Source organism: Bombina bombina, chromosome 1 (genome assembly GCF_027579735.1).
Source record: "Bombina bombina isolate aBomBom1 chromosome 1, aBomBom1.pri, whole genome shotgun sequence".
NCBI classification, from domain to species: domain Eukaryota; kingdom Metazoa; phylum Chordata; class Amphibia; order Anura; family Bombinatoridae; genus Bombina; species Bombina bombina.
In genome coordinates this window covers 795,888,685-796,177,042 of record NC_069499.1, presented here as the reverse complement: position 1 = coordinate 796,177,042, position 288,358 = coordinate 795,888,685, and the positions used below count along the sequence as shown (strand labels likewise).

Below are 288,358 nucleotides of genomic sequence, written 5' to 3'. Positions count from 1 at the left end.
GTTATGTAGTTCTACTCCCTTGGAATATTGTTCAGGGGTTTACCTATTCTTATTATCTGGCTCCATGTTACTGTAATAATGTCAGTATTCTATACGTTGTTTTCCCCTGCCTGACCGCAAGTTCTCATAACCACAAGAGAAACTGCTTAAAAGCTCTCGCCCTCCCCTTCAAACTCTACATGGCGAATGCCAATCCCCCCAGCCCTCATCACAATAACCCGTAATTAACTCTGTTAACTTTCTTTCTTGAATTTTTCAAACTCTTAACATCCCAAGCCACCCTCCACGCCAATCTCGGTGCAATCTCTGACCAAACCACGAATAGACCAGGGAATAACTGCCACAGCCTAGCTATGTCTCTTTTAACACTGTCTATTAAATCCTGGAATAAACATGCAGAATCTACAACTAGTCTTAAAACTTGACTCCACCTCAGACCCCTGACCCTAAACCATTTAAAACTAACATCAGACTCTGCCCATCCCATTTGAGTTCCTTTTTCTTTAGCGACAGCTGCCCTTGTAGCCCAATACATGTAAGAGTGTCCGACGATCCAACATGTCACTGGACCTGCCAAAACACAATAAAACCAGACTGAGCACTCATACTGACCTCACATACCCCTTAAAACTTTCAGACCTCCATTTTCCAATTCTCTTAATCACCTCCTCTCCCAAACCTCTACCAAAAGCCTCTGTCGCCGCCTAGATCCGTAAAGAATGCGAACCGAACTCCTTAACCTGCAATCCCCACACGTTCGGCTTCCGGAGCCTCCTTCCGAAAACAGTCCCACTGCAAACAAGACAAAGCATCAACAATGATGTTAGCTGTCCCAGGGGGGACATGCACCCCTTTAAACAGTATGTTAAAGAGCAGGCATTCCAGTACAAACATTCTGAGGAGTCTCACCACAGGGGGAGGAATTGGCTGACAACCTGTTAAGTGCCTGCACTACTCCCATATTATCAGAATGAAATATCACTTTCTTTTTCTGAAGTTCTGCATGCCAGATCTTAACCGCCACCACCAACAGGAAAAGTTCCAAGAACACCAGGTTCTTCATTAACCCTGCTGTGACCCAGGCCAAAGGCCATGAGTCAGGGCACCATCTACCCCCGAGATAAGACCTGAAACCTTTTTCCTCTGCCGCATCCGTAAACAAGTGCAGATCAGACTCAGCCACGAAAGTCTCCTGAACAATGGTCACACCACTGAAATCCCTCAAAAATTGTACACACACTCTTAAGTCCTCCTTTAGGTCCTGTGTTAAATGTATCCTATGTTCTGGCTACTGAACCCTGGCCATCGCCATGGAAAGCCTACGGCAAAAAATCCTCCCCACAGGGATCACTCAGCAAGCAAAATTAAGCTTACCTTGAATGGATTGCATCTTGCACAGTTTCACCTTATTCCTACACAAAAAACCCTCAATGACCCCCACCAGATCCCGAACTTTAACAAGGGGAAGCCTGCATTCCCCAGCCACTGAGTCTATTTGGATCCCCAAAAAGCTCAATTCAGTCACCGGTCCTTACGTTTTATCTGCAGCCACAGGAATCCCGAATTCAACTGCCACGGCTGAGAATACCGCCATCAAACACTTGCAATCTCGGGACCCAGTCGGGCCCACGAACAAGAAGTCATCCAAATAATGGATGACTAAACTCACACCAGCCTGTTTTTTAACAACCCATTCTACAGAACTGCTAAATCTTTCAAAATACGAACACGAAATGGAGCACCCCATGGGCAAGCATAAATCAATGAAGTAGGCTCCTTTGAAATAACACCCCAACAGATGATGCGAAATAGGGTGAACAGGCAGCAGCCTGAAAGACGCCTCAATATCTACTTTCCCAAGGAGTGCTCCATGCCCGCCTCCCAAGCCAAAGAAACAGCCTTGTCAAATGAGGCATACCTGACTGCCGTCAACGAGGGGTCAATACAATCGTTCACCGAGTTCCCTTTTGAATGAGACAGATGGTGTAACATCCTGAATTGGCTTGGAACTTTTTTTGGTTACGAACGCTAAAGGAGACACCCTCAAGTCAGGTACTGGAGGAAAGGCAAATGGGCCGGCCATACGCCCCAATTCAACCTCTTTCCTGAGCTTGTCCCTAACCACCGCCGGAAAGTCCCTGGCTGACCTCAAATTTTCCAAAATGGCAACACATCCCTGGCCCTCAAATGGAATCATGAAGCCAGAGCTAAACCCGTCAATATCAGCTCCGCGTCCCCTTTTTTCCCCTCACTCTACCGTACTGCTCTAACCAAGGCACCATCTCTCTTACTTTCACTGGGGTCCGCGCTCTGAGCAATGGAGTCCCCAACTTTCCCCCAGGTTTTCCCCTCTTAAAGCACTTTGACATGGAGTGTGCACCCCCCAGCTGGAACACTCGTGTTAGTATTTACACGAGGCTCCAACTTTGCATGTGCTTTTATTGTAATGAAAACACAGCCCTTTTCTAATGGCCACTGCTGCACTGATGATACCTGAGCTCCCTGATCCTACTGAGGCCCTAAAGGACTGGCCCAAACGCAGAGGGGTCATTATCTCCAGCCAAATGCCCATGTCCTTATCATCCCATCTCATCTTTGGGCGGACAGCGATACACTGACAACATTTTTCACCATACCGCCACCATGTCATGCCCCCATAATCCTATAGGCTCCAGCAATCTCGTCCAAGTAACAAAATAGCGCTGCACTTTGATCAGCAAGCTTCTCACAGATGATACTGACCATAATGCAAAAGGCCTTGGACCAGTTCCCAAAGGTTTAGGGCAACGTCCTATAATGTTTTTTACGTTCCTTCTCCTCCTTCTTTGTATGATCCCCTTTGGCATTCTCCTTAAACTCCCAAACCTGATCCAGACCCAATGGAGCATGGACATGGGCGTCTAAAAGCTTGTTTTCCGAAACCTTAAGGCTCCCCCCTGCTTGCCCTGTTTCCGACGCAACTGGAGTCTGTGCATCCCCATCCACTATTGGCCTGCTTGCCTGCCACCGCCATGTTAGGGACTCATGCCTTTTCCACCGCACCACTTATGGTATCCGGGCCCGTCCCTGGTCCCCTCCCAGTCTGACCGGACACTAGCTGAAGAAGATCCTCTAAGCCCTTAATCAAGGCCTCCGAGAACCCCTCACCACTCACACTTCCAGACACGCCGCAACCCCCACCTGCCCAGCCACCTCACCTGTTTCTTGAGGCGCCGTACTCTGTCCCGACCGTGAACGGTTCTGCTGTGTCCCTTCTTCTTCTTCTGTCCCTGGTCCGGATGTCCTCAGTCCATTCTAGCCTTCTTCATGTCGGAGAGTCCGGCACCTCCCATGGGCGTCTCCCTCTTGTCGGTGACCTAGAGCCTCCCCTAGGCCATTCACGTTCAGCTGACCTTGGACCCCTGCTATGCAGCACAGGGCCCCACCTCTCCCTATGAGGAATGGAGGACATGAAATCTCTGGTCCCTATATCCCTGTCATATGTGCCTCCCCATGTGTCCCCCCTCTCTTCATTCGGAGACCTGGAAACCCTTCTGCACGTCTGCAGCAGCTGCGCCAAGGCAGCCAGTACTCCTACCTGGTCCGCCATAGAATGTCCAGCAGTTGTTCCTTCACCCAAGCCCTCACCATCTAGATCGCTGTAGGCAGTATCCATCTGTATGGAATCGCTGTCTGGGTCTAGAATTGCTGTCACCACTGGCACTACCCTTTCAGCACTGTGGGTCCTGAACACCTGTGGAACATAGGGGCATAACATTATTTATAGCCACATCTCTCCCCCCTAGCTGACCCCTATCCCCTCTACACATGTTTATGCTATCACCCAGGACAGTATCCCTGCCACTAACCCTACCACTACTACTCAGTACTCCCCTCGCCCCAGATCCTGGTCCCCCTCCCTTTGGCCCCTAACTCTACCTCTACTTCTACCGTGTCCAGTATCCCCCGCCCTCTACCTATGCTGGGTGTTAAGTCCCTGCCTCTTCCCTCTGCTCCCTGCACTACCCCAATAGCAGTCTGTCCTAAACTGTTCCCTGTAGGCGAGAAGGGGCCTTCTCTCCTTGACCTGCCCCCACTGCCGTTTCTCTCACTGTCAGCCAGATCTACCCCCAGGGGTCCAACTCCACACAGGCCCCCAGTGGTGCTACTCCTGCCCTCCGCTGTGCAATCAAACCCCCTACCAGCATCCAGATCCTCAGACAGGCCTGCCTTCTCCTGCCCGGCCGCCATAACTGCTCCTGGTCCGCCACTGATGACATCATCGGCATGCGCAACCTCCTCCCTACTCACACTGCTCCTGCTTTCTGCGCTCTGTCTTTTTCAGCCGGATCTACTCACTGGTTCCCGGATTGCGCTCCTGCTCCTCTCTGCCGCCCTAGGATGCCTCTCAGATCTCAGCACCAGGCTCAAACTATTAGGAGGGTGGGTCCTCCCGGATGATCGCAACCTACTTGCCGCGCCACTGGGCTCCAGATCAGCTCCTTTCTCCTGCACAAACAGGTGCTCCTGTATACACTGAGCACCTCTGGCCTCCGCCAATGCTGACACTCTAGCCAGCAGCTCCTGAACCGTCTCCATTGGGGTAAGTCAACCTCTGCTCCCCTATCACAAACTTCCTCCTGTCTTCTAAAATTAAACTGCTGCCCCACTTCCTGCTTAACTCATACTTAATAACTCTCTCACTCCACCCACCTTACCTGTACTTGAACCTACACTTTTGTGGGTCCAAAGGAGGAGGGGGGTCACCCACCCCTCCTTCCATGCTCTCATGCAGGGTGCATGGAAGGTGTTTTGAATTTACAAACTGTATTCTTCAGAACCTAAAAGACAACACTTTCAAGACTCATTATTCTCAGGCATAGTACCCGAAGACTGTTGTAAAACTGTAATGGTACCACTTTGAAAATTTTAGAAGCAGGTCTGATCCAGGAAGCTATAGAAACTTGTCATTAGTAGCAGGAAAGATACTGGAAGGAATTATATTTAAGAGTATATCTGTGAAAACAGGATTATGGGGCCCATTTAACAAGCTGTCAATTGGCCTCAATGCAGCTGTTTCTGCATGAGCCTTCAGGCTCGCCGGAAACAGCAGTTAAGAAGCAGCGGTCTTAAGACCGCTGCTCCTTAACTCGTACGCCACCTCTGAGGCTGCGGACATACAATCAGGTTAATTGACACCCCCTGCTAGTGGCTGATTGGCCGCGAATCTGCAGGTGGTGGCATTGCACAAGCAGTTCACCAGAACTGCTTGTGCAATGTTAAATGCAGACAGCGTATGCCGACAGTGCTGAGCGGATCATGTCGGACAGACACTTGATAAATCGGCCCCTATGAGTTCAAATCAGCATGATTTTATGAGAAATAGATCATGTCAACCTAATCTAATTAGACTCAATGAGGAAGTATTTAGATAAAGATGAATCAGTTGATGTGATATACTTGGACTTTGCAAAGGCATTTGATACAGTGCCACATTAGAGATTATTGCACACAATTAATGGACTGGGAATAGCTGAAAATGTTAGCTCATGGATTTATAAAAGGATAAAAGACAGGGAGCAACAAGTAGTAGTGAATAAATCATACCTAGATGGGCAAAAGTAATTAGTGTGATCCTCCAAGGATCAGTACTAAGCCATTCTATTTAATTAATGCCTTGAAGGAAGGATTACATAGCAAAATCTTTCTTTTTACAGATGACACAAAGGGCTAGATAGCGAGTGAAGAGCTATTTAGCGCTCTAGCTTGAGTGTTAACTTCGCTAGAGGTTAACTTTTAGTGTGCATTGGTTAGTGCTGGTATTACAAGTTTAAAGTAAAAATGTTGTGCTTGCACAAAACCTAACGTGAGCAAAACGTTAACCAGAGGATATTGCATTTGCTATATCACATTCACCCCATTGAATTCAATGGAGCAGCTATTTAATATAAAAACTAACACGTATACTCACATGTTAACCCCCATCACAATAAAACCCCTACTCTAATAACCTGTAAACTGTCACATCCGCCTACTCTTTTAACCCAGCTACACTATTAACCCCTAAACTGCCACTACCCCATCGCAATAAACTCCCTACACTAGTAACACCTAAACCTACACTACCCCGACCACAATAACCCCCTACTTTACTTAACCCCTAAACGGTCACTATTCCCACCACAATAACCCACTACTCTATTAACCCCCAACAGCTGCCCCGCAAGACCCCTATCCTAAGACCACAAAAAAATATCTTTAAAAAAAATCTAAAAATCACCTTAAAGGAGATTTTTCGGGCAGTGTCCTTTTTGAAGTTTTTACAGCTGTTTTGTAAAAACAAAATCCCTATCCTAAAATAAATTCAACTAAAAAACACCCTGAAAAGGGCATAAGTGATTTTAGCGCTTTTGCTAAAAAAAAAACTAAATAAGATAAATAAGATTTTTTTTTTTATTGTTAATCTGGTCTGAGTCAGGAAAATATAATTTTGATTTCTATGACTCTTTAAATCTCATAACAAAATGCATACATTAGAGCATTTTCTTTTTGTACTTCTTTGTCTCTTTAATATACTTGAAGGTTTCTACCATATCAGACACAGTAAAGCAGAGGATGAAATCATTTTTCCCAAAAAGCAGAATGGGTCATGATCTCATGATACAAGGTTAATTAGTAGAAACACTTTACTGAATGGATGGTTGAACTAGCTTCTACTAGAGGTGGTAAGCAGGAAGATTGTACAAAATATATGCATAAGACTACACTGAGAATTAAAGGGACATGGCTATGACTACGGCTTTCACGGAAACGCGTAAGCCTATCTGATACACTACACCCTCTATGTTGTACCATGGACTCTGAGGTCTTTTTTAACCTGTGGAAATAAAGAATATTTTATTTATATATAGACCGATCACTCTTGTCCTTTTTTGAAAGTTACAGCTTTTGCCAGAAGATCTGTCCGTGTAACGGGATAACCAGCTTGCGACCATTGGATCTTTTACAGCATGTGATCACTCAACCACGTGAGTTGTTACGTATCCTGAAGAAGACCGATGTGGGCGCATGGTTTGGCAGGCATTGTACTCCAAATGGACAGCAGTGTTTAAATATTGCGGGTCCGTGAGTAGACTTGTTTGGAATCTGAGTTCCCTGCTGTACATCGCCTGAAGGTCCTGTTCTCCGGAGGGAAGGTGAGCATTATCCTCTCGTATATTGAGACTTTGCTTCTTATCCTTTGGTTTAATAGCAAGCTGTTTTCAAAACCACCAATTCTTAATTGGCTATTGAACTTTACTCTATGACCAGTATTTAGCAGTGCAGCTACCTCTGTGACTTTTTAACATGTTATGTTACCCATATGATAAATCACTTGAAAGAGATGCAGCGTATCTGTATCCTTTGCATAATTAAAAAAACATAATTTATGTAAGAACTTACCTGATAAATTAATTTCTTTCATATTGGCAAACCTCAAAAAGCCCACAATTCAGTTTAACAAATAGCCAAGACGTGGGGTGATAAATAAAGGAGTAAAAAGCATCAACAAAGGAATCTGGAAATAATTGTGCTTTATACAAAAAAAATCATAACCACCATAAGAAAAGGGTGGGCCTCATGGACTCTTGCCAATATGAAAGAAATGAATTTATCAGGTAAGTTCTTACATTAATTATGTTTTCTTTCATGTAATTGGCAAGAGTCCATGAGCTAGTGACGTATGGGATATCAAATACCCAAGCCGTGGAACTCCACGCAAGAGTCACTAGAGAGGGAAGGATAAAAATAAACAACAGCCATATGCTGAAAAATTAATCCACAACCCAAAATATAAGTTATTCTCATAAAGAAAAGAAAAACTTAAAACATCAGCAGAAGAATCAAACTGAAACAGCTGCCTGAAGAACATTTCTACCAAAAACTGCTTCTGAAGAAGCAAAAACATAAAAACGGTAGAATTTAGTAAATGTATGCAAAGAGGACCAAGTTGCCGCTTTGCAAATCTGATCAACTGAAGCTTCATTCTTAAAAGCCCACAAAGTGGAGACTGATCTAGTAGAATGAGCTGTAATTCTCTGAGGCGGTGCCTGACCCGAATCTAAATAAGTTTGATGAATCAAAAGCTTTAACCAATAGGCCAAGGAAATAGCAGAAGCCTTCTGACCTTTCCTAGAACCAGAGACTATAACAAATAGACTAAAAGTCTTTCTGAAATCTTTAGTAGCTTCAACATAATATTTCAAAGCTCTCACCACATCCAAAGAATGTAAGGATTTTTCCAAAGAATTTTTAGGATTAGGACACAAGGAAGGGACAACAATTTCTCTACTAATGTTGTAATGTTGTTAGAATTCACAACCTTAGGTAAGAACTTAAATGAAGTCCGCAAAACCGTTTTATCCTGATGAAAAATCTGAAAAGGAAATTCACAAGAAAGAGCAGAAAGCTCAGAAACTCTTCTAGCAGAAGAGATAGCCAAAAGGAACAACACTTTCCAAGAAAGTAGTGTAATGTCCAATGAGTGCATAGGCTCAAATGGAGGAACCTGTAACACCCTCAAAACCAAATTAAGACTCCAAGGAGGAGAAATTGATTTAATGACAGGCTTAATATGAACTAAAGCCTGAACAAAACAGTGAATATCAGGAAGAGTAGCAATCTTTCTGTGAAATAAAACAGAAAGAGCAGAGATTTGTCCCTTCAAAGTATTTGCAGACAAACCTTTATCCAAACCATCCTGTAGAAACTGTAAAATTCTAGGAATTCTAAAAGAAAGCCAAGAGAATTTATGAGAAGAACACCATGAAATGTAAGTCTTCCAAACTCGATAATAAATCTTCCTAGAGACAGATTTACGAGCTTGTAACATAGTATTAATTACTGAGTCAGAGAAACCTCTATGACTTAGCACTAAGCGTTCAATTTCCATACCTTCAAATTTAATGATTTGAGATCCTGATGGAAAAATGGACCTTGAGACAGTAGGTCCAGCCATAACAGAAGTGGCCAAGGTTGGCAACTGGACATCCGAACAAGATCCGCATACCAAAACCTGTGGGGCCATGCTGGAGCCACCAGCAACACAAATGATTGTTCAAGGATGATTTTGGAGATCACTCTTGGAAGAAGAACTAGAGGCGGGAAGATATAAGAAGGTTTATAACACCAAGGAAGTATCAGCGCATCCACTGCTTCCGCCTGAGAATCCCTGGACCTGGACAGGTATCTGGGAAGTTTCTTGTTTAGATAAGAAGCCATCAGATCGATTTCTGGAAGACCCCACATCTGAACAATCTGAGAAAACACATCCGGATGGAGAGACCACTCCCCTGGATGTAAAGTCTGATGGCTGAGATAATCCGCCTCCCAATTGTCTACACCTGGGATATGAACCACAGAAATTAGAAAGGAGCTGGATTCCGCCCAAACAAGTATCCGAGATACTTCTTTCATAGCTAGGGGACTGTGAGTCCCACCCTGATGATTGAGATATGCCACCGTTGTAATATTGTCTGTCTGAAAACAAATGAACGGTTCTCTCTTTAACAGAGGCCAAAACTGAAGAGCTCTGAGAATTGCACAGAGTTCTAAAATATTGATTGGTAATCTCGCCTCTTGAGATTTCCAAACCCCTTGTGCTGTCAGAGATCCCCAGACAGCTCCCCAACCTGAAAGACTCGCATCTGTTGTGATCACAGTCCAGGTCGGCCAAACAAAGGAGGCCCCTTGAACTAAATGCTGGTGATTTAACCACCACGTCAGAGAGTGTCGAACATTGGGATTTAAGGATATTAATTGTGATATCTTTGTATAATCCTGGCACCATTGATTCAGCATACAAAGCTGGAGAGTACTCATGTGAAAACGAGCAAAAGTAATTGTGTCTGATGCTGCAGTCATGAGACCTAAAACTTCCATGCACATAGCCACTAAAGGGAATGACTGAGACTGAAGGTGCTGACATGCTGCAACCAATTTCAAACGTCTCTTGTCTGTTAGCGACAGAGTCATGGACACTGAATCTATCTGGAAACCTAAAAAGGTGACCCTTGTCTGAGGAATCAAGAAACTTTTTGGTAAATTGATCCTCCAACCATGTTTTCGAAGAAACAACACTAGTTGATTTGTGTGAGATTCTGCAGAACGTAAAGACTGAGCTAGTACCAAGATATCGTCCAAATAAGGAAACACTGCAATACCCTGTTCTCTGATTACAGAGAGTAGGGCACCCAGAACCTTTGAAAAGATTCTTGGAGCTGTTGCTAGGCCAAATGGAACAAATTGGTAATGCTTGTCTAGAAAAGAGAATCTCAGGAACTGATAATGTTCTGGATGAATCAGAATATGAAGGTAAGCATCCTGCAAGTCTATTGTAGACATATAATGTCCTTGCTGAACAAAAGGCAGAATAGTCCTTATAGTCACCATCTTGAAAGTTGGTACTCTTACATGACGATTCAAAATTTTCAGATCCAGAACTGGTCTGAATGAATTTTCTTTCTTTAGGACAATGAGTAGATTTGAATAAAACCCCAGACCTTGTTCCTGAAAAGGAACCGGCATGATTACCCCTGAAACCTCCAGATCTGAAACACACTTCAGGAAAGCCTGAGCTTTTACTGGATTTACTGGGATGTGTGAGAGAACAAATCTTCTCACAGGAGGTCTTACTCTGAATCCTATTCTGTACCCCTGAGAGACAATGCTCTAAATCCATTGATTTTGGACAGAATTTTCCCAAACATCCTTGAAAAACCTTAATCTGCCCCCAACCAGCTGAGCTGGAATGAGGGCCGCACCTTCATGCGGACTTAGGGGCTGACTTTGGTTTCTTAAAAGGCTTGGATTTATTCCAACTTTAGGAAGGCTTCCAATTGGAAATAGTTTCCTTGGGGGAAGGATTACGTTTTTGTTCCTTATTTTGACGAAAGGAACGAAATCGATTAGAAGCCTTAGATTTACCCTTAGGTTTTTTATCCTGAGGCAAAAAAACTTCCTTCCCCCAGTAACAGTTGAAATAATAGAATCCAACTGAGAACCAAAAAAATTATTACCTTGGAAAGAAAGAGATAGTAATCTAGACTTAGATGTCATATCAGCATTCCAAGATTTAAGCCACAAAGCTCTTCTAGCTAAAATAGCTAAAGACATGGATCTAACATCAATTTTGATAATATCAAAAATTGCATCACAAATAAAATGATTAACATGTTGTAGTAAATGAACAATGCTATATAAGTCAGAATCCAATTCTTATTGCGCTAAATTCTCCAACCAAAAAGTTGAAGCAGCTGCAACACCAGCCAAAGAAATTGTAGGCCTAAGAAGATGACCTGAATATAAAAAGGCTTTTCTTAGATAAGATTCAAGCTTCCTATCTAAAGGATCTTTAAAGGAAGTACTATCTTCCATAGGAATAGTGGTTCGTTTAGCAAGAGTAGAAATAGCCCCATCAACTTTGGGGATCTTTTCCCAAAACTCTATTGAAATTGCTGGTAAAGGATACAATTTTTTAAACCTTGCAGAAGGATTAAAAGGAGAACCCGGCTTATTCCATTCCTTAGAAATCATATCAGAAATAGCATCAGGAATAGGAAAAATCTCTGGAGTAACCACAGGAGGTTTAAAAACAGAATTTAAACGTTTACTGGTTTTAATATCAAGAGGACTAGCTTCGTCAATATCCAAAGTAATTAACACTTCTTTTAACAAAGAACGCATATATTCCATTCTAAATAAATAAGTAGATTTGTCAGTGTCAATATCTTAGGAAGGATCTTCTGAATCAGATAGATCCTCATCAGAGGTGGATAATTCATTATGTTGTCGGTCATTTGAAATTTCATCAGTTTTAAAAGACCTCTTACGCTTATTAGAAGGCGGAAATGCAGACAAAGCCTTCTGAATAGAATCAGTAACAAATTCTTTAAAATTCATAGGTATATAATGTACATTAGAAGTTGAAGGAACTGCAACCGGCAATGTACTATTACTGATGGACACACTATCTGCATGTAAAAGTTTATCATGGCCACTAATACAAATGACATTAGGAGATATAATCTCCACAATTTTACAACAAATGCACTTAGCTTTGGTAGAACCGATGTCAGGCAGCAAAGTTCCAACAGATACTTCTGAGGCAGGATCAGATTGAGACATCTTGCAGAATGTAAAAGAAAAACAACATATAAAGCAAAATTATCAATTTCCTTATATGACAGTGTCAGGAATGGGAAAAAATGCAAATAGCATAGCCCTCTGACATAGAAAAAGGCAAGAGGCAAACAGCAATGGGGCAAATAAATAATGAAAAAAATTTGGCGCCAAGTATGACGCACAACGTAACTTAAATTTTTTTTTGCGCCAACCATGTCCGGAAATGACACACTCGCATCATTAACGACGCAACCCTGTGTGAAACCTCTGCGTCAATAACGACGCCGGAAATGACGAGCTTGCATCAACGAACATGCCTTTCGCACCAAAAAATTATTGCGCCAAGAATGACGCAATAAAGTGTAGCATTTGGCGCACCCACGAGCCTGTCAGCCCGTAATTTGAAACAAAGTAGTCAATTGAAAAAAAGACTAAACCCCAGGTAAGAAAAAAATATTTCATAATATTAACTTTTTCCAAATATGAAACTGACAATCTGCAAAAGGAAATACATGAACCTGACTCATGGCAAATATAAGTACAATACATATATTTAGAACTTTATATAAATGCATAAAGTGCCAAAACCATAGCTGAGGTGTCTTAAGTAATAAAAAAATTACTTACCCAAAGACAACCATCCACATATAGCAGATAGCCAAACCAGTACTGAAACAGTTATCAGTAGAGGTAATGGTATATGAGAGTATATCGTCGATCTGAAAAGGGAGGTAGGAGATGAATCTCTATGACTGATAACAGAGAACCTATGAACAAGACCCCCGTTAGGAAAATCATTGCATTCAATAGGTGATAATCTCCACGTCACTCTGACATTCGCTGTACTCTGAGAGGAATTGGGCTTCAAAATGCTGAGAAGCGCATGTCAACGTAGAAATCTTAGCACAAACTTACTTTATCACCTCCATAGGAGTCAAAGTTTGTAAAACTGAATTGTGGGTGTGGTGAGGGGTGTATTTATAGGCATTTTGAGGTTTGGGAAACTTTGCCCCTCCTGGTAGGATAGTATATCCCATACGTCACTAGCTCATGGACACTTGCCAATTACATGAAAGAAAAAACAGCCAAACAACTTCATCAGTGCTGAGTTCACACTTTGCATTACGGTGATCTTGTAGAATCTCACCAAATCTTATGAGATTTCATAGGCGACCTTAAACGGAGGAGAGAAATAAAGTGATTGTGTCTGCAAAAGGCCCTATGAACTCTCCCTTGCTAGTCACTAGACAAGTATCCTGATTGGCTGCTTAAAGTCCCTTTGTAATGGGATGTGGTTACTTAGAAAATTTTGAGGCAAAATATCTTCTTTTTGTAACACAAAGATGTTCATGTGATATATATCAGCTTTTTACAGATTTGCTGCATCACTTTTACATGATTCAGAATGTGAGTAATGTCCCTTTTATTAAGGGTGAACTTTAGAAAGAAATATGGACAGACCCATGGTCTTACCTGTCATCAAAATCTGTTTCTATTCCAAAGTTAGCACAGAAGAGGTGTTGTACTGATAATGGAAAATATTATTTAAAGCGATATGTTATTAAAAAATGTCTGTTCCATCTAAAAGAGAGTATTGTGAAATGTATTATTATATATATTTTTAATAATCAATATTCTTGTACTGAGTAAACTAGCTTTTTTGTGTGGGAGATGTACCTTTCAGCCATTGAACAACAGGGGCGCGATACGATATACGGTGTAGTTTTCGGCGCAAGCAAGGTAACCCGCGCCGCCCGTAATTTCCCCTTGCACATCGGGGTATTACATATACTGCGCCGTCAGATGATAAAGTGGCGTAAGTAGGACAAACTGGCGTTCTTCCGAAAAGTGCGCAAATACACATTTTAGTCGTCGCAAGTACTTACGCCATTATTTTGTCCACGTAAAGTCTCAATAAAGTGTTGTTTTATGCAAATTAGGCTAACACTCGTAAAAATGACCCACGACTTCATCTAAAAATGAGCAACATAATTACGCTATTCAAAATTCATATATAAACCCATGCGCAGCCGCCATTTTCTTCAGTGTGTTTGGATGGTTCGTTGAGCTACAGCACACTACACTGGAGAGTAGAGAATTAGTTAGAGTAGAGAGAGAGGTGCAAACAGAGGAGTTAGTTAGGTCGCATTGTTGGTTGGGTAAGCTTGTACACTTACACATCTTTTTACATATTGCACACATTTTGCATACATACATATACAAAATACACAACACTTTTTTTTTCTAATACCTCACGCATTTTTTTTCAATTTTACAGTGTGATAGGCTGAGTGTTTGGTTGTGATTGTGTGTGATTGAACTGGGAGTGAGTGTGTGAGTGTGTGTAGTGTGAGGATGGTAGGGAGAGGTAGGGCGGAGGGGAGGAGGGGAGAGGAGTGGCAGGGAGAAGAGTATTGTAGCAGACAGGAGGAGCAGCGGGATCCCCGTCAGGGAGTAAGTGGAGTGGGGAGAGCTAGAAGGGATGATGGGAGGGGAGATGCCCAAGAGCCCCATAGACCAGGCACAACAAGGAGAGGGACAGAGGGTGAACATGGGGACAGAAGGGGGGAGGAGGGAGAGGATAGGGAGGAACCCACACCAGGGACATCGCAGGGAGGAAGCTAGGTGTCCACAGAGGATGAGAGGATGAGATGTCCTAATTTCTCATTCTCTGAGAATGTTGCCCTAGTCCAGGCCATCATGGACAATCACAGTGCCCTCTTTGGCCAGGAGAAGGGCAAAGGTGTTGCCAGAAGGCGGAAAACAACATGGCGGTAGAGGATGCCGTCAACAGTGTGGCCCCGCAGAGGAGGACTGTTGAGGGCCTTAAAAAAAGGTGGAACGACTGTAAGAGGCGGGTGAAAGAGAAGATGGGGCAGGAAGCATGCACCAGAGGGGAACAGGCGGTGGTCCACCTCTGGACACAGAATACAACACCTGGCAGGAGATGATACGCAGGTCCCTTAGTATCACAGCAGTCCGTGGACTTCCAGGGGCTCGTGACTCAGGGGCTGCAACCACAGCACCTCATGCTGGTGAGTAACATCCCATACACCAGTATCATATGTATTTGAGATATAACATCCTTTAATTTCACACATTCATGTACACAATGAGGCGCATGGTATTTGGCCTACAAACAAAAACATCTACAATTATATTTTACATTAATGCTACTTAACACAATGCAATTCATGATATGAGGTGGAATAGTGCAATATTAACATGTCTCAGAGTAACACAGGCCACAAGCCACATGTAGAGTTTTCAGTAAATGGACACTATAGCCATCACAATAGTTTTTTTTTTTTTTTTTAAATATATTTTTATTGAGGTTGTGAAATAAGTACAGCATTCAATTTACAGCACAGAGTTACAAACATGCAAAACTTGTCAAACTGAAAAAACGCATATTGCATAAGAAAGCAAAAATAAAAAAAAAGTGAACCTCTCTTTTTTTTTTCTATTAAGAAATATCCCCTTTAGAAATAGTAAGGTGTAAAATGGAGTATTAGTTTCCCCTAAAAACAAGAGGGGGCCTCTTATGGACCTCCTGAACTAGGTTGATGCAATGCATGAGGGGCTTTGGGGAGAGAATAAGATAAGAAATTGGGCCACTCTTGGACCCAAAATATTTTGGAGAATGATGTAAAACAGATTGTGTTAGGGACATTAATAGTGTGATATAGAGGGCTAGTATAATACGGCATTAATAAGTGTTGCCTCAAAATACATACTGGGAGATCAAAGGGTATATATGGAATGCTGGTTAAGGTTACTCCATGACTTCCTATAAAGTTACTCCACAGTCTAAGTGCTGCTCTAGATTGGGTACAGCTGAGAGGGTATTGGTACACTTTTATAGTTATAAGTAAAACTTTACTCCCCTCTAGTGGAGAAGCCTGGTATCTGTATATAGTCATACAGCTTATTTTTCATGCAATTAGCAGAAGCAATGAACATACATGGGTATAGGCTTTAGAGTTCTATCACAACTTCACACAGGACTGTGATATAACCCCAGGGTAAAATCTAAAACACATAGCAACCATAATATATATTTGTGTACATGTAGGAAACAAGGAAAAAACGAACAAAAACTAAGATATGTAATCATCTAACCGGAATAGTTAACGTCTGCCTCAAAGTGTACCCTGACACACTGAAAAGTAGAAATGTTAAAACACTATGCAGGGTAGGCGCATGTGCACAGTCTAAATATTGTCAGGGGTAATGATAAGAGGAACTGCACCCATGCAATTGGCGGTATTATGCACTGCAATAGAGTAGTTTTGGTGAAATTACATCGCCACTTTTCATACTAGTTAGGGGTCACGTTAATATAGCACTCTGGTATTTTCACTGCCTACTCTACCTGACATCTATTAAAGTTATTAAGACCCTGATATGGCTGTTATGGGGGTACAAACTAGGTCAGCTGGAATGTTCCTGAACCGGCCCGGATTCTGCACTACTAAAGGTGGTTATACAGGGATTCATAGCTAGCCTCCACATATATGTATAAACATTGACCACTAGCCCCCATTGCATAATATATCCTAAGGAACAAATATATTGCTAAACAACTTATATGCATACGTTTGATTTACACAGACCCCTAGGGTATCAGGTCTTTAGGCCGTCATTATTAGAACAATAAATAAAACACATTGTAACTCAGTCTATTTCGTTAAAATGTCCTGTCCTGGGATCGCAGGCCATTATATGACCTTTCTTAGCACCCTATCCGATCCCTCTTCTAACCTGTTTGTTGCGGCTGACAGACTCCCAAAGAGGCAAAAAGTTCTTCATAAGGGTTGGAGAGCAGAAGATTTTTGGCCCAGATAAGCGACTTCTAATGTCCCGCAGACTGCAGTGGGCTTCTGACTGACTTTTAACAAGGCCTCTCCCGGTAAGAACTGGCATGTGCGCAAAAGTCTTTAGGAGCCCGTCTTGGATCTCCTGTGTGGCTTTATCCTTCTCAATAGGAACCGTACAGCTCGTTTGATGTTCCGGCTGCTCAATCTCTGTATGTTGTAGTATTGCCGTTGTGCCCTTGCTCTCATTGTGGGGTGTATAAACCTCGGCCAACTCTGTGGTTACAACAGCCTCAGGATTGCTGCAGAGCCGTAGCAGCGTATGTAGTGCATTCACATGCGAATCTGACTCCCGTGGTGTAGACCCACAGATCACAGCTGGAACCTCCGGAGTGGTGAAACAAGGCTGGAGCTGTGTACTCGCCGGTGTCTGATCGCAGGTGTTGAAAGCAGGTCCCTTGATGATAGCGGACGGTAAGATAGCGTGTGGATCTAGGCTGCGACTCACACTATGCTGCGGTACCGACCACATAATGTCCTCTGCAATGTTCTCCCCCTTCCACTCAACACCATTTAGGGATGCGGATCTCCTCTCCATACTGATCGGGTGCCTCTTCAGTTCGCCGGGCGGCTTGCACAGAGAGGTTAGGTCACTGATTGTGAGGTTTTTACAAAGGAATGAACTTTGCGGGTGCTTGATAGATAGAGACCCAGTATGTGTTTGGATCAGAGACATTAGTGATCCGACTTGTAGGTCCTGCGGCACTTGCGGCTCTCCTTTAGCCCTAGCACATATGCCTTTTAGGGAGGCAAATTCCCCATTTATGGTTGCACACAGCTTATTGAAGTAGGATTCCAGCATGGCTATAGCGTCCCGGCAGATCGGTTTAGGTGCCAACGCCATATTCAAAAGACGGTGCTTGAGTTTTGAGCATATACGTTATGTCCCTTTTCCCTTTAGGTAGTCGTATTTCTGAGGTCAGGGAATATGTAATAGTTCGGTCTCCTTTCGTTTCTTTATCAAGAATTATCAGTGGCTATGCACTGAATGTTGTGTAGTAAGTAGTACTACTCGTAACCCCAGTCAGGGGGGGGAATATGCGAAAACCCCGGCTCCAGAAACTGCCAGACACTTTAGAAATGCGGCAGCCTTGAGGCCTAGCTGCAAAACTTAGACAGAGCGTACAATCCAAAGAGATTCCTCCCGGACTGTCAATTTCTTGAATCTTATAGTGTCCCTCTGGTCCCCACTTTCAGGATTAATACTTTTGTAAAAACAATAGAATATTTAAGAAAAACACTGTAGTAGAACCAGGAGCTCCCACAAAACATGTCCTGTCTCTGCAGCTGTAGGCTCCGCCCCCCCATCACAATAGTTTTAACTCAGAAAGCAGGTTCTGTGCCTACATCAGGCTAAAGTAAATTTTGTGACCATAGTGTCACTTAAAGAACACATTTTCTCCATCATTGACATGTACACATAACTATTGTATGAAACACATACCTGTATACTGTGCAGATTAAAATCCCTCATATCACAAATCACATTGTGCACATGCATGTTATAGAGTTTGACATGAGAATGAGTATAGGCCCTAGCATGTATCAATGTACATTGTATGCCCACATGGACATATATATGACTGTACTAATCCCTCTCATCATTTGACTCCTCCACAGAACCTCCTGTCACCAGGCTGCAAACAGGCATGCCGCCACCTCCACCACCACCACCAGTCACAGGCATGCAGCCACCACCACCACCAGTCACAGGCATGCAGCCACCACCACCACCAGTCTTCAGGCAAGAACTTGAACATTATGCTCCCAGGCATGAGCAGGGCTGGATGGTGTCAGTAGAGGACCCGGAAGTGATGCCACCACCATTGGCATATGACCCCTAGCCAGAGGAATACTCTTCTTTTGGCTTTGAGGGGGAGCCAAGTCAGCCACAAAGGGTACATGTCTTTACCCCCCCCCCCCCCAACACAATATCAGGGCAGTCATGGATTTTATACACAAGGTATGTCCCAAGAAGTGCAAACTGGACAGGCTGAGTGGTCACACACTGCTCATCAATGGGACTACCAATCCACCCTGAGAGCTCCACCATCCTCTTCCCTTGGGAGAGCTCCACCATCCTCTCCCCTTGGGAGAGCTCCAGCATCCTCTTCCCTTGGGAGAGCTCCAGCATCCTCTTCCTTTGGGAGAGCTCCACCATCCTCTTCCCTTGGGAGAGCTCCAACATCATCTTCCCTTGGGAGAGCTCCAACATCTGCAGATGAGCATATAGCTGGAATTATTGAGGCAACAGCAGATGCAGCTGAGGATGTTGCACCAGCAGATGCAGCTGAAGATGTTGCACCAGCAGATGCAGCTGAGGATTTTGCACCAGCAGATGCAGCTGAGAATGTTGCACCAGCAGATGCAGCTGAGGATGTCCCACCAGCACCAGCAGCTGAGGATGTCCCACCAGCACAAGCAGAATCAGCTGAATCTGCACATCAAGCACCGAGAAGCCCTGCTGCTGAAGAGCCTGTGGATGCTCTGTATCTGTCTCCCCTGGGTGAGGAATACATTTCACTACAGAGGAGGCTCATAACAAGCTGCGAGAGCATTCAAAGAGGCCAACAGAGGTTTCACAGGAGCCAAGAGAGGTTACTCAAGCATAGCCTAGAGCTGCAGAGGGACATTGCAGCATCATTAAATGGAATTGTACAAAACCAGTCGCAGATGATGAGATAAGAATTCAGTCTGATATGCAGATGCAGATGGACAATAGATGGCGGGAACAAAATCAACTCTTGGGTGTGTTGGTTGAGCACTTTACACACCAGCAGGACACTGCCTCCAGCCTATTATCTGTGGCCAGCACACCAGCAGAAACAGAACAATCCTCTCAAACCAGGAGAACAAGGAAATCCACTACAGCCACCTCAGCTCCCTCATACAAGAAGCCAAAAAATAAATAAATATTCTTATAGTTCACCATAAATCTTGTCCTCTGTTATTTACCATATTATTGTCATCCACATCCATGTGAGGTGTGTTTTAGTACACTAATATTGTTAAAACATATAATATGACCTGTGTGGAAATGGCAAACAAAGGTAATATTATCATGTTTATAACATATTCATGTTCTAGAAAACACACCACATAGTTGTGTATGAAGGGTACATATAGTAATATTCACTTCTAAGATGTAAATCAAGGTTTCTCACATCCAATATAAATTGCAACATGGGTATATATATATATAAATAATAATGTATTTACAGAAGGTGTGAACATAAGGTATAAACATCCATTTTCATTCTTATTAATGATAGTCAATAAATCATAGTGACATAAACATAAATTAAACAAATGAGACATTTTCAGTAATTAGGGTGGTTAAGGGAAGGGGGTGGGATGTAGTAGTTACACTTACATGCAGTGGATATCCGCAGTATGTAATTCTGCAAGACATGATATATACACATGCAATGGTTGGTGAGGTACAGTCAAACATCATAATACACGTGAATATTACGGCTTACTGCACTTATGAACAAGTAACTTACAGGAGAAGTATTGACGGATGACAAGGTCCCTCACTTCATTCCCCCTCAGTGTCCCCCTGTTCACATCCTCAGGTACAGGAACCAGCTGCTGATCTTGTTCTGGTTCCATGTCCCCCAATATACGTGTGTCCACAGCAATGTTATGGAGAATACAACATGCATTGACAATGGAACACACTTTGTTGGGGTTATACTGTAAAGCTCCGCCTGTCAAATCCAGACACCTGAATCTGGTTTTGAGTAGGCTAAACTCCTTTCGATGACATTTCTGGTCCGTATGTGGGCCTCCTGGTACCTGAGTTGTGGCTCTGTAAGCAGGTGTACCAAGGGGGTTAACAGCCATGGTCTGCAGCTGTACCCTGCGTTGCCTGTCATGTAACATATGTATTCTGATTACTACAGGTTCATCATGTGCTTAAAGGGACATAACATGGATTTCATTTAAAAGATATATTTTTCAAATACATTAAATTGGTGCATTGTAAGCAATCTACTTTTATGCCAGGATTAGTCTAGACAAAATTATATTTTCATGATTCAGATAGAACATTCCATTTTAATAAAATGTCCTTTTAAGTGAAAAACTATTTATAGTATACTGTCCCTTTAAAAGGCACATTTCTTTTTCATGAGTTAAAAAGAAGCTGCAATTTTATTCAACTTTATAATTTACTTCTATTATGTAATTTGCTCCATTCTCTTGATATCATTTGCTGACAAGCATATTAGATATGCTCATTAGCTGCTGATTGGTGGCTGCACATAGATGCCTCATATGATTGGCTCATCTATGTGCATTGCTATTTCTTAAACAAAGGATATCTAAAGAATTAATCAAATGAGAAAATAGAAGTAAATTGTAATGTTGTTTAACATTGTATTCTCTATCTGAAACATGATAAAATTATTTTGTGTTTTGTGTCCCTTTAATAGAAATATACAGATAGAATGAAGGTAGTGCATACTCACCAAGCAGCCAACCTCCTGAGAGTGTGCCAGATTCAAAAAGCTGGAATAAGGAGGTCTGGCGCAGGATGTAGGAATCATGTGCACTACCTGGAAAGCCTGCATACACATGTATGAATTTCAGAGTGGTATCGCAGACCATCTGGCAATTCAAGGAGTAAAACCCTTTCCTGTTAATATAGAGGAATGGCTCCTCATGTGGGGACACAATACGCACATGTGTGCAATCAATTGCCCCCATGACATTGGGAATACCCCCCAGTCGATAGAAGCCTTGTTTAAGACTGTTCCATTCCTGGGGGGTACGGGGGAAATGAATGTATCGCTGTGTCTGGTGATCTAGAGCAGTCAAAACCTCCCCTAGAATCCTGGAGAAGGTGGACTGCGCTAGGCCAGACACAAGCCCCTCTGTTGACTGGAATGAGCCGGATGCCAGGAAGTGTACAACACACAACAGCTTCTGCATACCAGTCAGAGCTTGGTTCCTATGCACTTGAGGGTCAATATCGTCCTTCAAGACCTCATATAGGTCAATGAGGCTTGTAGAAGTCAAGCGATACTTTTCCCTGACCTCCACTTTTGTCATCCCAAACAGGGTGACCCTAACCCTGTGTATCCTTGCTGCCCTTGCTCTTCCCCTCTGCTGATGTCGACGTCGTATAGGCCCTGCTGGCCTATGACCAGCTGCAGCAACAACAGCAGCAGGGGCAGCACCAGGAACAGGGACAACAGCAGGAGGAGCAGGGACAGCAGCAGCAGGACCAGGGACGGCTACAGCACCATGACCAGGGACCTCAGCAGCAACTATATCCTCCACAACAGGGGCTTGTAGGGCTTGGGAAAAAGAGAAGATGCAGGCACTACTGTGGATAGCTTAAAAACAATGAGTCTTTATTTGAAAAGCCATTAAAAAATTGAACAGCTACAACCGCTGTAAAGATCATGAGAAAAGGTACAAAAATCGACAAAGGCAAGGCAGGGGAGAAAAATAGACATAGAAAATTGTCTGACTAGTTTCGAGTACGGACTGTACTCTTATTCATAGACATGCAGAGAGGAGGCTAGACTCGCCTTTTAAAGGGAAAACTTGTGTCTGAAAATTCAGCTGATGTCCGTTACTATTGATTGGGACATAAACTTCAGTTAACCCCTCAAAGACAAGTCACGCCTAGTCTCTGTTGGAAAGAATAAAAACAAAGAACGAAATTCTCAGATTATTGTTGTTATTTTAAACAGTGTTACACTCAATATCAGTTAATGTTTTAGTAGGAGAGACATGAGACAGAGACTGTTGGCGATCTATGTAAAATGTCATAAGTGGCATTAGAAAAATATTGTTCTATTCATGTTATGTGTATAATACAAAGTTTATAGGAGCTGAACCATAGTTACATATACCTTGTATCCTTATCTGTTGCAATTGGGCAAAATTACTGTTATGCAAGATAGAGAACAGTATTAAGTAATTGTCCTATTATAGATTTTTAGATTATAGGTAAATGTAAAACATAGACTTAGAGATATACTAAACTAATGATGGCATAAATATTGAATACACAATGTCTAATGAACAATGTTAAGTAATAGTCCTGTTATGGATTTTAAGGTTATAAATTAATGTAAAACATGGACTTAAAGATATGCTAAACTGGTGATGACATATATATTAGATGTTCAATGCATATAGACCCTAGAAAGTAGTAATCTAATTCTAAATACAAGATTATATATATTGGGGTATGAAAAGAATGACACTGGGTAAAGAGTTAGATACTAGGAAAATACAAAAGTAATACATAGTGTATTTTATTTATTGCTTTAATTATCAATAAAAAAGTTAATATCGCATTCACGATTCATTCCTTTAGGAAAGCGTGTTTGCAATTTTAGCATCCAGAAGAGTTCTTTTCTCTCTAGGGACTTAAATTTGTTGCCCCCTCTGATGGATAGATTTACAATATCAATTATTTTAATACTGATATTGGCCTCATTAGAAAAATGTAAGCTATTAAAGTGGTTAGCTACGGCAGAGTCTTTGTTATAATTTTTGATATCTCTGGCGTGTTCGTTAAAACGCTTTCTAACTTCTCTAGAAGTTTGACCTGTATATTGTAATTTACAGATATTGCATGTAAGGAGATATACCACAAAAGTGGTGCTGCAATTGGCATAAAAATCTGTACTGTATTCTGTCCCTGTACTAGTGCTAATGAATGTGTTCCCTTCCTGAATGTGTGAACACATATTACAGTTTTGACTACCACATTTGTAATTTCCTTTTTGTGTGAGCCAGTTGTGTTCCTTTCCTTTATTTCTAGTGACTAGGCTAGGTGATATAGCCTGTCCTAAGGTTTTTGATCTTTTGGGAACATATTTGATGTTGTTGATAAAGGGTCTGAGGATATCATCTCCTGAGAGTATATGTGCATGTTTTTGCATAATTTTTATGATATCATTGTACTGTTTGGAATACGCTGTGGTGAAAACAATTGCTTCTTTAAAGTTAGATTCTTTCTTTTTTGTCTTATTCTTATACATGTTAGTATCTGTGTTATATTTTCTGATTTCCTTCCTACATTTTTCAAGACTATTGACATTGTATCCTCTACTGGTGAGTCTATTCTTCAACTCGAGTGATTGTGTGTCATAGATATAATCTGATTTAGTATTTCTTCGTAACCTAATGAATTGACTACGTGGAATAGACTTTATCAAATGTGTAGGATGTTGTGACGTTGCATAAAGTATCGTGTTACCTGCAGTCTCCTTGCGATAGGTACTGGTGACAATACAGTTTTCAACTATCTCCAAAGTTAGATCTAAATAATTTACTCTCTGTGTGTTGTATATTCCTGTAAATCGTAAATTGAATGGATTAGTGTTGATGTATTCTATAAAGTTATTAAATTCTATATCATTTAAAGGTTTTTTGACAATGAGCAACAAATCGTCAATATAGCGAGTGTATATTAAGATGTTCTCAAGCCATGGATTTTGAGTGTTGTAGATATGTGATAACTCCCACCAGGAGACAAATAAGTTTGCAAAGGCGGGGGCAAACTTAGCCCCCATGGCGGTACCACATACTTGATTATAAAAACAGCCATCAAACCAGAAATAATTGTGTGACAATAGGAATTTTAACACATCTCCTATGTATTGCTTTGTGTAAATATTTAATTCCATCTCTCTTTGGAGAAAAAATTCCACTGCTTGTACCCCCAAATTTTGGGGGATACTGGTGTACAGAGAGCATACATCAATTACCACCCATGTGTAATTCTCTTTCCAAGAGACAGTGTCCATGATTTCAATTAACTTTGCACTGTCTCTTAGATAGGAAAGTTGTTTTTTTGCAATTGGTTGCAGTATTTCATCTAACCATGCCCCCAAAGGCTCAAATAAGGACCCCACCCCTGAAACAATGGGTCTCCCTGGGGGGGAGATGGGGTCCTTATGAATCTTGGGGACATGGTAGAAAATAGGAGTAAGGAGATGTTCGGGAATTAGATTTTTTATGTCTTTCTCTTTAAAGACATCCAATGTTACCCCTTCCATAATCAATGACTGTAATTTCTTTTTATATACAAAAATAGGGTTGCCTGGGAGTAATCTATATGTGTTAGTATCACTGAGTTGATTAATAGCTTCATCAAAGTAATCCTTTTTATTCTGTATAACAATACTGCCGCCCTTATCGGCACTTCTAATGACAATCTCTTTGTTACCTTGAAGAGATTTTATCGCTTGTCGTTCTCTGAAAGACAGATTATGGGCGGCAGTATTGGTATTACTTCTTTTCTCTAACTCAAACAGATCTTCCTGAATTAGTTTTTGGTAAGAATTGATGATAGCCCCCCTATATTGCGTAGGATAAAAATCCGATGCTGTCCTTTTTGGATGGGCAAGCCTATTAGATTTATAACTTTCTTGGTCACCACTAAATAAATCTGTGAGTGTGACCAAGGCTTGTGCATCCTCAAATGACAGCATAGGATTTTCAGTGTGAGACTGTTCGTTTGAGGGTGTGTCTCTCACAGTATCTCCTGAGGTGGTGTCAGTATTTGTAAGGGAAAAGAATCTTTTAAGGGTTAATTTTCGTATAAACTTGTTAATGTCAAGTAATGTGTTAAAACATGAAAAATTGCCCGAAGGGGCAAATCCTAATCCCCTAGACAAAACCTGGTGTTCCTCTTTTTTGAGAGTATATTTAGAGAGATTAACCACACTAATATTGTCATTGGAAACAGTCATTTTTTGTCTTTGTTCCTCTGGATGAGCATTATGTGATGTTATTGTCCTTTCTTTGTAGATTTGTTTTTCCCTTTTTGGTCTCCATCTTTTCCGTTTCCTTTTTGTTTGGAGTTCCCCGACCGTGTCTTCAGGCCTACTGGTTGTTCTTGATCTCGTGGGTCCACTACATCCACCGCCTCCTGTAAAAAATCACAAGAAGAAGATGGAGAGATAGAGGGTGAGGAAGAGGAGAGAAGAGAAGAGCAGTTGGAAGAATAGGAAGTGCCTGAAAAACAGGCTTCAGAATCTGATGTTTCTTCTTCAGGAGGGTTGTGAAACGCCACCTTTCTCTTTTTCTTTTCTTTTTTCTTTAGAATTGATTTGGGTTCATTTGATTCTGTGTCTTGTATGGTAGCTTGTTGTTTGTTTTTATTTTTTCTATTCTTATTCTTATTTATTCTTTGCTGTCTGCGCAAAGCTGCCCAGTTGTACACTCTTTGTTGTTCATAATCTTCTTTGTCCCTTTGAAATGTTGTGCCTTTTCTCTCAGCTTGTTCCTTGTCTTGTTTAGAGATAGATTCTACCATTTTTTTGTTTAGAGTTGTAAATTCCATATGGCCTTTATGTGATGTAAGTTCATTTTTTTGAGCCATAATGGTTCTTTTATCTTATCTCTTTTTTTATTTTTTACTTTGACAAGGATATTGAGTAGTGTAAAAGAGCACGTGTTAAGGGCCTCATTCCACTCCTCCATGTCCTCTGAATCTTCAAATTGGAAGGATGGATACTTTCTTATGCGGAGCCCCCTGGGTATTCTGTTATTTTCTATGTACTTTTCAAAGGCCACAACATCCCACATTAATCTTAAGTCCATGATTAGTGACTGTTCCAGAGTTCTGAATAGCTTTTTCATTTCAGTGTTATCTGTATGTGCCTCATCCATTGTAAAAATAGTGTTGAAGTATTCTTGTCTTGAAGTTAAGTTGAAGAAATCTTCATGTTCTGATATTTTGTTTGTATGTGGTGTATCTGAGCTAAGAATTTAATTGGTATCTAAATTAACCCCTGCCATTGCACTTGCCAAGAAACAAAGATATATTTCACTAAGTGAATGTGGTCGATAATTAGTGCTGTCTCTGTATGAATTGCAGATAATGCAGGGGAAACATGGTGGCTAATGAGGGTGTGCATTGCCAGGTGTTTTAAGGCTGCAGGTGAGAGGTTGTGCTGTTTGTGATTGGTTTGACACACTTGCAGGGGCAGGAATTCTGAATGCTTAGAGGAGGTTTAACTGTTTGAGATCTACTGCTGATATGTATGTGATTACGCATGCGTTTGTTAGGCCTTCAGGGAGTTACGTTGGTTTTTTAGTCAGTGCAAGGGTTCCTGCGCCTGCAATTTGTGGCGAGATGAGAATGGAGTAGATTTTCTGAAATCTGCGCACGTAAGTCCTTACGCTGTATATTGGATACCAAATTGCGCATAGTTCTATGTTAATGTATGGTTAAAAAAATTACGGCCGAAGGGTGAAATATATGCGCGTAACTTGTATGCTACGCCGTATATATGTGATACCAAATCCGCGCAAAATCTGGCGTCACTGGCTTCTCCGGGCGACGCTGCATATCGGATGGGGCCCCAGATACCTATATAATAGATGTAATTTGTGATAGTTTCACTTTTCTTCTGTAAAACATTTTAACAGGTTTAACTGCTGTACTTTAAATTTTTTTTAAAAAAAGTACAATGCCCCTTTAATTGTGTTTTTGTTTGCTGTGTGTGTGTTTTTTTTTTTTTTAGATATCCTACCATGTAGTGGTTTATGTGTTTTTAACCTGATAACCCAGTAAGAAGGAATTATGTCACAGACACACAGTAATTACTTTTGCAATTGTCTATTTTGTAATGTCCCAAACCAGTAATGAATAAAACATTCCTTTTAGGTTTGAAAAAGTTATTGTTCCAGAGATGATGATGCTGAAGAAGAGACACTAGGTGCCACTATAGATTAGCAACAAACATACAATTAGCACTCACATGCAACATGCAGCGCCATGCACACTTCAGTTTAAAGGGACACTAATGTTAAATGAAATTTTCATGATTCAGATACAGCATGTAATTTTAAACAACTTTCCAATTTACTTCCATTAAAAAAAAATGTGCACAGTCTTTTATATTTACAATTTTTTAGTCACCAGATCCTACTGAGCATGTGCAAGAATTCACAGACTATACGTATATGCATTTGTGATTGGCTGATGGCTGTCACATGGTACAAGGGGAGTGGAAATATACATAACTTTGAAATTTGTTATAAAAAAATCTACTACTCATTTGAAGTTCAGACTAAGTGCTATTGCATTGTCTTGTTATCTTGCATTTGTTGATTATGCAAATCTAATGTGTTGACTGGTCCTTTAAGATTAACCATGTGTGTAATAATTAAGTAGATGTTGTTTAGAAACAATATAAAATGCTGAATGTGTACAAAGTGAGCATACATTAGAGCACTTTCAGCCTCTTGCAGCTACTCCTCTCAACCACATATGCACATCAGGGGCGCGATCCGATATAGATCGCAGTTTGCGGTGCAAGCGAGGGAACCGGCGTCGCCCGCAGTTTCAGCTCGCAACTCGAGCTATCCTATATAAGTCGCCGTCAGATGCTAACGTGCCGTAAGTCTGACAAACCAGCGATGTCCAGAAATCTGCGCAAGTACAAATTTCTGGCGTCGCCAGTGACTTGCGGCACGTTAGAAACTGCCGGCGCCTATAAAACCTGACTAAAGTCTAAAACACCCGCACTGTCTAACACGCCTCCCTAACATAGCCCGACAAGTCTAACACGCCTCCCTAACAAAGCCCGACACGTCTAACCCTCTATCCGCTATCCCCCCTCACTATCCTAACAATAAAAAAGCTATTAACCCCTAAACTGCCGCTCCCGTACCCCGCCGCAACCTAATAAAGTTATTAACCCCTAAACCGCCGCTCCCGTACCCCGCCGCCAGCTATATTATATCTATAACCCCCTAAAGTGAGCCCCTAACACCGCCGCCATCTATATTAAAATTATTAACCTCTAATGTAAGCCCCTTACACCGCCGCCATCTCTATTAAAATGATTAACCACTAATTTAATCTACCTACCCCGCCGCCAGCTATATTATCTATATTAACCCTAAGTATATTATAGTTAATATAGGTATTACATTATATATATTAACTATATTAACCCTAATTATATTAGGGTTAATATAGTTAATATAGTTACTATAGTATTTATATTAACTATATTAACTCTATCTAACCCTAACACCCCTAACTAAATTTATAATTAATTCATTTATAAACTAAAATGTTCCTATTTAAATCTAAATACTTACCTATAAAATAAACCCTAAGATAGCTACAATATAATTAATAATTACATTGTAGCTATGTTAGGGTTAATATTTATTTTACAGGTAAATTGTTAATTATTTTAACTAGGTATAATAGCTATTAAATAGTTATTAACTATTTAATATCTACCTAGTTAAAATAATTACCCAATTACCTGTAAAATAAATCCTAACCTAAGTTACAAATACACCTACACTATCAATAAATTAAATAAACTACAAACATCTATCTAAAAATACAATTAAATTAACTAAACTAAATTACAAAAAAAAACAAACACTAAATTACAAAAAATAAAAAAAGATTACAAGATTTTTAAGCTAATTACACCTATTCTAAGCCCCCTAATAAAATAATAAACCCCCAAAATAAAAAAAATTCCCTGCCCTATTCTAAATTAAACAAATTTCAAAGCTCTTTACCTTACCAGCCCTTAAAAGGGCCTTTTGTGGGGCATGCCCCAAAGAATTCAGCTCTTTTGCATACAAATACAATACCCCCCCATTACAACCCACCACCCACATACCCCTATTCTAAAACCACCCAAACCCCCCTTAAAAAAGCCTAACACTACCCCCCTGAAGATCTCCCTACCTTGTCTTCACCACACCGGGCCGAACTCCTGATCCGATCCGGGCGATGTCTTCCTCCAAGCGGCAAAGAAGAATTCTTCCTCCGGCGATGTCTTCCTCCAAGCGGCAAAGAAGAATTCTTTCTCCGGCGACGTCTTCCTCCAAGCGGCAGCAAAGTCTTCATTCTTCCGGCGGCATCTTCAATCTTCTTTCTTCGCTCCGCCGCCGCGGAGCATCCATCCCGGCCGACTACTGAACTACGAATGAGGTACCTTTAAATGACGTCATCCAAGATGGCGTCCGCCGAATTCCGATTGGCTGATAGGATTCTATCAGCCAATCGGAATTAAGTTAGAAAAATCTGATTGGCTGATTGAATCAGCCAATCAGATTCAAGTTCAATCCGATTGGCTGATCCAATCAGCCAATCAGATTGAGCTCGCATTCTATTGGCTGTTCCGATCAGATTTTTCTAACTTAATTCCGATTGGCTGATAGAATCCTATCAGCCAATCGGAATTCGGCGGACGCCATCTTGGATGACGTCATTTAAAGGTACCTCATTCGTAGTTCAGTAGTCGGCCGGGATGGAGCGAAGAAAGAAGAATGAAGATGCCGCCGGAAGAATGAAGACTTTGCTGCCGCTTGGAGGAAGACGTCGGCGGAGTAAGAATTCTTCTTTGCCGCTTGGAGGAAGACATCGCCGGAGGAAGAATTCTTCTTTGCCGCTTGGAGGAAGACATCGCCGGAGGAAGAATTCTTCTTTGCCGCTTGGAGGAAGACATCGCCCGGATCGGATCAGGAGTTCGGCCCGGTGTGGTGAAGACAAGGTAGGGAGATCTTCAGGGGGGTAGTGTTAGGCTTTTTTAAGGGGGGTTTGGGTGGTTTTAGAATAGGGGTATGTGGGTGGTGGGTTGTAATGGGGGGGGCTATTGTATTTGTATGCAAAAGAGCTGAATTCTTTGGGGCATGCCCCACAAAAGGCCCTTTTAAGGGCTGGTAAGGTAAAGAGCTTTGAAATTTGTTTAATTTAGAATAGGGCAGGGAATTTTTTTTATTTTGGGGGTTTATTATTTTATTAGGGGGCTTAGAATAGGTGTAATTAGCTTAAAAATCTTGTAATCTTTTTTTATTTTTTGTAATTTAGTGTTTGTTTTTTTTGTAATTTAGTTTAGTTAATTTAATTGTATTTTTAGATAGATGTTTGTAGTTTATTTAATTTATTGATAGTGTAGGTGTATTTGTAACTTAGGTTAGGATTTATTTTACAGGTAACTGGGTAATTATTTTAACTAGGTAGATATTAAATAGTTAATAACTATTTAATAGCTATTATACCTAGTTAAAATAATTAACAATTTACCTGTAAAATAAATATTAACCCTAACATAGCTACAATGTAATTATTAATTATATTGTAGCTATCTTAGGGTTTATTTTATAGGTAAGTATTTAGATTTAAATAGGAATATTTTAGTTTATAAATGAATTAGATTAATTTAATATAAATTTAGTTAGGGGTGTTAGGGTTAGATAGAGTTAATATAGTTAATATAAATACTATAGTAACTATATTAACTATATTAACCCTAATATAATTAGGGTTAATATAGTTAATATATATAATGTAATACCTATATTAACTATAATATACTTAGGGTTAATATAGATAATATAGCTGGCGGCGGGGTAGGTAGATTAAATAAGGGGTTAATCATTTTAATAGAGATGGCGGCGGTGTAAGTGGCTTACATTAGGGGTTAATAATATTAATATAGCTGGCGGCGGTATAGGGGGATTAGATTAGGGGTTAATAATTTTTATATAGGTGGCGGCGGTGTAAGGGGTCAGATTAGGGGATAGATAAGGTAGATGACAGCGGTGTAAGGGGTTCTAATTAGGGGATAGATAAGGTAGATGGCGGCGGTTTTAGGGGCTCACAGTAGGGGGTTAGTTTATGTAGATGGCGGCGGGGTCCGGGAGCGGCGGTTTAGGGGTTAATAACTTTATTAGGGATTTCGGGGGGGGGATCGCGGTTGACAGGTAGATAGACATTGCGCATGCGTTAGGTGTTAGGTTTATTTTAGGAGATTGCGGTTGACAGGGAGATAGACATTGCGCATGCGTTAGGTGTTAGGTTTATTTTAGAAGATCGCGGTTGACAGGGAGATAGACATTGCGCATGCGTTAGGTGTTAGGTTTATTTTAGGAGATTGCGGTTGACAGGGAGATAGACATTGCGCATGCGTTAGGTGTTAGGTTTATTTTAGAAGATCGCGGTTGACAGGGAGATAGACATTGCGCATGCGTTAGGTGTTAGGTTTATTTTAGCAGCCAGTTTAGGGAGTTACGGGGCTCCAATAGTCAGAGTAAGGCTTCTTACGGCTGCTTTTTGTGGCGAGGTGAAAATGGAGTACGTTTTCTCCATTTTCGCCACGTAAGTCCTTACGCTGCATATTGGATACCAAACTGCGCTGGTTTGGTATACCTGCCTATAGCCCAAAAAACTACGGGCGACGGCAGAAATATACGCGCGTAACTTCTAGGTTACGCCGTATATGTGATACCAAACCCGCGCAAATATTGGCGTCGCCGGCTTTTGCGGGTGACGATTTTTATCGGATCGACCCCCAGATCCCTAGCCCTGAAGCCTTTTGCTTTACAATTCTTACACCGGGCTTGTTGCAGTCTGCTGCTTTTTCTATAGTTTAAACAGTTTACTGTCTCTAAGTCTCAGCATTTGCCTATTCCTATTTATACACTTAGTAAAGTATTAAGTATTTATAGGGACAGTCTAGTCAAAATTAAACTATAATGATTCAGATAGGGCATGCATTTTTAAACAACTTTACAATTTATAACAATTTATCACCAAATTTGCTTTGTTTTATTGGTATTCTTTGTTGAAAGCTAAACCTAGGTAGCCCTTGAAGTCTTTTGTCTCAGTGCATTTTCACAGTTTTTCACAGCTAGACAGCACTAGTTTATGTGTGCCATATAGATAACATTGTGCTCACTCCTGAGGGGTTATATATGATTTAGCACTAATTGGCTAAATAGCGGTTTAGGGGTTATTAGGTTATAAGGTTATGGTAGAGTGTTTTTTAAACTTTTTGTTCCATTGATTTCTATGGGGAATGTGAAAATGCAAGTAGGGTGTTAGGTTTTTTTCCACTTTTTTGTCTCCATTAAGGCTGTGACACACTGCAAGCGGAGCGACGCGAGGCAAAGCAGCTGCTTCGCTCTGCGTCCCATCGCTTCTGAAGTTCAAATATTTCATCTCTGAGCGCTTAGCTACGCGACCTGACGCAGCAGAGTGCTCAGAGATGAAAAGGCAGGACACACTGAGCGCACACAGCCGCATGTACATGCTGCGCGTCGCTCCGCTTGCAGTGTGTCACAGCCTTTAGTTTCTTAGGTGGGAATACATGCACGCGCACGCAAACACTCAGATTAGGTTTTTTGCTTTTTTTACTGCTAGTGCAAAATAAAAAAAATTGCAACTTATAATACGAGCGGAACCCGACAAGCATAAAAAGCTTAACGATAGCTGTGTTTTCACTAATGTAAAAAAATATGATAAAATAAAAATTGTAACACTTTTTAAGATTGCTGCATTATATTTTTTTATTGGAAACTACCTTTACAAATTAATTAACTTGTTTTAATTTGCTAATATATTTTTATTTTATGCATTGTATTTATTTAATAATACAGGGTTCCAACCTTTTTATGAGTGGCGACACTGGATTTCTTTAATTAAATTTTTTACATAGGAACTAATTTAAGAAATAACAATGTCCGGTGTACTGCATAACTTCTCAGGGCGCAGAGCCCCACTAGCAGCATTTATCCTGCTTCATAATAGGACAAGCTCACAACAAAGCGAATTGGAATATGAAAGTTAAAGATAATATTAGAGTCTGACACTGATAGCCGATTTGAGTAGCTACCGGTACTCATGTGGAGCTGGGTTCGTGCCTGCAGGTTATATCTCGTGGCCCCCTGAGAGTGACAAGCCATGATAGTCATATCTCCAGGCGTGGCTGGTCCGGCAGGAGCCTTAGGAATGAGCTCAAATGTGGCGTTGTAAGTCCGGTCCTTAAATTGTGAACGATGTTGGGAAAGGCCGTCTGACAGGACGTACAGCTCTGGGCATGTGAGGTAAGAGTCGGGCCGCGCTGCTGCTTTACTGGCTCTACCTTCCCGCAACTGATCACAGGAATTGCTGCGAGTCACAACATAAGATGTTAGGCACTTCTCTGGGGCACTGTAGGCTGCAGCAACGGGTGGTAAGCAATCTCCCGTCTCACTCACGCAGGTCATTACCTTCAAGCGCTTTTCTACCAGAGAGCTCAGAACTAAGTGCCAAGTTAGTGGCGGATTCTGTGAGCATACAATTCTCCTGCTCTCTGGGGCTGTTATAGGCATGTGTGTGTGGACGGCTTGTGCTGTGAACTCCGGTGCTGACTGCTGAGTCTTTCTGGCTCCTTGGTGTTCGAGCAAAACTCTGCACCCATCCAAAAAGGTATGCATCTGCTCTAGAATGCGATCAGCAACCTCCATTATTAGAAGGAAGGTAAGCTCCTAGTTGAAGGCTAGAAGTAATTGTCTTTGGACAAACTTGCTCTCTGCTTAAAGTGCCGCTTAGGCCGCAAGATGGCCACCCCCGGCTCTTTGCTCGATGCTAGACGCGCCAGTCTTGAGGGACTCCGTGTATGTAGACTCTCTCTCCTTATGATCAGTTGCAAAAGATGGCCGTGCTCTCTAAACTGCAGTATTAGTTGAATAGAGGAATAAATGAAACTCAGACGATCATCAAAATTGTTTTTTGTATATATTATGGTCAGAGCTGTTGGGATGTGCGACCGTCTGGATCCAAAGTTGGCTCCGCCCAAAAAAACAACTAAGTTTAAACTAACAATTAAACTAATATAACTATTTAACTAAAATTAAACTAACTACAAATTAAATACAACTAAAATACACATCAAAAAAATCCTAACACTACTATAAAAATTATAAACTAATTACAAAAAATAAAAAATAATAAATTACAAAAAATAACAAACACTAAATTACGAAAAATAACAAACGAAATTATCAAAAATAAAAAACACCTAATCTAATAGCCCTATCAAAATAAAAAAAAGCCCACCCAAAATAATAAAAACCCTAGCCTACAATAAACTACCAATAGCCCTTAAAAGGGCCTTTTGTAGGGCATTGTCCTAAGTTAAACAGCTCTTTTGCCTGTAAAAAAAATACAAAGACCCCCAAAAGTAAAACCTACCACCCAACCAACCCCCCCAAAATAAAAAAAACCTAACTCTAACAAAAACCTAAGCTACCAATTGCCCTGGAAAGGGCATTTGTGTGGGCATTACCCTTAAAAGGGCATTTAGCTCTTTTATGAAAAGCCCAAACCCTAAACTAAAAAAACCCACCCAAAAAAAGTTTAAAATCCTAACACTAACCCCCGAAGATCTACTTACAGTTGTTGAAGTCCTACTTGAAGGATCTTCATCCCGGCAGCTCCATCTTCATCCAGGCTGCGTCTTGTACATGTATATGTATGTATATGTATTGGGTACTTGTAAAGCGTGGCTTATCACCCGTAAGGGTCTCAAGGCGCTGCTAATTTTATCAACCTCGGAAGGATGAAAGGCTGAGTGGACCTTGCCGGGGATCGAACCTGCAACCCTCGGGTTGTTACAGAGCTCAACCACAGTCTTCTATCTTCAGCGCGGCGGCGCAGAACGGGTCCATCCTGAAACATCCACCACGGAGCATCCTCTTTATCTGGTCGCCGCCGTACACTGAATCTTCAATGCAAGGTACGCGATTCAAGATGGTGTCCCTTGCATTCCTATTGGCTGATTTGATTTTGGAAATTCAAATCAGACAATAGGATGTGAGCTACTGAAATCCTATTGGCTGAATTGAATTTTAAGAGCTAAATGCCCTTTTTTAGGGCAATGCAAAAGAGCTAAATGCCCATACAAATGCTCTTTTCAGGGCAATGGTTAGCTTAGGTTTTTTTAGATAGTTATTTTTATTTTGTGGGTTTGGGGGGGGTGGGGGTTTGTAATGTTAGTGGGACTTTGTTTGTTTTTTTCAGGTAAAAGAGCTGTTTAACTTAGGGCAATGCCCTACAAAAGGCCCTTTTAAGGGCTATTGGTTGATTATTGTAGATTAGGTTTTTTATTTTTGGGTGTTTTTTTTTTTTTTAAATGGGTATTAGAATAGGAATAATTTTTATTATTTTTGATAAGTCGGCCAGAGGCTTAGGGGTTAATAGATTTATTTAGTTGTGGGGATGTTGGGGAGCGGCGGAATAGGGATTAATAGATTTATTACAGTGTTGGCGATGTTGGGGTGCAGGGGAATAGGGGTTAATAACTTTATATATATATATATGTATAGTGGCGGCGATATCGGGAGGGGCAGATTAGGGGTTAATAGATTTATATAGGTGGCGGCGATATCGGGAGCAACAGATTAGGGGTTAATAACATTATGTAGGTGGCGGCGATGTCGGGGGCGGCAGATTAGGGGTTAATAACATTATGTAGGTGGCGGTGATGTCAGGGGCGGCAGATTAGGGGTGTTATGACTTAGACTTTATGTTAGGGTGTTAGGTTTAAACGTTACTTTTTTTCCCCCATAGACATTAATGGGGCTGCATTATGGAACTTTTCATTCCACAATCGCAGGTGTTATTTTTTTTTTCAGACACCCAACCTCCCCATTGATGTCTATGGGGAAAGCATGCATGAGCACATAAAAACAGCGCTTGTATTTTGTGAGGTATGGAGCTTAAAACCACCATATCGCACGCACAGGCCGGCTGTTTCAAAACTTGTAATGGCTGCGCTATACAGGGTTAAATAACGCAACTTTTGTTGCGTTCGTCAATTTCTCTATAGCGCACAATCTAACTCGTAATCTACCTGAGATCTATTTAAAGATTTCACAACTATCATAAGCCATCTGTATTTTTCCTTCCATTCTATTTGGCCAATTGCTTTGTGTCTCTCAAGTGACTAGATAACTCTTATACCATTGTTTGTAATATAGAGTCCAACCATTGTGACAATGGTTCCAAAAGAGACCCAATGCCCAATACAAGGCCAGATTAAGAGTTGAGTGGTATTTAACACGCCTGCTTGTGTGCTAAATCTGCTACAATGAAGCTTATTATAAGTTGAAAGTAAAAAGTTATTGCTTGTGCGATGTACATAAAAAGCAGAACTCTATTGCGCACTTTAGCGTATTCCCCCATAGAAGTCAATGGAGCAAAAAAAGTGGAATGTGAAATATTTATAGTAAATACAAAGTTAAGCACTTTATTAGATATGAATATTGCATAAATATGCTTTTACATGTTTTCCTCTACTTGACTGCAAAGGGCTCCAATGCACTTATATATGTTTGAGAGCAAAATGGGTAAAGAACCAACTAGTGGAGAATACACGTATAGCACTCTAGAGTCAAAGACTAGTGATGTCTTATCACCATGTGGATTATATTATTTAACAACAGATAGTCCCTACTGGTGAAGAAAGGAGAAGATTATATGTTAAAACATAACTTTTAATGTTTTTTTAATGTTTATTCTAAAATATAAGGGAATAATAATGAAAAACACACACTTGTGTATAGCTCTGCATGTACTTTAATTTACGTATATAATGGATTTGCACTTTTATGCCACTGTTGACAAGGAGAATAGTTGTGAGTTGTCACAAAAACAGAATTTATGTTTACCTGATAAATTACTTTCTCCAACGGTGTGTCCGGTCCACGGCGTCATCCTTACTTGTGGGATATTCTCTTCCCCAACAGGAAATGGCAAAGAGCCCAGCAAAGCTGGTCACATGATCCCTCCTAGGCTCCGCCTACCCCAGTCATTCGACCGACGTTAAGGAGGAATATTTGCATAGGAGAAACCATATGGTACCGTGGTGACTGTAGTTAAAGAAAATAAATTATCAGACCTGATTAAAAAAACCAGGGCGGGCCGTGGACCGGACACACCGTTGGAGAAAGTAATTTATCAGGTAAACATAAATTCTGTTTTCTCCAACATAGGTGTGTCCGGTCCACGGCGTCATCCTTACTTGTGGGAACCAATACCAAAGCTTTAGGACACGGATGAAGGGAGGGAGCAAATCAGGTCACCTAAATGGAAGGCACCACGGTTTGCAAAACCTTTCTCCCAAAAATAGCCTCAGAAGAAGCAAAAGTATCAAACTTGTAAAATTTGGTAAAAGTGTGCAGTGAAGACCAAGTCGCTGCCCTACATATCTGATCAACAGAAGCCTCGTTCTTGAAGGCCCATGTGGAAGCCACAGCCCTAGTGGAATGAGCTGTGATTCTTTCGGGAGGCTGCCGTCCGGCAGTCTCGTAAGCCAATCTGATGATGCTTTTAATCCAAAAAGAGAGAGAGGTAGAAGTTGCTTTTTGACCTCTCCTTTTACCGGAATAAACAACAAACAAGGAAGATGTTTGTCTAAAATCCTTTGTAGCTTCTAAATAGAATTTTAGAGCGCGAACAACATCCAAATTGTGCAACAAACGTTCCTTCTTTGAAACTGGTTTCGGACACAGAGAAGGTACGATAATCTCCTGGTTAATGTTTTTGTTAGAAACAACTTTTGGAAGAAAACCAGGTTTAGTACGTAAAACCACCTTATCTGCATGGAACACCAGATAAGGAGGAGAACACTGCAGAGCAGATAATTCTGAAACTCTTCTAGCAGAAGAAATTGCAACTAAAAACAAAACTTTCCAAGATAATAACTTAATATCAACGGAATGTAAGGGTTCAAACGGAACCCCCTGAAGAACTGAAAGAACTAAATTGAGACTCCAAGGAGGAGTCAAAGGTTTGTAAACAGGCTTAATTCTAACCAGAGCCTGAACAAAGGCTTGAACATCTGGCACAGCTGCCAGCTTTTTGTGAAGTAACACAGACAAGGCAGAAATCTGTCCCTTCAGGGAACTTGCAGATAATCCTTTTTCCAATCCTTCTTGAAGGAAGGATAGAATCTTAGGAATCTTAACCTTGTCCCAAGGGAATCCTTTAGATTCACACCAACAGATATATTTTTTCCAAATTTTGTGGTAAATCTTTCTAGTTACAGGCTTTCTGGCCTGAACAAGAGTATCGATAACAGAATCTGAGAACCCTCGCTTCGATAAGATCAAGCGTTCAATCTCCAAGCAGTCAGCTGGAGTGAAACCAGGTTCTGATGTTCGAACGGACCCTGAACAAGAAGGTCTCGTCTCAAAGGTAGCTTCCAAGGTGGAGCCGATGACATATTCACCAGATCTGCATACCAAGTCCTGCGTGGCCACGCAGGAGCTATCAAGATCACCGACGCCCTCTCCTGATTGATCCTGGCTACCAGCCTGGGGATGAGAGGAAACGGCGGGAACACATAAGCTAGTTTGAAGGTCCAAGGTGCTACTAGTGCATCCACTAGAGCCGCCTTGGGATCCCTGGATCTGGACCCGTAGCAAGGAACTTTGAAGTTCTGACGAGAGGCCATCAGATCCATGTCTGGAATGCCCCACAGCTGAGTGACTTGGGCAAAGATTTCCGGATGGAGTTCCCACTCCCCCGGATGCAATGTCTGACGACTCAGAAAATCCGCTTCCCAATTTTCCACTCCTGGGATGTGGATAGCGGACAGGTGGCAGGAGTGAGACTCCGCCCATAGAATGATTTTGGTCACTTCTTCCATCGCTAGGGAACTCCTTGTTCCCCCCTGATGGTTGATGTACGCAACAGTTGTCATGTTGTCTGATTGAAACCGTATGAACTTGGCCCTCGCTAGCTGAGGCCAAGCCTTGAGGGCATTGAATATCGCTCTCAGTTCCAGAATATTTATCGGTAGAAGAAATTCTTCCCGAGACCAAAGACCCTGAGCTTTCAGGGATCCCCAGACCGCGCCCCAGCCCATCAGACTGGCGTCGGTCGTGACAATGACCCACTCTGGTCTGCGGAATGTCATCCCTTGTGACAGGTTGTCCAGGGACAGCCACCAACGGAGTGAGTCTCTGGTCCTCTGATTTACTTGTATCTTCGGAGACAAGTCTGTATAATCCCCATTCCACTGACTGAGCATGCACAGTTGTAATGGTCTTAGATGAATGCGCGCAAAAGGAACTATGTCCATTGCCGCTACCATCAACCCGATCACTTCCATGCACTGAGCTATGGAAGGAAGAGGAACGGAATGAAGTATCCGACAAGAGTCTAGAAGCTTTGTTTTTCTGGCCTCTGTCAGAAATATCCTCATTTCTAAGGAGTCTATTATTGTTCCCAAGAAGGGAACCCTTGTTGACGGAGATAGAGAACTCTTTTCCACGTTCACTTTCCATCCGTGAGATCTGAGAAAGGCCAGGACTATGTCCGTGTGAGCCTTTGCTTGAGGAAGGGACGACGCTTGAATCAGAATGTCGTCCAAATAAGGTACTACAGCAATGCCCCTTGGTCTTAGCACAGCTAGAAGGGACCCTAGTACCTTTGTGAAAATCCTTGGAGCAGTGGCTAATCCGAAAGGAAGCGCCACGAACTGGTAATGCTTGTCCAGGAATGCGAACCTTAGGAACCGATGATGTTCCTTGTGGATAGGAATATGTAGATACGCATCCTTTAAATCCACCGTGGTCATGAATTGACCTTCCTGGATGGAAGGAAGAATAGTTCGAATGGTTTCCATCTTGAACGATGGAACCTTGAGAAACTTGTTTAAGATCTTGAGATCTAAGATTGGTCTGAACGTTCCCTCTTTTTTGGGAACTATGAACAGATTGGAGTAGAACCCCATCCCTTGTTCTCTTAATGGAACAGGATGAATCACTCCCATTTTTAACAGGTCTTCTACACAATGTAAGAATGCCTGTCTTTTTATGTGGTCTGAAGACAACTGAGACCTGTGGAACCTCCCCCTTGGGGGAAGCCCCTTGAATTCCAGAAGATAACCTTGGGAGACTATTTCTAGCGCCCAAGGATCCAGAACATCTCTTGCCCAAGCCTGAGCGAAGAGAGAGAGTCTGCCCCCCACCAGATCCGGTCCCGGATCGGGGGCCAACATTTCATGCTGTCTTGGTAGCAGTGGCAGGTTTCTTGGCCTGCTTTCCCTTGTTCCAGCCTTGCATTGGTCTCCAAGCTGGCTTGGCTTGAGAAGTATTACCCTCTTGCTTAGAGGACGTAGCACTTTGGGCTGGTCCGTTTCTACGAAAGGGACGAAAATTAGGTTTATTTTTTGCCTTGAAAGGCCGATCCTGAGGAAGGGCGTGGCCCTTACCCCCAGTGATATCAGAGATAATCTCTTTCAAGTCAGGGCCAAACAGCGTTTTCCCCTTGAAAGGAATGTTAAGTAGCTTGTTCTTGGAAGACGCATCAGCCGACCAAGATTTCAACCAAAGCGCTCTGCGCGCCACAATAGCAAACCCAGAATTCTTAGCCGCTAACCTAGCCAATTGCAAAGTGGCGTCTAGGGTAAAAGAATTAGCCAATTTGAGAGCATTGATTCTGTCCATAATCTCCTCATAAGGAGGAGAATCACTATCGACCGCCTTTATCAGCTCATCGAACCAGAAACATGCGGCTGTAGCGACAGGGACAACGCATGAAATTGGTTGTAGAAGGTAACCCTGCTGAACAAACATCTTTTTAAGCAAACCTTCTAATTTTTTATCCATAGGATCTTTGAAAGCACAACTATCCTCTATGGGTATAGTGGTGCGTTTGTTTAAAGTGGAAACCGCTCCCTCGACCTTGGGGACTGTCTGCCATAAGTCCTTTCTGGGGTCGACCATAGGAAACAATTTTTTAAATATGGGGGGAGGGACGAAAGGAATACCGGGCCTTTCCCATTCTTTATTAACAATGTCCGCCACCCGCTTGGGTATAGGAAAAGCTTCTGGGAGCCCCGGCACCTCTAGGAACTTGTCCATTTTACATAGTTTCTCTGGGATGACCAACTTGTCACAATCATCCAGAGTGGATAATACCTCCTTAAGCAGAATGCGGAGATGTTCCAACTTAAATTTAAATGTAATCACATCAGGTTCAGCATGTTGAGAAATGTTCCCTGAATCAGAAATTTCTCCCTCAGACAAAACCTCCCTGGCCCCATCAGACTGGGTTAGGGGCCCTTCAGAAACATTATTATCAGCGTCGTCATGCTCTTCAGTATCTAAAACAGAGCAGTCGCGCTTACGCTGATAAGTGTTCATTTTGGCTAAAATGTTTTTGACAGAATTATCCATTACAGCCGTTAATTGTTGCATAGTAAGGAGTATTGGCGCGCTAGATGTACTAGGGGCCTCCTGAGTGGGCAAGACTCGTGTAGACGAAGGAGGGAATGATGCAGTACCATGCTTACTCCCCTCACTTGAGGAATCATCTTGGGCATCATTGTCATTGTCACATAAATCACATTTATTTAAATGAATAGGAATTCTGGCTTCCCCACATTCAGAACACAGTCTATCTGGTAGTTCAGACATGTTAAACAGGCATAAACTTGATAACAAAGTACAAAAAACGTTTTAAAATAAAACCGTTACTGTCACTTTAAATTTTAAACTGAACACCCTTTATTACTGCAATTGCGAAAAAACATGAAGGAATTGTTCAAAATTCACCAAATTTTCACCACAGTGTCTTAAAGCCTTAAAAGTATTGCACACCAAATTTGGAAGCTTTAACCCTTAAAATAACGGAACCGGAGCCGTTTTGAACTTTAACCCCTTTACAGTCCCTGGTATTTGCTTTGCTGAGACCCAACCAAGCCCAAAGGGGAATACGATACCAAATGACGCTTTCAGAAAGTCTTTTCTAAGTATCAGAGCTCCTCTCACATGCAACTGCATGCCATGCCTCTCAAAAACAAGTGCGCAACACCGGCGCGAAAATGAGGCTCTGCCTATGCTTTGGGAAAGCCCCTAAAGAATAAGGTGTCTAAAACAGTGCCTGCCGATATTATTATATCAAAATACCCAAATAAAATGATTCCTCAAGGCTAAATATGTGTTAATAATGAATCGATTTAGCCCAGAAAAAGTCTACAGTCTTAATAAGCCCTTGTGAAGCCCTTATTTACGATCGTAATAAACATGGCTTACCGGATCCCATAGGGAAAATGACAGCTTCCAGCATTACATCGTCTTGTTAGAATGTGTCATACCTCAAGCAGCAAGAGACTGCTCACTGTTCCCCCAACTGAAGTTAATTGCTCTCAACAGTCCTGTGTGGAACAGCCATGGATTTTAGTGACGGTTGCTAAAATCATTTTCCTCATACAAACAGAAATCTTCATCTCTTTTCTGTTTCTGAGTAAATAGTACATACCAGCACTATTTCAAAATAACAAACTCTTGATTGAATAATAAAAACTACAGTTAAACACTAAAAAACTCTAAGCCATCTCCGTGGAGATGTTGCCTGTACAACGGCAAAGAGAATGACTGGGGTAGGCGGAGCCTAGGAGGGATCATGTGACCAGCTTTGCTGGGCTCTTTGCCATTTCCTGTTGGGGAAGAGAATATCCCACAAGTAAGGATGACGCCGTGGACCGGACACACCTATGTTGGAGAAATATAAGGTGCAATAACTTGCCCTTAGGCAAAATGTAGACTTGTTTAGTTGATAGTGTTATTTGATAGGTAGCACTAGGTATAATTCATACTCTCATAGATCATTTCCGCTTTAAGGGATAGATAGTTTAACAAATTGTCAGGAGTGGAGATGTTCACTACATTTTATTATACGCCCAATAAAAGCATTCTCAGGTCGTACTTGGAATCCTGACAATCAACAATTATATTTATTTGAAAATAATAGAAACCTGGTAGTTGTACATGTATAACAGGCTTGAGGTTTACAGCGATTATCAGGTTGAAATAACTTGCAATGATATGTAGTGGCCCATTTAGTGAAATACTACCAGCATATAACAATTTGAGTGCAATCAAAAGAGCGTTATACAATGTAATGCTACTTGCTGCTGTTGCATTTTACTGTTATACTTTAAATATAGCAAATATAATTAGCGGTTAATGACTGTACTCTAGCTGTTTGTCTGCTGTGTGTAGATTGGTTAAAGTAACATCAATTATAAAGAATGTGTTGTACTAATACTTCAGAATAATATCAAGCGTTTAAATTGCAACTACTGTTGCTTGCCTTGCAAAGGTTGCTTAATTTGTATCTACAAAGTAGCAGATGGACTAGAGTAATATATTTATGAGTAGAAAATTTCGGACTGTGTTGCTATATAAGCTGTCGGTATTCTCTGTATTATCAGAATTGTCCGAAATTTGAACTCACTTTAGCTCCGGTTCCCTAATATGCTAATATTGGTGAAGAGATTCTCACCATTAGCGCTAAGAGTAAAACTTAACAATATCTCCTTGTTTTTAATCAAGCATTAAGATAAGCTAGAGTTCATGTTTTAAAGTTAGATGTCAGGTGCCGATATACACAGAGTGGCCATTAAAATCTCCTCAACTCCTCAACAACAGGTCCCTAACATGTTTCGACCTGTGAACGGCTTTCTCAAAGGGTATTTATAGCACTTATATATGTGTCTAAATGTGTATACATATGTATACACATATAGACATATATATACTGTGTATATATATATATATATATATATATATATATATATATATATATATAGATACAGTGGGGGGGGGGGGAAGTATTTAGTCAGCCACCAATTGTGCAAGTTCTCCCACTTAAGAAGATGAGAGAGGCCTGTAATTTTCATCATAGGTATACCTCAACTATAAGAGACAAAATGTGGAAACAAATCCAGACAATCACATTGTCTGATTTGGAAAGAATTTATTTGCAAATTATGGTGGAAAATAAGTATTTGGTCAATTTCAAAAGTTCATCTCAATACTTTGTTATATATCCTTTGTTGGCAATGACAGAGGTCAAACGTTTTCTGTAAGTCTTCACAAGGTTGTCACACACTGTTGCTGGTATGGGGCTGTCGCTGGGCAACACGGACTTTCAACTCCCTCCAAAGGTTTTCTATGGGGTTGATCTGGAGACTGGCTAGGCCCCTCCAGGACCTTGAAATGCTTCTTACGAAGCCACTCCTTTGTTGCCCGGGCGGTGTGTTTGGGATCATTGTCATGCTGAAAGACCCAGTCACGTTTCATCTGATGGAAGGAGGTTGGCACTCAAAATCTCACGATACATGGCCCCATTCATTCTTTCATGTACATGGATAAGTCGTCCTGTTCCCAATGCAGAGAAACAGCCCCAAAGCATGATGTTGCCACCCCCATGCTTCACAGTAGGTATGGTGTTCTCTCTCCACCAAACACGACAAGTTGTGTTTCTACCAAACAGTCCTACTTTGGTTTCATCTGACCATATGACATTCTTCCAATCCACTTCTGAATCATCCAAATGCTCTCTAGCATACTTCAGACGGGCCCGGACATGTACTGGCTTAAGCAGGCGGACACGGCTGGCACTGCAGGATCTGAGTCCCTAGCGGCATAGTGTGTTACTGATGGTAGCCTTTGTTATGTTGGTCCCAGCTCTCTGCAGGTCATTCACTAGGTCCCCCCGTGTGGTTCTGGGATGTTTGCTCACCGTTTTTGTGATCATTTTGACTCCACGGGGTGAGATCTTGCGCGGAGCCCCAGATCGAGGGAGATTATCAGTGGTCTTGTATGTCTTCCATTTTCTAATTATTGCTCCCACAGTTGATTTCTTCACACCAAGCTGCTTGCCTATTGCAGATTCAGTCTTCCCAGCCTGGTGCAGGTCTACAATTTTGTTTCCGGTGTCCTTCGACAGCTCTTTGGTCTTCACCATAGTGGAGTTTGGAGTGTGACTGTTTGAAGTTGTGGACAGGTGTCTTTTATACTGATAACAAGTTCAAACAGGTGCCATTAATACAGGTAATAAGTGGAGGAGAGAGGAGCCTCTTAAAGAAGAAGATACAGGTCTGTGAGAGCTAGAAATCTTGCTTGTTTGTAGGTGACCAAATACTTATTTTCTACCATAATTTGCAAATAAATTCTTTCCAAATCAGACAATGTGATTGTCTGGATTTGTTTCCACATTTTGTCTCTCATAGTTGAGGTATACCTATGATGAAAATTACAGGCCTTTCTCATCTTCTTAAGTGGGAGAACTTGCACAATTGGTGACTGACTAAATACTTTTTTGCCCCACTGTATATATATATATATATTGCCTGCCTTTTTTATAACACCTGAGACCTCATGTCTTTGAGCCCTTATAACTTTTTATTGTTATTATGAGTGTAACTGTATTTTTAAATGTGTTTTGTGACACTTTTTGTTTTGTGCAACAGTTAACAAGAGGTTGCACTATCCCTATGTGCATTAACTTCAATTTAGCTCAAGCGATCGCGTTTACTTTCCTCTGGTAATAAGCGGGATACATCCGACATGCACAAACAGCAGTGATAAACTCGATATCGCTCGTGAGTAACTATTAGCGCACCACTCCTAATCTAGCCCACAGTTGGATGCCCTCTTACATTAATCAAAGATTTATGAACCTTAGGGAGTATGTGAAACACCGATATTCTAGGATGATCCACTCTGAAAAAGTCTACAGTTATTCCATCAAAAAAGCCATTCTCCAACCTTTCATCTATTTTATCTTCTAACTGTTGTTTATAAATTTTGATTGGATTAACAAACAAACACCTAGATTACGAGTTTTGCGCTAAACAGGGTGTGAAACTAACGGCAACAAAATTGTGTTATTTCATTCTTCATAGCACTGTCTCCTTGTGCATGTGATACGGTGACGTTAAGCTCCATACCACACAAAATCCAAGGGCTGCTTTGACATACTTGAGCACGCTTTCCCCCATAGACATCAATAGGAAAAAAGTGTTAGAAAAAAACCCTGAAGTTCGGAATGAAAAATCTCTGTAAAGCAACCCCATTGATGTATATGGGGAAAAAAAAGTTACGTTTAAACCTAACACCCTAACATAAACCCCAAGTCTAAACACCCCTAATCTGCCACCCCCGACATCATTGACACTAATAAAAGTTATTAAACCCCTATTTTGCTGCTCCCCGACACTATAATAAAGTTATTAACCCCTTATCCGCCGCTCCCCAACATCGCCAACACTATAATAAAGCTATTAACCCCTAAACCTCTGGCCCCCACATCGCCCCTACTAAATAAACCTATTAACCCCTAAACCACCAGCTCCCCCACATAGAAAAACACTAAATTAAACTATTAACCCCTAAACCTAACACCCCCTAACTTAAAATTAAAATTATCCTTATAACTATCTTAAAATAAATAAATAAAAACTTACTTGTGAAATAAACATAAACCTAATATTAAACTATAAATTAACCTAACATTACTATTCTAATAAAATAAAAAAATACTACCAATTTAAAAATCTAAAATTACAAAAAATAAAAAACACTAAATTACTAAAATTAAAAACAGTAATCTTACAAAAAATAATAAACTAAGATATCAAAAATTAAAAACAGTTTCACCTAATCTACCCTATAAAAATAAAAAGCCCCCCAAAATAAAAACACCCCCTAGCCTACAATAAACTACCAATAGCCCTTAAAGGGGTCTTTTGTAGGGTATTGCCCTTAGTTAAACAGCTCTTTTACCTGTCAAAAAAATACAAAGTCCCCCCAACAGTAAAACCCACCACCCAACCAGTTGAATCAACCCCCCAAAATAAAAAACCTAACTGTAAAAAAAAAACTAAGCTACCCATTGCCCCTAAAGGGGCATTTGTATGGGCATTGCCCTTAAAACAACATTCAGCTCTTTTTCACTGCCCTTTAAAGGGCATTTAACGCTTTTACAAAAGCCTAAAGCTCTAATCTAAAAATAAAACACCCCAAAAAAAACCTAACACTAACCCCATAAAATCTACTTACAGTTCCTGAAGTCCGGACATCCATCTTCATCCAGGCGGCGAGAAGTTTTCATCCAGGCGGCGATATCTTCATCCATCCCAGGGACATTTTCAAAAAGGAACAAGCACAGTGGAGGTCTCTCCCTCACAGAAGCGGCAATTTACCTCATTAGATTGAGGTAATTTCTGGTAATGAGATACCTTCACTTTTTTTTCTACACAGACTTTATGAACTATCATCATTGACACCTGGAAAAGAGAGAGAGAGAGAGAGAGAGAGAGAGAGACAGAGAGAGAGAGAGAGAGAGAGAGAAAACATTTAGTAGAAATCAGAATTAAGCAGCTACATTCAGAAAATAGGGAAATCAGCACTCATAATGGCCCATATATCACCAAAACAAGGAGAATGGATAGAGCACACACCACATAGATGAAACACCTCAGTCATAAATCAGCAAAAAGAAAACACACACAAAAGTATGGAAAATAAAAAAAAGACCTCCCTGTAGGGGTGTTTCATTAAAATAACCTAGGTAGGCAGCTACAATGATATAGCACCTATCCAAGCTTACTGGCAAAAAATAATAATAAGATGCTTAAACAAAAAACTAGGGGAAAGAGCCAAGTCCAAGCTATTATAGCTCACAGCAGCTTCCAACTGCCAAATGCAGATCACTGAGGTAAAGACATCCTCTATTCAGGAATCTACTAGACTTCTCCCAAATGCTTGCAAAAAGGTGGCGGTATGCAATTGATTGACAGTCCTGACGAGGCCCCGGCTTTCGCTCAGCATTGTGGGGTGAAATGCACGTCGACTGTTTACACTGTAGCAAGTAGTGTGTTTGAAGTTGCAAAGTTTGGATACTATGTATACCAGCAGTTTGTGTAATGTTTTATGAGCAGAACAATGAGGCAGTAACTGTGGGCTATTATTGGAAATTTCTACGTGCATGAAGGTAACTCGCCATAGTGGGACACAATCAAGCTACAACTATTTAAAGACTTGCACCTGAAGGTGGTACTACGATACTTTTGCTGGTAATTACTATGGAACTCTCAAGGGATCAGCAATAGTTCTACATATATGCAAGTTGTGGGAAACTCTGGAGAGCACAGGTTCCTGAATAGAGGACATCTTTACCTCTGTGATCTGCATTTGGCAGTGGGAAGCTGCAGTCTGGCCATATCACATCACTGCCCTGAGCAGACAAGGTTCTGTAAGTGCTTCAACTATGCCTTCATGTTTCCACTCTTGTGAGACCCATACTTGATTAATTGGTGCTGAAACATTTTTCTGACTGTGCAAGCTGACCATCTGGATGGTTTATCGGCATTGCCAGTAGGACTACCTGTACTTAGGGTTTGATGCTTTGGACCCACGCATCCTTTTGTAAACTGTAATAGCTGGGACTTGGTTCTTTCCCCTAGTTTCCCCTATATCATTGCAGCTGCCTAGGTTTTTTTCAATGTAGCACCCCTACGGGAGGTCTTTTTTATTTTCCAAACTTTTGTGTGTGTTGAATAAATTTTATTTTTGTTGACTTATGACTGAAGAGGTTTATCTATGTGGTGTGTGCTCCATACTTTCTCCTTGTTTTGGTGATATATGGCCCATTATAAGTGCTGATTTACCTCTCTTTCCAGAATTTAGCTGTTTAATTCTGATTTCTACTAAATTGCTGATGGGCTGATATACATATTCAATACTTACCTTTTGTATCCTATACACATTAGTGTTGATACATAAAAATAAATATATATATATATATTTATATTAGGGCTGCACGATTAATCACATATGCGATTTAAAACTGTGATTAATTGCCACAATTTAAAACAGCGAGAGTCCGCAATTTTTTGCTAAAGAAAAAAAATCCTCACATGTGGCTGTAATGCATTGATTTGTATGTGATTTTGTGCAAACCAGCTCCATCTAGTGATTGCTTTTAGCACACATTTGTAAAATGGCTGTTTTACTTTAACTTTCTGTTTGTGATCTCAGTAGCAGCCGATCAATCTATAGAAGTCCAAAAGCAGACCCCATGCAGGAGAGTGAAGAGGAGGGAAAGCCACTTACTTATATTTCCCACTAGGGATGTCTGCAGCCTGAAACTTAGGGTATGTAATCAATATGGAACATCTCACAATCTCCTGCTCTCTGAGAAATAGCTCAAATACATAGCAGATGCAGTTAACCCCACAACTTAAACTGCAGTCCCCTCTGCTAGCTAGCTGCTGGGTTAACTGCATCTACATTGTATTTGATATCAGCAAGGCACAGCATTTCTGAAAGGAGCAGCCCCCCACCCTTACTGCTATATGCCTGTATTGGATTCCTGCACAGAAGCAGGGCTCATTATCAGTCAAGATAAAATGTTTAAAAAATAAATGTTTAAAAAATATATGTGTGTGTGTGTGTGTGTGTGTGTGTGTGTGTGTGTATGTATGTATGTATGTATGTATATATATATATATATATATATATATATATATACACAGAGAGAGAAATGCACTCACAGGAATGAACAACCAGCTCAATACCATTGTTAGCCTGTTCTATGGCGATTTACCACCTGGGTGCAACTTCTTTTAGCCCAGCAATGCTTTTCACAGAGTAGAACTCTCCTGTAGTATATCAGTCTGATCCAGCCTATTACGGTCAGTCCAGCGCCGAAATACCAGGCAATTCCTCTCTGAACAAGGAACAAAGCAACCCCAGATGATCGTTTCGGCCTCCATTGGGCCTCGTCAGTGAGGTGAAGCAGCATTCCTCTAAGCACACTGAGCAAGGAGTCCACGTCTGGTTTCCCCTTTTTCCCATAGGGAGACTAAATACACACAGAGAGAAATGCACTCACAGGAACGAACAACCAGCTCAATACCATTGTTAGCCTGTTCTATGGCGATTTACCACCTGGGTGCAACTTCTTTTAGCCCAGCAATGCTTTTCACAGAGTAGAACTCTCCTGTAGTATATCAGTCTGATCCCGCCTATTACGGTCAGTCCAGCGCCGAAATACCAGGCAATTCCTCTCTGAACAAGGAACAAAGCAACCCCAGACGATCGTTTCGGCCTCCATTGGGCCTCGTCAGTGAGGTGCAGCAGCATTCCTCTAAGCACACTGAGCAAGGAGTCCACGTCTGGTTTCCCCTTTTTCCCATAGGGAGACTAAATACACACAGAGAGAAATGCACTCACAGGAACGAACAACCAGCTCAATACCATTGTTAGCCTGTTCTATGGCGATTTGCCACCTGGGTGCAACTTCTTTTAGCCCAGCAATGCTTTTCACAGAGTAGAACTTTCCTGTAGTATATCAGTCTGATCCCGCCTATTACGGTCAGTCCAGTGCCAAAATACCAGGCAATTCCTCTCTGAACAAGGAACACAGCAACCCCAGACGATCGTTTCGGCCTTCATTGGGCCTCGTCAGTGAGGTGTAGCAGTATTCCTCTAAGCACACTGAGCAAGGAGTCCACGTCTGGTTTCCCCTTTTTCCCATAGGGAGACTAAATACACACAGAGAGAAATGCACTCACAGGAACGAACAGCCAATAGAATGCGAGCTCAATCTGATTGGCTGATTGGATCAGCCAATCGGATTGAACTTGATTCTGATTGGCTGATTCCATCAGCCAATCAGAATATTCCTACCTTAATTCCGATTGGCTGATAGAATCCTATCAGCCAATTGGAATTCGTGGGACGCCATCTTGGATGACGTCCCTTAAAGGAACCTTCATTCTTCAGTTGGACGTCGCCGGATGAAGATGGGTCCGCGTCGGAGGTCTTCAGGATGGAGCCGGTCCTCATAGGATGAAGATAGAAGATGCCGCTTGGAAGATGATAGTTGCCGGTCCGGATCTACTCTTCTTCCCGGATAGGATGAAGACTTTGGAGCCTCTTCTGGACCTCTTCAGCCACCGGATGATGGATCGCCAGCCCCCGCTTGGGTTGGATGAAGATTTTGGAGCCAGGACGGATCGGTGATACCTGGTGAGGTGAAAACAAGGTAGGATGATCTTCAGGGGCTTAGTGTTAGGTTTATTTAAGGGGGGCTTGGGTTAGATTAGGGGTATGTGGGTGGTGAGTTTTAATGTTGGGGGGGTATTGTATGTTTTTTTTACAGACAAAAGAGCTGAAATTCTTGGGGCATGCCCCGCAAAGGGCCCTGTTCAGGGCTGGTAAGGTAAAAGAGCTTTGAACTTTAGTAATTTAGAATAGGGTAGGGCATTTTTTTATTTTGGGGGTCTTTGTTATTTTATTAGGGTGCTTTGAGTAGGTGTAATTAGTTTAAAATTGTTGTAATATTTTTCTTATGTTTGTAAATATTTTTTTATTTTTTGTAACTTAGTTCTTTTTTATTTTTTGTACTTTAGTTAGTTTATTTCATTGTAGTTATTTGTAGATATTGTATTTAATTAATGTATTGATAGTGTAGTGTTAGGTTTAATTGTAGGTAATTGTAGATATTTTATTTAATTAATTTAATGATAGTATAGTGTTAGGTTTAATTGTAACTTAGGTTAGGATTTATTTTACAGGTAATTTTGTAATTATTTTAACTAGGTAACTATTAAATAGTTCTTAACTATTTAATAGCTATTGTACCTGGTTAAAATAATTACAAAGTTGCCTGTAAAATAAATATTAATCCTAAAATAGCTACAATGTAATTATAATTTATATTGTAGCTATATTAGGATTTATTTTACAGGTAAGTATTTAGCTTTAAATAGGAATAATTTATTTAATAAGAGTTAATTAATTTAGTTAGATTAAAATTATATTTAACTTAGGGGGGTGTTAGTGTTAGGGTTAAACTTAGCTTTAGGGGTTAATACATTTATTAGAATAGCGGTGAGCTCAGGTCGTCAGATTAGGGGTTAATAATTGAAGTTAGGTGTCGGCGATGTTAGGGAGGGCAGATTAGGGGTTAATACTATTTATTATAGGGTTAGTGAGGCGGATTAGGGGTTAATAACTTTATTATAGTAGCGGTGCGGTCCGCTCGGCAGATTAGGGGTTAATAAGTGTAGGTAGGTGGGGGCGACGTTGTGGGCGGCAGATTAGGGGTTAATAAATATAATATAGGGGTCGGCGGTGTTAGGGGCAGCAGATTTGGGGTACATAAGGATAATGTAAGTAGCGGCGGTTTACGGAGCGGCAGATTAGGGGTTAAAAATAAAATGCAGGTGTCAGCGATAGCGGGGGCGGCAGATTAGGGGTTAATAAGTGTAAGGCTAGGGGTGTTTAGACTCGGGGTACATGTTAGGGTGTTAGGTGCAGACGTAGGAAGTGTTTCCGCATAGCAAACAATGGGGCTGCGTTAAGAGCTGAACGCGGCTTTTTTGCAGGTGTTAGGTTTTTTTTCAGCTCAAACAGCCCCATTGTTTTCTATGGGGGAATCGTGCACGAGCACGTTTTTGAGGCTGGCCGCTTGCGTAAGCAACTCTGGTATCGAGAGTTGAAGCTGCGTTAAAAATGCTCTACGCTCCTTTTTTGGAGCCTAACGCAGCCTTTATGTGAACTCTCAATACCAGAGTTATTTTTATGGTGCGGCCAGAAAAAAGCCGGCGTTAGATTTTCGGGTCGTTACCGACAAAACTCCAAATCTAGCCATTAGGGTTTATTTTATAGGTAAGTATTTAGATTTAAATAGGAATATTTTATTAATAATATTAATTTTAGATTTATTTTAATAAGAGTTTAGTTAGGGATGTTAGAGTTAGATAGGGTTATTATACTTAATATATATATATAATATAATAACGATATTAACTATATTAACCCTAATGTAATTAGGGTTAATATAGTTAATATAGCTGGCGGCGGTGTAGGGGGATTAGATTAGGGGTTAATGTGTTTAATATAGGCGGCGGTGTAGGGGGATTAAATTAGGGGTTAATACATTTATTATAGGTGGCGGCGGTGTAGGGGGATTTAGATTAGATGCAAAGAGCTGATTACTTTGTGACAAAGCCCCACCAAAACCCTTTTAAGGGCTGGTAAAAGAGCAGTTTTCTTTGGGGCATGCCCCGCAAAAAGCCCTTTTAAGGGCTGGCAATAGAGCAGTTTACTTTGGGGTAATGTCACGCAAAAAGCCCTTTTCAGGGCTATTTATAGGGTTAGACTTAGGTTTAGTGGTAGGGATAGTTTAGTATTTTAGGGGTTAAATAATTTAATATAGGTGGCGGCGGGGTAGGGGCATTAGATTAGGGGTTAAATAATTTAATATAGCTGGTGGCGGGGTTGGGGGATTAGATTAGGGGTTAATTAATTTAATATAGGTGGCGGCGGGGTAGGGTGATTAGATTGGGGGTTAAATAATTTAATATAGCTGGCGGCGGGGTAGGGGGATTAGATTAGGGGTTAATTAATTTAATATAGGTGGCGGCGGGTTAGGGGGATTAGATTAGGGGTTAAATAATTTAATATAGCTGACGGCAGGGTCTGGGAGCAGCGGTTTAGGGGTTAATAACTTTATTAGGTGGCGGCGGGGTCCGGGAGCGGCAGTTTAGTGGTTAATAACTTTTTTTATTGTTAGGATAGTGAAGGGGGATAGCGGATAGAGGGTTAGACGTGTTGGGCTATGTTTGGGAGGCGTGTTAGACAGTATGGGAGATTTTATACTTTAGTCAGGTTTTGTAGGCGCCGGCAGTTGCTAAAGTGCCATAAGTCACTGGCGACTCCAGAAATTTGTACTTACGCAGATTTCTGGACATCGCTGGTTTATCCGACTTACGTCACTTTAGCATCTGACGGCGTCGTATATAGGATAGCTCGAGTTGCGAGCTGAAACTGCGGGCGACGGGGGTTCCCTCACTTGCGCCGCAAACTACGCTGCATATCGGATCGCGCCCCTTGCATATAAAGGCAAAGTCACTTTCTCTTAAAGGACGTTTATTTGCAGATAATGGTGACATATCACAAGATGATCCAAAGGTCCTTTGTACGATATATATTTGCAGTCTTTATTGCAAATAATCCACAGGAGAGTTCCTCAAAAAGAAGAGAAAATACAACCTTAGCATAAATCTGTATATATTATATGGTCACAAATCCCACACCTGAGCCATTCTATTCATGTGGTACAGAGCTTCAACAGCGATTTTTATAAATAATTCCCTGGATACAGCATACAAGTTGCAATTTATTAAAACAGAAAACCGACTAATTATCACTTAGGGTCTACAGCAACGGACTGCTTGTAGCACTATATAGTGTAGGAGTCCATTTGAACAGGACCAGGGGCAGAACTACCATTGGTGCAGCAGGTGCAGTTGCACTAGAGCCCAAGTGCTGGAGGGGCCCATAGCAGCCAGACTATACATGCGCATGTGCAGAATGTGTACAACCTAATGCAGGGGAGCCTTTCATTAGTGCAGGTTGTATATCCCCAAAATCATTACACAGAGCAGTATATATATATATATATATATATATATATATATATATATATATATTGCTATTTCTTAATCTTGGGTACATTTAGGGGGCCCAAAAAAAAATTTGCACCAGGGTCCTCTGTTGAGTAGGTCCGCTACTGAACAGGACAACCTATTTTCCACACAGTGAAAGAGCCGGTGCCGTGGAGTAAATTTGCCCCTCCATCATGTGATCAGTCTGTCACAGTAACTCCAAAGTATGTTTCACTATATCATAGTATTTTCAAGGACATTTTTTTTGTTCCGTTTGGTGCCTTTTGAAGTCCTAAGTCTGGGTTGATTGGTGGTTCCTTTAATTCAAACTGATTGTTCAAGTCTTATTAACGTCCATTCAACCTCCTTAAGGATCTCATAAGATAAAATAATATAAAACCTGTAAAAATATTGATATACAATTACACAGTAATCCAATATACTTCAACAGACAAAATAAGGAAAGAAAAACATAAAGTTATAAAAAGGTATATCAGGAATCGAAAGTCTTTTCTTCATACATCTTGGGTTACAAACATTACCACTAAGCCAAACAGCTTACATAGAAGTGTATACATAATTGATCTATATATGATAACTATCTTTTTAAAAATCATCTATATAAAGAATCAAACCAGGGTCCTGCAAAATCTATTGGGTCGAGCACAACACCACTAAAAGGTCCCAGGAGCCTTCCACCGATTGGATGTGACGTGGGTCATGTGATCAGTGACACGGACCAAAGTTTGAACAGATGCCGAGATCAGAGACACGCCTGCCGGCAAAGGACTAACAGGTACCGACCAAGCACTACATTCCTTCAACAACATCCTACCTACAAGGTTACTGTTCAGTGGTGAACCACTAACACACTAAAAATTGTAAACCGCTTAGACTTGGCCTGTATACTATACACAGAGGCATACGTTGAAACTAACTGAGGCTGTTCTAACACACTAAATAGTGTGTTGGTTGTAGAAGATTTATCCAAACCTGCATTCATTTGCGCTTCTTTGTATTGGGCGATTGATATTCATATTATGTTCTATTAACACATAAAGGGCTAGATAACAAGTGGAGAGCCTTCATTTGCGCTTCTTTGTATTGTGCGATTGGTATTCATATTATGTTCTATTAACACATAAAGAGCTAGATAACAAGTGGAGCGCTAAATTACCGCGTGCCCCCAAAAGCACAGTAGCAATTAGCGCTCAGAAAATTAACCAGAGATCCAATATCTGGTTAATTTTCTAAAAGTGCCTCAAATGCCCTCAAAATAGAGGGTATTATAGTTTTTTTATAAAAATAAAAAAAAAAGTTGCATTTTATTAATAAAAAAAACAACTGCACTAGGCAGTTTTTGGGGTCTAAAGTTGGTGGGAGTGGGGTGTTAGAAAAAAAAAAACAGCACTGAAAAGTGCCTTTACATTGCGGTCTATAGGAACTGTGTTCTCCCAGTAAATATATATGTATATGACTATATACATATATATTTATGTCTTATTATAAACACTTAAATATATATGTATATCAGCATATACATATATATTTACAAATGCTGCAATCGCTGCGCTACTTATATACTGTGCTTAGGTTCTGTGCGCCTCACGGCATCAGAACGGGGTTCCCATTAGCGCCTATGGAAGCGTACTCTTGTGAGTGCAATGCTTCCTAGCTCGTGTTTGCAGGGCCGCCTCTAGAAATTTTGGGGCTCCTGACTTAATCATTGATCACCCCCCCCCCCCTTTGACATGTGCAATTTTTGACCAAGTGACTAAAACGTATATGCACTTTATTCTTAAGTGTCTATTTAAACTTGGAAATGTTTTAAAGGTAGTAACATACACACACACAGACACACTCATACACTGAAACACACACACAAGGATTCACATATAGACACTCTAGCAGACACGCAAATAAACACCCTCAGACACAGACACCCAAACAGACACTCAGCACTTGTTTACTTTGACCTGACAAGTAATGAGGTAAACTACAGTTTTGTAAAAAAAGGAGATTTGAAAAACAAAATATGGAGTTCTGATTATCTTTTTGTAAAGGAAGATGCCAACTAAATGATGACAACAGCATGCAGTGGCTGAAAGGAAGGGCCCTGAACTGCCTAAACAATAATTTAAAGGTTAAATGGTGGATTGGTGACTTCTGGAAAGTATTTCGTTAGTCTCAAAGTCTGTAGAAAGATGTGAATAATCAGTAGTAAGGTCAAAATGACCTAAAAAGGAACAGGCAATGGACACACACACAAATTCAAACTTGTACATACACCCAAGGAAACACCGACAGAGACAGCCTCAGAAAACACACAAAGACACACACAAACACAGACACCCACAGAAAACACACAAAGACATACACACACAGAGAGACAACCACAGAAAACACAGAAAGACATACATGCACACACCCTCACTGAGACATCCACAGAAAACACACAAAGACATACACACACCCTCACAGAGACACCCACAGAAAACACACACCCTCACAGAGACATCCACAGAAAACACAGATATACATACATACATACACACACACAGAGACACAAACCAAAACACAAAGACATAATCACAGACACCCACAGAAACACTCACAGGAGGAAACATTTATGCATCTTGCATCCCCTAAATCAACAGTGTGTGACATGCATGATAAAATAAATTGCAGAAATTAAGAGATAACTTTTTAAAGAATCATATTTGTAAATGTGCAAACAAAAATAATTCTGTGAATTCAAAATTGTACATAAATGATCTGGGTAGATGGCTAGATGAAGAAAACTATTTTTAAAAGGTTGACATATGTTTGTTTTTTCCCCATTTTCCCCAACCAAGAGCACCAGTTCAAATATAGTGTACAAATGTTCCTATCTGTCAGCTGTACTTATGGATTTTGAAAATGCTGTACTCTATATGATCTTGGTGGAACCATAAGGTGTGGTACTCATACCATTATATATGGTTAAATGCAGGATTTAGGCTTGTTTATATGTATTTCAAAATTAAGTCCGCTGTAGTGTAAAATGAACAGTTTTAAGTTAATCTGTCTCATTTCAAAAACTGAGCAATCTTAGTCTGAGGGTATAACATTTTATGCAGATGTAAAAATCTTAGATAAAATGCCTCCTTGCATCTGGAAAGTCCTTGCATAAAGGGGCAGTAAACTGGAATGTAATACATATAACTAAACAGTGTGTATATATATATATATTGAGGAGGAAACATTTCTGCATGGTTTTAAATATAGAATTTCTACAGCATTGTCAAATAATCATAAATACACTGCTGCTAAAAAAAATTGTTTTTATGGACCCCTGGCCCCACCATACAACTACTACCACACTGAAGCTTCAATCCGAAATTGCACAAAGAAATAAAAAACATTTTGCTAAGTAAGTCCTACCTCCTCTGCAAATGAAAGTGATCTTCCGTCTGACTCAGGCACACACTGTACAAACAAAGTGCCAAGTCTGTCTCACACTGTGCATAGTGGCTTAGTGCACACTCAGAAATCCTCTCAAATGCTAATACTTTACTCCTTGTAATAACATTTCCCATGCTCAATTGGCACTCTGCTGTAGTACCCACTGGTGACTGCCAAAATTTAAAAGATTTTTTTTCCTTTTTTTTTCTTTTTTTAGTTCTTGCCTCATGGGGCCCCATTGGGCCCCTGACAGGAGTCAACCCTATCACCCCCTGATGGCGGCCCTGTGTGTTTGCATTGCTGTTAACTTGCAATACCAGGGCACATTAGCGTGCACCGATATTACACAGTATAGCGCTAATTTTGCTTTCTTGAAACCGATGTTTAGCGCTCCACTTGTAATCTGGCCCTAAATATTCAACGTTAGAAAGATATATTTGTAGAAGCCTAAGTGGTTGAGTGGTTTTGTGATCAACCTAATAGGTTGGAGGAAACTGGTTTGATTACTTATATAGATATTTTTATAAAGATAGTTATCATATATAGGTAAACATCGTACAAAGGACTTTTGGCTATTCTATAATTTCTTTGGTCTGTATGGTATTCGCATTTTGTTTTATTAACACTTTTTTTTGTTTTGATTTAATAACGTTTTGTGTTTGAACCACTATATTGCGATACATTTTATTCATTGAAGAGCGCCTCATAGTGTATTTCGTACAAAATAGATATGCAAGCGTGTGGATGATTTTAGGTTTACCAGATGGTGTTGCACCGTCCTGTGACCGGTGCTTGCGAGCAGACTAGCACTTTCAGCGGCGAGTACACTGTGGATTCATTGCTTGCCACTGATTATAACATATTAACATATTCTTGCTACCATGTTTTGAATCACAATATATTGCATTTTATTGCATCTGGTTGTGTCACCATCAAGTTGACTGTACACATATTTATTAGTGTTGGTTTTTGTTCCAGTGTGCCTTTTTAAAGACGATCCAGTGTCTTTTATCTTTTGGTGCCTAATTTGTTCCTTTAAAACCCACTCATATTAATCCACTTTATGTCAAACATAGTGGATTTAAACACTTTTGCTAGGGGTTCAATATATAGATGGCAGGGATTATGCAGCCTCTTTGTGAATTTAGCAGCTGTGTTCCTTGTCTTTTGAGCATTATTCGTTGCCTGCAGGGCCGGACTGGGAATAAAAATCAGCCCTAAATTTTTTTTGAAGACCAGACATATTTTCCTTTTAGTCCTTAGAATGTACACTTCCCATTTTTGTGGATACACCTTCCCGCAATATTTTTTTCAGATTTATATTGTATTAGTTTGTAATGTAAAATAATGTCAGATTGTTGTTATATAGGCCATTTACAACCCAATTTCATCCATAACTCCCTTTAACAGTGTGAAAATGATTATCCAAAGTGTGATCTGGAAAACACACTCAAAACAATGTGCCACTCTGTTTCACAGTGACTTCGCTAGACACTAGAAACAATTCAGATGAGGACTACTCAAATGGTACAAGGTTTATTAAATAAAGTTTACAAGGAAATACTTTGTGACTTTAATACATATAGCATAACCTCACCAGCAGCTACACCCCCTTAAATTGTAGTTGGTCAGCCCCAGCTATGGATTGCCACCTCGGCCTGGACACTTATGAGTTATACATTAGCGCTGCGAAATCTGTTGGCGCTCTACAAATAACCAATAATAATAATATACATGCTGCAGGGTATGCATATTACTATTTGTGTACTTCCCAGGATACTTGTGTACTTTCCAGGGTTGAAATTCATGTTCCTACCTGCACACCCTGCAGCATGTATTACTCATAGGTGTCCAGGAGAACATGGCTGAGGTGGCAACCCTAGCCCCAGCTGCTGTGGCCCACCGGGAAATCTCCTGATGCACTGGTAGTTCAATTAAGCCTTCATTGCTTGCCACTGATTTAATGGAGATTGTAACAGTCAAGAAAAAAAATGGATTTAGCCTGCAAATATTACTCCTAATAGATTTTAATCACTTCTCATAAACAGCAATAAACATAACGTGTGAGTTTGCAAATGTTTGGAATGCATTATTAGATTGTTTGCTGCAAACATTTTTCAACAGTCAAACTCCTTCCACAACCAGGGCTTGTTACTAGAGTAGACAAGGCTAGTCACAATTATTATGTTCACAAAACCACCAGTTTGTCATCAGTTCAATTCTGCTGAAACCAGTTAGGGACAGAAATGTAGTAGAGTCAGGCTTGTGAAACCTGTCACATGCTCTTCCAGTTGTCAGAATTCTAAAACTCTTAGGCCTAGATTTAGAGTTTGCCGTTAGCCGTCAAAACCAGCGTTAGAGGCTCCTAACGCTGGTTTTGGGCTACCGCTGGTATTTAGAGTCAGTCAGGAAAGGGTCTAACGCTCACTTTGCAGCCGCGACTTTTCCATACCGCAGATCCCCTTACGTCAATTGCGTATCCTATCTTTTCAATGGGATCTTTCTAACGCCGGTATTTAGAGTCGTGGCTGAAGTGAGCGTTAGAAATCTAATGACAAAACTCCAGCTGCAGAAAAAAAACAGGAGTTAAGAGCTTTTTGGGCTAACGCCGGTTCATAAAGCTCTTAACTACTGTGCTCTAAAGTACACTAACACCCATAAACTACCTATGTACCCCTAAACCGAGGCCCCCCCCACATCGCCCCCACTCTATTAAAAAAATGTAACCCCTAATCTGCCGACCGCACACCGCCGCCACCTACGTAATCCCTATGTACCCCTAATCTGCTGCCCCTAATACCGCCGACACCTACATAATATTTATTAACCCCTAATCTGCCGCCCCCGCTATCGCTGACACCTGCATATTTTTTTTAACCCCTAATCTGCCGCTCCATACACCGCCGCAACCTACATTATACCTATGTACCCCTAATCAGCTGCCCCTAACACCGCCGACCCCTATATTATATTTATTACCCCCTAATCTGCCCCCCTCAACGTCGCCGACACCTACCTACACTTATTAACCCCTAATCTGCCGACCGGACCACACCGCTACTCTAATAAATGTATTAACCCCTAAAGCTAAGTCTAACCCTAACACTAACACCCCCCTAAGTTAAATATAATTTAAATCTAACGAAATAAATTAACTCTTATTAAATAAATTATTCCTATTTAAAGCTAAATACTTACCTGTAAAATAAACCCTAATATATCTACAATATAAATTATAATTATATTGTAGCTATTTTAGGATTAATATTTATTTTACAGGCAACTTTGTATTTATTTTAGCCAGGTACAATAGCTATTAAATAGTTAATAACTATTTAATAGCTACCTAGTTAAAATAATTACAAAATTACCTGTAAAATAAATCCTAACCTAAGTTACAATTAAACCTAACACTACACTAGTAATAAATTAATTAAATAAAATACCTACAATTATCTACAATTAAACCTAACACTACACTATCAATAAATAAATTAAATTAAATACCTACAAATAAATACAATTAAATAAACTAACTAAAGTACAAAAAATAAAAAAGAACTGTTACAAAAAATAAAAAAATATTTACAAACATTAGAAAAATATTACAACAATTTTAAACTAATTACACCTACTCTAAGCCCCCTAATAAAATAACAAAGACCCCCAAAATAAAAAAATGCCCTACCCTATTCTAAAATTAAAATAGAAAAGCTCTTTTACCTTACCAGCTCTTAAAAGGGCCATTTGCGGGGCATGCCCCAAAGAATTCAGCTCTTTTGCCTGGAGAGAAAAAACATACAATACCCCCCCCCAACATTACAACCCACCACCCATATACCCCTAATCTAACCCAAACCCCCCTTAAACCTAACACTAAGCCCCTGAAGATCTTCCTACCTTATCTTCACCACACCGGGTATCACACCGATCCGTCCTGGCTCCGATGTCTTGATCCAAGCCCAAGCGGGGGGCTGAAGACATCCATCCTCCGGCTGAAGTCTTGATCCAAACGGGCAGAAGAGGACATCCAGACCGGCAAACATCTTCATCCAAGCCGCATCTTCTATGTTCTTCCATCCGGAATTCGAGGGACGCCATCTTGGATGACGTCCCTTAAAGGAACCTTCATTCGTCGTCTAGTCGTCGGAAGAAAAGGATGGATCTGCGCTGGAGGTCTTCAAGATGGAGCCGGTCGTCATCGGATGGAAGAACATAGGAAACAATAGGGCTGCGTTAGGAGCTGAACGCTGTTTTTTTCCAGCTCAAACTGCCCCATTGTTTCCTATGGGGGAATCGTGCACGAGCACGTTTTTGAAGCTGGCCACGTCCGTAAGCACCGCTGGTATCGAGAGTTGCAGTGGCGGTAAATTATGCTCTACGCTCCTTTTTTGGAGCCTAACGCAGCCCTTCTGTGAACTCTAAATACCAGCGGTATTTAAAAGGTGCGGGGAAAAAAAAGCAAAGCGTAGCTAACTCACCCCTTTGGCCGCAGAACTCTAAATCTAGTCGTTAGGTTTTCAAATTTAAAGGAACAGGAAACCAAATTATCAAATTTGCTTTTTTTTCATGTTATCCTTTGCTGAAGGAACAGCATTGCACTACTTGCAGCTAGCTGAACACATCTAGTTAGCCAATCACAAGAGACAAATATATGCAGGTACCAATCACCAGCTAATTCCCACTAGTGTAGGATATGTGCGGATTATTTTTCAGCAAGGGATACCAAGAGAATGAAGCACATTTGAAAATAGAAGTGAATTTAAAAGTGTCTTAAAATTACATCTGAATTATGCAAGTTTAATTTTGACTTTCCTATCCCTTTACATTACAGAAGAAAGAGAGGAAATTAATCCTGAATGTATATTGTATATTATATATTACAAAGTTGTTTTACAGCGAGCTGCCTAACATGAAGTGATGACAAGTCAGTAAAAATCTGCAAGGTATTACTCACTGACCCTGAACCTGAAGAGCAAAATTCATAAAGTAACCATATATACTGTATATATATATATATATATATATATATATATATATATATATATATATATATAAAAAAAAATATTTTTTATTGAGGTTCAAAATCAATATACAATAGGCAAGTCTTATAAACAACTCTTTAGTGGAGAGTCAAATAAAGTGGCAATGACATAGCAGAAGTCCAATGCAAGAACTACAGTATCCACATTTCCAATCCAAGTCTCATTTAGTTTTGAAGCATAGGATTTTATGCTCATACTTGACAATTACTCTATGAAGCGAACATGAACTTAACAATAACTCACTTAATATAATTGGGCACAGAAAACAATAAGAAAAAAAAAAAAAAAAAAAACACTAAGAGCCCATCAGAATGAAATGGAACCTCATTTTTATTTAAAGTAAATTTGTACCTACTGTACTAGTAATAAAGGAAGTCGATCTTGGACCTCAGGTAACTAAAATAAATTGCTAGCAGGAGGAAATAGCAGCATATATTCACATAATATCAGGTCACTTTTGGACATTTTCAAAAAAGTATATTTGGAAAAATATGACAACAATATGGGCCAGATTACGAGTGGAGAGCAAAATTGCACTTTCGCAAACGCAATATTTGAGCTTCACTTGTAATACCATCACAAGCAATTGTGCGGTGGCCCGCAATGCACACACAACCTTTGATTTGCATTGCATGGAAGCTTTGTGCTCAAATGTGCACGCTTCCATAGCCTTGTGAGACAGCATGAGAACCTAGAGCAACAAAGGGGGTAAGTCGCGCAGTGATGGGCAGCAAATTTAAATAGATATGTAAATGAATATTTGCATATTTATGTATGTGTTAATATGTGTAGCTGAATAGTTTTGGAAGTAGTTTTTAGTTTGTTTTTAGTTATAGCTATTTTAGGGGGATATCTGTGTGTGCAGGTGACTATTACTGTGCATAATTATTAGGCAACTTAACAAAAAACAAATATATACCCATTTCAATTATTTATTTTTACCAGTGAAACCAATATAACATCTCAACATTCACAAATATACATTTCTGACATTCAAAAACAAAACAAAAACAAATCAGTGACCAATATAGCCACCTTTCTTTGCAAGGACACTCAAAAGCCTGCCATCCATGGATTCTGTCAGTGTTTTGATCTGTTCACCATCAACATTGCGTGCAGCAGCAACCACAGCCTCCCAGACACTGTTCAGAGAGGTGTACTGTTTTCCCTCCTTGTAAATCTCACATTTGATGATGGACCACAGGTTCTCAATGGGGTTCAGATCAGGTGAACAAGGAGGCCATGTCATTAGATTTTCTTCTTTTATACCCTTTCTTGCCAGCCACGCTGTGGAGTACTTGGACGCGTGTGATGGAGCATTGTCCTGCATGAAAATCATGTTTTTCTTGAAGGATGCAGACTTCTTCCTGTACCACTGCTTGAAGAAGGTGTCTTCCAGAAACTGGCAGTAGGACTGGGAGTTGAGCTTGACTCCATCCTCAACCCGAAAAGGCCCCACAAGCTCATCTTTGATAATACCAGCCCAAACCAGTACTCCACCTCCACCTTGCTGGCGTCTGAGTCGGACTGGAGCTCTCTGCCCTTTACCAATCCAGCCACGGGCCCATCCATCTGGCCCATCAAGACTCACTCTCATTTCATCAGTCCATAAAACCTTAGAAAAATCAGTCTTGAGATATTTCTTGGCCCAGTCTTGACGTTTCAGCTTGTGTGTCTTGTTCAGTGGTGGTCGTCTTTCAGCCTTTCTTACCTTGGCCATGTCTCTGAGTATTGCACACCTTGTGCTTTTGGGCACTCCAGTGATGTTGCAGCTCTGAAATATGGCCAAACTGGTGGCAAGTGGCATCTTGGCAGCTGCACGCTTGACTTTTTTCAGTTCATGGGCAGTTATTTTGCGCCTTGGTTTTTCCACACGCTTCTTGCGACCCTGTTGACTATTTTGAATGAAACGCTTGATTGTTCGATGATCACGCTTCAGAAGCTTTGCAATTTTAAGAGTGCTGCATCCCTCTGCAAGATATCTCACTATTTTTGACTTTTCTGAGCCTGTCAAGTCCTTCTTTTGACCCATTTTGCCAAAGGAAAGGAAGTTGCCTAATAATTATGCACACCTGATATAGGGTGTTGATGTCATTAGACCACGCCCCTTCTCATTACAGAGATGCACATCACCTAATATGCTTAATTGGTAGTAGGCTTTCAAGCCTATACAGCTTGGAGTAAGACAGCATGCATATAGAGGATGATGTACTCAAAATACTCATTTGCCTAATAATTCTGCACTCCCTGTATGTGTGTGTGTGTGTGTGTGTGTGTATGTCAGAAATCTTTTGCAAACATATTTACATGTCCCTAAATTCCTTTTTTTGTTCCAAGCAATGTTGTCTTTCATATCTCTGTGTTTATTTATATCACTATATGTATATAGTGTAAATTTATTATTATTCTGAGCAGGAATAATTGCGACTATAACATGTAATCAGAGTATCATAATTATTTATTTGCAATCAATGGATACTTTAAGAGCTGGGCCAGTTTTCTCTCTGTACCTGTGTAACCCCTCCTGATTGCAATCTAGTTTTATAAACCACCCCTTCACAGGTGTTATAAAATGGGCTGGCATATAAGATGACATTTCAGTAAGATGACATTTCTTACTGAAAAAGAAATTCAAGAGAGGAAGAAATACACTAAAAATATCATAACAGTAAAGAGGTGATTTTAATTTCTGCTGTATCTGATTCATGACAGTTTAATGTTAGGTGGGCTATACCTTTGAGTTATCATCTTAAGATTACATTGAATCAAACATCAATTCGAATTTTAAAATCATTGTCTAAAATATTACACTGTGTGTCCTAATGTCAGCATCAATGTTTATCTTTAATTCTAATTTCACATATATATACTTTCAAAGTATAATACACAATGTAACAAATGGCACTTACAAGTTCTGATGAGTGATCAATGACACAAGTATCGAGCAATTTGATTAGTTAGTGATAGTTTAAAATGTATATTTGAATCAGATTGACTGATGTCAGAAATCATGTGATTATGCATATTCCATTCGAAAGTGGTTGAAAAATTCACTAGTGTGGGTTGTTTAGGAGTTTGCGTCATAATTGGTGCGAAAAGTGTTGCATCAAAATTGGTGTGAAGTGGAGAATGGGACTTGTATTACATGGCTTAAACATGGTGCACATAGATTTTTCCCAAAAAATAAAAAGGAAGTTAGCTATATTATGTTGTGTATTCATTTCATTTTTATCTCTATATCTATTAGTGCGACAAGTTTGGGACAAAACTTTTCAACAAATTTGTAGAAATAATATTGCCCCTTGCTTTGTAATGAGAGACAAATTTGTAGCATAATCCATAAGTAGTAATGTATTTTTCATTTTTATCCCTATATCTACTAGTGCACCAAATGTGGTGCAATAATATTGTTTGATTTATAAAGGGTATACAATTTTAATAGAGTTTCTAATTTACTTTTGTTATGTAATATACTTAATTCTCTTGCAGCATCGAACATAAGCTTTCTGTGTTTTTAGACTCCCATTGAGTTCTATGGCATCCGCGACCTCAAGGGTGGCGGATTGCAAACTAGGTACGCTTTGTCGGAATACAAGCGTGAGTACCTGTTAAATGTTTGATAAATTGGGAAAAGGGTCAAATAGAGTTGAATCTGAATTCGAAATATCTGTAATGATGAATGCAAGCATCGATCTGAGTTGGATTGAGATTGCGGGATCGTATGTTACGTCACACATTTCAACATTTGCCAATCTTGACGCTTTGATAACTATGGCGGATCAATCTCGCAACAAATATGACGCGAAATTCAAGCGTATTTTCAGTTGACGCTTTGATAAATAGGCCCCTATGTCCCTTTAAATTACTAGACTTACCATGCGAATGCTATGAAACGGAAATGTAAACAGCATAAAATCATGAAACATTTAAAATTAAAGTAATTGGTCCATTTGGTAAGTTATGAACACAAATATTTTTAATAATCAACTTTTTGATGTTCTTTCCTCATTATTAGAATTTGAGTAAAAAGTTAATTGTTTGCTTCCCTAACAATTCCTTGTTGCATGGTTGTTTTGCATATTTCTACACTGTAGTACAGGAAATAATTTTCTATCTGCATCTCTATATTACTTGATAGATATAACGACAGGGAGGTTGATAGCAAGGACATAATAACAATGTTCTGCCAAATAGGATACATTTTTTTGTCATTCATATAATAAATTACTTCAGGATACAAACAGGTTGAATAGACAACACAGCAGGTGTGGATTCATGGAGAGTTGCAGCTAAAAAACATTATATCAGTCTGTACCATAATATTGAATTAGCTAAAAAAATAATCCCCTACATATGAAAAATATATTATAGATATAAAGGAATACAGAAAAACACTGGATTATATTTAGGACTTTAAGTTAAATTATCTATCTTAATAAACAACACATATTTCACTCAACCAATCGGAAGGATGAAAAATGTTCTTTAGATCTATAACACAATAAACCAACATAAATGTATTAAAAATGAGCATAGATTTTTGTAAAAATTTAAACCAGGAGACATTTGGCTTCATTGTTGGATTATGGTTTGTGTAATAAACATTATATAGTAGAATGTCTGAGTCCCATAGGACCTTTAGAGAGATGTCTCCAAACACACAAACTGTCCCATTGTTAGGGTGGTGACTCCTGTGGGGATAGGAAATTATAAGCAAATTAGAAAAGCACCCTCATATCATGTTAAGAAAAACAATTTAATACAAAGGGTTCGATTTATTAAGCAGCCGATGCTCGTTCGACACCCCATCGTTTCTGGTCCCTTAGAAACAGAAGTTAAGAAGGTGGCCGACTGAAATCCTCCTGATTCGATACAATCAGGTTGATTGATAGCCCCTGCTAGCGGCCGATTGACCGCCAGTGAGCAAGGGGCGGCATTGCACAAGCATTTCACTAGAATCACTAGAAATGCTTGTGCAATATTAAATGCCAACAGCCTATACTGTCGGCATTTAGCAAGGTAGAGAATCATGTCCGCTTGCCTCTTGTTAAATTTACCCCATAGACTGCAAAGCAAGATCTTGAGCTTGAGCAAAGTACAGCCAGCAGTAAGACTGCTACTCCTTAACTCATCCGCCACTGCAATAGTCTCGATCAGATACAATCGGGATTATTGACACCCCCTGCTAGCAGCCGATTGGCCGCGAATGTGCAGGGGGCGGCATTGCACAAGCATTTTACCAGAAATGCTTGTGCAATGTTAAGAGCTTTTGTCTATAGTACCTTGCACCGCTGTGAAAAATAAAGGTATTTTTAAAAGTTATGAGCAGCAGGAGCATTTTCTTTTCTTTAGTGTTAAATGCTGACAGCATATTCTGTTGGCATTTAGCGATGTCGGGCATCATGTCCGCTTGCCATTTGTTAAATCAGCCCCATTGTATCCGAATCCCATCTCATCATGGTATGAAAGACAGGAGACTAAAATAATGCTCGTGTGATGGTTTGCACAATTGAAAAATTGGTGCTTATTCTCTGTGGCAGGAGATTGATATAATATTCAAATTGTGCTGCCTATGTTTCAGTACCTTGACCCATTTGGACTGTTTATTTCTTGATATTTTTCTTGTCCTGTTTGTTAGTAACTTTGCTGTTATGAAAAAAAAATGTGCTACTACTTTTTGATCACTTAAAGATGGATTATGGAAAAGAAACAAAAATGTAACAGTATAATCTCATGTATTTGATTTGATTATTTGTATTTTTTAATTGTCATTATTATCTAAAATAAATTTGACAAATAGGTTTTATGTTGTATCATAAAAAATGTGTCTGGTCGGAGCAGCCGACCAGGATGGCTGCGTCTCACTGAAGCTCCGTTGTCAGACCGGGTGTTAAAACATGAAATAGCCTAAAATCAATAATTTTTCTGCAACATATGACTAACATCTACAATTACTACCAAAGCGGTCACATTTAAGAACAGCTAAATGACCAGAAAGCGCACTTAGCCGAGAACGGGCTCATCTAAACTTGGGGCCTACATCAGGATCCTGACCCTGTGCATATTGCGCAGCCAGAAGCAGTTACAGAGGACGACAGCCCAGACCAGTGCTCCAACACCAGACGCCACTGACAACTCCGCTCACTTAGACAAGATCAGCGGCTGCTGTCTCACTTATAACAGCATAGACGGAGAACAACTCAAGAAGTGATCGGTGAGTACAGAGAGCCGATTACAACTTCACACGCACCAAAGCACTCGATATGCTGATCACGCTAAGGGGCAACTAAGCGCATAAAAGACTCTTTATAGTGAAAAGACCGGAGACAGCCATTAACAGCGCCTCCAGCATTTACTTTATTTATAACTACGCCTGCTATTTTCCTTTCCTTCCTTTTTATACGCCCCAAAAAGTTTCACATATAAGGCCTTAATTTACCTAGCAGCTACTGAAAGCTGACTTAAGTAAATCAGCAGAGGTCTAAAACGACTAAAGCACTAGAGGATAAAGCAGAAGGATAAAAGGCCTAAACAGGGCTACCGGATAAAAACACTGTGACGCACTTATTATCTAAGCACAAGGCCGGATACTCACTAACAGCACTTTCCAGGCTGCTGTCTCATAGACTCGATGTGACACTCCACAAGAGACTTTTATTACGCAGCTAACAAAAAGACACAGCGCAGACAATTTCCAAGTACCACAGAACAACAATATAAACAAAACACACCATAAATTACCTCAACAACAGCCATATTAAAAAACTTTTGCTAGATACACCTCTGGCACTTACCTTCATCCCTTTTCCCGTCACACTAAAGTGGTGACGGGTCATATCCTCATTGCCTTTTCCCGTAATCGCCCTGTGAGGGCACAAACCCCCAGGAGGTACAGTGCCAATCTTTCACTACTAAGGAACAAATATCAAAAGAGAACACCATGTCACAAAGAAAAAATACCCGACAGGATAAACCACAGAAACCATCACAAAACAGCCAAAACACAGTTCACACCATTTTTAAACCAACGGACCTTAATACCAAAAGCAAGGAAGCTGATGATCTACAAGTTACCACCGCAGAAGATCCAGATCAAGATAATGCACTGCCCAAAATAGACGACAGACCAGCCACTAACCTAATACATGAAGACGACACACCAATCACATACCAAGCAATGGCTGCCCTGATTGAACAGGTTAAATCCTGTATTAAAGATGAATGTGCAGACCTTAAAAGAGAGATAACAGATCTTGGTCATAGAGTAGACACTCTAGAAGAACATGAATACGTGGTCTCACAAAAACTGGCTAAACTTACTACTAATCAAGCACACCAAAGCCAATGTCTAACTGACCTAGAAGATAAAATTGATGATTTAGAAAATCGTACAAGGAGAGGGAATCTTCGCTTCCGAGGAATCCCTGAAACAATTACAAACCATGACATCAGAGACTATCTACAGGCTCTATTTAATGGGATCCTTGGGAATGATGAAACAGACAATGAGGAGATTCCCCTAGATAGAGCACACCGGACACTTCGCCCAAAACCTCCAGATGATATGCCTCCAAGAGACATTGTAGTTCACTTCCAAAACTACAGACAAAAAGAAGAAATATATAATCTCGCAAGGAAAAAACAAATCATAAATTTTAAAGGCCACAAAATTCAAATATTTCAAGATTTATCCCAGAGAACCCTTCAGAAAAGGAGAGACTTTCAACCTTTAACGTCTCATCTGCGACTACTACACATCCCATATCGGTGGGGTTTCCCCACTTCAATCATAGTTATGAGAAATGGAAAGAAGATTGAATGCTCCTCCTTAGCAGATACCAACAAATTCTATAACCTATTGAACATCAATCCACCAGATAGCGGAAAACTACCATCTCCCAACACCCGACAAGACAAGCTGGATCTCCCCAAGTCACAAAGAAGACCAGGACCTGATACTAACGACAAACAGCCCAAAAGAAGGCAGATATCTCAGGACACTGCAGACAATGGGGCCACAGACTTTCCAGGATGAGTAACTATAACTGTCCATTTGTTTTCACTATAATTATAGGACTTTGCTATACCTCATAGTTAAATTAAAAAGGTCTAATAATGTTATCCCCCTTTGGTCAAGCCAGGGGGGGGGATAGAGGATTATTCTCTCATTAAAAACATAAGAAGGTCATATTAGAAGAATATTGACACCTTAAGGCTGAAGAAGCTAATCCACTTGAGATACAAAAAAGCCTTACTCGTTGTAAACTGACCAGTATATTTATACGAACTCTCTTAAGTTTATAACTAATTAACAATTTAGTTAACAATTAGTTTCCTATATACTAGACAATATGTTTGAATGTTGTTTTGTTATTGATGTTATCTACCACTTCATTATCATACCTGAATGGTCAGGTAGATGTTCCCTGATACCTGATTTCAGCAAAAAGTCATTTAGTTTTATCTGTAACTGTAATCCACTGCTATACCCAATAGTTTAATCATAGAAGCTTGACAATACTGTACCTCTTAGCTATATCTATAGAGAGATGAGAGACTACTCTCTCATCAAATACTAAATAAACGGCCCTATGAGGGAAATATAGACATGTTCATGTAGATGAAACAAATCTACTTGTGATACAACAGAGTTTTATTCATTTTATGTTGATATGTTTCTTTAAATATACTCTATCAAGCTTACTACTACATAACAGTTTTGTTTAAACTCATTTTATTATATGTTGATCAATGTGGTTCAAAGATATTATGTTATAGGTGCTGCTTTTCACTCCACTACAATATCAAAATACTCATATTGATGTCCCCTAGCACCCCATTTACATATTCTAACTTATTTAACACCATGTAAAGACGCAGTAACACATGCCTCTTTCCTGACTTAAATAACTAGAGGATAACTACTGTCACCCATTCACGCATAACCTGACCTTAAAAATCCAACGACTACTGACTAATTTTACTACCCTAAACAAGAATAGAACAAATCCATGCAGACTTCTATATATACATGTCTAGCAATTACTGCCAAACTTTTCTAAAATCCCCAGTTTAGAAAATATTTCTACTATTATCATTAGCGCAAGAATTATAATGACCACTTAAAGAGATATAGATATAGACCACGTCAGGTTCAGGACAATTAGTAATCCCATCGCAAAATAGATATAGTCCTCTCCCTATTATTTAATTCTTGCTTAAAATACGATCTCAGACAGTAGACGGTTAATAGGCTAAATATAGATTTTATATGCAGCCCCATGCTTTTTAAAACACCCGGTCTGTAAAGTATAGCTCCCAACCGAAACTTGAGAAAGAAGCTATCGTAAGAATTAATATTGTGCTATATTTTTCAAACGGTTGATATTGTTATTACTATATATAATCTTATCTATACTGATATTCTTTTCTAACTCTATACCCCTCCCCTTCCTTTGTCTCACCTAAATCCCTTCCTTCCCCATAGACCTTCTCCCAGGACCTGTACATCCCTAGATTGCGAACAGAAATATAATTAGCGCCCCCTAGTGTTCTGAAATGACTCAAACAGCTCATTCAAAAACAGGTAATATACACATAGCTACACAAAATGTCAAAGGTTTCCTCTCAGCAGAGAAGAGATCGATTGCATTTCATGATTTCTATAAAAGAAAAATAGACATAATAATGACCCAAGAAACACATTTCAAGAAACATCGTGAACCTACGTTATCTAAAAGATATTTTGATCAACACTTCTATAGTTCTGGTACACAAAAGAAAAATGGAGTTTGCATATCATTTAGACGAAATTTTCACTTTGAATTACTACATAAACACTCTGACAAAGAAGGTAGAATTCTGATTCTAGTTGGCCTGTGTTATGGAGTCCCAGTAACTTTAGTCAACATTTATGCTCCGAACAAACCTACCCCACATTTTTATAAGCATCTCTCCAACTTAATACTTGACGCAGCCAAAGGGCCGATTATTGTAGGGGGCGACCTCAATTTCCCTCTAAATCCAACATTAGATACTTCGACTGGAAAATCATATCTGCGGAACAATACCCTCAAAGCTAACTGCTCAGCTCTGCACAACATTAACCTCTTTGACACTTGGAGGATTGTACACGTAGATAAAAGAGATTACACCTTTTTTTCACATCCACAACTCTCCTACTCCAGATTAGACTATATTTTATGCGATCAACCCCTCCTCACATCTCTCATATATTCAAAGATCACCCACACTTCATGGTCAGACCATAGCATGGTCTCCACTATTTTTAAATGGTCTAATAAGCCACGTAATACATTTAACTGGAGACTAAACGACCACTTACTAACTGACCATGAAACAGTAGAAGATATCAGAAAACACACAGATGAATATTTTTTATTAAACAAATCTGAAGATACCTCCACTGCAAACAATTGGGAGGCTTACAAATGCTTCATTCGGGGAGTTATCATAAAACACAATGCCCAACAACGTAAAAGGCATACGGCCCAATACACCACCCTAACTGGAGAATTATCCACCTGTGAGGCGGCTCTTAGAACAGACCCTACCTCAGCCCCTAATCTTATTAATTTGACAAAGGCAAGAGAAAACCTTAATAATTTCCTTATACAGAAAGCCCATATGAGAGCGATGACTACTAAGTCCAAGTTCTTTATAGAAAGTAATAAAGCAGGTCGATTACTAGCCAGATCCCTCAAAAAACGAAGACTCACCAATTTTATTAAAACAATTAGAAATCACACAGGGAGAAACACTCATACAAACGTGGAAATCACCAAAGCATTTGTGTCCTACTACACGAATCTATACAATATACAACATACTACAACAGTAGACAAAACAGAGGCCTTAATGACATTCCTAACCACTGTAGATACTCCGATCATTACAGACGAGAACAAACAATTACTGGACTCCCCTATCACTCATCGTGATATCATTTCAGTAATACAATCCCTACCTAACGGCAAATCACCGGGCCCAGATGGCCTTACCGCAAAGTTCTATCAACTTCTGCAACAACAAGTCAGTCCTCACCTTTTATCACTTTACACAGATATAGATTGTGGAACTACCCTTCCTAGCTCACTCTTAGAGGCAATGATTACAGTCGTCCCAAAACCAGACAAACCCAAAGATATAGTAGGAAATTACAGGCCGATCTCACTCATAAACATTGATATAAAAATCTATGCGAAAATTTTAGCTAACCGTCTCAGTACGATTCTACCAGATATAATACACCCTGATCAAGTGGGCTTTATCAGAGGACGAGAAGCAAAAGACAACACCATAATATTGCTCCACTCAATTCACCAAGCAGCCCATAACAGTACACCATTAATTTTACTCTCCACCGATGCTGAGAAGGCTTTTGACAGGGTGGACTGGCAATTTATGTGGTCCATCCTGTCAAAATTTGGCTTTTCAGAAAAATTTATCTCTAGAATACAGGCCTTATATCACAATCCGAATGCCAAAGTCAAAATAAACAACACCATTTCACAGCCTTTCCCTATTTCTAATGGCACCCGCCAAGGATGCCCGCTCTCCCCACTGCTATTCGCCCTTACAGTAGAAATCCTGGCGATACAAATTAGGAAAAACCCACACATTCAGGGTTTAAAGTTTGGTAATATTACCCAGAAATGCCTCCTATTTGCCGACGATGTGATCCTCACACTACAGTCACCAAATGAATCCCTACCAGCTCTTATAGAAACACTAGAACGTTACAAAACAATATCCAACTTCTCCATTAATATGGAGAAGTCAGGACTAATACCAATCAACCTAACAGCTGAAGAAATACAGTCCATATCGCAACTAACAAACTTTGCATTGACAGATAAACTTAAATATCTAGGATTGGTGATTCCCAAAGACACACACAAACTATTCTCAGATAACTACACTGCCCTCCACAATAACATCAAGAGCTCACTAGACTCATGGCATAAACAAGGACATCTATCATGGTTAGGTCGGATAAATACGGTGAAAATGATGATAATACCAAAGTATCTGTATCTATTCCAAACCCTTCCTATGACTGTACCTAAATCTTACCTCCAAGCTCAACAAAAGATGATAAACTCCTTTATCTGGTCCTATAAACGCCCAAGAATAGCCCAACACACACTATATCTTAGTAAAGGAGATGGAGGCCTAAATGTCCCCAACTTAATGAACTACTACAAAGCGACACACCTAACTAGAATTGTGGCATGGAACCACTCAGCACCCTCAAAAATATGGATACAATTAGAAAGCTATCTATTACAAACTACTCACATGAGAGATATGCCCTGGATTCCTAAAGACTCTAGGCCCCACATGATACAACACAATGAATATATTAAAACCACCCTAGCAATATGGGACGAGTTGATCTCACATTCAAATGTTATATCAACACCAATATCCCCTCTAACCCCTATCCTGCATTATCATATATTTCTAAAACATAGCTTACACACACATGTCAATGACAACAGACTCCTGTTAAACCTACCAATATATCTAATAACTACTCCTGAAGGTATCAAGGACAGACTTACACTTAGCGAGGAACTGGGACCTCCATTCCATAACTGGTACGCATACCTACAAATTAAACATGCGATTGACCATAGAGTAGAAATACTAAGACCAATGACTAAATTTGAGCAGTTGTGCACCAACCCGAAAAATGTGAGGGCTCACCTCTCACAGACATATAAACTCCTTAGAGGTTCCTTCACTGAAAAACGCCCGACATACCTAGTAAGATGGTCTGATGAACTACACACTGAGATAGAACCTGAATCCTGGAAACGGGGGTTTCGGCATACCCACTCCTCCTCCTCCTCACTAATCATATCTGAACTAAACTATAAAATATTAGCCAGGTGGTACTTAACCCCTCAGCGACTACGAGTCATTTACCCCACAGCTTCATCCAGTTGTTGGAGAAGTTGTGGTGATATAGGAACTCTAACACACATTTGGTGGTCGTGCCCAAACCTAGGAGATTACTGGCTCATGATAGAAAGACACATTAACAAAACCCTAAGTACAGACATTGTGCTATCACCACAAATAGTTCTTCTTAATCATATTCCGAAACTTACATGTCACTATCGCAAGAAACTTCTACTCTTAATGATAACCTGCGCAAAACGATTAATACCTAGGCTATGGAAAACACAAGATAAACCCACTGTTACACAATGGAGATCTGAGGTAGCACATGTCCTAACTCTAGAGAAAATGCATTATTGTTACCAGGGTAAAACAGACACAATATTAAACATGCAATTCATCTGGGATCAAAACTCTTACAATCTCTAATAAACCTCCTTTGAATAAACAGCAATTACAGCTTACCCAACAACTATATTTACCCCTCCCCACCTTCCCTAATCTCACTACCCTTTTCTTAACTTTGCCTCTCTTGGCGACCGCTTTCCAACCACTATGGTTACTAATAGTTTTGAAAAATCCTAAAGAAATTTGGTCTTTGACAGAACAAGATTGTAACTTTCACACAATGCACTATGTTGATATTTTGATGTCATGATAATGTAATGTATAAAATATGTCACTATACCAATTTTCAATAAAAATTATTTGAAAAAAAAAAAAAAAAAAAGTGTCTGGTCTGCTCTGGCCTTTCTTCTATCTTTCCCTTCTCTCTGTATTTTGCAGCTAACCCTTATTACCTATATATTTATAATCTTATTCTTCTAATAATATTTCCCAATCGTTCCCATTCAGCATACATGCTTCTCCCCTGTCTAGCTATCTAATTCTACACAATCCCTTTATCTCAGGTACAATCTGAGAAATACAGATGTTTGTGCACGGACCAACACACAAAATCTAGAACATTCATGTCTTGGCATTTAGTGTCACAAATGAAGAAGTGGAGTCCCAGGTGAATATAGTAAAAACAGTCCTTTATTATAAACGTTTAAAATGGAAATTCTTGTGAGACGCAGCTCACTCGGTCCCAACAACAGCCTTGGAGAGGAGTAGAAAGAGCGTAGCACCAGTGGCTTACATGTTTCGGCTAAATGCCGTAATCATAGCCTAAGGTGCTATGTCTCTAAGGTAGTTAAGACAGGTAGAAAACAATCTGATTGGCTAAAACACTGAAAGTGTTATATTAAGTCCCGGTGCCAGGCTTGGCTCACTATACTACACACGGACTTTAGTGACAACCATTTCCTTCCTTGCTTACATTGTGTCTGGGTATTTACTGGTGATACCCTGGTTCTCACTTAAACATAACGTGTGTGCTATTACCGGCAGCTACACATATACGCAGGCTTTTATAAATCTTCTTTTTATGATACTATATATCTTGAAGTATATACTTGAGGAGTTACACTTTCCGGCCTATACTGTGTTCCATATAACATAGAACATGGAAGGCCCAACACAGCCACAATTTTATTCCCTCATGTCAGCCACAGCAAGAATCCATACAGAAACTGAATGTGCAAAGATCTTTTCTGATGATCAAGGGACTTTATCGTTACCTACATTGTTTGAATCTCTGGAGAATCTCCTATTTAAAGAAATCAAAGCTCAATGGGACATTTGGACATTCCAATCCTATATAAAAGCTAAGATGATTCCAAGGGGTCTGCGAATTCTTAAGTTTCCCACTTTTGAAGTAGATACTAATGATAAAGACTTTGTAAATGCATGGAATAATGTATTATCTGAATGCTCATTTCAACTTATGCAATTATTAATCCAAATTAGAACTCAACATTTACAAGACATTAAAATTGAGATTGATACATTACAATTAGAACTCAACAAACGAAGCACAGATCCTGATTTTTCTAAATTTGACACAATTCTACAGACATCTTTAGCTAAGGGCAAACAAGTAATAATGGAGAATAAACATGTCAAATTTATTAGAGATAAAACAGATTATTTGAAGGATTCAGTCTACTTATGGAGCAAAAAACAAAGAAGAGAATACAGACGCAATACACCTAAACCAAACAAACAGAAAGGCAAACGCAGAAATCGCAATAGACACAACAAATCTGTAACTTTCTCAGACAGCGATACAGACAGATCAGATAAATCTTCAGATGAATATCTCTCTACTAGTGAGGAAGAGGTGGGCACACTCACACGAATAAATACAATGACCAACCAACAGTCAGGCATTCTAAAAACGGCTCCACAAACTGTATCCACTGTCAATAATACACCATTAGGCTCAAACTCCACAGATAAAAGACAAACAGGTGCACATAGAGCTAAATATGTCACTACCAACACTAATACCAACACACACACTCCCTACACACACATAGGTACTGGTAATAGTATGTGTGATCAATCCACTCTAGAACAGGTTTTTCCTCTGGCACAGACACCACAGGGAATAGGAGTTACATTACAAGCCAATCCAGACAATTCAGACAGGTATCCGGTGAGGGGAAATCGTACTCTAACGAAATACAAGTAGACTCAGTTATCAATCTATCTTCCCTTCAACTTACTAAAGATCAGCTAGAACTACTTAGCTTAGGCCTAGGCTTTGCTCCTACGACAAAATTTGATATATTTCAGACAATGATAGATGTGAATCGTCTTGTCAGAAATATTACTCTGAAAAAACATTTTTCTGCCAATGCTTCAGAAGGTACTTTGTATAGTGATAATCCGACTTCGAATCCACATACTATAGAATCCTTTACTGAGGCATGTGATGTTCTAAATTTGCAACATTTATACTCTGAATCTTTTTCCAATCAGGGAACAATCAACAATGCTGCCACCTTTAAAGAAAAATCAAAATTTTATCCTATTCAAAGTAGGGGTCAGATTATAGAGACATTTCACTCTCGGGTTGAACGAGATTTACAAACTCTTAATGACAATCCCACAGGGTATACTCAAAACTTGCCGAAAAGATTGAGGCAAGCTATGACCTCCTTACAAAATGACACCAGTATTGTCATACGTCCGGCCGATAAAGGTGGTAGCATTGTTGTCCTTGATAAATCAGATTATATAGCGGAAGCACACCGTCAATTGCACAATCCACAGGAATACATTCCTTTGACCACTAATCCCACAGCTAGATTTAAAAGGGAACTCCTTGAAATTTTGGATGATGGTGTGGAACATGGGTTTCTGAACGAACAGACTGCTTCATTTCTGTATGTACAACATCCCAAGACACCCATGTTCCACCTATTTCCAAAGGTTCATAAATCTTTAACTAATGTCAAGGGACGCCCCATTGTTAGTGGGGTAGATTCCCTATTAGAGAGACTTTCATCTTGGCTTGATGCTATTCTGCAACCGTTAGTAAACACCTTACTTTCCTATACTAAAGATACAAAACACATTATCAACCTATTGTCAAATCTCAAATGGAAAGATAGTTTTGTGTGGGTTACAATAGATGCAGTCTCTTTGTACTCATCTATACCCCACCCAGAAGGTATCAAGGCCATAAAATACTTTTTAGTAAACTATACAGATTATACTGAAGACTTTCAAACCTTCATCATCCGTGTGCTGGAATTTTTACTTACACACAATTTTTTCTGTTTTGAGACTGACTATTACCTCCAGAAAAGAGGTACAGCAATGGGGGCGAAATTTTCCCCCTCTTATGCGAATCTGTACCTTGGTTATTGGGAAATCAATTGCATCTATGGAGATGGTAATCCCTACAGGTCATCTATGTATTTCTATAAGAGATACATAGATGACCTGCTTTGCATTTGGTCTGGACCTATAGATGAGGTGCCTAAATTTGTCTCTTGGCTGAATCAGAATGAGTTGAACTTGAGTTTCACCTTCATCTCTGATACTGTCAACATTGACTACCTTGACCTAACCCTAAGTGGCAATCGTGATGGCACAATCTCCACAAAGGTCTTTCGCAAGCCAATAACAGGCAATACTCTTTTGCATGCAAATTCCTGTCATCCTACCAACACTGCCTATGCTGTGGCCAAAGGCCAGTTTATGAGGATAAAAAGGAATTGCAGCAAAAAGGAAGATTACAAACATGAGGCAAGTCAACTAGAAAATAGACTTAGATCTAGACAATACTCCAAAAGACATATTAAACAGGCAAGACAACAGGTGGACCTTATCCCCAGACAGTCTATGCTACTTGATAGATGCAAGAACACAAATAGCAACTTTCAAGGTGTACATTTTGTTACTGAATATAGTGCTCAATACCATGAAGTTTGCAATATAATCAAAAAACACTTTCCCCTACTAATTGCAGATGACAAGTTAACTGATGTAGTAAAAAATGGTATTAGATGCTCTTATAAGAAGTGCGCCACTCTAGCTTCTATACTTTCTCCTACACAACTTAGGCCCACAACACAACATACTAGCTCTTGGTTGAGACATCAGGGCATGTATAAATGTGGACACAAAAAGTGTAGACCATGTGACTATGTACAAACCACGAGTGAATTTAAATCTACAGTAACAGGGACTACCTATTCCATCAAATCCTGTTTAAACTGTACCAGTACCTATGTCATATACCTTGTCACTTGCATTTTCTGCAATGTTCAATATGTTGGTCTCACGTCTAGGGACGTCAACTCAAGAATAAGAGAACATATCTCCTCCCTAACAAGGGGTAAGGCCACAACTCCCCTAGTGCAACATTTTGCCACCAAACACAATTGTAGCCTAGACTCCTTTAGATGGACAGCTATTGAACAAGCCAAAGTCCCCAATAGGGGGGGTGATATAGACAAAGTTTTAGCTAAACGTGAAACCTATTGGATCTTTCAATTAAAAACCAGACTCCCTCAGGGTCTGAACTCCAAATTTGATTTGATCAATTTTTGGGAGTGAATCAACACATATTTACATATCTACAAATCTACATATTTACATACTACACATCGTTAACATAGCTATAGACAGAGGGGGTATTTATGAGTGGTCCTTGCATGATATTGACATATTCCTGCTGTTTATATCACACATACTTTTATATAGTGTTAGTGACCTGTAACTTGCTCCCTTTTACCCCCTTTTACCCCCTTTTGTCCATATTCTATATTCATATATTCACATACATCCATGTGTATTTTTGCTTTGACTTTTCTGAACATCACATGCAACAGATTACTGATATACTAACTATGGGTACTATGTCTGTGACATGGACCATCTTTTGTATTTTTTGTATTTTTTGTATTTTTTGTATTTCTAGTGAGTTGGTATCTATACCTACTCACTATACCTATTCAGTTAATATATTTATCGAAGCTATTGTAAGGTGTATTTTCCAGCTTGCCATTAACTGAAATATAGGTTCTTTCTTTTCAGTCATATTTCATCAATGTGCCTTTCTCCTAGTTGCTATTGTGTCACTCTCCATCACGATTATATTCCTAAATATATACTTGCTGTCATATATTTTGTATTTTGTAAAACATATAGGTAAGACATACATAGGGTTAATTTAATTGTATAATCAGGATGTGCTAGATTGGGCGTTTCTTTCTTTTAATTACACTTTCAGTGTTTTAGCCAATCAGATTGTTTTCTACCTGTCTTAACTACCTTAGAGACATAGCACCTTAGGCTATGATTACGGCATTTAGCCGAAACATGTAAGCCACTGGTGCTACGCTCTTTCTACTCCTCTCCAAGGCTGTTGTTGGGACCGAGTGAGCTGCGTCTCACAAGAATTTCCGTTTTAAACGTTTATAATAAAGGACTGTTTTTACTATATTCACCTGGGACTCCACTTCTTCATTTGTGATGTCTTTTACCAGCATTTGAGCCCAGGTCTCTAACTCCTCTTCTGCTGCCGGACCGGGTGAATACGCTGACTTTCGCACACACCCCCTTTCTCCTACGTCACGCGGTGACGCGTATCGAGCTGCAGACCGGCTTTTGCGAGAGGCGGAAGGAAGAGAAGTCGGCAGACACGCTGCCATCGGATGTTGTTCCGTTGTTACAAGGACTTTCTCACTTCAGTGCTACAGGTACACCTCTCTATTTTGGCTCACTATACAATTGTTTGGGGGTGTTTGTGTTATATTAAGTCCCGGTGCCAGGCTTGGCTCACTATACTACACACGGACTTTAGTGACAACCATTTCCTTCCTTGCTTACATTGGCATTTAGTGAGCATAAACTCTGCTACCACCCTTGTCTTTGTTAATGGCATTGTAAACCCTATTACACGGGACAACATGACAGGCAGCACATTATTTTACTAAAAGTGTCTCAAAAATACTTTTGCATAACTTTTCTTCTTAACATGCAATAACTGAGACATGTTGCACGGTCAGTACGTGTAAGGATAACTGAAAGTTACCTTGTTAACCAGCTGGATTCACTCATGCTGGTTATACTCTGCAGATCAAGGTCAGGTAAGGGAGGATAGAGGCATAATCACCAAGATCTTCATAAACAAAATATCCAAGCAACAAATAATGATTTCATAAGCCTTTTAAAATCGTCAGCACCACTTTTGGCTACGTTTAGCACTACCACAAATGCATACAACACTCTCCTTAGCCCACTCCTCCACAGCCCATAGCGCACCTTATGATTCCAGCAGGAATTAAAGAGAGCATTCTTCGTAGAGCGGGCTGAGGTACCCACAAGTAAGCACCTCCAGGCTCCCTCCCAAAGCTCCCTCTTTAGGTACAGCCTTAGGGCATGAACAAAGTAGACATGTGCGTTTCGGATCGATTCGGAAATTCGGCCGAATTGTTCAATTCGGAGATTCAGATCGATTCGAATTTCCGATTTGAAATAGTGCCGAATCTACTGAATAAATCCGAATTAGTTCGGATTTATTCGGTAGATTCGGATGGCCATGGATTACACTAGTATTGTAAAGTATATTAGGTTATATCACTCTGCTATGGGTTACACCTAATATACAGTACATAATACTAGTCTAATACACAGCACATCCCACCTAACACTTACCGAAATTCCGAATTTCTGAATCGAACCGAATCCAGCCGAATTTATTCGAATCCGAAACAAATCCGAAACGAATTGATTCAAATTTTTCCGAATTCAAATCGATCCGAACCGAAATTCGAAAACATCCGAATCGATCCGAACCAAATTTTTTCGCCATGCACATGTCTAGAACAAAGTCAGTATGAGAAGGATGCTTATACTTACACAAACATAATAGACAAGGAGCAGATATATTAGCAACAGGATCCCAAAAGCATTATTCACGTTATAACCCTTCCAATTAACAATATATTGCAGCCTTTCTCTGTGGATACGAGAATCCAAAATCTTTATCGTGTTAAAATATTTACAGCCTACCATAGAAACAAAACATTTTATTTTCAGCTTGTTATATAAGCACAGGAATATGAGCATTATTGATTTAACTTGAGCGGTGTTAGCGCTCAGCAGCTCTAATATTTGTGCACTCCACTTGTAATCTAGCTCAATGTTTTTGTATAGACTGAATGGAGGTGAAACAGCTTTTGTAAGCAGTAATTTAGCATTATGTGCAATATGAAATATTTGTTATTTATTTGGAGTGTTAATTGTTTTCATAAGAATCAATCTACTGATTTTTTCCAATGGAAAAATCCCCAGCTGTTATGTCAGATTTTAATATTCCTATTTTATAGTTTCCGTTGTAAATAATAATTGACAAATGAGTACTGCACATCCTCTTTAATAGCTTTGCTTATTGTTTGCAATAACCTTTAAACTACAGGTCATTGTACAGCTGGTAAACGACTGGAAGCCATTTTTATTCCCATGATCCCTCATCTGGCAATAACTCCTGTTATAGAGAAGATACGTTAGTAAATATGTTTTTTATATTGTAGAAAAAATCCAGCAACAACAAATTCTAACAACACCATTTTTAAACATAGAAGGAACATTTGCATTTTTACTGGGTTTTGTTTTTTGTTTTCAGTAGCATAACAGTGTTTCTGCTTTTATTAATTAATTATTAAACTGAAAATGAATGAATTAATTAATATTATTTTTATTTATTTATTTATATAACAACCTCAGAGATGAAAAATGGGGACAAAGTAAGAAAGACATAGGGACCCTTGCCACTATCAAGTAAAATACCTAGATATCACACCTTACTCTTGATCCAACAAGCTGTCTTCTGTGACTACATAAGGTTCCTCATCTGGAGGGAAATTACATTAGAACACATGATGATAATAATAATAGTAATAATAATAACAATAATAATAATAGTAGTAGGAAAGAAAGAAAGAACGATAAGTCCCTGGTCCTACAGCCCCTCTGTCAGCCACATACTCATATACTTACAACTTTCTGTACTTGCAACCTCTTAGCCTATATCTACACCAGATAGAAGTTTAAGCCTTGCAGCCTATCTGTCAGCTCCATACAACCATTGGCTCCAATTCCTGGTCCTGTGGCCATTCTGTCAGTCATATAAGCACAGTATAGCAGGTCCCTGGCCATGCAGACACTCAGTCACATAGCCCCATCACATCTGAGCCCTGCCTAAACAACCCTCCTGCCAGCCACATACCCACATCAGATAAAACTCCTGGCCCTGAGCTGCTCTGTCAGCCACATATTCATAGTGTATCAAATCCCTTCAGAGCCGTCGTCAGACACATATCCAACATCAGATCCCAACACTGGCAAAGCAGCTCCTCTTTCAGCTCCATACTCTTATCAGTAGACCCCCTGGCCATGGATCACTTTTTTTAAACAAATAATCACATCAGACCTTTAGGCCTTCCACCCATACCTAGGCTTTCATACCCAACATGAACCCCCTAATTTTATAGAGGGTAACCCCATCTTCTGTATGAGTATTATGAGTTTATGATGCAAACTTCAATACTGTGAATATATTAGAGAGGTTCATGGCATTTTTATGTCAATCACCTAGCAATTACAGGGTTATGAGAGCCCTCAATGGAATGAGGGTTGATCTTTTTCCAAAATGGGTTTGTGTGCCCTTCTAAAAGATCCTTCTACCCCATTAACACACACTTACTTCTATTAGAGCAAAATGATCACCTGCAAAGTAGAGAGTACTGCAATTCTGGAATTCTTCCCTGGTTGGCTTAGGGATGTCACTGAAATGCTGCACCAGTATAAGGGTCACAGGCTTTGGCAGTTAAGTCCAGGGTCACACTGTCAGTCTTGTTAGAGCAGCTGGAGCCTAGTGATGCGCTGAAGCAAGGATGTTTAGTATTGAGGGTAGCGTGTGGATGCAGTATGGGCATGTCTGTACCTGAAGATGTTCTGGATGGGTGCACTGGGATTAGAGCTGCAGGCTTTGTCTGTGCATTGTACTGACTTTGATACCTGTAATAAGGTTAGCAATTTTTATGTTCTGTTTGTCAGAAGTGACCTTGAGGTTTGGGTGCCAAGATCTATGGGGGAAGGTGTTAAAAGGCCTCCTCTGAAACCAGTATGATGCTTGGTTATTCTAATAAAAATGATGGTGTTCTTGATACTGGTCTATGTTCCTGCTTGTGACACCTGATTACGTCCTGGTTTCTCTTTCAAGTCTTACTCTTGTCCGTACCCTGTCTGGTGGACTAATTTACTTGTTGATGACCCCTAGAACCGTGGCCGGACTGTTAACCGACGGACATTTGTCCGACTGACATTTGTGTGACAGATAATAATCTGACAGACAAATGTCCGTCTGATAATAGTCCAGCCACGGCTAAATGCGTCAGATTCTACTCATGCATTCTGTCCGCGAACCGTTATAAGCACGTTGTGGTGGGTGGGATCCCTGGTTAGGTTCCCAGAGGCGGTTGCGGCACTCAAGGCATCGATTAGAACAGAACTCTCTGTAGCATATCTGCCCTCGGCCAAATGTACATCCACTCGGAATAGTCTCTCTGACATATGTCTGACAGACAAATGTGCTTCGGCATTCTATCCGCCAGCATTCTGTCCAAGAACCCCTAGAACTGTGTATTTGACTATCTATTTGCCTAGTTCTTCTGTTGTGATGTTTGATTTTTGGCAGATAGACTGCTACTGAACTTTGACCTGATTGCTAACAACTATTGTGGATACTCCTTGGTTTTAACATGTTCCTAGTATTAACCATGGACTGTTCTGGAGTAATACGTATCTATCATCTCCTGCAGACTTGGTTCGAGTTTCCCAACAAGCTAAAGCCCTTATTACCTTACCAGCAGGAAGCTGTAGCTGTTGTAATAAGCTGTACTTGAAACATAGACTTTGGCAATGTGAGTGGGAGAACAACTGAAACCACCTCATAGGCTCTCTGGTAACAGAACAGTGCACAAAGAGAACTGTTGTCTGAGCATAGATGAAACCAGTAGGGGGGCATCTTGAGTTTCTGCTTATTGCAGCAAATGTATTGCTGCCTGTAAGTTAAGCAAGCTCAGGAATGGACTAGGGATAAAAAGCAGCCATGGAAAAAGTCTGTAGAAAGCACATACCCTATTTTCCTCAAAGGGATTACTGGGATAATCAATCCACAATATATTTTATAAGCATTAACTTATATTATCATATTATATCATAATATTGTTGCTAAATAGGAACCCTAAAACCCAATTTCATCCATGACTCCTTTTCACAGTATGAAAATGATTATTCATGGTGTGATCTGGAGATTACACTCAGTGAGTCACTCTGTTTTAGAATGTGATCTGACTAGACAATAGAAACCATTCAAAGGAGGGCAATTTAATGGTTCATTGTCTAGGAAATAAAGCTTGCAAGGAAATACATTTGTGATTATAGCTCAGAGGAGAAGAGAGGTGAATAGGCTGCACCACCTCACCAGCAGCAACACCTCATTAAAATGTAACTGGTCAGCCCCAGCTTTTGCAGCCCATTGAGGAATCTCCTGGTGTCCTGGTAGGCCAATTCAGCCTTGAGAAAGATTATGTAGTAAATCAACTCTACGGTACATGTTTTATTGATTTTTTTTTATATGTAGTTTCTTTTACTACAGAAAATGTTTAATCAAATATAAAGTATTGGCCATATCTTTTAAATAACACATGTAGATAAGCAGGCAGTTATGAAAATGTAGGAAAGTATGGCAAGGCAAGGAAATATAGTAAGGTGTAGAGGGCATTGTAAGGCAGGGGAGTACAGTGAGGTGGTGCAGGTAGAGTTAGGCAGGGGTGTATAGTTAGGTGAAAGAGTATGGTTCAGTAGGGGGACATGAGATTGAGGATGTATGCTAATACAGGGGAGTACAGTGAGGTGGTGAAGGTAAGGTAAGTTAGGGGTGTATAGCGAGGTGGTAGAGGTAAGGTAAGGCAGGGGTGTATAGTGAGGTGGTAGAGGTAAGGTAAGGCAGGGGTGTATAGTGAGGTGATGGAGGTAAGGTAAGGCAGGGGTGTATAGTGAGGTGGTTGAGGTAAGGTAAGGCATGGGTGTATAGTGAGGTGGTGGAAGTAGGGTAAGGCAGGGGTGTATAGTGAGGTGGTGGAAGTAGGGTAAGGCAGGGGTGTATAGTGAGGTGGTGAAGGTAAGGTAAGGCAGGGGTGTATAGTGAGGTGGTGAAGGTAAGGTAAGGCAGGGGTGTATAGTGAGGTGGTAGAGGTAAAGTAAGGCAGGGGTGTATAGTGAGGTGGTAAAGGTAAGGTAAGGCAGGGGTGTATAGTGAGGTGGTGGAGGTAAGGTAAGGCAGGGGTGTATAGTGAGGTGGTGGAGGTAAGGTAAGGCAGGGGTGTATAGTGAGGTGGTAGAGGTAAGGTAAGGCAGGAGTGTATAGTGAGGTGGTGAAGGTAAGGTAAGGTAGGGGTGTATAGTGAGGTGGTGGAGGTAAGGTAAGGCAGGGGTGTATAGTGAGGTGGTAAAAGTAAGGTAAGGCAGGGGTGTATAGTGAGGTGGTAGAGGTAAGGTAAGGCAGGGGTGTATAGTGAAGTGGTAGAGGTAAGGTAAGGCAGGGGTGTATAGTGAGGTGGTGGAGGTAAGGTAAGGCAGGGGTGTATAGTGAGGTGGTGGAAGTAGGATTAGATCAGGGGTGTATAGTGAGGTGGGAGAGTTAGGTAAGGCAGGGGTGTATATTGAGGTGAAAAAATTATGGTACGGTAGGGGGACATAGGTTGAGGGCATATTAGGGGTGTATAGTGAGGTGGTGGAATTTAGGTAAGGCAGGGGTGTATAGTGAGGTGGTGGAGTTAGGTAAGGCAGGGGTGTATAGTGAAGTGGTGGAGGTAAGGTAAGGCAGGGGTGTATAGTGAGGTGGTGGAGGTAAGGTAAGGCAGGAGTGTATAGTGAAGTGGTGGAGGTAGGATTAGATCAGGGGTGTATAGTGAGGTGGGAGAGTTAGGTAAGGCAGGGGTGTATATTGAGGTGAAAATATTATGGTATGGTAGGGGGACATAGGTTGAGGGCATTTTAGGGGTGTATAGTGAGGTGGTGGAAGTAGATAAGGCAGGGGTGTTTAGTGATGTGGTTTTTAGGGAGGGTAAGGTTGCAGTATATAGTGAAATGAAGGGGAATGGTAAAGCAGGGGTATATATTGAGGTAGAGGGGAATGGTAATATAGAGGAGTATAGGAACAATGAGAACACAATGTTATGGTCTAATGAATTAGTGCATTTTTTCATTACAATGCCCCTTTAACAGTATATTTGTACCTTTTATTGCACATCATTTTTACATATGATTAGACCGTGCATTGCATTAAAACATTATTATCCTACAGCTAGATCACACTGGGATAGTAAATAAGTTCTTTGCTCTGGGTGGCCTTATTTAAACCCATAAGTAATCCTGCTGGCTGCAGTGCTCCTCGCTTATGTCAACAGCAAACAGTTGCCTCTTCTTGCTAAATGCTCTGTGAGTTCTACATTTTTTAAGCAGGAAAACTCACAGCCAGAGACAACTGGAGCTCTCTTTAGTAGTTTGTTTTAGTTGGTACCTTTTGCTGAGAATATGGTTGCAAAAGCCCCCAAGGTCATCTCTTTTGGATGAAGTACGATCAGGTAGTTTACATGTTGTTACTGACCTTTTGCTTTAATCTACTCTTTTTACTTTTTTAAAAGAAAGTAACTGTATTTAGCCAGATGCTATTTCCCTGTGTTATTGTGCATATTTGAACTCTCTGTGGTAACAATTTTCATTTCAGCTGGGAGGTTTACTCCCTGTAACCACTACTAAGGCTTTCATAATATGTCAAAGAATAGACCCTCGTTCTAACATTTTGTTAGAATACGCTCCTGCTTTGTATGTGATTTAATGTATTAAACCATTTTATCTTCTCTTTTTCCTGTCTTAAGGCTATATAGTTAGTCAAATAAAATGTTGACCCATAAAAAAATTATAATAATAAATAACTATGTAATTATGCAACAGATCATTAACATGTCCATAAAAGTTACAAAGTCTGATAGATAATAATTTAAGAAGAATAAACTAGTTGTCATTTTGCTTTTACCTGTAATTTTCTGCAAATTGCATGCCCCTGAATATTACTAGATCATATTTCAACTGTAAATAAAACAAATTCTTGTAACAAAAAAAAATCTCTTTTAAAGTCTATGCATTTTTGTATTCACTTTGAGTTACATTTATTACTGGAATGTGATCTGTATAGGGAGGCAATTGCTTTGAATGGAGTTGACTGACTGATGTGACAAACTCTTACAAATTACTGTTATACATCTGTGGTAATAACTTTATGGTCCTAAACCTTTTCATGTCCTCATTTTAAGACACATTTATATGATCTGACAAGATTTTCTACTTTGGATTTCACTGAAAGATATAAATTATTACACCAGCTTTAGTTGAACATTAGTATTTTATTACACAGCTGGATTTTGTACATTTGATAGCAGAACTTTAGCATCTATCTGTTATTAAAGACAGAACCATAAAGCTATTACAAGTTAATGAGTCACTTATAGAAAATAAGGAATGTCACTTGAAAGATTGATCCTTGAACATTGTAGCTAACAAAATCATACTTTAGAGGTACAGTAAACACCTTGTAATTGCACAATATTTATGTTGTTTGCAATAGGAGAAAATAACAGCCAAGTCTTAAGGTTTAAAAGAAATTAACATCTTGTTTGCCTTAATTTTGTTTCCATGGCCAAACCCACCTATCATTTGCCGTATTTGAAGGAGCCACTCAGAGCTTTAATCTGCAGACAGCAAGGCTACCCACATTCTTTATGTTAGTATAAAACGCATTGTTTTTGCAGTTGTAGGTAAGCTCAGAAGTATGCACACATTTTGAGCAATATATGGTAGCAGTATTTGTAACACTCTTTTTAACTATGTTATACATTTTTGTGCACTAGACAGGGCAGTGTTTCCTACTGTGGCTAACATTAAAGAAAATCAAGAGATTAAATATATTTGATAGAAATAAATTGGATTTTAAAATAGCTGACTCTTTTTGAATCATGAAAGTTTAATTTTGATTTTCATGTCCTTTTAAGAAAATAATCAGAATTGACAGGGTAAAAAAATTACTATCTCTTTATGTGTAAATATATCACATATGAGAGTTTACCTAATGGATTAAAAAAATGAAATTGGCAATATTGTATTAAATTGGCTATTTTTATGCCTTAGAGAAGTGAGTTTATGATTTTCAGCAGGTCTTTGTTCAATATATGAACAAATAAAATGTTGTTGGTCCTAGAGTTCATTGTCATAAATCTGGGTGGTTCTAAATTAGGAGAGGGAGGGGCATGTGACATAAAAACTACTTTATATCTAAACAGACCCAGGGACAACTTTCTGTGCAGCACATGACTGACAGCACCTGGGATTAATATCATGGTTTGGCATTCTTGGACCCTCTTGATATGGATTTTTCTCCATTTCGGTATGTTAAGCTTCTCAGCTACAAGATTATAATGTGGTTATGATGAACAAGTTATTGAGGAAGGTCTTACTCAGTTTAAATGTATTATTCATGTATTCTAGTTAGAATGTTAATTAATTGGTTATGATAAATTGTTGTAGCTTGATTCAAACTCAAGGGATTATGATATATGCAATTAATTCCATTTTTGGCACATTACGTGCTTCAAGGAAATGATAGTTTTATTGATGGCATTGCTATTATTTTTCTGGTTTTCATCTGTAATAGTACAGACTAACAATAATCTATGTTCCTGTAAACATTTGTTCTTCAACTAAAGAGGGTTGTTTAAAATTGCACATAATAGGGAAATGTTTCATTATTTTATTCTGCTTATATTTGCAAATATTTGACAGGCCAGCAGCAGTAGAGCATTTGTGCTTATAAAAGCCTTTTCCAAAATTACCCCCACACAACGGTTTCATGTTGAACTTAAAGCTCATCTGAAGCACTGTAAACATGCATAAGGGGTGAATATTTCAAATTAGTAGAAGGAAATCATTATACATTGTCAGTCAAATTGTAATGTCCATACCCAGTGCAATCAGTTGACACAAAGTAATTCTATAGAACACATATGTAAATTGTACTATCTGGGGTGTGTAACTGTACTCAAAAAGGCATCTGCTTCCATTTAGATGCAATTTAAAAATATATCCCCACCCAACATGTTAGCCAATTAATACTGTACATTTTATGTGTCATTGTGCACAGCCTTAGGGATAGATTGCTTATTGGATTACAAAGACAACTCTCAGAGCTTTATTGGTGGATAGTGGCACTAACCACAGGTATAGGAAAATATGTTAAAAAAATTATACATTTTATAATGCAACACATCATACATATATATATATATATATATATATATATATATATATATATATATATATATATATATATATATATATATATATATTATGTATTTCAGACAAATGAATATGTTGTTTTTCCAAGATTTGTTTACTTTTTAATAGGATATTTTACTTAACCTTTTTTTTTCCTATTTTGTTTTTTATTTTTTATTAACAATGTCTGCAGTATATGTCTGTATTTGTAAATGTTGAAGCTGGAGTCATCACTTTTTTTTAACAAAACCCTAAAGTCAAAATTAATTTTAAAGGGACACTGAACCCAAATTTGTTTATTCATGATTCAGATACAGCATGCAATTTTAAGCAACTTTCTAATTTACTCCAATTATAACATTTTATTTATTCTCTTGGTATCTTTATTTGAAATGCAAGAATGTAAGTTTAGATGCCGGCCCATTTTTGGTGAACAACCTGGGTTGTTCTTGCTGATTGGTGGCTAAATTCATCCACCAATAAAAAAAGTGCTGTCCACAGTCTGAACCATAAAAAAAGCTTAGATGTCTTCTTTTCCAAATAAAGATAGCAAGGGAATGAAGAAAAATTGATAATAGGAGAAAATTAGAAAGTTTCTAAAAACTGCATGCTCTATCTGAATCACAAAAGAAAAATTTTGGGTTCAGTGTCCCTTTAAAGAGAGAATCTAGTCAAAATTAAACATTCATGATTCAGATAGGGCATGCAATTATATATAGGTTACTATTTTACTTTTATCATTTAATTTGCTTTGTTTTTTTGGAATTCTTTGTTGAAAGCTAAACCTAGGGAGGCTCATATGCTAATTTCCAAGCCTCTGAAGGCCGGCTCTTATCTCAGTGCATTTTGACAGTTTTTTCACAGCTACTAGACAGCGCTAGTTAATGTGTGCCATATATATAACATTGTGCTCACTCCCATGGAGTTACTTATGAGATTGGCTAAAATGCAAGTCTGTCAAAAAAACTGAAATAAGGGAGCAGTCTGCAGAGGCTTAGATAAAAGGTAATTACAGAGGTAAAAAGTGTATTAATATTACTATGTTAATAATGCAAAACTGGGGAATGGGTAATAAAGGAATTATCTATCTTTTAAAGCAGTACAAATTCTGGAGTAGATTGTCCCTTTAAACTAATAGATAAAGCATGCAATTTAAAAAATGTTGCTCTCTTTGTACCCTTTGTTAAAGAGAAAACTAAGGGAGGCTTATAGGAGCTTAGTAATATACACATATCTATATCAGGCTATGGCAGCCGTGGTTGCAACTATGAATAACATTGGTATAATGTTGCAAGCACTTCTGACAGGTGGCTAAGGACTTGCAAGCTCCTGAGCTCACCGAGGATTACTCTTTCACAAAGGATACCAAGAGAGCAAAGCAAAATTGATAATAGAAGTGATTTGAAAAGTTGTTTGATTGTGACAATACTATCCCTTTAACACATTAATATATTCACTTAAATATTACTTACTAAATATCCCTGATTATTTCTATGATAGAATTAAAAGATAATTATAGAATAAAATATTCTTATTTTTGGAAAATGTATGCTTACCTGATAAATTAACTTATTTCATGATGGTGAGAGTCCATGAGTCATCACATGTCGGAATAACCCTCCTGACCACTAGGAGGAGGCAAACACCCCCCAACATACCAAAGCTTTAAATTCCTTCCCACTACCCTGAATCGTCAGTCATACCAGGTAGATGGAAGACACAGAAAAGCAGGGATGATAAAGCAGGTCAAAAGAAGTACTTTTGCCACATGAACAAAAAGAAAGGGTAGTTAGTAATTTCCACAGACACCAACCTGTTAAGTTGGGGTACTCTCTGGGGATTCTGAGAGTCTAAAAAGTGTGGTCTCTTCAGGAGGGAAGGTTACCCATAAACATTCTGGAATACTGAGAGATCTTTAGGGTTCTCCAGAGTTAGCTCGACCTCAGGCAGGAATCTTTTCTTTGATGCCAGTCAGACAATATCCCAGCAGTGGCTTACATCAATCATCAGCGAGGAACTCACAGTTCATTTTCTATGCAGGATTTCAGCTATCCATATTCTGGGTGTGAACATCTGGGAGGCAGGTTTTCTAAGTCATTAGTTCCTTTTAGTTCAAATGTCCTTGTGCCCATCTTGGAGGCTTCATCTTAGTAGGGATCTTCTTTCTCAAGGTCCTTTCTTTTATCAGGATCTGAAAACTCTGAATTTGATGGCTTGGTGATTGCACACCTAGGGGCCGATTTATCATGGGCCGAATGGCCCCTGATGCCCCTGTTCCCGCACGAGCCTTCAGGCTCGCCAGAAACAGCAGTTATGAAGCAGCGGTCCTAAGACCGCTGCTTCTTAACTGGTCCGCTGCCTCAGAGGGTGCGGACATTGATGCGCCCGATTCTATAAGATCGGGTTGATTGACACCCACCGCTAGCGGCTGATTGGCCGCGAATCCACAGGGGGTGGCATTGCACAAGCAGTTCGAATAGACATTCATAAATTGGCCCCAATGTACTGTCTCAGAGAGGTTTTTCTGATAAAGTTATTGACAACTTGATTTAGGTTAGGAAAGCTGTCACCAGGCGTATTTATCATAATGCTTGAAAATCTTTTTTGATTGCTGTGCTCACAAGAGAAATCAGTAAAATTATTTTAGAATTTCTAGAGTTCCTGCAGGAGGATTTGGAAAAAGATTTGTCCTCTATTTATTTTTTTTCCATAAGAGGATTGCTAAAATTCCAGATTTTCATAACTTTGTTCAGGTTCTGGTCAAATTTAAACCAGTTATTCTGACAGAAGATTTTCAGAGCTTTCAGCTTTGTCTTTCAAATTTCCTTTCCTGGATTTTCATCATTTAAGGCTGTTCTTCACACTAGTTATTCCTTTCTTCCTAAGGTGGTATCTACAGATACTATCAACCAGGAAATTGTAGTTCCTTCTTTTTGTCCAGCTCCTAAGAATTGTAAGGGGCAAGTTTTTAACAAATTATATGTTGTGAGAGCTCTTAAATATTATGTGGATTTCAGACTAGAGCTGTTTGGGTGGGATCAGGTAGGGATCAGGGGGTAGGAAGTGTCAGTTGGGAAGCTAACCTCTACACTAAAACTAAAATTAACCTTTTAAGCTACCTTATTAACCCCTTTACTGCCAGGAATAACAGAAGTGTGGTGCGCAGCTACAATTAGCGATCTTCTAATTACCAAAAAGCAACGGCAAAGCCATATATGTCTGCTCTTTCTGAGCAAAGGGCATCTGAGAGAAACTTTTACAAATATTTGTGCCATGATTGCATACGCAGTATGTAAATAATTTCTGTGAGAAACCCAATGTTTGTGAAAAAAGTACCCATTTTGTTTTATTTGATGGCATTTGGCGGTGAAATGGTGGCATGAAATATAGGGTTAAAGGGATATGCAACACAAATTTTTTTCTTTCATGATTCAGATAGATCAGGCAATTTTAAGCAACATTCTAGCTTACTCCTATTATTCATTTTTATTTGTTCTCTTGGTATCTTTGTTTGAAAAATCAGGAATTTAAGCTGAGCAGCCGGCCCATTTTTGTTAATTTCTACATTTAGCCAAATATCAGCAAGTGCTACCCATGTGCTGAACCAAAAATGGTCCGGATCCTCAGCTTACATTCCTGTTTTTCAAATAAAGATACCAAGAGAACGGAAAAAAATATAAAAGGAGTAAATTATAAAGTTAAAAATTGCATCATCTATCTGAATCATGAAATAAAAATATTAGAAGCACATATATCTGTAATACTACAACCCAATAAACCCTGTGAAGATTCTAGTAGTTACAGACTACTGTCGCTTTTAAACACCAACATTATAAGCACAGTGTCAAAGATCTTTAACAAGCTTACTACAAAGCAGGAGAATGATGGATACAACTAAATTTCCCCTGAGGAGAGCTGTGGAATCCACAAGGTGCAACACACTGATAAATCCATATTTCACCTGGGAGACCTGTGAAATTTCCCACTGGGAAAAGATCTTTCACTGCCTGGTTGGCAACTCCTCGTCTACCTGTCTGTTCAACAAGGCACTGTGAGGAGGGAAAGGGTATCAGATTGGTTAGAGAACCCCTCTTAATGATGATTAGATCAGCACTTCAGTATTAACCTCACTCCATCAAGGATGCAAACAAATGACTAAGGACTCAGAGTAGTGGTAAGGGTTTTTGCCTCCTCCTAGTGGCCTGGAGGGCAATTCCCACTGATAGTGACTCATGGACTCTCACCATCTGATAAAATAAATCTAAAACTCAGTAAACCTTCATATTTATTTAAGTTTAAAAATGTAGAGGAAGATCCAACATATAAAAATATGTAAAAAATAACAATGTGTCCATAAAATAAAAAGAAAGTCCAGGGTCTATTTGAATAGCCAATACAAATTAATGTGTATATATTTATATATATATATATATATATATATATATATATATATATATATATATATATATATATATATATATATATATACACACATTTACATATAACGGAAATGGACTGTGCTCTCATTCCAGACTGGGTACACATCATATGACCCTGCAAAACTCACTGCACTGGGTGTTCACCAGCACTCACAGACAGCGGCACAGCTTTGAGGGACTCAGGCAGTTAACTCCAATCAAGCCTGGGTGCACAGTCCATAGGGAAAATTGCAAAATAAAATTATTTAACACAACACGTAGAAAGTCTGGTACTCTCTTGCAAGCACACAGCTAGAATAAAAGCAAAATTGAAGAGTTACGTTACAGCAAATGGTGATAGACCTAGGACCACATCAAGGTCTCTTCTTCCCTGGGTCCCCAACCTATAGCCACACAATGTGTGTTTCCACTTTTGTCCTTGTCAACAACAAGAAGATTGAAAACACATGTACCTCAACAGAGATGGAAAAAACAACATACAGTGGCTTTTCTTTTTCTTGAAAACACAACTATAGAGCTGAAACGTAAGTGGGAATTAAACTGTGACATAATAAGGAGCGGCAGATCAAATTGTAGTTGAGACTATACTAGGCCACAGCTGTAGTGGGAAAAGATGCTAAATGTTAGCATTCATATAACATAGCAGTAAAATTGAATAAAGGGATATAAAACCCAAATATTTGGCTAAATGTAGCGACCAATCAGCAAGCGCTACCCAGGGTACTGAACCAAAAATGGGCGGACTCCTCAGCTTAAATTCCTGATGTTTCAAATAAAGATACCAACAGAACAAAGGACAATTGATAATACGAGTAAATTAGAAAGTTGCTTAAAATTGTATGCTCTATATGAATCATGAAAGAAAAAAATTTGGTTTCATACTACTTTAAAGGACCTTAGCATTTTTTACTTTTAGTTTTAAACCCTAAGTGATTTTTTTAATATTTTACATATGTCAAGAAATAAAGTGGAAGATTTGTTTGAACCTATTGTGTTTTTTTTATATTGAGAATTCCTATCATGGCTTACGGAGCTAGTTTTTACAAAAACTAATTCATTGTATAACCTTTTTTATATATGCATTTACACTACAGCATCATATAATATACATGTGAAATAAAAAATGTTTGATTTTGAAATCTATTCATTTAACAATTTAATCTATCTGAATATAGAATACACAGCAGGATTTCCTAAAGCGCCTCGAGATATGACAGTGAGGAACTGTACATCTACCCCACCGGTAAGACTGCTTGTAGCATTACAACATCCTGTCCTGATACACTTAGGCAGTATATCTGGGGTCTTGTTTACTAATTGATGTAATTTAGAGAGTTACATGAATCATTATTTAGGAATTAAAAAAGTTTAAAGATGTTTTTTGTTTTTTTGGTTTTTCATTTTACTTTTTTTTATTGACTTTAGCGTACTTTACAATTATTCATCATTTGAATACATTAAATTACCCCTTTCAGTCCTTTAGAAAAATGTATCTAATGGTTTTCAACAGAAAATCAGTAATTAAGAAAATAGTAATTAGTCATAAGTTTTTATAAAGGATTGTGATAGACCCTAAAAATGCCAAAAAGGAGCCACATAAGACACAGTCCATATATGGTCCCCAGTCCACTCTACTTGCTCTTCCCCTATTTCCTCTGATTACAGGCTCTTGAAACATCATCCCTATGAAAATAAAGACATAGGGCCAAATTACAAGTGGTGCGCTGATAGCGCCGGTCACACTACACAATAACGCTGGTCCAAGTAACTTGATATTACAAGTCCATGATAAAGTGTGTTTACCAGAGAAGGGTTATCATGGCTGACATCACTCTAGTGCAACATATACTCAATGGATATCGCAACCGTGCTTACTGTGCTGATATTACAAGTTGAAAGTTAGAGTTTGCGCTTGAGCAAAAGCCTAAACTTCACTAGAATATTTAGCACAACTGGTGACCTGAAGTAAACTGTAACAGTTAAAAAAATGTTCACAAAACACATTAACACGCTAACTTTTTACTTTCAACTTGTAAAAGTGCGCGTTAATGCGTCAACAATCATTTTTTACTTTGAGCGCAGTTAGCATGTAAGCAAAAAATAATAATATTAAGCTACTTGTAATCAGGCCCATAAGTGGGCACCACATAGGGTAAAATACAATGACGTTGCACAACTTTGGTCCCACAGATTAATATAAAACCTCTATGCTATAAATTATTTTTTTTTTAAACTATTTATTAAAAACTACCCATAACAACCTGTATGTGCAATAATATTGTATCATCATATGTACATGTCATTGTATCAGCAATGCATTTCTCTGCTCTTTATCTTAATGGCTGTTTTTTCAGGCTGAATTCCTGCTATAATAATTGACTTAAAACCAAATTACAGCAATTCTCAGGTGTAAAATGGTTAGAAACAGTAATTGTTGTTTAGATACTATACACCTGAGACTTGCTATAATTTGTCCTTAAAGTCCTTACTATAGCAAGTAAGCAGGTGATATAAATACACCTTGAAATATTTGACTTTAAAAGCAAAAAAATAATAATAATAATTGCAAATTAAATTTATAACAGTAATGAACTCAGACAGCAGTTAAAGGGACATAATACCCATTTGCTAAATCACATGAAAGTGATGCAGCATAGCTGTAAAAATCTGACTAGAAAATTTCACCTGAACATCTCTATGTAAAAAAGAAAGATATTTTACCTCAAAATTTCTTCAGCTCACAATAGTTAGTGCTCTGGGGCTATATTATCAAGCTCCGAAACAGCAGTTATGAAGCAGCGGCCTTAAGACCGCTGCTGCATAACTGGTCGGCCTGCCCTGAGGCTGCGGACATCAATCCGCCCGATCCTATATGATTGGGCTGATTGACACCCCCTGCTAGAGGCCGATTAGCCGCAAATTTGCAGGGGGCAGCATTGCACAAGCAGTTTACAAGAACTGCTTGTGCAATGATATCTGTCGAACATGATCCGCTGAGCAGATCATGTCGGACAGACCGATGATAAATTGGCCCCTGTGTGTACAGTTATCCTTTTGCAACATATTCAAAAAAACATCAGCCAAATAGCTTCATCAGTGCTGATGTCACACTTTACTTTACTGTAATCTCATTAGATTTCACTTAATTCTTACGAGATTTCATAGTAAACTTTGTTAAAGTGACAGGAAAACCCACATTTTTTAATGATTCAGATAAAACATACAATTTTAAACAGCTTTCCAAATAGTTTCTATTATCAAAGTTGCTTTATTCTCTTTTAATCCTTTGTTCAATGAGCAGCAATGCACTACTGGGAGCTAGCTGAGCACATCTGGTGAACCATTAACAAGCAACATATATGTGCAATTACCAATGAGCAGCTATCTCCCAGTAGTGCCTTGCTGCTCCTGAGTATTATTTTCAACAAAGGATAGGAAGAGAGCAAATTAGATAATAGAAGTAAATTGGATAGTTGTTTAAAATTGCATGCTCTATCTGAATCATGAATGAAAAATTTGGAGTTTCATACTCCTTTAAACTGTGTAGGGAAATAACATGGCTGTACCTGCACAAGCAGATGCATGCTCCCTTGAAAGTCCTGGCACTAGCATTATTATTGGCTGGTTAAAGTCACTTTACAATAGAATGTGGCTACTAAGGAAATTGTGAAGTAAAATATCTTCCTTTTTTACATAGAGATGTTCAGGTGATATTTCCTAGCCAGCTTTTTACAGTTATGCTGCATCACTTTCAAGTGCTTCAACATTTGAGTATCATGTTCCTTTAAGTTAAAACTTTGGGTCTAATTATCTAAAACTCTCCGTTCAGAGGAGATTTTATTATTATTATTATACTTTATTTATGAAGTGCCAACATATTCCGCAGCGCTGTCCATGGGTACAATTCATTTAAATAAAACAATAAAACAATGATATAAGACTTGTGGGAGACAGGACAACATTTACAAATACATACAGGAGGAATTGAGGGCCCTATTCCCATGGGAAAACTACAATCTAGAAGGGTAGGAGGTTGAGAAACAGGAGGTGAGGACTGCAAGATTGAGAAAGATGTTAATGCAGAGTTAGATGAGGGAAATGTTAGGTAAGTGAAATTAATTCATTATTGAGTTAGGTGGTAGGCTTCCCTGAGGAGATGATCTAAAATGATTTGTCAGTACAATGAAGTCCTTGACTGGATGGTCTCAAAGGCATATTTTATACTGTGAGCTGTGTATCTCGCTAGGGATTATAATCTACTTTTCTGTATGCAATGGCGAGATACATACACAGATAGAAAAAAAAGTGCTCAACAATCTAAGCATTTTGACATAGGCCTTGTTAAAACCCCTTGTGTTAATTTATGCTCTGGTAAAATTCGGGGGTGCTGGTATATGTGGTTGTATCTTTATAATGTTCTCTATTTCTGGAGCTCTATATCCAGGCTTTGGATTTTTTATTTCCGAAACTGTTTTGCTAAAGGGGAGAAGAAAGGAAGGGAAGAGAGGTAGAAAAAAGGAAAAGGGAAGGAAAAAATGGATAAAGGGCAATAAATATTAAGCTCTGGGGACGCATTGAAATTGAGCATTAGACTTTACAAAATTGGAAAGCCAACCAGAATCTAAGTGGCCCGATTGTCGGAGGAAAGGTGGATAGAAAGTTATATACTGCTTCCTGGCCTAGCCATCTCCCATAAAGTAACTAAGACGGCTAATAAACACTAGCACCTTTTTTTCCCCCTTCACTCCTACTCTCACACAGTGTTGTTCACGAGGAAGGTGTGAACCTTTATCCTTTATCACTTAAGAGTGGATAGATATTTCACGTAGGTCAATTAGACCCGGAATTTAAATTTTATTGATCACATATGGAGAGATATATCACTGGTCCTAAAAACAAGTCCCCTGCAATGCTGTCTAAAGCTAAGGGGGAGAAAAAAAAAACAGACCAGGTAATGAGGCGACAAATTATACTATATTAGATTCAGCAAACACAAGTATGTATTCTTTAGATCCACAAGAGCTGGTTAGACAAGGTTCAGACTTAATGTTACCTCAGTTTGAACAAGTTAAAAAAGAGATATAATTTTTATCACAGGAAGTTAAAGGGACACTCAATCAAAATTAAACTTTTATTATTCAGATAGAGCATGCCATTTTAAACAACTTTCCCATTTACTTTTCCATTAACTAAATGTGCACAGTCTTTTTATATTTAAACTTTTTGAGTCACCAGCTCATACTGAGCATGTGCAAGAATAAGTGTGTATTCATTTGTGAATGGCTGATGGCTGTCACATGGTATGTATGCATTTGTGATTGGCTGATGGCTGTCACATGGTACCGGGGGAGTGGAAAAAGACATAATTTTTAAAATTGTCAGAAAAAAATCTACTACTCATGTGAAGTTCAGACTAAGTGCTATTGCATTGTCTTGTTATCTTGCATTTGTTGATTATGCAAATCTACTGTGTTGACTGGTCCTTTAAACAATTTTCAAGTAGATTAATAGAAGCTGAGAACAGAATATCTGACCTGGAAGATGCCAATGCTAGACAATAGGAAACAATTAAAAAACAGACAATTCAATTGATAGGGATACAGAATAAGTTGGAAGAGTTAGAAGATTGCTCAAAGTGTAATAATGTCAGAATAATTGGCCAGAGTCCAGTGATTTTCAGGATTTGGTGAAGTTTACCTCTTTTCAGGTTCCTCAACTCCTGGGCCTACAAGTACAACAATGAGGTATACAGGTGGAAAGAGACCACAGACTAGGTACTATAAGAAAATATCCAGACGGCAACATAAGAGATAGGCTGATTAAGTACCTTAATTACCAGGACTAATTAAAAATACTAGTCAAAATAGGAAATAAAAATATACTTCTTTTCAAAGACTTCTCTGCTGAGACTTCACAAAGAAGGTGAGAAATGGCACCACTATGTACAATTCTAATTCAAAGTGGGCTTAAACAGCAATAATATACCCAGCTAAAATTAAAATATTCAATGAACGGGGAAATATAGTACTAAGCAGCATACTGTAAGCTAAAAAAAATTCTGAAAAAGTTTGGTCTGAGCAAACTCAAAATAAGAATTAGACATCGTAGAGGCTCAGATATTGGGGACAATTTATCAAAGTGCAAGCAGACATGATACAATGTAGCGTATCATGTCTGCCGCACATCGATAAATAAATGCCGACAGCATTCCCTGTCGGCATTTATCATTACACAAGCAGTTCTTGTGAACTGCTTGTTCAATGCCGCCCCTGCAGAAGGAGGGTGTCAATCAGCCTGATCCTATAGGATCAGGCGGATTGAAGACCACAGTCTCAGAGACAGCAGACAAGTTATGGAGCATCGGTCTTTAGACCGCTGCTTCATAACTACTGTTTCCGGCTAGCCTGAAGACTCGCATGGAAACAGGGGCATCAAGCTCCATTCGGAGCTTGATAATTCGGCCCCTATGTCTCCCTTGTTATTGTGTATATAATGACTGGAAAGATATATTCTGCTAATGGTTTAAAATGTGGTAATCCCTGATTTGGGAAATATTTTGTTTTATTGTGGGTTGTTTTTATTTTTTTGTTTGTTTTTTTTTCCAATAACATTGGGATATTTTAAGACAAATTTTATTCATGCCACCAAATTAAATTCTCTTCATGGAATGTTGGAGGTATTTCCTCCCCATCAAAAGAAAAACTATATTAAAACAACTTAGAAAATATGGGTCAGATATTGCTATGCTGCAAGAAAGACATCTTAAACATCAAGAAATAAGCAAACTCCAAGGGGGTGGGTGGGTGAAGTTATAGCGACTTCATGTTCAAATAAAAAGAAAGGTGTGGCAATTCTTTTTAATAAAGCAATAAAATATAACATTCCGGGGGCGTGTCCTAGGAGCCGCCATTTCCAGACACACTTTCTAACAGCTCCAGATCCCTGAAGGAGATTACGTAGATTATACAATTCCCAGCCCAGAAACCATAATCCTTTCTTGTGGTCTCGGTTTTATTAAGCTCTGCTGAATCTGTGGATACTTATTTTAAGGGGATTGCATCCACAGATCCACTGCAAAGTTCTCTCAGACAAGCAAGGCGGCGGCCTCTTATTATTATCACTTTAGCCCCCCCCTGCTCGCCGGGTGCAGCTGAACTACATAACTAATTTACTGAGTGGCAAAAGTAAAAGTGGACATGGATGGGGCATCGTGTGACATTATACAAGCCCTCTTGACAGCCTTGGCTCAGAGACTAGATGATAATTTTGCTCACCTTCTATCTCTAACGAAAACCAGCCCTCAGCAACAGTCGAAATTGGAATAAAAAATGGCAGCCGCATTGGTGCCGAATATGCAACATGACTGTTTTCAGTCGTTCCCCAGCGAGACAGAGGTCACTCGGCATAATATAGCCCTGGAACAGCAGCTGCACACGATTCAGCAGGAGGTTGCATCAAGGTGCCCGAGAATGGGAGATTTGACCATTACTCATAGCACAATTACGACCGTAATTGGGGGAGCTCCATGGGGGAAACATATACGAGTGCGGGTGGATACGGACAGCCACCCAAAGATTTACAAAGTGTCTTATATGGACCCGGTGATGACCGGTGTCCTACACTCCCCTGGGAGGCCCTCATCACCTGAGTCGGATGCAAACTCGCACATATCTACCCACCTTCACTCCTCGCCTCTCTTTGACTCCCCTGAGGGGTTCTCTTTGGCTGAGACAGTTGGGATTTCACTCGAGTTACCAGGCTAAATATCCTTGACAGAGCTTTTCCACCCTATACTCCATCTTGAGACCTCGCCACACTAAAAGGGAACTGTCTTCACACTGCCTTTTAAAATCTGGCATTTGGACTGCCTTGTAGCAACATTTGATCCCCATACAATATTGATAACTTTTTCCTTAAGTTTGAATTCATGTATGGGATTGGACCATTTGCATCTGATCATCAATCTGTTTGGTTTAGTATTCATGTGCAGTAACCTTCCACCCAGACTAAAACAAAAGTTTTAGACTTTAGGACGGCAGATTATTCATTAATGGGAGAATACCTAAAAAACTATTTAAAAGGGAAAACTCTTATTACAGGGGTTCAAGAACAGTGGGAATTTGTGAAAGGTTCCATTTTAGATGCAACCGCACACTGTATTAGACATGTCTGTAAAAGTAAAAGAAAGCGGAAACCAATTTGGTTTTCCAAAGAAGTAGCACATGCTGTAAAGACAAAAAAGATAGCTTATAAAAATTACAGACACACACAAGCAGATTATGATATGAAAATATGGAGACTCCAACAAAAAAAGACTAAGCAGTTAATTAGGAAGGTTAAAGCTCATGCAGACGAGAAGATAGCACAGTCAGTAAAACATGGGGACAAAACATTCTTTAGATATATCAGTGAAAGTAGAAAAAATAAGGTAGGAATAGTAAAATTGAAATCAGTTGATGGTAGAATAACAGAAGGAGATAAGCAGATTGCAGACTGCCTCAATGATTACTTCTGTTCTGTTTTCACAAAAGATTGTGAAGATACAATGTTTACATTAAGGGATGCTACACAAATAGAAACAAGCTTAACAGTAATCTTTTTACAGAGGATGAGGTTTTGTTAGCAATATCAAAAATAAATGTTAAAAAGGCAGTGGGTCCTGATAATATTCATCCAATGGTTTTAAAAGAACTTCGATCAGTGCTAACTGTCCCATTAACTGATCTGTTTAATCAGTCACTATTAACAGGAGCTGTCCCAGATGATTGGAGAATAGCAAATGTAATACCTCTTCATAAAAAGGGCAGTAGAGAAGAATCTGGCAACTACAAGCCAGTTAGTTTAACTTCAGTAGTAGGGAAATTAATGGAAAGCCTCTTAAAAGAAAGAATTATGACTTACATAAAGACAAACAATTTAGAGGACCAAAATCAGCATGGTTTTACTTCAGGGAGATCATGTCAGACTAATCTAATTGACTTCTTTGATTATGTAACAAAAGTATTAGACAAGGGTGGAGCAGTTGATGTAGGATATCCAGATTTCTAATTCACAAACTGTATCTCCTTGGTCTAGATTCAAAAATTGTGAACTGGGTGGAATGCTGGCTTAAGGACAGAAAACAAAGTGTCTTAGTAAATGGAGTTCATTCAGCAGAGGGGGCTGTTACTAGTGGTGTTCCTCAGGGGTCAGTTCTGGGGCCTGTTTTGTTTAACATATTTATCTGCAATATCAGCAAAGGGCTACAGGGGAAAGTATGTCTCTTTGCAGATGATACAAAAATTTGGAAAAACGACTGGGATCTAAAGTATAACAAAGAAAAGTGTAAAATAATGCATTTAGGGAAGAAAAATCCAAATGTTAATTACAGACTCAATGACACTTTACTGACTGTTACAGATGAGGAACAGGACTTGGGAATTATTATTTCAGATGATTTAAAACTTAGTAAACAATGTAGTAATGTAGAGAGTAAGGCTAGCAGAATGCTTGGATGTATTGGTAGAGGTATTTGCAGCAGAAATAGTAAGGTTCTTATGCCACTTTATAGATCATTAGTTTTTGAGTATTGTGTGCAGTTCTGGAGGCCATATCTTCAGAAGGATATTAACAAACTTGAATCTGTGCAAAGGAGGGCTACCAAAATGGTACATGGTCTAAAAAATAAAACTTACCAGGATAGGCTCAATGACCTAAATATGTATGGCTTAGAAGAGAGAAGGGAAAGAGGTGATATGATAGCAACTTTCAAGTACATTAAAGGGTTTAGTAAAACTGAGGCTGTGGGTATTTTACACAAAATGGAAAATTCAAGAACAAGGGGTCATGAGCTCAAGCTAATGGGTAGTAGATTCAGGAGTAATTTGAGGAAGCACTTCTTTACAGAAAGAGTGATTGATTTACGAACTAGAGTGATTGATTTACGAACTAGATAAGTTTATACTGTTAGGTAAGGTCGGGCAGACTTGCTGGGCCTATGGCTCTTATCTGCCGTCAATATCTATGTTACTATGTTACTATAACTACTTAAATTGAGGTCCCATTATATATAATATGTATCAATTAGGGCTGATTGTACGATAATAGAGGTGCTGACTATCAAGGAGTGGTGAGGAGACTAGTGGAGAGAGTAGCCGCCTTTGACACCCATGCCAAACTATGCTTGGTACTACTGATATTTAATTGCACCTGCTTTTGCCTAAGTAACCACCCAAACTCTATATTGCTATATGTTCAGCTTAAATGATATACTATATAAAATTCACATAACTTGGTGAATTATTTAGCTGTAAACTTGTTATCCCACCCTCCCCAGGCTCATATTCAACTGGTAAGATACAAGTGTGACCCGGCCTGATACAGGAGGTTCAATAATATATATGTACTATAGTAAAGAATTATACCCCTCAACTAAGGTAATTTGTTATTCTGTTAAGTAGCTCATTTTAAAGTATCATTCTACTAGGTATTATTACATGATGAAGGGGTACTACGGTAACTAAAAATTGTAAGGTATCATTGCAAGACCAGCAATATGTAAAATTGTAACATATTTGAATTATGGTGTGCCATGTTAACTCATGAGAATACACTTTGTAGGCTTATCCTCTGGTTTAAGCTCAATTATTTAGATTATGATAGGTATCAGGAGTTGTATTTTTGTAATGTGACAAGTAAACCTTGAGATTACTCTTGTATTTTTATCCTTTAATTTTACAAATGCAAGCTCTCACATAGTGGAGATAAGATTCACATTGTCATGCTGTGAAGGTTGTTTTGTTTTGTTTTGCTAAATACCTTAATAAAAAACTTTGACTTAAAAAAAAATATATATATAACATTTTATCAAGGGACTTAGATATAGAAGAGAAGTATATAATCTTACAGATCGAGATATAAGGTACACTGTTGACTTTATGCAATGGATATGGTCATAATGGATTAGATAGAGATTTTTGGGAAAGATTGCAAACCAAACTAATGAACTATAGTTCAAAAAAACATCATACTAGCAGGTGACCTGAATATGGTTACGCATCCCACCCTCGATAAACTAAAACCATCCCTAAATAAGAACAGTAAACAAGAATCTAAACATCTTAGGAATTTTTGTAAGACACTAAGGTGCCAATTTATTAAAGTGCAGACGGACATGATACAATATAGTGTATCATGTCCGCCACACATCGATAAATGCTGACAGCATACGCTGTCAGCATTTATCATTGCACAAGCAGTTCTTGTAAACTGCTTGTGCAATGCCGCCCCCTGCAGATCCACTAGCAGGGGGTGTCAATCAGCCTGATCATATAGGATCGTGCAGATTGATGTCCGCAGCCTCAGAGCAGGCAGGCAAGTAATGGAGCAGCTCCTTTAGACCGCTGCTTCATAACTTCTGTTTCCGGCAAGCCTAAAGGCTTGTGCAGAAACAGGGGATAATTTGGCTCCTAAAACTCAAGGATATTTGGAGAATTCAGAATCCTGACCTAAAGGTTTTTTTATGTGAATCACAAAGACACAAGACCATGTCAAGTATTGACGCATTCTTAGTGTCAGATAATTTACTGGGTACAGAATTATCAGCAGATATCAAATAAATTATTATATCTGATCATGCAATATTATGCCTTAATGTGCAAATCAAAACTCTTAAGTTTAATAATTTTACCAAATTTTATTTCCCTAAATATTTAGCGTCAAACTCACAATTCAAACCTTGGTTGAGAAAGAAAAGGTATGAGTTTTCCTCATTTAACAAAGAATACAAGAATAAAAGTGAAATATTTTGGGAAACATTCAAATCAGTAATAAGAGGAGAGATAAAATCGTAGATCTACAATCTTCTAGCCGCATAATTGTTTCAATGCTTATGTAAGTGATGCATCTAAAATTTTGTGAGACAAATATAGTAAGGCTAAAAAGGAAAGGGAGGCATTTTTTTCTATCAAAAAATGAGACAAGAAGAACTGAGAACAAGAGCCTTCTATTATAGACATAGTGGCAAAGCGGGTACATTTTTGACTAATCTAGTAAAACTCAAACATAAAAAACAATGCATTGAGGCAATTAGAATAGGGGATAAAATAATTTTAAATATTAACAAAATAACACACACATATATCTGAATATTTTCAAAAACTGTATGCAGGAGGGGATATATGTCAGAATTCTAAAGCACAATTTTGAGATAAAATTAGATTACCCAGGCTAGTGGAAGAAAATTTAGGGTTGTTAAATAGCCTGATATCTCAGGAAGAGATAAGACAGACAATTAAAGCAACAGCTGCTACTTAAGCACCCAGTCCCGTTGCGACCAGATATCCATAGGATTGTACAAAATGATAGGAGAGGATATAGTACCACTACCTACATTAGAATCTTTATTTAACACAATTTTTATCCAAGGAAGAATGCAATCTAAATATTTTACTGCATCATCAATTTCATTAATTTTGAAAAAAGACAAGGATCCTGAAGACTTAAATGCATATTGGCCAATCTTGTTGTTAAATACGATGATAAAATATTCACTTCATTCATTGCAGAAAGTTTAAACAAAGTAATGGGTCCACTTATACACAAAGATCAGGTGGGATTTATGCTAGGGAGATTCGCAACAGTTAATCTGAGGAAACTGCAGTTATCCATTGATTATAACTAGCAGAAACATTCTTAACCTAAAACAGATAATGCTATTATAGCAATTGACGTTGAAAAGGCATTCAATATGATTTCTTGGGACCACCTTTTTACAGTGATACAGAAGTTCGGAATTACTGGACATTTTCTTTGATTTGTTCAGACTATTTACAAAAACCCGCTGGCTATTGCTAATCTCTTAGTTAATGGAAACATTTTTTCCTTACAGAAAGATACGAAACAGGGGTGTCCCTTATCACCATATTTATTCAATCTAGCTATTGAACCACTCGCTGTCTATTTTAGAAATAAAATTGAGGGTATTTGGCTAGGAAAAAGAAGAAAAACACTGCTGTTTTATGCGGATGATTTATTAGTCTTCCTAAAAGATTCTAAAAGGAATATTTCCATATTAACCAAAATTCTTGAAAAGTTTAGTGCCTTCTCGGGCTATAAAGTAAATGTAGCTAAATCAGAAGTCTTCTGGATCCACAAAAATAGGAATAGTTATAAAGAATGCCCATTTAAAGAAGCTAAGGACGAACTTAAATATCTGGGCATTAAATTTGCAAAAAACCCTGACTGGTACAATATAAATTATCCAAGTATCTTCACAAAAAAATTTAAAGATCTATCATTTTGGTTTCCGCTGTCCTTATCAGTTAAGATTAACTTGATCAAAATGGTGGCATTTCCTAAGCTTATCTAATACGAAATTTACCCTTTTTTATTAAACGTAAAGATTTAGCATTATTCAAACAAAATTGTGTGAGGTTTTTGTGAGTTAGGAAACGGAGGGCGTTAGCCCTTTAAAAAATTGCTTACTTTAGAAGAGAGGGCGGATTGTCCCTACCCGATATTGAACTATATAACTTAACAGGGAAAATAGCTATGGAATGGAAACAGAACATTATTCAATATTGGGGTTGGAGGAACAAATAGTTAACCCGTATGCATTAAAGGCACTGTTAGATTGAAAAGGAAAATTACCAATTGCTATTAGATCTATTATCACCATCCAAAATGTGATAAGTGCAGGGCAAAAAAAAAAATGAAAATTGCTCAAGCTAATCCTGGGTGGTCTAAATATCGCACAATATGTGGAAATCCCAATTTTTAACCAGCACTAACTTCTAAAGTGTTCCAAAATTGGAAACAGAAAGGACTAGTACATTTCAAACAGTTAAAAGAAAAAGACTCCAGAAATTGTAAAACATTTCACAAACTAAAAAGAAAATTTGTTTATATGATAAAGACTTTTTTGCATATTTGCAGGTACGTCATTTTTTCAATGAAAGAATTAAAGACTCTCTAGATGATAATTCATAGGTAGTCCTACAGCCTATTTTAAAAATATTTATAAACAAGGGAACCATTCCATTTCAGTCTCATACAAAGCACTTAAATCTCTACAAGGGACAAAGAATGAATAGCTAGCAGTTGGCGCCAGCCATCGGATATAATTCATAAAAGTTTTCAGCTGGCAGATAAAGCTACTCTATCAGCCTCATGGAGGGAAACACACACAAAAATAATCAATAGGTCATATATAACGACTGCAGTGAAAGCAAAATGGGATAAATCTTCTGATAATAAATGTTGTAAATGTAGTCTACCAGTACCTGGCCTATATCATTATTTATGGAGCTGCCCCAGAGTACAAACATTTTGGAACTTGACTAACCATTGGATAAACAAATAAATAAAACGGACATAAAATTACGGGACAAACATATTTTGTTTCTACATGGAGAAACTATACCTCAAGTAAATAACAAGTTTGTTAACACAGTAACCTTGATAGGTAGATAGATCTCTAATTTTAAAATATTGGAAGTATAAGAAGAGCCCTAACATGGTAGAGTGCATTAATAATGTTTATACACAATTAATAGTGGAGCAATTTGACACTTCCATAGACTCTGAAAGTAAAATCAAGTCAGAGTTTTTGCTAAATGCAATAGAAAGAAAAAAATATCCCAATGTTACAGCATGAAACATAAATTAAAAAAAAAAAATTAAAAAAAAAATCTCCAACCCACAAAGGTATTAAGTTTATTTGTTCTTTTTTCGATAAAACTGTAATGACTTAAAGGGACACTGAACCCAAATCTTTTCTTTTGTGGTTCAGATAGAGCTTGAAATTTTAAGCAACTTTCCAATTTACTCCTATTATCAAATGTTCTTTATTCCCTTGGTATCTTTATTTGAAATGCAAGAATGTAAGTTTAGATGCCGGCCCATTTTTGGTGAACAACCTAGGTTGTCCTTGCTGATTGGTGGATAAATTCATCCACCAATAAAAAAGTGCTGTCCAGAGGTCTGAACCAAGAAAAAAAGCTTAGATGCCTTCTTTTTCATATAAAGATAGCAAGAGAATGAGGAAAAAAATGATAATAGGAGTAAATTAGAAAGTTGCTGAAAATTACATGCTCTATCTGAATCACGAAATAAAAAATTTGGGTTCAGTGTCCCTTTAAACTGATAAGACTAATTGTGTTTATGCCTGTTTTATTGAGGTTATGTTTTGCCATTTGAGTTAAAATGCCAACGTGGTATATGTGCCTGTATTTGTGGGATATTATTGTTTTATAATGTCGTCAATATGGCAAGTATTATTTTTTGTGTGACAAGACTATAATGTCAAAATTGTCCTGTGTGACGTAATCACAATGTAATATATTTGAAGTTATGCCTCATTTGTTTTTTTATTTATTTTTTATTTTTTAAACCATCTAAGCAAATTTAATTAACTCTGTAAAAAAAACAAAATCATATTAGGCATATAAAAATATATAAATAGAACACATACAAAAATATATTAAAAAAAAGTTACATATTGGAAATTTACATTATTCCATACATATAGTTAAGCTTGCAACTCGCAGGGAATTCGTGGTTCAGTCTCTTTTCTTAAATAATTCTATGAGGGCCATACAAAAGTTGGCATGATATTTCTCACCATGCTGATAAATTTTAGATAATCTGTCCCTTTGTCAGAAGCATTGGTTATAAATTAAACCTACAGGTTTTTCTCGCATGGAGTTGTGCGGGACACAGCACTAATTGGCTAAAATACAAGTTAATAGATAATAAATAGTCATGTGATAAGGGGGCAATCTGGAAATGCTTAGATACAAGGTAATCACAGAGGTAAAAAGTATATTAATATAACGGTGTTAGTTATGCAAAACTGGAGAATGGGTAATAAATTGATTATCTATCTTTTTAAACAAAAAAAAATGTTGGAGTATAGTTAGGTAGGGTCAGTATACCCTATAGTTAGGTAGGGTCAGTAATGCAAAAATGACATGATCTACAGCAATGGTTCTTAACCCAAGTGACCTCAAGGCCGGTAAATTTTAGCCATACATGTCCAGGGCCCAGTAGTCATATCCATACATATGTACATGTAAATATATCATTTAATTGGTGTCATTAGTGTCAGTGAGCTGATATCACTCACTTACCTGCATTGTCAAGGTCTAGGCTTACCATAATTTTTAGAGGTGAAACTGGGACCACCTGGTGCGGTGCCAGTGGGGGTGTGGTCAGGAGCGTGGTCAAGGGGGCGTGGCAATTACCGGTCCTTTTAAAGTAGTAGCTTTTATGTGTGTAATGTTTCGTGGATACTCTACCCATCCTCAGTCAAACAAGTGAATCACACAGTTTAAATAGACCATAACACCACCCCTAGTGAAAAAGGCACCATTACGTTGTCATGGCAAATAAATCATTAATCTAAATCTCAGATGCTAAATAATGCCAAACATCAAGCATAATTATCACTTTCATAATTATCAATTTCACAATTTAATATCTGCAGTGTAATATGTGTTTTATGTGTCTAATTAAGGAACAGAGCCAAATACTGATAAGGCATAAATACAACATTGAATAAAAGTAAAAAAGAAACACGTACCTGCTAAAGCTGTTTAAGAGGCTACTCTATACCATAATGCAGGAAGATTACAGCCAAAATGCTATCCTGCATGCAGTAAAGCAAGATCCAGGCCTGTCTGTATTTCCTAGTCATACCCATATGATTCCCCTAAAGGTGTATTACCGGCAATGACACCAGGGGTCGGGGGGTGTTAAATTCTTAGAAAAATAAACCAAGTAGTACTACAAAAATTAAAAAACCCTATGCTGCTCACTCAGCCTGTATTACTAAATGTAAACTTTGAAGGACACGAACGTTAAGCTAAGCAGGGCTGTATGTAACAAAGTACCAGCATCCAACTATGCTGGAGAGCCACAGTCCAGTCATTTTGAATAATGTGTCTGGGTTTCAGGTGGGCTGAAACCCAGACACATGATTTGAAACCTGGAGGTGTCAACCCTACTGGGACAGAATGAACAACTGGGTAGGACACTGGGAGAGCGCCTCCAAACCGGGACAATCCCAGTAAAAGTGGGACTTCTGGTAAGCCTATCAAGGTCCAGTCCTGTCTCCTTCTTGTCAAGCTCTTTCCACCCACAGAACTGCTTCTACATTTGCACAGCGCATACACACATGCGCAATGGAACATTGACAGGCCTGCCCGGGGGCATGTTGGGTCGTGACCCACCATCAGAGCCATCAAGGCCCGGTACTGGGCCAAGGCCCGCTGTTAAGAAACCAGGATCTACGGAATATACATTTTTTTCCTTATCCTGCCCCTGTCATTTAAACATTACTTTTGCATTGCTTTTATACGATTATAAACACACATTCAAGTGTATAATGACAGCCTGTTTCTGAATATCAGTTACTTAACACTTGGATTATTATAAATCATATTTGAGCTCTGCTTTCCAGCTTTCCAAGAGTTGTGGGAGCTACTTGATCCATAAGAAGGAATAGCAGAGTATCTATGATACGTTTTACTGTCTTTGTGAAATTCTGATGTAAAGTATAAACATAACAAATTTGCACACCTAATAAGAATCAGATATCATTTTTTGTGAGACCTTGCAGTTATTTTATTTAATGTGGTCCATAGCAATATTTGTTTGGTTAAAAAATGTGTGAGATATACAGTATACTAAGAATTAAATTAACAAATATTTTAGAAATAAAGATAAGTAAACTTAAATTGCATTATCAACAAATACTGAAAAGACAATGCAATGGAGCATATCTATCAAGCTCCGGATAGAGCTTGAGGCTCCGTGTTTCTGGCGAGCCTGCAGGCCCGCCAGAAACACCAGTTATGAAGCAGCGGTCTAAAGACCGCTGCTCCATAACCTGTCCGCCTGCTCTGAGCAGGAGGACAGACATCGCCGCAATTCAACACGATCGAGTATGATCGGGTTGATTGACACCCCCCTGCTGGCGGCCTATTGGCAGCGATTCTGCAGGGGGCGGTGTTGCACCAGCAGCTCACAAGAGCAATGCTGAATACGGAGAGCGTATTGCTCTCCGTATTCAGCGAGGTCTGGCGGACCTGATCTGCACTGTCGGATCAGGTCCGCCAGACTTTGTTAAATAGAGGCCAATAACTCTTACCTTGAATTCTAATGAGCAGTAAAAAACAATTTGGACAAATTTTATTTTCCTGTCCCCACATTATGTGACAGTTGTCAGCAAATTACAGACTCAAACATGTATATGAGCTATAAACATCTTGGCCTAGATTTAGAGTTCGGCGGTAAAAGGGCTGTTAACGCTCCGCGGTTTTTTTTCTGGCCGCACCATAAATTTAACTCTGGTATCGAGAGTTCAAACAAATGCTGCGTTAGGCTCCAAAAAAGGAGCGTAGAGCATTTTTACCGCAAATGCAACTCTCGATACCAGAGTTGCTTACGGACGCGGCCGGCATCAAAAACGTGCTCGTGCACGATTCTCCCATAGGAAACAATGGGGCTGTTTGAGCTGAAAAAAAACCTAACACCTGCAAAAAAGCAGCGTTCAGCTCCTAACGCAGCCCCATTGTTTCCTATGGGGAAACACCTCCTAAGTCTGCACCTAACACCCTAACATGTACCCCGAGTCTAAACACCCCTAACCTTACACTTATTAACCCCTAATCTGCCGCCCCCGCTATCGCTGACCCCTGCATTACACTTTTAACCCCTAATCTGCCGCTCCGTAAACCGCCGCCACCTACGTTATCCCTATGTACCCCTAATCTGCTGCCCTAACATCGCCGACCCCTATGTTATATTTATTAACCCCTAATCTGCCCCCCACAACGTCGCCGACACCTACCTACACTTATTAACCCCTAATCTGCCGAGCGGACCTGAGCGCTACTATAATAAAGTTATTAACCCCTAATCCGCCTCACTAACCCTATCATAAATAGTATTAACCCCTAATCTGCCCTCCCTAACATCGCCGACACCTACCTTCAATTATTAACCCCTAATCTGCCGACCGGAGCTCACCGCTATTCTAATAAATGTATTAACCCCTAAAGCTAAGTCTAACCCTAACACTAACACCCCCCTAAGTTAAATATAATTTTTATCTAACGAAATAAATTAACTCTTATTAAATAAATAATTCCTATTTAAAGCTAAATACTTACCTGTAAAATAAATCCTAATATAGCTACAATATAAATTATAATTATATTATAGCTATTTTAGGATTAATATTTATTTTACAGGCAACTTTGTAATTATTTTAACCAGGTACAATAGCTATTAAATAGTTAAGAACTATTTAATAGTTACCTAGTTAAAATAATTACAAATTTACCTGTAAAATAAATCCTAACCTAAGATATAATTAAACCTAACACTACCCTATCAATAAAATAATTAAATAAACTACCTACAATTACCTACAATTAACCTAACACTACACTATCAATAAATTAATTAAACACAATTGCTACAAATAAATAACATTAAATAAACTATCTAAAGTACAAAAAATAAAAAAGAACTAAGTTACAGAAAATAATAAAATATTTACAAACATAAGAAAAATATTACAACAATTTTAAACTAATTACACCTACTCTAAGCCCCCTAATAAAATAACAAAGCCCCCCAAAATAAAAAATTCCCTACCCTATTCTAAAATACAAATATTACAAGCTCTTTTACCTTACCAGCCCTGAACAGGGCCCTTTGCGGGGCATGCCCCAAGAATTTCAGCTCTTTTGCCTGTAAAAAAAAACATACTATACCCCCCCCCCAACATTACAACCCACCACCCACATACCCCTAATCTAACCCAAACCCCCCTTAAATAAACCTAACACTACCCCCCTGATGATCTTCCTACCTTGTCTTCACCATGCCAGGTTCACCGATCCGTCCTGGCTCCAAGATCTTCATCCAACCCAAGCGGGGGCTAGACATCCACTGAAGAAGTCCAGAAGAGGGTCCAAAGTCTTCCTCCTATCCGGCAAGAAGAGGACATCCGGACCGGCAAACATCTTCTCCAAGCGGCATCTTCTATCTTCTTCCATCCGATGACGACCGGCTCCATCTTGAAGACCTCCAGCGCAGATCCATCCTCTTCTTCCGACGACTAGACGACGAATGACGGTTCCTTTAAGGGACGTCATCCAAGATGGCGTCCCTCGAATTCCGATTGGCTGATAGGATTCTATCAGCCAATCGGAATTAAGGTAGGAATTTTCTGATTGGCTGATGGAATCAGCCAATCAGAATATAGTTCAATCCGATTGGCTGATCCAATCAGCCAATCAGATTGAGCTCGCATTCTATTGGCTGATCGGAACAGCCAATAGAATGCGAGCTCAATCTGATTGGCTGATTGGATCAGCCAATCGGATTGAACTATATTCTGATTGGCTGATTCCATCAGCCAATCAGAAAATTCCTACCTTAATTCCGATTGGCTGATAGAATCCTATCAGCCAATCGGAATTCGAGGGACGCCATCTTGGATGACGTCCCTTAAAGGAACCGTCATTCGTCGTCTAGTCGTCGGAAGAAGAGGATGGATCCGCGCTGGAGGTCTTCAAGATGGAGCCGGTCGTCATCGGATGGAAGAAGATAGAAGATGCCGCTTGGAGAAGATGTTTGCCGGTCCGGATGTCCTCTTCTTGCCGGATAGGAGGAAGACTTTGGACCCTCTTCTGGACTTCTTCAGTGGATGTCTAGCCCCCGCTTGGGTTGGATGAAGATCTTGGAGCCAGGACGGATCGGTGAACCTGGCATGGTGAAGACAAGGTAGGAAGATCATCAGGGGGGTAGTGTTAGGTTTATTTAAGGGGGGTTTGGGTTAGATTAGGGGTATGTGGGTGGTGGGTTGTAATGTTGGGGGGGGGGTATAGTATGTTTTTTTTTACAGGCAAAAGAGCTGAAATTCTTGGGGCATGCCCCGCAAAGGGCCCTGTTCAGGGCTGGTAAGGTAAAAGAGCTTGTAATATTTGTATTTTAGAATAGGGTAGGGAATTTTTTATTTTGGGGGGCTTTGTTATTTTATTAGGGGGCTTAGAGTAGGTGTAATTAGTTTAAAATTGTTGTAATATTTTTCTTATGTTTGTAAATATTTTATTATTTTCTGTAACTTAGTTCTTTTTTATTTTTTGTACTTTAGATAGTTTATTTAATGTTATTTATTTGTAGCAATTGTGTTTAATTAATTTATTGATAGTGTAGTGTTAGGTTAATTGTAGGTAATTGTAGGTAGTTTATTTAATTATTTTATTGATAGGGTAGTGTTAGGTTTAATTATATCTTAGGTTAGGATTTATTTTACAGGTAAATTTGTAATTATTTTAACTAGGTAACTATTAAATAGTTCTTAACTATTTAATAGCTATTGTACCTGGTTAAAATAATTACAAAGTTGCCTGTAAAATAAATATTAATCCTAAAATAGCTATAATATAATTATAATTTATATTGTAGCTATATTAGGGTTTATTTTACAGGTAAGTATTTAGCTTTAAATAGGAATTATTTATTTAATAAGAGTTAATTTATTTCGTTAGATAAAAATTATATTTAACTTAGGGGGGTGTTAGTGTTAGGGTTAGACTTAGCTTTAGGGGTTAATACATTTATTAGAATAGCGGTGAGCTCCGGTCGGCAGATTAGGGGTTAATAATTGAAGGTAGGTGTCGGCGATGTTAGGGAGGGCAGATTAGGGGTTAATACTATTTATGATAGGGTTAGTGAGGCGGATTAGGGGTTAATAACTTTATTATAGTAGCGCTCAGGTCCGCTCGGCAGATTAGGGGTTAATAAGTGTAGGTAGGTGTCGGCGACGTTGTGGGGGGCAGATTAGGGGTTAATAAATATAACATAGGGGTCGGCGATGTTAGGGGTAGCAGATTAGGGGTACATAGGGATAACGTAGGTGGCGGCGATTTGCGGTCGGAAGATTAGGGGTTAATTATTTTAAGTAGCTTGCGGCGACGTTGTGGGGGGCAAGTTAGGGGTTAATAGATATAATACAGGGGTCGGCGGTGTTAGGGGCAGCAGATTAGGGGTACATAAGTATAACGTAGGTGGCGGTCGGCAGATTAGGGGTTAAAAATTTTAATCGAGTGGCGGCGATGTGGGGGGGACCTCGGTTTAGGGGTACATAGGTAGTTTATGGGTGTTAGTGTACTTTAGGGTACAGTAGTTAAGAGCTTTATAAACCGGCGTTAGCCAGAAAGCTCTTAACTCCTGCTATTTTCAGGCGGCTGGAATCTTGTCGTTAGAGCTCTAACGCTCACTGCAGAAACGACTCTAAATACCAGCGTTAGAAAGATCCCATTGAAAAGATAGGCTACGCAAATGGCGTAGGGGGATCTGCGGTATGGAAAAGTCGCGGCTGAAAAGTGAGCGTTAGACCCTTTAATCACTGACTCCAAATACCAGCGGGCGCCCAAAACCAGCGTTAGGAGCCTCTAACGCTGGTTTTGACGGCTACCGCCGAACTCTAAATCTAGGCCTTGTTTTTTAGTATCTGAATTAAGAAAGTTTATTTTTGACTTTCCTCTCTCTTTAAAGGGACAGGAACATTTTCTTTCATGATTTGGGTAGAACATACAATTTTAAACAACTTTTCATTTTACTTCATTTATCAAATTTGCTTTATTCTCTTGTTATCCTTTGCTGAAGGAACAGCATTGCACTACTGGCAGCTAGCTGAACATATCTAGTTAGCCAATCACAAGAGACAAATGTGTGCAGGCACCAATCAGCAGTTAGCTCCCACTAGTGTAGGATATGTGTGTATTCTTTTTTAACAATGGATACCAAGAGAACAAAGCACATTTAAAAATAGAAGTGAATTTAAAAGTGTGTTAAAATGACCTGCTCTATCTTAATCATACAAGTTTAGTTTTGACTTTTTTTCATTCCTCTAATGTGCACACAATTTGTGTGTATATGACATTTTGCAATGATGAAAACTAAAAAGCAGGTAAATATTCAGCTTGTCATATGACTTTATAAAAACTGTCTGTCAAATCTTTCACTAAACCCATGTATTTATTATTTTGTCTTTGTTATTATTTCTTTTTCTTAGTATATCCCACCTAACATTAAAAATACCACTCAACAACTGAACAGCCTCCGTCAGCAGATGAGAACAAACAACATCAGCGCCTACATAATTCCTGCCAACGATGCACATTTGGTAAGAAAAATTAGAAAAACGCAACTTTATTATATTTCTAAGTGTGCCAACTACATTACACTAAAGAGCAACAGAGAGGTTTTTACTGACACTGTAAACAGGGCCTGATTTTACAACAGGCAAAGCAAGCAGCTACCCAAGTTCCATGAGTAGCAGGGAGCACCTGTTCCCAGCAGGGGCAGAACTACCATTGGTGCAGCAGGTGTAGTGGTGCAAGTGCTGAGGCCCATAGCATTCAGACTATACATATACATGTGCAGAATATGTACAATCCTAATGCAGGGGAGCCTTTTACTTATGCAGGTCCATCTATCTATCTATCTATCTATCTATCTATCTATCTATCTATCTATCTATCATCTATCTGTATTCAAAATCATTATACAGATCAGATGTATATTATTATTATTGGTTACTATGGAGTCATCTTTGGGCCCTCTGTTGAGTAGGTCTGATACTGGTTCCCAGCACATAGTATGCTGGGACTACACTGCTGGATGCAGAACATTGAAGTCTATTGAGATTCATAACTTCATAGTCTAATTAGTTGCAATGTGTTGGTATGCTTTGCACTGAATTTAACTAAAAGTTGTGATTTGCTAGGTTAAAGGGATAGTAAACACCACAAATCGTATTGTTTAAAAATATAGAAAATCGCTTTATTACCCATTCCCCAGTTTTGCATAACGACATGGTATTATTGATATACTTTTTACTTCTGTAATTACCTTGTATCTGAGCTTCTGCTGACTGCCTCCCTATCTCAGATCTTTTGACAGACTTGCATTTCAGGCAATCAGTGCTGACTCTTAAATAACTTCACGTGCATAAGCACAATGGTATCTATATGAAATACATGCACTAACGCCCTCTAGCTGTGAAAAACTGTCAAATGCATTCAGAAAAGAGACGGCCTTAAAGGGCTTAGAAATTAGCATAGAAACCTACCTAGGTTTAGCTTTTAACAAAGAATAACAAGAGAAAAAAGCAATTTTGATGATAAACGTAAATTAAAAAGTTGTCTAAAATGATATTCCCTATCTTGTGTCTTGGGGTCACACTTGACTCAGAATTCACATTCAACCCACATATACAAGCACTTACCAAATCCTGCCGTTCACACCTACGCAACATTTCCAGAATTTGTCCCTTCCTTACTCAAAAAAAACGACAAAAATACTTATTCATTCCCTCATTTTGTCACGTATTGATTTTGCAATCTACTTCTAAATGGCCTTCCATAACACTGCCTCTCCTCCCTCCAATCTATTATGAATGCTTCGGCTAGACTTATCCACCAAAGTCGCTGATCTACATCAGCTGCTCCACTCTGCCAGTCTCTACACTGGCTCCCCATACACTCCAGAATACAATTTATTGGTGCCGATTTATGAAAGGGCAAGCGGACATGATACAATGTAGCGTATCATGTCCGCAGCACATCGATAAAGACCGCTGCTCCATAACTGGTCCGCCTGCTCTGAGGCTGCAGACATTAATCTGCCCAATCCTATATGATTGGGCTGATTCACACCCCCTGCTAGCGGAATCTAGCGAATCTGCAGGGGGCGGCATTGCACAAGCAGTTCACGCCTTCAGGCTCGTCGGAAACAGAAGTTATGAAGCAGCAGTCTAAAGACCGCTGTTCTATAACTGAGGCAGCGGGCAGAAATCAACCCAATCGAATACCATTGGGTTAATTGACACCCCCTGCTAGCGGCCGATTGGCCACGAATCTGCAGGGGGCAGCATTGCACCAGCAGTTCACAAGAACACATCGAATCATGTCCGCTCGCACTATGATAAATTGGCCCCCATGTGTAGGTTGGATTGATGGCTGGAATGAATTAAACTGAATAAGAAAGTTGTGTGGATTTTATTCTGCATTTTAAACAAAATGTCATTGAAAATTATGCAGAATTAAAAGAAATGTAAATGAGAGGAAACCAGATCAAACTATAAAATGTTGTCTGTCAAAACTCTTACTTCCAATGCTTTAACTGTGGCTTCCAGTTATAAACAAAGTACATAAGGTGACTATTTTCACTTGTTGGAATGTTACTAGTAACCATACATTACTAACACTTATTGTAAAGTTTAAAAAAAACAATTGAGACTTTTTGAGAAATGGCAACAAATTATAAGGGGTCCATTTAACATTGTGCAGACATTGTGAACTGTTGGTGCAATACCGTCCCCTGCAGATTCGTGATCGATTGACCACTAGTAGGTGGTGTCAATCAACCTGATCGTATTTGATCGGGTTGATTTCTGTCCGCTGCTTCATAACTTGTGTTTCTGGTTAGCCTGAAGGCTCGCCGGAAACACACGGGGCATCAAGCTCCGTTCAGAGCTTGATAAATAGACACCTAAAACCGCTCTTGTGAAAAATGATGAATAGTCCTACAGTTGTGTACTTTACACCACAGGGTTAATACTAATTCAAGCATCAACTCATTTGATCTGTAACAACAGACTTTATCAGACTTTGCAAGACAACAGACTTTATTAGAACCAAAAGAATTCATGGATGGATTCAAGCTTTTTGTAAAACTGGTTTTCATTGAATTTGCTACATCAGCAGATAGGTTTTTGAAATTGCTAAACCTAACAAAGAAAGGAACTCTTCTCGCTTATCTTATATTGATGAGGACTAACTGTATAGTGGTGACACTAGAGCAATTGTTTTTTCCTCCTAATGTCACCTCTTTGTGCCAGGCAATAGACCAGGGCTGGAACCATTAATGAAAAACGTGACCTCAATATTCTTCCCAACAACACCCTTTTAATATGTTTATATATCACACAACACAAGAATAATGTTTGCAGTACAATAAAGGTACCAATTTCTTACATTTTTATGTGTATTCTGTGCAAACAGGGCGGCTACTCTGCAGAACGTGAGAAAAGGAGACAATGGCTAACTGGTTTCACTGGATCCTCAGGTAACAAGTTTTAGTGGTTATATTATTTTTATTAGGCAAGGGGATATGCAGGACTGGGGGTCTTCTGAGCATTCACACTAAATAAAGTCGGTGGTAAACAGTTTAAATAGAAAGCAAAATGTTTAAGGCCAGATAACTAGAAAATTACATTATTGCAGGTTAATTGCATTCTTGAACAAGCACATCTTTATTGAATGGTCAAAGCTCTGACAGTGTTACAGAGCAAGGCAATGAATTACATAGGATAGGTGCAGCACTAGAAATGCCTTGTAGACAGGAATGTGAGAAGTAATAAGATAGGAGGAGAAAAACAGGTCTTGGGCAAAGCAAATAGGTGAATAGGAAAGAGCATTTACAGACATAGGCAAAGATATAAGGATTCTGCAGTGCTACTAAGGAATTATTATGTTAGGGGACAAAGGGGTATATTTATTATAGTGCGAGTGGACATGATACGATGTACAATGTCCACTACACATCGATAAATGCAGACAGCATACGCTGTCAGCATTTATCATTGCACCAGCAGGTCTTGTGAACTGCTGGTGCAATGCCGCCCCTGCAGATTCGTGGACAATCGGCCATTATCAGGAGGTGTCAATCAACCCGATCGTATTTGATCGGATTGATTTCTGTCCGTGGCTTCAGAGCAGGTGGACAAGTTATGGAGCAGCGGTCTCCATACGGAGCTTGATAAATCGGCCCCAAAATGTTTAATGCTATTACTGATATATAGAAAATAAAGGTAGCACACGTGTTCAAAAGGCTGAACCTTTTATTAGAGCAACGTTTTGGGGCTCCTGCCCCTTTCTCAAGCTAATTTACAACTGACAAACACACCCTTTTTAAAGGGTCCAACATAAAACAGATGACCAATTACAGAGCAGGGGAGTGTCTAACAGGTACTTCACATCATCACATATCCTGTGGAGAAAGAAAAAAAGTCAACACATCATTTTAACCCTTAACACCCCTGAAAACAAGAATTGGATAACCTATTAAAAACAATTGCAGCAAGTCACCAACCATATAAACATTGTTGCATAAAGCATAAATACCTAAAGATACATTAAATCCATTGCATTTAATACTAGAAATAGTATCTAATTTTTATGTTACATGGAAATTATATCAATGGTAAAAGGTCGAACTCCCTGTTTAACCCCTTGGGGTGTAGAGTATTGATCCATTTAGCTTCTTGATTCAGTAGGTCCCTCTGCCTATCACCCCCTCTAAGTCTTTTGGGGGCACTGTCTATTATTAAATACCTAAGCTGATTAGCCTGGTGTCCCATTTCTGCAAAGTGGGCAGGAACTGGCAAATGCCACATTTTGATATTGCGTATGGTCGACTTATGTTGGCATATGCGGTCCCTTATCTTTTGGGTGGTCTCCCCAACGTATAGGAGCCCACAGGGACACTTAAGCGCATAGACAACATAAGTTGAATGACATGTATAATATCCTTTGATATGATATTTCCTCCCTGTATATGGGTGGGATATAACTCCCCCCTTGATGACATTATTGCACTGTGCACACCCCAAACAAGGAAATGTGCCTTCTTTGGGTGTTCCAAAAAATTGTTTTGGAGTATCACTCCTAGATTTCTCAGAATGCTATTACTGATGACAGTGGAGAAAGAGAGAAAAAAGAGAGAAAAAAACAGATAAAGAAGAAGAGATTTGTGCAAGTCCGGCAGAAGCATTTATAATGGATTACATAAGGTACAGGCAATAGGTTGGGAGATCTTAGATGTGTCTCATGTCAGGAAGTAGCTTGTTTTAGAGCAAAAGTAGCTAGCGTCCATGAGTTACTAAATCTGATTAGCAGATAAATGCTAGTTACTGATAAATTATGATAAATAAAACCTTTCTGTGTCTTATAAATAAAACTATTGCAAAATATTATTGATGACATATAAGAACTGTATAGATTATCTAGTGTTAAATTATTTCTCAGGTTTAACCCTTTTTTGTAAAAATAAAAATTCTTACAACTTTACATCTTACTGAATTATGCAATTTAATTTCATTGTATTTGAATCTTTCTAGGAGACTAACTGATGTTGAGAGAACTTTTTATTCCAAAGGTGTCATGCATTTTATATTCATATTTACCTTTTCTATATATAATATTATCAGCAACATATTAGTACCCGCATCATTTTATTGAATACATCTGTGCTTTACATGTTTGGAATACTAGTTGTAAAGGACATTGTGCCCCTTTACATCTAGTAGACGGCAAGTTTTGTGTTATGGCTGGCTCGGTAATAACTTGCAAGTTATTTCCACCACTCAGCTTTAATAGCGCTGCTATTACAGGTTTTCCAAAAACCTGCGTTAGCGGGCAATATGGTTGCGTTGAGCTCCATACCGCACACAAATACCAGTGTTGCTTTGAGCTGGTTTTACATGCTCGTGCACGATTTCCCTATAGACATCAATGGGGAGAGCCAGCTAAAAAAAAGCCTAACACCTGCAATAAAGGAGCGTAAAGCTCCGTATCGCAGCCCCATTGATTCCTATGGGGAAAGAAAAGTTATGTTTACACCAAACACCCTAACATAAACCCCGAGTTTAAACACCCCTAATCTGCCACCCCCGATATCACCGACACCTACATTACACTTATTAACCCCTAATCTGCCGCCTCCAATGTCGCCGCAACCTACATACATTTATTAATCCCTAATCTGCCGCCCCCAACATCGCCGCCACCACTATACTAAAGTTATTAACCCCTAAACCTCTGGCCTCCCACATTACTAACACTAAATAAATATATTAACCCCTAAACCTAAACCTAACTAAGTCTAACCCTAACTTTAATATAATTAAAATAAATCTAAATAAAACTTACTATCATTACCTAACTTATTCCTATTTAAAACTAAATACTTACCTATAAAATAAACCCTAAGCTAGCTACAATATAACTAATAGTTACATTGTAGCTATCTTAGGTTTTATTGTTATTTCACAGCTAAGTTTATATTTATTTTAACTAGGCATACTAGTTAGTAAATAGTTATTAACTATTTACTGACTACCTAGTTAAAATTAATACAAATTTACCTGTAAAATAAGACCTAACCTGTCTTACACTAAAACCTAACATTACACTACAATTAAATAAATTACATTAATTAATTACAATTAACTAAATTACAACAAAAAAATAAACAATAAATTACACAAAATAAAAAAGAAATTATCAAATATCTAAACTAATTAAACCTAATCTAATAGCCCTATCAAAATAAAAAGCCCCCCCCCCCTAAATAAAAAAAACCCTAGCCTAAACTAAACTGCCAATAGCCCTTAAAAGGGCCTTTTGCGGGGCATTGCCCCAAAGAAATCAGCTCTTTTACCTCTAAAAAAAAATACAAACAACCCCCCAACAGTAAAACCCACCACCCACACAACCAACCCCACAAACAAAATCCTATCTAAAAAAACCTAAGCTCCCCATTGCTCTTTTTCTTTGCCCAAACCCCTAATCTAAAAATTAAACCCCCCCAATAAACCCTTAAAAAAAACACTAACCCCCGAAGATCCACTTACAGTTTTTGAAGACCAGACATACATCCTCATCAAGCCGGGAGAAGTCATCATCAAAGCGGGCAGAAGTCCTCAACGAAGCCAGGAGAAGTCTTCATCCAAGCGGCAAGAAGTCGTCCTCCAGACGGGCAGAAGTCTTTATCCAGACGGCATCTTCTATCTTCATCCTTCTGATGCGGAGCGGCTCCATCTTCAAGACATCCGGCGCAGAGCATCCTCTTCATACGGTCCCAGCCGTACACTGAAGGTTCCTTTAAATGACGTCATCCAAGATGGCGTCCCTTGAATTCCGATTGGCTGATATAATTCTATCAGCCAATCGTAAATTAAAGGTGAAAAAATCCTGTTGGCTGATACAATCAGCCAATAGGATTGAGCTTCAATCCTATTGGTTGATCCAATCAGCCAATAGGATTGAGCTTGCATTCTATTGGCTGTTCCAATCAGCCAATAGAATGCCCGCCTGGAGGATGACTTTTTGCCGCTTGGATGAAGACTTCTCCGGGCTTCGTTGAGGACTTCTGCCTGCTTGGATGAAGACTTCTCCTGGCTTGATGAGGATGGATGTCCGGTCTTCAAAAACTGTAAGTGGATCTTCAGGGTTAGTGTTAGGTTTTTTTAAGGGTTTATTGGGTGGGTTTTATTTTTAGATTAGGGGTTTGGGCAAAGAAAAAGAGCTAATTGCCCTTTTAAGGGCAATGCCTATCCAAATGCCCTTTTCAGGGCAATGGGGAGCTTAGGTTTTTTAGATAAGATTTTATTTGGGGGGTTAAAATAAATACAAACTTAGCTGTGAAATAAAATAAAACCTAAGATAGCTACAATGTAACTATTAGTTATATTGTAGCTAGCTTAGGGTTTATTTTACAGTTAAGTAGTTAGTTTTAATTAGGAATTATTTAGTTAATGATAGTAATTTTTATTTAGATTTATTTTAATTATATTAAAGTTAGGGGTGTTAGGGTTAGACCTAGGGTTAGGGTTAGGTTTAGGGGATAATAACTTTAGTATAGTGGTGGCGGTGACGTTGGGGGGGCAGATTAGGGGTTAATAATATTTAACTAGTGTTTGCGATGCGGGAGTGCAGCGGTTTAGGGGCTAATATGTTTATTATAGTGGTGGCGATGTCCGGAGCGGCAGATTAGGGGTTAATATTTTTATTATAGTGTTTGCAATGCGGGAGGGCCTCGGTTTAGGGGTTAATAGGTAGTTTATGGGTGTTAGTACTTTGTAACACTTTAGTTATGAGTTTTATGCTACAGCTTTTTAGTGCAAAACCCCTAACTACTGACTTTAGATGGCGGTACGAATCTTGTCGGTATAGGCTGTACCGCTCACTTTTTGGCCTCCCCGGCAAAACTTGCAATTCCGGCGCTATGGAAGTCCCATTGAAAAATGACTTTTTGAAAGGTGCGGTAGTTACGTTGCGTTACAGCCAAAAAAGTGTGCGGTACAGCTATACCTACAAGACTCGTAATAGCAGCAGTAGTGAAAAAGTAGCGTTTTGAGTCATAACGCAAAATTCGTAATCTAGCCGACTGTTAGCTAAAAGCTTGAGTCAATTAACGTCAGAATTACGCAAGGCAAAAATTGTTAATAAGCTTAAACTGACATGAGACCACATTTTTTTTCTTTTTTAATAAGAGAGCATGTGATTTTTTTTTTCATTTTTTTTTTTCATTTTTTTTTTGTTAAGCATCAGGGGTATTAACACAACATGAAATCGGATACAGCAAGAAAAAATACATAAAAAAAAACCCAAACAGAACCGGCTCTTGTAATACCAGAGCTACATCTTGAATAGACAATAATAAAATCAAAGGTTTTTACATTTCAATAGGTTATTCAACTACATGCTTTAAACATACCACCTGATGCCCCTTTTTTTTCCCCTTTTTTCCCCTTCCCTCCCCTCTTCCTCTATTCTTCCCCGGATTTTGTATATCGATTTATTTTAATACCCTTACATAATTAATTAATTCATACATAGTACCCATCCAGTATGGGAGAAGAAAAAAAAATGTATCACTGGCTGCGAGGGGTTTACCAGACTCCCAGGAGAAAAAGTTCCGTATCTCTAAATGGGTAGATCAAGTGATCAATCTCCCTGGGAGGTAAGATTTTAATAAAATTTGACCATTTAGAAAAAAAAACTCCTCACATCCTGGTCGTTCTGTAGATTGGTGTCTAATTGTTCCATGATACACTGTTTCTTCAAGCAATTTTTTATCTCTGAGATACTCGGGACTGCTCTCGAGTTCCACTTCTTCAAAATTAAGTACCTCATTGCCAGAATTACCAAAACGACCAGTTTAAATTTATCCTGGGGGAGGCCAAAGTCCTCCGTGGGGAAAACTATATTTGCAGGGGATAGCGTCAATGAGGTGATGCCCATCAGGCTGGTGAGCCAGTATTGCATTTTTAACCAACAGTTCCTGATTCTTGGGCAATACCAGAACATGTGAATGAGATTAGCCGAGGGGTATGAGCATTTTGGACATTTGTTAAAACTAAGACTTCGACATTTAACTCCCTTCTCTGGTGAAAAATACGTCATGTGTAGTAACTTAACATGTGCCTCCCGCCAAGTGGCAGAAAGTGTGACACTTGAAATTGCTTGTATTGATGAGGTTACTACAGGAATGACCACTGAGTTTTGCGGAAGAATTGCTGTCCATTTGGTCTGAATTTTTTCTACTATTTCTGGGCCTTTAAAAGAGGTCAATTTTTGATATATATATATGAGATTGATGACCGGCCGTTTTTAGCTAATAATATCCAGTTTTCAAGTATGCCCAAGGACCAGTCCCATCCAAAATCATTTACTAATTTGAGTGCGAGATGTCTTGCTTGAAGATAAGCGAAAAAGTTTTTATTAGAGAGTTGAAAGTTCTCTTTAATAGAATCGAAGGTTTTGATACATCTTCTTTGAAATCAAGTAATTGAGCGATGCTTACTAGGCCCAGAGATTCCCATTTAGAGAAAAGAGCCGATTGTATCCCAGCTTGAAATTGAAGGTTATTTAAAAGTGGTGAGAAGCGTGAAACTCTAAATTGAATGTGTAGCATTGAGCATATCTTTTTCCACATCTGGATTGGATTATAGATGGACTTTATTTTTTTTATTTCAGGTGGAATTATGTTCTTATTACAGTGTAGTAGCGCTATTAAAGAATATGGGTGAGCTATGTTATTTTCAAGATCAAGACTCGTGATATAATTAGCACTTGTTAACCAGTCTACCACCACTCTAGCCTGGAAAACTATATTGTATAATCGAATATCTGGAAGTCCCATTGAAAAATGACTTTTTGAAAGGTGCGGTAGTTACGTTGCGTTACAGCCAAAAAAGTGTGCGGTAAAGCTATACCTACAAGACTCGTAATAGCAGCAGTAGTGAAAAAGTAGCGTTTTGAGTCATAACGCAAAATTCGTAATCTAGCCGACTGTTAGCTAAAAGCTTGAGTCAATTAACGTCAGAATTACGCAAGGCAAAAATTGTTAATAAGCTTAAACTGACATGAGACCACATTTTTTTTCTTTTTTAATCAGAAAGCATGTGATTTTTTTTTTTCATTTTTTTTTTTTCATTTTTTTTTTGTTAAGCATCAGGGGTATTAACACAACATGAAATCGGATACAGCAAGAAAAAATACATAAAAAAAAACCCCAAACAGAACCGGCTCTTGTAATACCAGAGCTACATCTTGAATAGACAATAATAAAATCAAAGGTTTTTACATTTCAATAGGTTATTCAACTACATGCTTTAAACATACCACCTGATGCCCCTTTTTTTTTCCCCTTTTTTCCCCTTCCCTCCCCTCTTCCTCTATTCTTCCCCAGATTTTGTATATCGATTTATTTTAATACCCTTACATAATTAATTCATACATAGTACCCATCCAGTATGGGAGAAGAAAAAAAAAATAAAAAAAAATGTATCACTGGCTGTGAGGGGTTTACCAGACTCCCAGGAGAAAAAGTTCCGTATCTCTAAATGGGTAGATCAAGTGATCAATCTCCCTGGGAGGTAAGATTTTAATAAAATTTGACCATTTAGAAAAAAAAACTCCTCACATCCTGGTCGTTCTGTAGATTGGTGTCTAATTGTTCCATGATACACTGTTTCTTCAAGCAATTTTTTATCTCTGAGATACTCGGGACTGCTCTCGAGTTCCACTTCTTCAAAATTAAGTACCTCATTGCCAGAATTACCAAAACGACCAGTTTAAATTTATCCTGGGGGAGGCCAAAGTCCTCCGTGGGGAAAACTATATTTGCAGGGGATAGCGTCAATGAGGTGATGCCCATCAGGCTGGTGAGCCAGTATTGCATTTTTAACCAACAGTTCCTGATTCTTGGGCAATACCAAAACATGTGAATGAGATTAGCCGAGGGGTATGAGCATTTTGGACATTTGTTAAAACTAAGACTTCGACATTTAACTCCCTTCTCTGGTGAAAAATACGTCATGTGTAGTAACTTAACATGTGCCTCCCGCCAAGTGGCAGAAAGTGTGACACTTGAAATTGCTTGTATTGATGAGGTTATTACAGGAATGACCACTGAGTTTTCCGGAAGAATTGCTGTCCATTTGGTCTGAATTTTTTCTACTATTTCTGGGCCTTTAAAAGAGGTCAATTTTTGATATATATATATGAGATTGATGACCGGCCGTTTTTAGCTAATAATATCCAGTTTTCAAGTATGCCCAAGGACCAGTCCCATCCAAAATCATTTACTAATTTGAGTGCGAGATGTCTTGCTTGAAGATAAGCGAAAAAGTTTTTATTAGAGAGTTGAAAGTTCTCTTTAATAGAATCGAAGGTTTTGATACATCTTCTTTGAAATCAAGTAATTGAGCGATGCTTACTAGGCCCAGAGATTCCCATTTAGAGAAAAGAGACGATTGTATCCCAGCTTGAAATTGAAGGTTATTTAAAAGTGGTGAGAAGCGTGAAACTCTAAATTGAATGTGTAGCATTGAGCATATCTTTTTCCACATCTGGATTGGATTATAGATGGACTTTATTTTTTTTATTTCAGGTGGAATTATGTTCTTATTACAGTGTAGTAGCGCTATTAAAGAATATGGGTGAGCTATGTTATTTTCAAGATCAAGACTCGTGATATAATTAGCACTTGTTAACCAGTCTACCACCACTCTAGCCTGGAAAACTATATTGTATAATCGAATATCTGGTAGTGAGAGTCCCCCGTATTCTATAGTGAGCATTAATTTGGAGAAGGAAATCCTGGGTTTCTTATTCTGCCATATAAAAGAGCGAAGTGCCGAGTTAAAAGAAAGAATATCTTTTGTTTTCAAAATAAGTGGAGTATTCTGAAGCACATACAGAATTCTAGGGAGAAGAGTCATTTTATAGAGAGCAATACTTCCTGACAAAGACAAAGGAAGTTTCTGCCAGTTTTTAAAGGCTTGCTTAGCTCTATTAAGTACCGGAAGAATATTTAAATCATACCAATCGTTAGGGTTGGGAGAAATCCAGATACCTAAGTATTTAAATGCATCTGGGACTATAGAGAATGGAATAGCTACACAAGAGTCCTTAGTATGTTTAAGCCAGCATAACTCTGATTTTAAAATGTTCACTTTATAACCAGAACAAGAGCTGAACTGATCTATAATGTCAAGAAGTCTTGGAATATTTCTGGCTGTGTTTGAGATATAGATCAGGACATCGTCTGCATAAAGTGCAATTTGCAGTTCTTTTCCCTTAATTTTAATCCCTTCAAGTTGATGATGAATTTGGATAGCGAGGGGTTCGATAGCCAAGTTGAAAAGTAAGGGGGAGAGAGGACACCCCTGCCTGGTCCCTCTCCCTAATCTTATATCTTGTGTTAAACCATCATTAACCATAATTCTCGTAGATGCATTACTATACAAATTATTAAATAAACAAAGGAAGTTACCTCTGAGTCCAAACTGCTGTAGCGCGAAACTTAAATGGTCATGGTGTACCGAATCGAACACTTTTTCAGCGTCGATAGATATAATCGCCATATCAGAGGTGTCCTCTCCCCCCATCCCCCCCGACTCCAGCATCTTAAGATATTCTATTAACGTAAATACTTCCCTTATTTTGGCTGATGAATTTCGATTCAGTAGAAAACCAGCTTGGTCTTTATGAATAATGGTGGAAATCAACGGTTGGAGTCTGTGCGCTAAGATGGATGTCAAAAGTTTGTAATCCGTGTTTAATAGCGCAATAGGTCTATATGACTCCTTTTTTATTTGGGTCTTTCCCCTGTTTTAGGATAAGGGTTGTATATGACGCTACAAATTCCTTAGTTGGTGTGTTACCAGAGATATAAATATCATTAAAAAGTGAAGTTAAGAGGCTTGTTATTTCGGGTGCCAATATTTTGTAAAACTCATTCGGGAGTGCATCCGGTCCCGGAGCTTTATTGGAAGACAGCCTTTGAATCATTGAGAGATTTCTACTTCCGTAAAGGGGGATTGCAATGTTTGAAGAAGATCAGGTGACAGGGATGGAAAAACTAATTTATCCCAGAAATTCTCTCTCTGCAGGCTGTTGGAGATCTTAGAGGTATATAAGGATTCATAATATTCTGCAAATACTCCACGAATTTCTTCAGGAGAATTAAGATTTTTACTACCATTTATGATAGATTTTATTATGAGAGAACTTCTTTCAACTTTAACCAGGTTAGCCAGAAGTTTCCCTGTTTTGTTACCGTAGTGATATAATTTAGCCTGTAACCTGAGATCTCTCTGGGTAGTTTTGTAAAGTAACAAGGAGTCTCTTTCCACTAATGCTGTATTGTATCTAGACCAATTTTCTGGAGTTTTGTGTAGGATGTAGCGATTATATGCGTTTGTGACGGCCCTTAACACTTTGTTTTCCCTCCTTTTAATTTTCTTGGATCTAGAAATAGTATATGCTAATATTTCTCCACGGAGGACCGCCTTTGCAGTTTCCCAAAATAGGGCAGGTTTGGAAGTATGTTGTCGATTAAACAATGCAAATTCCTGAAATCTGGATATAAGCCAGTTTTTAAATTTTAAGTCGGATGTTAAATATTGTGGAAATACAAAGCTGCAATTCCTGTTCCCTAAGGAGTTTAAGTGGAACTCGAGAGTAATCGGAGCATGATCCGAGATAGTTATAGGTAGAATCTTAGTGATCACTTTCATTTTACATACTCTTTCATCTGCTAGAAAAATGTCGATTCTGGAGAGGATTTTATGAGCTCTCGAGTGGCACGTGTAGTCCCTGGTATCAGGATTTTGGAGTCTCCAGATATCACAAAGTTTTAAATTACGAAACAGTCTAGTAAATAATTTCAACTCCAGATTGTCTCGCTTGGTTTTAATTGGAATAGAATTCTGCCTAAGCCTGTCCAGTGGGTGTTGAGGGGCCATATTAAAATCGCCTCCAAGTATCAAGTACCCTTCTGTAAATGAAAAAAGCTTATTTTGCAGCAATTCCCAAAAGGGGAGATTAAAAACATTGGGGGCGTATACGTTGCATAATGTAAATAATGTATTTGAAATCTTGTTTTTTATCAATAAATATCTTCCCTCCTGGTCTGTAGCTACTTGTATTACATCATAGGGGAGTCTCTTCCCCATGAGAATTGCTACCCCACCCTTTCTTTGTGCAGTAGATGAAAAAAAAACTTCCCTAACCCAGGAGGATTTAAGTTTTAAAACTTCCTCTGGTTTTAAGTGTGTTTCCTGTAGGAAAGCTATGTCGGTATTTATCTTTTTTAATTGAGTAAGTATGACCTTCCGTTTAATAGGAGAGGTAAGACCTCCAATATTCCAGGAGGTCATTTTTAGGTTACCCCCCACAGCCATTTTGTTTTAAAGTGACAAAGAACAAGAAAAAGGAGAAGAAAAAAAAAACGAAAAAAAAAGGGTGGGGAGGGATAGGAGGAAGGGTAGAGTGGATTTAACCCTATGATCCCTTGTGGAACAGGTAGCATGGCAAGACTTAGCCTTGCTTCCCAGCCCCTTCCCATGTGCTGTCAACTTACTCATCTGACTCACTCTGAGTAGGTATCCCTGTTTAATTAATTAATTTTTCTCAGTTTTTATCCTGAGGGAAAGATTCAGCATAAAATTTAGCTGCATCTCGTGCTGTATCAAAAAAATATATGCGACCATCTAGGGAGAGTTTCAACCTGGCCGGGTACAGCAAGGTTGCTTGCACACCTTTCTTTATGAAGTTTGTGCAGTGTGGAGCAATTTCCCTCCTTTTCGTAGCTGTGCCTATAGAGTAATCCTGAAACAGGTAACTTGGCCTACCCTATGTGCTCTTTCTATAATTATAGACGAGTGAGGTTCTGGTATCTGCATTAGACTGGGGAGTGTAACCTTAATTAATTTCTCTAAGTCTTCATATTGCCCTTCCTCAGGAACCCCTATGATCCTGAGGTTGTTCCTTCTCGATCTATCCTCTAGATCATCAATTTTACTTTGCATTCTTGATAGAGTATTATTTGTAGATTCAAAATTGACTTTATAATTAACGGTCAGGTCTTCCAGATCCGAGATTCTTTGTTCAGCCTCAGATATTCTGCAGGCGAACTGTTTTACCTCATTAGATAGAGAAGCAATGTCTTGTCTAATTTCTTTTTCTAATAAGTCAAATTTGGGGGATAACACTTCAGAGATTTTGGAAACTAGTGAATGAATATCTAATTGTTCTGAGGTGACTGAGGCAAAGGTAGTAGGTGCTTGTGTATCTGCTGAAGTTTCTAAAACAGCTTTGTTCCTTTTTTCTTTTTGTCTCCCTGTCATGGCCAAAGGAGAGGTTTTAGGGTGCCCGTGTAAAAATCTATCCATATATAGTGGGGTGATTTAAAGATTGCTATATAGGATTATCCGAGTAGTGAAGTGAGTCGTGACTAAAAAGTGCAGTGACTATAGATTAATCGAAGGGGGTAATAAATACCCGGTGGTAGTAAGTGTATCTATGTAAGTACGTATATTCAATGTGAGATTCAAGGGATAGTATTGCCCTTTGTGCCGTAGGAAGGTGAAGGTAGAAAAAATGTGAAGAGAGAAAAAAAGAAAAAGGGAAGGAATTCCAACCAAAACAAAAATTATAAATATTCTCCTTTAGACCGTGACAGGAAGAGAACACTGATTTCAAAAAACCTGTATACCAATGGAAAGAAACAACAGAGGAATTTAATTTCTACAGGATCAGGGGGATTCCGAGTTCCAAAAATATAAAGAGTTCCTGAATACAGAGATAATTGCTCTCAGGCCCTGCTGTTTAACAGCAGGAAGGCACTATTTTCCAGGAGGTAGATAGATTTAAAGCATTTAGTAATGGTTAAGGTATACAGTGTTACAAAAATTCCCGGAGTAATCCAGGAGAGTATATCAAGAGGGGGGTCTCAAATTGGTTCAAATGATACTTCTAGTCTAAATTATTTCGCTCACACCTTCAGCTACCACCCAGGGAGAGATGGTTAGCTTATTAATTCTAAAAGGCAAGAGGTTATAACTTTTAACAGTATGTCTTAGAATGTAGTCTTTTAGCCTCCTAGAGAAAATAAAACTTGGTTAGGAGGACATAAGATTGAGGGGGCTTTTATGCAATTGCTCTCCTCCTTTTAACTCTATGAATTCCCCACAATCAAACAATCTGATTTGATTTAGACAATGGCAGTGTTTCAGCAAATATTCTAATATAACAATAATGTAACTTTGTTATCAGTTTGCGTAGACAGCTTTCTACAGTAGCCCCAGGTTCTAAAAAATACCTCTTATTATTAAGTAAAGTATGAATAAACCAGGGTGACATATGTTACTTAATGGTGTCATCTACAATAATAGAAACATTTTGAAACTTCTGTTTATACACTTTTCATAAACCTCAATAGTACCCAGTTTGATTATTTTATGTACAAAGTTCTGTACTATTGTCCAGTATATTAAATTTGGTAAGTTCCAGGGGGGCCAGGATATAGCTACTTTGCAGGTATCCAGAGAGTAGTATCCGCCCAGCTAAGCCAGCAGGGAGAGAAAAGAGAGGGGAGAGAATAGGACCGTCAATAACTATCTATATACGTTACCGACTCTCTTTATGTCCGTCCCCAGACGTATGGTGTTAAGTCTCTCTCCACTTTTTAATCCTCTTCGTACACACAGAAACAGGCAAACAAGAGGAAAAGGATCTAGCGGGGGTTCCCAGCAGACCAAAAGAGCAAATGTGGAAGCTGAGGATTCTTTGCAGTGACTCCTTGGGTGACAGCTGAAGTAAGGTCTTCCCCGGGGTTTTGCAGAAGCAGCTCTGCAGATTTACCCGACACCTACCCCTCACGCAGCACCGGTGGAAGGGCGGTTCGGGCGACCATGTCAGATGGCCGTGACAGCTGTTGAGCTTTAACCAGGGATCGTATTGGTGATTGATGAAGAGTCACGGGTGACCCCACAAGAAGAACCTTTGCCGGTCTGCACAGTTCCTTTCCCTCTCGCAGCATCGGTGGGAGGGAGCTTCGTGAGCGTTTACAGAGCGGGGTGGTGTCCAGCAAAAAACTTCTCTCTTTTGGTAGCTAGGAGCACAGGTGACTACCCGGTGTTTAACAGTGCAGCAAGGGGTGAGGTCTATCTTGCCAGCCGGGCGGTCAAAAAACAGGTGCAAACAAGATTCGAGCCGACTTAGGAAAGAGGAGTCCCCCGCAAGAGTTCAGGTAACTTTATGAATCCAAGTTTAGTAACTCCCCAGGCGGGCTCTTTCGACCAGCTTTCTCTTAGCGCTGCTAGATGAGTTGTATCTCCTACCTACTGCACTTGTAAGGTCGAGGTAGTTGTTATTCACAGTCGGTGTGCAAGTTCACTGCCGTATCCCGGAGCTGGTCTCTATGTAGTAGCTCAGAATGCCTACATGTTTGTGGAATTATTGCATATAGGAGTGAGCCTTTCGAGGACAGTCAGATATAACTTTAAAGTGCGCTGTTGTGGCACTTATGGAAGTTCTGGTAGCGGTATATTCAGGCTATTCAAGCCACCCTTGGTCTGAGGGTTTGGGCGCGAGTCTCTCGCCAGCAGCTTGAGGGAAGGTAGAACAGAGCAGGTGTTACGCATGACCACACACCTGAGCTCCTCCTCCAGAACTCCTCCCCAGAACCAAGAGAGCATGTGATTTTAAACAACTTTCCAATTTACTTATATTATCACATTTGCTTCATTCTCTTGTTATCATTTGTTGAAGCAGCAGCTATTCACTATTAGGAGCTAACTGAACATATCCAGTGAACCAATAACAAAAGGCATTTGTGTACTGTCACCAATCAGCAGCAAGCTCCTATTAATGCATTGCTGCTCCTGAGCCTACCATAGTATGCTTTTCAACTAAGGATACAAGATTGAAGCTGAATACATAATAGAAGTATATTGGAAAATTCATAAAATCACATGCTCTGTCTGAATCATGAAAGAAAAAAAATGGGTTTCTTGTGCCTTTAATGAAGTGCAAAAACTTCTGCGTTTGTAGCATGGTGTTATCCTTTTGCAACAGTTGTTTTTATGGCTATTGGCCAACCAAAATAGATTAACACTGGAAATGTAAAAATCCACCCCCTAGAGAAGTAATTATTTATTACACTTTTTTTTACCCTCAAGTGTTAACCAGGAGTATAATTTATTTTATGTTTTTGTCAAACCTTATTCAGAGAACAGTAATTTCTTGATTACTCAGAATACAGGGTTATAAGTGGTTACATCACTGCAGTTACACACAGCAATAAAGTATCCTATATTAAATTGCAAGCTCTTTTTTTTTCAATACAAAACTTAAATTGTTCTAAGGAGAATAATACTGAAAACAACCAACTAGAAATTAAAATGGACATTGTACACTAGATATTTTTTTGCATAAATGTTTTGTAGATTTATATAGCCCATACGGGCTTTTTTGTTTTATTTTTAAATGTATAGTTTTGCTTATTTTTAAATAATATTATACTGATTTTCAGACTCCTAAAAAAGCCCAAAAGTTTTAGATGTACATGTATACTGATGTCTACAGACTCCAGCTTGCTCCTGTTTGTGTAAAGGGTCTATTTATATGCAGGGGAGGGGGGAATTGTCTGCTGTTTTTGCTTTCCATTTTATTTCAGTGGGTGTCCCAGCCTAACCTCATCAACAGTGTTAAGCTTAGAGCTTCTAAGTAAGTTTTTAAAAGGTTTCATACTGGATTTTTATATCAGTATCTGTGCATATTTTTCCCCTATAGTAGTGTCTATTACATGCAATTATGTGAAAATTGGTGTATACTGTAGTTTAATTCCAGCAAATAAGATACAAATTACAGAATGATCCAAGAATGTTTGGGTTATACTAGGTAGCAATTAGCTTGCAGTTTAGGTCTCATAAAAAGGAAATATGAAGTCAAGGAAGTTAATAATAAGCTGTTTATTGCTATAAGACCAGATAGAATTTATTACAGCCAACATCATTACACAATAGGAATTCAAGCTGTGATTAGTTTATTACAGTTTACCCTGCAGGGCCGCCATCAGGAAGTGAAAGGGGTGACTCCTGTCAGGGTCCCACTGGGCCAGGGGGGCCACACGAGGCAAGCACAACTATATATTAAAAAAAAATTGGCAGCCACCAGAGGGCACTACAGCAGAGTTCTATTGAGTGTAGGAAATGTTATTACAATGAGTAAAGCATTAGTATTTGAGAGGATTTCTGAGTGTTCACTAAACCACTATGCACAGTGTGAAACAGACTTGTAGAAATTCTATATTTATAACCATGCAGAAATTTTTCCTCCTCAATACACAAATGGTAGGTGCCCTTTTGGCAGATATGATTCTTTTTATATATATATATATATATATATATATATATATATATATATATATATATATATATATATATATATATATTTATATATACACACATATATATATTATTACATTCCAGTTTACTGCCCATTTATGCAAGGACTTTCCAGATGCCAGGAGGCATTTTATCTAAGATTTTTACATCTGCATAAAATGTTATACTCTCAGGCTAAGATTGCTTAGTGTTTGAAATGAGACAGGTTAGCTTAGCACTGTTCAGTTTACACTAAAACTGACTTAATTTTGAAATACATAGAAATAAGTCTAAATCATGCATTTAACCAGATCTAATGGTATGAGACTGATTACCACAGCTTATGGTTCCACCAAGACCATATAGAGTACAGCCTTTTCAAAATCCATAAGTACAGCTGACATATGGGAACATTTGTACACCAGATTTGAAGTGGTGCTCTTGTTTGGGGACAATGGGGAAACCCATGGGGATACATATGTTAACCTTTCAAAAGTACTTTTTATAATCTACCCATTCTGAAAGATCTTTAATGTGTCATTTTAAATTCAAAGTATTTTTGTTTGCACATTTACAAATATGATTCTTGAAAAAGTGATCTCTTAATTTCTGCTATTTTATCATGCATGTCACACGCTGTTGATTTAGGGGGGGCAATGTGTGTCTGTGTGTTTATGTCTTTGTGCTTTTGTTGTCTCTATGAGTATGTATGTATTTCTGCTGGTCTCTCTGTGAAGGTGTGTGTGTCTGTTTTTGTACATTTTCTGTGGATATCTCTGTGAGGGTGTGTGTGTATGTCTGTGCATTTTCTGTGGATGTCTCTGTAAGGGTGTGTGTGTGTATGTCTTTGTGCATTTTCTGTGGATATTTATGTGAGGGTGTGAGCGTATGTCTTTGTGCATTTTCTGTGGGTGTCTGTGTGTGTGTGTGTGTGTGTGTGTATGTATGTCTTTGTGTATTTTCTGTGGATGCCTCTGTGAGGGTGGGTGTGTAAGTCTTTGTGCGTTTTCTGTGGATGTCTCGGTAGATGTCTCTGTGAGCATATGTATGTGTCTGTATGTATGTCTGTGGGTGTCTCTGTGAGGTTGTGTGTGTGTGTATGTCTTTGTGTGTTTTCTGTGGATGTCTCAGTAAGGGTGCGTGTGTATATAAATATATGTCTCTGTGTGTTTTTTGTGGGTGTCTCTGTGTGTGTGTTTGTGTGTGTGTGTCTTTGTGTGCTTTCTGTGGGTGTCTCTGTGTATGTGTGTATGTCTTTGTGTGTTTTCTGAGGCTGTCTCTGTGGTTGTTTCCTTGGGTGTATGTGCAAGTTTGTGTTTGAGTTTGTGTGTTTCTATGTTCATTGGCTGTTCCTTTTTAGGACATTTTGACCTACTACTGATTATTCACATCTTTCTACAGACTCTGAGACTAATGAGACCTTTCCAGAAGTCACCAATCCACCATTTAACCTTTAAATTATTGTTTAGGCAGTTCAGGGCCTTCCTTTCAGTCACTGCATGCTGTTGTCATCATATAGTTGGCATCTTCCTTGACAAAAAGATAATCAGAACTCCATATTTTGCCTTGTAAATCTCCTTTTTTGACAAACTGTAGTCTACCTGAGCTGAGTGTCTTTGTGGGTGTCTGTGTCTGAGTATATTTGTGTGTTTCTTTGCGTGTCTACTAGAGTGTCTATATGTGAATCCTTACGTGTGAGTGTGTGTTTCAGTGTATGGGTGTGTCTGTGTGTTTCTGTGTTTGTATGTTACTACCTTTGCAACATTTCCAAGTTTGACTACACTTAAGAATAAAGTGCATATACGTTTTAGTAACTTGGTAAAAAATTGCACATGTCAAAGGGGGGGGGGGCTGATCAATGGTTAAGTAAAATTTCTAGTGGTGGCTCTGTTACCCTGTGATCAGCTGTGCTTTCATTTAGCAAATATGCATGTGCTTATAAACCTTTTGTATACTTACTTGTTAATGCTTGGAGCATAAACCGGGACCTAAGCAGGGGCCAAAACCAAGAAAGCAGATCAGAGACAAAAACACCAGGACTTACATAAGAATAACCAAGCACTGGTTGGCACCAAAATAACTGCAGGGTCACTTCCAACATCAAGGTCACAAATAGCGCTACCTTTAGTGCAGGTAACACAGTTAACAATGTCAAGAGAAGAAATGTCCAGATCCTGTGCACTAAACTTAGTGCACCCCTCTAAATCCTCTTCTGACAATGAGATGCCCATAGCGCACTTGTACTCTCAGCAGCACTAAGCCTCCTCTCTTTAGCTCAGCCTTGGCCTCCAGCAGCACTCACAGCTACCTTTACACCACAAAACTGAATACTCAACCTGCTTCCAGCTTTCAGATTAGCTTGGCCCCTTGAACATTCATCTATTGACCTAGGATCCTGACACTTGCCCACATATTTCATCTTGATATTTTTAAATATGTTTGCATGAAGAAAGGTTAGGCAAAAGGTGTTTAACTTTAATGAGAAACTAACATGAAGTGTATCATTGTGACTCTATTGCTCATCAGCATATATAGACAGCACCCCCAAAAAATCTGGTTTATTCAGTATAGGAACATTCAAAAGAGGAACATTTTCAAAACAACAAAGCACAGTAATGTATTTTGAAACATTTTCTTTTAAATAAAATAGAGACAATTGTTGAGTAGCGTATGCCTGTAAGGTTTACTTCCCTCACCATATTAAGCATACTATTTCTATCATGCATCACATACATAAGCATGGATTAGTTAAAAGCTTGCAGTCATATTTTTTTCTTTAAAGGAGTACGGAATTCCAAATTAAACATTCACTATTCAAACATTGAAACACAACTTTATTTCTATGATCAAATTTACATTTTTGTCTTGGTATACATGGTTGAAATGTCCCACAATAGCATAGTGAGGTAGGGACAGCAGAGTGCACCTATCTTGGGCTATAAATGTCAGCAGTATTTTTAGCAAGGTTTGTAAAAATGTTTTACATATAGGGGCTGATTTATCATCAATCTGTCCAACATGGTCCGCTCAACAGATCATGTCAGACAGACATTGCTGAATGTCGACTCTGTCTGCATTTTTCATTGCACAAGTAGTTCTGGTGAACTGCTTGGGCAATGCCGCCCCCTGCAGATTCGTCGCTAGCAGGCAGTGTCAATTGATTGCTGTCCGCTGCTCAGAGCAGGCTGAGCAGCGTTTCATAGATGCTGTTTCTGGCGAGCCTGAAGGCTCGCGCGGAAACAGTGGCATCAGGGGCCGTTCGGCCCTTGATAATTCGGCCCCATAGTGCTCTATACACCTGCATGTTTCTGTGTATACCTCAGTATGCTGCCATGGAATGAAATTGAGTTGCAATGAAGAATGAACAGAGAGGTAAATTTAATAATAGAAGAATATTGCAAAAGTTTTTAACATATATACTGTTTTGACTTGTATCTTTCTTTTAGATGGTAAAATGTATGTATTCTTCATTTTTATTTTTTTATGTTAAATGCAAAATCCACTTAGTTTTGCTGTTGCAGTGACCTCTGCATATATCACAAATATTAAGTAGATTAGTGTTTCTCAACGTATCATGTCCGCCGCACATCGATAAATGCCGACAGCATATGCTGTCGGCATTTATCATTGCACCAGCAGTTCTTGTGAACTGCTGGTGCAATGCCACCCCCTGCAGATTCGCGGCTAATCGGCCGCTAGCAGGGAGTGTCAATCAACCCGATCATATTTGATCACGTTGATTTATGTCCGCGGCCTCAGAGCAGGCGGACAAGTTATGGAGCAGCGGTCTTTAGACATAACTTCTGTTTCCGGCCGGAAACAAGGGGCATCAAGCTCCATTAGGAGCTTGATAATTCGGCCCCTAGGTATTGTTCATCATTTTAAAAGGATTTTACTTCATTTGTGCAATGTCAAATTACTGCCTGTCACAGCCCTACAAGGAGGCTGGGGTCTCAACAGATAGGCTTATCTGGTTTGTTGTCATACATCTTCTAGAGTAACTTGATCTGGCTTGTCTTAGTGAATTCAAGAAAAACAGTGTCTGTTTTGCTTAGGCTTAGATGAGGCAGCTTAAGTTCAAAAGATGTCTGCTCTCTCATCTCCCTGAGGACAGGGGCTAGAATGAGATATTAGTACTTTTATTGCAAGAAAACAAGTACATTTTCTGTTTACTTGGATTTAACATATTTGATTTTAGTGAATCACCACTGTTAATATCCCTTTAAGTTAGTCTTACTTTATTGTAAAACTTCCCAGGGAATTATTTAAGAACATGCTTTCTATGTAAAGGTAAATAGATTGATAAGACACATAAATGTGTCTTTATCTATCATCAAATATATGTTCTTTGTAATGTTTTGAATAGTTACTAGATTTGTGCAAAAGCAAAAAATTTGGTTTGTCAGAACCTTTCGGAACGAATGTTTGTAAAAATGTGTTTTTCCGAATATTTGTATACTGCAGTATTCGATATTTGTTTTGTTTTATATGAAACAAATGCTAAATATTCGTGGAACATTTACAATCGTTAAACAAATGTAAATGTTGCTGGCTATAGGTGAAAAAGTTTTATACTTACCTCTAGCACACTGTAGAGCCACGATAATCCTTCTTCGTCTTTTCAGAGCCCCGGCCGCACTAATAAAAAGCCTTTACCGTTAACGCAGGCTCTAGGATATGCCGCGCTTAGCCTACTATAAGCGGGGGCTGGGGCTCTGTGCAGAGGTGTCTGGATTAGCGCTGCTCTCTGGCACGCTAGAGGTAAGTATGTAAACACTAAAGGTAATTGAATGAAACTATTTAATTGCTTTGTTTTCTTTAAATGTAGTTGGTGCATTTGTTTGCATATTCGTTTAGTGAAAACAAAATTAAATCCTTGTTTTCGTTACAAATTCACATTTGTAATGAAACAAATGCACGAGCCATAGTTATTCTCTTTTCTCAGTAAGTTATCTGTTATATTAGCTGGGGTTACCTGAGGACAATGTTACTTGTCTGCATAGGGAACAGATATTTAATTAATGCATCTTCATTTGCCAAAGGAAGATAATGTTGGAGGTGGTGAATAAGGATATTATGAGAAGTGGTTCAAAGAGGACAATCTATAGTGATTAATGTGCACTGCTGACTATTACAATATGTCTGGGTGTACCTAATCTTTCATTTAGTGAAGGGTGTCATCTGCACGTTCTTTGGTGAATGTGTTGATTATTTGTATTATTTTATTTTAGTAAAATGTGAAATGATCTAAAAGTTTAAATATGTACATATGTGATATATACCTTGAATGGCTAATGGTGGTGTTTCCTGTATATTTTAAAAGTGAATCAAAATTATACCACTACAAAAAAGCCCAGAGACAATGTTATATATACTGTGTGTATATATATATATATATATATATATATATATATATATATATATATATATATATATATAAAGCCCTCAGTTTACACCGGGGTTAGGTTCCAGAAGGAATGGTTGTAAATCGAAACCGTTGTAAATTGAAATCCAGTTTATAATGTAAGTCAATGGGAAGTGAGGGAGATAGGTTCCAGGCCCCTCTCAAAATTGTCATAAGGAACACCTAATACATTATTTTTAAAGTTTGAAATGAAGACTTTAAAAGCTAAACAGCATTATAAACCTAATAAAATAATCACACAACACAGAATATATAATTAAACTAAGTTAAATGATCAAAAACATTTGCTAAACAGCATTATAAACCTAATAAAATAATCACACAACACAGACTTCACTTGCATTTTTCTGCAAACAGTTCTTTCTATGCATTCCAATCTGGACTGATTTATAGACAGGAATCTGCTCAATAGCTCAGGTCTGGTTAAACTGATTAATTTCAGCTTGCTTGGCTTTGCTGCAACACAAGCGGACAGCTCCACCTACTGGCTATTTTAATAAATGCACTGCTTCTCAAAGCTTTTCAATAGCAGTCACATGACTGGAAAAAAAGGTTGTTATTCTGAAACAGTGTAAATTGAACCGTTGTAAAACGAGGACCACCTGTATATATATATATATATATATATATATATATATTGACCATATATCTAAGAAGAGCTATATATTTTGGGAAGAGCTTAATCCCTACTCAAGAATTTCATACCTTACTCTTGTATGTCAGAACAAGAATCAAAGGATCAAGAAAAAAAACATGTCACCAACAGATATTCACATCAGATATCACAGTAATAATATGAGCTTGAGACACACTAAAGCTACCAAACATTTGTCTTATTAACATTAATAAAGATTTTAAGAAGCACAGTAAAACTGAAGTGCTTTTTCTGTTGTGATTCAGAGAGTACATACACTTTTAAACAACATTCCAAAGATCTTCTATTATCTAGTTTGCTTCATTTTCTTGGTATTATTTGTTGAAAAGCACACCTAGGTAGGCACAGAAGCTGCTGATTGATGGCTACACATATATGCCTCGCATTTTGGCTCACCCATGTGCATTGCTGTTTCTTCAACAAAGGATTTAAAGATAATGACGCAAATTAGATAATAGAGGTAAATTGAAATATTGTTTAAAATTGTATTCTCTATCTGAATAATGAAATAAAAAAATGGGTTTCATACCCCTTTAAGAATGCATCAATGTGCATTACAGAACTGAACAACAAACAGAAATCCATTAGCACCCTGAGAGGGGTTTTCTTAGATGGCAATACTATGTTTAACCCTGGAAATATAACAGGCTAATGAGTATTTTAGAGACTCCTCTACAATCCAATGGAAGAAAAATAATCCCTTGCAAATGTTTTTTGTCACCTTGTAACCATGCATTAAAAGAATAAAATGTTAACCTTCTGTTTCTATCTTTCATTAACCAAGAGGTTTTTTTTGGTACCAGGCACCGCTGTGGTCACACTCACTAGAGCAGCTGTGTTCACAGACAGCAGATACTGGACTCAGGCAGAGAGACAAATGGACTGTAATTGGGAGTTGCAAAAGATACGTAAGTCAAACATTTCTTTATTAAAGAGATTAAAAGGACATAAAACTCAAAACTCATTTTTCATAGCTCAGATGAATGTACAATTTTACATGACTTTCCCATATACTTCTATTATCAAATTGACTTTATACTTTTAGTATCCTTTGTTAAAAAGCAGGTAGGTAAGCTCAGGAGCATCCACGTGCCTTGAGCACTATATGGTAGCAGTTTTGCAAGAATGCTTTTAAAAATGTTATACAACACACATACACACTACCTACCTAGGTCTTCTTTTCAACAATCAATACTGTGAAATCAATGTAAATTTGACAATAGAAGCAAATTGTAAACTTTTTAGACATTGTAAGCTCTATCTGAATCATGATAGAAAAAAAGTTTGGATTTCATGTCCTTTATATTTTGGCTGATTAAATTAATTTAAATAAAATAAAAAATAAAATTAATTTAAATAAAAAACAATTATATAAAATAAAACTGTTTTAAGGTCATTTAAAATAGATTGCATTCATGTTGCACAGAGCAATGATTTAGATTGTGCATTTCTATTGATCAACAATACCTATATTTCTATTGGTCTACAATTTGGTGAGTATGTGTCAGATAATTCCCAAGAAGAAATATTATTTCTAAATATATTAATTTACACATAGGGGTATATTTATTAAAGTGCGAGCGGACATGATACAATATAGCTTATCATGCCCGCAGCACATCAATAAATGCCGACATCATACTCTGTCGGCATTTATCATTGCAATGCTGCCCCCTGTAGATTCGCTGCCATTTGGCCTCTAGCAGGGGGTGTCAATCAACCGGATCGTATTCGATCGGGTTGATTTCTGTCCGCGGCCTCAGAGCAGGCGTACAAGTTATGGAGCAGCGGTCTTTAGACCGCTGCTACGTAACTTCTGTGATAATTCGGCCCCAATGCCTTGTATTTTATGTTGGCTCAACCATAGAATTTATTTTTTGATATATGAAGTCTCTAGCAATTGCTTTAATATGAAATGGTTAGGAGCAAACATATTTTATGACACCAAGGGAGAAAAACCATTGCTTTTTGGACAATAAAAATGTACACTTCTTTTATAATTAAAAAAAATATATGCATATCATTCTCAGGCTAATTCATCTATGCTTTTGATATATCATTTTGTCTATTATTTATTTAGGCCTAGATTACAAGTGGAGCTCTAATTTATGGTGCGCCCGCAAATGAGCAAATTTGCCCGTTTGCGGGCATGCGCTAAATAACCAGTCATTATAAGTGGCTGGCTATTGCTACCGCAAGCTTGCAGTAGCAATTAGCACTCAGAAAATTAACTAGAGATCAGATTTTCTTAAAATAGAGGGTCTTTTACTTTTTTATGGAAAATAAAATTAGCATTCTAAACATTTAACAGAAATGTAGAATTTATAGTCCCATATATTGGCTTGTAGCATATAAATTGAAGTCATACTAAAAATACAGAGTACATATACTAGATTACACACACAGTAAACTCTCTCTCACACACACACTAGACCACACACTAGACAGATCACACACTGCACAGTACACAAACACTATGCACACACAAACACACTAACACATAAATACACTGGACGCAAACTTTACACAAACACTAAAAATGCACACCACAGACTTTACACAATCTACACACATATCCATTTTTACAAGAAGAAATAAAATCAATCTTTAAGAAGCATTTACATTTCATAACAATTCCCCACCACTTCTGAATTTAGATAACTATTTCCTATTAGTGACAATTTGCATTGTTCTTTTTAGTTATTTTATGAATAATAATGAGCTTTTATTTTGCCTTTTTTTTCTCTACAGTTTCAAATAATGCAATTGTACACTGGATTCTGGGTGAATTAAATGTGGGAGATAAAATTGGCTTTGATCCCTTCCTGTTCTCCATTGGTAGGTTTCATTTTTAAGAATTATATTAAACAATACAATGTTCTTTAATTAATACATAAATAATTCAAATTATTGTTGTCTTGTTGTCATACATCTTTTTCCTTTATGATATAATTTTTTTCTAATAGTATTACAATTAGGTGATCAGATTGTATATTCTCTATATTCTGTTCACTTTTAATATAACTTAAAGAAACATAAAACTCAAAAAATATCTTTCATGATTAAAATAGAAAATACAATTTTTTTTATTTTTTCTATTGGAAAAAATATGTCAGAATTTACAGTTATTTTAATGCTAAAAAGATATATCCATTACACACTTGTATTTCATTTATATATCTCACATAATAGTGTAAGGCACAACATAAAGACAAATTAACCAACAACAATAAGCGAAAGCTCAAAAATAAGAAACAAAAACCCCCCCACAAAAACAGATGGAGACATGTAGTCAGTATCTAGCTATCTCCCATAATGAATGTGATCAAATTTTTATCAAGATCTTTACAAAGCTGGGACTTCTAACAAAGCGTTTCCATTTTTCTTTAAACATTTTATTATTTCCTTCTTTATTATAATATAGATCGGATCTTTCTAGAATTAATTGATGTGTCAAATTATATTTAAGATGTTTTATAGTAGGGGGTTTATTATCTATCCATAACTTGTTTTTTCTTGCCAATATTATTGTAGTAATGATTAAGTTATTCAGGTTCGTTCCATATTCTATTTTATCTAGAAATACTATATTCAGATAATCTAGGCCAATCTTTATATTACACATTTTTGATAAGAAATACGAGGTCTTAGCCCAGAATTGATAGATCTTAGGGCAAGCCCAGGTGTAATGAAGAAAATCTGATCTATTATTGAACATTTAGGACAGCAGTTTTTAACATCTTGTCTCCATTTGGAGACTCTCCTAAATAGAAGATAATCTTGACTTATGATTCTAAATTGAGATTCTCTATAATCAGCAGATTTTCGGCTAGATTTAGAGTTTTGTCTGTAAAGACCCGCGTAGCTAGCGCAGCTTTTTTCCCAACGCACCCTTAAGACAACGCTGGTATTTAGAGTTGTCTGAGGGGCTGCGTTAGGCTCAAAAAAGGGTGCATTGAGCCTAACTTAGCTCCACTTCAACCCTCAATACCAATGTTGCTTACGGTAGCGGTAAGCTGGCAAAACCTGTAAGCGCACGATTCCCCCATAGGAAACAATGGGGCAGTTTGGGATGAAAAAAACCTAACACCTGCAAAAAAGCAGCGTTAAGCTCCCAACGCAGTCCCATTGTTTCCTATGGGGAAACACTTTCTAAGTCTGCACCTAACACCCTAACATGAACCCCGAGTCTAAACACCCCTAACCTTACACTTATTAACCCCTAATCTTCTGCCCCTGCTATCGCTGACACCTGCATTATATTATTAACCCCTAATCTGCCGCTCCGGACACCGCCGCAACCTACATTATACCTATGTACCCTTAATCTGCTGCCCCTAACATCGCCGACACCTACATAATATTTATTAACCCCTAATCTGCCCCCCCAACATCGCCGCCACCTAACTACACTTATTAACCCCTAATCTGCCGACCGGACCTCGCCGCTGCTCTAATAAAGTTATTAACCCCTAAACCGCTGCACTCCCGCCTCGCAAACCATATAATAAATAGTATTAACCCCTATTCTGCCCCCCCCAACGTCGCCGCCACCTAACTTCAAGTATTAACCCCTAATCTGCCGACCGGACCTCGCCGCTACTCTAATAAATGTATTAACCCCTAAAGCTAAGTCTAACCCTAACCCTAACACCCCCCTAAATTAAATATAATTTTAATCTAACAAAATAAATTAAATCTTATTAACTAAAGTATTCCTATTTAAAACTAAATACTTACTTGTAAAATAAACCCTAATATAGCTACAATATAACGAATAATTATATTGTAGCTATTTTAGGATTTATATTTATTTTACAGGCAACTTTGTATTTATTTTAACTAGGTACAATAGCTATTAAATAGTTATTAACTATTTAATAGCTACCTAGTTAAAATAATTACAAAATTACCTGTAAAATAAATCTAAACCTAAGTTACAATTAAACCTAACACTACACTATCAATCAATTAATTAAATAAATTGCCTACAATTACATACAATTAAATAATCTAAACTAAATTACAAAAAAACCCCCACTAAATTACAAAAAAATAAAAAAAGATTACAAGAATATTAGGCTAATTACACCTACTCTAAGCCCCCTAATAAAATAAAAAGCCCCCCAAAATAATAAAGGTCCCTACCCTATTATAAATTAAAAAGTAACCAGCTCTTTTACCAGCCCTTAAAAGGGCTTTTTGCGGGGCATGTCCCAAAGTAATCAGCTCTTTTGCCTGTAAAAAAAAATACAACCCCCCAACATTAAAACCCACCACCCACATACCCCTACTCTAAACCAAACCCCCCCTTAAATAAACCTAACACTACCCCCCTGAAGATCTCCCTACCTTGAGTCGTCTTCACCCAGCCGGGCCGAAGTGTTCATCTGATGGGGCAGAAGAGGACATCCAGACCGGCAGAAGTCTTTATCCTATCCGGGCAGAAGAGGACATCCGGACCGGCAGACATCTTCATCCAAGTGGCATCTTCTATCTTCATCCATCCGGAGCGGAGCCATCTTCTTCCAGCCGACGCGGATCCATCCTCTTCAACCGACGCCTACTCGCCAAATGAAGGTTCCTTTAAATGACGTCATCCAAGATGGCATCCCTCGAATTCCGATTGGCTGATAGGATTCTATCAGCCAATCGGAATTAAGGTGGGAAAAATCTGATTGGCTGATTGAATCAGCCAATCAGATTGAGCTCGCATTCTATTGGCTGATCGGAACAGTCGGATTGAACTTGAATCTGATTGGCTGATTTAATCAGCCAATCAGATTTTTCAGATTTTTCCTACCTTAATTCCTTAATGCCCCGCAAAAAGCCATTTTAAGGGCTGGTAAAAGAGCTGGTTACTTTTTAATTTAGAATAGGGTAGGGACCTTTATTATTTTGGGGGGCTTTTTTATTTTATTAGGGGGCTTAGAGTAGGTGTAATTAGCCTAATATTCTTGTAATCTTTTTTATTTTTTGTAATTTAGTGTTTGTTTGTTTTTGTAATTTAGTTTAGTTTATTTAATTTTATGTAATTGTAGGTAATTTATTTAATTAATTGATTGATAGTGTAGTGTTAGGTTTAATTGTAACTTAGGTTTGGATTTATTTTACAGGTAATTTTGTAATTATTTTAACTAGGTAGCTATTAATAGTTATTATAACTATTTAATAGCTATTGTACCTAGTTAAAATAAATACAAAGTTGCCTGTAAAATAAATATAAATCCTAAAATAGCTACAATATAATTATTTGTTTTATTGTAGCTATATTAGGGTTTATTTTACAGGTAAGTATTTAGTTTTAAATAGGAATACTTTAGTTAATAAGATTTAATTTATTTCGTTAGATTAAAATTATATTTAATTTAGGGGGGTGTTAGGGTTAGGGTTAGACTTAGCTTTAGGGGTTAATACATTTATTAGAGTAGTGGCGAGGTCCGGTCGGCAGATTAGGGGTTAGTAAGTGTAGGTAAGGTAGCGGCGAAGTTGGGGGGGCAGATTAGGGGTTAATAAATATTATGTAGGTGTCGGCGATGTTAGGGGCAGCAGATTAGGGGTTCAGAGGGATAATGTAGGTGGCGGCGATGTGCGGTCGGCAGATTAGGGGTTAAAAATATTTATTATAGTGGCGGCGATGTGGGGGGACCTCGGTTTAGGGTACATAGGTAGTTTATGGGTGTTAGTGTACTTTAGAGCACAGTAGTTAAGAATTTATGAACCAAGACTCTAAATACCGGCGTTAGGAAGATCCCATTGAAAAGATAGGATACGCAATTGGCATAAGGGGGTCTGCGGTATGGAAAAGTCGCGGCTTGAAAGTGAGCGTTAGAACCTTTCCTGCCTGACTCTAAATACCAGCGGGTGGCTAAAAGCAGCGTTAGGACCCCTTAAAGCTGCTTTTGACGGCTAACGCAGAACTCTAAATCTAGGCGATAGTGTTTTTCTCTACCAATTTAAAACTGTTGCAGATTTTTTGTTTATTTATTTCTGTCTTGCCCTTTGCTCCATTTATCAATACATTTACCCATTTCCCTATCTACTGATTTCTGTATTATGACTTTATAAATATCTGATAATTTAATTTTCCTTTTCTCTGCCAATTTACAAAGATCCTGAAAGTTGGAGATCACCCATGCTTCTAAACTTACTCTGTTAATAGAATTAATATAATGCAATACCTGAAAATAATGGAATTCCTGAGAAGAGGGAATATCATATGTCGATTTGAAGCAATCTCTCTAAATGTTTAATGTTATTATTTTTACTTTCAAAACATTGATGTATATATTTAAACATTTTTTATACCATTGATTAAAAGGAAATTGAAATGCTAACGTAAACTTAGGGTTACCCCAGAATGGTAAATAGCCTGAAATCATATAATTAGTATTAGTTTCTTTATTTCCACTATACCAAGCACTGTTTATATCATGAAATAATAAACTAGATTTAACATAGTGAGGTAAGTCTGTAGCTCTACTATGTACCATATAAGTCAAGCTAATATTTCCTATTCTCTCTTGATCAATTTCATAGGTGTTAATGTCTTTTTTGTCTCAAAGCCAATTAAAGCTATAATTCATTAATATTGCAATATTGTAGTATTCTATATTAGGGAGTGCTAATCCCCCATTAGTATATGTTAAATTTAAATTTTTTAAGTCAATTCTTGCTTTTTTATTATTCCATAAAATAAATCTCATATCTTCTACTAGGAAGTATCTTCATTTTTATTAATTGAATTTTACCATATAATGATAATGGTATATTTACCCATGCTTTCATTTTTTTCTTTTAATTTTAATATAGCTAATTTCACATTTAATTTATAAAGATTTGAGATTTCTTGAAACGGGAGATCAAGATCTTTTGAGGTCTTTTTAGCCAGAGTATTTGAGATTTTATAAAATGTATCTTACATCCTGAAAACTGGCTATAATGGTCTATAATTTTTTAAGATATTGTTCAAATGTTCTTTAGGATCTGTAATAAATAATAATAGATCATAAGCAACCAATTTCAATTTACATCTCTCAATTTTGATACCTGGAATAATCTGGTTCAAAATAAATAACAAAGGTTCTAAAGAAATATTAAATAACAACAGGGATAGGGGACAACACTGACGAGTCCTCTGTTGTAGCTGAATAGTCTCTGAGTACTGTCCATTTATTTTAACATACACCCTAGATTTCGGATATATATATTTTTTACGAATTCCAAGAAGACTCCCCCCCAGCCAAAGTTCTCCAAGGTGGTGAAGAGATGGGGCCACTCGATTCTATCGAAGGCCTTCTCTGCATCCAAAGAAAGCAGGAAGGCCTCCAGCAGATCAGCAGCCCCCTCTCCACCAGCCCCAGTTTCATATTTTTCTATAGCATATAAGATTTTCCTTAGATTTGTAGCTGAAGATCTATCAAAAATAAATCCTGTTTGATCCACAGTTATTAAATGTGGTATTATTATTTTCAATCTATATGATAATATTTTCATTAAAATCTTATAGTCCACATGTATAATTGATATAGGCCTATAAGATTGCGGTAAGGCCGGATCTTTATTTGGCTTTAGAATGACAATTATATTAGCACGTTAATTATTTATTTTATCTCTTCTATATTAATAGGTTGATTTAACATATCTATTTGTTTCTTTTTTATTTTGGGGAGGTTAATATTTTCCCAAAAAAACTATGAGTATCTTGTATTCCATTTTTTGTGCTATATATAAAGTTTGGTAAAAATCTGCAAAAGCTTTAACTTTTTTATTGAGTTCTTGAGTATTCAGCCCTTTATAATTAATATTATTTATATAATTCTTAGATCTCTGTTTTTTTGTTAAGGAAGTTAACAGCTTCCCTGATCTTTTTCCCCAACGAAAGAATCTTGCATGTAGCTGTCTTAATTTTTCTTTTGTTTTCCATTCTAGAAAACTATCGATCTCATGTTTAGCTAATAAAAAGCTTTCCTTGCTCTTAATATTTGGTTTATTTTTAAAGTTACTAAATGTTGATGCAACTTTTTTTGAAAAGTCTAGATCTATTTTTTTCTGCTCTTTTCTATAATTTATCACATATGTTATAATATCAGATTTTAAAGTAGCCTTGGCCACTTCCCAATAAATTTGACTGTTATTTAAGTAAAATTTATTATTTATATGATAATCTTCCCATTTATTTTGTAAAAATTGTTTGAATTGAATTGAATTGTTGAGATAGGCAGAGCAATAAAACCTATTATTACTATGTATTAAGTTGAAAATCTATTCTCATAAATACTGGGGCGTGAACGGAAAAAGTAAAATCTATAATTTGAACTTTATTTATTCTATTTAATAGCTTTGCAGACAATTACAAGTTATCTAGCCTGGATATAGCGTTATTGTTTCTAGAAATACAGGTGAAATCCATTTCTGTTGGGTTTTTTACTCCACCAGATGTCTACAAGATTAAAGGTTTCCTGTAGGGCCTTAAAAATGGCTTTCTCCTATTTAACTCTAGTGGAACTATATCCTCTATTTGTTTTATTTTGTGGGTCATCTCTCCTATCCAATAAGGGATTTGGGGTTATATTAAAATCGCACATTATAATTATTTGCCCATCTATATATCTTAAAAATGTTTTCTTTAGATTTTCTTAAAAACTTTGATTCTGTTTGTTAGGGCCATATATGTTACATAACACAACCGTTTCTTTCCTAATTAAGACTTTGACTATTATATATCTACCTAGTTTATCTTGTATATAATTAATTATTTTATATTGTATATTTTTACCAAATAAAATTGTCACACTTTTTGAGTTATTTTTATATGAAGAGAAATAAAAACTCATTAACCCACCATGTTTTAAGTTTAGCCTGCCCCTTACGTGTCAAGTGTGTCTCTTGTAAACAAGCTATATCTATCTTGTGTTTTTGTAAATAGTGTAATATTTTCTTTCTTTTAATAGGGGAGTGAATATCTCCCACATTCCAAGTGAATATATTAACCATTGTGTATATCAAACAAAATATTATAATATGTCTCAAGAAAAACATGGGGTCTCTTTCTGAAATACCAAAAAATAATATAGTGAAGACATTTTTTACCCATACGTAAGGCAACTATAGTGCAAAATATTAATCGTGATCCAATACACATAGCTTTAACAAGAAAAATAGATAAGAATTGAATCAACAATTCATATATTTCCATAAACGCAAAAAGTAAGAATCTATGCAAATGACTCCATTGTCCATAAGAAAGATACCATATAACTTCCTAAAAAAGGCCCTGGGATATATAATTAGATACCAGAATATGCTGTTACATAGGTATCTTTCACATAAACGTGAGACTATTATATTACTAAAAGTGATTCTCAACCCATTTAGTAAACCCTTAAATTTAGTAGGCATATATAAAACAAAAAAACATATTTTATGTAAGAACTTACCTGATAAATTCATTTCTTTCATATTGGCAAGAGTCCATGAGCTAGTGACGTATGGGATATACATTCCTATCAGGAGGGGCAAAGTTTCCCAAACCTCAAAATGCCTATAAATACACCTCCCACCACACCCACAACTCAGTTTAACGAATAGCTAAGTAGTGAGGTGATAACAAAAAAAGGAGTAAAAAAAGCATACACAAAGAGGAACTGGAAATATAATTGTGCTTTTATACAAAAAATCAAAACCCCCATAAAAAGGGTGGACCTCATGGACTCTTGCCAATATGAAAGAAAATAATTTATCAGGTAAGTTCTTACATAAATTATTTTTTTTATTCCTGTAATTGGCAAGAGTCCATGAGCTATGTATGGGATAGAAATACCAAAGATGTGGAAGACCACAGAAGCGTCACTAAAAAAGGGAGGGATAAAATAAAAACAGCTATTTCCGCTGAGAAATTAAATCCAAACAAAAATAAATTTTTCTTATAAATCTCAAGAAAAAAAAATTAAATTATAAGCATAAGAATCAAATTGAGACAGCTGCCTGAACAACTTTTCTACCAAAGACTGCTTCAGAAGAAGCAAATACATCAAAATGGTAGAATTTAGTAAATATATGCAAAGAAGACCAAGTTGCTGCTTTGCAAATCTGATCCACAGAACCTTAATTCTTAAAAGCCCAAGAAGTGGCAACTGATCTAGTAGAATGAGCTGTAATGAGATTGCCACCCCTCCATATAAAAATTGTGAATCAAAAGCTTTAGCCAAGATGCCAAAGAAATGACAAAGGCTTTCTGACCTTTCCTGGAACCAGAAAAAACAACAAACAGACTAGAAGTCTTTCTGAAATCCTTAGTAGCTTCAACATAGTATTTCAAAGCTCGTACAACATCAAAAGAATGTATAGATCTTTCAAGAGCATTCTTAGGATTAGGACACAAAGAAGGAACAACAATTTCCCTACTAATGTTATTAGAATTCATAACCTTAGGAAGAAATTTAAACGAAGTCCGCAAAACTGCTTTATCCTGATGAAAAATCAGTAAAAGAAACTCGCAAGATAAAGCAGATAATTCAGAAACTCTTCTAGCTGAAGAGATAGCCAAAAGGAACAACACTTTTCAAGAAAGTAGTTTAATATCCAAAGAATGCATAACCTCAAATAGAGGAGCCTGCAAAGCCTTCAAAACCAAATTAAGACTCCAAGGAGGAGAGATTGATTTAATAACAGGCTTCATATGATCCAAAGCCTGAACAAAACAGTGAATATCAGGAAGTTTAGCAATCTTTCTTTGAAATAAAACAGAAAGAGCAGAGATTTGTCTGTTCAAAGTACTTGCAGACAAACTTTTATCCAAACGATGCTGAAGAAACTGCAAAATTCTAGGAATTCTAAAAGAATGCCAAGAGATTTTATGAGAACACCATGAAATTTAGGTTTTCCAAACCCAATAATAAATTTTCCTTGAAACAGACTTACGAGCCTGTAGCATAGTATTAATCACTGAGTCAGAGAAACCTCTATGACTAAGCGTTCAATTTCCATACCTTCAAATTTAGCGATTTGAGATCCTGATGGAAAAACGGCCCTTGAGATAGAAGGTCTGGCCTTAAAGAAAGTGGCCAAGGTTGGTAACTGGACACATGGACAAGATCTGCATACCAAAACCTGTGAGGCCATGCTGGTGCTATCAGAAACACTTGCGATTGCTCCATTATGATCTTGGAGATAACCCTTGAAAGAAGAACCAGAGGCAGAAAGATATAGGCAGGTTGGTAAAACCAAGGAACTGCTAACGCATCCACCATTTCCACCTGAGGATCCCTGGACCTGGAAAGGTACCTGGGAAGTTTCTTGTTTAGATGGGAAGCCATCAGATCTATTTCTGAAAAACTCTACATTTGAACAATCTGACAAAATACATCTGAATGGAGAGACCACTCCCCCTGATGTAAAGTCTGACGGCTGATATAATCCGCTTCCCAATTGTATACACGTGGGATATGTATCACAGAAATTAGAAAGGAGTTGGATTCTGCCCAAGAAAGTATCCATGATACTTCTTTCATTGTTAATGGACTGCGAGTCCCTCCCTGATGATTGACAAATGCCACAGTTGTGACATTGTCTGTCTGAAAATGAATGAATGATTCTCTCTTTAATAGAGGCCAAGCCTGAAGAGCTCTAAAAATAGCACAGAGTTCTAAAATATTGATTGGTAACCTCGCCTCTTGAGGATTCCAAACCCCTTGTGCTGTCAGAGACCCCCAGACAGTTCCCCAACCTAAAAGACTTGCATCTGTAGAGACTACAGTCCAGGAAGGATGAACAAAAGAGGCCCCTTGAACAATATGATGAAGGTCTAACCACCAAGTCAGGGAGAGTTGAGTGTTGGGATTTAAGAATATCAATTGTGATATCCAAGTATAATCCCTGCACCATTGGTTCAGCATACAAATCTGCAGAGGTCTCATATGAAAACAAGCAAAGGGATCGCGTCAGATGCTGCAGTCATGAGACCTAAAACTTCCATGCACATAGCCACTGAAGGGAATGATCAAGACTGAAGGTTTAGACAGGTTGAAACCAACTTCAAATGTCTCTTGTCTGTTAAAGACAGAGTCATAGACACTGAATCTATCTGGAAACCTAAAAAGGTGACCCTTGTCTGAGGAATCAAGAAACTCTTTGGTAAATTGATCCTCCAACCATGTCTTTGAAGAAACAACACTAGTTGATTTGTGTGAGATTCTGCTAAATAAAAAGATTGAGCCAGTACCAAGATATCGTCCAAATAAGGAAACACTGCAATATCCTGCTATCTGACTACAGATAGAAGGGCATCGAGAACCTTCGAAAAGATTCTTGTAGCTGTCGTTAGGCCAAATGGAAGAGCGGCAAATTGGTAATGCTTGTCTAGAAAAGAGATTCTCAGAAACCGATAGTGGTCTGGATGAATCGGAATGTGAAGCTATGCATCCTGTAAAACTATTGTTGACATGTAATGACCTTGCTAAACAAAAGATAGAATTGTCCTTATAGTCACCATCTTGAAAGTTGGGACCCTTACAAAATGATTCAAAAACTGCAGGTCCAGAACTGGTCTGAATGAATTTTCCTTCTTTGGGACAATGAATAGATTTGAATAAAACCCAGACCCTGTTCCTGAAGTGGAACTGGTACAATTACCCCTAAAAGCTCCAGATCTGAAACACACTTCAGAAAGGCTTGAGCTTTCACAGGATTTGTTGGAACGTGAGAGAGAAAGAATCTTCTCATAGGAGGTCTTATTCTGAAACCTATTCGATACCCCTGAGAGACAATGTTCTGAATCCAATGATTCTGAATGGAATCTGCCCAAATGTTTTGAAATAATTTCAGTCTGCCCCCCACCAGTAGAACTGGATTGAGGGCCGCACCTTCATGTAGACTTGGGGGCTGGCTTTGGTTTCTTATAAGACTTGAATTTATTCCAACTCGAAGATGGCTTCCAAATGTAGCTAGAGTCTTTAGGGGAAGGAGTGGTTTTCTGTTCTCTATTCTGACTAAAGGAACGAAACCGATTAGAAGCTTTAGATTTACCATTAGATTTCTTATCTTAGGGCAAAAAACTCCCTTCCCCCTAGTAATGATGGAAATAATAGAATCCAACTGAGAACCAAATAAATTATTACCCTGGAATGATAGAGATAGTAACCTAGATTTAGATACCATATCAGCATTCCATGATTTTAGTCATAAAGCTCTTCTAGCTAAAATAGCCAAAGACATAGATTTAACATCAGTCTTGATGATATGAAAAATAGCATCACAGATAAAATGATTAGCATGTTGAAGCAAACGAGCAATGCTATACAAATCAGGATAAGATTCAATTTTCCTATCTAAGGGATCCTTAAAAGAAGTACTATCTTCCATAAGAATAGTAGTACGCTTGGCAAAGGATACAACCTTTTAAACCTCGAAGAAGGAACAAAAGAAGTATCAGGCTTAGACCATTGCTTAACAATCACATCAGAAATAGCATCAGGAACAGGGAAAACCTCAGGAGTATTCACAGGAGGTTTATAGACAGAATTTAAAAGTTTACTGGATTTGTCCAGACTCCTCAATATCTAAAATAACCAACACTTCTTTCAACAAAGAACGAATATACTCAATCTTAAAAAGATAAGTTGATTTATCAATGTCAATGTCTGAAGTAGGATCTTCTGAGTCAGAGAGATCCTCATCAGAGGTGGATATATCAGTATGTTGTCGATCATTACAAAATTCATCAGTATTATTATTATGAAAAGTTTTAAAAGACCTTTTAGGTTTATTAGAAGGCTGAGTAGCAGACACAGAGGCCTATTTATCAAGCCATCAACTGTGCTGCATTCACCGGCACAATACGCTCGCCTGAAATCGCCTAAGATCGCTGCCGCGGTCCTGATTACACTCTCCATATTGAACAAAAAAGCTGTCAAAAAGCCGCGCACCAAGTACGGGGCGATGTGCAGCGGACTGTTGTTAACTAACAGTCATCGATCTCGCTGCTATTCAGCTTTTTCCCAGCTTTATTTGTATACTGTCACTAAGCACCGCCACTATACTAAAATGTTTAACACATATCCCGCTGCTCCCGGAGCCCACCACCACTAAATAAATGTATTAACCCCTATTCCGTCGCTCCCGGACCCCGCCGCAACTAAATAAAGTTATTAACCCCTAAACCGCCGCTCCCAGAGCCCACCGCAACTCTAATAAATGTAGGATTTTTTCAACCTTTATTCCGATTGGCTGATTAGAATTCTGCGGGCTTGGAGGAAGAATTTATCCACCAATCAGCAAGAACAACTCAGGTTGTTCACCAAAAAATGGCCGGCATCTAAACTTACATTCTTGCTGTTCAAATAAAGATAACAAGAGAATGAAGGAAATTTGATAATACGAGCAAATTAGAAAGTTGCTTAAAATTGCATGCTCTATCTGAATCATGAAAGAAAACATTTGGGTTCAGTGTCCCTTTAACTAAACTTATTTATATGTAATGGAACTCTAGGATATTGTTTACAATGTACAGCAGGGGGTAGCAGAAATCTTATAAACTGAATTCAGTAAACTGCTAGACGAACCAAAGCTTTAAAGGAAAAGTCTACTCCAAAATTGTTATTGTATAAAAAGATAGATAATCCCTTTATTACCCATTCACTGGTTTTGCATAACTAACACAGTTATATTAATATACTTTTTACCTCTGTGATTACTATTTACCAAAAATACATATTTTTATTTTTACATGCCCAGCAAACTACAGAATGCTGCCTGCAAGGGGATAGCCCTAACCTAACTCTGGCACTAAATTTTAACCGTAAACACTACCATCATGATGCCACCCACCTGTCAGTAAGATAATGATCAGCTTAATTTCCTTAAAGGGACAGTCAAAACCAGAATTGTTGTTGTTTTAAAAGATAGATAATCCCTTAATTACCAATTCCCCAGTTTTGCATAACCAACACAGTTATAATAATACTCGTTTTACCTTTGTAATTACCTTGTATCTAAGCCTCAGCAGACTGTCCCCTTATTTCAGTTCTTTTGACAGACTTGCATTTTAGCCAATCAGAGGCGGCCTTCAAGGTCTAATAAATTAGCATATGAACCTCCTAGGTTTAGCTTTCAACTAAGAATACCAAAAGAACAAAGCAAAATTGGTGATAAAAGTAAATTGGAAAGTTGTTTAAAAATACATGCCCTATTTGAAACATCAAAGTTTTTTTTTGGACTTGACTGTCCCTTTAAGCACAACGTCATAAGGGTACAGACTTTGGTATAGAGCACTTTCATTTTATATCATCTGATCTAAACAAAATTATATTGTTTGGCATTATCTGATGTAAGTTGCAAAATGATAGTGCAAAAGATTGTAGTGATAAAATAAACAGTAAGGACCCAATTCTCCAAAACGTTCCACTCTGGTGAGCTTATCAAAATTGATCCTCCAGCACTGCGAGATTCCTCAAGGGATTTTTGAAAGGCACATTTTGTTACCTCTCAGGCCTGATGAGATCAAAAACTCGCCAGCATGGAGAGTAATCATGCAAAATTATTGGGGATATTTTTTAGTATTATATTGCAACATATGTGCCTTTTCTTCACATCCTAAAACCTGCATAGCTAGATATAGTTTTCAAGTTAAAATTTGCCTTCCTAAAATTATTTTGAGGTACTTACAGTACTAATAAGATTGCTAAAATAATCTTGCAGAGCAGATAGCTTTAGATCATCAGGCTGTAAGTGGCATTCTCTGCATTTTTGGATGTGAAGGAGAGACCATCACAGTACTATATAGTACTACATGACATGAGAGTTTTTATTGCATTTACACTTTGTGCTTTGTATTTCAATGTACTTTAGACTTAAAGGGATAGGAAAGTCAAAAGTAAACTTGCATGATTCAGATAGAGCATGTTATTTTAAGACACTTTTTAATTCACTTTTATTTTCAAATGTGCTTCATTCTATTGGTATTCCTTGTCGAAGAAAAATATGCGCATATCTTATGTCTTATCTTCAACAAAGGATAGCAAGAGAATGAAGCACAAAAGAAGTAAAATGGAAAGTTATTTAATATCGTATGTTCTATCCGAATCATGAAAGAAAATTTTGGGGTTTCTTGTCTCTTTAATGAATTTTTTTTTTTTAAATAACATATAAGCCTTGCGCTTTCTGTTTTGAGTTTCAATTAACTTAGAATTTGTATGCTACAGTGTATTTAGGAATGTGATTTTGCAAATTCTGATTTCACTTTGAATGTTACTTTAACAAAATAGGAATACATATGAAATAAGCTTCACAGTTTCAGACAGTGGATTGGACAGGTAGTTCCTTGGATGTGTATGAAGTATTCATTATATTCTCTAAGCATGTTACTCCTGCAAACTCACTGGTTTTTATTACCTGCTATGTGTAGATGAAGTTTATTCATAATACACCTATTTAACTGAATGAAAAGTAATGTATGCTAAACTAGAGCCAGATGCAAGTTAAACTGCAGTGGAAACATTTCAGTTTAATTTGTATTTGATGCAAAACTAAGAATTTATATCAGTGCTGACTGCTCCCCTAATTAACCTCAATTTTTCCATGAGATTCTGTATCCCACACAGCTTCATTAGATCCTTAGGGAAGCTGCTCTCATTGCTCTGAGACTTCCAGATTCTACCCTCTTTCTTAGAAAATTCAGTTATTTCCCTGTGAAGTCTGCACATTAATTTCTCTCAGAGGACTTGGATAACAACGGTACCATGTAATAAATTTGCTTACAAGTTTACATATGTTTATTTTACAGCTGACTGGACAGATGTATCCAAGTTAGTGGGAGATACTGGAATAATACTGCATTCTATACCAGACAACCTGGTGGACCTAATATGGGGAGGAGAGCGTCCTTCTTTGCCAAATTATCCAATTTATTTCCTATGCAACGAGTTTGTAGGTAATATACTCATATTATAGCATTGCTGCTTTAGTATTCTAACAAAATGTTGATTTTTTAGTTTTAATTGTTGCTCTGTGTGCACATGGTAATGAAGAACAATAATAAATAGTTATACAATGTTATCTGAATTGGAGATAACTAATTTCTAATGACTTTTCATAAAATACTTGATCTACAAGAATGTCAACCTGTTTTTTCCTTGTGATACCTGTTTGAAAACGTATGTAAAACCATAGTTGGCCTTATTTGTGTAACTCACTCCGTACCCCAACTTCACTATATTGTCTCTTTCCTACTCTCCCCAAATACTTTCTATCTTTTGCTTGATATGAGCATCTAATGGTCTCTTTCACCAGCAAAGTAGAGAATCAGTGCATCCCTTTATCTCTCGTTTAAGAAGCCTCTAGATTCTAGAACTGTTTAACAGAAACCTGGATGGCTGCTAAACCTACCTCCAATTCAGCGTTACATATCATTTTCCACATGCTTCATGTGCTGTTGACATTCTGTGCAGTAACTTAGAAAGCTGTATAGATTATGCAAAGTGATTGGTGACACAACTCCACAGTAATATTAGTCACCCTCCACAACTATATAAAACCTCAGTAATGGTAATCTTCACTTAGAGTTTGCACATGAAATAGAGTATATATCGGTCATATATAACAGTTATCCTCACTTCCTGCTTATTACCAATAACCAGGGCTAACAAATTAAAATAAATTTTACCTTATAATATACATAAACAAAAATATTTAAAAAAAAATCTCAAACTTGAAAAAAATATAAAAAACTTGAATTGTATCATACATAGGGGCCTATCTATCAAGCTCCAAATGGAGCTTGAGGCCCCGTGTTTCTGGCGAGCCTGCAAGCTCGCTAGAAACAGCAGTTATGAAGCAGCGGTCTAAAGACCACTGCTCCATAACCCTGTCCGCTTGCTCTGAGCAGGTGGACAGACATCGCCGGAATTCAACCTGATCGAGTACGATCGGGTTGATTGACACCCCCTGTTGGCGGCCGATTGGTCACAAGTCTGCAGGGGGCAGCGTTGCACCAGCAACTCTTGTGAGCTGCTGGTGCAATGCTGAATACGGAGAGCGTATTGCTCTCCGCATTCAGCGAGGTCTTGCAGACCTGATCCGCACTGTCGGATCAGGTCTGCAAGACCTTTGATAAATAGGCCTCATAGGCCTCTAGTTATCAATGTCTGTTGGACCTGATCCGACAGTGCGGATCAGGTCTGACAGACATCGCTGAATACGGCGAGCAATACGTTCGCCATATTCAGCATTGCACCAGCAGCTCACAAGAGCTGCTGGTGCAACGCCGCCCCCCGCAGACTCGCGGCCAATAGGCCGCCAGCAGGGAGGTGTCAATCAACCCGATCGTACTCGATCGGGTTGATTTCCGGCGATGTCTGTCCGCCTGCTCAGAGCAGGAGGACAGGTTATGGAGCAGCGGTCTTTGTGACCGCTGCTTCATAACTGCTGTTTCTGGCGAGCCTGCAGGCTCACCAGAAACACAGGGCATCAAGCTCCATTCGGAGCTTGATACATATGCCCCACTGTATCATTTTCTCATAATAAAAACTTCAACCTAAATCGCACCCTACTTGCCATATATATCACCTTCCTCTAGTTAGTTCCCTCTGCATTCCTGAGCCCGCTGCACTTTTGGAAGTTCCTGCTTCCTCATTATGGAGACATTTCACCATTATTTCCCAATAATATAATACCATAAGGTCAACAGTGAAAATGTTGTATAAACAATAATTCATAATATCCGTTACTTAAAACTTTTACAGATTACTACAATGAGAATTAATTAAGGTAGACATCTCATTTTGGCCTGTCACCTCAATACATAGATTCTTTTCACAAGCAGCCAGGAATGTAAGGCTGGAGAGACCATTTCATCAGCGCCATTTCTGGCTGTTTGAAATAAGCAGAAGCTGAGCCGGCAGCCACATAGGAAGAAAATAACTGCTTCTCTGTGACTGTGTGCTGTCCTTCCTCTTTGGATAATCTGTGCCAGACAATATGCAACTGTACAGCCTATTTAAACAAAAATGGTGGAAGGTTTTTCTGTAAAGCAACAATGTGTTGGCCATCTTGGAAATCCTGGCACAATATTGTAAAGACAAATCATTACACTTTCCATAAACAGTGTGCCCTGTTTTACAAGGGGGTAGACTTGACCAGACATAATGGAGGTGGAGACATGGGGGGCGACTTATCATGCTGTGAGTGCAGCAGTTTCCACGGGAGGCTTCAGGCTCGCTGGAAAAAAAAATTAAGCAGGGGTCGTAAGACCGCTGCTCCTTAACTCATCCGCCACCTCTGAGGTGGCGGATAGCAATCATCCTGATCGGATACAATCGGGATGATTGATACCCCCTGTTAGTGGCCGATTGGCTGCGAATGTACAGGGGGCGGCATTGCAAAAGCATTTCATACGAAATGCATTTGCTGTCTTCATTTATCGATGCTACTGCGGATCATGTCTGCCCGAACCTTGATAAATTGGCCCCTTGACCTCTATATGCCCCCATGTAGCAATACCACTATTCATTATAGGGTCAGATGAGCCTTCTAAATATGTGGGGCGGTGTTAACTGAGACCTCTGAGGCCCCTGTAGTTAAGCCGCTGCTAGCAGCACTATTCCTGGGTGACACCTTCAGCTACAGTCTTTGAAACCATAGGCAGTCACAACACAAAGCTAAATGTTATGCAGCTAAATATAAGGTATACAACTGGCACAAAATGTACATCTTCAACAAGAAGAAAAGTTGTGTCAAGAATATAGCCAATTCTGTTTTTAACCTGTATGTGCCAATTTAATATCCTGGTCTTTATATAATGAACTATATTACTGTTCTTGGCTTGTATTTTAATTTTCAAATGATCTTGTTTCACATTGATATAGTCAATAATCTAATCTAAGATTTTTTTTTTAATTATTCAAAAATCCAGTCCCAATACAAGAGGTAAGAATTTCCTAGGTTAGGAACTCCTGTAGTATCTGTGGCAGTTACAGCCTTGTTTAAATGTATTTATCTAATTTGTTACCTATTTTAGGAAGCACCTGGCAAGAGAAGATTTCCACAGTCCGCTCCCAGATGAGAGCGCACACCCAGAAGCCCACTGCAGTGCTACTGTCTGCTCTGGAAGAAACAGCATGTAATTCACAAGCAACCCATTTACATGATGTATCACATGACTCCAACTATAGTGAAACGTGTTACCATAAAGCTATCAATAGAAAGTTACCAAAAAACAAACCCATTCAAAATTGCTTTATTCTAATAAACAAAATTACATGTTCTAATTCATAAGTGCACATCATTTTTGGATTATTGGCCTTTGATAACTATGGGGTCGATCACAATCCTGTAGAAAAATGTATCAATGTATTTATCTTTAAATAATTTAAAATATATCGAAAATCTCAATAGACTTTTATGGTGTTTAGATATGTTTTTTACAGGGATTATGACTGACCCTTATGTCTTTAACACCCCTAAAAAGGTAAATTTGCTTAAAGGGACACTGAACCCAAAAAAATTATTTTGTGATTCAGATAGAGCATGACATTTTAAGCAACTTTCTAATTTACTCCTATTAGCAAATGTTCTTTATTCTCTTGGTATCTTTATTTGAAATGCAAGAATGTAAGTTTAGATGCCGGCCCATTTTTGGTGAACAACCTAGGTTGTCCTTGCTGATTGGTGGATAAATTCATCCACCAATCAAAAACTGCTGTCCATCGTTCTGAACCAAGAAAAAAAGCTTAGATGCCTTCTTTTTCATATAAAGATAGCAAGAGAACGAAGAAACATTGATAATAGGAGTAAATTAGAAAGTTTCTTAAAATTGCATGCTCTATCTGAATCACAAAAGAAAAAAATTGGGTTCAGTGTCCCTTTAACATTGATGGAACAATAACATTTTTATTTTTCCAATGCTCCATAGAGAGGTTGAAGGGCAAATTGTTTAGCAAATTGTAGCAAAAAAGGGCTTGTCAGCTATCCTAGACAAATTAATCAGGGATGATTTAACTTATAATAAGCTTTATGTCCCTTTAAGCACAGTGCACAATATGCAACCTTCTTTTTTCACCTCCTAACCACAAAGAGACAGTACATTTATGCATTATCCCTTACAAACTGGAAAACAATAATAAAAGTGTCAAAATAAATATAGATCTTTGCACCTATCCATAAATCAAATTTAATTTTAATCTTAAAACAAATGTATTAAAACTCAAAACTGCTGAAAATCAATGTTGACTTGTTACCCCAAACCATTAGATATGTCTTTAAAAAAAAAACATTGTAAAAACTTGCTACACATCTTCCTAAGTTGTACCTGTTTATCTTGGTATCCTGTGTTGAAGCATTGCTCTTTTTCACAATAGTATAACCAGGTAGACTCCAGTCCGGAGTGTGTATGTGTCTTGAGCAATATATAGCATCAGTGTTTGCAACAAAGTTTGTAACAATGTCATATATAGTTGCAATCCTCACTTCCATATAGTGCTTGACACCATCATGCCTATCTAGTTATTCTGTCATTGAAAGGTGCTATGTTAAAACAAAGGATGGCAAGAGAAACAGGTACATTAGACAATAAAGTAAATTGTAAAGGTTTTTTTTTTTTTGGTTTTTTTTTAATTTCACGCTGTTTTTGAATCATGAAGCTTTATTTTATCTATGTCTTTTTAAGTCCCCAGTATCTGAGTTTTCATACTATGTTCTGTTTTCTTAGGGCTTTTCAACCTTCGTGGGCAAGATATTCCATATAACCCATTTTTCTACTCATACACCTTGTTGACCTTGGACTCTATTAGGTACAGTATAATTTAACCATAGCCAGCATGGGATACAATTCTCCATAGAAAGCTGTAAACATACTTTGTGTATAGGATTATTTACGTTCTGTCAACTCTTCTGCATGTAATTTATATGCAATACTTTAGTATTACTAAGATTATTTGTTTATTTTATTACTATTTATTTCTAAAGTATCTGCAGGTTGACTTCATAGTATACTAGATTTACTAACTATTACTGTGTAAGAACTATTAGTTTTGATTTTATTTTCTCTTGCTGAGTTATCACTCTTTTGCTGATCCAGTTTCATAAGATAACACAGTGGGGCCTATCTATCAAGCTCTGAATGGAGCTTGAGGGCCCGTGTTTTTGGCGAGCCTGCAGGCTCGCCAGAAACTGCAGTTATGAAACAGCGGTCTAAAGACCGCTGCTCCATAACCCTATCCGCCTGCTCGAGTACTATCGGGTTGATTGACACCCCCCTGCTGGCGGCCGATTGGCTGCGAATCTGCAGGGGGCAGTGTTGCACCAGCAGCTCACAAGAGCTGCTGGTGCAATGCTGAATATGGAGAGCGTATTGCTCTCCGCATTCAGCGAGGTATGTCGGACCTGATCCGCACTGTCGGATCAGGTCCGACATACCTTTGATAAATATCCCCCATTGTCTTAAAGGAACATTAAGGTTTAAATGTTATTTCTAATGTTATAATTAAAGCAAAGATTGTGGGGCCGATTTATGATGGCCTGAATGGGGCCAATTCTCCCTGTTTCCGCGCGATCATTCAGGCTTGCCGGAAACAGGAGTTAAGAAGCAACGGTCTTAAGACCGCTGCCCCTTAACTCGTCCACTTCCTCTGATTGACACCCCCTGCTAGCGGCCGATTGGCCATGAATCTGCAGGGGGCGGCATCGCACAAGCAGTTTACTAGAACTGTTTGTGCAATGCTAAATACCAACAGCGTACGCCGTCTGCATTCAGCGATGTCTGCCAGGCATTGTTAAATCGGCCCCTTAGCCTGAGAACAGTATTCATGTATATTTTTTTAAAATGATAAAAACTTTTTAACTTTTAAAAAATTAAGAGTAAAGTTTTGTTGTCAATAAAGCAATAGGCACCACCATATTAAAACATAGTTTTCCTTCTCTGCTGAGACCAATTAGAGAAAGCTTTAAATTAGTCACTAGCGTGTGCATCCAATGACAGTGTAGAATATAGTCGTGTTATTCTTGAGTTTGCACTTTTAAATTACAGGGAAAATTACAGGAAAAGTGGACTAAATTTAGAATGAAAGTATATTGCAAAGTTTTTACTAAACATAATTAAACAATTTATATTACATTCTCAAGGAGCTAAATGTTCATTTAATGGAATAGGTTTTGCCAAAGCGAATAAATCCACCCTTCAGAGCTGCTAATTAGGCAGTATGTTATTATTGTTTTGTTCACTTTGCTTTATCTGTTATAGATATTTGATATCAGTATATAGATACTTAATGCCAAAAGTAATATTCACAAAATACCAAAGATCTTTTCATTTAATGTTTTGTGTATTCTTCAATTATTATATTGCTAAAATAGATTATTTGTCAATGTGAGTCGCATCAGCTCTGAACTTCAGACGTATCTGAACACCAACTGCTCAGATTCAACGTGCGTCCAAATTCTTGATTACGGTGACGTTAGGGAGAACGTGATAAACTATGTGAAAGGAGACGTGAAGATATGGATTGGGACACAATATACCAATTATGGGATGTATGAAATTATACCAATGGTAAAAAAAAAAAACACATTTATTTTATCCATAACAGCTGAGGTTATTTTCCTTTATACAAATACAAAAAATATTACTCTTAGTATTGATGACCAGACCATACATAATAATTATGGTTACAATCATTCTGTGAGTTAACCTTCTTGCAGTTTGGAACCGGTTCTGCTGCCTTTATGTATTCTGCAATATTAGTAAAGTGTATTGTTTTGTCATGCTTTAGATCAGTGCATCTTAAACTGGGGATCAGGGGTCCTTAACAATGTTTTGGGGGTCTCCAGAAGATTTGATAATGTACTGTGAGTGTGTGTGTTGTGAGTGTATGTGTGTGTGTATTTATGAATGAGTGTGTGTTGTGAGTGTATGAGTGTGCATTTATGAATGAGTATGTGTGTTGTGAGTATATGAGTGTGTGTGTATATATGAGACTTTGTTGTGAATGTATGAGTGTGTGTATTTATGACTGAGTGTGTGTTGTGAGTGTATGAGTGTGTGTGTATTTATGAATGAGTGTGTGTTGTGAATGTATGAGTGTGCGTTTATGAATGAGTATGTGTGTTGTGAGTATATGAGTGTGTGTGTATTTATGAGACTGTGTTGTGAGTGTATGAATGTGTGTATTTATGACTGAGTGTGTGTTGTGAGTGTGTGTGTATTTATGAATGAGTGTGTGTTGTGAGTGTATGAGTGTGTATTTATGAATGAGCAGGGGCGAAACTACAGGGGGTGCAGAGGGCGCAATTGCGACTGGGCGCCCAAGGGTGGGGGCCCAGCTTCAAAACAAAAAAAAAAGTTTTATTTTTTTTACAATAAAAAACGTTGACCTGCCACTGCCTGCACTGATATCATGTGTGTGTGACAGTGTTTCTGTTTTACCCATTGGTGTTTATGTGTGTGTATGTATATATGTGCCTGTGTGTGTATTTATGCATGTATGTGTGTGTGTGTATGTTTGTGGAACAAGCAAATTACAGACCTTGTTACTACAGCATGGGGGGAGGGGGGTAAACAGTCTATACAGTACCACTATATACAGTATGGGGGGCTGGACCATGTCACAGACTACTGTGGTCACTTTATAAAGTACCGGGCGGGTAGGGTCAGGCCAGCCATCTCACCGGCAGATTACAGACTGTGTCACTGACTCACTATATACAGTACTGGTGGGTTAAACAGTGTCACTATATACAGTAATGGGGGGTCAGATCATCTCACAGACTGTGGGCACAGGGTACCTCCTTTTGTAGACATGTAATCTGATTCACATTTTTTTTCTGTGTTAAATGTAAAAAAAAAAAAAGATATGTATCAAATTCACTTTTTTTGGGGGTGGGGGTGGGGGGGGGGGCCCTTCTTAGATTCTTGCACCTGGGCCCTGTGGTTTCTAGTTACGCCTCTGTGAATGAGTGTGTGTTGTGAGTGTATGAATGTGTATTTATGAATGAGTGTGTGTTGTGAGTGTATGAATGTGTGTATTTATGAATGTGTGTGTTGTTAGTGTACAAGTGTGTGTATTTATGACTGAGTGTGTGTGCTTATGTAGTTAGTAGCTTTTACTGTATTTCGTTTAATGTAAGGTAGGCACATAGCTTATTTTTGTACCTCTTCAAATGAGTGGGTATTGCTTATCACCACATGCAGGGGGGAAGCCTACATGGAAGGTACATGGAGTTAGATAAAGAGTCTAAGTGTGCTTGTCCCGTGCTTCCTAGAGAGACCAAAATCAAATTCTGCTGCAAATTGCCTTAATTAGCTAAATATTAAAAGCATTTTGAAGAAAATGTAGGTCATAGAATTCATACCTCCCAATTTTCTATATATTGTGGTATTCTAAGGGGTTAGGAGATCTGCTTGCTGTACCTATCACAGCATCTCCCATAAGGGCAAGTGCCAATTGTTTCTACCCACAGCATGACCACTCTTCACCCTACCCCACCAATTATTTACACTGCCATGCCCACAGAACACATGCTGTGGCAGCACATTCAAAGTTGTGCTTGTTTGCCACTCCAGATTAGGATACAGGTGAAGAGTTCCTCAATAGCTGGATGCATGGCCATCTGTAGCACAATAGAGGTGTTTCAGGGGTGCAACGTTGTCAACCCTTTTAAAGAAGTTTTGAGTAGGTTAAAAAAGCACTGCACTCAACATATGTCTGCTGTCTATATTAAAAATGAGTTTTAGAAGTGAACTTCCTACTAGTGCTGGTTAGTTTATAGGCACTTTCTACTAAGCAGGAAGTATCAGTGAACCAATGTACATTAACAGGAAATTCATATCAGCCCATAAGCATTATTAGGAAGTACACAATTGATTTATCAGTTTCATATACAAAGGTTTTATTTTATAGTTTACATGCATAAATAAATAAAATAATTCATAACTCTGATTTGATTGGATGTAATGCACTACCAATACACAGGTCACTCTGCATTGTATTAGGGGAGTTGTAGTCCTGTATTCCCTTGATTACAAAGTATAGCCATAAAATCCACATATCCCACAATTCATGTGAGACAGTTATATATATATATATATATATATATATATATATTTATATTATACACATGTTTAAAGAAACAAAGGAGGACTTAGTCTCTCAAATATATACCATTTTAAACAGTCTTTTGTTATTATAACAGGTGCAAGCTAGAAGGCTCTAGGTACTATTATTAGTTAAAAATATAAATAAGAAATAAATATTTATATATACATATTTAAATATATAAGTGATTTACATACCATTTTTTAAAACACGTAGGGGACAAGGATATAGATTTAGATTTAGTAATAGCGAAAACATAGTAAGTAAGATCAAGAATGTTTAATATATACAAAGGGAATCCTGTGGCCTTACATGTGCTTTAAAAAATGGCAATATGAATATACCAATTGGTTCATGTTCTATGTTAAATGTGTGCATCATATTCCCAATCCAGTAACTGCATTATTATCTTATTCAAGAGTTTCCCTAAAATGACTACTGAATGTGTGCTAGTGGTCATCCTCACCGTGTGCATTATATTAGTTAAGTTATAAGTGGGCAATCTGCTATTTTTACTTATCTTGTTCTGTACAGGACACAGGAAAAAAATCCATCAGTGTTTGTTTTTTTGGAAGGTCAACTTTTATATAAAAATGTGTTTCTTTATAGGACAAACTCATAACTGAAGATTATTCTCCTGCCATGACCATAAAAGCTGTTAAAAATGCAAAAGAACAAGATTTGCTAAAGAAATGTCATGTGAGTTCTTGCACAATAGATATTGTATATCATATCGGCAATACATATTCATGTTTTATCTCAATTGTAGTGTGTAGTAGTGTTTAATGCAATGCTTTGCTAAAATGATGTGTTAAATTCTTTGACTCAAATGTATTTATTAGTTTGTGGATTTTTATTTCATATGTACTGTAGATGTTCTATTGTGCTTAGAGTTAAAGGGATTGTCAACTCCAAAAATGTTATTGTTTAAAAAGTTAGGTAATCACTTTATTATCCATACCCCAGTTTTGCACAGTCAAAGTTTATTAATATAACAATATTGGTTTTGCAAAGCTGGGGAATGGGTAGTTAAGGCGTGATCTATCTTTTGAAACAATAATCATTTTGGTGTTGACTGTCCCTTTAAGGAACAGAAAATAGAAAATAACTGCGCTAAATAATAGTTTAACCTTATTACTATACCATTTTTAGTAATTAATAACCTCACAGAACGTGTTGTATTATTTCAAAGATCAGGGATGCAGTAGCCGTAATTCAGTACTTGGTTTGGCTGGAGAAGAACGTACCCACAGGAAATATTAATGAAGACAGTGGAGCACGATACGTTAATGAGATGAGGGGGTAAATATTGCTAAAGGGCTGATATTTTGAACGTTACACAGTATTTAAAGGGACATTCTAAAGCAAAAATTACACACTCTTATTTGTTAAAGCATGTTATTTTTTTATATTAGTGAACCTAGTTACTTTGTGTTTTAACCCTAGCAATGAAAATGATATATTTGGGAGCCATAAGCATTGCAGCTCCTAAGACGAACATGGACAGTGAGCCAATGAGGAGCAGCATTCACATGTAGCCACCAATCACTATCCCTCTCCTGCTCAGGATTTAAAATGTTTGTGTCTCTAAATTAGGACTTTCCTTATGTGTTTAAATCCTTTGAAGAGGTTAAACACCTGTGGGAAGATTACAATCCCTTAGAAAAAACATATCAAATGATTTATCGTAGACTTTAATGGTGATTTTCGGTTAAAAATAATTAGATATGTTTTACTAAAGGATTGTGATCGACCCCCTAGTATGCCAGGGTAAGTTAACACTAAAATTACATGTGAATTAGGAAATGCTGTTTATGATTTTAGAATGTCGATTTAACATAGTGCATAGTGCGGTTTCACATACATAGCTAGGAGCCTATTTATTAAAGGTCTTGCGGACCTGATCGGACAGTGCGGATCAGGTCCGCAAGACCTCGCTGAATGCGGAGTGCAATACTCTCTCCACATTTAACATTGCACCAGCAGCTCACAAGAGCTGCTGGTGCAACGCCGCCCCCTGCTGACTCGCAGCCAATCGGCCGCCAGCAGGGAGGTGTCAATCAACCCGATCATACTCGATCGGGTTGATTTCCGGCGATTCCTGTCCGCCTCATCAGAGCAGGCGGACAGGGTTATGGAGCAGCAGTCTTTAGACCGCTGCTTCATAACTGGTGTTTCTGGCGAGTTTGAAGACTCGCCAGAAACAAGGGCCCACAAGCTCTGTTCGGAGCTTGATAAATGGGCCCCATAATCTTAATCATAGTGAAAATTATGTTAGATTTCTGTACAGTAAATGAAAAGAACAAAAAAAAACAGTAGAAAATATTAAAAATATTTCAATATTAATTCTGATGTTAACATTAAAATGAAGAATATAATAATAAACTAGCATAAAATAATATTTGCTGATAACTAATAGCCATTGTCCACAAGACAAATCACTCAGTTTTAGCTATATTTGTAGAATAATGTGTTTGGATATGAATGAAAGCGTTAAACAACTGACAATATGACTTGGAAAGGGCACAATAAGCTATTAAATGCACATAGATGAATTACAATTACATATTTGAATAGAAACATATGTGCAATATAAATGTATTGGCAAAAATGCTTCCAGTAAAAGTTATTACTGTTTTACTGATAACAATTTTCTCTGCACGTGCATATGAAGCATAGCTAGATATTCTAAGTGTTCAAGCATTTCAAATACTGCAGCTGCTCAGATCACTAGTAGGGCTTGTATCATGTCAACAATTAACAAATTGAGTCATTACCAGATGGTACAAGCATTTTAGGCTGTCTGGTCAACTGCTGTGTTTAAAATGCTGGTGCACAGAGCATACTTAAATACACATTTGAAACAGCTATAGCTTTTATTAGAAGCAATTTTTGCTGATACATGTATATTGCAAAAAATGCTTTTTATTCAAAACTGAGATAGATTCATGTGAATTCCAATTTTGATTGGAGTGTCCCTTTAAGTTATAAATTATAAATTGTGCTACAGCAGTCAATAAACTGAAAATGTGGCGCAAATTATATTACTGTACAGGACAATATATCACAAGAAGTAGAAGAGGCAAATGAAATATGCATATGACATGCAGAGAGAATGTTGGCAATGCTAAATATATAGGCTTTTACTCAAAGAAAATGCTAAAAGTGACAATAAAGTCAAAATTAAACATGTATGCAGGGCCGGATTTCCCATTAGGCACAGTAGGCATGTGCCTACAGGCGCCTTGCAGTGAGGGGCGCCTGCCTGTCAATAATAAAAAAAAAAAAAAAAAAAAAAAAAAATTTTTTTTTTTTTTTTTTTTTTTTTATGAGGGCATTTATTTTAGTAAGAATTGTGCTGCCAGGTGCCTACAAAGTCGAGTGTTTCATTGGGAATATGTTACAGCAGTTGAGGGAGCCATGAAGGAGAGAGGGGCAAAGATTAAAACTAAACCCCTCCCATTGAATTTCTAAATTCTAATTTTAAACACATTTGTTGACCCCTGGATTACATATAATCTACAACATTCCATGTTTTCCTTTGAGAGCAACATCATATGATATTTATATTTCAGAACAAAATAAATGTAACATCTGTGTGTGTTTGTACCAAAAATATCAGAGTTTACAAGATTTTTTTCCCTACATTTTATATTTTCTTCCACTGGCTGCACAGGTTGTTGATGGTGATGAGCTTGCATGCTGCTAGTTTTAATATTGCTATTGTTTACACAAAACTGTGTTTGACTCCAACAAAATGTTAAGCACATAGTCAAAGTCATCTCCAGAAAAGCAATACACTAATGGCTTGTCAATAAACATGTCCTATGAGCCCATCTGGGTCTGCACAGATGTGTATTGCTGTCTCAGAACTGACATTGACTATGTGTTTAACTCTTTTGCAAGAGGCTAACACACTTCTCTGCAAGCACTAGTGCAATAATAAAATGCCCAGCAAACTGTCACATTTGATGTCCCTTTAAATAGGGTTTTCTTTAGAATATTTTGCATTAAAAGTTTAACATGATTTGTTTTTGTTATACATAATAGAAATTGTATGGCCATTTGAGTCAAGTGAATATTGATTTTTGGTGTAGCTTCCATTACAACAAATATTGCAATTGGTGTGTGTATTTGTGTATCTCCATAAAAGGGAAAATGTAATTTTACATCTAATATTTATTTTTAGTTGTCCTAAATAATAATAAAAAAAAGTCCTCATTTTTTCCACTTTTTTCTAGGGGGGGTGGGGGGGGTGGGGGGGGCGCTTCAGGTTTTTGTGCCTACAGGCACCTGAGATGTAAATCCGGCCCTGCATGTATGAATCAGATATAGAGGCCTTTTTAACAAAGGTCTGTCGGACCTGATCCGACAGTGCGGATCAGGTCCTACAGACCTCGCTGAATGCGGAGAGCAATACACTCTCTGTATTCAGCATTGCACCAGCAGTTCTTGTGAGCTGCTGGTGCAACACCGCCCCTTGCAGATTCGCGGCCAATCGGCCACCAGCAAGGAGGTGTCAGTCAACCCGATTGTACTCGATCAGGTTGAATTGTGGCAATCTCTGTCCGCCTGCTCAGGCTGGAGCAGCGGTCTTTAGACCTGCAGGCTCACCAGAAACTCGGAGCTTGATAAATGCCCTCATAGGAGTACATTTATCAAGCAGTGAAAGCTGCTTATTCAGCGCGGAAACACAATTTTAGAAGCAGCAGTCTTAAGATTGCTGCTCCTTAACTCGTCTGCCACCTTTTAGGTGGCGGACTGCAATCATTCCAATCAGATATGATTGGTATGATTGACACCTCTTGCTAGCGGCTGATTGGCCCCGAATGTGCAGGGGGCAGCATTGCACAAGCATTTCTTGTGAAATGCTTGTGCAATTATAAAAGCCGACAGTGTATGCTGTCGGCATTTTGCGATGTCGGGCGGACATGATTCACAACAGCGAATCATGTCCACCCGACATTTGACAAATCGGCCCCATAGCATGCAATTTAAACAACTTTCCAATTAACTTATTTTATTAATTTTGCTAAGTTTTCTTGGAATCCCTTGTTGAGGCATAAACCTAGGTATGCTGATAGGAACACAACACACAGAAAACCTGGCACTCACCAGCAGATACTCACTAATGTTTAAAAGCAAAACTGGGGGAAGTCAGTTACATTTGGTGCCAAAGGATCAAGCCCAAGACCACGTCAAGGTCTCCCCCTTCCTGGGACCCTAAACCAGCACCCACACAATGCATACTTCCAAACAAACCAACTGGGAACCTCCCAGGGTGACACAGGCTTTTGTAATCTCCCCTATGTAAATACAAAACACAGGAATGGACCGCACTCACAGACTCGACAGGGTACACATCCTAAGCCAATGTAAACTCCACAGCCCTGAACACTGACAGACAGCTGCACAGTTCCCAGCAACCCAGGCAGTTAACCCCTGAACAGCCTAGGTGACAGGCCCGCAGTGAAACATTACAAACATTATAAACACAACACACAGAAAACCTGGCACTCACCAGCAAATTCACAGCAATGTTTATAAGCAAAACTGGGGGAAGTCAGTTACATTTGGCACCAAAGGATCAAGCCCAGGACCACGCCAAGGTCTCCCCCTTCCTGGGACCCTAAACCAGCACCCACACAATGCATACTTCCAAACAAACCAACTGGGAACCTCCAGTGTAAAACAGGCTTTTGTAATCTGCTGATTAGGAGTGTGCATGTGTCTATAGCAGCAGTGTTTGCACCTATGGTTAACATCGCTATAAGCATTGTTGTGTACACTGCTGCCAGGTGGCTAAGGACTGGTGCATGCTCCTGAGCTTACCTAGGATTACTCTTTAACAAAGGTTACCAAGGGAACAAAGGAAAAACTGTTGACAATAGAAGTAAAATGGAAACATCTTTAAAATTCTATACTCTGTTCAATTCATTTTGAGAATTAATCATTTTGATTTTGCTGTCCTTTTCATAATTGCTCAATGTACAGTATACAATATATACAATTTTCTATTATTATTTATTAGTTATTAGGTATTTATATAAGCCTGTTCACTTTACCTCTTGCACCTCTCTATTCTTTAGTGCTTAGCATATGAATTGGCAACACTTGAATAACTAGAGACGTGGACAGGCTGTTAGTAAATATACCCCATGGACTGAGTTAATTATAGCACCGGCCCTACATACCTTTCAAGTCAGAACATGGAAATGAACAGCTTGGCGATCAGACTGGGTGGTTTGGGGATCAGCCTGGGGATCAGACTAGGTGGTTTGGGGATTAGCTTGGGGATCAGACTGGTGGTTTGGGGATCAGACTGACGATCAGACTGGGTGGTTTGGGGATCAGCTTGGGGATCAGACTGGTGGTTTGGGGATCAGACTGACGATCAGACTGGGTGGTTTGGGGATCAGCTTGGGGATCAGCATGCATGGTTTGGGGATGTGGTAGAGTGACCTAACGATGAAGTATTGCTAATCTGACTGTGGAGTTGCATTGCCCAGGGGGTGAGGCTGAGCAATCAGAGGTTGCTGTAGACTTGGGTGGAATCTGGGCAGTCCAAGGTTTCATTATGAGAAACTGGAATAAAATAGAGCCAGTGTGACAAACTCAGGACCATCTACCAAATTGCAGGATAATCAAAAGCTCTGTATGTGAGTGTAATGTCAATAATCTAAATCTGAAATTATTCTGCAGGAATATGCATTGTATTCTGTTTTCCAATAAACAGTTATTATTGTACACTTATTATTATTATTACTACAAACTTGCTGAGTCTTAGAACCAGCAATAGGAAATGTATCAAAGTATTTAGGCACTTTTTTTTATTTTCAGGAAACAGTTGTATTTCAAAGGACCAAGTTTTGAAACTATCTCTGGAAGTGGATTAAATGCAGCTCTTCCTCACTACAGGTAACGTAGAAATACATAAATGTGGTACTTTTTGTTTCTTTCGCAAATTGAATGAAAGATGAATATTTTTTTATTGTTTTTAGTATATACAAGAAAATCCTGTAATAAACTGTCTCTATCCGCAAATATGCAGTTATAATTTAATGCCTGTGCATAGATTTTATGTGAAGAATGTGCATATGCATTCAAATACAAACTTAAATGGTCATTATAGTGATACAATTACATGCTCTAATTTGTTAGAGTATGTAATTGGACAAATTTTGGAGATGAGGTTGCCCTCATTTTCACATGCTTTATAAACCACAGCTGCATGGTTTTTTTGTTTGTTTGTTTTTTATGGAGGGCCAATAACTACTGGTGGGATTTATTGGTAGCTACATGACATTCTACTCACATGTATACAAAAGATAACATATACAAATAAAATTAGATTATAATCATTAGTTACTATTAATTAATATAATTATAATTGAATCGTATTTACTACTCAAATTTACATGCTTAGTACATGCTTAGTACATGCTTAATATCCTTATTACAAAGGCGGAGCTGTTTTTGTTGTTGTTTTTTTTCGTCAACATACTTCTGATGTTAGTTTTCTGATCAACGGTGCAGAGAGCCATTCAAAATCCCTAGGAGAGCAGGCTGTGGTTTGTGCACAGCCCCAGGCCTTTAGAAAACAGCTTTTCTAATGATTTCAACTCCTCATTAAAATGTTAGATACTTTACAATTAGACCTCGCGCCAATGCCATTCCAGTATATTACAAAACACTTTTCTCACTAATGTGAACAATTTTTTTCCTCTTTTCTTTACCATATTTTGGCTGATCACATTGCTGTTGTGCTGTAGATCATACTCATACCTTACAAACATTTCCAGGTGGCTTTATGGAACTGGGAGTTGAGGGGCACTTGTGGGCAGTGGCACACCAGTGTTTGATGGGCAGATCTGCATCAGGAGAATGTAGGAGTGCAGTGGGCAGGGCTGGGAGCATTGTGGCAGTGCTCGCTGGAGTCTGATGCAATTATTGGCAGAGCTAGGGAAGTCCCTGGAAACCAGGACATTAGCCCTGACAGGGAAAGCTACAGGAGGAACAAATGTGCAAAATATTAATATCTCAGTGTTCAATCATGTTTGGAATTCTGTTAAGAATTCAATTTAAAGGGACAGTCTACAACACAATTGTTATTGTTTAAAAAGATAGATAATGCCTTTACTACCCATTCCCCAGCTTTGCATAACCAACATTGTTATATTAATATACTTTATACATTTAAACCTCTATATGTCTGCCTTTTTCTAAGCCACTACAGACAGCCTCTTATCACGTGCTTTTTATTAGCTTTTCACAACAAGAGACTGCTAGTTCATGTGAGTTTAATGAAGATAACATTGTGCTCAATCCCATGGAGTTGTACACAACACAGCACTAATTGGATAAAATGCAATAAATAGCCCTGAGATAAGGGGGCTGTCAGAAGGGGTTTAAATATAAGGTAATCATAGAGGTAAAAATATATTAATATAACCATGTTGGCTGTGGAAAACTGGGGAATGGGTAATAAAGGTAGATATGTGCATGATCGAAAAATTTGTTTCGGTTCGGATCGATTCAGAGGTTTTTGAATTTAGTTTCGGATCGATTCGGAAAACTTCGAATGAATTCGTTTCGGATTTGTTTTGGATTCATTCGGATTCAAAAAAATTCGTCTGGATTCGGTTTGATTCGGTTCGGTTCGGAAATTCGGAATTTCGGTATGTGTGCTGTGTATTAGAGTAGTATTATGTACTGTATATTAGGTGTAACCCATAGCAGAGTGATATAACCTAATATACTGTACAATACTAGTGTAATCCAAGTCCATCCGAATTTACCGAATAAATCCGAACTAATTCGGATTTATTCGGTAAATTCGGCAGTATTTTAATTCGGTTCGATCCGAATCTCCAAATTTGCAGAATTTTCCGAATTTCCGAATCGAACCGAACCGAATTGCACATGTCTAAATAAAGGGTTTATCTATCTTTTTAAACAATAAAACATTTGGAGTAGACTGTCCCTTTAACTACAATTGGCTGTTTTTTGTTTGTTTTTTATCTATAATTGGTCTGTGAAAAGCCTACAAAAAAAACCTCCACAAAACAAAAACTTGCTTATTTTACTTTTCACATGTATACCTAATCCAAGTGTAAGAATTACATATGATCACTGATATGTTTTGGGCATCCTAACGAATAAGTATTTCACATGGTTTACAATACCATTTTTAAAACCAGGCCAGAGGTCCAGTAACTAGCAGCACTAGTGCCATGAGTGAAGTGATTTCTAGAGTATTGCTACTCAGGTCACACCATGCACAGGAGATACCCCAGCGACAGACACTGGTAGCAGGAGATGTAAAGGGAATTCACAGCCACGGGTCTCTGTGATCTGACAGCTAATGTGTGTATGTAGCAGAATGAGGTGCTGATCTTATGTTTATTGTTAGTATTATTATTATTATTAATAATGATCAATCTTGATTTACAATATGAAGCTGGCACAGCTGGTCACTTTATAGTATTACTTCTGTACAGCATTCATAAAAGGTTACCAACACCTGATCTACTCAAGATTGCTGCTTTTCTAGACTTATTTAGGCTATTTTTTAATAATCTTTTAGAAAAGCTTATCAAAAGATTTATCAACAAAAAACCTGTTAGACTTTAATGGTGAATTATTGATGAGGTTTGATTTGTATGTTTGCCGTGATTTATATAAAAGTATTTTCTTTTACAGACCAAGCAACGAGACTAACCGCAAACTAACTGTCGGTGAAATGTATCTCATTGACTCTGGAGGACAATATTTGTGAGTACTTACTAACTAATTTAATGATTAATCCCTCTGGTTCCCTCTTTCAGCAGTTTTTATTTTTATCTAAATAAAGCAGATAGTGATACAATCAATTAGGTCTAAATTTATCAATTTGCAGATACGCAGGAATCACATGTTGTGAACATCTCAGCATTTTATTGCAAATTGTGGGACTCATTTGTTCCCCATATTTATAATTGTGCTGGTACAATTCCGCTCCCCTGCCCTCACACAACCAATTTCATGAGAGCAGAGCTTGTCAATCACCCTGGTCAAATGATTCCAGGGTGATTTTCAGCAGCCAACACTGAGGCTGAATCATCAGATACCAAAAAGTCTCTCAGGATTCAGATAGAGCACAACAACTTACCAGTTGGCTTATTTTATTAAATTTTCTTTGTTCTCTTAGTATCCTTTGTTAAAGGAGCAGCAATGCACTCTTGGGAGCTAGCTTAACACATTGGGTGAGCCAATGACAAGAGGCATATTTGTGCAACCAGCAATCACCTGCTAGCTTACAGTAATGAATGGCTGTTCCTAGGTCTACCTAGGTATTATTTTCAACAAAGGATACTGAGAAAATTAAACAAATTAGATAATAGAAGTATTGGATCATGTCCCTTTAATAATCCTGTAGCTCAGATAATACAATATCTAATTGGTTGTTTCTCTCTCTGATTTCTTTTTAAAAAAAAATGACTAGATAGGGGGTCACATTTTTTTTAAATCGCTATGCAGACAAATGCAATATGCTAATTTTCAGATGCATGTTTCTCTTATACATAATAAGTTTAGTGTAAAGCATTAAACATAATGCACAGGTATCATCTCCCTTTAAGATCATAAAGGCTTTTCTTAAAATGTTGTCACAAATTTATACTGAGCTTCAGAAAATCCTGGGTATAGATAACTATAAATACTCTTTATAGTGCATGGTGTTGGTAGGGTTAATGCTTACCCTTCAGTATCAATGTCCAATAATAATAATTCCTCAGCACCAAAAGTAATAAATAAGATATAAATTAAAGATGTGAATTAAGGTGTATATGCATGATTAAGGCCAAGATGGCCGAAACGTTGTAGTTGGTGTTGTCTATTTGCTGAATAAATATTGAATTTTACTTTTGGTGCTGAGGAATTATTATTGGACCTTAAAATTTTGTTTGCACGAAATACTTCATTTCAGCATCTTCCCACTTATGGAACTATACAACTATTTCCCCTGCAATTATACAAATAGCGTGTAATATAACAGCTGTAAAAAAAAGCATTTGATATATTTGTGACTAATGCATTTATTTCCTTACTAGTCCTAAAGCCTGTGTACATGGGCCATTTTTCCCACCTCTTACTCTCTCCCCCTCTCTTTTGCTCTCTCTCCCCCTCTCTTGCTCTCTCTCTCCCCCCACTCTTTTGTTCTCTTTCTCTCCCCATCTCTTTTGCGCTCTCTCCCTGTCTCTTTTGCGCTCTCTCCCCCCTCTCTTTTGCTCTCTCTTCCCCCTCTCTTGCTCCCCCTCTCTTTTGCTCTCTCTCTTTCCCCTCTCTTTTGCTCTCTCTTTCCCTCTCTCTTTTGCTCTCTCCCCCAACCCTCTCTTTTGCTCTCTCTCCCCCATCTCTTTTGCTCTCTCTCTCCCCCCTCCTTTTAGCTCTCTCTCACGGCCACGCCCAATTCCACCGGCCATGCCCACCCGGCCATACTCCTATCACGGTGCTCCCACCCAGTCACACCCCTTCACCACACCCACTTTAGCCCAGTCACGCCCCATTCATGGGGCTCCTGCCTGCCATGCCCCCTGCCACGGCAGCTTCCGCCCACCCTCTCTGCTTCTAACGGCCAGCTGTTTAGCCTTGGCTGCCTCGCACCATCTGTCTCTTCAACCAATGTGTGGATCACAGCTGTTTTGCCTCGCAGCCGCCTTGCACAGTCTGTCTCTTCAACTAATGTGTGGATCACAGATGGTACACGAGCCATTTTTTGCAGTACAGGGGTCCCACCCCTTGCTCTCTCTCTCCCCTCTCTCTTTTGCTCTCTCTCTCTCCCCCTCTCTTTTGCTCACTCTCTCTCTCTCCCCCTCTCTTCTGCGTTCTCTCTCCCCTTCTCTTTTGCTCTCTCTCTCCCCCTCTCTTTTGCTGTCTCTCCCCTCTCTTTTGTTCTCTCTCCCCCTTTTTTGCGCTCTCTTTCTCTCCCCCCCTCTCTTTTTGCTATCTCCCCCCTCCTTTGCGGTCTCTCTCATGGCCACACCCTCTTCCACTGGCCACGCCCCATCACGATGCTTCCACCCGGCCACGTCCCTTCATCACACCCATTTCATCCCGGCCACACCCCCATCACAACGCTCCCGCCGGCCACGCACCCCGCCATGGCAGCTTCCACCCACTCTCTCTGCTCCTAAAAGCCAGCTGTTTTGCCTCGGCTGCCTCGCACCGCCTGTTTTTTCAAACAATATGTGGATCCCAGCTGTTTTGCCTCGCAGCCGTCTCGCGCAATCTGTCTCTTCAACTAATGTGTGGATCACAGCCGTTTTGCCTCGCGCACGCCTCTGTCACTGAAGGCCAGGTATGTTTGTTTCTACTGCGCATGACTGCATCTGACAAACATACCTGGCCTTTTATTATATAGGAGGGGGACGTATCATGGTAATAAAAGTGGTTGTGCCCTTTTAATGCAAATGTTATCATTCTAGTGATGGAACCACAGACATTACAAGGACTGTCCACTGGGGAAATCCAACAGATCTGGAAAAGGTTAGAGTATAACACATATTATTATGTTTAGACTAACTGAATTTTATTATTTTATTTTATTCAGAAACTCTTTGGGAAAATAGTGGCTCATTTCCAATATTTGAAATTTATTTAAAACAGTTTAATCTTTCAAAGGTACAATATATTGGAAATTAAAGAAAAGAATATATTCTTGTACTAAATAATTAATTACAAACCGGTTTCCCAAAGGTCTAGTAAAAAAAAAAAAAAAAAAATAGTTACTGTAAAAGAAATGTTGTTCCAAAATAGTTTTTAAAAATAAGCTATGAAAATACTGCACTTAAAGAGACAGGAAATCCAAATATTTAGATGTACAGACACCAATCAGCAAATAGCACCCAGGTGCTGAGCCTACCTAGCTATGCTTTTCAACAAAAGATACCTAAATAATGAAGTAAATTAGATAATAGAAGTTAATTGGAAAGTTGCTTAAATTGTATGTTCTATCCGAATCATGGAAGAAACATTTGGGTTTCCTGTCCCCTTAAAGCCCCTCAAAAATAAATAAATAATAATCTGCTTACTCTCTTCTGTCTGATACCAAATATCTTGATCCAGTGTGGTCCATATTCTTGATCCAACATTGCACAGACCTCTTCATTCTTTAAAAATTAGCTTTGATCCAGTCCTATTGGCTGACTTTAATTTTTTAAATAAACCAATAACATCAATGGCAATTCCAATTGGTTGCTATGAAAATCTGCCAATAGTAAGAAAATAATGGTTGGAAAAGCCCTACAAAAGCTGTAGAATAACTGAAAATAGGCAAATCATGGGGAGGGAGAAAATAAAGAGAACTCTCCACAGCTCTGCATCACATATAGGGACTATGAGGAATCAAGATACTGCACATTAGATGAAGGACTTCAGGTGCTAAAAATATGTGTTTATTTTTTTGGGGGGTGGGACTTTTTTAAATTAGTTTTTTTATAGTTAATTTTAAAGGGGCATTAAACACTAAGGGGCCTATCTATCAAGCTCTGTATGGAGCTTGAGGGCCCGTGTTTCTGGCGACTCGCCAGAAACACAAGTTATGGAGCAGCGGTCTAAAGAACCTGTCTGCCTGCTCTGAGGAGGCAGACAGAGATCGCCACAATTCAACCCGATCGAGTACGATCGGGTTGATTGATAACCCCCTGCCGGTTGGCCACGAGTCTGCATGGGGCGGCGTTGCACCAGCAGCTTACAAGAGCTGCTGGTGCAATGCTGAATACGGAGAGCGTATTGCTCTCCGCATTCAGCGAGGTCTGTCGGACCTGATCCACACTGGCGGATCAGGTCCGCCAGACCTTTGTTAAATAGGCCTCCAAGGGCCAGATTACAAGTGGAGCACTAATTAATTGTGCTTGCAGTAAGCTTTTTGTGCATGTTGGTATTTGCTCATATTACGAGTTGAAAGTAAACTGTTTTGGCAAAAAGGCAAACTTAGAATATCGTGTGCTCCTTCATGTATTTCCCCCTAGAATTTAATGGAGAAAAAAGTGAAAAAAACACCCTACTCACACGCAAACCAGATTGCATATTCTCATGTACGCTAACCGTCATGAAAATATGAATATTTCACATTCCAATGTTCTTCACATACAAGAATAAGTTCTATTTATTCATAAATACATATTTCTACATATATCTGATGGTATTTTGGTACAATACATATCTATACCTTTATATATATATATATATATATATATATATATATATATATATATATATATATATATATATATATATATATATATATATATAACTGATAAAGGACGGCACTCACTGGTCTTTCCAAAGTGTACTTTAATAGAAAAAAGTGACGTTTCGGGGACACACTCCCCTTCCTCTTTGTCTGAGGAAGGGGAGTGTGTCCCCGAAACGTCACTTTTTTTTCTATTAAAGTTCACTTTGGAAAGACCAGTGAGTGCCGTCCTTTATCAGTTATATTCAACCGCTGGCACCCTGGCAGCTGTTACTGTGGTGAGAGTGCTCATTTTTTGAAATTTATATATATATATATATAAAATTATATATATGTATAGATATATACAGATATATATATATGATTATTTATTTAAAAATACTTAGAACATATTCTGCTATGTACAGAACATTGGAATGTGAAATATTTACAGTAAATGCATAGTTAAAACTTTTATTAAATATTACATTAATATGTTTTATGTTTTCATCTACTTAACTGCAAAGGGCTCCAATGCATATATATATATATATATATATATATATATATATATATATATATATATATATAGTCTTATGTGTGTACATAACATACGTATTTATGTGTTTATATGTGTTCATATGTCTGTAAACACATATATACACATACAGTATATATATATATATACATAAATACATGTACACATATTACACATATACATCTTTAGACATGTATATGTATGAAATCTCAATGTAAAAGCCCTTTGCCTGCCTTTTTTTTCTAACACCTGAGATCTCATATCGTTGAGCCCTAATAACTTTTATGTGCAATATTTTATTTTAATAATTTTTATTAGATTGTGTTATTATTAGTGTAAGTGTACTTTGTAAGGCATTTTTGATGTGTTTTGTGCAACTTTTTTGTTTTGCAAAACAGTTAACCAGAGCTCTGAGGACACAGTAATCATTCTAGCGTAAATCATGATTGCGCTCAATCGATCGCATTTACTTCCTACTCGTAATACCAGCGCTAAGCCAGACTATGAAATCCCTTTATTGCTTGTCCACAAACTTTTACTCTCCACTTGTAATATGGCCCTAAATAAATCATTGCTTGAATTATGTATTCAAAGCAAAGATTAGCCTGGGAATAATTTGTACATTTTTAAAAAAAAATTATATTAGTTGTTTAACCCTTTGAGTGTTCAGCACTTTCCCACCTGGGTGCTAAGATTTTTTTAACTTTTTTTTATTTTTTTCAGACCCCCAAGACTTACACTATTGGAAAGGTTAGGCGATTACCTTTCCAATGGTGGGTCTTGGGGGATCTGTAGCTGCTTAGATGCCTGAGATACAGGCTTATAAGCAGCATGCCCCCTGCTCCTATACTTAACATTGTTAAGTATAATTAAAGTTGCGCGGTGACGTCATGACGTTTTTGCGCGTGATGTCACCACGCAAAACGGGAAGCCCCGGCGATGCCTGTCACTCTACAGGCACGATCGCCGGGGTAGGAGCGGGTGGGAGCTCCCAGATCTCCCTCAAGGTGGGAGAGTGCTAGTGACGGCTCTGAGCCGTCATTAGCACCAGAGTGGGAAACTCTGTGACGGCTCAGAGCCGTCATTAGCACTCAAAGGGTTAAATATTGAAAAAATAAGGGTAACATTCTAATGTCCATAAAGCAGTAGGTACCACCATATTGTAACTTAGGTTATCTTTTCTGCTGAGGCCAATTAGGAATGGGTATAAATGGCTTACTAGAGTGTGCAACCAATGACTGTGTGGACTATAACTGTCTGCACTTCCATGTTTAACCCCTTAATGACCACAGCACTTTTCCATTTTCTGTCCGTTTGGGACCAAGGCTATTTTTACATTTTTGCGGTGTTTGTGTTTAGCTGTAATTTTCTTCTTACTCATTTACTGTACCCACACATATTATATACTGTTTTTCTCGCCACTAAATGGACTTTCTAAAGATACCATTATTTTCATCATATCTTATAATTTACTATAAAAATAAATATAAAATATGAGGAAAAATGGAAAAAAAAACACTTTTTCTAACTTTGACCCCCAAAATCTGTTACATATCTACAACCACCAAAAAACACCCATGCTAAATAGTTTCTAAATTTTGTCCTGAGTTTAGAAATACCCAATGTTTACATGTTCTTTGCTTTTTTTGCAAGTTATAGGGCCATAAATACAAGTAGCACTTTGCTATTTCCAAACCACTTTTTTCCAAAATTAGCGCTAGTTACATTAGAACACTAATATCTTTCAGGAATCCCTGAATATCCCTTGACATGTATATATTTTTTTTTAGTAGACATCCCAAAGTATTGATCTAGGCCAATTTTGGTATATTTCATACCACCATTTCACCGCCAAATGCGATCAAATACAAAAAATCGTTCACTTTTTCACAAATTTTTTCACAAACTTTCGGTTTCTCACTGAAATTATTTACAAACAACTTGTACAATTATGGCCAGTGATGTGCAGTCACTAGAGGCAGGTGAGGCAGTGCTTCACCTCTCATATGGGCAAAAATATATATATTTTTTATGGGCTTTAAAAAAATAAAATAAAAAAATTGCAATTTTTTTTCCCCAGCATTTTTTTTCTTCACAGATACATGTTGTGCAATGGAGAGGCACAAGCAGGTCTGCCCACCATTACACAACATGCTGCGCCATCTACTGGATGACAGTGGTTAAGATCATTGGATGGCCCATTAACTGCTTATTTGAGGCAGTCCTATTTGGGCTGAACCAATTTAGTGAGAGGCATTAGTCAGTGGAACTTAGGGTTGGGGTTGGATTTTAAATCATATAAAACAAAACAAAATCGGAAAAAAACTACTTTCATTTCTTTTGTTGCTGTGCTGTGAAGCTGCCAGCTTTTGCTAAAGTGAAAAAGAGAGGTCTGTACTTCCCCTCTAAGTGCAGTGGAATGTGCCACTGTCACTTCCTTAATACAGACAGAGGCAGAGCAGGAAGAGATTCAGTCAATAAGCAGTGTTTAAGACACATCTTTGAAGTATGTTCTACAACCTTAGATTTCACTGAAAGGGATTCTGTTAGTGAAAATGATAATTTAATGAATGTGGTTTAGTGTTTTTTTACTCTTTTACAGCAGGGTTGTTTTTGTATTTTGTTTCCTCAACCTTTACACCCACTAACTTAACAGCTTGCCTTCACTTTCTGAACTCTCTGTAGCTCTGCTGTTTTATTACTTAAAAATGCAGTGGTCTCTCTCCCTCCCCCCTTGTGTGTGTGTGTCTCTCTATCTATCTATCTATCTATCTATCTATCTATCTATCTATATCTATCTATCTATCTATCTATCTATTTATCCATCTCTCTCCTTATGTGTTGTTCTCCCTATGGTCTCTCTGTCTCTCTTCCTCCCCCTCTGACTCTCTCATCCCTTATGTGTCTCTCTAACCCTCTGTGTTTGATTGTGTCTCTCTCTCTTTCTCTAACCCTCTGTGTGTGATTGTGTGTCTCTCTCTCTCTTTCTCTCTCTAACCCTCTGTGTGTGTGTCTCTCTCTCTCTCTTTCTCTCTCTCTCTAACCCTCTGTGTGTCTCTCTCTCTCTTTCTCTCTCTCTCTCTAACCCTCTGTGTGTGTCTCTCTCTCTTTTTCTCACTCTCTTTCTCCAACCCTCTGTGTCTCTCTCTCTCTCTCTCTCTCTCTCTCTCTCTCTCTTTCTAACCCTCTGTGTGTGTGTGTGTGTCTCTCTCTCTCTCTTTTTCTCTCTCTCTCTCTCTAACCCTCTGTGTGTGTCTCTCTCTGTCTTTCTCTCTCTCTAACCCTCTGCGTGTCTCTCTCTCTCTCTCTCTCTCTAACCCTCTGTGTGTGTCTTTCTCTTTCTCTCTCTAACCCTCTGTGTATGTGTTTCTGTCTACCTTTTATTTATTTAATTAATGAATTGGTAGTGCCATCTGATGGTGTGGTTTAATTTAAAGGGGTGGGGTCAAGCGCCCCACCATCTTTAAATTTCACCAGCCGCCACTGGATCAAGACATTTTTATATTTACTGAATAATGAAAGAATCTATAAGCATAATTTGCAGCATTAAAGTAAAAAGTATGTTTTAAACATATTTTAATGGGCATGGATTTCTAGATCTCATAATCAGAGCAAGCATTTTGTTATCTGGCAAGTGTTTCTGTTACAATCCTTTAGACTAAAATCAGATGTTTACTCAGTTGACCAGTTTTCCAAGACACCATTTAAAGGGACATGAAACCCATATGTTTTCTTTCATGATTTAGAAAGAACATGCAATTTAAATAACTTTCCAATTTACATCTAATATCTAATTGTCTTCATTCTTTTGATATCCTTTGTTGAAAATCATATCTAAATATGCTCAGTAGCTGCTGATTGGTGGCTGCACATAGATACCTCATGTGATTGGCTCACCCATGTGCATTGCTATTTCTTCAACAAAGGATATCTAAAGAATGAAGGCGTATCCAAACCACTGCCTCACCAGCCTCTGACGTCACTGCACGTCACTGATTATGGCATAAATGGTTGTAAATTCTTCTCTGGGATCCCCTTTGTTCAGAAATAGCAGACATATATGGCTTTGGCATTGCTTTTTGGTAATTAGAAGGCCGCTAAATGCCACTGCGCACCACAAGTGTATTATGCCCAGCAGTTAAGGGGTTAATTAGGGAGCTTTTAGGGAGCTTGTAGGGTTAATTTTAGCTTTAGTGTAGTATAGTAGACAACCCCAAGTATTGATCTAGGCACATTTTGGTATATTTCATGCCACCATTTCACCGCCAAATGCGATCAAATTGAAAAAAAAAGTTAAATTTTTCACAATTTTAGGTTTCTCACTGAAATAATTTACAAACAGCTTGTGCAATTATGGCACAAATGGTTGTAAATACTTGTCTGGGATCCCCTTTGTTCAGAAATAGCAGACATATATGACTTTGGCGTTGCTTTCTGGTAATTAGAAGGCCGCTAAATCCTGCTGATCCTCACACGTGTATTATGGCTAGCAGTGAAGGGGTTAATTAGGGAGTTTGTAGGGAGCTTGCAGGGTTAATTTTAGCTTTAGTGTAGAGATCAGCCTCCCACCTGACACATCCCACCCCCTGATCCCTCCCAAACAGCTCCCTTCCCTCCCCCACCCCACAATTGTCCCCGCCATCTTAAGTACTGGCAGAAAGTCTGCCAGTACTAAAATAAAAGGGTTTTTAAAAAACAAAAATTTTTTTTTAGCATATTTACATATGCTAGGGTGTAGGATCCCCCCCTTAGCCCCCAACCTCCCTGATCCCCCCCAAAACCGCTCTCTAACCCTCCCCTCTGCCTCATTGGGGGCCATCTTGGGTACTGGCAGCTGTCTGCCAGTACCCAGTTTGCAAAAAAAAAAGTGCTTTTTTTTGTTTGTTTGGCTTTTTCTGTAGTGTAGCTTCCCCCCCCCCACACAGACAAACCCCCACCACCTTGCTGATCGTTTTTTTTTTTAAACTTTTTAGACATTTAAAAAATTTTAACATTTTTTATTAATGCATTTTCTGTAGCGTAGCGGTTCCCACCCGCTCCCTCCCCGTGCAAGCGCCCGCCCCCGCCCTCCCGTGCCCGCGCGCGCGTCCGTGCGCGCCCCCGGCCATCCCCGCCCACGATCCCGCCCCCCCTGCACATAACCAGGGCCATCGATGGCCGCCACCCGCCTCCCGGTCCGGCTCCCACCCACCAACGCAGGGAGCCACTGATCTCCGGTGCAGAGAGGGCCACAGAGTGTCTCTCTCTGCACCGGATGGCTTAAAAAGGTTATTGCAGGATGCCTCCATATCGAGGCATCACTGCAATAACCGGAAAGCAGCTGGAAGCGAGCGGGATCGCTTCCAGCTGCTTTCCACACCGAGGACGTGCAGGGTACGTCCTCAGGCGTTAACTGCCTTTTTTTTGAGGACGTACCCTGCACGTCCTCGGTCGTTAAGGGGTTAAAATGAATTGGAAAGCTCAGAATATTCAGAATTAAATTACAGGAAAGGAGGACAAAATAAATAATAAAAGTATATTGCATACTACATGTAATTAAACAATTTACATTAATATCTTGAGGTTTTTAATGTCCCTTTTAAGTAGTTATTTTGTAACAGTATTTTTGTAACATTTGGTGGTGGGGTCTTAGGTTAGGGGCCAGTTTAGGTTGGGGTATTGTAGTAGTGAGGTGGTTAGCACATATGGGGTTTATAGAAGGTGGTGGGGTGCTTGGGGGTTGTTTTAGAGGTTTGGGATGGGGGTATGTGTCAGACAGTTCAAACATGGAAGGGTTAAAGCATTAGGATGTTTTTGTGTTTGTAGTTGTGTTAGGGGTTAATAATCTACACCAGTTTACACCAGTTTAAAAAAGCATTATTACAAATTTACAAGTTAATTATTGTATGCCTTGGTCACGCAACTCTCAACTTGTAATATCAAGGTAAATGTGATTTACCACAATTGCAGAACAATGACTTGTAATGCCAAAGCAAGTGTTACTGATTGCAGGAGGGCGGGCACTAAGTCACACAGAGCACACAATCAATATCACTTGTAATATAGGACATAATTGTCCCTTGTTGTAAAAAATAGAAATAAGAGAAAAAATGAAAATGTCTGTCAGTTCTGTAAAATATTTTTGAGTGAACATTAAAATAATAATAATAATTTAAGGACTAGTTTATATGGAACAAAAAAAGCTACATGTTGCAATTTCAAAGTCAACAATTGTTTGTTGTAGTGGTTACAAAAGATCTCACTAAGAGGAACATTTTATTAGAACAAAAGGTGCACAAATATTTATTATTAAAGAAAAAATCTGCTGCATCAAAAAATTCAACATTGTTCTATAAATGCAGCAAATTAGTTGCTCCCTTTTTGGCACACATATTCCCACCATTGATACCTTTTTACTCTGAATGAAATCAGTTCTCACCTTCTAACCAGAGACGTAAAGAAAACTGTACTATTGTTTTGCAAAAAAAGAAATGAGGGCACATTATAATAAATATTTGCAGTGTGTGAACGACTATTCACACTAATCCCGATTTCTATTATATTGCAATATTGTAAAATTAGTCTTGTGACTATAATTTATGTTCCTTTAATTTAATTACTTTTCTTAAACATGAGCTCTAATTTGTGCCTGTGTTTCTGAGCAGTAGACTTGTGAGTTGTGTGTACTATACATATATACATTTTGGTTAAAGCTTTTTTTTTCCAGCTCACAATTACTCCTATATTTACTGTTTAATAGGAAGCTTATACACGAGTCCTGATGGGTAACATTGATCTCACCACACTTGTCTTTCCTCCAAGAACTGCTGGTATGTTAATATTATTACCTTCATTTTATATTTATTATAAATGTAGAGTTTAAATAATGTACAGTACATGCTTTCGAACCAACCTAACAATGCTGTAGTAGTAAGCAGCTACCTTTCGACACAGAAAAAGGTACATCTCACAGAAGATGCTAATTGGGTTTTTTTTTTTTTTTTTTTAAATCTGTTTGCTCTGTCTTAGTCATGAAACTTTAATTTCAACATCCATAGCTCTGATACATCAATATTTAAAATTATGGGGTGTATTTAGTCCAAAGTCAATAAAGATCAGGCCATGGGTGACACTCTAAAAGGTACAACAGAAACTAGAGAGCAGTCTCATCACCTTAAAAATATTGCACACACGGATGTGAGGGCGATCTGACTGCGACATCTGTAACCCCATTGATCACTAGGGTTGATTTGGCTGATCTGGTTGGCTAGGCTGTTGTCCCCTTCCTCCCTCACTGCTCCACATGAGTTCCTCCAAAAGCTGTGTACTCGGGAGTAGAGGATGACCATCCCTGGTAGAGAAACATGGATCCATGGTGCAAGGGTATTCGGATAGCAGAGATCCCCTGCTAGAAACTCCAAACTAGCTTCAGTTGTACATCAGGGAAGTCAAGCTCCAAGTATTCAGACACATCCAAGTTATGGACTGCATTACACACACATACACAATGACTGTAAGTCAGGGAAGGGCTAGGGAGCATTTGGTTAAAAGAAAATATATTCACCAAACTACAAGACAATATTCCGTGCCTCTTCAAAACGTGGCTCTCTTATTTCCAGCTAAAACATTAATACCCATCCTCACCAAAATCAATTATCTAGATCACTAACCCCATTCAAGACACTATGCCACAAACGCATCATCTCAAAAAAAACTAATAGCAACCTAATATAAGCTTTTGCTTGATCTCTCCTCCCAGTCTCTCTCTTTATATGTCATACCCTGGAATAATGACCTTCGTACTGAAATCACAGCAGAACAATGGTAAAAAATATTAATATCTTTAAAAAAATCCTCGCTATCAGTATATACTCTGGAAACCAATTATAAATTAATATTGAGATGATATTTAACACCAACGCAGCTTAAAACTATTTATCCCTTGGTTACTAATTTATGTTGGAGAGGATGTGGAGAAGAGGGAACACTATATCATATCTGGTGGGAATGCAGGGTGCTTAGACCTTATTGGTCTCAACTAATACACCATATGAAAACTGTCCTGAATTACCCATTAGCTCTATCCCCAACGACATTTCTATTAAATCTTCCCATACGTATTGCCTGTAGCTATAAACTACGCTTTGTTCAAAATAATATTAAATAATGCGAAACGCCTTATTCCAAGGTATTGGGAAAAAAACTCTTATTCTAACCAAAATATGGATATTGTAAGCATCACTGTAGCTTACATATCAATTTGGTTAACTCGCCACAAGATGTCACCCAAGAGTCATGTTTTGTTTTGCAGGCATTATAGGAAAAGCTTCAGCAATGTATTACCAAACTTACCTAACAATTTAAAAGGCCATTATAGTGTTAAAATTGCATGCTCTAATCCATTAGAGCATGTCATTTTAACATGAGCAAAGCTGTACTAAGAGGCGGGCGGACAGCTTCTTAACTCGCGAAGCTGTCCGCCCGCCTCCGCTACACACGGGAAGCGGATCTATTGATCCGCTTGCCCGTATGTACCATTACACACTCATCGGAGTGTGTAATGCCCGCCCCTTCAATCGCGCGACCAATCACACGACTGAAGGGGCTGTCAATCACCGAGAGCGAGCGTGCTCTCTGTGATTTTGCTTCGCCACCTAAGAGGTGGCAAAGGGTGTAGGAAGCAGCGGTCTAATGACCGCTGCTTCTTACATTGCGGGAAGCAGGCTCGCATATGCGAACCTGCCCCGCAAAGGCTCCGGAGCAGCTTTCGCTGCTTCGTACATGGAGCCATGCGTTTAACCCCCACGATTGGATAAGCAGCAATTTCCACTCAGCACCAGCAGAGGGGGCAATACAAGTCAGACAGAGAATACCTTGAAAACATACCTAAATCTGGCCCTGTGTTGCTGGACATTTTTAGAACATATAATTTGTGTATTTAAATATGTGACATTTAAGGCCTCTAATATATTCTAAAATATTGATCTATGTACCCCATGAGTTATGAAGCTGTTCATCACTGAACTAGAGCGTTATTCATTTATGTGTTTTGGGTTTTTTTTGCATTTAGTCTCCCCAGTTTGTTTTCATCCATTATGAAAGAGCTACATTGTAATTGTAGGTATTTTCTCAACTAAACAATATAAACACTGTTTACATTTCAATTTAAACTAATATACTAATATAATTTGTACAGCTCATACTAATAATAATTATCTCAATGGGCATTAGGAGGAAGTACCTATAAACCAATATGATTTAGAATAAGCGAATGAATATTAGAAAATACACAACTGATACATCTGTATTAGTTTCACTTTAAATAATAAAAAAATCTTTTACTTTACAATTTTCGTGCAAATAAACAAACAAACAAACTAGACAGCATGTTTATTTAGTGCTCTTTCATATGGATGAGAGGAAAAAATTGTGTATGGTGTTCCTTTAAAGCACAGTCTTACACACCACTTAAGCAGTCATAATACAAATGATTTTAAGAGCTTCCCTGGGATCCCCTTTGATTGTAAATAGCAGACATACATGGTTTTGCCATTGCTTTTTTGTAATTAAAAGGCCGCTAATTTCAGCTGCGCACCACACTTCTGAAATTCCCAGCAGTCAAGGTGTTAATTAGTTAAAGGGACACTGTACCCAAAATTTTTCTTTCGTGATTCAGATTGAGCATGAAATTTTAAGCAACTTTCTAATTTACTCCTATTATCAAATTTTCTTCATTCTCTTGGTATCTTTATTTGAAATGCAAGAATGTAAGTTTAGATGCTGGCCCATTCTTGGTGAACAACCTGCGTTGTCCTTGCTTGCTGATTGGTGGATAAATTCATCCACCAATAAAAAAGTGCTGTCCAGAGTACTGAAACCAAAAAAGCTTAGATGCCTTCTTTTTCAAATAATGATAGCAAGAGAACGAAGAAAAATTGATAATAGGAGTAAATTAGAAAGTTTCTTAAAATTGCATGCTCTTCTCATTATATGCGGATGACATCCTAATATATATGAGTAATATCCAGAGAAATATCCCCAAATTATTGTCTATTATATCACAGTTTAGCTCATTCTCGGGATATAGGATAAATACTAATAAGTCTGAGCTGTATTAGTTAACTCACCCGAAACAACCTATAGAAAATATTCCGCTTAAGATTGCAACTGATTCATTTAAATACCTAGGTATTATAATTTCCTCAAATCCAGAACAGTGGTATTCTCTCAACATTTCTCCAATCTTAGAAACTACTAGAAATACATTGAAGAATTGGCAGAACCTTCCCATCTCTCTTTCTGGCCGAATTGCTTTATACAAAATGATACTATTGCCAAAAATCCTTTACATATGTCAGAATATACCGATCCTATTAAAGCAAAAAGATTTAAGACTCTTAAACATATCACTTAGAAAATTTATATGGCATGGCAAGAAACCTAGAATTGCTCTTGAAAAATTGTCCCTTCCTATAAAATATGGAGGATGTGCCTTACCTGATCTATGTTTATATAATCTTGTCTTTTTAGCCCGTATAGTAACAGATTGGATTCATTGTAAAGATTACGTAACAGACAATGACTTAGAGAGGAGTATAACCTTCCCCTATCTCCCTACAGCGTTAATTCATAATAAAATCACTGATATACCAAGAGAGATTAAGAAATTTCACTCTATTATTGTTCCAATAAAAGCGTGGCTAAAGATCTGCAACCTATTAAAAGTTAATGAAAAAATCTCAAATTACTTACCCCTAATGGGTAACCCGCAGTTTGAATTAGGATTACAAATATCACCCCTCCAAAGATGGCAGACAAAAGGACTCGAAAGGGTAGCACAATTAATAGATACAACAGGGAACTGCATTAAATCATTTAATGATCTTAGGAGTGAATTTAATATCCCACAAAAAGATTTTTTTATCTACCTTCAGTTAAGACATTATACTTGGAAGTTAACTAGTACATCAGGCTGGAATTGGTCGTTAGGATCATTAGAGAAATGGTTATTGCTGGTTAAAAAAGGCCAGATGTCTATCTCTCCTTGCTATCAATTACTCAATGCAAATAAAGGACCAACTAATATAACAAAAATAGAACTGAAATGGGATTCAATTATAGACCCACTTCGACTAGATGAGGGATTCTCCCAAGTATCCATATCAATCGTTAAACAGACAACACTTTCCTCTACATGGAGGGAGTCACACCTGAAACTACTATATATGACATATATTACCCCGGAAAAGGGATATAGATGGGGGAATATTCAATTTAATAAATGTTCAAAATGCTCACTTGTTGCAGCTAATCTTAAGCATATGCTATGGAAATGCCCAAAGGTTAGAGCAATGTGGAAGAAGGTGGAATTTTGGTTTGATAGGAGAATAGGTATTACCCATGTTGCGCTCTCATATATAAAAATAATATTTCTTAGAACAGAAGAAGGACCTTCTTTAGATAAAGAATTTATTGTTAATATTACTATATTAGCAGCAAGATATTTACTGTTTAAAAAATGGAAGGAAACTTCAACCCCTAGCATATCAGAAATTATAAATTGCATAAAAAAGCAATGCATCTTAGAACAGTATGACTCAAAACTATTTGAACCACAAGATATCAATAGATTTTTCCAAAAATGGGCAGCATTTATAAAGACCCTTCCAAAAGAAGAAATAGATCATTTAATTTATCCATTTAGGAACTCAGATATAGTTCTCCTAGGAATTTGGTAAAGACACTGAAACAGAAGATGTGAAGAGAAAGTAACAACTAAACTATCCTCTCTCTTCCAAGAATCATTTTTATTTTATTTTATTTATTTTTTTCTTCTTTTCTCTCCCTCTCGTCCCCTTCCCCCTTCCCCCTTCCCCCGTTCCCCTCCCTGGGTTGCCCATCCCCCCCTCCTTCCGGTTTATACTAATCATAATTAATTTTCCGAGCGCCCGCAAGGGAGTAGCTGAATTGCAAATGTAACCAAATAATAGTTAAGTAACAGATTACAGAACTATATAGGTAAAATTACTCAGAATATAACAACGGGCCAAGATAAGATAGTTGAAATAGAGGACCCACAAGGGTCAAAAGGTTATTATTTAGTTTAAATTCTTGTAAATGGTATTATCAGAATTAGTCTACAGATTGTTCTTAGATATAGGGCCCTTATTAGATCCAATTTATAACCCCTTCTCAGAAATCAATAACATTGTCGCTCCTAATATTAGGAGAGCTCCCACAACAGTAGAGGGATAATAGGAGAGGCAGTGGGGAAGAATCATAATTATCAAGCAGTATATTATCGGTGGGGCTGGTGGGGAGCAGGAGCTCAGGGGAGAGGGGTTATCTATTTTTTTTATTTATATATGTTCTGGTTCATTATGGTTATAGAGGTAGCTAGTTATGAAAGTCAAATGTAAATATAGAATAAGACATTACACTGATCAAGTTATATTCAGAAATTGTTTATTTTCAAATTTGGAGCTGTGTCTCCAAGACAATGACAGAACAAACTGGAGCTGCGTCTCTACAATTTATGTCTATTTTGCTAATTATTTTCTTTTCTGTATGTATTGACTGAAAATGTGATAAATAAATATTTAAAAAAAAAATTGCATGCTCTTACTGAATTACAAAAGAAAAAAATTGGGTTCAGTGTCCCCTTAAGTGTAAGGTAGGGATTACCCTCCTACCTGACACTTCCCACCTCCCTGATCCCTAACTGTTTCCTGTCAAACAGCTCTCTCCCTCCCACCCACACTCATCTCCGCTATCTTAGGCACTGACTGACAGTCTGCCAGTATGCAGTTTAAGGCTTTTTTTCTTTAACCCCTTAACCCAAAACTGATGTATATAAACGTCATGCAGCACATTGCCTATCGTACCGCACAACATATATATATATATATATATATATATATACATGTATATATATATATACACAGTATATATATATATATATATATATATATATATATATATATATATATATATGTCACAGGAAGCTACATCAGTCGTTTCTGAGCTGCAGGCATCTCTCTTCATATAGTAACGGAGTATGATCAGTGCTCCGGTTCCACAGATTCTTACAGACAGTGACACTGTCTGGGGTGGAGGACGACTACACTATAGAAAAAAATAAATAAGGAAAATACATTAAAGGGACAGTCTACACCAGAATTTTTATTGTTTTAAAAGATAGATAATCCCTTTATTACCCATTCCCCAGTATTGAATAACCAACACAGTTATAATAATATACTTTTAACCTCTGTGATTATCTTGTATCTAAGCCACTGCAAACTGCACCTTTTTTCAGATCTTTTGACCGACTTGCAGTCTAGCCAATCAATGCCTGCTCCCAGATAACTTCACGTGCACGAGCACAGTATGAAATTTGTGAACTAACACCCTCTAGTGGTGAAAAACTGTTAAAATGCAATCTGAAAGAGGTGGGCTTCAAGGTCTAAGAAATTAGCATATGAACCTCCTAGGTTAAGCTTTCAACTAAGAATACCAAGAGAACAAAGCAAAATTGCTGATAAAAGTAAATTGGAAAATTGTTTAAAATTACTTGCTCTATCTGAATCATGAAAGTTTATTTTGGCCTAGACTGTCCCTTTAATTAAATAAAAAATACACACAAATTAGATACTGGCAGAGAGCTGCCAGTACTAAAGATGACTGCCACTAGTGGGATAATTATAGAGCTGTTTGGGAGGGATCAGGTAGGTGGAAGGGTTTATGGGGGATCACTACACTGCCGAAAAACTATATTAAAAATTATATTTAAAAAAAATACCAAAAGGACATGCATGCCTGCTATTTCTGAACAAAGGGGATCCCAGAGAATCATTTACAATCATGTGTGTCATGATTGCCCAAGCGATGTGTAAATAATTTCAGTGAGAAACCCAAAGTTTTTTAAAAAGTTAAAGTGACAGTAAAGTCAAAATTACACTTTCATGATTTGAATAGATCATGTAATTTTAAACAACTTTACAATTTACTTCTGTTATCAAATTTGTTTTGCTCTCTTGTAACACTTTGTTGAAGAGTGGATGGGCTCAAAGAGAGTGCGCATATCTGTAGCAGTCTATGGCAGCAGTATTTGTAACATTTTTAAAAACTATGTTGCAAACTACTTCTATGTTGCAAACTTTTTCTCTAAAATTCCTGGTAGCGAATAGACTAATTTTTTTTTCTGCAGTGTAGTGACCCCTCCTCAACCCTCCCACCTCCCCAATCCCTCCCAAGCAGTTCTCTAACCCTCCCCGCGTAAACTAGTGGCAGCGATCTTTGGTACTGGCAGCTGTCTGCTAGTACTTAATTTATATGTATTTTAATTTTTTTTACTTTATTTATTTTTCTGTAGCATAGGGTCCCTCCCACTCCTGACTTTCATGTCCCTTTAAATTGATTTATTATGGATCAGAAATGTAGTCTTTAAATTTGAAACATGTCTTGTTCACAAGACCAACTACGTCAGACTGTTTTAGTCCAGCTTAACAACGTCTCTGATATTCTGTGTATAAAGCCAGATTTTATTTTACTAGGAAGAGTTATAGAAGCATTTGCCAGAGGTCCATTGTGGAAATATGGTCTGAACTACGGTCATGGCACTGGGCATGGGATAGGTAACTTCTTCTCAGTCCATGAATGTAAGTAGCACATTGATTTATTCTGCGCAGAACTATTTATATACATTTGAGGCACCTGTAGTGCTGCTGTATTTAACAAATAATGTTCCTTGGAACATGTGTTCTGTTTTGTGTGAATATATATATTGCAGAAAAAAATGTCCATAAATGGAAAGTAATGTAGAGGTAGCAGGAAGGCTCTGAGTATACAGTGTACTTGGATTACAGTTTTAGAGTGTTCAGGGTCTTGTGTGGTTTGGAGAAAAAGTTTACAATTTGGGAAGTGGGAAATTGACTGGTTAATTGGGAGCTATTTTAGTATCTCGAGGTTCCATGAAAATCTATAAAGCCATATAAGGGTTCAGAGGCTAAAATTGATTTAAGAGTCAATTATATAGACAATTATCTCCATAAATTAAATAACGTTGCTACAATCTGTCAGTCATACTTTCATTAAAATAACATAATCCCCAAATTGAAAATTTGTAAAGAAGCATTATTGTAGTAAGCATGTAATAGTAAAATTGACAGATATTTCTGTTCATGGAACATAAGCTCTGTCTGCTCAGTTACCTGCAGGTGTTTTGACAGTGGTAATGCAACATGATTCATAGCTGACGCAATATATGCTGTCTGAGCATGCATATTTTAAGTGCATGGGGTATATGTGCATATGCTCTATGCACAGTAAAAGCAATAACTCAAACAGTCACTCCTTAATAAAAAGTGCTATTAATCATATACAGACTGCCAAGAGTATTTCTTTAAGATGTGTATTTTGCCGCAACTAAAACTGAACATGTAATTGTAAAGCATGAACATTTAATACAGTTTTCCAACCTACTTATTTTCTTTGGTTTAGGGCCAGTTGGGCTTGGGTCCAGCAATCTTCCCCTGACCAAAGGAATGTTCACCTCCATTGGTGAGTGTTGATTTTATTCATTGTTGTTGTCTAAGCTATAAAACAGCTGTAAATACATACATCATGCTACCATCTGGATAACTTACAGATGGTAGGATAACTCACTGGTAAAATGGTGGGCCCTGCTACTGCCTTTGTCCTGAGGCACAATGTTATGCCTCTGCATAAACTGTTTAATTATATGTAATAATAAAAACTATACATCATACTGACCTTTCATATGTTAAAGGTTTATGTATTTGCATCAGCTTATATTTACCAGTATTAAATCTCGTTTGCCATTTACCAGCCCATTCTCCCAATTTTTGTAAATCCCCTTGCCGAGCAATTAAATCCTGCTCTGACCTAATCACTTTATACAGCTTTGTATCACCTGGAAACATAGAGATGTTGCTATTTAATCATTAATCCAGATCATTTATAAAAACATTTAAAAGAATAGTCTAGTCAAAATTAAACATTCATTATTCAGCTAGAGTGTGCAATTTTAAGCAGCTTTCTAATTTACTCCTATTATCAATTTTTCTTTGTTTTCTTGGTATCTTTATTTTAAATGCAGGAATGTAAGCATAGGAGCCATTTTTGGTTCAGGATCTGGGAAGCACTTTCTGATTGGTGTCTAAATGTAGCCAACAATCAGCAAGCTCTACCCAGGTGCTTATCCAAAAATGGGCCGGCTCGTAAGATTACAGTCAAATAAAGATACCAAGAAATTAAAGAAAAATTTATAATAGGAGTAAGTTAGAAAGTGGCTTAAAATTGCATGCTCTATCTGAATCATTCATTTTACTTTCCCTTTAAAAGAACAGGGCCCAGTACTGATCCTTTTTTGTGCTCCACTTGTAATCTTGCCCTATGTTTTGTTCCCTGCTCACACCTTGTATGTCATCAGTGTACAGCAAAGCTAAATATGCATTAATAAATATTATTATTCCATTAGGTTGTTGGTTTTACTAGGAGTTATATTAGTGGACAAAATGCTTTTGAACATAAACAGAATGCTATGAACTTGGTTACCACAATAAGCTTAAAAGCCTGTAGCGCCACTGCATTACTGCAAGGGCCGCTGTAGTTTATCCATGCCTCTGTATGGAAAGACAGTATAAGCCCAGACAGCTAGTATGTCATTGTTCCTCATAGCTTGTGGAGTATACAGTATATCAGAGATTTTGCAAAGCAAAGAATCTAAAATGTAAAACTATATGGTTTAATCATAATACAGTACTATATTTATGTTATCTTTTAATTTTCAGAACCAGGCTACTATCATGATGGCTACTTTGGAATTCGTATTGAAGACATTGTAGTGGTGGTTGAAGCACAGACCAAGGTAGTACCGTTGAATATTAGATATCTTTAACTTGTCTTACATAAGGGATTAAAGGCCCTAGCCGGGAGTTCTTGGTGTAATAAATATTGAAACCTTAATAATAAATAAAACACAGGACACATTATGGAGGAAAGACCATGACAGGTCGCGTTTATTCAAACATGAAAACATAACCGACTTCAATATGGATGGCGACAGATGATTCACTAACTCCTCATGCTAACAAGAGGTCAAGGCCCTGCAACGGATGGTGCAGCAGAGCCCCCAATGCTCTGCCCACAGCCAGAAACGGGGCTTAAAGGGAGTTCCCTTGGCTCACCTACTGAGAGGGACACCCTAAGCAGACACTTAGGAAAATAGGCCCCTCCTTTCGGCGCAGCCATCACTCCACCCCATTTATTTAGCCAAAGATGGTAAGAAAAAGGGCCAAGACCTCCCACCAACAGAGTGTGAAAAAAGTATCTTTTCCCATAAGGGGACCAGATCTACTGACCGCACAAACCAGCTATCACTAGGAAGATAATTTTTTTTACAAACACAGTCTTACCAAAGGCTAGCTCAATTAAACCTACCCCCGCCATGCTAACCTAAGCAGCCCCCTATGGGGTCCTCAGTGGCGGCACTAGGGTTGGTGTCACCCGGTGAGGTAAGTTATGGTGTCACCCCCCCCCCCCAGAAAGCAGACACACACAAAAACACAGGCACACACACATACAAACACTCAGACACACTTAAAAACATACACAGATGCACACACAAACACTCGGAAACACACTCAGACACACACACAAAAAACACTGAGACACACACACAGAAAAACACTGAGATACACACACACACACACACACAAAACTCAGACACACACATACAAAATATGTAAACTGCACTGCATTAATTATAAAGCTCATGCCTAGAGCTGATCCCTGGCTCAGCAGAGCATCAAATGAAAGATAAACAGAGCACTCTAAAATAAATCACTGAAGAAAAGGTTTAGGCGCGCAAACTATGAAAATTCTGCTCTCTGACTCTGTTCCAAGTCTGTCAGTGCACATCCCCGAGCCGCGTGCCTACCGCTTCTTATGGCCAAGCACCTCTGCACTCTGCCCACCCCCAGACCCCCGCCCGCCCGCCCTCCCCTCCTACCTCTTCAGTGTGCACTTAGTGTACCGTAACCGTAAAGGTCTGGTGGGCATCATACGTGGCTCCTTCACTTTAGAGACAGTGTCAGGCAGTCATGCTCCACACGCCACTGAGCAGTGAGCACAGATAGGCAGGCAGGTTTAGGCTAGCAGCGCAACTTCGCAAGCCCCATGGCATGCCCACAACATTCATAGTGAAATTGGGCAGTGGAGGAGCAAAGTACAAACAAGCAAAAGCAGCCGGAAAAACTATTTGTTGAAATTGCAGCACTGGCTCAAGGGGCAAAAAAATAGTGTGTCTACAACTTCCCCAGTCCCACTAATGTTCACAAATGCCAGCCCCTCTAATAAAAAAAATCTATGCATCTCAACATTGTATTTCTTTTCATTTCAATTTTTTTTTGTGTCACCCCCTGGAGGGTGTCACCCAGGTGCGGCCCGCACCCCCCCTAGTGACGCCACTGGGGGTCCTCAGACTTACAGCCGCCATCTTCAGCCAACAGTGGAAAAGAAGCTTTGCACTTCCTGACAGGAGCTAATAAATGTATGCAAACCCCATCCCTAACAACTGCAACACTAATGCAACTAACAAGTACACCACCAATCTCACAAAGCCTTAACTCCTAAGCCTTTTCCAAGCCCATACTGAGCTCTACACTATCATTTGTATTTATTGCTGTATAGTATATTAAAACTGAGGTACTAGACTAAAACTAAATGAATGTGATATTAAAGGAATGTGATATTAACATATATGTATCAAGTATGAGTCAAAAAGTAAAAAACAGAACAGGCCAAAATTATATATATATGGGAAGCCAATCACAACTAGACAAAGCTATCCAAGGTTATGTTAGCAAAATCAATATTGTTTTGCAGTTCCATATCTGATAATCTCTGCTGCAGCCAATTAGGGACAGATATGTGTCAGGCTTAGAATTGTAAAATCTGCACTGTGCTCCTAACTGGAAAGCTCATAATTTTCAGGTTACATTTACAGGAAAAGGGGACAAAATAAAAAATGAAAGTATAATGCAAAATTGTTTTGCTTTGCACAATTTAAGATATGAAAAGTATTAAAAACACTTTTAGTATAAATACAATAGCAAATAAGCTTTAAAATCAAACATTTAAGTGCCTTCAACAACTACATGCCATTAGTGTGTCAGCCTGTTCAGCTCAGCTGTTTATTTCTACTGAATATTCAATTTTAACACTTATGTCTCTCTTTGCATACAGTACATGTTTGGAGGTGAAAGCTACTTGACATTTGACACTGTCACCTTAGTCCCCTATGCCAGAAATCTGATAAAGACTGAAATGATGACAAATACACAGGTGAGTTACTATATATATATATATATATCTCTGATGAAGCGCATCTGAGCATGCACGGAACGCGTCAGTTCTTCCGCAGCTGCCCTTCCACTGTGTGTGTAACACTTACAAGCTTAAATAAATCACTTGATGCATTTGATACCTGGATTCCTCTCCTTTTTTCTTTTTCTTGTATGTATATCTATCTATCTATATATATATATATATATATATATATATATATATATATATATATATATATATATATAAATATCCCAAATGGATCCAGAACTCTCTTCTCTTTCATCAACCTCCGGGGTGCACTCAAAGCCCAGCATATAAATCTCTCAAAAAGAAAGGCACTCTCCATTTTTAGCATGTAAAGATTTTACTAAAGTGAACGTTTTCGAGGTTGCCCCCGTCCTCAGACTTACATATACAATTAAAAGAGCGTTCTTTTATATGTATATGTAAGTCTAAGGACGGGGGCAACCCCAAAAATGTTCACTTTAGTAAAATCTTTACTTGCTAAAAACGGAGAGTGCCTTTCTTTTTGAGAGATCTTTATATATATATATATATATATATATATATATGTGTGTGTGTGTGTGTGTGTGTGTGTGTGTGTGTGTGTGTGTGTGTGTGTGTGTGAATCTGTAATTCCAAAATGCAAACTTATTCTGAAATCCAAACTTTTGAATTAATTTTTTTTTTTTTAAATAAAATTATCAAAAATTACTATTTTTCCCCACCTGTAAGTCACAATCTTCTGTGTCTTTGGTTTAATTGTTGTGTTCTAAAATGCAAATAATAGTCTATTTATTAAAAACAACAAATATTACCTTTTGATTACAGTACTGTTCTATTTTTCTGTGGGTAATGTGCATACAAAAATATTCAAAATTATATAAAGCTACCTTTAGGTTGTATGTATTAGCTGTTTTATGACATGTAAATATTACCTAAATGACATAAGAGGTTATTGTTTACACTTGGTTCCATCCCTTTTCCAAATGGCTCCATTTTACAGATGCTAATATTCCAAAATGCAAACTATGAAATCCAAACCTTTTCCAGTCCCAAGCAGTTTGGATAAAGGTTTTTTCATATATATATACAGGAGAAGTGTGTTAGCGCTGTAAATTAAACCAGAAAGTTAAAAATAGGAAAGAATGTAGTAGAAACTCGATGTTCCGTGTTGAAGGAGTGAATGAATAAAGAAAACAGCTGCTGGTACAGGTCTCTAAGTTCCAAGACCGCGAGACCGGATGTGACGTAACACACTGTATAGCTCCGCCCTTACACATTTCGTGAGGCTCTCCTCACTTCATCAGAGGGTATTTGGATAATCTGAGTTTCTACTACTACAATAAGAGACACTGAAGCACAGTTTCCTAGAAGCACGGGGCGTCCAATCAGGTCTGTTCTTTGTCGTTCTCCACATATGGAACATTTGTAGTTTTCAATTGCTACAAGAGTCATTGGAGTACAGGATTCTGCGTTGAAATTTCTACTTACTACAAGAGACATTGGAGACATTGGAGACTTTGGAAAATTGGAACTCAGGACTCTGCTTATCAGATGAGTATACATAATTAAACAGTATACAGTTCTGATTTTTACTTTTACTTTAACATCAACATTGGCTTCCATTTTTTATCCATATGTGTATGTATTGACTATTTTTGAAGTGGACACAATTTCTCCACGGACACCATTTCACAGAGTCTTTTAAGACTGGGAGCCTGTTTATTAGGACTCCTCTGAATGACTTTTATTTTTGTAACTGCAGTTACTTTTAACAGTGTATTAAAGCTGTTTTTCTTTATTTTCTATTCCATTCATGTTCTTTCATACACCAGTTGATATTTCTGTATACTAGTGGGTATTATACATTATATGTGCTCACTCTATACCTCCCATTGATTAGGTTCATCTCTGTGAGTTGTATTGGCTATTGGCATCACCATCTCCCTATGTGAGAGCGCTGTCCTAAATCCCCATTTTGTTTACTCACTATATATATATATATATATATATATATATATCATACAAAAAAGACTTGCACTCGCTGGATCTTTCAAAAACAAATTTACAGTGACCGTGTAACATTTCTGGGATAATGTATCTCCTTCCTCAGGTATGAGGAAGGGGATACATTATCCACGAAACGTTACACGGTCACAGTAAATTTGTTTTTGAAAAATCCAGCGAGTGCAAGTCTTTTTTGTATGCTGTTTATGACCATCCACTGGCACCCTGGTAGTTGATGTTTAAGTGAGAGTGCACTTCTCTGCTACAATATATATATATATATATATATATATATATATATATAATCTGGATACATACATCCCACAAAATGGCAGCACTGTCAAAACAAAATAGGTGCTCATATAATCTTGGCAGATTTTTTTGATTTTTTTTAACTTAATATTGTCAACAAAATAACTAATAGATTATTGTATGGCCCATATGCACATTTTTCCACAGAAAACCTGAAATACCAGTGTTTACCACTGGAGCAGAGGATTCAATGCAGAGGACAATGCAAACGAGCCTCACAATACCTTGACATTTTTGCTTCAAATATCTGTTCTCTACTCAAGGCAATGTTTTAGCATAGGAGAGTAATCACATGTGGAGAACAGTTTCAGCCTTATTAGACCTCAAAAGCATACGGTAGATTCATGTTTGCTGGTACAGAGCATCTTAACCTTTCACAGTTGAAATAGGCAATCAGTAATGATAGCCATCCCTCTGAATCAAGACAACAAAATTTAGCCAGACAACAGTTTTATGTGAAGATTTGACAGTCTGCACAAATGGACTTATTGTGTAGTATTGCACACCCTAAAATGGCGAACAATATACAATCCCCAACTAATCCCACATATAAACACAGATTTCCATAATATTCCTAATAATCTATTTAATAGGCATAGTATTATTATTATTTATAGAAACAGTGGTTGGTGCCTAGTACAGAGTTCTTATTTAAAGGACAGAATATTAAAATTAGACCCAGCACACTACTAAAATGAACAGAATGTTACTGCCTAAAGCCAACAATTACTATTTACACTTTTGCAGGTCTATAACATAAGACTCCAACAGAACAGATTTCGCCATTCTTGAGAAATCGTTTCTCTTTCTGTATAGATTTCACCATTCACCTGCACATAACATGTTCCATTATACGACTTTTTATTTTTGTTAATGGGACATTTCTATGTACAGTATGTAAAGTTATTACTAAATTCCACAAGAAGTTGTTTGCATATTATTGGTCCTAAAGGTCTTAAAAAAAAATTGTAATTTTATTATATCCGTTTCCTATAGTAACTACCAATGTACAGAAATACGTTCTCTCTGACGGCCAATGTCAAAGTAGTGGATGGTGAATTGGTATCTGCAAAGTTCACGCCTTTCGTTGTTTAACACTATAGGTTTTAAATCGATGTCTGGCTTTGTGGCAATTAAAGCATATGCTGCCTTCATCAGCAAGGGACCAATTCTCTAAAGCTCTCTATTCTGCTAATATTATATAAGAAGCCGCAACAGTACTGCAAGGTCCCTCAAAACACTTTAGAAAAGCAAAATTTAGCTTGAGAGCTTTCCAAGACAAACAGGATTACTTTAGACACCATTCTGGAGTCGTTTGATGATCATCAAACTACTTTACAAGGGAGCTGGAGTCTCTGTTGATGTTCTTGGTGTTTGTGAATCACCCTTCCCCCTTAGTAAGTCTGTCTTTACCAGAAGATTTGACCTTGCACAGTCTTCTTGCACAAATATAGTGGCAAGTTTTTCTCTACATCCACATTGTAGTGGCCATCTTTGAAATCCTGACACCTTGGGCCAGTTTACGAGTGGAACATTAACAGATATGGGGGAACGATAATGGTTTTATCGTGCGGGGGGGGGGGTTGCGCTCGTTGGGTTTACTGCTCATATTACAAGTTGAAAGTAAACGTGATCGCTTGAATGCAAAACTGTCACAATGATCTTTGGAATGGGACCTAAATTACACAAATGACAAAATTCCCATCTAGGCATCAAAACAAAATCCAATTGCACACTGACCGCAGTCCACTCTTTCAAATACTTGGGTATGTTGTTAGACCCCAATCTATCTTTTGGCCTCCACATAGAAAAACTTGCATCTAAACTTTATCCAAAACTAGGTGCCCTGTACAGAAACAAATCCTGCCTCAGCCCTACAGTAAAGGAAAAAATTGTACAGCAAATGCTAATGCCTATCATGGATTATGGGGACATAGTATATGCACCTGCACCGCAAACTCACCTTAATAAACATAATACATTGTATAACTCATTCTACCGCTTTGTACTACAATGTAACTACAGGACCCACCATTGTGACATGCTAAAAGAACTAAACTGGCTGTCGCTGGAATCCAGACGCACCCTCCATCTTTCCTGCCTTGTGTTTAAGAGCCTTTCTGGGAAGCTCCCAACCTATCTGAGCAGAATTCTCTCCCCAGCTATTCCCACCTCCTATAACCTCTGATTCAATACCAGCACATTATTTAGCTTGCCTCAATACAAAAAGAAAGCAGCTCGATCCTCCTTTTCCTACAGAGCGCCACAATTATGGAACGACCTCCCGCACACTTTCAAACCTTCCCCAAGCCTAATATCCTTTAAGAGATCCATCTCTACATATCAAAACAGAATGCAACTGTCATCGTTGATTATATATTTCCTACCTGTTTTATGTTAAATTTTTGCATATATTGTGAATTATTGTTTTTGTATTTTATTGTACCCTATTGCATCAATGCAATGTTTTGTGGACCCAGGACATACTTGAAAACAAGCAAAATCTCAATGTATCCTTCCTGGTAAAATATTTTATAAATAAATATGTATATATACAATATATATATATATATATATATATATATATATATATATATATATATATATATATATATACTGTATAAGAGAGAGAGAGAGAGAGTTAAGTTAAATGAACAAAAACATTTGCTAAACAGCATTATAAACCTAATAAAATAATCACACAACATAGACTTTACTTGCATTTTTCTGCAAACAGTTCTTTCTATGCATTCCAATCTGGTCTGATTTATAGACAGGAAGATCTTGTTCCTTTGCAAGCTGCTCGATAGCTCAGGTCTGGTTAAACTGATTAATTTCAGCTTGCTTGGCTTGCATATCTTTGCTGCAACACAAGTGGACAGATCCACCTACTGGCTATTTTAATCAATGCACTGCTTCTCAATGCTTCTCAATAGCAGTCACATGACTGAAAAAAAAGGTTGTTATTCTGAAACGGTGCAAATTGAACCGTTGTAAACGGAGGGCCACCTGTATATATATATATACAGTATCGCATAAAAGTGAGTACACCCCTCAGATTTTTGTAAATATTTTATTATATCTTTTCATGTGACAACACTGAAGAAATTACACTTTGCTACAATGTAAAGTAGTGAGTGTACAGCCTTTATAACAGTGTAAATTTGCTGTCCCCTCAAAATAACTCAACCCACAGCCATTAATGTCTAAACTGTTGGCAACAAAAGTGAGTAAGTGGAAATGTCCAAATTGGGCGCAATTAGCCATTTTCCCTCCCATGTGTCATGTGACTCGTTAGTGTTACAAGGTCTCAGGTGTGAAAGGGGAGCAGGTGGAGCAGGTGTGTTAAATTTGGTGTTATCGCTCTCACACTCTCTCATACTGGTCACTGGAAGTTCAACATGGCACCTCATGGCAAAGAACTCTGAGGATCTGAAAAAAAGTATTGTTGCCCTACATAAAGATGGGCTAGGCTATAAGAAGATTGCCAATACCCTGAAACTGAGCTGCAGCACGGTGGGCAAGACCATACAGTGGTTTCACAGGACAGGTTCTACTCAGAACAGGCCTCGCCATGATCGACAAAAGAAGTTGAGTGCACATGCTCAGCGTCATATGCAGAGGTTGTCTTTGGGAAATAGACATATGAGTTCTGTCATCATTGCTGCAGAGGTTGAAGGGGTGGGGGGTCAGCCTGTCAGTGCTCAGACCATACACCACACAATGCATAAAATTGGTCTGAATGGCTGTCATCCAAGAAGGAAGCCTCTTCTAAAGATGATGGCAAAGCCAGCAAACAGGACCTTGGTCTCATTGAACCATGTCCTGTGGTCCGATGAGACCAAGATAAAATTATTTGGTTCAGATGGTGTCAAGAGTATGTGGCGGCAACCAGGTGAGGAGTACAAAGACAAGTGTGTCTTGCCTACAGTCAAGCATGGTGGTGGAAGTGTCATGGTCTGGGCCTACATGAGTGTGGCTGGCACTGGGGAGCTACAGTTCATTGAAGGAACCATGAATGCCATCATGTACTGTGACATACTGAAGCAGAGTATGATCCTCTACTGGGCTGCAGGGCAGTATTCCAACATGATAACAACCCCAAACACACCTCCAAGTCAACCACTGCCTTGCTAAAGAAGCTGAGGGTAAAGGTGATGGACTGGCCAAGCATGTCTCCAGACCTAAACCCTATTGAGCATCTGTGGGGCATCCTCAAATGGAAGGTGGGGGAGCACAAGGTCTCTAACATCCACCAGCTCTGTGATGTCATAATTGAAGAGTGGAAGAGGACTCCAGTGGCAACCTGTGAAGCTCTGGTGAACTCCATGCCCAAGAGGGTTAAGGCAGTGCTAAATTGACTCTTTAAAGATTATTTCTCAGATCTCCACTTGAAAATAGTCAGATTACAATTATACCTAAAGAAGGTGACCAAAAAGTCCTCCTTTTTTCCTATGAGATTCAAAGGTCCATCAATAGAGACATTTGAAAGGATGGTCTGTCATGATATTAAGAATCTAAGCCATAAAAGCAATATAAAACACAATCTCACCAAAAAACAAACAGAAACCATAAGAAAACTAGAGACTGATAAAAACGTCATCATCAAACCCCCCGTCGATAAAGGCGGGGGATTGTTAATTCTTAATAAAGATGACTACATCAAAGACTCACTTAGAATCCTTAATAATGCTTAAACCATTAAAAAATTAGAGCTGACCAGACCAATTCTTTTAAACTAGACCTAGAGAAACTTCTAGAGGCAAAAAATGCTATTATCATTAATGAAAAAGAATTTAAATATCTAAATATCAGTTACCCTAAGATACCCATCTTTTATCAATTACCCAAAATTCATCCCTAACTCAACCACCTGGCAGACCCATAAACCCTGGAATAGGGTCTATTACAAGCAATTTGTCTGAATATATCGATAAACATCTTCAAAAATATGTCAAAGAATTACCTGCCTATCTAAGAGACTCCACTGAAGTCCTTAATATTATAAATAATATTCCATGGGAAAAATAACACATATTAGTTACCTATGAGGTAACATCCCTATACACCAGCATACCTCACCAAGAAGGTATAGCAGGTGCAGAATATTTCCTAAATAAAGATCTGAAGATGCCATCTTCTCAGAAAGAATTTATATTAAAAGGGATAGAATACATCCTGAAACATAATTATTTTAATTTTAACAGAAAATTCTACAAGCAACTGTGTGGAACTGCGATTGGGACCAAGTTTGCACCAAGCTATGCTAATCTCTACATGAGCAAGTGGGAGTCAATTTTCTGGGACTCTTGCCCTGCTGGTGTGAACTTGGTTCTCTATCATAGATATATTGACGAGGTTTTCATGATTTGGAGGGGCAGTACTGAAGATTTAATGCATACCCTAGATGTTATGAATCAAAATATGGTGAACCTCAAATTCACATATGAATATAGTCAAGAGAGTATACACTTTCTTGACTTAAAAATTGATACAAAACATGGGAAAATCAATACATCAACCTATTTTAAACAAGTGGATTGCAATAATTATATCTATAATATAAGTTGTCATGATAAAAGCTGGATAGAAAATATCCCAAAAGGACAGGTCATGAGAGATTACGGAAGAACTGCTCTAATGATAAAGATTGGTTAGCACTTCAAGAGAGGGGATATGGATCAGGGACCCGGTATGTTTTACCATACTAACTGGGATCTCTGCCCATATATGTTTTGTTTGATAAAACATTAAATAAGGTCTTTTCTACACAGCACTTTAAGAATTTTTTTTTATACTAGACTTATGTCTATATTATATGAGATTATAGTGAACATTTCTCTAGTCAGGTCCATCTAAGTATAGGCTGATATATATATTTTGTGTAGCTCATATTTTGTACATTCTGTATACTTACTGTATGTTCTTTCATATTTAGTTTTCACTTCTTTTCAAATATAGGATTGCTTTAGACATACCTGCTATACCAAAAGTATAGACGATTTTTTCATACACTATCATGGTTAGTTTATTCTCAGGAAACTCGGCTGTCTTTTTATGCTTCTTTATAGTTATTATCTATTATTTTTTATACATTTTTTATAATTTTTTATAATTTTAATTATAGATATTATCCTTTGTTATGTTTCTTCTTAATGTTCTTTTCTATGATTCGTTATGTTATCTGTTTCGATATATATATCTTTTATTGACAATAACGTTTTTAATTACTACCAAATACCCTATTGTATTTCTTTATATGTGAGCTAATTTACCCCATTAATATTCCTCTATGTTAGATGTTCAATTAAAGGGACACTGAACCCAAATTTTTTCTTTTGTAATTCAGAAAGAGCATGCAATTTTAAGCAGTGCCTAAGATAGCGGAGATGAGTGTGGGTGGGAGGGAGAGAGCTGTTTGACAGGAAACAGTTAGGGATCAGGGAGGTGGGAAGTGTGAGGTAGGAGGGTAATCCCTACCTTACACTTAAAGGGACACTGAACCCAATTTTTTTCTTTTGTAATTCAGTAAGAGCATGCAATTTTAAGCAACTTTCTAATTTACTCCTATTATAAATTTTTCTTCGTTCTCTTGCTATCATTATTTGAAAAAGAAGGCATCTAAGCTTTTTTTGGTTTCAGTACTCTGGACAGCACTTTTTTATTGGTGGATGAATTTATCCACCAATCAGCAAGGACAACCCAGGTTGTTCACCAAAAATTGGCCGGCATCTAAACCTACATTCTTGCATTTCAAATACAGATACCAAGCGAATGAAGAAAATTTGATAATAGGTGTAAATTAGAAAGTTGCTTAAAATTTCATGCTCAATCTGAATCAGGAAAGAAAATTTTTGGGTACAGTGTCCCTTTAACAATATGGAAATGCCCATACAAAAGATGGTGGAAAACCAGCCTGTGTCGCTCTTCCGGAAATGACGTAATCATGTGACGCGTAACCCGGAAGTAGTCCTAAACCGGAAGTCACACGGCCGGTACCACATTTTTTACCACAATTTTGGCGGCTTTTCTGCAATCATGCCCCCTCTTTCTAATAGGCTGTTAGCCATATAAATAAATATTCTTTCTCAGGAGCTGGTATAGTCTTGATAAAGGCCTTATTAAAGGCTGAAATGCGTTGATGATCCATTTGACTTACCAGCCCGAGTTTGATGCATAGGTAAGCCTATTACCATACAGGCCATATTTGCTACCCAGATCTTTTGCATCATGTATTTTTTTCCTTCCACAGGTTCTTCAAGTAAACTACACTCATTCTTTTGGACGTACATTTCACTAATTTGGATACACTAAATTTGGATACACCAATTTCTGGACACTATTACATTCACCTTTTATATTTTTTATCTTTTTTATCTTTTTTTGGGACATATATATATATACATATCCTTGGACATTAACGGACACTTTCAACATCATCATTTATATTTTTTCTTTCTTATGTTATACCCCTCCTTTTTGTGCTATTTAGCACCTTTTCTGTGCGCGCACCCTATCTGGGTGACAATTAACACCAAGTGATCACTGGTCGTTTGTTTAAATTTTTTATTTAGATTAACCTAATTGTCTGTAGTCTTATATTAGTCTCATATGAGGCTTGTATACTATGTTTTTAATTTTGATTTTTATCTAGTTGTTTATTAAATATGTACCTAATTACTGTGTAAATATACTCCTCTGTTTATACACACTTTAGCCTATATCTGGCGCTCCTTTCTGTATTTACTTCCTCGCATCTCCAACTATTGTGTTAGGTAGTGGTTCCATAGTGAGCTTGTGTGTATGCTCTTTAGGTGAAACCAATACTGATTGCATGGCAGATGGGCCCCCTAGAGGTGTGGGTTGGTCTCGATTGAGACCCTTGTAGTTGCGTCCCTGGAAATAATGAAATAAAGAGACTTTATAGCATTGCACAATTTCTAAACACAAATGGTCAAATTTATTATGTGGCTTTGATGTTATTAAAACAAATCTGTGAAAAGTGGAGTATTAGTGTGGGAAGCACCTACAAATCCATTATAATCCAATAACTTTCATTATGTCCTTTGCTCATTTAGATTCAGCACATAGATAAACACTACAAGAAAATTAGAGACATCATGGGAGCAGAATTGAAGAATCAAAATCTTCAAGAAGAATATGATTGGCTATTGAAGAGTACAGAGCCACTGTCTCATGGGACGCTCATTGTAGCATCTGTTTGCTTGCTCAGCATTACTGTCATTGCAAATATATTTTTACAAGTTTCTGTGTAACGTATGTTTCAGAAGAAGGCAATATATTTGTATCTGTGTATGATGACAAATCATACTGGCTATTAATAAATTACTTTTGTATTTGTTTTCTGGTTTGATTAATTTATTAATCGTCTTTTTTTCATGACTTGTAAACATATGAAATTAATTTTACAGACTTTCAGGATCATTTGTGCACAAACAGAAACTTCTTGTTAGTTTCTATATCAGTTTAACCAGCTTAAAGGAACAGTAATTACAAATCATATCTGTTGTCTTGCTATAGAATAACATATCAGCCAAGTCTAAATGTTTTTAATACAAATTAACATCTAGTTTGCTGTAACTGTTTTTCAATAGCCACACTCCATCAAGTACTTGTGTCATTTGTAGTAGCCTATCTGACAAGGCCAGTCATATTGTAAGCATAAAGTGCAATGTTTTGCAGTTGTTATCAGTTAATGTCAAATGTTGACAGATATGTAGCAGGGTTCGCTTTGAAAAGTCTGCAGTGGGCGATATCAGGTTTTAGAATTAGAAAAGTCAGATTTTTCAGAGCTAAATTATATGAAAGGGGACACAATAAATAAAAGTATATTGCAATTTGTTTTACTGTGTATAACTAAACTTTTAATATTAAAATCACAAGGTGTTTACCGTCCCTTTAGACATAAACCTTTTTCAGAAAAAACTAATAAATTTGACATGTTTAATCATTGCTCTGATGAAGAAATGTTATGGATTGGTTTCACTTTAAGATATGTTTCTCTGTTTTTGTTTAAATTACCTCCAGATTTATTTTAAAAGTGTACAAGGGAAGAAATGTACCTTGAAATTATAGTTATGGCATTGATCATTTCAAGAGGGCCACTTCAAGATATAGGTTACATTATGCATGTACAGTAGTGCCACGCATGCACAGTATAACATTAGGTGGTGGCAGGGGCATATTTTGGTATTAGCCAACTAGAGCTGTGCCTAGGACATCACATTTAGGAGGATAGTTCTATGGCATAAGGGCATACCACTCATATCCTCCCCAAATGTTTTGTTTATTAATTTTATTACAAATTGGGAAACTGCATCGATTGCCTCATCTGCATCGTAGCCCTATGGTCCGTTGGAATGGTCAAAGAAAAGGGGCGTGTCCGAACAATGCCGGCGAGCGACAATGTTGCCCCCATAGAAGTTAATGGGAGCGTGATGTCACCATCCACATCACAACATTGTCACTCGTCAGCATTTTACTGCAAAGTGGGGGCCCTATTTGAAGTGTGCTTATACACCGCAAACAGTGCGCTCATTGAAACTAAAATTTGTTTTAGTGTAATCACACTCCAAATATTGCCGTGGGGACCTAAATGTATTTACACCTACACTAATTAGCTCAGGTGATTTTGATATGGCAGCTGATAACTGGCAGGACAAACATGGCCACTACCCTCTTCGCAACCTGCTTTTAACATATCGATCTTGTGTCAATGTGTCCAAAGCAAAGTGCAGGCTACTCCCCCTATATGCCTATAACTACGTCACGCCTAAGATATAATCCCCCTGCTCCGCCTCGATACCTCCCATCGACCGCCTACATCACAGCTAACCTACACTCCCCCTGAACCGCCCAGCTAACATAAACAACACTCCCCTGTAATGCCCATCTAACTACCTAATGTCAAAAATAACTAATTATAATAAAGTAAGTAATAAACCTTATTATAACTATATAGCTTTGTCGCTAAAGTTCATCCATGTTTAAATAGTGTTTTACAGAGATGCGCTCCTGGAATTCAGAATTGAGCTCTGGACCATCGGCAGCAGTCCGGCATTGATCTCCAGGAGCCCTGATGGGTCAAAGAGGTTTTGCCGGTGCCGCCAGCATTTTAGCATATCTCTGTGACAAAATATGCATTTTTATGTAAAATGTAAATTATTTCAAGTATTTGAGACATCTTATAAGAAATGTATTAGTTGATTGCTATTATATTAAACATACATATATATTTGAAAATGTATGTATATTTAAAATAATATAAAGTAAAGATTAAATTCATTTTAAGATATCTACAATTATTTAATTTAATATGCATTGTACATGAAAAAGCATATTATTTAAAAATTGACTCCTAATCTGCCATAACCTAAAACTAAACTATATAAACTAAGGCCCAAAACATCAATATTCAATATTTAAACGATGCACTGTTATGTGCAATGCATAATGTTTAGATTAATGTTGCTTGATGTGTTTAATTTTCTAATTAAAGACAGTATAATTAACATTATAGATCTATATAACTCCATGCCTGTTATGTAAATATATCATTTAAAGGGACAGTATACACCAATTTTCATTTGACTGCATGCAATAGACACTACTATAAAGAATAGTATGCACATATACTGATCTAAAAATCCAGTATAAAACGGTTTAAAAACTTACTTAGAAGATCCCAGTTTAGCTCGGTTGCTGGAACACCCACTGAAAGTAGTTCTATAGCAAAAAACACAGACACTCCCCCTCCCACTTCCTCTGCATATGAAAAGACTCTTTACACAAACAGGAGTAAGCTGGAGTAGGTATACATCAGTATTCTCCTAAATCTTTGAGGCTTGGTTAGGAGTCTGAAAATCAGCGCAATGTTATTTAAAAATAAGCAAAACTTTACTTTAAAAAAAAAAGAAGCTGTATAGCCTATATAAATGGATCATCTACAAAACATTTATGCAAAGAAAAATCTAGTATATAATGTCCCTTTAAAGATACTGACTACTATAACATAAATATGGGGGCTGGAGTTTTTTTTGGGGTGTTTTTTTATTTTTTGGAATAGGCTTTGTTATTTTTAATTTTATTTTGTGACCTAGATGTTTTTATTTTGGGGTTACTTTAATGTAGGTGGGGGGGTTTTGTAACTTTTTTATTTTTATTACAAAAGAGCTGAGGGCAATGCCCTCCAAATGCTCTTTTAAGGGCTATTGTAATTTGTTGGGTTGTTTTTGAGGAGACTTTTTATTTTATGGGGCATGAAGTTCACCTGATATTGAGAGTTGGCATATATTTTCTACCATATTTGACACAGGTTATTCCCAAAGTTCTGCACTAATAAAAGAGTAAGGATTAGAATCAACCCTATATATAAAAAAGGGACAGTAAACACAAAAAATGTCATTGTTTAAAAAGATAGATAATCCCTTTATTTACCATTCCCCAGTTTTGCATAACGACATGGGGCGCGATCCGATATACGGCGTAGTTTGCGGCGCAAGCGAGGAAACCCGCGTCGCCCACAGTTTCAGCTCGCATCTCGAGCTATCCAATATACGGCGCCGTCAGATGCTAACATGCCGTAAGTCGGATAAACCAGCGATGTCCAGAAATCTGCACAAGTACAAATTTCTGGCGTCGCCAGTGACTTACGGAACGTTAGAAACTGCCGGCGCCTACAAAACCTGACTAAACTATGAAATCACCAGCACTGTCTAACACACCTCCCTAACATAGCCCGACACGTCTAACACGCCTCCCTAACATAACCCGACACGTCTAACCCTCTATCCGCTATCCCCCCTCACTAGCCTAACAATAAAATATGTATTAACCCCTAAACCGCCGCTCCCAAACCCCGCCGCAACATAATAAAGTTATTAACCCCTAAACCGCCGCCAGCTATATTAAATCTATAACCCCCTAAAGTGAGCCCCTAACACCGCCGCCATCTACCTTACCTACCCCCTAAAGTGAGCCCCTACCCCGCCGCTATCTATTTTAAAATTATTAACCCCTAATCTAATCCCCCTACCCCGACGCCATCTATATTAAATTATTTAACCCCTAAAATACTAAACTATCCCTACCACTAAACCTAAGTCTAACCCTACAAATAGCCCTGAAAAGGGCTTTTTGCGTGGCATTGCCCCAAAGTAACAGCTCTTTTGCCAGCCCTTGAAAGGGCTTTTTGCGGGGCATGCCCCAAAGAATTCAGCTCTTTTGCCAGCCCTTAAAAGGGCTTTTGGCGGAGCTTTGTCACAAAGTAAACTGCTCTTTTGCCTACAATCTAAATCCCCCTACACCGCTGCCACCTATAATAAATGTATTAACCCCTAATCTAATCCCCCTACACCGCCGCCAGCTATATTAACTATATTAACCCTAATTATATTAGGGTTAATATAGTTAATATCGTTATTATATTATATATATATATATTAAGTATAATAACCCTATCTAACTCTAACATCCCTAACTAAACTCTTATTAAAATAGATCTAATTAATATTAATATTATTAATTAAAATATTCCTATTTAAATCTAAATACTTACCTATAAAATAAACCCTAAGATAGCTACAATATAATTAATAATTACATTGTAGCTATGTAAGGGTTTATATTTATTTTACAGGTAAATTGTTAATTATTTTAACTAGGTATAATAGCTATTAAATAGTTATTAACTATTTAATAGCTACCTAGTTAAAATAATTACCCAATCACCTGTAAAATAAATCCTAACCTAAGTTACAAATACACCTACACTATCAATAAATTAAATAAACTACAAATATCTATCTAAAAATACAATTAAATAAACTAAACTAAATTACAAAAAAACCAAACACTAAATTACAAAAAATAAAAAAAAGATTACAAGATTTTTAAGCTAATTACACCTATTCTAAGCCCCCTAATAAAATAATAAAGCCCCCCAAAATAAAAAAAATTCCCTACCCTATTCTAAATTAAAAAAAGTTCAAAGCTTTTACCTTACCAGCCCTTAAAAGGGCCTTTTGTGGGGGCATGCCCCAAAGAAAACTGCTATTTTGCCTGAAAATAAAACACAATACCACCCCCCAACATTACAACCCACATACCCCTAATCTAACCCAAACCCCCCTTAAATAAACCTAACACTACCCCCCTGAAGATCTCCCTACCTTATCTTCACCACGCCGGGCCGAACTCCTCATCCGATCCGGGTGATGTCTATCCAAGCGGTAAAGAAGAAATCTTCATCCCGGCGATGTTTTTATCCAAGCGGCAGCAAAGTCTTCTTCCATCCGCCAGCATCTTCCATCAAGCGGCATCTTCAATCTTCTCTCCACCGACGCGGAGCATCCATCCCGGCCGACGACTGAACGACGAATGAGGTACCTTTAAATGACGTCATCCAAGATGGCGTCCGTCGAATTCCGATTGGCTGATAGGATTCTATCAGCCAATCGGAATTAAGGTAGAAAAATCTGATTGGCTGATTGAATCAGCCAATCAAATTTAAGTTCAATCCGATTGGCTGAACCAATCAGCCAATCAGATTGATCTCGCATTCTATTGGCTGTTCCGCTTTGAACTTTTTTTAATTTGGAATAGGGTAGGGAATTTTTTTTATTTTGAGGGGCTTTATTATTTTATTAGGGGGCTTAGAATAGGTGTAATTAGCTTAAAAATCTTGTAATCTTTTTTTTATTTTTTGTAATTTAGAGTTTTTTTTTTTTGTAATTTAATTTAGTTTATTTAATTGTATTTTTAGATAGATATTTGTAGTTTATTTAATTTATTGATAGTGTAGGTGTATTTGTAACTTAGGTTAGGATTTATTTTACAGGTAATTGGGTAATTATTTTAACTAGGTAGCTATTAAATAGTTAATAACTATTTAATAGCTATTATACCTAGTTAAAATAATTAACAATTTACCTGTAAAATAAATATAAACCCTAACATAGCTACAATGTTATTATTAATTATATTGTAGCTATCTTAGGGTTTATTTTATAGGTAAGTATTTAGATTTAAATAGGAATATTTTAGTTTATAATATGAATTAGATTTATTTAATAAGAATTTAGTTAGGGGTGTTAGGGTTAGATAGAGTTAATATAGTTAATATAAATACTATAGTAACTATATTAACTATATTAACCCTAATATAATTAGGGTTAATATAGTTAATATATATAATGTAATAACTATATTAACTATAATATACTTAGGGTTAATATAGATAATATAGCTGGCGGCGGGGTAGGTAGATTAAATTAGGGGTTAATAATTTTAATATAGATGGCGGCGGTGTAAGGGGCTTACATTAGGGGTTAATACTATTAATATAGGTGGCGGCGGTGTAGGGAGGGCAGGTTATAGGGCAAAAGAGCTGTTTACTTTGGGGCAAAGCCCTGCAAAAGGCCCTTTTAAGAGCTGGTAATAGAGATAATTATTTTAGGGGGATTAGATTAGGGGTTAATAATATTAATATAGCTGGCGGCGGTATAGGGGGATTAGATTATGGGGTTAATAATTTTTATATAGGTGGCGGCGGTGTAAGGGGTCAGATTAGGGGATAGATAAGGTAGATGGCGGCGGTGTAAGGGGTTCACATTAGGGGATAGATCAGTTAGATGGTGGCGGTTTTAGGGGTTCACATTAGGGGATAGATCAGTTAGATGGTGGCGGTTTTAGGGGCTCACAGTAGGGGGATAGTTTATGTAGATGGCGGTTTAGGGGTTAAATACTTTATTAGGGATTGCGGCGGGGGATCGCGGTTGACAGGGAGATAGACATTGCGCATGCGTTAGGTGTTAGGTTTTATTTAGCAGATCGCGGTTGACAGGTAGATAGACATTGCGCATGCGTTAGGTGTTAGGTTTATTTAGCAGCCAGTTTAGGGAGTTACAGGGCTCCAATAGTCAGCGTAAGGCTTCTTACGGCTGCTTTTTGTGGCGAGGTGAATATGGAGTAAGATTTCTCCATTTTCGCCACGTAAGTCCTTACGCTGTATATTGGATACCAAACTGCGCTGGTTTGGTATACCTGCCTATGGCCCAAAAAACTACGGGCGACGGCAGAAATATACGCGCGTAACTTCTAGGTTACGCCGTATATAGGATACCAAACCCGCGCAAATATTGGCGTCGCCAGACGATTTTTAGCGGATCGACCCCATGGTATTATTGATATCCTTTTTACCTCTGTAATTACCTTGTATCTAAGCTTCTGCTGACTGCCTCCTTATCTCAGATCTTTTGACAGACTTGCATTTCAGGCAATTAGTGCTGACTCTTAAATAAATCCACGGATGAGAGCACAGTGTTATCTATATGAAACACATGAACTAGCACCCTCTAGCTGGGAAAAACTGTCAAATGCATTCAAATAAGAGGCAGCCTTCAAGGGTTTAGAAATTAGCATATGAGCCTACCTAGGTTTAGCTTGCAACTAAGAATACCAAGAGAACAAAGGAAATTTGATGATAAAAATAAATTGGTTGTTTAAAATGACATGCCCTATCTAAATCATAAAAGTTTAATTTGGACTTTACTGTCCCTTTAAGTGATATAAAATAGTCTGTTTTATTGTTGTAATAAAAAAGCACTAAACAGGGGATTATTCTTAATATAAAGCATTATTATAATGTATTATATATGTATAATATATTATTCCTTATTTTAAAAGGATTTTAACTTTTATTTCTTTATTTTTTTAAACTACTTTTGTGCAGTGCCCATTACTTCTGTCACAACTCCACAAGGGAGCTGGAGTCTCTACATGAAGGCATATCTAGCTAGATGTCAAAACATTTCTAGAGCAACTTTAGCTGGTTTACTGTTCAAATTTAAAGGGACATGAAACCAAACATTTTTCAATCATGATTTAGATAGAGAATCCAATTTTAACCCCTTAATGACTGACGACGTGCAGGGTACATCCTCTAAAAAATTACTGCAGTGATGCCTCGATATAGAGGCATCCTGCAATAACCCTCCTTGGCCATCCGATGCAGAGAGAGCCACTCTGTGGCCCTCTCTGCACCGGACATTGATGGTCAGTATCGTTGGTGGGTGGGAGCCGGTCTGGGAGGCGGGTGGGCGGCCATCGATGCATCTGTTGATTCAAGAGGTGGGCGGGATCGTGGGTGGGATCACGCACAAATGCGAGCACATGCACGGGGCGGGCGCATGCACGGGGTGGGAGCGGGTGGGAACGTCTAAACTACAGAAAAAATGTTGAAGAAAAGTGGGATAGAGTGGGGTCATATTTAATAATAAGAAAAAGGATCTAAGGGATCTGGGAGGGGGTCGGGGGGTTGGTCTTTGCAAGCTACACTACAGAATACAAAATAAAAAAAACCTGCCAGTACCCAAGATGGCTCCCAATAAGGTAGAGGGGGAGGGTTAGCGAGCTGTTTGGGGGGGGGGATCAGGGAGGTTGAGGGCTAAGGGGAGATCCTTCACATCACATAAATATGCAAAAAAAAAATAAAAAAAATTAAAAGATACCTTTTATTTTAGTACAATTGTGGGGGAGAGAAGAGAGCTGTTTGGGAGGAATCAGGGGGTGTGATGTGTCAGGTGGGAGGCTGATCTCTACACTAAAGCTAAAATAAGCCCTGTAAGCTCCCTACAAGCTACCAAATTAACCCCTTCACTGCTATACATAATACACATGTGATGCGCAGCTGCATTTAGCGGCCTTCTTATTACTAAAAAGAAACGCCAAAGCCATATATGTCTGCTATTTCTGAACAAAGAGGATCCCAGAGAAGCATTTACAACCATTTGTGCCATAATTGCACAAGCTGTTTGTAAATAATTTCAGTGAGAAACCTAAAGTTTGTGAAAAAGTTTGTGAAAAAGTGAATGTTTTTTTTTTATTGGATCGCAATTGGCAGGGAAATGGTGGTATGAAATATACCAAAATGGGCCTAGATCAATACTTTGGATTGTCTACTACAATACACTAAAGCTAAAATTAACCCTACAAGCTCCCTAATTAACCCCTTCACTGTAGGGAATAATACACATATGGTGCGCAGCTGCATTTAGCAGCCTTCTAATTACCAAAAAGCAACGCCAAAGCCATATATGTCTGCTATTTCTGAACAAAGGGGATCCCAGAGAAGCTTTTACAACCATTTGTGCCATAATTGCACAAGCTGTTTGTAAATAATTTCAGTGAGATGAGCCTAGATCAATACTTGGGGTTGTCTACTACACTACACTAAAGCTAAAATTAAGCCCTGTAAGCTCCCTACAAGCTACCAAATTAACCCCTTCACTGCTATACATAATACACATGTGATGCGCAGCTGCATTTAGCGGCCTTCTTATTACTAAAAAGAAACGCCAAAGCCATATATGTCTGCTATTTCTGAACAAAGGGGATCCCAGAGAAGCATTTACAACCATTTGTGCCATAATTGCACAAGCTGTTCGTAAATAATTTCAGTGAGAAACTTAAAGTTTGTGAAAAATTTTGTGAAAAAGTGAATTTTTTTTTTTATTGGATCACAATTGGCATGGAAATGGTGGTATTAAATATACCAAAATGGGCCTAGATCAATACTTTAAGTTGTCTACTACACTACACTAAAGCTAAAATTAACCCTACAAGCTCCCTAATTAACCCCTTCACTGTAGGGCATAATACACATATAGTGCGCAGCTGCATTTAGCTGCCTTCTAATTACCAAAAAGCAACGCCAAAGCCATATATGTCTGCTATTTCTGAACAAAGGGGATCCCAGAGAAGCTTTTACAACCATTTGTGCCATAATTGCACAAGCTGTTTGTAAATAATTTCAGCGAGATGAGCCTAGATCAATACTTGGGGTTGTCTACTACACTACACTAAAGCTAAAATTAACCCTAGAAGCTCCCTGCATGCTCCCTAATTAACCCCTTCACTGCTGGGCATAATACACGTGTGGTGCGCAGTGGCATTTAGCGGCCTTCTAATTACCAAAAAGCAACGCCAAAGCAATATATAGCTGCTATTTCTGAACAAAAGGGATCCCAGAGAAGCATTTACAACCATTTATGCCATAATTGCACAAGTTGTTTGTAAATAATTTCAGTGAGAAACCTAAAGTTTGTGAAAAAAATTGTGAAAAAGTGAGCAATTTTTTTATTTTATCTCCTTTGGTGGTGAAATGGTGGCATGAAATATACCAAAATTGGCCTAGATCAATACTTTGGGATGTCTTCTAAAAAATATATATACATGTCAAGGGATATTCAGGGATTCCTGAAAGATATCAGTGTCCCAATGTAACTAGCGCTAATTTTGAAACAAAGTGGTTTGGAAATAGCAAAGTGCTACTTGTATGTATTGCCCTATAACTTGCACAAAAAAAGCAAAGAACATGTAAACATTGGGTATTTCTAAAATTTAGAAACTATTTAGCATGGGTGTTTTTTGGTGGTTGTAAATGTGTTACAGATTTTCGGGGTCACACACCTACCAACATGATCCTATGAGCGGTAGAGGGTGTAGTAAGTGATGACTTTAAAAGGGAGGAATATAGACAGATAGGGCATAGCCTCTGACGAAGCGGGGAGGAGCCTGAGAAATGCATAAGGCCACGCCCATAACTTACTGAAGGAGAAGTGAGTGTGAACACTGCAGGGATTGAACGGCAGCCGGCAAAAACTAACTGTTCACCCTATACAGTGTAATCATACGATCTCCATTACTGAGTGTTCATTTATACACATATCCCTGATAGCTATGTACTAATCAGTTCCCCCTATATGTAAGATCTGGACAGAGACAAGACTTTTCTGCAGGTACAGGGTGGAAACAAAAGCGGAACTGTACAGCTGGACTGGGGTTGTTACCTTTCTTAAAGGCAGACACATACCTCATATGTTTGAAGGCACCTTTGTGAGTGTAAGATCGTTTTATGTATTACAAATAAAGTGTTGTTTTTAATATACTGCACTTAGAATGTGGATGCGCTCCATTCTTCTCTTTTATAGAGTCATTCGGTACATCTTTATCAAAGCCTGAGAGTGGACACCGGTGGGCAAAAAAGGAGCAGCAACCTCAATAAATTTCGGATCAAGTAAAAACATTTTTGTTAATCCGGACTTTATTTTATATATTGATCTTAAGAGACACATTACTTAAGAACTGGGTTTTTGATAACCCCTACACACCCACGATATTTGTGATAGTGTTTTCTGGTGTTTTAAGTACTATGAGGCAGTCTTGGCCCTCAATTGATTAAGAAGGAGTATGTGTTTTAAACAAATTATTTATTTTTAATGTGGCGCTGTCTGCAAAGTTGTATGTGTTCACCAAAAATGGGCCGCCTTCTAAACTTACATTCTTGCTTTTCAAATACAGATACCAAGAGAATGAAGAACGTTTGATAATAGGAGTAAATTAGAAAATTGCTTAAAATTGTATGCTCTATCTGAATCACAAAATAAAAATTTGAGTTCAGTGTCCCTTTAATGTTTTTTTCTCGTAACAGAAGGACAGATAAGACATGGGCCTAGTACTATACTACACACACCCCACCAAATTAACCAATTTAATTTAAAAGGACAGTTTACTTCAGAATTGTTATTGTTTAAAAAGATAGATAATCCCTTTATTACCCATTCCCCAGTTTTGCATAACCAACACGGTTATATTAATATACATTTTACCTCTGTGATTACCTTGTATCTAAGCCCCTGCAGACTCATCCCTTATCTCAGTTCTTTTGACAGACATGCAGTTTAGCCAATCAGTGTAGACTCTTCAATAACTCCACAGGAGTGAGAACAATGTTAAGTATATGACACACATGAACTAGCAGTGTCTAACTGTCAAAATGCACTGATAAATGAGGCAGTTCAAAGTCTTAGAAATGAGCATATGAGCCTACCTAGGTTTAGTTTTTTTCAACAAAGAATACAAAGAGAACAAAGCAAATTTGATGATAAAAGTAAATTTGAACGTTGTTTAAAATTGCATGTTCTATCTGAATCATGAAAGTTTCATTTTGACTATACTGTCCCTTTAATAACCAATTTAAGAAACCGCTAAAGGACTATAAAATGTTAGCAGGGCTCATCTTACACATAGTTTCAAAATGACATTAACTATGATGCAAAGTCAACAAGTAAAATAATAAAGCTATTTCTACGTACAATATAGTTGTACTGATAAAGAGAATATGCTGTTTAGCTACATTTTCTTAACATATAGTTCTTCAGCAACTGCTTATCTTATTCTTATTTAGTTAACCTTTGTGATAAGATTAGTATTGATGTGTGTGCATTACAGGAATTATAATACATAGAATGTTACTTCATTTAAAAAAAAAATAATAATAACCGGCCTTCACTCCTAACAAAAAGTTTCTTCTTTGCCTTCTGCAGAAGGAAATGCTTTTATTAGCAATCACACAAAAAGCAGAACAGAACCTGAACAACTGACTTTAAGTGGCAACAAACAATGGCTGCCCAGGAAGCATAGTCACACTTTGCAAAAAACATGAGTGGGTTACAGAGGAAGCTGCTAGGTGCATCTAAAGTTATATTTTTAATACATGTATATATATATATATATATATATATATAAATTCTATTGTGTCTTTAAAGGGACAGTCTAGGGCAAAATAAACTTTGATGATTCAGATAGAGCATGTAATTTTAAACAGTTTTCCAATTTACTTTTATCAGCAAGTTTGCTTTGTTCTCTTGGTATTCTTAGTTGAAAGCTTAACCTAGGAGGTTCATATGCTAATTTATTAGACCTTGAAGCCCACCTCTTTCAGATTGCATTTTAACAGTTTTTCACCACTAGAGGGTGTTAGTTCACGTATTTCATATAGATAACACTGTGCTCGTGCACGTGAAGTTATCTGGGAGCAGGCACTGATTGGCTAGACTGCAAGTCTGTCAAAAGAACTGAAAAAAGGGGCAGTTTGCAGAGGCTTAGATACAAGATAATCACAGAGGTTAAAAGTATATTAATATAACTGTGTTGGTTATGCAAAACTGGGGAATGGGTAATAAAGGGATTATCTATCTTTTAAAACAATAAAAATTCTGGTGTAGACTGTGCCTTTAATTTATGTAATTTATTTTATTTTCCATATAACTGTCGCCTGTAATAGGTAGAAAATAATTTTCTAGGTCTGGTGTTTTCAGTATGTGTTATTATTTAATGCATTTTTTAAAAAAAATATGTTGCTCATCTCTCCTGTTTGAGATGGTGCATGCAATTTTACGATTGTGTTTGTGGGCACATGCACGAGATACACAGCAAGCAAAAGCTTGCATTAAAGTATGTTGTACTTCAAAATATTCCCCTATTTAATGTGTTTCCAATCATTTATTTTACCTGCTGGTATGCATTAAATTGGAGAAGTAACTCCTTTAACTTTATTTTGCTATTTAAAATAGCTGCCTTTGTATATTGAAACCATAACCTATACTGAGAATTTCAGTACTGCAGTTTTAGCTATGGAAAATAATATGTAAACAAGATGCAGCAGAAGCAGAAATCCACTTTTAACTGGAGGGTAAGAAAAATAAAATTTGGTCCATTTGAAATGATGTTCGTGCAGCTACATGAATACAATAAAATTATCATTTGTTTCACTGAGTATATAGTCACCAAACCAGACATGGTAAATGTATAAAAGCATCTTTGGTTTGCCTTTAGATAAATTACTATTTTAAACTTAAACTCTACACCTCATCTGCTACTGCATACGATTACATCCTGTTACTAAGCAATTTATCAATTTGCAAAAAGAATTCTAGATTTCTGATTTGAACGTTTATTTCGGGGTACATAGGGAATGATGATCAAAACCTCACCAGCATGGAGTGAACAAGTATGGCCGCATTCTTAGGAGCTCAGAGTGATACATAAGATATTCGTTGTATATCATCTTTAGGCGGCACCATCCATATCACAGAAGCTGGGAAACATTACACCTAAAGCTACTGTCCACATCCAGACTGAGTTTTCCGCATGAATGACCTCAGGAACTCATCTAAAGTAAAAGATTTCAGAGAGGGCCTAGCATCCTGACCACGCTAATCTCCCCCGGGCCTTTAATAACAACCAGCACATTGCTGACACTTTGGATACTCGTAAATAAATATGAAGGACATTATTACTATCATCTGCAAGATGCTACATGACCTGGAGCAGAAGATGACCAAGAATTTTGACAGCCTAATATCTATATTGAAAGATCCACACGTGGAATCGGCAATCTTGGAATTGGAGACCTCCGCTAAAGCCCAAATAAGTCTGACTATGAGAGAGGATGAGCCTTTCTACATAAACTCAGATTCAAGTCCCATCCTTCTTCCCCTGGCTCCCGCCACGGGAGATGCAGCCAGCACCCAGCGGCGAGCTGGAGGAGAAGGGAGCAGAGCATACAGAGGTTTCGGTTATACTGAGGCATATGATAACCTACCTCTGGGTCCCTTAGCTACAACGGAGCAAGAGTGTTCCCTATACTGTTTTCTCGGTCCAGGCATACAAGCATCCTATCACTGCCATACCAGGCCCATCTGGTGCATGGAGGAAGGTGTGCTAGAGACTTGGGGACATCAGAAAGAGCAGCATATTTACTGGTGCGATGCTGGAACGCAGGAGGCTACAGCCGGACTTGACCTACAGTGTTGCGATACACACTTCAGTTGCGGTAACCTAGATTGTGGGTGGCCTGTGGCATATGCCTCCAAATTGGTTCAATTGAGAGCAGGAATAGTTTAGTCCCCCATGGAGACTGCATCCTCTTCATCGCTCCTAACCAACGGCTCATAGCGATGTAAGAACCATGGACAGACACCTTTCTGTGCACAATTCAGAAATGGTTAAACACTTACCTAAGTTTAATGCCCTATATGTATAATTCTCAATGTATTTGGTTATTGAACAATTTGTATTACAGATTAATGTGTTTGCCTATTTGGTGTTTAGGATGTTTGTTTTTTGTTTTTTGTTTCTCTTTTAATAAGAGGCGATTAATACAGCAGTTTTAGTCTCCACCACTCAAGACATGAGGTTATATATATAAACTAAGCTTAGTATGTCAGTCCGTAGTCAATCTCCCTTAGCACAGTAAGCATAGCTCTATTATCTTTATTCACTGTAGCGTCTACCTGATAGGCATTGTATGGATTTCAATATGAAGGTCAAACATTAGTAAACTACCTTGAGGCCGTCATTTATTGCTTAGCCCCAGAATATCTCCTTGTCATGTCAATAATAGTTGAGTTGTCATCTGGATAATTCTCACCCAACCTAGAAATCCTCTCAACAAGGTGCTTCCCCCTAAATAGCATAATATAATTATACTCGGTTTGCGTACCACTAAATTTCTTATGTTAGTTTCACGCTCCCTTAGTTTATTATAGCCCAAAAGTAGCAGTATACATCACTTAAGTTCCTCCTGGTCTATCTATGTGGTCAAGGGTCCAAGAGTGGTCTCATATGCGGACCTTGAAAAGATCTTAAAAAAGAGGTTTCAACCAATATTATTCGCCTGCTCCACTTTCATTAAAATGGGCATTCACTGCAATTTAAATAAGGAGTACACAGACTTTAGTGAGGCAGGATGTATTTCCTAATAATAGGACATCTACTACACAGAGAATATTTTAATATGTATGTGCTGAATTAAATGTTACTGATGTAAAATGCCTGTTATATTTATATTTGTTACCATTGTTGTGTTGCAGTGTATTCTTGTGCTAAGTACACTTTTATATTTGTTCCGGGGGCTCTTCTTATACCCGCCCCAGTGTTTCCTGAGTTATACGGACAGATCTAACCAATTAATTGTACCTAGCAGTCCTAAGGGGAATATGTTATTACTTGTTCTTAGGTTTGTCCTTTAGATACATTTGCCTCCAACTCATAGTTAATATCACACATTTCTTTCTTTTTTTCTTTTTTTTTCTCTTTTTATCTAACTGTTTATATACTTCGGAAATAATCTGCCCTACTTCTCACCTCCATATATATACTATGCAGTTGTTTGATTTGTTAGGTACCTTATTTAGAGTGTGTCAACTCCAGTTAGACTTACCTAACTCTCACATTGGCACAGTTTATATATCCAGCCCACCTGGGACTAATGTACATTTAGTAGTATATATTCTGCAGGGCCCCCCCAACAACGTCATATATGTTTTATTACAAATAAATAATAGGGTTCCATAGTTTGATAAAGAGCTCTATAATTATGATTCTGCTTATTGTTAAATCCCTCGGACACGCCCTCCCCACTTCCCCCTTCCCAAACTTAAAGCAGCTCCTGCCTGCTGATTTTCCCTTATTATTTATCCCAGGGTACATGCGTGACACCCATGTAACTACCTATTGATACTTAATTTCTCATCTACCTGGTCCATGAGTGGTCTAAGCTATAGTTACTCCATTTCTATATATACCCAGAAAAATTAGGTTTCATTGGTTTATATTCTATCTTATTATTGACATTTTCTTGTCTGTTATTATTTGATATGTTACAGCTTATATTCCTGATTTATAAGTTCTGCTCATCACACAGCTGTTTTCGAAACAAGGCATTATCTTATTGTATAACTACTACATTGCCTTGACCTGTCAATGCCGTGTACTAATAAAACAACTAACTAACAAAAAAAACACCAGCATGGAGAGAAATCACACAGATTGTTTGGGATTTGTTTAAGACCTTATATTGTAATGTCGGAGTCTCTCCTTCACATCCAGAACCCTGCATAGTAAGATAAAAATCTCTCAAGATAAAATTTGAGTTTCTAAAATGATTTGAGGGACCTCACCGTACTGACGGCATGACTAGATCATATCGGCTGAGCAAGATCTATGTAGTAAACACTTTGATACCTCACAATAAATAAAACAGTGCTTATTTGTTTGAACAAGTCCATTTCACATTGCAAATTATTTGTATACTCTAGGAATTTAACTCTTGGCAATATGATTTCCCCTAGCCAGTTGAGAGCCCCTAGGAGCAACAGCTCTTGGCTTACTCATAAAGGGACTTACAGATGCGGTAAACACATGTAAAGCATGTGAACATATCAAAGTGGGTCCAAATTTCATGTCATACTCAACAGGCCAGAGCTTTGATACAAAGGGTTGTATTAAATGCTTTTCGACATTTGTTGTGTATCTTATTGAATGTTCGGTTCATTCAAAACAATGCATTGGGATGACCACTAAAGATGTCCGTACCAGGATACGCGAGCATCTTGTATACATCTCAAATGTCAAAAGGTGTTCTGAATTGGCACGTCACTTTATAGACGATCATAAAGGATGTGTGTCCACTTTTAAATAGAATGCCATAGAACTTATTAAAAGTCCACCCAGAGGTGGTGATAAGTGGTCAATTCTAGCTTGGCAGGAGGTATACTGGATCAATAAACTGGGTACTTTAACTCCAGCAGGTTTTAACTCAGCTAATGATATCATCAACTTTTGGGAATAATGAAGCTTTAGTTAACTCTGTTCTAGTTTTCTATAACCCCATAGAATCTAGTAGGGATACAATTTAGATAGATCTTACTAGGATGTACATCTTTTCATTTTATAAGAATTTGATCATAGTTTAACTATGGATTTGAATATGCAAAGTTTGAAAAAGTTAATACTTATATGTCATCTCTAACCAAATTGTATTATAGTTACTTACGTTTATTAGTACGAGGATTTTCTGCAATATCCAATATACTTACTGTAAATGCAGGTGTAATCAAGTCAGCTATTTAACTTGCATATAGAAGGTGGATATAACTGTTAGTATGCTCTTTTTATTACTATCTTATAACACTGTATGTATTTTCGATATGCGATTCATTTGCATATAGCTATTATAGCCGTTATTGATAAAGTAGACTAAGGTGGCAAGTAGAGAGATATACAGAGGGCGACTCCTAGTGCAGATTAGTAAGCAAAGTGTAAACCCACCAGCTTAACCCTTCAGAGAGATACTCACAGAGTATAAAGCACACTGTAGTGCTAATGCAGCAAGCTGGGTATATTACAGTGGCCCAGCGCACATACCACTCCGGTGTAGAATGGTCCAAGGTATTTTAAAATTCTCAAATGAAAAAATAGGAGACTCCAGAAGTATAAAAACACTTTATATATAAAAATATGACAGTTTACATAAAAATATCAATAATTACGCTACGCGTTTCTAGGAGTCGCCCTCTGTATATCTCTCTACTCTTTCAGATGGTTTTGGAAATCTACTAAGAGGAGCTGCCATTGCAATAGGATGCACAGTCAACTGGGACACTGTTAAGTTTCCAGACTGCTTACCTAGGCATTATCTTTGCCTCTATTATATGTGAGTATAAAATTTATATCTCATTCTATCTATCTCAATTCATCACTGGCTACACTAGGAGGCGCCCTTTCTTTCTGTTTCATAAGGTGGCAAGTAGTTAATATAAATAATGTAAAGTGTTAGTTTATCTATGAGAAATAACCTTATAAGTAAAAGTCGAAGGGAGGAGACTATTTGACCCAGAGGTTAATTATGAATAGCAAGTGTATTAGGTGTGTGTGTTTTTAACTACCTATCACAAGAGAGTTGGTCCTTTAAAATTTTGTAGCACTTAACATCACATAGAGTCTATGATTACAGCAAATTAATGCTGAAACGCGTAAGACTGTGATCTTACTTGCTTTCGTAGCACATTTTTGATGCTGCTCTGCTATGTATATTTTTAATCTTTTTTGTACCTAATAAATTGGACGTTTTATTTTTCAACAAACTCTGAGGGTCCTCGTTCTTTTGGAAATTTGTTTTTTCACATTGCAAATTATACCTCACCATTGTGCTATTCTGCCTATTATGTGTCTTTTATGTGGTAAAATAAGTGATTTGACTCTATAAAACATCATTAAAGGGACACTAAGCCCAAAATTTTTCTTTAATGATGCAGACAGAACAGGCAATTTTAAGCAACTTTCTAATTTACTCCTATTATAAACTTTTCTTCGTTCTTTTGCTATCTTTATTTAAAAAGCAGGAATGTAAAGATTAGGAGCCCGCCCATTTTAGGTTCAGCACCCTGGATAGCGCTTGCTTATTGGTGGCTACATTTAGCAAACCATTATGCTAGTGTCAGGTTAGGTGAAGTCCCAAATCAGACCCAAATGCTAGAATGATTATTAACAATACACTAGCACACTGAGTACAAACCAGGACCTGACTCCACGACAGCCTCACTGGAAAAGAATGATACAAGGTGAGATGGTACTCACAGAATCCAGGGAATACCTCTAAGAAGCTTGATAGAAGATAAGGGGTCAGGAATAGATGTAGTCAGGCAGGCAAAGATTTGGCAACGTGTGATCCAGCAGCAAGGTAAATTCAGATTTGAGAGGATTAAGCAGAGACCTAGTCAAACAAGCATAGTCTGTTAACAGTATATCAGGCAGCAAAGTATCCTCAGGTCTGAAAGGGTTAAACAGAGATGTGGTCAAGCAAGCAAAGTTCGTTAACAGTATATCAGGCAGCAAAGTATCCTCAGGATAGAAAGGGTTAAACAGTGACGTAGTCAAGCAAGCAAAGTTTGTTAACATTATATCAGGCAGCAAAGTATCCTCAGGTTTGAAAGGGTTAAACAGTGATGTAGTCAAGCAAGCAAAGTTTGTTAACAGTATATCAGGCAGCAAAGTATCCTCAGGTTTGAAAGGGTTAAACAGAGACATGGTCAAACAAGCAAAGTTTATCAGTATATCAGGCAGCAAAGTATCCTCAGGTTTGAAAGGGTTAAACAGAGACGTGGTCAAACAAGCAAAGTTCATTAACAGTATATCAGGCAGCAAAGTATCCTTAGGTTTGAAAGGGTTAAACAGAGACATGGTCAAACAAGCAAAGTTCATTAACAGTATATCAGGCAGCAAAGTATCCTAAGGTTTGAAAGGGTTAAACAGAGACGTGGTCAAACAACCTGGAGTGATGTCAGCAGAATGGGACGGCTTCAGGGAGCGTGTCAGCAGAATGAGACTGCTTCAGAGGCAAAGGATGTTGCTAAGCAATGCAGCAACAGAGCCTCAGAAGCGAGGAGCGTGACATTGCCCCCCTCTCTCAAGGAACCCTCTCGGGAACCCGACCAGGCTTAGAAGGATTTTCTTTGTGGAACCGTTTCACCAAAGTAGGGTCATGAATTTGAGAAGTGGGTTCCCAGGAACGTTCAGCAATGGGATACCCCTTCCAATAAACCAAGTAATACAAGTGGCTACCTCGTAATTTAGAATCTAAAATTTGACTGACCTCAAATTCTGAAGCGCCATCGATAAGTAAAGGTGGAGGAGGTTTGACTTTGGTGGAGAAACAATTCTTCACTACAGGTTTAAGAAGAGAAATACGGAGTGAATCTTTAAGGTCTTGGGCAAGGCCACTTGGTATGCAGAAGAACAAATTTTGGAGACAATTCTGAAAGGTCAGATGTATTTGGGACCCAATTTAGTACAGGGTTGTTTAAGATGAATACATTTAGTGGACAACCACACCTTGTCTCCTGTGCGATAAATAGGAGCAATACAGCGTTTGCGGTCAGAAAACATTTTATACTTCTTTGCAGAGAGTAGAAGGATCTGTCGAATTCTATGCCAATGCTTGAAGAGATCTTTAACGGCACGACCAGCTCCAGCAACTGTAGAAGTACTGGTAGAAATAGGAAAAGTTCTAGGTTCAAGTCCATAAGCAGCCTTAAGAGGAGACGTCTGTAAGGAGGAATTGAGTCGAGAATTGTGGTCCAGTTCAGCTAAAGGAAGAAGTTGGGACCAATTGGAATGTTGATGGTTGACATAGTGCCTGAGGAAAGATTCAAGAGATTGATTAACACGTTCTGTTTGTCTGTTGGATTGGGATGATGTGCAGTAGAAAGAGAAATGTTGATTCTGAATTGTTTACATAGGGATCTCCAAAATCTTGAGACAAACTAAACACCACGGTCAGAAACGATGTCCAAAGGAAATCCATATAATCGAGTGACATGTAGGATAAACAGCTCTGAGAGCTTCTGAGCGGAAGGCAATCCGGATAAAGGAACAAAATGGGCAGTTTTGGAAAACCTGTCCACTATTACCCAAATAGTATTGTTTCCAGCAGAATCAGGCAGGTCTGTAATAAAGTCCATGGATATGTGAGACCAAGGGTAATATGGCACCGAGAGAGGTTGCAATAAACCAAAAGGAAGATGGGAGACTTGTTTATTTGAGGCACAAGATTGACAAGCTGCAACATAATCCTTGACATCTTTGGACATGGATGACCACCACACGTGATGTTTGAGTTTCCATAATGTATGGGTTACCCCAGGATGACCAGCTAAGACACTGTCATGAGCCCAACGAAGCAGTTTAAGGCGAAATTCTGGAGGTACATATAAGATTCCAGGAGGTAGTTTATAAGTAGAAGGTACCTTGGTCTGAGTTGAGCGTAGAGCCTGTATAGGAAATGAAGATAACTGAGCAAGAATACTGACTGGTTGAAGTATGGGTTCAGCAGCAAATGGCACAGAATCATTAGACTGGTGCTGTCTGGATAAAGCATCAGCCTTAGAATTCTTCGTACCAGGAACATAAAAAAAGTACAAAATTAAACCTTGAAAAGAACAAAGCCCAACGGGCCTGATGAGAGTTGAGGCGTCTAGCAGTGTGAAGATACAGAAGATTCTTGTGATCAGTTAGGATAAGAAACGGTTGGGTAGTACCCTCTAGCCAATGCCTCCATTCTTCCAAAGCTAAATTTATAGCAAGTAGCTCCTTGTTTGCCTACATCATAATTTAGTTCCGCTGGACAAATTTTTTTAGAGAAAAATCCTACTGGATGAATCTTACTGGTAATGGGGTTTTGTTTAGATAACACGGCTCCTGCCGCTATAGCAGAGCAAGAATAAATTGGAGTTCAGGAACAGGGTGACAGAGGATGGGTGTCGAGGAAAATGCAGATTTCAAAGCTGACCAATCTCTGCAGTTTTGGCCCTTTTTAGTAAGGGAAGTGAGTGGAGAAGATATATTAGCAAAGTTTCTTATAAATTTTCGATAATAATTGGCAAAGCCAAGAAACCTTTGTAAGGACTTAAGGGTGGTAGGTCTATTATTATTATTATCAGGAATTTGTAGAGCGCCAACAGATTCTGCAGCGCTGCAACAGGTCTAGGCCAGTCCTTAATGGCTGAGAGTTTATCTGGATCCATTTCAAATCCAGATTCCAAAATAATATACCCCAGGAATGGAATAGAGGTCTGGTGGAAAGAACATTTCTCGAGTTTGGCAAAGAGATGGTTCTCACAAAGTTTCTGGAGTACTAATTTCCCATGATGGAGATGTTCTTGTAAGGACTTAGAGTAAATCAGAATATCGTCCAGATAGATGATGATGAACTGGTTTAGGAAATCACTGAAAATTTCATTTACGAAGTGTTGGAATACAGCAGGGGCATTGCATAACCCAAAAGGCATAACAATATACTCATAGCGACCAAATATAGTGCTGAAAGCTGTCTTCCATTCGTCCCCTTTACGTATTCTGACCAAATTGTACGTCCCATGGAGATCTAATTTGGAGAAGATGGATGCGCCTTGGAGACGGTCAAAAAGCTCAGGAATAAGCGGAAGAGGATAAGAATTCTTGATAGTAATTTGGTTCAGGGCACGATAATCAATACAGGGCCGGAGGCTCCCATCTTTCTTCTCGACAAAGAAAAAACCTGCTCCTACAGGTGAGGAAGAAGGACTAATGAACCCTCTGGAAAAGTTGTCTTTGATATATTCTTCCAGAGAGACATATTCCTGACGTGACAGAGGATATGTTTTCCCTTTAGGGAGAGGAGCTCCAGGTAATAAATCAATTGGACAATGAAAAGTCTGATGTGGGGGTAACTTTTCAGCATCCTTCTTAGAAAAATCATCACAGTAAGAATGATATTGCACAGGTAAAGATTCGGGACTATTCAAAACTGCTGCAACAGACCTTGGAGACTTATGGGATTCTGCAGACAATGTTTGAAGCAAGTAGCTCCCCAGGCTATAAGATCCCCTTTAGACCAACGAGATCATGAAGCTGTAACCAGGGTAGTCCCAAAATCAAAGGGAATTGAGGAGAGGAAAGGAAATAACATAAAAACAGATTGTTTCAGAGTGAAGAATTCCTACAGACATACATAGAGGAATGGTGGCTTGTTGAATAAATCCAGAACCTAATGGTTGACCACTGACAGTAGTAACTTTGATAACTTGATCTCTTTCTAGTAGTGGTATCCGTAGAGAATCAGCAAAACTAGAGTCAATGAATGTTCCTGCAGCCCCAGAATCAATTAAGGCTTGAACTTGAAACTTAGCACTTCCAAATTTTAAAGTAACAGGAACGAAAAGTTTTGGATTGAGGGAAGAAAAAGAGTTCCGGCTTAACTCTGCCCCTCTGTCAGAAGTTAAGCCCGGGCTTTTACTGGACGTGTAGGACAATCCTTTAAGTGGGCGGAGCAACGCGTTTCAGCCCGGTCTGGGCCTTTGTCAAGCTCCTGATAGATGGGAGGTCAGGTCTTTAATACCGTCACCCCTGGTTTCTCTAAAATCGGGTCTTTTTTGAGTCTCCTGCTTCCACCTCTCTTTCCTCTCTGTCTGATGCCCTTCTTTTTCTTAGATCTCTTTGCGGAAGTGGACTTGCAAATGAATTTTGGCCTTGTCCTCAAAAGTTCCTCAGTAGCCACATCCCATTGTAAAGGACTTCTAAGCAGCAAATCAGTGTCTCTGTCCTGGGACAGCCGAAGGAGCGAGCTTTTGTGCACAAAGGCCCAGACCGGGCTGAAACGCGTTGCTCCGCCCACTTTTCTAACACACAGGTGACTGGAACTAATTACCAGCGTCGAGACCGCACAGAGACCCAGAGCACAGTTTGGTCTATCTGGCGTGAGTGCTGATACGGATTGTAAAAGACAAGAGGTTTCCTTCATTTCGGGGATCCATCCAGCAGTGACCTAATCCAGGACCGCTATAGAGAGACAGCTGGGACTTCATAGAGCATTTTCGGTGTAAGTAATAAGTGAACACCTTAAATTTTGGCTCTCTTCCTGTCTGTTCATTTGGATCTCAAATCTCGTTACAGCTCCGGTTAAAACATCACTAACTTCCAGCTGACGTGGATCTTCCTTGGTTTCCAATGGGATTTTTGTTCTCTATCTCGAATTAATCATTTGTGATAGTGATTGTCTCATTGTTGTTTTATTGTTATTTTATTTATGCAATTTTATTTTGAGGTTTTAGGGATTTTATTGATACTACATTGTCAAACGCCTGATCAGAGTGTTATTTAAATTTGGTTTTAAAAGTATTTTTGTGCACGATTAAGACTGTAATAAAATTTGTTTATTTTTTACTTGCACCATTACTCTGGTTCATCCTTAAGCACATCCCTTAATTTGGGTTTATTAATCAAACTACCCAGTTTTTACATATTTGTAAGGAATTATCATTTCCATCGTACTAAGGTAATTCATTGTTTATAGTATACAATAATTAGAACCTTTGCATTACCAATTTAAGCTACACGTTAGCGCCAGGGGTTATTATAGTAATATCCTTATTACTATTGTATGATTGTATTCCTTTCTGTGGAGTTTGAGGATACTCCATTTACCCAGTGGTTTATTGGTAACTTTCCCAGCGCAGGTTGATCACACCCCTCAGTACACTGACAGACTTGGAACAGAGTCAGAGAGCAGAATTTTCATAATTTGCACCTAAAACTTTTCTTTAGTGATTTATTTTTAGAGTGCTCTGTTTATCTTTCATTTGATGTTCTGCTGAGCCAGGGAGCAGCTCTAGGCATGAGCTTTATAATTAATGCAGTGCAGTTTACATATTTTGTATGTGTGTGTCTGAGTTTTTGTGTGTGTGTCTCAGTGTTTTTGTGTGTGTGTTTTTGTGTGTGTGTGTCTGAGTGTGTTTCCGAGTGTTTGTGTGTGCATCTGAGTATGTTTTAAGTGTGCCTGAGTGTTTGTATGTGTGTTTGCCTGTGTTTTTGTGTGTGTCTGCTTTCTGGGGGGGGTGACACCATAACTTACCGCACCGGGTGACACCAACCCTAGTGACGCCACTGAGTACGCAGTTAATTGGATTGCACCAACTTCCATAGGTTCTACAGACTCAGATTGAGTAGCAGTAGGATTAGAAGGGTTAGGAAGATGGGAAGGCAGGCGATAAGTAGATTGGGAAAAGGGTCTCCTATTACGGTCTCTTTCCTGAAGACGCTCAGAATAACGTGTGTCCAACTTGATACAAAAATTGATGAGATCTTCAAGGGAATCAGGTAGATCCCGAAAAACAAGCTCATCCTTAAGACGTTCGCCTAGACCTTTGCGAAAGGCAGCTCTCAGGGCCCCATGATTCGAAGTAGTCTCAGCTGCAAGAGTTCGGAATTCTATGGCGTATTGGGCTACAGAGAGAGAACCTTGTTTAAGATCCGACAGTCCTGCCTCGGCTGCTGCAGACCGGCCTGGTTTGTTGAACACAGAAGAGAAAACAGATACAAAGGAGTCCACATCATAAAGCAAAGGGTCATCTTTTTCCAGAAGAGGTGAAACTCAAGCCAGAGCTTTGCGCTTCATGAGGGATATCAGAAACGTGATCTTAGAGGATGAGTTAAAAAACACATGAGGGTTATTTCTGAAATGAAGACGACATTGATTTAGGAATCCACGGCAGTCTTCAGGGTTGCCATCATATTTATCTGGAAGGGGAATCCTAGAAGTTAAGTTACTAGCAGACTGAGGTGGGTTGAAAATTGGACCAGGACTTGCAGCAGCAACAACCGGGGTAGCAGGAGATTGAACAGGAGAGGCTAGATTATGAAGAAGTGTCGTGATCTGGTCCGACTTAGATTCTAGAGAATGCAGGTGTGTTGCATGAGTTCCAAGAAGCTGTCCTTGTAACATAGTAACATAGTAACATAGTAGATAAGGTTGAAAAAAGACTGAAGTCCATCGAGTTCAACCTATACAAATCTAAAATACTTACAAAAAGCTCCAGTTAAGCTTAAATAACCCCATTAAAATGTGACCCATTTAATACTAGCAATCATATCCATGAATTTTGTTTATATACAGAAATTTATCCAGACTATTTTTAAATGTATCTATGGTATTGGCATTCACTACCTCCTTTGGTAATGAGTTCCACAATTTTATTGCTCTTACAGTGAAAAAACGTTTCCGTTGCAGGAGATTAAATCTCCTTTCCTCCAACCTTAAATTATGACCTCTTGTCAGAACCAATTTTCTTGGAATAAAAAGAGCTTCTGCCATCTCTGTATATGGGCCTTGAATATATTTATATAAAGTAATCATGTCACCTCTCAAGCGCCTTTTTTCTAAAGAGAACAGACCCAGTTTGGCTAGCCTCTCCTCATAGGTTAATTTCTCCAATCCCCTTATTAGCTTTGTGGCCCTTCTCTGAACTTTTTCTAGTTCTGCAATATCTTTTTTAGCAATCGGTCCCCAGAACTGCACTCCAAACTCAAGGTGAGGTCTTACCAGGGCTTTATATAATGACAGAATTATGCTTTCCTCCCTTGAATCAATGCCTCTTTTAATACATGCTAGTATCTTATTAGCCTTTGAAGCCGCTGCCCTGCATTGTGCACTCATTTTTAGCTTGTTATCTATTACTACTCCCAAATCCCTTTCCTCCTGTGTTTGGCTAAGTCTTGTCCCATTTAAAAAATACATAGCCTGCTTATTTTTACTTCCAAAATGTAGAACCTTACATTTTTCCGTATTAAATCTCATTTTCCATTCACTTGCCCATAGTTCTAATTTTCGCAAATCCCTTTGCAAAGAGAGTTCATCCTGCTCTGCCCTAATGACCTTACTTAACTTAGTATCATCTGCAAAAATAGAGATGTCGCTATTTAATCCTTGCTCCAAGTCATTTATAAAAATATTAAAAAGAACAGGGCCCAGTACTGATCCCTGGGGGACGCCACTGATTACCTTTGTCCAATCTGAGTATGATCCATTTACTGCTACTCGTTGCTCCCTATCTTTTATCCAGTTATTTATCCATGAGCTAACATTTTCAGCTATTCCCAGTCCCTTAATTTTGTGCATTAATCTCTCATGTGGCACTGTATCGAATGCCTTTGCAAAATCTAAGTATATCACATCAACTGATTCCCCTTTATCTATATTTTTACTTACTTCCTCGTAGAATCTTGTAGGGTCACGACCCTGGATAACTCAGCGAGATCCATATTATGGCCCGTTTGTTATGTCAGGTTAGGTGAAGTCCCAAATCAGTCCCAAATGCTAGAATGATTATTAACAATACACTAGCACACTGAGAGGCCTAGTTATCAACGTGTCTACTTACCTGCAATCGCCGGCCCCAATACGCCCGCCTAAGCTCGCCTCACATCGCCGCCGCGGACCTGAATATGCTCGCCAAAGTTATCAATAAAGCTGTCAAAAAGCCGCGCACCAAGTACGGGGTGATGAACAGCGGGCTGTGATAGTTATCACTCATCCGATCTCGCTGCTCTTCGGCTTTTTCCCAGCTTTATTGATACCCCTTTCACTAAGCACTCACACTAAACTACACTGTTCTACCTCCTATACCGGCGCCCCCGGAGCCCCCCGCAACTAAATAAAGTTATTAACCCCTAAACCGCTGCTCCTAGACCCTGCCGCAACTATAATAAATGTATTAACCCCTAAACCACTGCTCCCGGAGCCCACCGCCACCTACATTATACCTAGTAACCCCTATCCTGCCCCCCCTATACCGCCACCACCTATAATAAATTTATTAACCCCTATCCTGCCGATCCCGGACCCCACCGCAACTAAATAAATTGTTTAACCTCTAAACCGCCGCTCCCGGACCCCGCCGCCACCTATAATTGTTGTAAAAAAAATTAAATGTTTGTAACTTTTTATTTTTTATTTTTTGTAACTTAGTTTTTTTTTATTTTTTGTACTTTAGTTAGTTTATTTAATTGTATTTAATTGTAGTTATTTGTAGTTAATTAATTTAATTTATTTAATGATAGTGTAGTGTTAGGTTTAATTGTAACTTAGGTTAGGATTTATTTTACAGGTAATTTTGTATTTCTTTTAGCTAGGTAGATATTAAATAGTTAATAACTATTTAATAACTATTCTAACTAGCTAAAATAAATACAAAGTTACCTGTAAAATAAATATAAATCCTAAAATAGCTACAATGTAATTATTAATTACATTGTAGCTATCTTAGGGTTTATTTTACAGGTAAGTATTTAGTTTTAAATAGGAATAATTTATTTAATGATAGTGTAGTGTTAGGTGTAATTGTAACTTAGGTTAGTTTTTATTTTACAGGTAAATTTCTCTTTATTTTAGCTAGGTAGCTATTAAATAGTTATTAACTATTTAATAGCTATTGTACCTAGTTAAAATAAATTGAAATTTACCTGTAAAATTAAAATAAATCCTAAAATAGATACAATATAATTATTATTTATATTGTAGCTATATTAGGGTTTATTTTAAAGGTAAGTATTTAGTTTTAAATAGGATTAATTTAGTTAATAAGAGTTATAATATTTAGATGTATTTAATTAATATTTAAGTTAGGTGGGTGTTAGGGTTAGACTTAGGTTTAGGGGTTAATAATTTTATTATAGTGGCGGCGGTGTAGGGGGGGCAGGATAGGGGTTAATACATTTATTATAGGTTGCGGCAGTATAGGGGGACAGGATAGGGGTTAATAAATTTATTATAGGTGGCGACGGTGTGGGGGGGCAGATTAGGGGTTAATAAGCTTAATATAGGTGGTGGCAGGATCCGGGAGCGGCGGTTTAGGGGTTAAACAATTTATTTAGTGGCAGCGGGGTCCGGGATCGGCAGGATAGGGGTTAATAAATTTATTATAGGTGGTGACGGTGTAGGGGGGCAGGATAGGGGTTAATAGGTATTATGTAGGTGGCGGCAGGGTCCGGGAGTGGGGTTTAGGGGTTAACATATTTATTATAGTTGCGGCGGGGTCCGGGAGCGGCAGTTTAGGGGGAATAACTTTATTTAGTTGCAGCAGTATAGGGGGCGGCAGATTACCGGTTAATATGTATAATGTAGGTAGCGGCGGTGTCCAGGAGCGGGGGTTTAGGGGGTAATAAATGTATTTAGTTGCGGTGGTGTAGGGGGGGCAGATTAGGGGTGTTTAGACTCGGGGTACATGTTAGGGTGTTAGTTGTACACATTTCCCATAGGAATCAATGGGATGTCGGGCAGCAGCGAAGATGAGCTTTTGCTATGGTCAGACTCCCATTGATTCCTATGGGATCCGCCGCCTCCAGGGCGGCGCATTGAAAACCAGGTACGCTGGGCCGGAAAAGTGCCGAGCGTACCTGCTAGTTTTTTGATAACTAGCAAAAGTAGTCAGATTGTGCCGAACTTGTGTTCGGAACATCTGGAGTGACGTAAGAATCGATCTGTGTCGGACTGAGTCCGGCGGATCGAAGCTTACGTCACTAAATTCTACTTTTGCCGGGCAAAATGGCTTGATAACTAAGGCGAATCAGCCTCGCCACAAATACGGTGCGGAATTCCAGCGTATTTGAGGTTGACGGCTTGATATCTAGGGGCCTGAGTATAAACCAGGACCTGACCCCACGACAGCCTCACTGGAGAAGAATGATACAAGGTGAGATGGTACTCACAGAATCCAGAGAATACCTCTAAAAAGCTTGATAGAAGATAAGGGGTCAGGAATAGATGTAGTCAGGCAGGCAAAGATTTGGCAATGTGTGATCCAGCAACAAGGTAAATTCAGATTTGAGAGGATTAAGCAGAGACGTGGTCAGGCAAACATAGTCTGTTAACAGTATATCAGGCAGCAAAGTATCCTCAGGTTTGAAAGTGTTAAACAGAGACGTGGTCAACAAGCAAAGTTCATTAACAGTATATCAGACAGCAAAGTATCCTCAGGATAGAAAGGGTTAAACAGTGACGTAGTTAAGCAAGCAAAGTTCGTTAACAGTAAATCAGGCAGCAAAGTATCCTCAGGTTTCAAAGGGTTAAACAGTGACATAGTCAAGCAAGCAAAGTTCGTTAACAGTATATCAGGCAGCAAAGTATCCGCAGGTTTGAAAAGGTTAAACAGAGACATTGTCAAGCAAGCAAAGTTTGTTAACAGTATATCAGGCAGCAGAGTATCCTCAGGTTTGAAAGGGTTAAACAGAGACGTGGTCAAAAAAGCAAAGTTCGTTATCAGTATATCAGGCAGCAAAGTATCCTCAGGTTTGAAAGGGTTAAACAGAGACGTGGTCAAACAAGCAAAGTTCATTAACTGTATATCAGGCAGCAAAGTATCCTCAGCTTTGAAAGGGTTAAACAGAGACATGGTCAAACAAGCAATGTTTGTTAACAGTATATCAGGCAGCAAAATATCCAAATGAGTACTCACAAAGCCACAGCAAGAAAAAACAAACGGGCATCAGGTGAAGGACACGCCAGAATTTGAACCTGGAGTGATGTCAGCAGATGGGACGGCTTCAGGGAGCGTTTCAGCAGAATGAGACTGCTTCAGAGGCCAAAGGATGTTGCTAAGCAATGCAGCAAAAGAGCCTCAGAAGCGAGGAGCGTGACAGCAAGAATAAGTAAACACACAGAAGGATCAGCACTTCACAATTGTAAAATCAATTTAATATATAGAAAAAGTTCTGGTGCAACACCTGATGGGACACCCTTCCCAGGATTCCAGAGTTAATATCGAATAAGACACACCAGTGGCAATCAGAGAAGGTAACAGTACCTTTTCATTATAGTGAGCAATGTTTCGAGGCTCCTGCCCCTTTATTAAGCTGAAAATATGTGAATGACAAACAACATTTGGGATGCATAGTGTCTAACCTTCAAATCCACCTAGCTTCCCTATATAAAAGGTCCTTAGCCCTGTCTCTCCCTCTTGTACGTCATGGGGCATGGTCTATGACCATGAACCTAAGTTGGCTAACCTGATGACCTTTTTCTATAAAATGTGCAGGAACAGGGAGATGTGCAATTTTGTAATTTCTAATAGTTTACTTGTGCTGGCATCTCCCCTACATACAAAAGCCCACGTGGGCATTTTAGCGCATAGACCACATTGGTCAAGTTGCATGTATAATAACCCTTAACAAGGAATTTTTTGCCAGTATATGGATGCAAAATAATTCCCCCCTTAATTACACTGCTACATTGGGCACAGCCCAAGCAAGGGAAAGTGACATTCTTAGGTGTAACAAATAATTTTTGGCTGGATGTTTTCTCAGGGCATAGGGTGCACTAACCTTTTGCCTATAGTATTACCCCTGCGATGTGCTGCTATAGGGATGATTTGGAATTCTTCAATTTCAGGGCATGCTTCCTTAAAGGGACACTGAACCCACATTTTATTCTTTCGTGATTCAGATAGAGCATGCAATTTTAAGCAACTTTCTAATTTACTACTATTATAAATTTTTCTTCGTTCTCTTGCTATCTTTATTTGAAAGAAAAGGCATCTAAGGTTTTTTGTTCAGTCTCTGGACAGCACTTTTTATTGGTGGATGAATTTATCCACAAATCAGTAAGGACAACCCAGGTTGTTCACCAAAAATGGGCCGGCATCTAAACTTACATTCCTGCCTTTCAAATAAAGATACCAAGAGAATGAAGACAATTTGATAATAGGAGTAAATTAGAAAGTTGCTTAAAATTTCATGCTCTATCTGAATCACAAAATAAAAAATTTGGATTCACTGTCCCTTTAAGTAAAGGCCAATTTTTCTTAATAAGCTTAAACAGTTTCTGACTCATAACATTATATGAACTTACAAAATTCATTATCTTGGGTGAAGGGATTGTATACCTCTTTGGGGGATTTTTTAGGGATTTCTCAATGGTGTTTAACTCCTGACTGTCATAACCTTGCTGTTTGAATTTTCTCCTCATCTCGTCAGATTTGACTTGCATAGCTATGGGGTCTGAGACAATCCTTTCTACCCTAATGAGCTGGGATTTGGGAACACTCTCAAAAACTCTTGGGGGGTGGAAACTCTTACGGTGTAACAAGGTATTGCGATCCGTTTTACAAACAGGTCAGTGGTTAAGAAGCCATTTTGCTTTGACACCATTTTGTCCAGGAACTCTACCCTTTAGTAATCCTCTTTACAGCTAACTTTTAAAATAGGGATCACCTTCTCAATATTTTCTCTCAGCTGCCTCAGTTTGTCAGGGGGGCCCCGCCACACAATGAACAAATCATTAATGTAGCAGAACCACCCCTGGCAATACTGAGTGAACAGACAGGCATAACCTGGGGCCACATTGGATTATGGCCGTCACAGTCTTTTGCATGTAGAATTGATTCTCATGCAGAAAAAAATTGTTAACCAATACTAGATCTAATAATTGTAACAACCATTCTTGTTGGATTTTACTAAACTGCCCACTGGCAACTAATGTGTTACGTATGCAATCAATCCCCGCTGAGTGTGGTATCACTGTATAAAAAGAAGTGACATCCCAAGCAGATAGGATGACATCCTCCCCCAAATTATCCAACTTAGAAATTAAATCTATAAAATCTCTGGTGTCCCTGATGTATGATCTCATAAAATACTGGAACAATAGGGAATTTGGGTATCAAAAAATCAAACAATTTTCTACTCAGCATTAGTGATGTCGCGAACCTAAAATTTTGCGTTCACAAACGGCGAACGCGAACTTCCGCAAAAGTTTGCGAACCGGGCGAACCACCATAGACTTCAATAGGCAGGCGAATTTTAAAACCCACAGGGACTCTTTCTGGCCACAAAAGTGATGGAAAAGTTGTTTCAAGGGGACTAACACCTGGACTGTGGTATGCCGGAGGAGGATCCATGGAAAACTCCCATGGAAAATTACATAGTTGATGCAGAGTCTGGTTTTAATCCATAAAGGGCATAAATCACCTAACATTCCTAAATTGTTTGGAATAACGTGCTTTAAAACATCAGGTATGATGTTGTATCGTTCAGGTAGTGTAAGGGTTTTTTTTTTTTTAAATGTACACTACTGTTTTAGCAGATATCACTTGCACTTGTGTGACACTGTGCCCTGGCAGGACCTGGAACGCACACGTGTGAGGGAAACTGACTGCTATTATTTCACAGTAAAAAAAGGTTTGGTTTTTTTAAATGTATGTACACTACTGTTTTAGTAGATATGACTTGCACTGGTGTGACACTGTGCCCTGGCAGGACCTGGAGCGCACACGTGTGAGGGAAACTGACTGCTATTATTTCACAATAAAAAAGTTTTTTTTTTTAAATGTATGTACACTACTGTTTTAGCAGATATGACTTGCACTGGTGTGACACTGTGCCCTGGCAGGACCTGGAACGCACACGTGTGTGGCAAACTGACTGCTATTATTTCACAGTAAAAAAAGGTTGTTTTTTTTTTAAAATGTATGTACACTACTGTTTTAGTAGATATGACTTGCACTGGCTTGACACTGTGCCCTGGCAGGACCTGGATCGCACACGTGTGAGGGAAACTGACTGCTATTATTTCACAATAAAAAAGGGTTTTTTTTTAAATGTATGTACACTACTGTTTTAGTAGATATGACTTGCACTGGTGTGACACTGTGCCCTGGCAGGACCTGAAACGCACACGTGTGAAGGAAACTGACTGCTATTATTTCACAGTAAAAAAAGTTGTTGTTTTTTTTTAAATGTACACTACTGTTTTAGCAGATATGACTTTCATTGGTGTCACACTGTGCCCTGGCAGGACCTGAAACGCACACGTGTGAAGGAAACTGACTGCTATTATTTCAAATTAAAAAAAGCTTGTTTTTTTTTTTTAAATGTACACTACTGTTTTAGCAGATATGACTTGCACTGGTGTGACACTGTGCCCTGGCAGGACTTCAAACGCACACGTGTGAGGGAAACTGACTGCTATTATTTCAAATTAAAAAAAGTTTTTTGTTTTTTTTAAATGTACACTACTGTTATACCAGATATGAGTGGTGGCACTGGGCAAGTGGGCACAGTATACGCTGTGAGCCTGAGCTGGCAGGCAGGCTGCAATTAGATTACACAGGAAAAAAAAAAAAAAAGCAGACTGATGTTCTAGCCCTAAAAAGGGCTTTTTGGGGTGCTGTCCTTAAAGCAGAGATCAGATGGGTCCTTCAGGACTGTAGTGGACACTGAATACACTAGCCTAGATTATTAAATCAGCAGCAGCTACACTGTCCCTCCTCTCACTAAGAATGCAGGCTCCGAATGAATCTAAAATGGATGCTGTCCAGGAGGTGGGAGGGTCTGGGAGGGAGTGTCTGCTGCTGATTGGCTGGAATGTGTCTTGTGACTGTGAGCTACAGGGTCAAAGTTTACTCAATGATGACGAATAGGGGTCGGATCGAACATCGCATATGTTCGCCGTCCGCTGCGAACGCAAACATGCTATGTTCACTGCGAACTATTCGCGGCAGAACTGTTCGCGACATCACTACTCAGCATGTTGTTGACAGACCTATATCTAAAATATTAACCAAACTTTTACATATATCAGTAGTTAGGTCACAATTTTTCATATACACTGGTATCCTCAAGCTGTCACAATATCTCATTCTTGTACTTGGCTGTGTCCACAACTACCACTGCTCCGGCAGGCTTGATGGTGATATCTTATAAGATATCTTGTATCTGTTACCTTCTAAGGTTTTAAAGGCCTGATATTGATTTTTGGTTAAATTGTATATGTCTCTTTTTTTATTTGTGCTTATTAATTTTCTGAAATCTGTGTCCATGATTTTTATAAAGGTTTCCGATGTGGCAGTGGAAACCTTTATAAAAATTGTGGACACAGATTTAAAAAAATTAAGTGTTCCCATATCCAAGCTCATTAGGGTAGAAAGGATTGTCTCAGACCCCATAGCTAAGCAAGTCAGAAATGCTGAGATGAGGAGAAAATTCAAACAGCGAGGTTATGACAGGAGATAGACACCGTTGAGAAATCCTTAAAATACCCCCCTAAGTGGTATACAATCCCTTCACCCAAGATAATGATAATGAATTTTGTAAATTCATATAATGTTACGACTCAGAAAGTGTTTAAGCTTATTAAGAAAAATGGGCATTTACTTAGGGAAGCATGCTCTGAAATTGAAGAATTCCAAACCATCCCTAGAGCAGCATATCACAGGGGTAATACTATAGGCAGAAGGTTAGTGCACACTATGCCCTGTCAAGGCCCTGAGAAAACATCCAGATAAAAATTCTTTATTACACCTAAGAATGGCACTATCCCTTGCTTGGGCTGTGCCCAATGTAGCAGTGTAATTAAGAGGGGAATTATTTCACATCCATATACTGGTAAAAATTCCTTGTTAAGGGTTATTATGCATGCAACTCGACCAATGTGGTCTATGTGCTAACATGCCCGTGTGGGCTTTTGTATGTAGGGGAGATGACCCAGAAGGTCAAGGACCGCATATGCCAGCACAAGTCAACTATTAGAAATTACAAAACTGCACATCTCCCTGTTCCTGCACATTTTATAGTAAAAGGTTCATCAGGTTAGCCAACTTAGGTTCATGGTCATAGACCATGCCACCAGACGTACAAGAGGGGGAGACAGAGCTAAGGACCTTTTATATAGGGAAGCTAGCTGGATTTAGAGATTAGACACTATGCATCCCAAGGGATTGAACAGGGAATTTGATCTACTTCCGTTCATCTGAATAATAGCAATTTTTCCTGTATGTAATGGCTTTTGGATAGTAATGTAGCCCTATTTCATAGGATGTTAGTCATAGATATAAACTAGGCTTTCAGTTGGGGCTTTCCCCTTGTATATATAGCAACTTGCTGCACTTGTTTTTAATGTGGTGTCACTTTCTACATTGGGAGAGAAATGGTTAAATATGCTTGGTAATTATGTTAGGATGAGTTCATGTGTGATCTCATTATTGGCTAACCACTCCCCTTGATATGTGATTGGTCACCTCTGTTTCATGTATTGCCTATAAATGTTGTTTGTCATTCACATATGTTTAGCTTGATAAAGGGGCAGGACCCCTGAATTGTTGCTAAATGTAATAAAAAGGTACTGTTACCTTCTGAGTGCCACCTGTGTGTCTTATTTGATATTAACTCTGGAACCCTGGGAAGGGGGGCCCATCAGGTGTTGCACCAGAATGTTTTCTACATATTAAATGGATTTTGTGAAGTGCTGATCCTTCTGTGTGTTTACTTATCCTTGTTTATTGGTTTGCTAAATGTAGCCACCAATAAGCAAGTGCTATCCAGGGTCCTAAACCTAAAATGGTCTGGCTCCTAAGCTTTAAATTCCGGCTTTTCAAATAAAAAAAGCAAGAGAACGAAGAAAAATTGATAGAAGAAGTAAATTAGAAAGTTGCTTAAAATTAAATGCTCTGAATCATGAAAGAAAAAATTTGGTTTTAGTATCCCTTTAAGTGTAACCTACACAGATGAAACATATTCACAAAGGAGCTCTTAAAGCAAAAAATCTTCCTTAGATATATGTTTATGCTTAAACCACCTAAAGAAAAGGTGGCCTTGTGAGCTTTCATAATGAAGCATGGGTTAAGAACATTTGAAAGACACTTTCTTAGTTCAGACTGACACTCTTTCTATATTCTATAAACATAGATATTTTTACCAATATTTGATTTATTATTATTGAAATACTACACTAGCAGGTTCCATTTAACTCTTTTGTTTGGCAGAATTAAAACATAACTTGTTATGCAAACAGGAAGAAGCCTTTTGATACAAAGGTGTCTGACTATCTTTGAAGTGATTATCTTCAAAATAGGCATTTTTCTACTTCCTGTGAATTGTTATGCTAGTTGGGGTGAAAAAATCCCCACCATTTTTTTTAATTGTTTGAAGAAAAAATTGTGAGGTATTTTAATAAGCAAACTTTCCAACTCAACCAAACTTTCAGCCAGATTACGAGTTTTGCGTTATGGCTGGCTCGCTAATAACTTTCAAGTTATTTTCACCGCTCACCTTTAATAGCGCTGCTATTACAGGTTTGCAAAAAACGGCTTGTGCAGGCGATATGGTTGAGTTGAGCTCCATACCTCAGCCAAATACAAGCAGTGTCTTGATGTGCTCATGCACAATTTCCCCATAGACATCAAAGGGGAGAGCCGGCTAAAAAAAGCCTAACACCTGCAATCGCGGAGCGTAAAGCTCCGTAACGCAGCCCCATTGATGTCTATGGGGAAAAAAAATGTATGTTTAAACCTAACACCTTAACATAAACCCCGAGTCTAAACACCCCTAATCTGCCGCCCCCAACATTGCCGACACCTACATTACACTTATTAACCCCTAATCTGCTGCCCCACCTACCTACACTTATTAACCCCTAATCTGCCACCCCCAATGTCACCGCCACCTACATAAAGTTATTAACCCCTAAGCTGCCGCCCCAATGTCACCGCTGCCACTATACTAAAGTTATTAACCCCTAAACCTCTGGCCTCCCACATCACTAACACTAAATAAATATACTAACTCTAACCCTAACGTAAACCTAACACCCCTTAACTTTAATATAATTAAAATAATTCTAAATAAAACTTACTAATAATAACTAAATAATTCCTATTTAAAACTAAATACTTACCTGTAAAATAAAATCTAAGCTAGCTACAATATTACTAATAGTTGCATTGTAGCTATCTTAGGTTTTATTTTTATTTCACAGCTAAGTTTGTATTTATTTTAACTAGGTAGACTAGTTAGTAAATAGTTATTTACTATTTACTAGCTACCTAGTTGAAATAAATACAAATTTACCTGTAAAATAAAACCTAACCTGAGTTACCCTAACACCTAACATTACAATAAAATTAAATAAATTAAATTAACAAAATACATCTATCTAAATTACAAAAAAAAAATAAACACTAAATTCCACAAAATAAAAAAAGAAATTATCAAAAATAAAAAAGAATTACTCCTAATCTAATAGCCCTATCAAAATAACCCCCCCCCCCAAAAAAAAAAAAAAAACATAGCCTACACTAAACTGCCAATGGCCCTTAAAAGGGCCTTTTGCGGGGCATTGCCCCAAAGAAATCAGCTTTTTTACCTGTAAAAAAAAAATAAAAACAGCCCACCAACAGTAAAACCCACCACCCACACAACCAAACCCCCCAAATAATATCCTATCTAAATAAACCTAAGCTAGCCATTGCCCTGAAAAGGGCATTTGGATGGGCATTTAGCTCTTTTACATTGCCCAAAACCCTAAGCTAAAAATAAAACCCACCCAATAAATTCTTAATAAAACCTAACACTAACCCCCGACATTCCACTTACAGTTTTTGAAGAGCGGACATCCATCCTCATCCAGGCGGCAGAAGTCTTCATCAAAGGAGTCAGAAGTCCTCCTCGAAGCCAGCAGAAGTCTTCATCCAAGCTGGCAGAAGTCTTCATCCAGACGGCATCTTCTATCTTCATCCATCCGGCGCAGAGCGGGTCCATCTTCAAGACATCCGGCGCAGAGTATCCTCTTCTTCCGATGGCTGTTGAAGAAAGAAGTTTCCCTTTAAATGACGTCATCCAAGATGGCGTCCAATACATTCCGATTGGCTGATAGAATTATATCAGCCAATAGGAATTAAGGGGGAAAATCCTATTGGTTGTTGCAATCAGCCAATAGGATTGAGCTCGCATTCTATTGGCTGATTGAAATAGCCAATAGAATGCAAGCTCAATCCTATTGGCTGATTGGATCAGCCAATAGGATGAACGCTCAATCCTATTGGCTTATTGCAACAGCCAATAGGATTGTTTCCGCCTTAATTCCTATTGGGTTGGTTTTATTTTTAGCTTAGGGTTTGGGCAATGTAAAAGAGCTAAATGCCCTTTTAAGGACAATGCCCCTCCAAATGCCCTTTTAAGGGCAATGGTTAGCATAGGTTTATTTGGGGGGGGTTGGTTGTGTGGGTGGTGGGTTTTACTGTTGGGGGGTTGTTTGTACTTTTTTTACAGGTAAAAGAGCTGATTTCTTTGGGGTAGTTTAGTGTAGGCTAGGGTTTTATTTAGGGGGGGGGGATTTTTTATTTTGATAGGTCTATTAGATTAGAAGTAATTCGTTTTTATTTTTGATCATTTCTTTTTTAATTTTGTGTAATTTAGTGTTTAGTTTTAATTTTTTGTAATTTAGATAAATGTATTTTGTTAATTTAATTTATTTAATTTTATTGTAATGGTAGGCGTTAGTGTAACTCAGGTTAGTTTTTATTTTACAGGTAAATTTGTATTTATTTTAACTAGGTAGCTAGTAAATAGTTAATAACTATTTACTAACTAGTCTATCTAGTTAAAATAAATCAAACTTAGCTGTGAAATAAAAATAAAACCTAAGATAGATACAATCGACTAGATTGCGAGTCTTGCATTAGCCTTAAAGAGCAGCGTTGAGAGGACCCAATGCTGCTTTTTTTTTTTTTTTTTTTTTTTTTTTTCAAGTTTTTATAGTTACAGAAAAGAAAAATATTACATTCATTTGCAGCACATAGATATGAAAAATATCCACATCATGTCTAAACAGGGTCCAACTAATATAACAAAAGGAAAGATAAAAAATTGCAAATATCAGATATCAAGCATCTATCACGTAGAGAAAGTAAAATAACATTTCAGAGAAAACCCCTTGTATAATTCAGATAATATAGATCGTTATCATATACCTCTAAGTTTAGCAGTGGAAGAACAAAAAAGCAAAGAAAAAAAAAAAAAAAGGGAAATGAAAGGGGGTTCTTCTTAAGTCCCTTCCTCAGTATTGTCGCTCAAGCCCTATTCGATTTGGGTTTAATAATTAGCATCCTCTAGCTTTAAATGATCATTCGGTCCTTGGACCGAATTACTAATCTAAATAAATCTAAAATACTCAGCTTTCTAAGGGCTTGTGGACTAACTCTGATGCCTCCGAACCTTAAACTGCCTAGGATATCTGAATCTAGGATCAGCAAGTTTTGACTCTATATATGTCCATTTCCCATGACCAATAACCGTATTTATTGGGGGGTACCTTTACCTGCATAAAGTCTATTTAATGGTTCTCAACAAAACTCAATCCTAATATGTTAAATCTCTAGAGAACTTCAGCCATCCAGCCTTCTGAGGTTTAACCCCAGAAGAGGGCAGCGAGCGGTAGGCGGAGGGGAGGGGAAAGGGGAGGGGAAGGAGGGGGAGAAAAGAAGAGGAAGAGAAAAAAAAAAAAAAAAAAAAAAGGGGGGGGGAAGGGGGGAAAAAGGGGAGAGTGGAGAGAGGAAAAAATTATATTGCCCCCCTTTCCAGCTTATATGTCACATCGCCAAACTATGGCTCTAAAAACCAGAGCCTTGGGAGATTTCCCCTGTCAATTTGTTGTTGTATCCACGTGGACCCTTTCCAGTAAGATAAGAGCTGACTCTGTGTTCCCGTGGGGAGGGAGCCAATAAATCTCTTCCATTTATTGAAGAACCTGGATAACTGTTTAGGATTGTTATTTCTAATATTATATTGCTCGAATACCATCTGATGTTGTACTTCTTTTAAGAAGTCTTTGAAATTAGGGGATTTTTTACCTCTCCAACTTTTAAGAATTAGATTCCTCCCTATCAGAATAAGTAGATTAACAAATCTATTGTTGGGAATAGCAGGGTTGTATTTACACAGAAAAAGAATTTGTAATGGGGTCAATTTCAAACTTATCCCTGTAATCTTATTACTCCAAAAGTTTATTTTCTGCCAGAATTGATATATTTTTGGACAAGTCCAGAAACAGTGTAGCAAATCTGCACTCTCATAACAGCATTTGGGGCAATTTTGCCTTTCAGGGTTCCATTTTGCCAATCGGGCTGGTGTATAATACACCCTATTTAATAGTTTGAGGTGTGATTCTTTCCAGCTATGCATAATCGTAGCACAAGAAACCAATGTTATACTCTGTAAAGTTGTCGTGATATCTAAAGTAACCTTGTCCTTAGCCCATTTATTCGTTATTTCCAGAATATTGCGCTTCCCCCCAATTTTCAGAATAGTGTTATAGATGCGGGAGATAGTGCACACCCCCCCCTGATATTCTCTTAAAATTATTTTTAATTCTTGGCTATCGATTTCTGGTCCTGTGTCCTGCCTTAATGTCTCTATCCAATGCCTAAGCTGTAAGTAGGCAAAGAAGCTGGACCTCGGGAGGTTAAATTGGAGAGATATTTGCTCGAACGACTGAAGCCTTAGATTATTGCCTTCACATACCTGAATTACATCGTGCACTCCTCTCTCCGACCATGTCTGAAATATAGAGGGGTCTAATCCCGGCAAAAAGCCCGGGTTACCTCGTAAAGGCAAAAACTCTGATTTGCGAAAGTCAATTCTTAGTTCACTACATATTTTTTGCCAGGCCTGTACTATGGATTTGAATATAGTCATTTGATGGATTATTCCAGGCAATCTACTTACAGGGTGATGCAAGACTGCCTTTAAACTAAAAGGCTTAATTATTGATGATTCAATTTCAAAGAAGGAAACCGATTCCCTTTCAGAGATCCAATCTAGCGCAAATTTAGCTAAGGCGGCATAATTGTAAAATTTAACGTTAGGACATGCCATACCGCCATAGGCTTTAGGTAATGATAGTTTAAAGATGGAGATGCGTGGTTTCTTACCTTGCCAAATGAAGTGGTTAAAGCTCCTCTGGAGCCCGATCAAGTCTCTGTTATATAGTAACAAAGGTAGGTTCTGTAAGAAATATAGAAGCTTTGGAAACAAAATCACCTTGATCAGTATAATTCGGGCTGAGATTGATATTGGTAAATTACCCCAATTCTTGAGACTCCTATCAAGCCCTCTGATACATGGCTTAAAATTAAGCTCATACCATAGGTTAGGGTCTTTGCTCAGTGTAATACCTAGGTAAGTAATCTGTGTTGTTTCCTTGAAAGGATAGTTCCCAGAGTTGCGGGGTTTATGAATCCACATAATCTCAGATTTCCCATAGTTAATTTTATAACCTGAAAAGGAACTAAATATATTAAATATCAAAATAAGCTGGGGAATAGAAATAGTTGTGTTACTAAGGAAGAGTAATAGGTCGTCTGCAAATAATGAAAGGACCAATCTATGCCCTCCAATCTGAATGCCCTGCATTACATTCCGCAAGTAAACTGCCAATGGTTCAATAGAAAGATTGAATAAGAATGGGGATAAAGGGCAGCCTTGCCGGGTTCCACATCTAAGAACAATCCTATTAGTGGGTTGCCCATTCACTATTATTGAAGAATATGGTTCTCTATAGAGTTGTCTAATAAATTGTTGGAAGATACCTGTTATACCGAACTTCTCCAAAGAAGTGAAAAGATGGTCCCATATGATAGCATCAAATGCTTTTTCAGCATCAATTGTGAGAATAGCTTGGTCAGGCTTAGTATACTGTCTTTTCTTCTCCACCTTGTTCCAGTAATAGTCCAATACTAGCTGGACTTTCCGTAGATTCTTAACTGGGTTTCTGCCCATCATAAAACCGGTCTGGTCGGGGTGTATCATGGAACCTAGGGGAGATTTTAATCTATTGGCTAAGATGTACGTAAGAATTTTATAGTCCTGGTTGAGGAGTGAGATTGGCCTATAAGAAGATGTAAGTTCTGGGTCCTTACCTTTCTTTAATATCAAGACTATATTAGATGCCGCAAAAAAGGGGGATTGTGGGTTGTTATCTACAAAGTATTTATTAAATAGTGTACCCAAAACAGGGGATATATGTTCCGATAGTATTTTGTAGAATTCGGCCGGCAAATCATCTGGCCCGGGGGCTTTTCCCAGTTTTAACTTTTTTATAGTGCTACTTATTTCTTCCCCAGATATGGGTTCGTTGAGACACTGGAGATCTTCTAATTCAATTTGAGGTAAATTAACTCTTTGCCAAAACTGCTCCTTATTTACCGTATTAACCTGTTTAGTTGCATAAAGCTGTTGAAAGGTTTGAAAAAAAGCTTCCCTTATTTCTACAGGATCGGTCACTCTATTGTTCCCAATTTTCAGTGCCGAAATAAAATTCTTTTGTTGCCTGATCTTGATAATTCTCGCAATGTACTTAGCCGAGACACCCTGTACCCCTAAATAAAAAGCCTTCAATTTTTGTTCTTCTGCATTTGATTGTTGTTTTAAAAAGAGGTCGTATAGTAACTTATTATTTTTATACTTAGTCCAAAGATCAATAGATGGGTTGCTAAGATATTTACGGTAACTATTTCTCAATGTGTTGGAAAGTTGCTCCTCTCTCTTAGCCCGAATCGCCTTAGTTCTTACTAGGTACGCTTTAATCTCGCCTCTGAAGACCGCCTTTGCTGTTTCCCAGAATATTTCTGGCCTATCTAAGTAATTTACATTATCAGCCTGAAATAGATTCCATCTATTCTGCATCCATTTTCTAAAGCTGGCATTATTCACCAGATACTGCGGAAAAAATAACCTATTATTACCAGCTGAAGATCTATCAATCAAATTTATCTTCAATGAGATAATAGCGTGATCTGAGATCACAATGTCCTGAATTGCAGACCCAATTTTCATTTTTAGCATATGTTTCGCAATTAAAAAATAGTCAATTCGAGAAAAGGAAGAATGTGCGCCTGACGCACACGTATATTCTCGTTGATCTGGATTTTGTGTCCGCCATATATCTTGCAGAGCCAATTTTTGACAAAATTTTTGTAAGATTACCGCTTCCCTAGCTTTTCTCGGAGTGAATCTGGGCTTTGATCTGTCCAAACTATGTGAGAAAGCCATATTAAAATCGCCAGCAACCACTATATCTAGACTAATATCTTCCCAAAAATCTCTGTCTATCATATTAGGTCCATATACATTGCATAGGACAAAGATACAGTTATTAATCCAAGTTGTTTTTTATTGGTATATTTCAAGAATACAAAATCCGTTCAGAGATACAGATCACAAATGACAATAACAAAATAAAACAGTCAAAATATCAAGTTAGAGTAACATTTTCTTAAAACATGTAAATTAGAAGTTAAGATAACCAAAGCATAGACAAGTAGAAAAACAACTGTCTACCATGCCATATCATAGTTTCAAACCAGTATTACACAACATGTCTGAAAAATGTACCGTCAATCAGTGAAAATTCTCTATCTGAGTGGGTAAGTATGTGAAGGTAAGTGGAAACTCCGTAGTGGGTGAGTGACTAAAGAGAGCTTTCTGAAGCTATATATTGTGTCCACATATTTTGTGCATTAATATAATGATCCCTAGTGTCCAATCTAAAAGCTTTATATTCCTCTAGTTCTATAAGATCGCTAACTTTGTTTCTCCACATTGTGATATTAGGGGGGGTTTGGGATTTCCAGTTCTTTGCAATAAGTGCTTTAGCACTATTTGTGAATATGCGAAGCAAAATGATATGGGACTTGGAGGGGAGTTTGATGTGTTTATTTAGAAGAAATATTAAGGGATCAAAGGGGAGTATGAATTGGAAAATTTTCTCAATTTCACCAAGAAGAGTTCTCCAGAACCAAGTGATGCTGTTGCACCACCACCACATGTGGCCCATTCCACTCCCCGAGTGCCCGCAGCGCCAGCATCTATTCCCGGTTGTAGGGTATAGTTTATATAGTCGACTAGGTGTAAGATACCAGTTATGAAGGATTTTATAATTCATCTCTAGAAGGGCTGCCGATGAAGAGGATGACATAGTGTTTATAAATATAGATGATGCTACTTGGGGAAGAATTATAACTCCTAACTCCCTTTCCCATGATTCAATCGCACCAGGTAAGTACCCCGGGGGAGGTTGGGTTAAAATAGAATAAATTTTAGATAAGGTATGCCTTAGAGGGGTAGGTGATGTTATCAACGTCTCCAGTCTAGTCATAGGTCTGAGCATGTTATTACTGGATTTATGAGTTGTAATATAATTATGAAGTCTTCTATAGTTGAACCAGTTGTTGGCCCAAGTGAAGTTCCGCTCCTGAAGTGTGGTGTGTGGGAGTAAGTGTTCATTCTCTGAGAGGTGGTGTATCGCAATGTCGGAGTGTTGGTGTGGGTCGGAGGGGACAGTCCCCAAGTCAGCCAGAGAAAACTCAGTATTATGTGTCAGGGAAGTGAGTGGGGAGGGGTTGGATGAAAGGTAAGGGTTTATTTTATTCGTTTTCCCCCACTGTAATAAGGTCTCTTTAGTTATTGGATTGTCTATGTTGTGGATTATGTTTTCAAATCGGGGGGACCAGCATACAGAGCGGAGATTCAGGTCTTTATATGGATATTCTTCCAGGTGAACCCAACGTTTTTGAGATCCATGTATCCTCCAATCGAGGATCCTTTGGATATAGATGGCAGATCTGTATAATTCTAAATTGGGGACTCCTAGACCACCATGTAATCGAGGGGATATCATTATCTTATTATTAATTCTAGAGTGTCTGCCTCCCCAAATAAAGGAGTTGAACAGTCTTTGAATATTCGTGAGGTATCGTGGTGGGAGAGGGATCGGGAGAGCTTGCAGTACATAAAGGAGTCTGGGGAAAGCCGTCATTTTTATCGAGTTGATTCTACCCATCCATGACAGGTGTCTAGAGTGCCATGAGGAGAGTTCACGTTCTAAGGATGTCTTAAGGGGGATATAATTATAGCGAAATGTTGAATCTAAGTCTGCAGTGAGATTAATGCCTAAGTATCTCAATGATGTTTTGCACCGTCGGAAGGGACATGTGAGTTCGATTTGTTGGGCAAGGGTGTCTGGTAGTGAAATCCCTATATACTCAGACTTAGACTGGTTAATGGTAAAGTTGGTTAGTTCATGAAAAAGTGACAATTCATCTAGGAGTATGGGTATTGACTTATCCGGAGATGTGAGGGAAAACAGCACGTCGTCTGCGAAGAGGGATAATTTATAAGTTTCTCCCCCAACTGATATACCCTTAATGTTTGGGTTTTGTCTGACTCTGGCAGCAAAAGTCTCCAAAAGACATATAAATAGTAAAGGGGACAAAGGGCACCCCTGCCTGGTGCCGTTAGTTATTGGGAAGGGACGGGACAGGATGCCATTCAGGGAGATTCGGGCACTGGGGTTGTTATATAAAGCAAAAATTCTATGGAGCATAAGTTCGCCGAGTCCCATGGATTTCAGTGTGGCCCTAAGGAAGGACCATCGAACTCGGTCAAAGGCCTTCTCCGCATCGGTTGACAACCAGACTGCGGGAAGGCCCTGTCTTTTGGAGTGGATAAGTAGGTGGAGATTTCGGACTGTGTTGTCCTTAGCCTCCCTGAGTGGGACGAAGCCAACTTGGTCTTGGTGGATGAGCTGGGGGAGGAATTGGTTTAGTCTAATAGCTAACATTTTAGCGAATATTTTTATATCTGCGTTTAGCAGAGAGATTGGCCTATAGTTAGGGATATGATCTAGGGGCTTATTTGGTTTCGGTATTATTGAAATATGAGCTTGGAGGGATTGAGGGTGGAAGAAATTGTCATTATCAATGTCAGAGAAATGTGATAGGAGGTGGGGACCAAGGATGTCTATAAATTTAGAGTAATATGAGTGACCAAAGCCATCTGGGCCTGGAGCTTTGCCAGGCGGGAAGGAGAGGATAGCCTTTCGGAGTTCCTTTAAGGTGAAAGGGGATTCTAGGTTTAATTTTTGGTCTTCTGTCAGGGAGGGGAGATTAAGTGAGGTAAGGTAGTTGGTTATGTCTGAGGGTGAAGGTGGAGTGTTTTTCCTGTCTAAATTATAAAGGTCCTCGTAATAGGATTTGAAATTATCTGCTATGTCGGAAGAGGTGGACCAAGTTTTGCCTTTATTATCTTTTATAGTCATAATATATCCCTTAGAGGACTTATTTCGTAATAAACGTGCCAGAAGCTTGCCCTGTCTATTTCCCCCTTCGTAAAATCGTCTCCTAAGGAAGAGAGCTCTACGTTTGGCTTCTAAGCCTAAAAGGAGGGCCAACTGCCTCTGTTTATGAGTGATATGTTCGAGTAGCGAATGGGCCTTTGGGTGTCTCTTATGGGTGTCTTGGAGTTTGTCTAGTTCTTCTAATAAATTACTGAGTGCCAAGGAGTTTTGTTTGGTTATTCTCGCTTTGAGCGCGATTAATTCTCCCCTAATAACGCACTTATGTGCTTCCCAAATTTGGAGGGGGGTGACATCAGGTGTGACATTTAACTGAAAATAGGATTCAATTTTCTCTTGGATGTGAAGTTTGGAAATTGGGTCGGTCAGTAATGTTTCGTCAAGTCTCCAAGTGCGTTCTGGTCTCTGTGAAGTGGGCCAAGTTAAAGAGCAACTAACCATTGCGTGATCTGACCAGGTTATGGGGAGGATATTAGAGGATTGGACTAAGGCTAAGCTAGTGACGTCAATCATGAAGTAATCGATGCGGGAATAAGTTTGATGGGGATGGGAGAAGAACGTATAGTCTTTAACGTTTGGGTGGTGAATTCGCCAGGCATCATGGACATTTAATTTTGAAATATGGGATTTAATTAATTTTAACGTCTTTTGGGGTATGGATGACGTTCCAGAGGAGCAGTCTAAATCCGGGTTTAAAGCTAAATTAAAATCTCCTCCTACAATCAGACAACCCCTAGACATTTCAGAAATTATGTTAGTGGTTCTAAGGAAGAACGGGGCATCTCCAGAGTTAGGGGCGTATACGTTAGCAATGGTTATGACTTTATTGAATAGTCGGCCAGTAATCACTATTAGTCTTCCTTCTTTATCTCTAAAAATATTAGTGAGATGGAAGGGAATCTGTTTACATATCAGAATTCCTACACCGTTGTGTTTTGTAGAATGTGATGAGAGAAAGACTTGGCCGAATTTCCTAAGGGACTGCATGGGTTCTCTGCCTTTCTTAAAATGGGTCTCTTGGAGGAGGATAATATCGCTTTTAAGTCTATGATAATCTCTCAAGGCTTGGGATCTCTTCTGGGGGATATTTAGCCCTTTAACATTATGGGACAGTAAATTGATAGTCCTAGGTTGTACAGTCATATCTTATATATTCAAGGGTGACTATAGTTAAATAGGATGCTGGGACACTCGGGGAGCAGCATAGGGTGATTATAGCTAAATGTTGTAGAGAGTAAATGTGTGTATTAGTGCGGGAGGTGAGTAGTATCCTGTGTATTATCTGTGTGAACAATTGCTGAATAGAAACAAAGAATTCTTGGAAATAAACATACTGATATATAAATGAACAGTACAAAAAAACAATTGTATGCAAAATTCGACTGGTATTAGGTGTATATAGACATTCAGAAACAGTTATGACATTTCTAGAAAAAACGGATTGCTTAAATGTGAGCATATGAAAAAACAAGCATAAATAGAAACTTAAAATTTTATGGTAACAAATGGTGGTCGTGAAGTTCTGACATGACACCATTCAAGGGGGTGGAATGATGTCGGGGAACTTCTATGGCATTCGTAAGGTATATGACCGGGAAATATCATTTATAATAAAAGTGTAGATGAACCCAACTGAACAGTTAAACACATTAAACTAGGGTGAAATAAAACAAGAGTTCGAAATGATCATACGATACCCTGGGAGCTTCAAGGCTGATGTCGGTTCACAGGAGCTTAAGATCAAAATAGCAACTGCGTTTATCACAGTAATAGTCTGTAAGCCTAATGTCCTATAAGGAAGGGAGGTGAGGTAGCGTTGCTAGAGGTGTCAGGTATCTTCGTCTGGTGTAGGGAGGCCGGTCTTGCGCCTCTTGGGGGCCACCCTAGACCAAGGAATTCTTTGCTCTCTTGAAGATCCTTCCTCCGGGTGATTCCTCAGGAGTGGAGGGTCTATGACTGTCTCTGGTGGCGGCTCAAATGAGAGGTTAAGTTTTTTTGATATGTGGTCTAGGTCCGGGAAACTTTTATATATCACTTGCCCTCCGTTGTGCGAGATTATAAGGCTAAATGGAAAGCCCCAGCGATATCGTATGTTGTTTTCTTGTAGAACCTTAGTTATAAAACGGACCTCTTTCCTACGCTGGATTGTTTGAGGGCAGAGATCTTGGAATATCTGCAAATTGTGGTTGTGAAATTGGATTACTCTTCTGGTCCTGGCCGATTGCCACATCTCTTCTTTTACAGTGTATTTCAGAAATTTGAGAACAACATCTCTTGGGGGAGCAGGAGGTCTGCTGGGAGGTCTAAGGGCCCTATGTATTCTTTCAATGTCTTCTGGCAGAAGATTGGGAGATTGAGGGAGAAGAAACTGAAAGAGTTCTGTGACATATGTTCTAAGTTGATCTTGTGAGACCTCCTCTGGGATCCCACGTATTCGCAGATTGTTCCTCCGGCCTCGATTTTCGAGGTCTTCTATTTTATCAGATAGGCTTTGAAGCATTGAGTCATGTATAGACAGTTGGTTAGAGTTTGTACTGACCATGTTGTTAAGGTGGTCTTGGCCGTCCTCCAAAAATTCCATTCTAGAGCCTAGTTCGTTAAGGTCTTTCTTTAAATCTTTAATCTCATCTTTGATGAACTTTTTTAGTGATTCAATGTCTGATTTAGATGGGAGGCCAGCGATCTGCGATTGTATAGACTGTAAAGGGTCCTGTGTGGAAGCAGGAGCCGGGATGGTGGATGCTGGTTCTTGAGAGTGCATAGTTTCTGGAACTGATGGTTCGTGTGGATGAAAAAATGAAGAAACTGATGGCCCCAACTGTTTGTTTTGCTTGTCTGACTTATTGCCTTTTCTGCTGGTCATGTTATGGTTGAGGGTGGCCGTATTGTTAGGCAATGCAGTGAGAGGGATCGTAACCAGAGGAGTGATCTAACTATGTGTACAATTGTGGTGGGAAGCAGTTGTTTGAGGCCTAAAAGCGGGTCCGTAGGCCCGAGTTCACCTAAACATACGTCACAGGTTAGTCTATTGTCAGATAAGGCCCCAGTGAGTGCTCCGGTAAGTGCTTTTTGAATTCAGAGGTAGTATCTCCGTGTGCTGTATGTGAGAGCCTGGAAGCTAGGCGTTGTGTATGCCAGAATAATACCTGTCTTCTCACGTGTCGGCCCGGCTGGATCTGGTACCGCCGTGTAGCTCGTAACTCAACTCCCTTTACTGGTCACATGCGGGAGTAAAAGTGTAGTCGCCCACGATGAGGGATTAAGGGAGATGGTTATCTCTGTGTGGTGAGGCGGCGGGTTCGTGTCCTGTTATTTTCAGTGCTTCTTATATTATATGCGGCAAGATGGCGGCCGCGACCTTTGCTCCGGCGATCTTCTGTGTTGAAATTAAGTCCATTATGCCCAGAATTGGTTACAGATCTCAGGCCAGCTATTTAGAGGGTCATAGTATAGACGGTCATAGCCATATTGGATTATGAAATGCCAGTTTGTATGCCATAAAAGGCCCGACAGCTCCGGAGCTTAGTTACACTGCTTCCATGCTCCAGCACGGCGCAGCTCCTCCCCTCACAAAGATACAGTTATTAATTTCTATCTCAAGGATTTGAAATCTCCCGTTAATATCATTGAGGACTGAAATGATGTTGTAAGTCAGCTGTTTATTTATTAGAATAGCCAAGCCTCTTTTGGTCTTATCATAGGGGGTGTACACCACCTCCCCCACCCACTTACTTTTAAGTTTCATGGCCTCTTTAGGCCGAAGATGGGTCTCCTGTATAAAAACTATATCAGGTTTCTGTCTCCCAAGGTGTCTAATCAGCAATTTCCTTTTACTTGGAGAAGAGATCCCTCCAATGTTCCAAGAAAGAAAATTAAGAGTAACCATTTAAAATATTATGGAAGGGTACAGAACAGAAAACTTAATAATATAAGGAAAAAACAAAAAAAGACCCCCTATACAGATCCCCCCTCCCAGCTCAGCCCCGCCCCATGACCCCTCCACTCCGCCACCGCTCTTTATCTCTTTCTTACTCCAGCCAGAGAAAAAACAAAACAAAAAAGTAAACATCCAGAAATTCATCCTATTGATCTCATGTGTATTTAAACAGTATATTTCCCTGTCCTTCCATTTTTATACTATCCCTAGGCTCTGGCAATATAATTTAATCTGTTCAACTTTTGTAAAAGTATGTATTTCTCCATCCTTATCTATTACAATCTTTGCTGGATATACAAGTCTTGCTCTTAGATTAGCTCTAATTAGTTGAGAACAAAATGGGGCCATTTCCCTACGTTTATTTTGAGTCTCGTATGAGAAGTCTTGAAACAGTAGTAATTTACTGGACCCCACCATGATATTATTATTTTTACGGTACAATCTAAGTATATGGAACTTGTCCTGGAAATTTAAAAATTTAATAATTACAACCCTAGGTTTAATAGGACCATCTGAGTTCCTTCTGGGTGCTCCTATTCTATGGGCTCTCTCTATGGGTAACCTTACGTTCTCAGCAGTACTCCCTACCAACTTAGGAAGCTGACTAGATGCAAAGTTTATCAGGTCATGATATTCTGCCGTTTCTGGTAGGCCAACAACCCTCAGGTTGTTGCGCCTGGACCTGTCTTCAAGTTCCTCAATTTTGGATTGTATAAGGTTAAGTTTACTGTCATGTGAATTGATTGTCTGATCTTGAGCTACTGATCTATCTTCCATGTCCGACACTCTGGTTTCTAACTCATTCATCCGTGCTGTAAATTGTTTAATTTCATTTGTAGCTGCGGCCACTTCTTGTCTTAAGGACTCAAATTGTGGCATAATTAATTCTGAAATTTGCTGTAGTAGGGATGGATTATCTATACAGCTTGAAGCTATTTCATTTTGTACGTGTATTTCTGTACTACTTTCATTGGGCTTAAGTTTTTTCTCCTTTGGTTTAGGCGGCATGTTAGGTGAGAGTGATTTGGAATGTGAAATATATCTTTCCATATAGGTAGATAAATCTATCAAATAGAGGGACCAATTCTCAAATTTAGGTTTATAGTGCAGATATTTTATCAACTAGAATTTTTATTCCCTCGCTACTTTATGAGTGTATATCGTGGTGTCAACAACAAATATCGTGTAAGCGTGTCCCAAGAGAGGGAGATTAGAAGAGGAGAAAAAACAAACTCTTAAGATTCCCTTCCCCTTTCCTGCTGGTTAAAAGCAATACCAGCCGGAACACAATTGTGATATTCTGTGCAAAACTTAATTACATATGTTCCAACCTCTTAATTAGTAGTAAGAATCAGCAAAAACAATTTTTCAATATAGACTTTCTTATTATAGTGAAAAAAGATTTTTTTTTTTTTTATGTGTATATAAAAAAAAAGAAAGAAAAAACACAGCAAAGTGAGAGTGAGGAAAAAAAGGAGTGCAAATAAGAAAAAAAAGAAGAGAGAAGGAAGAAAAAGACAAAAGAGAAAAAAAAAGAACAGTGTATCTGCCGCTTTTAAAAAACCTTGTTACACTTCCCAGTAATTATTCTGTATTCTGCCACAGTATCAGAAAACAAACATTTTTAGCACGCAGTCAACTTTATACTTCTGGAGAAAGAGAAAAATTAAGAAACAAAATAGAAGAGAGAGAGAAGAGCGGAAAGAAAAAAAACAGAAACAGACCAGACCCTTTATATGCATAAAACTTAACCAATAAACTATTTCTTGTCTGTATAGACAGATACACTTGAGGAAAAACCTTATATAGCCTTAGCGAGAGCTGCAGCAGAGTTGTTATGAGAAGAGCTACATAAAAGAGTGTGACCACTCTTTTCTGTTTATATTTAGGGTATACAAGCCCAAATGAACTCTGTTAGGCTAGTTCTCTGTTACTCTAAACACATCACAATCAGCTTATAAAGTTCTGATATTTAGAGATCACTCTGATGCAGTCTTTATTTTGGAGTTTTAAAGTCACTGGATTGGTTTAATGTCACAGGTCTTATTCTGATACTATATCCTCTCTGTAATCAGCTACAACTTATTTCCAAGGGGACTTTGCCTTCAGAGGACCGCACTTTCCTGCCACCTCACCCCTTTTCACATCTCAAGGTAGTGGTCCTCTTGTTATTACTTTAAAGGGTCCTGTAGAATGTCCCTTGATTTTAGGGTTTTGTGCCAGAGAGGAATTTACAGATTTAGGCTACTAGCTTATTCATTTAACCATTTGGCAGCTATTCATGGCTTTGTTTGATCCATACCCTCAGTCCTCAGCTCTTGCCCACTTAAAGTCCAATTAACCAACTATAATGTAGGAAGCATTGGGGCGATCTTATGAGGGGGATTTAACCTGCAGCCTTCTACTAGGTAACGACACTCAGACTTCCCCTTTATCCCTGGCCAAACTTGCAGTCCAACTCTAAATTCCAGGGGGACCTAGCTTGAGTGTCATTAAGGATTGGGGGCACTTAGCACCACAGAAGGGGAGAATAGTCAGAGACAAACAAGCCTTGCCCGTAGTACCTGCTTCTTCCGGCACTCCGTCTGACTGTAAACACAATACCTTGTTGAGACAAGCCGGTCTCCAGCAACCAGGTCCTGTTTGATGCCGCCGGGACCTTTGTGCTTCTATTCAGTGGAGGGGGGATCGACCAGGAGCACTGTAGGTTAAGGCCGCCGAATACAGACACCTCTGCGGCTGCAGCCCTGCCCTCAGCCTGCTCCTTCACCTTCGCTCCCCTGTCAGGACCAAACGAATCAGCACCGGACCAGATGTTATCCTTAGGTTCCGGGTAAGTGGGGAACTTGTCGAGCTTAAGCACCTCCAGGGGTACAAATCTGTGAAATCAGCTCTGCCGGTTCTGCTCCGCCGCCAAACACTGCCCCACTCGCGTGTCTCCAAACAGGTAGTCAGATCGGTTGTTATCCTGCTTGTACTTGAAATTGAACGCCCCTTGGCGTCGCGACTCTGCGCCTGAGTCAATCTGCCATCCGGCAGCCGGGCTCTGCTGGTAGATATCCGGGCCAGTGTGAGTCACCCGGCCAAGGAATAACGCAGGTAGGTTAGGTCTCTAGAGCTCAAAATCCCCTGAGCTCGGTGCTAGCGTCCCACGTTGCTGCTAGCTCCTCCCTATCCGGCCGCCCTCACCCCCCAATGCTGCTTTTTAACGCCCACTGGTATTACGAGTCTGGCAGGTACAGGTGTACTGCTCACTTCTTCTTCCGCGACTCAAGCTTACCACAAATCCCCTTACGTAAATTGCGTATCCTATCTTTTTAATGGGATTTGCCTAACGCCGGTATTACGAGTCTTGGAAGAAGTGAGCGGTAGACCGACTCCTGTCAAGACTCCTACCGCATTTAAAAGTCAGTAGTTAAGAGTTTTATGGGCTAACGCCGTAACATAAAACTCTTAACTAAAGTGCTACAAAGTACACTAACACCCATAAACTACCTATTAACCCCTAAACCGAGCCCCCCCCCCCACATCGGAAACACTTATTACGTTTTTAACCCCTAATCTGCCGACCGGACATCAACGCCACTGTAATAAATATATTAACCCCTAAACCGCCGCAATCCCGCCTCGCAAACACTAGTTAAATTTTATTAATCCCTAATCTGCCGTCCCTAACATCGCCAACACCTACCTACATTTATTAACCCCTAATCTGCCGTCTCCAACGTCGCCGCAACTATATTAAATTTATTAACCCCTAAACCAAAGTCTAACCCTACCCTTAACACCCCCTAACTTAAATATAATTTAAATAAAACAAAATAAAATTACTACAATTAAATAAATTAATCCTATTTAAAACTAAATACTTACCTATAAAATAAACCCTAAGCTAGCTACAATATAACTAATAGTTACATTGTATCTAGCTTAGGGTTTATATTTATTTTACTGGCAACTTTGTATTTATTTTAACTAGGTACAATAGTTATTAAATAGTTATTAACTATTTAATAACTACCTAGTTAAAATAAGTACAAATTTACCTGAAAAATAAATCCTAACCTAAATTACAATTACACCTAACACTACACTATCATTAAATTAATTACCTAAACTAACTACAATTAACTGCAATTTAATTAAATAAACTAAAGTACAAATAAAACAAACACTAAATTACAGAAAATAAAAAAATAATTGCAAGAATTTCACCTAATCTAATCCCCCTAATAAAATAAAAAGCCCCCTAAAATAATAAAATTCCCTACCCTATACTAAATTACAAATAGCCCATAAAAGGGCTTTTTGCAGGGCATTGCCCTAAAGTAATCAGCTCTTTTACCTGTAAAAAAAATACAATACCCCCCCACATTAAAACCCACCACCCACACACCCAAGCCTACTCTAAAACCCACCCAATACCCCCTTAATAAAACCTAACACCCTACCTTGAGCCGTCTTCACCCAGCCGGGCACAAGTGGTCCTCCAGAGGGGCAGAAGTCTTCATCCGATCCGGGCAGAAGAGGACCTCCAGACGGGCAGAAGGCTTCATCCAGGCGGCATCTTCTATCTTCATCCATCCGGAGCAGAGAGGGTCCATCTTGAAGCCAGCCGACGCGGAGCAGCCTATTCTTCCGACAACTCCCGATGAATGAAATTTCCTTTAAATGACGTTATCCAAGATGGCGTCCCTTGAATTCCGATTGGCTTATAGGATTCTATCAGCCAATCGGAATTAAGGTAGGAAAAATCCTATTGGCTGATTGGATAAGCCAATAGGATTGAAGTTCAATCCTATTGGCTGATCCAATCAGTCAATAAGATTGAGCTTGCCTTCTATTGGCTGTTCCAATCAGCCAATAGAATGCAAGCTCAATTCTATTGGCTGATTGCATCAGCCAATAGGATTTTTCCTACCTTAATTCCGATTGGCTGATAGAATCCTATCAGCCAATCGGAATTCAAGGGACGCCATCTTGGATGACTTCATTTAACGGAGCCTTCATTCGTCGAGAGTCGTCGGAAGAAGAGGATGCTCCGCATCGGATGGCTTCAAGATGGACCCGCTACGCTCCGGATGGATGGAGATAGAAGATGCAGCCTGGATGAAGCCTTCTACACATCTGGAGGTCCTCTTCTGCCCGGATCGGATGAAGACTTCTGCCCCTCTGGAGGACCACTTGTGCCCGGCTGAGTGAAGATGGCTCAAGGTAGGGTGATCTTCAAGGGGTTAGTGTTAGGTTTTATTAAGGGGGGAATGGGTGGGTTTTAGAGTAGGGTTGGGTGTGTGGGTGGTGGGTTTTAATGTGGGGGGGTATTGTATTTTTTTTTACAGGTAAAAGAGCTGATTACTTTGGGGCAGGGCTATTTGTAATTTAGTATAGGGTAGGGAATTTTATTATTTTGGGGGCTTCTTTATTTTGTTAGGGGGATTAGAGTAGGTGTAATTAGTTTAAATAAATTGTAATTATTTTTTTATTTTCTGTAATTTAGTGTTTGTTTGTTTTTGTACTTTATTTAATTTAATTGTATTTAATTGTAGTTAGTTTAGGTAATTAATTTAATGATAGTGTAGTTTTAGTGTATTTGTAACTTAGGTTAGGATTTATTTTACAGGTAAATTTGCACTTATTTTAACTAGGTAGTTATTAAATAGTTAATAACTATTTAATAACTATTGTACCTAGTTAAAATAAATACAAAGTTGAATGTAAAATAAATATAAACCCTAAGATAGATACAATTTATTTTATAGTTAAGTATTTAGTTTTAAATAGGATTAATTTATTTAATTGTAGTAATTTTATTTAGTTTTATTTAAACTATATTTAAATTAGGGGGGTGTTAGACTTAGGCTTAGATTTAGGTTTAGGGGTTAATAAATTTAATATAGTAGCAGCAACGATGGGGGCGGCAGATTAGGGGTTAATAACTATAATGTAGGTGTCGGCGATGTTAGGGTCAGCAGATTAGGGGTTCATAGGGATAATGTAGGTGGTGGCGGTGTCTGGAGCGGCAGATTAGGGGTTAAAAATATAATGCAGGTGTTGCCGATGTTGGGGATGGCAGATTAGGGGTTAATAAGTGTAAGATTAGGGGTGTTTAGACTCGGGGTTCATGTTAGGGTGTTAGGTGTAGACATTAATTTTATTTCCCCATAGGAATCAATGGGGCTGCGTTAGAAGCTGAACGCTGCTTTTTTGCAGGTGTTAGGTTTTTTTCAGCTAAATCTGCCCTATTGATTCCTATGAGGAAATCGTGCACGAGCACGTTTTGCCAGCTCACCGCTACCGTAAGCAACGCTGGTGTTGAGGTGAGATGTGGAGCTAAATTTTGCTCTATGCTCACCTTTTTGCGGCTAATGCCGGGTTTAAAAAAAACTGTAATACCAGCGCTGTCTTAAGGGAGCGGTGAAAAAAAAAGCTTGTTAGCAACGCACCCCTGTTACAGCAAAACTCGTAATCTCGGTGAATGTAACTATTAGTTATATTGTAGCTATTTTAGGATTTATTTTACAGGTAAGTAATTAGTTAGCAGATTAGGGGTTAATTATATTTAAATAGTGTTTTTGATGCGGGAGGGCAGCGGTTTAGAGGTTAATAATTTTATTATAGTGGCGATGATGTCGGGGAGCGGCGGAATAGGGGTTAATACATTTTTAAGTGGCGGCGATGTCCGGAGCGGCAGATTAGAGGTTAATAATTTTATTTTAGTGTTTCCGATGCGGGGGGGGGGCTCGTTTTGCCAGCTCACCGCTACTGTAAGCAACGCTGGTATTGAGGTGAGATGTGGAGCTAAATTTTGCTCTACCTTCACATTTTTGCGGCTAATGCCGGGTTTAAAAAAACCTGTAATACCAGCGCTTTCTTAAGGGAGCAGTGAAAAAAAAAGCTTGTTAGCAACGCACCCATGTTACCGCAAAACTCGTAATCTCGGTGAATGTAACTATTAGTTATATTGTAGCTAGCTTAGGGTTTATTTTACAGGTAAGTATTTAGTTAGCAGATTAGGGGTTAATTATATTTAAATAGTGTTTTTGATGCGGGAGGGCAGCGGTTTAGAGGTTAATAATGTTATTATAGTGGCGACGATGTCGGGGAGCGGCGGAATAGGGGTTAATACATTTTTAAGTGGCGGCCATGTCCGGAGCGGCAGATTAGAGGTTAATCATTTTATTTTAGTGTTTGCGATGCGGGGGGCGGCTCGGTTTAGGGGTTAATAGGTAGTTTATGGGTGTTAGTGTACTTTGTGACACTTTAGTTATGAGTTTTATGGTGCAGCTTTGTAGTGTAAAACTCATAACTACTGACTTTAGATGGCGTTACGGATCTTGTGGTTATAGGGTGTACCGCTCACTTTTTGGCCTCCCAGGCAAACTCGTAATACCAGCACTATGGGAGTCCCATTGAAAAAGGACTTTTTTAAAAATGTGGTACTGACGTTGCGTGACGGCCAAAAAAGTGTGCGGTACACCTATACCGACAAGACTTGTAATAGTGGTGTTAGGGGAAAAGCAGCTTTTTCACTCATAATGTCAAACTCGTAATATGCAAGAGCTTCCGATAGCCTTGAAAATATCACAGTTTGTAAGCTTTGTCAAACTCAAAGATACTGGCTGCTTTATATTCAAAGTAGAAGCATGAATGGAACCCTATGACATTTTTTTTAAAGCTAATTGCCAGACAGGAGGGATATCAACTTTGAATGGAGTTTCTTGGAGAATAACACATTATTTTTAAAAGGTGAGTCTCATTATTGTTATTAAATGTGCACATACTGCACCATTAAAGGTAAAACTTTTGTTTTACTGTACATTTAATAATTGGAAAGTCCACTTAAGAGTTCATTACAATGAGCTCCATTTAAAACAAAGCTCTGGGCCAATATCACATTTGTTTTTAAATGTTTGTAGGTGTGTAATGAAGAGTTTGTAAAACGGTGATTGTTCTAAGGCAGGGATCAGCAACCTTGGCACCCCAGATGTTTTGGAACTACATTTCCCATAATGTTCAGAGTTTGAGTTTAGATGGCGCTAAGAAGCTGTGGGTTCTTAAAACTAAAACTCTAGTCCACTTAAGAAAGGATTTCAACTATAATAGTTCTCAAATGCAATCCTATCACAATTCAGATTAGTTGATTCTTAAGCCTCTGATACAGGAGTGTGAATAGATATATATAAAAAAAATATATTAACAGCACAGAAAAGGATTTAATAAATAATTTAATAAAATTAGTTTATTACACTCAGATAAAAAGCTCAAAAAGAAAATATATATATATATATATATATATATATATATATATATACGTACCTAAAAATTCATTACATACTTTAAAACACAATTCATTCGTTCTTACTCCAAATTCATTCACCACTCATAAACTTAATAAAACTCATGCACATAGAAACAATCATATACGTGAAAAGTCTTTGCAAACACCTTCAAGTTAAGCGATTCTGACAATTTCTGAAAAGGGATTAACAGTTCGATAATATGTATCATGCAAAAAACTGACAACAATAACTGTTTGATCGTGTATAGTCTTAATGTTCCAATTCCCAGACCATGGGTATCTTCTATATTTGTCCAATATTGGACTACACCATCAGCAGTCACTTATATGGGGATTTACTTGGTACCAAGTGGTTGCTTCCGATAAAAACCCTCTTGTTTTTGGAATCTGCTCACGGAATTATAAGTGTCTAACTCCTGTCACAGTGAAAGGTATAGGACAAAGTCCAAATACAGACATTTGAATACACAGGAGATATTAACCTTAAAAGTGACTGTTATTATTATACTTTTTATCGGAAGCAACCACTTGGTACCAAGTAAATCCCCATATAAGTGACTGCTGATGGTGTAGTCCAATATTGGACAAATATAGAAGATACCCATGGTCTGGGAATTGGAACATTAAGACTATACACGATCAAACAGTTATTGTTGTCAGTTTATTGCATGATACATATTATCGAACTGTTAATCCCTTTTCAGAAATTGTCAGAATCGCTTAACTTGAAGGTGTTTGCAAAGACTTTTCACATATATGATTGTTTCTATGTGCATGAGTTTTATTAAGTTTATGAGTGGTGAATGAATTTGGAGTAAGAACGAATGAATTGTGTTTTAAAGTATGTAATGAATTTTTAGGTACGTATATATATATATATTTTTTTGGGAGCTTTTTATCTGAGTGTAATAAACTAATTTTATTAAATTATTTATTAAATCCTTTTCTGTGCTGTTAATATATTTTTTATATATATATCTATTCGCACTTTTGTATCAGAGGCTTAAGAATCAACTAATCTGAATTGGGATAGGATTGCATTTGAGAACTATTATAGTTGAAATCCTTTCTAAAGTGGACTAGAGTGTTAGTTTTAAGAACCCACAGCTTCTTAGCGCCATCTAAACTCAAACTCTTTTCACTTATAACTAACTGCCTAGGAAGGAGGCAGTAAAATTAGATTGGCAAGTTGGGTTAAGTCTAGCGCTTCACCTCACATCCCCTTTTAAAATTGTTCCATAATGTACAGACACACTTTAGGCTGGCTGAGCATTATGGGAAATGAAGTTTCGAAACATCTGGGGTGCCAAGGTGACCCCTGTTCTAGGGCAATAAAAGCTAACCATTGCACCCCAGATGTTTTGGAACAACATTTCCCATGATTCTTAGGCACTCTGCAGTCTAATTGAGCATCATGGGAAATGTAGTGCAAAACATCGTGGGTGCCAAGGTTAGCCATCACTGTTCTAGGGGGAATCTGGAGTTTACTTTGCACCTCTATTTATTACTATGTCACCCCCAAATCTCAAAGGTGCCAGCTGCTTTATAGTTGCAAATTATATTTATAGAATGCGGATGCACTTCCCTCTATAAATGTGTATTTATGTTTCAATTTCTAAGCTCTCTCTGTTCACTTGTAGTGATGTCGCGAATAGTTCGCTGGCGAATAGTTCCCGGTGAACATAGCATGCTCGCGTTCACCGTGGACGGCAAACATATGCGATGTTCGATCCGCTCCCCTATTCATCATCATTGAGTAATACTTTGACCCTCTACCTCACAGTCAGAAGACACATTCCAGCCAATCAGCAGCAGACACTCCCTCCCAGACCCTCCTACCTCCTGGATAGCATCCATTTTAGATTCATTTGGAAGCTGCATTCTTAGTGAGAGGAGGGACAGTGTAGCTGCTGCTGATTTAATAGGGAAATTGATAGCTAGGCTAGTGTATTCAGTGTCCACTACAGTCCTGAAGAACTCATCTGATCTCTGCTGTAAGGACAGCACCCCAAAAAGCCCTTTTTAGGGCTAGAACATCAGTCTGTTTTTTTTCCCCTGTGTAATCTAATTGCAGTTGCTTGCCTACCAAGCCAGTTGCCCAGTGCCACCACTCATATCTGGTGTAACAGTAGTGTAAATTATAAAAAAACAACTTTTTTTGACTGTGAAACATCAGTCTGCTAGTGTGATCTAATTGCAGTTGCCCGCCTGCCAGCGTGTGTGCCAGGCCCACTTGCCCAGTGCCACCACTCATATCTGGTGTAACAGTAGTGTAAATTTAAAAAAAGAAAACTTTGACTGTGAAACATCAGTCTGCTCGTGTAATCTAATTGCAGTTGCCTGCCTGCCAGCGTGTGTGCCAGGCCCACTTGCCCAGTGCCACCACTCATATCTGGTGTAACAGTAGTGTAAATTTAAAAAAAAAAAACTTTTTTGACTGTGAAACATCAGTCTGCTAGTGTAATCTAATTGCAGTTGCCTGCCTGCCAGCGTGTGTGCCAGGCTTACAGCGTATACTGTGCCCACTTGCCCAGTGCCACCACTCATATCTGGTGTAACAATAGTGTAAATTTAAAAAAAAAAACTTTTTTGACTGTGAAACATCAGTCTGCTTGTGTAATCTAATTGCAGTTGCCTGCCTGCCATCATGTGTGCCAGGCCCACTTGCCCAGTGCCATCACTCATATCTGGTGTAACAGTAGTGTAAATTTAAAAAAAAAAACTTTTTTGACTGTGAAACATCAGTCTGCTTGTGTAATCTAATTGCAGTTGCCTGCCTGCCAGCGTGTGTGCAAGGCCCACTTGCCCAGTGCCACCACTCATATCTGGTGTAACAGTAGTGTAAATTTAAAAAAAAAAACTTTTTTGACTGTGAAACATCAGTCTGCTAGTGTAATCTAATTGCAGTTGCCTGCCTGCCTGCCAGCGTGTGTGCCAGGCTCACAGCGTATACTGTGCCCACTTGCCCAGTGCCACCACTCATATCTGGTGTAACAGTAGTGTAAATTTAAAAAAAAAAACTTTTTTGACTGTGAAACATCAGTCTGCTTGTGTAATCTAATTGCAGTTGCCTGCCTGCCAGCGTGTGTGCCAGGCCCACTTGCCCAGTGCCACCACTCATATCTGGTGTAACAGTAGTGTAAATTTAAAAAAAAAAACTTTTTTGACTGTGAAACATCAGTCTGCTTGTGTAATCTAATTGCAGTTGCCTGCCTGCCAGCGTGTGTGCAAGGCCCACTTGCCCAGTGCCACCACTCATATCTGGTGTAACAGTAGTGTAAATTTTTAAAAAAAACTTTTTTGACTGTGAAACATCAGTCTGCTTGTGTAATCTAATTGCAGTTGCCTGCCTGCCAGCGTGTGTGCCAGGCCCACTTGCCCAGTGCCACCACTCATATCTGGTGTAACAGTAGTGTAAATTTAAAAATAAAAACTTTTTTGACTGTGAAACATCAGTCTGCTTGTGTAATCTAATTGCAGTTGCCTGCCTGCCAGCGTGTGTGCAAGGCTCACTTGCCCAGTGCCACCACTCATATCTGGTGTAACAGTAGTGTAAATTTAAAAAAAAAAAACTTTTTTGACTGTGAAACATCAGTCTGCTTTTGTAATCTAATTGCAGTTGCCTGCCTGCCAGCGTGTGTGCCAGGCTCACAGCGTATACTGTGCCCACTTGCCCAGTGCCACCACTCATATCTTGTTTAATAGTAGTGTAAGTGTACATTTAAAAAAAAAAAAACTTTTTGGACTGTGAAACATCAGTCTGCTTTTTTGTGTCAGGCTCACAGCGTATACTGTGCCCACTTGCCCAGTGCCACCACTCATATCTTGTTTAATAGTAGTGTAAGTGTACATTTAAAAAAAAAAAACTTTTTGGACTGTGAAACATCAGTCTGCTTTTTTGTGTCAGGCTCACAGCGTATACTGTGCCCACTTGCCCAGTGCCACCACTCATATTTTGTTTAATAGTAGTGTAAGTGTACATTTAAAAAAATAAAAACTTTTTGGACTGTGAAACATCAGTCTGCTTTTTTTGTGTCAGGCTCACAGTGTATACTGTGCCCACTTGCCCAGTGCCACCACTCATATCTTGTCATACCTGATGTTTTAAAGCACGTTATTCCAAACAATTTAGGAATGTTAGGTGATTTATGCCCTTTATGGATTAAAACCAGACTCTGCATCAACTATGTAATTTTCCGTGGGAGTTTTGCCATGGATCCCCCTCCGGCATGCCACAGTCCAGGTGTTAGTCCCCTTGAAACAACTTTCCCATCACTATTGTGGCCAGAAAGAGTCCCTGTGGGTTTTAAAATTTGCCTGCCCATTGAAGTCTATGGGGGTTTGCCCGGTTCACAAACTTTTCCAGGAGTTCGCGTTCGCAGTTCGCGAACCCAAATTTTTAGGTTCGCGACATCACTATACTTGGCCTAGAACAGTTGAATTTAATAATTTGTACTGATAAAGTTGCTCTTTTACTCTAGTGGATTAAAGAAGATTAGTCATTCTGCTAAGCACTCATTTGCTTTGTCTATTAAATTACTTTTTTTTATTCCTTCCTATATTATAGTCATACAAAACTATGTACATTGTAGTTCAAGAATTTTTTTTCTGTCTATTTTTTCGTTTTCTGTCAAACTCTATTTCTGTTAAATCTAGGGGGGGCACCTATTTTGAAAAAAATAAAAATAAATACTGGACATGTTATTTAGCATCAATTTTAATACATGATTATTCAGCATAATATAGAAACTCAGCTGCTACTACTTGTTTTTAAAAGGGCAGGAAACACCTGTTGTTTTATTGTAAAAATCATGCTTTGTCCGACTCTCCATAGAGAAGCCATAAAGCAAAATCTATAACCTAGGTTTTCAAACTGCTGCAAATTGCTAAAGTCCTTGCTTGTTTTGCAGCACTTGCAGGGTACACAAAACATAGGTTAAATTGTTTTAATTTCTTAGCGGCTGATTTATTAACTGTCAGGCGGACATTATCGGCTGTAGCGGATCATGTCTGCCCAACATTGATAAAAGCCGAAAGCATACGCTGTCGGCATTTATCATTGCACAAGCATTTTGTGTGAAATGCTTGTGCAGTGCTGCCCTGCACATTCGCAGCCAATTTGCCGCTAGCAGGGGCTGTCAATCATCCCGACCGCTGCTTCTTAACTTTGGTTTCCAGCGAGCCTCAAAGCTCGCGTGGAAACTGCTGCATTTGCAGCATAATAATTTGGCCCCTATAGGTCTAGTATGTGAAATACCAAAGGTATGACAAAAAAAAATTCATTTTTGGGTGAAAAAAAAAAGGCTTTGTAAAAGCTGTTTAAATTTAAAGTAAAGCCAAAAGAAAGTGTAACTAGTATCTAAATATCATACAATATTTCATACAGAAAAAGATGGTTTACGTAGTGCGGAAATATATATAAAAAATAGTCTTTTAGCGGGTATTAAAACATTTTTTGAGTTAATTTTAAAAATGTCCCCCAATTGCCATCAAAATAAAGTGTAGTGTTCGGGGGGTAGTTATCAAGCCGTCTACTTTACCTGCTTTCGCCGGTTCAATACGCCCGCCTAAGCTTGCCTACCATCGCCGCCGCGGACCTTCAAAATTTCCGCTAAGTTATCAAAAAAGCTGTAAAAAAGCCGTGCACTAAGTACGAGGCGATGAGCAGCGGACTGTGATAGTTATCACTCATCCGATCTCGCTGCTCTTCGGCTTTTTGACAGCTTTATTGCTAGCCTGTCACTAAGCACCCACACTAACTATACTGTTCTACTCCCTATACCGGCGCCCCCCGCAACTAAATAAAGTTATTAACCCTTAAACCGCCGCTCCTAGACCCCGCCGCAACTCTTATAAATGTATTAACCCCTAAACCGCCGCTCCCGGACACCGCCGCCACCTACATTATACCTAGTAACCCCTATCCTGCCCCCCCTATATCGCCGCCACCTATAATAAAGTTATTAACCCCTATCCTGCGGATCCTGGACCTCGCTGCAACTAAATAAATAGTTTAACCCCTAAACTGCCGCTCCCGGACCCCGCCGCAACCTATATTAAACTGATTAACCCCTAATCTGCCCCCCCTACACCGTCGCCACCTATAATAAATTTATTAACCCCTATCCTGCCCCCCCTATACCGCCGCCACTGTAATAAAATTATTAACCCCTAAACCTAAGTCTAACACTAACCCTAACACCCCCTAACTTAAATATTAATTAAATAAATCTAAATAATATTTCTCTTATTAACTATATTAATCCTATTTAAAACTAAATACTTACCTTTAAAATAAACCCTAATATAGCTACAATATAAATAATAATTATATTGTAGCTATCTTAGGATTTATTTTTATTTTACAGGCAACTTTCAATTTATTTTAACTAGGTACAATAGCTATTAAATAGTTATTAACTATTTAATAGCTACCTAGTTAAAATAAAGAGAAATTAACCTGTAAAATAAAAACTAACCTAAGTTACAATTACACCTAACACTACACTATACTTTAATAAATTATTCCTATTTAAAACTAAATACTTACCTGTAAAATAAACCCTAACGGCTAGATTTAGAGTTCTGCGGCCAAAGGGGTGCGTTAGCTACGCGTACTTTTTCCCCCCCGCACCTTTTAAATACCGCTGGTATTTAGAGTTCACAAAATGGCTGCGTTTTCAGTGCGTTAGGCTCCAAAAAGGGAGCGTAGAGCATAATTTAACGCCACTGCAACTCTCGATACCAGCGGTGCTTACGGACGCGGCCAGCTTCAAAAACGTGCTCGTGCACGATTCCCCCATAGAAAACAATGGGGCTGTTTGAGCTGAAAAAAAAACCTAACACCTGCAAAAAAGCAGCGTTCAGCTCCTAACGCAGCCCCATTGTTTTCTATGGGGAAACACTTCCTACGTCTGCACCTAACACTCTAACATGAACCCAGAGTCTAAGCACCCCTAACCTTACACTTATTAACCCCTAATCTGCCGCCCCCGCTATCGCTGACACCTGCATATTATTATTAACCCCTAATCTGCCGCTCCGTATACCGCCGCAACATACATTATAGTTATGTACCCCTAATCTGCTGCCCCTAACACCGCCGACCCCTATATTATATTTATTAACCCCTAATCTGCCCCCCACAACGTCGCCGCCAGCTACCTACAATAATTAACCCCTAATCTGCCGATCGGAGCTCACCGCTACTATAATAAATGTATTAACCCCTAAAGCTAAGTCTAACCCTAACACTAACACCCCCCTAAGTTAAATATAATTTAAATCTAATGAAATAAATTAACTATTATTAAATAAATTATTCCTATTTAAAGCTAAATACTTACCTGTAAAATAAACCCTAATATAGCTACAATATAAATTATAATTATATTGTAGCTATTTTAGGGTTAATATTTATTTTACAGGCAAATAGTTAAGAACTATTTAATAGCTACCTAGTTAAAATAATTACAAAATGTAGGGCGGAGCCAACTATGAAACTGAGCAGACGCAGGTACTGAGAGCTCCTGTTCAAACAATAGTTTTAATTCCACTAAAAACCTGCAAAAGCTAAATTTTAAGCAATCAAAGTGACCTTAAATCTCACAGTATACATGGGGGCACTAATTGAAAGTTATTACTGACTTGGAGACCCAGCTTCTCATGCTACACATAGCGACGACTTCTATAAGAGCTGGGTAACCGCCATTACAGCAACGGCAACATGGACACTGCAATCTCCTAGGGCCTAAGAGCTTTCTGATCACTCCTGCCGCGATCGATACTCTTTGATGCAGAGACACTTTTGAGCCTATACCCTGGTTCTCCCTGAACACTTACCTGCCCGGAACGTTTAGGACCCCTTGCCCAATAGAGAAGATGGACTCACTGATCAGGTCGGCTTTTGCCGCTTTGGGGCTCCGCATGGAAGCGCAGTTTGCCTCTCTATCTCGATGTCTCTCTTTAGAGGGGGAGGCCCAGATAGACGACCCAGTGAGTGACCCTAGCAGGATGGATGACATGCCAGCAGAAACCCACAATGTGCGATGTTCCCATCCCCATGGCGAGAGTGAAGCTGAGAGCGACAGTCTCCCTTCTATTCTATCTAAGTGGCCTGCTGATGTTGATATTCAGATCATACCTTCCTCGGTGCCAGAGCCCAACCCAGACCCTCTCATCGCACCTGCAGCCCTGTGCTCCTGCTCTGAGGCGGCCGGTCGGAGCAGAGCTGGAGAGGAAACAGCCATCTATTAATCTCATTAGAGCTGCCTGCATACCGAGTCGTCATAACATGGTCCCTGAGAGAGACAGGGAGAATCTGAGGATTATACCACAGAAGTACTCTGCCATCCCGGGTCAGCCAACTTCATTTCACAGCCTCCACACTCATAATTCACCTTCTCCTTTACTGCCAAGGGTGAAAGGGGACTTACAGCTATCGGCTCTCTCGCAGATCACGCAGAGCGAAGTCATGAAGCGCCCTATTGGCTTCCCACGGGGCCCTTTTGATCCGGGTGGCTTACATATGATAAGAAGGACTGGAACATATTTATGTGCCTCACAGATGGCTTATCTGTAGTTATAGTTCTCTGAGTATAGACTTTCCCAGCCCTTACATCAGCCCCACTGTTATTCATTGATGGGACACTATTTAAGGATTTTGAAAGTCCAATAATTGTTTCCAGCCAGACTTTGTTATAATATTTATCTGAACATTGCGTCCATGCCTAGAATGACTGAACATTCCTTTAATAATATCTCAACAGGCGAACAGATAATTTGCACCCTAATGTTATACCTTGTTAGATCTAGGGATGCCTTTCAAATATTCAAATATTGTGAGTTTAGCGAATATCCCAGTTTATGTGACATGTATCTGTCCACGTTCAGGTTGTATAGCTTTATTCTGTTAATCCCCATACGTAGAAAGACTTTACAGTACTACAGGATTTTTCCGTGTGTGCTCTCTCAGGGTTGGTGTACTATTTCTTGTTATAATGCTTATAGTGACTTTTAACTACGTAGACACTTTGTCCACAAAGATAGTGGGGATATTCTTTCTAAGATCTGCACTCCATAGGCTACCAGTAACCAGAATGAGCTGAAATACTTAACTATTACCCCCCCCCCCATCACCCTGGACACTGCTTACACATATTTGGCATGCTGATGTTTTAGTTAACTAATATCTGTTTATTATGTTCTGAGTTTTGCTCTAGTTCTTGACTTGATGATTATAGATATTTTTAAAAGCCCCCTACCCAGGTGTATGTTATCTACCAGGAGACATAAGTTAATAACACTTTATGTGATGACTATTATATATTAGATGTTTTAATATTTCCTTGCTATGCCTTCCCTTGCTTCGCACAGTTTTTCAGTCATCATAGGGTGTTTGATATACCAAAAGGTCTCCTTCTCTACAATAATAGCCACCTTTACACATAGAGATACCTGATAAGTTCCTATTAGTAGAAACTGTTCATTTTTATCTATATGCTAATGATATCATGTAATCCTCTATGTATTTACTGGGCTCGAGTCAAGTTAACCTATATCTGTATTCTAACAGCCTGCATTAATCCTGATGGGTAATGGATGGTGCATAGTCCTATAGGGCTTTATATTGTTCCCCCCCATAGCTCTCTATTCTAGTCATTGCTCCTAAGACACCCACAGTATAAATAATTGTATAAATAGTCTCACTCTGTAGCCCTATTACAACTGGCTCCACCCTCCCTGCTTTTTCCTCCCCCTCCCATACATCGAGTGGCTACTGCCCACTGTAACCCCTCTTCCTTCCTGCTATCTATGACACCTTTGCGGTCACATTAAATGCTAACTCCCCACATCATGATAGGAATTCTCACTTTACTCACTTTATAGATGTGGAGACCAGAGTCCATTTAATAAAATATAAAATGAAGTTTCATCTTAATACGCCCAAACTCATCTCTGACACCTACCTAGATTTATTATAGACTTATGCTTGTTAAGAGTAATCTTTCCGTATTTCTGCTATTATAATTCTCTCTACAAAATCCCAGAACTCATGACTCTACTTGATGTCTGGAACGGATACTCCCATGTTAACTGCATAGTTAATTTGAATGTCATAATATTATGAGGTGTACCTTGATGTTTATCCTATAGATGGGCAAATGTTGGATCTTGTATTGCCTTTATGTTTTTTCTTGAAACTTCAATAAAAAAATAATATTTAAAAAAAAAAATAATTACAAAATTACCTGTAAAATAAATCCTAACCTAAGTTACAATTAAACCTAACACTACACTATCAATAAATAAATTAAATAAACTACCTACAATTACCTACAATTAAACCTAACACTACACTATCAATAAATTAATTAAATAACATACCTACAAATAACTACAATTAAATAAACTAAGTAAAGTACAAAAAATAAAAAATAACTAAGTTACAAAAAATAAAAAAATATTTACAAACATAAGAAAAATATTACAACAATTTTAAACTAATTACACCTACTCTAAGCCCCCTAATAAAATAACAAAGCCCCCCAAAATAAAAAAAATGCCCTACCCTATTCTAAATTAAAAAAGTTCAAAGCTCTTTTACCTTACCAGCCCTTAAAAGGACCTTTTGTGGGGCATGCCCCAAAGAATTCAGCTCTTTTGCCTGTAAAAAAAACACATACAATACCCCCCCCAACATTAAAACCCACCACCCACATACCCCTAATCTAACCTAAACCCCCCTTAAATAAACCTAACACTAAGCCCCTGAAGATCTTCCTACCTTATCTTCACCTCGCCGGGTATCACACCGATCCGTCCTGGCTCCTAAATCTTCATCCAAGCCCAAGCGGGGGCTGGCGATCCATAATCCGGCGGCTGAAGAGGTCCAGAAGAGGCTCCAAAGTCTTCATCCTATCCGGGAAGAAGAGGCAATCCGGACCGGCAACCATCTTGATCCAAGCGGCATCTTCTATCTTCATCCGATGAGGAACGGCTCCATCGTGAAGACCTCCAGCGCGGATCAATCTTCTTCTTCCGACGTCCAACTGAAGAATGAAGGTTCCTTTAAGGGACGTCATCCAAGATGGCGTCCCTCGAATTCCGATTGGCTGATAGGATTCTATCAGCCAATCGGAATTAAGGTAGGAAAATTCTGATTGGCTGATGGAATCAGCCAATCAGAATCAAGTTCAATCCGATTGGCTGATCCAATTAGCCAATCAGATTGAGCTCGCATTCTATTGGCTGTTCCGATCAGCCAATAGAATGCGAGCTCAATCTGATTGGCTGATCGGATCAGCCAATCGGATTGAACTTGATTCTGATTGGCTGATTCCATCAGCCAATCAGAATTTTCCTACCTTAATTCCGATTGGCTGATAGAATCCTATCAGCCAATCGGAATTCGAGGGACGCCATCTTGGATGACTATCAGCCAATCGGAATTAAGGTAGGAAAATTCTGATTGGCTGATGGAATCAGCCAATCAGAATCAAGTTCAATCCGATTGGCTGATCCAATTAGCCAATCAGATTGAGCTTGCATTCTATTGGCTGTTCCGATCAGCCAATAGAATGCGAGCTCAATCTGATTGGCTGATCGGATCAGCCAATCGGATTGAACTTGATTCTGATTGGCTGATTCCATCAGCCAATCAGAATTTTCCTACCTTAATTCCGATTGGCTGATAGAATCCTATCAGCCAATCGGAATTCGAGGGACGCCATCTTGGATGACGTCCCTTAAAGGAACCTTCATTCTTCAGTTGGACGTCGGAAGAAGAAGATTGATCCGCGCTGGAGGTCTTCACGATGGAGCCGTTCCTCATCGGATGAAGATAGAAGATGCCGCTTGGATCAAGATGGTTGCCGGTCCGGATCGCCTCTTCTTCCCGGATAGGATGAAGACTTTGGAGCCTCTTCTGGACCTCTTCAGACGCCGGATTATGGATCGCCAGCCCCCGCTTGGGCTTGGATGAAGATTTAGGAGCCAGGACGGATCGGTGTGATACCCGGCGAGGTGAAGATAAGGTAGGAAGATCTTCAGGGGCTTAGTGTTAGGTTTATTTAAGGGGATTTGGGTTAGATTAGGGGTATGTGGGTGGTGGGTTTTAATGTTGGGGGGGTATTGTATGTGTTTTTTTTACAGGCAAAAGAGCTGAATTCTTTGGGGCATGCCCCACAAAAGGTCCTTTTAAGGGCTGGTAAGGTAAAAGAGCTTTGAACTTTTTTAATTTAGAATAGGGTAGGGCATTTTTTATTTTGGGGGGCTTTGTTATTTTATTAGGGGGCTTAGAGTAGGTGTAATTAGTTTAAAATTGTTGTAATATTTTTCTTAGGTTTGTAAATATTTTTTTATTTTTTTTAACTTAGTTCTT

General features: G+C 38.5%; 1 protein-coding gene across 1 annotated transcript; it reads left to right on the top strand.

Annotated features, from left to right (window-relative positions):
* The first annotated feature begins 89,420 nt into the window (after window positions 1-89,420).
* XPNPEP2 (X-prolyl aminopeptidase 2) lies at window positions 89,421-217,189 on the top strand. Its single transcript, XM_053692061.1, has 21 exons — window positions 89,421-89,537; window positions 97,895-97,962; window positions 119,794-119,904; window positions 122,786-122,849; window positions 146,129-146,233; window positions 148,077-148,163; window positions 163,105-163,251; window positions 166,336-166,437; window positions 168,025-168,106; window positions 169,668-169,863; window positions 173,015-173,104; window positions 173,598-173,707; window positions 179,246-179,323; window positions 182,108-182,179; window positions 184,870-184,930; window positions 193,895-193,964; window positions 201,690-201,794; window positions 202,636-202,695; window positions 203,949-204,025; window positions 206,404-206,502; window positions 216,906-217,189. The coding sequence occupies exons 2-21, from the start codon at window positions 97,930-97,932 to the stop codon at window positions 217,101-217,103; spliced, it is 1,947 nt and encodes a 648-aa protein (XP_053548036.1). The 5' UTR covers window positions 89,421-89,537; window positions 97,895-97,929; the 3' UTR covers window positions 217,104-217,189.
* Window positions 217,190-288,358: the final 71,169 nt, after the last annotated feature.

Coding starts and splice junctions, on each gene's coding strand:
- XPNPEP2 (XM_053692061.1), top strand. CDS start 97,930: ATGACAGTGAGGAACTGTACATCTACCCCACCG. Junction 148,164..163,104: donor TCCCTTCCTGTTCTCCATTG/GTAGGTTTCATT, acceptor TTTATTTTACAG/CTGACTGGACAGATGTATCC. Junction 179,324..182,107: donor GCAGCTCTTCCTCACTACAG/GTAACGTAGAAA, acceptor TTTCTTTTACAG/ACCAAGCAACGAGACTAACC.